Below are 288358 nucleotides of genomic sequence, written 5' to 3'. Positions count from 1 at the left end.
CTTAAGAAAAAGGTATAAAATACAAAAAACTGTTTAGCTCCATGTACAAAAAAGAAAATTGCAAATAACTTATGAAATAATAGCTTTATCAAAAAAGGATACTTCAAATAAAATATTGCTGTTCAGTAAGGAAATATGCAGACATTTCTTTTTTTCATAATAAGGTCCTTGATATTTAAGCGACATTCATTCTTAGCCCACTGTGCACCGGGTGACATGAGTGTTAATTTGGCTGTATCAAGTTATGAAAGCAGTTTAACCGAATTTTTTCCTTAGAGAATGTCCACGTATCCGCGATTTTATTCGCAATTGATACTAGTACCACAAACTTCCGTATTCATTGAAATCGATTCAGAAAAACATCGAGAATTACAGTGCATTAATTATTTTACTTCTTCAGAGTTCTTCTCGTCTTTCAACAGTCAAACGAGCAAATAAAACAACAAATACTTAGCATTACAATATGAATATACATTTTGGTACCAGCATTATTACTTTTTAAAAAATGTTTATGCTCTCCTGTAAAATGGCCAACATAGAAGCACCACAGTGTGTTTCTTTATTTTTTGCACTGTCCGTGTGCCCATTAGGGTGTATCCCAGTTTCATTTACTTTTAATTAAAAATTTCAATTTGATAAAAAATAGTCGTCGTAGTCATATGTTTACCAAAAAAAAATTATAAATACAATTAACAAACTACAACGGGATGGAAAATATTTTGAAGAAGGTAATATGGAAGATTTTTAAAATAAGAAAATTGTTTTCAGGCGTTGCCTAGTAAGTGAAATAATTCAGTCAGATGAATTTCTTACAACAATAAAGGTTTCAGCGCTTTAATTTTACTAAAATCATCAGTTGGAAGAATTGAAAAAATGTGTATGTTCAAACATAGGCAAAATATCGAATGTTGCCCAGTGTGTAAAGTTGCCACTTAAAACAGCCAACGACAGGTCATAAGCCTTGTAAATGCCGAGACTATAATATATTACCGTTTTTAAAATATTCTCCATTCCTGTTGTTATTTGTTAATCTTAATGACTCTAGAGGGGTGAAATCCAGTTTTTTGTGGACAAATATTTGGACAAACTCAAATATTGTAATAAATGTAATTGTTTACCAAAAAAAAAACAGCCATATTGAAAAATATTTAGTTCCCCTGGAATGAGCCCAATGTTCGATTTTTTCGTTAAAAATATAGATTTTTAAATAAATTTTTTTCTTGTGTAAAAAAGTTTTTATTTCAGTTTTCAAGTATAAAAATATTTTATTACTATCGTGTTTTAACTAAACACGAGCTGAACCCGGCAATGCTTTGCTACAGCTAGATTTGAGAACATCCTCGTGTATATATTTGATAAACACAATCAGATGTTTAATATCAATTATTGCATTGGTTAGAATTAGTTATTTACTTATACATTATTATTTTTGTGTTTCGGATTTCATAAATTATGAGCATCTGCGGCAATAGTAAATTTTGATAAATTAGAATTAGAGCATAGTTTTTCTGTCGTGGTCCCGATGCTATGGAAAAAAGAGAACTGCATGTCTTACCTTTTAAGTCTAGTTAAAATAGACATAATCGACGTTTGGCTGTCCCGTTTTACACACCTCGAAACTGAGCCGATTTCGTTATTTTTTTTAGACAAAGTATCAGAATAAATTGGTCTTTTGCGTTTGTCAAAAATAATTATAATATTTGTGTAACGTGTACCCGAAGACAGCAGATTAAACTTTAATGGGTTTTTGGATGGTTCTAGTTTCCATAATAAACAATTTATCAACAAAAAAAGACAAAACAATAGGGACACGCTCATAGTAAATATCTATTGTGTGAGAAAATCAATGCTCTAATGCTATAATCTAGGTAATAAATACGGGAATACATTTGTTTGAAAAAAAAAAAAAGTTTTGTGTATTCTTTGTTGTTTCAGATGGCACGAAACGGTTTGTCTGAGGAAAAATTTAATGAAATCCTCAATCATATGATAGATAATGATGGTGATACGGATTATTTCGATAATGAGCTTACTGTGCTTTTGAAGATGATCAGAGTGGCGCGATGATGAACCGTACTGATATTCAAAATATTGATGATCTACCGTTTTGCAGTAAGTCAAATACAAAGGATCTAAAATCGGGCATTTTATGGAAAACAATAAATTTTGCACATAATGACAAAAATAAGAGCGAAAAAATAACGGTAACCTGCATGCCAAAGGTGCTACCATAACTAAGTATAAGAGACACACGGGAGGAGTAGATCTACTCGACATAAGCAAGAGATGATAATTTATGAGGGTACTCTACCACCTTATTGATATGACGATTGCAAATGATTAGTTCTTGTTTAAAAAAATTCAGGCGAAAAAAAAACAAACCCAAGGATGTCATTCGTCTTTTAAAATTGAAGACACAGATTGCTGCGTGTTTGTGCAAAGTTGGCACTGAAGCTCGAAATAATAAACAAGTGGGTCGGCCAAGCCTGAATATGAAGTGTAGCATCCCGAAAAAAATAAAAGATCCACAGTTAAAAGTACCTCCTAAGGATATTTATTTATTTATTTTTATATACGCCCAATGGGCATTTTTATGGACACATTTATGCATAGAAAATTATTTTAACAAAATTAGAAATACTCGATGGTTTATAGTAGACTGTGGAAGTGGAAGCGGGAGAGAGGTGTTTATAATTGAATTTGATTCAGTGATCATTTGAAAGAAGACAACTTGTTATCATAGAAATCAAGACTGGTATGTTTGTTGGCATTATAATTCTGGGCATAGGGGAATGAAAACCGTAGTTAGTTCTATGGTTATTAATATTTTTTTTTTTTTTTTTTATACGCCTCCACTCGTTTGCGAGTGATTTTGGAGGTTATTAATATGAAAGAGTTAGTTTTGTCTGAGGTTTCTAGTTGGGATATTTAATTTTATTGAGCTCAGTAGTTCAGGCGCATCAAAGAGTGAGTTAAGAATTTCAAATAGGACTATAAGGTCAGATTTATTTTGACGGTCTTGAAAAGAAGATATATTCAAGGTCATTTCTCACTCATTGTACGTATATAGGTCTCTGTATAAGCCCAACCTCCAGCCTATCTTTCTTAAAAAACAATGTTGAACTGATTCAATATTCTTGATTTGAACATCATAATATGGAGACCAGATAAAAGAGGAATACTCTGGGTGCGGGCGAACTAGGGAACAGAAGAAACTTTTAAGGTTATTGATATTTTTGAAGTCAGCTGTGCTTCTGTTAATAAACCCAAGAAGTTTTAAGGATTTATTGATAATATCAATAAATCAAGTATAATACCTAAATCTCGTATACTAGACACATATGATAATATTTCATCGTTCAGTGAGAAGTCGTATATGATTGGATTTTCCAGACGAAAAAATCTCATAACCTTGCACTTACTTAAGTTGAGATGTAGATTATTGGATGAGCACCAGGTGCTAAAAGACAATAAGTCAGATTGTAATAGTGAACAATCGAAAAGACTGTCAATCTGTTTGAGATTGATGATTGATGATTTTAGTGTTATCAGCAAACAGCCAAATTGACGAAGTAAGAAAAGTATTTTTTATATCATTGATGAACAAATTGAATAGCCAAGGAGCAAGGTGAGCACCCTGTGGTACACCTGAAGATACATTAATGCTGTTTGAAATGGAATTATTTACCCTTACAAACTATTTCCTTTCACTGAGATATGACTTAAAAAATGATAACAATGGATTACGAATTCCAAACGACACATACTGGTCAACAGTATTTGGTGATCGACTTTGTCAAAAGCTTTAGAAAAATCGGTATAAATCACATGGAATTGTTTATTTTTCTCCAGACCCCTAAAAATAGTGTCGGTAAAAGACAAGAGATTGGTCGTAGTTGATTTACCAGACGGAAAACCATGTTGCTCATCAACCAAGATATTTTTGAAAATAGAAGTAATTTTATGCGTAAATATTGCTTCGAATAGTTATGATGTGTGAAATGGAATTGAGATTGGTCTATAGTTAGTGACGTTTGATTTGTTTCCAGATTTAAAGATAGGTGTAATAAACGATGATTTCCAAGCTAATGGAAACTCACCAGATTGAAGTGATAGATTAAAAATGATAGATAGGGGTAGTGAGATAACAAATCTACAATTCTTAATTAATATTTCGGAAATACAATCAAGACCAGTATTGGTTTTACCTTTGAGAGATTGGAGAGCAATAAATACATTTTTGGTCGATATATGGCAGCAACTAAGGTCAATTGTATTTTAATGGTCAAATGTTCTGACATAATTCAGTAGACAGTTAGAAGATTATACGGATGAAAAGTGGGAAGCAAGAAGATTAACTATGTCTTGTTCATTGTTAACAGACTGATTTTCAAAGACCATACTGGAAGAAAGTTCATTTTTTTCCGCTTCTGAGAAACGAATTGCCAGAATTTCTTGAGATTTATACTAAGGTTATTTTCTGTAGTATTAATGTAAGACTCGTAGCATGTCTGTTATTCAATTTTAGCCAGATAGCGGAAAAAGGAAAAGGAGAGAAGGTATTGTTCAGCACCAGTTTGCTTAAACAATTTGTGAGCTTTTTTTTTTCTCAAAGATTAAAGATTTATATTTAAGACTTAACCATTTAGGGTATTTTGGGGGAAAGAATATACCTGTTGGAAAAAAATGAATTAAAGCTTTGACTTAGTGATCGTTGAAGATATTTACTGCTGAATCGACAGTTTTCTTACTAAGTAAAGATACCCAGTCAATAAGGGCGAGAGAATTACTCATACCAACGTAACCACGTTCAGTGAATTTGTAGTATTTAGTTTGATTAGGAACAAGGATGTAATGTGCAGATGGTAAAGAAATATCTAGGAGTAACGGTGGATGATAGTTGTCCACTGGGACTAAAGGTTCAGTAGATCTAGACGCAGCTACATCATGCAAACTACTGAAAATTAAATATAAACAAGCGTTTTTATAATTTGTAACATGATTGTGTTGAAACATATTCATGTATGCATAAAGGTCGACAATTGTAGCCGCTTGCGCTGATAAAAAGCGTATAGACATAACCCCATCGTCGTCATTAGCACAAACAGTTTTGGGTAAATTGTAATCTCCACAAATAATTACTGTGTCATAATTTTCAGTCAAAATCTCTTCGAGCAGCGCACTATGGGATTTAAACGTTTCAATGGAAGACGATGGTGGAAAGTATACAACTCCAAATATATATTTTTTGTACCCATCCGCACGCATAAATACAGTTCTTCGGATGAAATGTTGAATGTTTTTAGAATAAAGCAGTATTTTTTTTACTTCATATATCTCTTTTGAAAACTTCTTTTTTTTTTTATTTAGCCTGAAAAATTGATTTTAGATAATTCTCTTTTCTCAGCAACTAGGCAGGCTGGGCAAACTAAGGAGCCAGCAGGCTTATGGAAATAAGTGCATGTAGCACAAATTGCGTCTATATTTATTTTATCGCAATTATCGCGATTATAGCCCGTTAAAGCGCAATGAGAGCATGTAGGTGCTTCACATTCGTATTTTAAAGCACTATGTCCATAAAGCTGACATATACCACTTTTTAAGGTATCAACCCAGTCTCTGACCTTGTGGAGTTCCCAATCTATAGCAAGTTTAGAGAATTATATCAGTGAATGTCGTACAAAAAGGGGGACTTGAAATACGAAAATACATGTTCCAGTACGGGGCCCGGATTTGTGCGAGAATGAAATGTTTTTTTCGAGATCACTTAATGCAAATCCAGTGTCTTTTGTAGTTTGGAGGTGGATAGCATTAATTATATCCCGAGAGCAGGCGTTTTGGGTTAGTCCGTGTATGGCAATACGTGGCATCTTGTGAACTGCCACTGTAACCTTCAAGCCAGCTCCCGAGAGCGCAGGGTTGTTTGCCAACTTGAGGGCTTCAGCGTTAGTACTAGGATGAATTGAAACTCCGCCATTTTTTATTTCTCTTACTCCAGTTACTGTTATTCCGATCGACGTTGGGTTCAGCAGAATCTTGATTTTCTTCATAGTAATGTCAGGTGAAGTCGATTTTTCGTTGGGTAGTACAATAACAGCCGGTCTTGCAGGAAGAGCTAGAGCCTTATTTCTTGTTATGGGTGGAATACTTTTACTAATATTTGGACGAAGATGTGATACCACAATAGAGCTCCAGGTCTTGAGAGGAGTTGCACTATCTGAGGTATTTTGTAAGTGTTTGTTACGTTTCTCAAGCGCACCCTCTAGCTTTCCCATTGATACAGCCATCATGTTGGTCAGTGAGAGTACTCCAATCAACTCATTTTGCATTCTTAATTGTTGGTTTTTTGTTGCTCTACATCTCGGCTCGAAAAAAATTGCAATTGCCTGATGAATTTTACAAGAAATATTTTTTATATAGTCTGTAGCATTATCTGACAGAAGACTTGTTATACTAGTAGACAGGTGGAAAGAAGAGTCAGTATTGCTTTCTGTCGCCATTGCACTAGATATTATGTATTTATATATATATCAATAGAATAATTTATAAATATCTATTTCTTTTGATTATTTTTTAATTAATTTCTTTTGATTATTTTTAAATTATTTTTTTTTTAAACATTTTTTTATTTTATTTTTTTAGTTTAGTTTATATTAATACTTAAAATACTTGATACACAAATGTTGACTATGTCTTAGATAGTTTGCTATTATTTGTTTATAAGATGAGATGAGACATCACATTGACCAGTATGGAAGAAAACAAGGTTAAAGTGTCGATTTGCCAACTGCAAGGGCCAAACATACCGCCAGTGCAAAAAAAGTTCAGCTTTGTTTTAATAAAGACAAAAGCTGATTTATAGAATTTCATTTAATTGAAACATTTTCACATCCCTAAAAAAAATATGCCTCGAATGCATGAAGCATCATATATGATTTAGTAACATTTTTCTCAAAATAAATGAAACCTATGCAAAAATATTTTTTTAATCATTTTGCCCATTATCAGAAATACTATTTTTCCGTCGAAATTTTTTTCAGCTAAAAAAAAGTCATGCAGTGAAGGGTTATTATAAAATGTTTTTTTAATATAAGTAAGCATAAAAACAGGTTTGGTATTCTTAAATAAAACCATCGACCTTTAGTCGTTCTTCCTGCCTAAGCGCTCATTCCTGCTCTACGCGTATTTAGTCGTTTTTTTACTACCAGCTTTTGGGTTAAGGTTGTGTTAAGGTTGTGTCGTGAAAACGTTAAAAAAGATCGTGTATCTTTTTATTAGTAAGTAGGTACCTAGGTACTTTTAATTCCAGAATTTTAAATAGTTCGTCTTCAAATATAGAATATCAACGTCGGCTCTTCTCGCCAATAGATATGCTCTTATGTCAGTTAATGTTATTTTAGTACCTACTACCAAAAATCCAGTTAATAAATACATGGGTAGAAATTATAAGGAATTTAAGAATAAAATCTGATTGGAATCCATAAAAATTGAAGGTTGTTTATAAACATTAAAAAACTATTTCTTTTATACACAAAAAAAAACATCTTTCTTTTTTTTTGTAGAATATTTTCGGCGAATGCAAGTTACAGATATAAATATGCTCATGGCTGAAAACCGCACGTAAATTGGTTCAGTTTATCGAGGACACACATTCGAACATTGCCAAGATTATATTTTTAAACCAAGTAAATAAAACTAAAAGTTTAAAAGAAGTTTGTTTTCTCGAGAAATTCTCTTTCAAAGGTCATTTAAAATTATTTATGATTATACTCTCAAATATTGATAATTGATGGAAATTATTATTATTACATTCTCCAATCATTTCAGAATATTAAACTTATCGGTTTGGAATATACTAATTTCACCACAATGACTATGTATGTATGTGGCATCAAAGTTATAAGCAGCTTTATCAACCTACAACCTGAACTTGTCGTAGACCGGTTGTAAAGAACAATTTATAGTCAGTAGTAAAGTAAACTTACATAGAATACCTATGCGTATTTAATATGAAATATATATATGAACGTTCCTTGAAGTTTATTATTATTTCAAAAGTAATATACATTTTATTGTTCTAGAAAATAAAATCTTACATGATATTTATTACTGGACTGATATGTAGTTTGCAAATGTGAAGTGACGTTTTGTTTCGAACTTAGAAAGTATTTTCTGTCCAGTAATCTTGATTTAATGAACTTGTCTCAGTTTTGAAAACAACAAACATGCTTTCAAGCTTCTGTGAGTTTATTTACAATTATTTCCACTGCTTGTGGGTGCAAAGGACTTTCTCTTCCTTTCTTTCACTTTGATATCACACAAATCAACATAGGACACAAGACTTGATATTTCTCTCTTATTTTTATTTTTTTTTAATCTTCAAATGGACATTTTTACACTGGATTTGGAAAGTAAAATTTGCATGACTATGCCAGATGTTAATACAAAACATATTTATCCTTGCTACGCGAAGATGAATGTCCGCCAATACAGCAATACATCTGCATAAGAGAGAGCACGAAGATAGAACTTATACCAAGGAAGACCGAGACGCTGTTGACAGTGATAAGGGACGCACGAGAGTAATATGAGCGGCGCATTTATTATTTTGAATTTATTTTTCAGTAACTGGGCTAAATTATAGAAAAATAATTATTAAACAGTATATCTTCATGTTTTTTTTTTAAATGTCTGAACTTTAGAATATTCCGCCATTTGCTTGCGGTAACACGATATTACATCACCGCGCACAAAGAGATAATTAACCACAGTCTTTTAAGACTAAGTTAACGAACAATTCTAGTTCTTGTTATCAGAAAAGGTTCGTTACTGTTGAAGACTGCCAAGCAATAAGATCTATGTAGGACTTTACCTTAATATTTTATTTTTTATTTCTATTTTATTAATTTTTCACGCCCACAAGGCTTTTACATACATGAAAGTTATATAAAATATGAGTATATAAACAATATACAATTTAAAAAATACAATATAAAGCAACAAAAGATAGAACAGTGTTAAGAAGTAAAGTTGGTATAAAAAAAGATGATGAGTATATAAACAACATAATTTTTTTTTAATACAATATAAAGAAATAAAAGATAGGAACAGTGTTAAAAATTATAGGTGGTATAAAAATAAAAATAAAAAGATAAGTTTATTCACAAAATATTTTTTTTCAAATACAATATAAAGTAATATAATATAGAACTGTGTTTAGAAGTTTAGTTGGTTTCAAAAAAATAAAAATAATAATATAATTATATTTTTTAATAGGCTAAAGAAATACAGTTAAAGGTTTAAAGCAGCCAGGTACATACTGTTATAAAATACGATATGAACAGAATATTAAGTTCTATTTGATATGGAACATAAACATTGATATATGTTCCATATCAACTTGTCATCATTTAAAAGTATCATGATTTAAACCATCAATATCAACTTGTCAAAATTCTTATATCCTTTGGCTTGCATAGACGTTTATTAGTTTTCATCAAACAAACAACAATCCCAAAAGAAGTTATTCTTGGTGTACCATAGAAGCATTTTTCTGTTGAGTTGATTAATCAATAGCCTGTGGATTGTCTCTTAAACTATTGCATTGTTTTACCTAAAAATAGTTTTGTAATTTATAAATAATAATTTTGAAATAGCATTTTATTGTAAACTACTAAAGAGTCTAAACCTTTATGATAAACTTAGCTAGTTTTCATAACTGTGGGGTTGATCAAGTGATCCAATGTATAAACGCAAAAAAGTTTTGTTACTACCAGCCTCTTTGCTTGGAAAATGTTTTCAGTGTATCTGCTCGCCAACTCTTGGCGACATTCACCTGTTATCACGGCATGGCATTTATCCCAAATACTTCTGAAGCCTTATGCTGGAAATATATGACATTTTGTCACCCACTCGACAATAATCGATTGGGCATCTAGATTGCTTTTTCATATGCTATTCTTAAAAATCCCTCGTCAATTAAATTGCTAATACGAATTAAAAATGGGCAACACTAACAAATCCGTATTTATTTATGGCTCTCCTGCCACACATAAGCCTTTGCTTCTTGTCAAACTTTTTCCGTTGAATATTTTGTAAATGGAATATTATGAAAAAAAAGAACACATTTTACAGACACTGCAACATAAATAATTGTTATTTGCATTTGACATAACACACATCTGCATGTTATTAGAAATATTTCATATTAATTCAATGGATTGTATAATATATATTTCAAATACGTATTTTGACATTGACGAGCGATAAAATAATTTTAAAATCATGTTTCTAGTGAAACTTAATTTGATAATGGATTGAAAATAAGTACAGTTATATTTCTTGCACATTTGTTGATACGTCATCATCATTACATTGATCAGTATTGTAAATTTTAAGTTTAAATACAACAAAAATACCTACTTTTCATTCAAACATGAATGCCGAGCGTTTTACAAAAAGGAAGTTTGACTGCTGAAGTAACGATATCGCATTCGATTGTCAATGTCGAATGCTTTGGGGCATTCGAGTAAAGTCGATTGGTTTTCAATCGACTGCATTCGTATGGGTGGTTCAAGAATGCTGTCACTCGTCAAATTCTAAAGACGAATGAGTCCAGCATAAGGCCCCTGGTCGGTGTTCAACTATTTAAATCAATCCCTGGAAAAACAGTATCTATTTTATTATACTAAAACTCAATTTAACCACACCAACTTGAAATTTTGAATTTCCAAAAAAGTTCTTTCGTATTACTGTCCATAACCATCGAAGGGGCATATATTATATATTTTTTTTAATATATAAAAATCCAAGACACTTACTTTCTGATGATGCCTAGTAGTTCGATGAATTTTAGCAAGAAGGATTGATATTTTAAAATCGGTTTTTAAAAGAAACTTTTGGCTTCTTCTTTTTCTTCTTTCCATAGATCCGAAGAATACGCTGGCGCTTCTGCATCTGTCTCCTGCGAAGTCAACTGCCAGCTATCCGCCACCTTTTCAGTGGTCCGCCTGGGAGATTTCTGCCTTCAGGGTTCCCTTAAAGCGCGATACGTGGAGACTTTTCCCTATCATTCTGTTGATATGTTCATTTTAGTATCGTCTTTGCTGTCTTTTTCACTTCCCGGTTTCTCTCGTTTTACACATATTTCAAATGTCCGTGTTTAATTCAACTCCTTAATTAGTCAACAATGTATTCTTTTTTATTGATTTACAACAAATTAGTTAATAATTTATAGCATCTTCGCCGTACACTGCCCAAGTATTGCGAGCAGCTTTGACAGCTTCATTACCTCGATTGAACACGAAAAGAAGGAGATGCCAAACATTTTGTTAAATTTTATGTAGCAAATTTACGGAAAATGTCCAATTGAAACTAATCATTTATCGATAAACAATAATAAATCAGTAACAAATCATAAGCATAACATTTATCAATGTTTAAAAACATGTCATTCTGATTACACCGGTCACTCAGTGTATCCAAGTCATTTTGCAATAATGTTTCATCAGATTCAAATGAAATTTTGCGACATATTTTCAAATCATCAGCAAACAGACCATAAAATCATTTTAGTATCAAACCAAGGTCGTTTATGAACATTAAAAACAACAAAGGTCCCAAATTGGAACCTTGTAGTACGCCTGAGCTTGCAACTATAGAAATTGATGCACAGCCATTAATAAGTACCGATTGGAGTCTATTATTTAGATAAGACTTTAACCACTGTAAAAGAACACCATGTATACCAATACCTTTTAATTTGACTAATAATATATTGTGACTTGGTCAAACGCTTTTTGGAAGTCTGTGTAAATGGCGTCTACTTGTTTTCTTGTATTAAATGACTCACATACATAAGAACTAAATTCCAATAAATAAGAGTTTATCGACCCATCGGGAACAAATCCATGCTGTTTCGGGCATAGTTAAGGTTTGAAATGATTAAATTTTAATAAAATAAATAAAACAACTTTGTTTTTAACCACCAATTTTTATTTTTCACCGACCGGTTTCAAAGCAAACAAGCTTCTTTGTCAAGGTTTACGTAACTAATGAATTGCCTCCTTTTTATAATATTTCTATCATGTTCACCAAATACTACACGTGGACCCAATAAATCAAGTATTTTTTTTTCTCTTACACGGGTGGTAATCTGATATGATTATTTTCGAAGTAAGACAGGAGAGGAATCAAAGAAATATTGTTTATTTGGTTATTAATTATTGTTTTCTTATTATGAATCGCTTTTTTTATTTCTAAGATTTCTAAGTTGTCTAATTTTAATATTTTATTTTCAACATGAAATACTTTTAATCCAGTGTCTTTATTGAAGTTGTGATTATTTTCTATCAGATGATTTGCGAATTCAGAAAAATTATTATTAATTAAGCATCTGAATTAAGTGTTCTTTTACTCTAATATTAAATTTTCTTTTATTTTTTCCAATGTAGATTGAATCGCAATCATTACAATTTAATTGGTATATTCCAGATTTATTATATTTATGGACTTTGTCTTTGTGATTTTTTAACAATGTTCTTATATTATTCCTATATCAGTTTTTTATCCAAATCGGAATTGTTAAGTAATTGAGAGATTATTTTTTTGTATCTGTAATTAGAATATTAGTCAAAAAGTTAACTACGTCGAATGAGATTAGTTTTGTACTATTGGGAATTTACATATCTTTCAGTATATCAATGAGTTGAAAAGAATTTTGAAGTGTGTACTTTGGTTTAAAAACTTTTAAATTATTAATTAAATTTAAAATAAAAGAAGCAAGTTTGACTGACGGGGCATTATTATATGATACTACGAGACGAATTAGATATTTTTTTTGTGTATTTTAAATAAATTAGGGGACATTGGATTGGGAGAAATTAACTGATTTCTGATTTTAACACTTCAAAAAAGGGCACTTTTGAGTCTCTTATTGCGTTTTTTATATGGTCTTGGTATTTATTCATGGGATCTTTTATTATGTTAAAGATATTGTTTGTTATGAAATCTTGAATTTTTGTATTATAGTCTTTTTTATTCATTATCACTATGGAGTTCGCTTTGTCGGCTTTGGTTAATATTAAATTTTCTTCATGTAATATTAATTTTAACCCTAAATTATATGGTTTATTGAAAATACAAAAAGTTAATAAATTAATAAATAACCACAAAGTTAGTGCTTCAAATAGAAACTTTAGATTAAATTTTAATTTGTATATCAAGGATTCTAATATTTTTACAAAACAAGATATTATACTTATCGGCCTATAGTTTTTTACTGATGATTGGTCACCTGATTTGTGAACTGGAACAACATGAGCTACTTTTCAATTTTTAGAAATATTCCTGATGGTAGTGAAAGACTATAAAGAATTGTTAGCGGCTTACACAGTCCATTTATTCAATGCTTTACAAATAAGGGAGGAATCGCATCAGGTCCAGGGCCCTTGGTTACATCAATCTGCCTCAGTTGCTCTTTTACAGTTTGCACAGTAATAGCTGCTGAGCCCATACTTCACTGATTATAATCAAAAGCTCCATTTACATCTGCAAATTGCAATGATGGGTTCATTTGACTATCAGTCTATGACTGAAGCGAAATATTCTGAGAAAAGATTATCAATTTGTTCACCATTCTCTACACATATGTTATATAGATCCGTAGATTACGGAATACAGATAGCGGCTCTCAATAATTAAGAGTAGGACCAGAAAGCTTTGACATCAGTTTGAATTGCTGACTCGACAGAATTTATGTAGGAGTTGTAGCATTATTTTTTAATTTTCTTTTATCTTACTCTTAAAATTGAAAATTCATAATGATCAAAAGGATTATTATATTTTTTAGCTCTGAGTCTTTTTTTTTTCCTTCAGAAGTTTTATGAGTGACTGACTAAACCAAAAAGGGTAACGATTATTAGATTTCGATTTTTTTTCATGACTAAATTTGCCAATTATGTTCCATAGTTTGTCGTAGAACAACTGTACAATATTGTTGACATCTTAAATATTATTAAAATACAAGTTCCAGTCTGTGAACAATAGCTCTTGGCGACAATTATCAAGATTTCCCCTTTTGAAATTATATTTACCATCAAAATTATTAATCTTTAGAAATTTGATTATTTCCAAGTTTATATTTATACTAAACAAGCGAACCCGACAGACGTTGTCCTGCCCAAACTTTGGCTGGCCTGCTATTTATTACCTTGGAAAAATACATTTTATTGATAAATAGGTACCTAGGTACTTGTTTGTGATTAAATTCCAAATCTAAAAATTGTTATTATTCAAATAATATTGAATTTGAGTAGGTACCGAGGTACTTGTTTATAGTTGAATTCCAAAACATAAAATATATATTTTTTTAAATATGGCATTATTTTTGCAGACGTCAAACTCCGGTCTTCTCACCAACATAGGGGTGTACTTATATAAGAATACAATTTAAGTGAATATTTTAATTAAATGTTATTTTAGTATTACCAAAAATCTAATAAAAATAAATAAATAGTTAAAAATTATAAGGAATATAAGGAAAAAATCTGATTGAGATCCACAAAAAACAAATGTTCTTTGTAAATATTCAAAAACAAACTTTTTTTATACACAAAAAACAACATCTTTACATTTTTTTGCAAATGCATTCTCTTCGAATGCAACCCTGGTAGATCGATGAATAAAATATTTATGCTCCTAACTTCTTTTATAGACATTCGATTAAAGGTTTTTATATTTACGAACTGTTTACGTAAAAGCAAACAAAATGTCTTGTAAAACAGAAAATTTTCTTTCAAATACTGTATTAGTTTAAATGCAATTTTTTTTAATAAAAAAAAAAAAGACAAAAGTTATGTTAACACACAGTAGAGCAAAACTGATTGGAATAATAATTATGTTGATAGATGGCTAAATTTGATTTATTGTATCCTTTTTTTAGGCATATTGAATTATTTATTTATTATTGTGTATTAAGCCTAAGCCAATTGCAACAGTTATATTTAAATATATCGTTGGAAGTTTTAATGCACAATTTTAATTCAACAGTTATATTTAAATATATCGCTGCATTTTTCAGCGTTTTTTGAAAAAAAAATCTGCATTAACAAATGTCCAGTTACAATATTTTTGTAGCCAAAAGATTAGATTTCGCCCACTAGGGAGTCATTAAGATCAACAAATTACAACAGAGGTGAAGAACATTTTACACAAGGTAATATAGAAGTCTAGGCATCTACAGGGCTTATGCGTTGCCTAGTACGTAGGTGAAATAATTCAATTAGATGAATGTCACCAGCATAAATAAATGTTTCAGCTCTTTAACTTCAAAGTTATTAATAATCTTTAAACAAACCTTCATTAATAAAATAAGAAAGGATTTTTAAGAAATTAAAATTATATTCTGATATAATATGAAACATATTCCTCGGCTTCCTGTCTTATCCTTTAAATATTCCATTTATGAACTAGTGTTTTGAAAACATTGTTTTTCATTTTGTTTACCAATATATCCATTTTCAAAAAGTTGTATAGCTTAGAGATCAGAAAATTATAGTGCCTTTGTCCGTAATCAGTTTTTTTTTTATAGCAGAAGTATTGTTTTTTGTCTTTGCCTAGTGTCGTAAATTTGCTGTCCGTCATTATGTCTGTCAGGCTTTTGGTGAAAGTATCTTAAAATTGTCTTTATGTATATTTGCCTTATGTCTAGTACTTGAAATTCTCTAAAAAGCCTGTCTGTAGAGTATTGGTAAGGCCTTTTTTTGGCTACTCTTGGTAAGGCTTTGTGTGCTTTTACCCATCCTTGTTTTAAGAAAAAATAAATCTAAGAATTTATAAAAACTTGGAAACATTTTTTTGTGAATTCTGTAAACACGGGTTTCCAGTGCTTATTTAGCTTAAGGACGAGTGGTTTTTCGTTAAGACAAGAGATGGCGTTCTTATCGTTCGGAGCGCGCTTGTGTTATTGTTAAGTATTTTAACATAAGACCCTAATGTTTGCACATTTGGTATGCTCTCGGTTCGGCACAGGCGCAATGCCAGTGTAGGATCTGGCTTCGCTGGCATTGCGCCTGTGATGCCTGGCTGATTGCTGTATGTAAATAATGACATTCATTGTTTGTATATAACGATCACTTTCTGTAAATTTTGAGCGGGGCCGATGGCCCCCAAAATACCTGTATCAAGTGGCTCTTAAAGCCAAGAACCATATTTCAAAATGGTTCAAAGTGTTGAAACCTTTATTTAGGCGGGTGAGATTCATATAATATAATTAATTCACCTACATACTAAGCAACGCCTGCAATGTTATATTTTCAATTTCTATACTAACTTCTTCATGGACCAGATTGACCGAATTCAGCTCTTTTAACTTCACAAACATCAACAGATGAAAGAATTGAAGGAATATAGATATTCAAATATGGGCAGAATGGTGAATGTTACACAGCGTGTAAAGTGGCCACTTAAATCAGTCAATGACAGGTCATAAGCTCTGTAAATGCCTAAACTTATGTATTAACTTCTATATTACCTTATATTACGTTGTAATATGCTAGAATTATATTTGTAATTATTTGATCAATTTTAAATCGCTATCTTTCCAAATAACAACCCTGCTGTAATTGAAATTCAAATCACGCATATAATTTTATATTAATTTAAACCCGTAGAGTATGTATTTTATGATAAAATTAATTTTGCATAATAACTATAATATAACACCACTATGCATATTCCCTGTATATATTCCAACGAAAAATATAAATGATTATTCGCTTTAACAAATTTCCAACTCTAATGTATGGGAGCGAAGTATGGAATTGGAAAAATAATGATGAAAGTAGGTTGAATGCTGTCGAAATGCGATCTCTCAGGTGATTGTGTGGTAAAACGATGTATGATAGGTGAACAAATGTCGAGATCCGTGAAGTGTGTAAGGCTGAGTCTTTTTTTTTTCCTTCAGAAGTTTTATGAGTGACTGACTAAACCAAAAAGGGTAACGATTATTTGATTTCGATTTTTTTTCATGACTAAATTTGCCAATTACGTTCCATAGTTTGTCGTAGAACAACTGTACTATAGTGTTGACATCTTAAATATTATTAAAATACAAGTTCCAGTCTGTGAACAATAGCTCTTGGTGACAATTATCAAGATTTCCCCTTTTGAAATTATATTTACCATCAAAATTATTAATCTTTGGAAATTTGATTATTTCCAATTTTATATTTATACTAAACAAGCGAACCCGACAGACGTTGTCCTGCCCAAACTTTGGCTGGCCTGCTATTTATTACCTTGGAAAAATACATTTTATTGATAAATAGGTACCTAGGTACTTGTTTGTGATTAAATTCCAAATATAAAAATTGTTATTATTCAAATAATATTGAATTTGAGTAGGTACCGAGGTACTTGTTTATAGTTGAATTCCAAAACATAAAATAAATATTTTTTTTAAATATGGCATTATTTTTGCAGACGTCAAACTCCGGTCTTCTCACCAACATAGGGGTGTACTTATATGGGAATACAATTTATGTGAATATTTTGAATTGAATGTTATTTTAGTATTACCAAAAATCTAATAAAAATAAATAAATAGTTAAAAATTATAAGGAATATAAGGAAAAAATCTGACAAAAACAAATGTTTTTTGTAAATATTCAAAAACAAACTTTTTTTATACACAAAACACAACATCTTTACATTTTTTTGCAAATGCATTCTCTTCGAATGCAACCCTGGTAGATCGATGAATAAAACATTTATGCTCCTAACTTCTTTTATAGACATTCGATTAAAGTTTTTATATTTACGAACACGCACAGCGCAAAGATCCATATTTATCTGAAAACCGCACGTAAATCGATTAAGCCGTTTAGGAGGAGTACGGTGACATCACACGTACAGAGGAATTATATATATAAAGATGGAGGGTGATGAGGGGTATATTTTATCAGAAAAAACTAGGTCTAGGATTTTATTATTTGTAGATTATTAAATTGAAAGAATTGACATATTAATGACATGTTAACTAAATGCTGGGCTTTTTGACAGACACAATTTGAAGGATAAAATATTTTGTTATCAAATGTGCTGTCAGGGTCCCATTTTATTTCTGATATATTGAAATCTCTTTATTATTACAATTATTATGAACTGAGATTCTGAATTTGTCTTTTATGGATGATAAAAGCGGAGGATAGAAAGGAGTGAAACGTTTGGACGAGGCTTTTATTCAGCCATGGAGAAAACGAGGCTGAAAAAGTTGTAATAAATCGAATTGTGGCAATTTCGTTACAATGTTTAACGATAAGTATAATTCGTCGTTTTTACAAGCGATTAATTTTTAATAAAGACGTACTGTCGGCATCATGGTGTAATGGTTAGAGTTTTTTCCTACCCCACAAGAGGTTTCGGGTTCGATTCCCGTCATGGTTGATATGAAATATTTTTTTAAAATTGTGTTTTCACTCTAGAATATTTCATAGTCTGGACTGGTATCTGAAGCGTTAGACTGATCATCTTATCTTCATTTTGCAAAAATGATCAAGATACGCTGCGATTTGTTTACTAATTCAGAGCCTTATGCACCATTAGGTGCGGAAAGGGAATGATGATGACTGTCGGCAGAATTAAATTTTATAAGTACCTATTTATATTTTATAAGGATAGGGCTGTGGTCCCGTGCCTAATGTCTCGGACTCACGGATCAAAGGTTCGTAGTTCAAGTCCCACTCTATTTCAAATAGATTCCTATTTTACTAAAGTGAGTTATTTACAACTCGTTGAAAATGGCCCTCAAAACGAATTATTTGGATAGGTACATCATTAAACGCAAATACTTATAAATTAATTAGTGAGTAGTGGATGAACTTTAATTTGTTAGTAGTGTTTGCCTAATAGTGTTTACCTACCGTGCAAGAAATCTCAAGTTCTATTCCCGACATGTTTGATATGAAATATTTATTTAAAAACTGTTTTTACACTAAAAACGTACGACCTTACCTTCCTGTAATACATAATTGAAATACACTACATGTACTTAGCAATGCAATGTCTTATGCATTATTAAGTGCGGATTAGTATTTGATGATGATGAAAATCATCTAAACATTTGAACGTATAATTAGGGAACATGATATGTGAAGATATTTAAATTTTGTAAGGGATACGTTTTTATCCGTCTCTTGTGTATGATATTTTGTGACTTGAGGAAAATATTATTAATTTACACAACTGTATTAACAATCCACCCGTGAAATCATTGAATTAGCACACACGCTCTGTTAAATAGATATCGTAAAGATTGATCTGAGAAATTATTACACTAAGCAACAGGATAACAATTATTCGCCATGTGATCCGGATTTGGGAATTTAATTGTGAAGCAATTTTTACGCACGAATAACTAACGAACACGCAGTATCTCAAATTAACAGGAAAAGGGGTAACACGTAAGAGATACAATTTGTTAACACGTTCCCATCAAATTTTGAGAAAAGGGGGTTTCCCAATACAAGAAAAATCCACCCGACAAAGCCTTATCTCTCGTGATAACCTTTTCAAGGAATTCAATATTTTAAAACATCATTTGATAATATTAATGTTAATAAAGTAATAAGTATTGAACCATTTACTGACTTTTTAAGTCTACTTTGTATAGTACGGTGACGGTAAAGGTAAAGGGGTATTTTAGTATTTGCATGTCGGTGTATTGAGTGTCCTGACAAAGAGACGGGTACGTTTCGAAACCAGTAGACATAAAAAGGTAGTGATTGGTTTAATTCCAATATTTACAAACAGCAATCAAAATATTTGACCACAAAGATTATGCTTTATTTTATTAACATAAACGGCAAATCTGCCTTTTACAAACATTTATAAGATTAACATATTTGGCTAAATATATATATATATTTTTTTTAAAACATGAGTTTCCTTATACCCAAGATTTATTTAAAAAAAAATTAAACCAAAAATTTTACAGCATATTCAGTAGAAAGTTTAAATAATAAAACATATATAAGATGTAGATATATTTGTCATCTCCATAGCATGACGTAAGTATTATTTTTCTGTATTTGAAATTATGATAAAATATTTTCTACCGTACAAAGTAGCATACACGTCTGTCATTTAAACGAAAACATTGTTGATAGAAAAGGGATAAAACACATATTTAGAATAACCCGCATGTCAAAGTCGATATTCTTTGGAATACAGCGGAGCTCAGTAGGCGGTCAAAAGTGCATTATTTTCCATTTGTTTGAATAAAACACATAAAAATCATGTACTAGTATACCTTGAAATAAAATGTTTGATGAAAAATTACTGATTCATGAAGTTATCATTGTCTCCTGTAAAGTTATCATTATTTGGTGACGGAAGTTGTATCCAAATCCAAATGAAGGCGACTTTGCGTATTTAAAATTGATTTACCAAAACATGTTTTAGTTTACTACATTCATAGATATAATTATTATTCATTTTGATTAAAATTTATTGCAATACTTTACGCTTCAGGTTCCAATCATATACAGTTTAAAACCCTAAAAGGGGGAATCGAGTGGAGTTACGATAGCCCCGTAGTATAGTGGTGAATGCATTCGCCTACTACTCTTGAAGTTCCAGATTCGATTCCTGGCAGAGTTCAAACGAAATATTGAATAAATTAGAAGTGATTGTTTGTAACAATATCATATCTTGCCTTTTGCGTTCACAAATATTTTGATTCTCGAACCGTTCTCTAAAAGCCGTACATAACTAAATCGGGTTGTGGTCCCGTGGCTAGTGTCTCGGACTCACAGACCAAAGGTCCGTGGTTCGAATCCCACTCTACCCCAACTTGATTCCATTTTCTAATAGTGAGTTATTTACAACTCGTTGAAAATGGCCCTCAAAATTAAATATTTGGGTAAATCATAAGAACGCAAATATTTATTTAAAAAAAAAAAAAAAACTTGTCCTCAAAATGTGGGAATCGAGTGATATTTGCACATCTGACTTTTGTTTCGCGAGTCCACAGAACCATAATATGTTACAATATTATTGATTTATTTGCGTAATTAATATGACACAGTACCATACACACTTATCTACCTATATATTTATAAACATATCGACAGAATCAAGAAAGGGGTGCTGCGTTGATTTGGACATGTAGAGCGAATGGACAGCGAAAAAACGGCTAAAAATATTTACAGTGCGAATGTTCATAGATGCAGAAATAGAGGAAGACTGAGAAAGACATGGCATGACTAAATCCAACAAGTATTTGTAGATGGACATGATAAAAGTAGGAATAATCGCCGCGCGTGCATGAAAAGATGTATGAATGTAGAGGAAGGGAGGTCTTTATGCCAAGATAGAGTGATATGGCGTTCTATCCTGTCTGCCTACTCCTACGGGGGAACGGCGTGATGGTTTGTTTGTTTGTATTAAATCGGGTTGTGGCCCTGTGGCTAGTGTCTCGGACTCACGGACCAAAGGTCTGTGGTTCGAATCCCACTCTATACCAACTTGATTTCATTTTCTAATAGTGAGTTATTTACAACTCGTTGAAAATGGCCCTCAAAATTTAATATTTGGGCAAATAGTAAGAACGCATATATTTCTTTTTTATAAAAAAAAAAAAGTCTTAAATACAATTATTACAGCAACATATATAACATCAATTTTCTTTTACACATTATAACATAATGATTGTTTAATGTATTGTCGTGTCCTGATATTTCAATTCAATTCATTTATTTTAAATATAACATATACATTACAAACATATATTCAATACGTACATATTATAAAAAAGAAGAAAAAAAATACACGAAAGATACTCATGTCAAAGTAGTAGAAGAATCCTGCTCCGGAAAACCCCATTGGATACATGGAACAGATCAACATCCAGAGCGATGTTGTTCAGCATAGCGGTAGCCCTTCCAACAGGCATAACCATAGGCAGGTTGGTCCTGAATATAAGAATATGAAACAATCTATGCTGACGCTGTCCTAGGTAATTATCAGGAACATACAAACCAATGCTCATCATAATCTCAGAATTATCGATCATACCGCGCAACAATCGATAAAAACGTGTAGTCAAATACACATTCCTTCTAGTCTCTAAACTGCTGTAGCCAAACATACCGTGTAGAAACTCGTTCGGGCAGAGCCAAGGATAATACCCGCACTCTCTCATGTAGAGATATCTCAGAAACTTCTTTTAGATTTTCTCTATCATAAGAGAGTGCATAAGAATTCTAGGAATCGTTACACAATTTATGGTGAATTTCATTATCCTGTGCCCATAATTGAAGAATATCCTCATCGTATCAAAGGCAGATCTATTTCCGTGCTCCTTTTCTTTCTTCAAATATTTCCAATCTTTTACAAAACTAAATGAAATTTGTTTTTTTGCTACTGTTCGCTTTTCGTTAACAATGTGTACTAGTCTTATTCATATATTTTTTTTCTCATAATGGAATTTTTACAGTGGTTACAATACGTCGGTAGAAATACATACAATAAATGTGTCTCAATTACATTATAAGTATAACTATTATTATAACATAATAATATTTACTCTAAGTACTAGTTTTAGTCACAAAAAAAATAGTGTATCAGTTTTATTATTGTACATGTTAGTGAGGGTGAGTATATATATTTAAGGTGTGTACACACACATATACATGTGTATGGGTGTTTGAATATTGTGTGTATGCGAGAGTGTATAGTGAATATAAATGAACTTATTGAACAATCGATAAAAATGTGTAGTCAAATACACATTCCTTCTAGTCTCTAAACTGTTGTAGCCAAGCTTACCCTGGAGAAACTCGATGGGGTAGAGCCAAGGATAATACCCGCACTCTCTCATGTAGAGATATCTCAAAAATATGTAAAAAAAAAAACAGAATGCCGTTTACAAAAAATATTTTTCTGACAATTAGAAGCGCGGGAAAGAAAAAAATATATTTATGTACGACAGAAAAGAGTAAGAATGGAAAGAAACAGAGAAAAGGGGGACTGTAAAATCAGAGTAATAACCAGATCAGACATCATGAAAACATTTTTATTAAATGAGGAAGCTAAAGAAGAAGAAAGTCAAAGTGCATATTAAAAACTGAAAAATTATGGAATTTCAACTTTAGACCTTTATAGAATCTTTAAGATCTAGATGGAGAGAGACTGTCCACAGACGAGCCATGCCTGGAGTCAGGCGTAATCACCATCCTCAGACATGAGGCACGGATTGAAGAGAGAATCTTTGAAACAAATATTAATAGTGCATCTTTCACATTATATACTAAATCACTTTATAGTCCTGCAGCGTAAATAATAACCGAGGTTTTGAGAAAAAAGCATTTATTAGAGATGCCATGATCAACATTAACCCTTAAGTGCCCGTGTGTTCACAGTGACCTCATGACGGTTGCAGATTTTGTGTTTCATTGTGTCAGAGGTGTGTTAGCCTCTCTGTAGCCTTTTATAGTTTCGAAATACAATAATTTCAGTAACTCAATGACAATAAAATATTCTGCACGCACGCACACACATTCAAATATGGCCTAAATTTATTGAAACAGATAAGGGAAACGTTTTCGAGAAGGGAATATGGAGTTCTAGGTTTTTACAAGGCTTATGAACTGCCATTGGCTAGTAGTGGTCACTTCACACACTGAAATATTCGCTATTTTGCTTTTGTTTAGACATCCACATTCCCTCAATTCCTTCTCTCCTCCAAAGTTAAAACATTTACAAGTCTTGAACACATTAACTTTGAAAAAATAATAAATAGACAAACGTAGGTACATGTTAAATTATGAGGAATGTGGAATCTGATAATAAGTTTGGAAGGAGGAATAAAAAGGAACCAAGGAAAGAAAAAGGGATAAAAATATATATAATTTTAAAAAAAACAATGTTTTGAAGAGGTAGCTCATTCCAAGGTCTAACATATTGGACGGAAAAGATATATCTAAAAAATGAGGTGCTATGTCAAGGAATGGAAAGTATTCTCTCTTGAGAAGAGCGAAGCAAAATACCACGATCAGAAAGAAAAATTAAATTCTCAGCAAGATATTTTAAAGCAGAAGGATGGTGAAGAATATTTTAAAGAAGTGAGAGAAGTATTATTCGCTAATTTCAAAACATTTTTTTTTATGAAATATATTGCGATCTGTTTGTCTTCTAAAAAAAAAGTACAGTTAACACACGTGCACGGTTAATTTATAAACATCCGTTTAAAAATATATCTACCATGCCATTACAAATAATTAAAAAAGTAACTTTATTTAATTATCAAATTCGTTTAATTTTAATTATTATTTTCTTAAACCATACACGGATTTAAATAAATTTTTAATTATTGCTGATAAAATCGTAGTAATGGAAACATTCTAGATTCAAATCATTTTTGTGCTACCTTCTTCCAAAAACCGATATTCAGCCTCTTAGCATTTCACAAACTTCTTGAAATTTTCTGAAATGCTTTTGTTTCTTGTATTTTCGTATCGAAGAAGGGAAGGTAAGAATTTTCCAGGGAAATGTATTTTTTAACCGAGAGATGGCAGACGTTGTAACTTGAGCACGTTGAAAAGCAAGTATCGTGCATTAAATTTCCTGCAATAAAATAGGAAATTCATGGAAGTTTTACACTCAAATAAATTTAAACAAATAACATTACTCATTACTTGTTTTTTATTGAAAAATATTTTTTAAAGAAGCTGATTATTTTTTATCAACGGTTCAACTGATATTTTAATTTAAAAAGTGCTTGGCCACAGTGGCGAACGTTTGCGGCGATTTGCGGGAAAGTCGAACCAGTTTAGTAAAACGTTGTTTTTATGTTTTAATTTTTTAGATGGGACTTGCATTTATTATTTCATCATCATTCCCTTTCAGAGCTTAGGGCACTGCATTGGTACACCATTCGCAGCGTATTTTGATAATGTTTTGCTACACGAAGGTAAGATGATCAGTCTTATGCTTCAGGTACCAGTCAAGAAACATCGAAATACTCTAGTGTTAAAACCCTTTTAAATAAACATTTCCTATCAACCATGTCAACAACCGAACCCAAGACCTTTTGCATGGTGAGAAAACGCGCTGACTATTACACCACGGAATATTCTGAAGTTCAGACATTTGAAAAAAAAAACACAAATACATACTGTTTAATATTTTTTTTCCATTACTCATAAAAATAAAAAAGTAATATATTCCTGCTATAGAAAAATAAAATAAATAATAAATTAAATAATCATAAATACGCCGTTCATATTACGGCACCTTTCTCACTGCTAATAGCCTACTGAATATACAAACTTCTGCCACATAACAGAATCAGTCTTCCTTGTTATGAGTTCAATATATTTGCTCTCTCTTGCTATTGACATCACATTCATTTTCCGCAAAGAAAGGATATATACGTTTTATATTAAAGTCCAGCATATACATAAGTACAAATTTTACTTTCCAAATTCGGTGTGAAAATATCCGTTTGAAGATTACAAAAAACATAAATTCATGATAGAAAAAAATAAGAGAGATGTATCAAGTCTTGTTTCGTATGTAGACGTCACAGCCACGTCATAAAAAATGTAGTTATAATAAAATAGATAAAGTGCGGGAAGAATTGATAACGTTAGAAAATGTATGAAGAGATGCCTGAATGAATAAATAATTAAAAGAGTTTGAAAAAATTAACTCTTGTGAGCTGTGATGTCACACTAGTCTACATACGATTTAAGACTTGATAAATCTCTCTTATTTTTTTCAAATTATGAAGTTGTTTTTTTTGTTATTCCAAAGGGACATTTTCACACCGGATTTGAAAAGAGAAATTTGTACTGCTGGATTTTCATACAAAAATATTTATCATTGCCACGCGAAGAATGAATGTCTGCTAATACAGCAATATATATGTAAAAGAGAGAGCACGAGGAGTGTTATGTAAAAAAGATTCAGGCCATTGACAATGATGGAGGACGCACGCATGTGAGATGAGAGGCGTATTTATAAATTTTAATTTATTTTCCTACAACATAACTACATTTTTTTTTTCAAATGTCTGAACTTTAGAATATTCCGTATTTCGCTTGTAGTAATACAATGTTACATTACCAAGCGCAAATGAATTATTTACCACAGTATTTTAAGAGTTTAAAATAAATGTAACGTTTATTGCAATATGAAAATGAATATGTAATTAAAGTAAGCGTATATGTTAGTTTACATGCGTATTGTTATAACTGACTTGTTAAAATAATAACATATTAAAACAGAGATAAAGAACATTCTAAAGAAGGTAATATTGAAGTTTAGGCATATACAGGGCTAATGACCTGTCATTGGCTGGTATAAGTGGCTACATTACACACTGTGTAACATTCACTATTCTGGCCATATTTGAACTTCGACTCGTATATTCATTCAATTATTTTATCTGTTGATGTTTGTGAAGTTAGAGAGCTGAAACTTTTATTTATGTAGGTGAGATTCATTTCATTGAATTATTTCACTTACATACTAGGCAACGCCAAGCGTTTTAGCGATCACAATGAACAATAATGAACATTTTAACATTTTTTACATAAATTTGGAGTCCTGCTTATTACTGCAACTCATATGACCTTAAACGAGTAAAAATAAAGTTTTTAAGATATGTTCAATTTAAATTAGGTCTACCTGTGTCAGAAATAAATTATAAATCCCTGATGACTGATTTAAATTTACCATTACTGTCAAGCAGGAGGACAATAAATGACCTCTTGTTTATTTAAAAATTATAAAATGGATTGCCCCGAACTGTCGTATTCCACATAGACCAACAAGACTTAATTTTTTGTTTTACAGTCATCATCATGGTACTAATTATTCATTGAATTCACCAATTGTTCGCATGCATCCTGACAGTGATGAATTAGATTTATTCTATACCACGCCGCTGATGATCAAGTCATGTGTTTTGAAAAAGAATTAAAAATTCAAAAAATTATTGGTTCTTCACCTTTTTTTAAACTCTTTACTGTTCTGTGGATAATTCATTTTTAAATTTATTTTGTTTAGTATTAATATTTATATGAACCATGAAGTAAACTTTTAACTTTCTTTATCATTTTTTTTCTTCTCTTCCTCTTTTTTAAAACTGCTGTTTTCTGTTTTTTTTACCATTGTATACTTTTCTCGATGTTTTTGTTCTTTTTTAATATAATGCTATTTTTTGTTGTATTTTTTTTCACTGGTTTTATTTTAATTATGTAAAAAGTTCACAGAACCGTCAATAAATAAAAACACATTCTAAAGTTATCGTAGTCATAAGTCGACGCGTGTGTATACTCTAAGTCAACCCCTGTGTCGGTTTGTTTTTTGTTTTCCTCGTAAATAAATACAGTTCATTGGCGAAATATCGACGTTTACTATGAAAATTTATACAGTATATTGCATTTGCCAAATAGTAAGAAGTATCCAATACAAAAAAGTGAAAATTAAATTACAATTACTATGGCGACTGCTTTTGTTGACATTTGCCTTGCCAACCGCCGTCTAAATGCAATAAATAGCATGATAAATAACAAATAAATAAATAAAAATAGCAGTTTTGGAATATTTTCCATATTTACACCGGTGAAATTCAAAAATGTGATTGTGCAGCAGGATTATACGTCGCAAAACGTAAATATTTTGACATTTAAAGTTAGGTGTACGAGGATGTTCCATTGTAATCGCGAATACGATAAACAACAATGGTGAGAAATAATTGTTGTCACGTTGCTTATTAGCACGTCGATAGTTGTTTGTGATTGAACTACAGGTGAATTTATCAACCGTTTTTTTAATTTGTCCAAATTTTGCAGGACTTCCATATTACCTTCTCTAAAATGTTCTTCATTTCCGTTGTAAAATGTTAATATTAACAGCTCCCCGGGGAGTCGAATCCAGTCCTTGTCTACGAAAATTTGGGCAAAATCTAAATATTGTAGAGTTAAAATATTGTTGAATTTCGAATTGGTATAATTAAACGTATTTATGCAGAAAACAGCCAGCCATAGAAAAGTGAAACTGAGATAATAGCACCTTTGTGTAAAGACTGAATAATCAAATCTACGCAACAGTTGGAATGTTTTTGACTTTAACAAATGATAAACAATGAAAACATGAGTTTTTTATATGATAAACAAGTATCAAGATTTTTTTAGTGCTGTGGGTCTTTTCTGTAAATTGAGAAATGTCGTTTTTTTTATTGATACCATTTACAGATTGTGATTAATACAGTTTTTTGTATGAAAGCGATCTGGCTGTGTTTAGCAGAACATAGAATTGACCTTACTGCACCCGATAACGTCAATATCTCATTTTTTCGAAATTGCGGACTGGCTGCTTTCTGCATAAATACGTTCGATTGTAGTTGTCATGAGAAATCAATGCGGAAGGAAATTATGCGTTGGCGCTGCAATCACTTCATTAAAGGGGTAAATGAAGAACGGACCTGGTAACTGATAAAAGAACCGTTTTTGCAATACCTCTGTGTCTGCGCGAACCTCATTTGTTCTATATAATATTACGTCAGTAGATTGCGGGCACCCAAAGTACCTGTGACGGATTATGCGGGCGATGCGCCGGCGGCGGCGAGGGGAAAAGCCTTACTCGTATTGCTCGATTATTTCACACTCAACCGCCGCGATTGCTTGCCTTGTTGCAAATACAATCAAGCGCCCATTCGATTCTTTAGAATATTTAAAAACCGATCAAACAGCTTAAGTTATCTTGAATAAAACGTGGATTAAATAATATCAGCTGAACGGCTCAGTGCGCGGAGGGAACATTCGGAAAAAAACATAATTTGAATACGTTGACTAAACTGGCATCATAAACTAATGGTATGTATCATTTCATTTTTACATGCGATTTGTTTTTGTTGTGATTTAATATCAATTAGGGAGAGTAGACCTTTTTATATCCTGTAAATTATTTCGTCGGCCTCGTGGTGTAATGGTCAGTGCGTTTGCCTACCATGCGAGTGGAGAATCGAATAAATTGAATACATAAATGTTAAGCTGATTTTTCTCTAAATATTAAAATATTTTCCCCCGAAATCTATGAATCCTTTGTCCGCTCCTAATAAGGCGTATTTAAAATTCCCAAAACTCATATTACTAAAACTCATGTTTTATTATTATAAACAGATCGAGGTTTATTTTGAAAAAAAAAAATAGTTACAAAATATCAATTTAATTAGTGCTTTTTTATAAATGTGCCTATTAAAAAAAATATTATTGTCATTATTTAAGCCGGTTTATTATTAGTTTTGTTGGCCTTGTTGTATATTGATCATTGCGTTTGCCTACGATACAAGAGGTCTCAGGTTCGACTCCAAACATAGTTGATATGCAATATTTATTTAAAAAGGAATACACCAGAATGTGTCATAGTCCCTGGACTGGTACCTAAACCGTAAGACTGGTCATCATACCTGCATGTAACAAAAATGACCAAGATACGCTGCGATTGGTGTACCAATGCAGTGCCCTACGCATTATTAGGTGCGTAAAAGGAATGATGATAAAAATTTATTAGTATTATTAAGCGTAGTGTTTAGTGGCAGAACTTCCTTCACACTTACAAAGGTATTAAATCTTTTATTTATTTATATACGGCATTTCTGCCATTTACATATATGTGGTATAAAGAGTGCTTCAAACTAAAAATATTTTTAAAAAATCGAGTATGATATATTAATATACTCGTACTGTACACATTATTAATTACTTAAAATACATATATATATATTTTAAAGAAATTATACAAAAAAAAAATACATTAATCAATCAAATTATAACTATTCCAACCCAATCTTCTGAAGATGATTTGCTCTTTTTGATAAAAATATGTTGGTCACTTTATTTTTTAAGTTAGGCAGAGATAAACTAAATATATCAAAATGTGATGCATATTCATTCCCGGTATTCTGTAATCTAACAATAGGTGAGTTATATTGAGCTACCGTTCGAGAATTTTGACAATAAAATATTGTAGATGTTCTGCTTAATCTAGGTGGTACATAGAATGAAATCAATTTCAGTAGATCAGGGGTATCAAACATTGGTTTGATTATTTTATATAAAATCGTAAGATCGGTCAATGTTCTTCGTTCTCGCAATTTAGTTACTTTAAGAGAGTCTAAAATTATGTTATAATTTAATTGATTAGTAGAAAAACCCAACTTAAAATTAATAAGAAATTTATTCTGAATTCTCTCAATAGAATCCGAGAAAATGATTTGATAAGGTGACCATATTGGAGAATTATAATCTAGTTGGCTTCTACCTAGAGATGTGTAAACATATTTAAATGTGTTTATATTATTAAAATCTTTTCCGGTTTTAAGTACAAATCCTAATAATTTTACAGCTTTGTTAGATATTTTAATAATGTGCTCTTTAAATAATAATTTTGAATCGAACAAAACACCCAGATCGCTTACGTCAGTAATTTTAATTTGATTTAACATCACATTTATGATTTAACTATTTAACTAAATATAATCGGATATTTTATTTTATAGAATCTCATAGCTTGACATTTGCTTAAATTGAGTTGCAATTTATTTTGTTGGCAAATCTTTTATAGACGAACCTTCCCTCGATTTCCTTCTACATTACTATATTTTTACAAGAGAGTAGCCGAAAACATTTTTCCATGGCCCTGGTTCTATTTCACACACATATCTGTATTCTTCATCCACCCGGACACATAATTAAGTTTTGTTTTAATCAAGAAAACAATAGAATGTCCTAATCTTCATATCATCATAATCATCATTCCCTTTCTGCACCTAATGGTGCATAGGGCACTGATTGGTTCACCAATCGCAGCGTATCTTGATCGTTTTTGTAACATGAAGGTGAGATGATCAGTCTTACGCTTCAGGTACCAGTCCAGGGACTATGAAATATTCTAGTGTAAAAACACCCCTTCTAAATAAAGATTTCAAATCAACCATGTCGGGAATCGAACCTGAGACCTCTTGCATGGCAGGCTAACGCGCTGACCATTACACCACGAGGACCATTACACCATGAGGCCAACTGAGGGTTTACCCTCTGGGTAATATCAAGATTGTAAAAGTAGTTATCACGCGCTATTGTTCTTGAACTTTGCAACAATGGTGATGGACTCATAAAGGTAATAAACCAAAATCAGCGATCGAACATCCCATTTCCAAGACAAACAAAAACGTTTTTTTTCCGAGTACCTTAGCCTTGTACATGACACGTAAGGCTACTAAATACAGGGGTCCAAATATATCAAAAAATAAAAAAATATCAAGATTAACAGATATTTCAACGTTATGTGCTCATTGTTGAAGCTTTCCTAGTGTAATTATGTTTTGATGTCTAGAGATAGAATTCTGGACCTAATACTTGCCGGGAAAGAAGTTGAAATTAATCGCGAGTTACCTCCGAAACCGAAATCAATACGTTTCACATGGCTTGTTTGCATCAAAAATGTTTAGTTCTTACTCAGGTTTCTCCTCAGGATCCAACCGGAGCCCATTGTAGTTCTCTATTTTTATCAATGATATTCAAAAAATTGTAGTCAAATCGTGTTTTTTATTATTCGCGGATGACTTAAAGCTATTTTTGAGGATTAAAACTTTGGATGATTTTCGTACTCTCCAGGCGGATTTAATAAACGTGTGGGGGAGACGAAATCAATTATTGTTTAACATTTAAAATGTTCAGTTATGTCTTTCACCAGGGCCCACAAAACGCTTTTCTTCCGCTATAGAATGAATGACCAGAATCTTATGCGGACTTCGAAGGTTAAAAATCTAGGCAACTCTATAGTCTGGTTATCTTTGTTGTTATTGTTCCAAGTTTGACTTTGTGTCCTAGATATATGTATTCATCAACCACTTCCATTTTATTATTGTCAATGAAAATATCTCTCCTTGTTGAACTTGAAATCTGCGTTTTATGAATATTCATTTCCAAACCAATCCTTTTTTAAGCCTCATGTAGTTTCATAATCATTTCTAGGTGGTTCTATCTTGCAATATTTCACAGTCTTGGGCATCTGAAGGATTACCACCGTGTTACAGAAACGATCTTAACACTCTGCAATTGTAACACCAATTCAATTCCCTATGCATCACTAAGCGCGTAACGCTTTTGTTTCTCCGTATTAAAAATAACGTTAATGTTTAAATTGACTCTAATATCTCATTACGTTTAAAAAAATAAAACTTTGTGCTGAGCGGGTTTTTACTACTCGTGAAAACAGCTTGTAAGGATATTGATTAAAAAAGTTCAATTTGTTTTTGGTACCGGCACAATGGCAATTCTAGAGAAATTATACTAAAGTGTAGTGTAAATTAACTGTCAATTAAATAAATGAACAATTTACAGTAACTTAATGTTCTTAAAATAAATATTTAAAAAATCTTTGATTATTGAGTACATGAAAATAACATTCTTATATGTATAAATTGTATGTATTTATTTGATATGTAATATATTTTCTTTACTAACTTTGTATACTATGTAGAAATCTGTTATTAGTTTTGAGTTTATACACTATATCTGTTTGTTTACTAAAAATATGTACGTAGAACTGTCGATTTCCCAAATAAAATAAAATAAAATAAAACAAATAAATCGATATTGTCTCTATAATACCAGCCCGCAGTTAACTACATAAATTCCCTTGACATACATGAATAAAAATTAAAAATAACACTACGTGGCAGTGGTAACATTAAATTATCAATCGAACCTTCTTAAAATAAATAATGCAAAATTTTCTGTATCCGTTTTAATTTCAATTGCAGTGCCGACAAAACTAGCGTTTATCCAAATTGAGTACAGCTTTTTACTAACAATCGGTAAAACAAATTAATCGTAAAGTAAAAAAGGCACTTAATATAAATCAGAAGCCTATGATTGCCGGCTACCACACTGGGTACTGGTGGATTTTTTAAAGCTGGTGCGTTCCCAATACTTACACAAACGCATTGTGTAGTATCTGTGAACATGATTATGGTATGACACGCACGGCATACACATTATGAAAACAATCCCCGTCTCTCTCGCGCTCAGACGCGCTTATGAGCGTGACGTAGACAACTATTGCTTTGTTAGTTGCAAATAATATGGTAATAAAATATACCCCGGATGATTTTGCCTTCGTTATATTATATTTGAGAAAATATCTATACACACTTATGGATTATCAATAAAGATAGCACATTTGGTTAAAATTTAATGTAACCTTTTTTTAATCAACATCTTTTAGATTTTAAATGCGTTTGTGTGAGTTTTGCAAACGCTCTAGCTTTAGATAAACAACCAGTATAGGTGAATGATGTTATGCAACGAGTTAAGCCACACTAACCTCAAAGTGAGATAATGAAGCAGTTTAGTGGTTTTCTTATTTTTATATTTGTTAATAAACTATTAAAGTAAGCCAATTTTTTTTTTTTTAATTTTTATGTCCGGCGCTATGATTTTTTGAAGTTTTGTATTTCTGATCACTCCGCGTTTGACGTCTCAAGTTCTCTTCCGCTTCTCGGTCAGTTCTGCCGATTGTTCCGTTGACGGTTAGTAAACCGGAAATCTTCGACAACTCTTTAATAATTCGTTGATTTGCACGAAACGTCGTTTAAAGTAGTTCGTTTTTACTTAAATATTTTTTTCGTACATTATTAAGAAACTTTGACGTAAAATTTAATGCTTTAATTTTTACCGAGCTTTAGAAAACATTGTTTGTATCCAATTTTCCGTAGGGCTGAAGTTCCGTTTTGATGTTTAACTCCAAGCGCATTTAAAAAAAAAGCTCCTTGCGTATGTGCAATTACAAATAAACACGTTATTCGTAATAGTAACAAAACAAAACAAATTATACAAATGACAAGAATCTAACAAAATCTAAGTCTATCAAAATCGATAATGACATATATTTATTGATGTATTATTTGATTACTGTCGTGTTTTACACTCGGAGCTTGTTATTAAAGAAAAAGCTAAAAATAAATTTTCTGGGCATCATACGACTTTCAAAAGATTATGTATAATATAAATAAAGAAAGTTAATTCTTAGATATTACACCACTTACAAATTATTGCCATTAGCAAAGTCATAAAAACAATAAATTACACACCTAAATATGCCATTGATAAAAATGTTTAGACTATTGAATGAATGTAAATTTAAATATTTTTTTAGTTAATCTTTTATGTACAAAGACGGAAAAATAAAACAAGGTTTATTGTTAAAATATTTGCTTAATTAAATTTATCAGAATGAAATGAAACAAAACAATATGACATATCTACATTAGGAAATATCTATAGCGTGTAAAAAATCAATACTACGTTTGTATGCAGAAAAATCGACTGCATCTCCTAATGATAAAAAACATTTAAAAGTATATTTACATTTTTTTTATTATAACTCTACGTAATCTTAGAAACAGGTTTGGTTTTCTTAAATAAAAAAAATGACCTATGAAAACACAGAATTACAATATTTTTTTCACCACTGTAACAGGCCAGGAGGCCTAATTACAGTGGTGAATTACATCACAGAGCGCCAGGCTTGAGAAAAATCACATTTTATTTTTTTTGTGTTCTCACCGGGAATCGAACCCGGAACCTTCCGTGCGTGAGTCAAGCGTCTTGACCACTACACCACGGAGGCCGCCTTGAATGCACCTTGAGCCGTCTTAAATTATGACACTTAACTCATGCCTAAACATTCAGTCATGGCTTACGCGTATTTAGTCATTCTTTAACCCCCCAGCCGGCTTTGACGTGAGCTCGATATTTCATTTTAAACCCAAGTGCCTGATTGTGCGTGAAAGCGTGTAATTTTTTTCGGATATAACGAAATAAAGATGGTACAATTTTTCGTTAATAAATAGGAACCCAGGTATTTGTTTATGATTAAATTTCAAATCTAAAATTGCTTTATATTTAAAAATTGAATTGAAGTAGGTACCTAAGTACTTGTTTATTTTCGAATACCAAAACATAAATTAAATTATTTACAAATAGAAAATTCTTTTCGCAAATGTTAAACTCTGCTCTTTTATAAACAGGGGCGCTCTTTATGTAGGAATGCGTTTTTCCAAAATGTATTAAATGTCTATTAATATTATTTTGTCATTATTGAAAATCCATAAGAAAGAAATAAATGGGTAGAAATTATAAAGAATTTAAGGAAAGAATCTGATTGGGATCCATAGTACACAAAGTACGAGACTGGATAGATTCGTTGAAATGTGGACACTACCAACTTTATAGACATGTAGCTTCAAAATGTCGAGTTGAAACACCCATCAATGTCCCGATTGTGTCGTATTGTAAACTTAAGACAAAATCTGGACTTTTTTTGTAAAAGTCTATATAGTTTTAAAAATTCACCAGATAAAAATTCATAAGATAGACCAGATCTTGTCTTGAGGTAGTAATTTATATTTTTTTTGTCCTAGCTTTAATTTTATTTAGTTGTATTTTATTTTATTAGCGCCTGTATCTATTATAAAAAAATGTATTTACAATTGTTATAATGGACTGCATAAGTCCGTCAAATAAACAAATGAAGCTGTAAATAAATATAATGATACATTTTCTGAAGCTATTGATCTGTTTATCCCAAAAAGGAAGTTTTTCAAACCTAAATTCCCCCATTGGTTCAGTGTTGAACTAAAACAATTGATTTTCAACAAAAAAATAAATCATAAGCTATATAAAGAGACAGCTAATTTATTGCACTATCGTCAATGTTCTCACCTAAGAGAATTGTGCAAAAAAGAATGTGGCATAAATTACAACACAAATATTAATAATACGATAGTAATATTAACTCATAATTCACAAGAGTTCTGGCAATTTGTCGCAAAAAACTTTTAAAAGTGATATTTCTTTGAGTATGATTTCAATGCTACTCACACAACTGGTAGTCAAGATATTGCAGATCTTTTTGATACTCATTTTTCTTCTGTACATTGCTTTAACAATATTTCCTATGCTCCAAAATAACTCTTTCCTGAAAAAGATGGATACTGTAGATCTTGGTTAGTGTGAAATATTTATTGGTGAAGTATTTTATTGTTTAAACAGATAAAGCAGGAAAAAATGTATTTTGGTTCTGTTTATTAGAATATTTCATAATATTTATTTTTTACAACAGTAAATTAAGGTATTTTTTATTGATTTCGAATGAAAAAAAAATCAGTTTCTGTTATTTTTAATCGTTTTTTACTCAGAACTCTATAAAATAATGAATGCATTCAATATTTATTTTTATAAAATATTTACAAATAATTATGAAGTCATAAATGTTTTGCAATAATTAGCTATTATCGAAATGATTGTATTTTTTTAATAACAGGATATGCTATCGAATTCATTTGTGCATTATTTGTTATAAATTCAACACCCGGAACAAGCTGGACTTGCTTGTACTTCTGAATATGAACTGTGTAAATCAAATCATTCAAAATGGAGACATAAAAAATAATATCAATATCTTCCATTTTAACACACGGTCAAGCTTTATCTAAAACGTGTCCGTAATTCCGGCGACAATTCACGCGGAAGCACGAGCGAGCGGGAATGCAGGGATTTACACCCTTTGGAAAAAACATTATGATTCAAAGCGGACAATCTATTGACCTCCGAATGTATACAACTCTTTTTGATTTCATACTTCGTGCTTTACATCGGTAGGCGAAGGTAAACTACGGTAATTCTAAATATGATGAGATTGAGCCATTACTATGTCAAAATATAATTTTTCATCCTCTATTACCTGTAAAATAGTATTAACTCTTATTTATTGAATTATATACTTAAATAAAAAATTAAAAAAGCACACGCTTAAATCTCATTTTTTTTTTAAATATTGCTATTCTACTCTTACAACACAGTTACGTATTATCAACTCCTCTCACATGTGCCGTAGGTTTACATACTCTTGCATTCCAACGCGATGCCTTTAGCCACCCGCGCTTACCCGATGCCCCGCGCGACCCCTAAATTTGTCATTCCTTATTTTGGCCTTTTTAAGTCAGATTTCTAGCTCCAGAAGTCAGAGTATTCCGGATCGTCTTCTTGCCGTTCTGCTTACCTATCTTTTTTGGTACTTTTCTGGCTTAAGACACCCACTCAGGGCTCCCTTATCCTAACTCGCCTGCTTTTCATGTTTGGAACTCTTTGGTACTAAGGAAAGCCTTAACTCTCACCCCGTTCGATCATTGTTATACTGATCTTCCATTGCCTACCAGGTCAAATGCCTTAATAGGTTCAGCAAGTTCTTTAGTACGACATATAACTTAATTAACACAGATCACAGTAATTGATCACTGGTACCCACTCTGTTAAGTGCGAATGCAGGCAGTTAGGTCTTTTTGCAAACGGTGCAAGGCTCTCAAAATCTCACCCACGTGATAAAGGTTTCAGCTCTTCTCCTTTACAAAAGTCAACAGATGGAAGAGTTGAGGAAATGTGGATGTTTAAACATGGGCAGAATGGTGAATGTTTCACAGTGTGTAAAGTGGCCACTTAAACCAGCCAATGACAGGTCATAAGCCCTTTAGATGCCTAGACTTCCACATTCCCTTATTTAAAGTATTCTCCATCCCTGTTGTTATTTGTTAAATATCAGTGTATTTTGAACAGGTTTCGTGTAAATTTAATGTTAATTCAAGGGGAGGGTGGTAATTATCAATTGGCAAGATCGGATTCAATATTTAACATTTAGGTTGACATAATTTGACAAAACTAAATCCGCCAACTTATTGTTTATGTTATTTATAAAATTATATTAATAAAAATGAAAAGTTTATCATGTTATATGTAACATTCACCATTTCGCCTATGTTTGAATATCCATATATCTTCAATTCTTCCATTTGTTGATTTTAGTGAAGTGAAAGAGCTGAAACCTTTATTATTGTGAAGAGATTTATCTGACGGAATTATTTCATACACTAGGCAACGCCTGAAAACAATTTTTAAATTTTTAAACTTCTTCTTGGACTAGTTGGTTTCATTACAATAGTTGAGTTTGTCCAAATGTTCGTAGACAAAAGACTGGATTTCACCCCCTCGGGAGTCATTAAGATTAACCAATAACAACAGAAATGGAGAATATTTCTTAAAATTACAAAAAATCTGATTTTAATTCAATTATTGATCAACTTTCCAAAACAGATTGGACATTTTTTAATTATGATAATACAGAAATATCTATTTGCAACATGAATGAAATAATTTTTCATTCTATTGATATTGTCCCCAAGTATCAACTTAAAATAAACTATCCAAAGTGGTTCACCACTGAACTTAAAATTTTACTCAACTCAAAAAAAGTACTGCACAAAAAAATTAGCAAAGTCGAAGCCATTCATGATAATTAGGAATTTTCCAAAACAAGAAACGAATGTCAAATACTTTCCAAGATGTGTTTTAAATCCCATGTTAAAAGTATAGAAAATTCAGCGTTACTCAAACAATCTTCGGAACTCCATAAAAAATTGAACAATTCTCATTTTGAATATCCAAGTGCTATGCATCTGGATGGAAAATTAGTGAATGGCACTGAAAACATTGTAAAACTTTTTGCTAGTTTATTTAAGGAAGTGTATGATAAACCTATGCCAGATGATAAGATCCCAACCCTTACTTTTGATAAAACAATTACGCTTTCAAACTGTCATATTAATATTTTGTCTTGTAAAAATAGGCAACTATCTTTAGATGGAAATAAATCAGCCGGTCCTGATAAAGTTCCGCCTGTGTTTCTCAAAAAATGTGCTTTAGTAATAGCTGAACCTCTTACCATATTTTTCAATAAACTATTATCAATATGATGTTTTCCCTCCAAATGATAATTTAGCTATATAACTCCAATTTCGAAAAAAGGGGACGATTCAAATATTAAAAACTACCGACCCATATGCATCTCATCAGTTATACCCAAACTTTTTGAGTCACTCATACTTGACCAAATTTAACATGATAGTCAACAACCCGGTTTTATAAAGGCGTGGTCAACTGCCACAAACCTAATGCTTTACCATAATAACATATCTGAGGCCTTTAATAATAAAAATCAAGTTGATAGTATATACACTGATTTTACTAAGGCGTTTGACAAAGTCTCTCACAAAAAATTGTATGGTTTGGGTTTTCGCGGAGCTCTCTGACAGGTCCCTATATGTAAAGATCAAAAATGTAAAATCAGAATCAGACAGTTTCTCTGCCTCTAGTGGTTTCGGCTTGTTCTGTTTCTAATTTTTGTAAATGACATAACATCCTGTTTCCGTGATGTCGAAGTTTTGCTTTTTGCGGACGATATATTTTTATTTTTTTTAATATTTGACATTAGCCATTGTGAAACTCTGCTATCAAATATTAATAATTTGTATAGTTGGTGTGAAAAAAATAATTTGTTTCTTAATATTGAAAAATGCAAAATTTTTACATTCTGCCGCAACAGAATTCCCATCGTTTTCACGTATGAAATAAATTCTTCACCATTAGAAAAAGTTACAGAGATGACATATTTATGTATTTTTTTTTACCAAAAACTGAGTTTTATTAAACAAATACAAAACATTACAAATAAGAGCATGAGAACCTTGGAATTTTTACTGCGATACGGGATTTTGAGTCTATAAAAGTAATGAAAACATTGTTTATTGCCCTAGTGCGAAGTCAACTTGAGTATAACCCTAGGACATTAAAAGAGTTTAGCCTTAATTTTTGCCTTTTATCAATTCTAAATTAAGTATACTGATTAAATACATAAATTACACATACTTGAATGATTATTTAAACATCCAAATATTAGAAAACAGACGAAAATTAGAGGTCTTGTTTTTTTTATTTAAAATAATAACATCAAAGTTCGATTGATGTGAACTCATAAATTTGATTAATGTGCGTGGGCCTGGTCGAGTTACTCAATGTAAAACTTTGTTGTACTGCGGTCCATCATCGACCAATTACAGCGCGAATTCACCAGTAGTGCGGATGCATGTACTTGCAAACCAATATGATAACAACATCGATGTCTTTATCGTGAGTCTTGTAAATTTAAAAAATCAATGTATATGTTCCATATCAATAGAACGTAATATTTTGTTGATATTGTATTGGAACATTATGTACCTAGCTGCTTTAAACCTTCAAACTGTATTTCTTTAATATATTTGTATTTTATATATTTTTTTTATGTTTTTATATTTTAAATATCTAGCTTCTATAGCTTCTTTTTGATTTATTTTTTTAAAAACCAACTATACTTCGAAACACAGTTCTATATTTTATTTCTTTATATTGTATTTTTTTAAATTTATATTGTTTATACACTAATCTTTTTATTTTTATACCAACCATACTTCTAAAAAACGTTCATAAATTTTATTTCTTTATTTTGTATTTTTTTAAATTTAAGTTGTTAATATGCTTAACTTTTTTTTTATGCCAACTTTATTTCTTAACACTGTTCTATCTTCTATTTCTTTATATTGTATTTTTTAAATTTTATGCTGTTTATAAACTCATGTTTAATATAACTTGTATGTATGTAAAAGCCTTATGGGCGGGAATTATTAAAGTAATAAAAAAATAATATGGAGGGAGATTCTTAGGAATATTTTTGTAAGCAGTCACTTCTCCTTCAAGAGATCCTGTATACACCGCAATTTCAAAAATTGTACCTAATAGTTCAGTCTCCAACAGAAGTTTACTTTGTTGATCCTGAGTTAATTTATAGTCCGACATAATAATTTAATGCAGCCTGGTAATAATATCCTTTGTATTCATAACCAATTGACTGGCACGAGTAATTTCCATATTGAAAATGCGAAATTTATATTTCCACCAGTCTGTACTAGTAGCAATACAGTGTAAGACTCGTCGATAAAATCGAATGCGTTTTTACTACACTAGGAAGGTTGTCGGTAAAAACAGTTAATGTAGTGTCGGTAAAATTGGGTAACTCTAACGGACAACTGTCACTTACGATAAAAGTTTACAATTTAACAGCCAACGACCTCTAAAAAATTAACCGATCGCAAGGATAGCCCACAGAATATTTGTCGCAGAATGACAGCTTTATTACGTTTATCACTCTTGTGACACTCAACAATGTGTGGAATATGAAATTCGTTTATTACTATCAGACGGTAACTTGAGAATCACACTCTATATTTGCACATGAATCCGAATATTAAACGATCTCAATTTAGGCGTATAACAGAAGCTGAAATTTTAAATTACATAGACCAACTTAATATTTATAATGCTAATGGTCAGATGAACTTAGTAGTTAAAAAATTAAGTCTATTGAAATGTTATTAATACCACCTTCACTTTACATATTTAATCACTGCTTTGCGAAAGGAATATTTTCCAATAAATTTAAAATATCTCATATAGTACCAACTCACAAAACAGGCTCCTCAATAAGAACTAACAATTACCGACTAATAATTACTTGAATCTCACAACTAGCTAAAATCTTAGAAAAGTCTGTTAAAAACCAAATTATGGGTTTTCTAGAGTTTTAAATTCTTTTATCACATAACGAATTTAGATTTTGATCTTATTATAGCACAAAATATGAAATATAAAATCTCGTAAATTACAATTATTCTAGTTTAGATTCAAATAAGAAATGCCTTTCAATATTTTTGGATTAAAAAAAAAAAGTTTTATACCGTTAACCACAGAAATTGAGTAAAATTTGTAAAATTGGTATTAATAATGACTGTCTATTGTTTAAAAAAAACTTAGCCAATCGAACTCAATGCACTTAGATTGGAACAGTTATAAGTAAAGCTAATACTGTGATACATGGAGTCCCACAACGAACAGTTCTTTTATGGCCCTTTATTGTTCTTAATTTATAAAAACGATCTTTGTAATAGTGATGTGCCTGGTAAGTTGTTTTCTTACGCTTCTGGTAAATCAAAAAATGTATAACAGTAATCAAAGATTGGCTAACTCATAATTTCCTTTCTCTTAATTGCGAAAAAACTTTTTTCATACCTTTTTACAATTCCAAATCGTCAGCCCCTTCTGACCTTAACATTATGATTCTTAATAAATACTGTAACCTTGATATTTATTTTTATTTTTATTTATTTAACTTTACAATAAGCCCAAGGGACATTTATAAAAATTATACAGGTAAGTACAAACATAGTAAGTAATAATTTAAAAAATAAACAACGCTTTTTTGTATACATGCAGAAACAATAAAAAGCATACTGCTATGCAAAATAGAAAGTGAAACTTTACGTAGTAAAAAAGAGAAAAATATGGATAAAAGAAAATTGATTTAATTAAAAAGCAAATTGTAAATAACTATGTTATAGCTGTGAAAAAATAAAAACCGAAAAGTCGATAAAATATTTGGGAGTAACGTTAGACTCTGGACTTAAATGGACTAATCATCTAAACACTAAAAAATGGTTTATCGTGCCCTTGTACAGTATTTTCTTTCTTGTAAAATAACTGGATGGGGAAGCCTATATAATCACACTCAGCCTTTAGGAACTGTGCAAAAACTAATTATTACAATTACACTTCTTAAAAATTAAACTTTTTTTTCCAAAACAATTATTTCAGGAAGCTAAACTTTTGAAGCTACGAGAAATTTATTGTCAACAATGTCTGAAGTATTGTTTTATGTGCTAACATAGATTTCTAAATTTTTTTAATGTATTTAGTCAAACATTGAATAGTTTACGTGAAATCATTTATTGTAAATCCTGACTCAGGCAAAGTTAGTCATTTTTCATAGCTCAAAACTGTTTAATGCATTTCATAAGAACAATATGATCAGAATATATTTTTTAATTTGTTTCAATAACTTTTTTGTTGAAATAAGGGATAAAAAAAGCAGATTTAAACAACTTCTTTTTATGAATAGAATATACTTTTATTATGGTTTTCTCATTTTTAGGGACGAAAAAATTAGGTGATTATACAACACTTATTTTTAATTTTTTTGATATCTATCGTATTCTTCCAGTAGACTTTATTTTAATTTTAAAATAAGTATAACCCACACACAGGCCATGCCTTTGTTATTTTTAAGTGTTCGTCTAATAGTTTTTTTTTGTATTTGTAACTTATGTATATCTATTGTAAAATGTTTATTTTTATTTTTAAATACGTTTTAAAAAAGAAATTTACTTTCAAGCATCTCATTACAAAATACAAGATGTGTTAAGTGTGTAAAATCACTAATTTGTCTCTTCTAAAAAGTTGTGTTTTAAGAGATACCGTAGTTTATCTCTCGCATATAGATATTAAGTGTTGACATAAGTTTTGTCCGTTTCTTCTGCAAATTTAAAAATGAGCACCAAAATTCTTCTGCAAATTTAAAAATGAGCACCAAAATTCTTCTGCAAATTTAAAAATGAGCACCAAAAGAAAAACAGAGTATTTTTTCAGTATGACGCCAACAGAAGGAGGTGATAAAAATGCTCTATTTTGTCTACTTGATATTCCATTTTAAAGGTTTACAATCAAATAAAATAATTAATCGTCGGTGATACTGCAATACCTCGGTACATAGTTTTTTTTTTACGAATGTCTTTTAGTGAAATAAATTCATTATAGGTACTTAGAGCTGAAAGTTTTTAATTTTTGCTATTTTTACTCTAAATAATGATAATTTTTCCGATACTTCAGCGGTATTTTTGTTTGATTACAATCGCAATTAATATAATAACAGAACGCTTTTTAGGATCCGCTGAGAATAATATTTATTGATATTTATACGGATTCGCAGTATCACCGACAATATGTAACGTAAAAGCAAATACAATATTTTAATTTATTTCAACAAAGAGAGAGAACGTTTTTGAGAAGGGAATATGATAGTCTAGGCATTTACAGGGCTTATGACCTGTCATTGGCTGGTTTAAGTGGCCACTTATTCCCTTCTTCCCCGCCATATTCCCTTCTCAAAAATGTTTTCCCTCTCTGTTGAAAGCTCTCGCTATTCAGCCGGATGAATCTCACCCACGTGATACAGGTTTCAGCTCTTTTACCTCAAAAAAGTCAACGGGTGGAAGAGTTGAGGAAATGTGGACGTTCGAACATGGGCAGAATGGTGAATGTTACACAGTGTGTAAAGTGGCCACTTAAACCAGCCAATGACAGGTCATAAGCCCTGTTAATGCCTAGACTTCCATATTTCCTTCTCAAAAATATTTTCCCTCTCTGTTGAAATAAATTTAAATATGAATAAATCCCTAGGGAGGAAATCAAGCCAGTCTGCAAGCATTTGGATAAAATCAAACATTGTTAATATCTTGTAAATAATATATTGTAGAGTAGAAAACTTTATTTTGAATGACGTGTCTCCTTGACAATTTTGTAATTTTTTTATGCATATTTTAAAATTAAATTAAATAAATTAAAAACTAAAAAAAAAAACGGGCAAATCATATGTTTAAACGGATGATTGACAATAAATAAATACAAAAAATAAATAAAAACGTTTTCTGTGATTCATTTTTCGACAAAGGAGTTGTTTTTTGTAAGGTGTTTTTTTCACGTTAATTTTATTCCAAACATTAAATTTCCTTTAAACACGTTGAAATATTCACAACTATTTATTAGCAATATGTGTTGCTCATCCTACTTTCATTGTGACGTTTTTCACAGGGACTTTTAATTGGCAGCTCCAGCGTCCACGTACAGGGAAAAATTACGCGAAAAGCTACCCAAACGAGCTCTCTGAAATATTTTACTAGAATTTTTTCTAAGAACTTTAAAATACATATTTAATATCTGTATTGCTGAAAATTAAACACAGCCCTTCATGCGTGGTAGGCAAAAAAAAATAACCACTAGATTTATCTTCACTTGATTTCGTCTTTCAAGATTATTTCTCTTACCTGAGAGTTGCCATTTAATAACTAAAATCAATTCTTTTAAATGCTTAGACCTTTATTTTTCATTCTTGAAGAAACATGCTCATCTCTATTAAATATAGTACCTATTAGGTGTTAGCACAAAAGAAAAACAAAATTATAAAGTGAATTCGTCACTCGAAAGAAAATTTCCGCTCTACAAAATATTATGTCCGCTTTTGTTATTTTTTTATTATTTTTATTTAAATCTTAAAGTAGGGCACACATATCATACATATTATTATGTGTGTTCTAATAATAACATTGAAAATATATTTAATTTATAAATTGTTTATCACATATGTCTTGACCATTATTTTAAATTTTGATATGTTTTTTTCTTCATAAATATTTTTTTCCATTTCGTAATACTTTTTAATTGCTTTAAATAAAATTGAATTTTGTGACTTTGCCTTTTTCCTAAATGGAAGTCTAATTTTGTTCTTTTCTCTAGTATTGTGATCGTGTTCATGCTGGTTCCGATCAATTTTTTTCCAAAATTCTGTTTTTTTATTAGAGTTTATAATTTTATGAACAAATATCATTGTATTGTAAAATATTCTTTGTTTATATGTTAATAATTTCATTTCATTTACCATCGACTTTACCCTCGTATATCTGTTTTTTTTTCAAAATGATTCTAAAGGCTTTATTTTGTAATACAGTTAGTTTATCTATGTTTTCTTTGTTTGATAAAAATAAAATGCTACTACAGTAGTTAACGTGTGGTTCAATAATTGCTTTGTAATTGCTTTGTAAATAGTTTTGCAGGAGTCCTTATCAATAAATCTTCTGATCCTTCCCAAAATTGATATTTTTTTTGCAATCTTATTTATTATGTAATGTATTTATTTAAAATATTTGTACTAATAAATGTTGTACACTCAGTTACACCTTAACTAATAAACAATATACGTGGTGTTTAACACAGATTGTTTTGAGTTGCCTAGATAATTATATTTCGGGGAGTCTGAAACCATCACCTCCCCTTTTACGTAAAACACTATATGTTATTTTATTCATCATCATCATCATTCCATGTTCGCTCCCTAGTTAGAGTATATGGTATCCACAAAGAACCTTCATGCATCTCTATCGGCTGCCAACTCCTTTGCATTCTCCCAAGTTATGTTCTCGTCCCGAAGTTCTGACATAAACTGCCGACGAACAGTCAGCAGTGGACGTACAGGACGTCGAGAACATGATGCCTTGTAAAATAGGCAAGCGTGGTTAAGGCTCTCGGGAGGCATCCGCAGTACATGGCCAAGCCAACCGTATCGCCTCCGCTTGATGACAGTGGTCACCGGAGTTTACTGCGTCCGTTTTCTTATTAAGTCATTCCGCACAAAGTCAAACCACCGCACACCCAAGATTATTTTTTATTTATTGTGTCCTCTTGTTCTCTTCATTTTGAAAAAAGGGACACAACTTATGTTAACACCTGATACGTATAACTAATTATATTAATAATGTAACTAATCCCTAATTTTTAGTTACAATACTTTGATATTATTAATATTCATAGCATTAAATTTGTGGTCAAATATTTTACTAAATGTTATTAAATATATCTAGATAACCACTTGCCGACATTTCTATGTCTACCAGTTTCGAGGTGTACCCGTCTCTTCGTCAGTACTCCAATCAAACCATTATGCAAAACCCACTATACACCTTCTCCATAGTTGTTGCACAAAAATATCAAACCAACACGACATGCATTTTAATAAGCACATGCTACCTACACATACACCTATTAAACGTATTAAGCTCACCCCCTCCCTCCTTCCCCTCTACCTTTTTCCAACTATTTCTCAAACAACATAGAATATTTTCATAATTTAATCAATGCATGTATATCCTTATCAGTGCATTTGCTTATTAAAATGCATGCCGTGGAGATTATGTATAGTGGGTTTTGCATGTTGGTTTAATTATTGTCCTGACGAAGAGACGGGTACGTCGAACGTAGACATAGAAATGTCGGTAAGTGGTTATATACAAATACTTTAATATTAAAAGTCTTTTTTTGACAAAATACCTTGAGTTGCTGTTTCGGCGGACAGTACCTCTTATATTATATAACAATTTTATTTTCTAGAAATGTGGGCGTACATTGTTGCCGCAGCTCGAAAAGAAAGAAGAAGATCTTCACCAGATGTGGAGCTATCATCTGATATATTCACGTAAGATTTTACACTGTAATGCATACACTTCACGTTCGTCTACCATTTTTGAGGCTCTGGGTTCGATTCCTGGCAAGGAGGACGTGATATGTTATATATAAGTAAACATATTTAATACCAGGGAATCCATATAAAATTAGTGAATAGAAAATGAATACGGAGCGTTCTCAGGTTAGAATAGTGATTTCAAGGGTTTGTTGAACTGCTATATTTCACTGTCTATGAACTAGCACCTGAGGCGTTAGACTGATCACCCTAACCTGCTTGTGGCAGATGGTGGAACCGCGCTGTATTCAGTTTACCAATGAAGTGTCCTGTTCACCACTGGGTGCAGAGAAAGGGGTGAAGATGTTGATTATTATAAATGAACCTGGTCTAAAAAAGTGTATCTTAAATTTTTAAACATTCACGTTCCGTCATCTTCCATTTGTTGACTTTGGTGAAGTTAATAGACGCTATGAATTACATAAATGATGAATTAGATAAAGGTTAATACGTGATTTTAATTGTTATTGACTTATCTAAAGGCTTTGACTTTTAAGAAAGGCAATGACAAAGAATCTTAATTATACAAGTGATAAGATATTTATAACTATAGGGGTCCCTCAGGGGTCAATATTGGGCCCCCTATTGTATTTATTGTATATTGATAACCTTAGACATTCAAATGTATCAGGGAAGTATTTTGTATATGCATATGATACTGTATTAATATATAGTGGTGATTATAAAACCCAACTGCAAAACAACATCAATGAGAATCTGAATAAATTAATGTACTGGTTAGATAATAACTCATTAACAATAAATACAAATAAGACTAAATATATGATAATAAAACAAAAAAACAAAATAACAAAAGCTCCATAAAACTTAACCTAATAATTAAAGATGAGCAAATTAAACAAACAGAAAATGTAAAGTACTTGGGTTTGGAAGTGGATGAAAAACTATCGTGGACAAAACATATCAAAGCAGTTATAAAAAAACTTGGTCCAATAATTGGAATAGTGAGAAGAACAGAAGTCTTTGATAAAAGTACAAAATTAATGATATACAATGCTTTCATACTTTCACACTTTCTACGTGAATTAATAATATGGTCGCAATGTAGTAAACATGCAAGAATAAAATAAAAAAACAATAAATTAAGCACTTTAGTGACATTTTAATTTAATAAATATACTAAAATCACAGATTTATATAGAATAACAAAAATGCTCAATCTAAAGGAATTAATCTACACAAAAAAAGATATTTAATATAAAAAATAATAAAATAAAGACAAATATTAAATTTAGTTTTAACTACAACATACTTAAAATAAATACAAGAGCATCAAATAATTAAACATGCGAACAACCTAGGACTAACAGAAAAAGAAGCAGTTTTATGTATACAGCAATAATATTTTACAATTTACTTTATAATGACCTAAAAAATATACGAAACATATATGTACTTAAAAAACATCTAAATAAATTGGTTCTTACAACATGTGTGAGAAGTGATATTATTTTATCGCCTTTTTATTTAAACTATCGTGTTATTAGTTTTAGTTTTAGTTTTAGGTTTTAGTTTTAGTTATAGTTTTAGTTTTAGTTTTAGTTTTAGTTTTAGTTTTAGTTTTAGTTTTAGTTTTAGTTTAAGTTTTAGTTTTAGTTTTAGTTTTAGTTTTAGTTTTAGTTTTAGTTTTAGTTTTAGTTTTAGTTTTAGTTTTAGTTTAAGTTTAAGTTTTAGTTTTAGTTTTAGTTTTAGTTTTAGTTTTAGTTTTAGTTTCAGTTTTAGTTTTAGTTTTAGTTTTAGTTTTAGTTTTAGTTGTAGTTTTAGTTTTAGTTTTAGTTTTAGTTTTAGTTTTAGTTTTAGTTTTAGTTTTAGTTTTAGTTTTAGTTTTAGTTTTAGTTTTAGTTTTAGTTTTAGTTTTAGTTTTAGTTTTAGTTTTAGTTTTAGTTTTAGTTTTAGTTTTAGTTTTAGTTTTAGTTTTAGTTTTAGTTTTAGTTTTAGTTTTAGTTTTAGTTTTAGTTTTAGTTTTAGTTTTAGTTTTAGTTTTAGTTTTAGTTTGAGTTTTAGTTTAGTTTTACAATGTCAGTAATTATGTTTGTACTTGTGTGTTCATTATTATATTCTTGTACCTTTAACATTAGTTTTTTATTATTTTTTCTTTACATTTAAATTTATCTTGTTTCTATTTACTTTATTTTTATAACTGTATAAAAGTACATTTTTTAAAATTCTATTTGCAACTTCTGAGTGCCTAACAATTGTTAATTGCTTTTATTTTGATACCGATAATGTACTTACTCAAACTGTGGAAAATTTTTATTGACTGTTTTCACAATTTTCATTTATATGTATTCTTATTTTCTGTACACAATATATGTAAAAAACTGCTGTTTTTTTCCCAAATAAAAATAAATAAATAAAATATAATATCCCACTTTTGCTGATTAGGAATATTTCGTACAAATAAAATATGTAATGTTATGTAATATGTATAGTTAAAAAACCTTGTATTTTGTCATAAATAAATAAATCTAATCTTAAGTGGCTAAAACCTTAATTGATGTGGTTAAGATTTATCTGGCTGAATTATTTCACCTACTACTTCTAGGGACGCGATATTGTTTTCTTGTGCAAATGTTAAAACTTTTTTGGCGGTAATTAGTAAACCTACCTAGGTAAATAAATTTAAAATTTTCTACAATACAATATTTTTTGCAGGTTAGATCTCAACACCTCTTCGGGATTGAACCAAATGCATGATGGAATCTATCCTCATGTTTCCTTACACCAGAATATGTATCCATCAAGCCGCCGTTATCCTCAATACATTCCCCAGAGCCTCACATATCCAAACTCCATGACTCATGAATCAGAATCATGGAAAAATCCAGTAAAAACCGTACAAACTGCAATTTCGGCGCCAGCTAGCCAATATTTCTATTCGCCTCCAGTTAGAAATGTGTCTCGAAGTAATGCAAATATTGAACAGGTTCAATCCTTAAATCAAAGCAAAAAATTACATGAACCACGAATATCTGGACACCAAAACCAAGATGTCAATCATATTGCGTCTGATACAAATTATCCTACTCCGTCAGCCAGAAATGAAGAACCAAATCGTGCCAATATTCATAGACGAGGAAAATCAGTTCCAAATATTTTTAGTGTTGTGCATGGAGATTATCAATGGAATACGGAGCTTTTGCAAACGGGAAAATTGATGGGTGATACTATGCCAGTTCAGAATAATATAATAGAAAGAAGAAATGTTTATGGAAGCGGCTTAAATGCAATTGAAAAATATCCCGAAATGCCCCAGTTTGTTGGTGACACTAGAAAATCGCAGAGAAGGGGTTCTATCGATGATTATGGTTTCAGGACTAGCAGTGAAGATCAATCAGAGGTACTCATTACTAATTTTTTATTAGGTGTTTTAAAATTCAAATAAATTTTATTCCAATATTTCAAATATTTGTGGACGAAAAACTGAATTACAACCACTAGAGAGTTATTGATTTAAATTTATTTTTTTTTGTGCAAAGATACATATTACAAAAAAAAAAGAATATCCATAACTCTTTGAGGCCAAGAGCCCTGCGTTATGTTGGGATACAATGTAATGAAAAGTGGAAGCATGCATATTATTAAAGATCACCAAAAATAAAAATCATCACATAAACATAAATTTAAACAAACATCTGGACAACACGCTTAGTAGTAGTTAAACATGTGCAATGTTTCGCAGCAATCTCCTGTAATTACAAATAACAACAGAGACGGAAAAGATTTTATAAGGTGTGGGCTTATTAACTTTCTAAAATCAAATGATAGAAGAATTGAAGAAATATAAATGTTTAAACATAGCCAACATTATAAATGTTACACAGAGTGTAAAGAGGCCACATAAATCTGCCAAGAACAGCTCATAAGCCTTGTAAATGACTAGACATCCATATTTCCTTCTCTACAATATTTTTCGTCTCTCTTATCATAAACAATATGTAATTGTTTTCAAAACTCTGTTTTTTAAATTCTTTTAATCTAAAACTTTCCTGTATAATGCTTTTTTAAATTTAGTTTTTTTTCTATCGGTTGCATTGTTAGATACTAAGAAGTTTTATGCAATTATATTTTAATTATTTGTAAACTTTTTTTAAAAGTATTTTCGCATTATTTTGTTTTATGTTTGTTTATTATCAATTTTAGAGGCTATTTTCAAGAGTTGTTATTAATTCACTATTTGAAAATGGGAAGTTTTGGTTTGTGACCTTGGACTTCTGATCCATGAGTCCACAACACTAGCTGCGGAAATACAACCCGGTTCAATTTTCAAAATTCGTATCATGGAAAAACGTGGATTGTAAATCGTATATATTTAAACATTTTTTTGAAACACTGAAAGATAATACATGCTGAGACAAAAAAAAGATACTTGTTGTAAGTTTGTTAAGCGGATAACTTTGAATAAAATAGTGGAATTAACAATAATCTATGATCTGAAAAGAAGTATATTTTTTTTTATGTGTTTCAAAGCATTTCTTTTTGGGTATTGGATGTAGGTGAATTATAAGGAAAAATCACACCTACATTAATACATTTTTACTTCATAAATTAACATGTAAAAGAATTTATAAAATTCGGATCAACAACGATGGAAAGAATATTAGTAATCGCTTAAATCAGCGAACGGGTTCATAAGTCCTGTTAATGTGTAGCTCGTTAAAGAATTTTCATTTCTGTTACGTGGACGTTTTCAATGTACAAATTTTTGAAATGTGTACCGCTTAATCTACTTATTTATTTACTTAAAAAATAGCTTTTTACACACCATTAAAGACATAAGTTACAACTCCATGAGACTATAAGTGCTGTGTTGAGCTAGGACGAGCAATTACAAAGTTGACACAGACACATGAGTATATCATCACAAATTTTATATAGAATCAGAAACAAAACCATTACACTATTAGTAAAAAAAAAACATATGGCACATCAATATGGTAAATAGTAAACGCAAACATTCGGAAAATCATCAAGGAGTTTCCAACTAAATATACTTATTGTGTTTTTAAGGTGGTGTGTATTCTACATAATACTGACAAATATTTTTAACAGACTTTATCGTTTGATTCTGAAATACGATGCTGTCAGTTAGATAATATTAATTCAGTTAATATCAATTCATTGGATATATTGATTAAACGGCTCTCAGAGATAAGATTATTGAATGCCAATTATTGAATTATAAACAAAAACGTGTATCACCAATATTTTGAGTTTATCCAAATTTTTATTTTATTTTTTTATTTAACTTTTTGTACATAATGTTATTTGTATATTGGCGGGCTTATTGCCAAATGGCAATTTCTTCCAACCAACCAATAAAATAAAAGTTTTATTTTTATAATTCAAGTTACAGAACATATTCAATAGAAAAAAAAAATATTAAAAAGTTTAAAATATATAAAAATAGAAATAAACGTATTTCTTTAAAAATTACCTTAAATCAAAACTATTACTCAATGGGAAAAATGAAAAAAGAGGAAAGAGGCAAAAGGAAAGAAGGAGAAATTAAGGAAGATAAAGGAGATGTTTCTTCGGACGTGATTTAAACAGAGATAATGTAGTAACATCTTTGATGGTGGATGGGAGATGATTCCACAGTCGAGCCGCATGGACACTATATGAGTTAGAGAAGAAAGAGGAATTGTGGATGGGTATTAAGAGAGTGCCTTGAGAATGAGAACGAAGAGGTAAACCATGAACTGATAAGCGTTGAAATTTTTCACACAGGTATATAGGAGCGTTAGGACTATGAAGTACATTGAACATAAGTGAGAGGGAGTGATAGTCTCTCCGCTGTCTAATTTTGAGCCATTTCAGTTGCCTACGATAATCAGAAATGTGGTATTTATGCATGTATTCTGAAGTCGTTCAAGTTTATCGAGCTGCTCACAGCTTAAATCAGTCATGGAAACATCGGTAGTAGTAATGCTTGTACAAGGATGCATTTAGTATAAATGGGTAAGAATTTTTGCAACCTTCTAAGTGACCTCAAACTTAATTCATTAGTATGAGCTCGCCAGCAGAGATGTTCATCCATTTGTACTCCTAGATTTTTGTAGACAACGACAGAATTTAGGGACCTGTTAATATTAATATATGACAACAAAAATGAAGAAAATTTTAGATAACGGATTATATAATTCAAGGCGTCTACAAGTCTTACAACCTTTCATTGGTTGGTTCGTTTGGCCACTTTACACACTGTGTAACATTCATTATTCCCTTTCCCCCTCTCTATGATAACCGAATGGGGCTTCTCGCTACTATCCGTGGCCCTGTTATAGGTCTTGTCGGATAAACAGATCTGATGGCTTCCAAAAAGAATTTCGAGACTTTTAAAAAGTTTTGTCTTTGTTTCCAGATTACAGAGAACTCTTTCTGTGGGCACCGCCAAGGAGACTTATGTCCTCTGGTGCGGTGTGCGGTATGCGGTGGACAAACTGTTGATGTTTGTGAAGTTTAAGAGCTGAAATCTGTATTGATGCGGGTGAGATCCATCTGGGTGGATTATTTCACGTACTAGGCAATGCCTGAAAATACTTTTCATTTTTTATCATATTAAAATAATTTTATCATAAATTTTATCATATTAAAATAATTACAAAGTTTTTCACATAATTTTTTCAACAAACTATTGCTTAACATTTTTCGAGCTTGAGATTTATTTTCGAAAATATTTGAAAATTCTTCATACATATAATCTCATTTTTGAAATTGTATTTATTTTGTATGAACATTTTACAATAGAAATGAAGATCTCTTTAGAGAAGGGAATATATAAGACTAGGCATCTACTGAGCTTATGACCCGTCATTGACTGGTTTAAGTGGCCACTTTACACAATGTAACATTCACCACTCTGCCTACATTTGGATATCTATATTCCTTTGTTTCTTCCATCTTTTGACGATTGTGAAGTTAAAGAGATGAAACCTTTATTGTTGCGGGTAAGATTCACGTGAATTAATTATTTCGTTTGCTTTCTAGGCAACGCCTGTAAATATTTTTCAATTTTTATTCTTCTTCTTAGACCAGGTGGATCTATCAACAATGTTTTGAGTTTGTCCAAATTTTTGTAGACTAGGACTAGATTCAACCCCCTAGGGTTAATATTAAGGTTTTTTAAGAATATTTTTTTCATCTCTGTTGTAATATGTTAATACTAACAGCTCTCTAGGGGGTTGAATCCAGTCCTTGTCTACAAAAATTTGGACAAACTTAAAACATTGTTGATTTATTTGGTAGTATAGTTTAAATATTCAGCACCAAATGCGAAATTTTCTTGTTATGCGAACCATGGCGGTATACTTTAATTACTTTTACAATTGCTCAAAGAAAAACTTAAAGTCATAAATAACTTTTAAACTATTCATATACCATGTAACGTTTTTTTTCGTGTTTTCCTTGGCTGCAATACGCTTTCCACCAGCTAAAATAGTTTTTTTTAAAAGAATACTAGATATAAAAATGCCACACATTTACATAAATACTGTAAAAAAAAATCTGGCTCTCTCAAACCAAGTCATTGAAAGGGTCGAGAGTTTCGAATACCTGGGAGTATATATTACAAAAAATGGCAGCTTTCAAAAAGAACTCGGAGTGCGGTTAGGAGTATCAGTCAAATTGATATTTAAATAATGTACTAGCTGACTCGACAGACGTTGCCCTGCCCGCAAGTTGGCTTGCCTTGGAAAAATACTTTTTATTGATAAGTAGGTACCTAGGTACTTGTTTGTTATTAAATTCCAAAACTAAAAATTGTTAATATTCAAATATTAAATTTAAGTAGGTACTTGTTAATGGTTGAATTCCAAAACATAAATAAATATTTTTTCAAATGTGGCATTCTTTTTGCAAACGTCAAATTCCGGTCTATTCACCAACAGAGGGGTGTACTTATGTGGGAATATGATTTTTAAAAATGTTATAAATTTGATATTATTTTAGTATTACCAAAAATCCAGTAAAAATAAATAAATGGATAGAAATTATGAGGAATTTAAGGAAAGAATCTGATTGAGATTATCCATAAACAACAAATGCTGTTTGTAAACATTCAAAAACAAACTTTTTAATCATCCTAGTACTAACGCTGAAGCCCTCAAGTTGACAAACAACCCTGCGCTCTCGGGAGCTGGCTTGATGGCTACAGTGGCAAGATGCCACGTATTGCCATACACAGACTATCCCAAAACGCCTACTCTCGGATATAATGAATGCTATCCACCTCCAAACTACAAAAAACACTGGATTTTTATTAAGTGATCTCTAAAAAAACATCTCTATCTCGCACAAATCCGGCCCCCGTACTGGAACACGTATTTACGTATTTCGAGTCCCCCCTTCTAAACGACATTATTATCATTCTCTTAACTTGCTATAGATTGGCAACTCCACAAGGTAAGAGACTGGGTTGATACTTTAAAACGTGGTAAATAACAGTTTTATGGACATACTACTTTAAAATGCCAATATGAAGCACCTACATGCTCTCATCGCGCTTTAACGGGCCACAATCGCAATAATTGCGATAAAAAAGACCAAATTTGTGCAACATGCACTTATTTCCATAAGCCTGCCTCTCACCTTACTGGCTCCTTAGATTACCCAGCCCGCCTATTTGCTGAGAGAAAAGAATTGCCTGAATTCGATTTTTCAGGCTAAATAAAAAAAAAGAAAGTAGTTTTGAAATAAGATATGTGAATTTACAAAAATTAGCGTATAGTATGAAAATATTCGCGGTTTGAACACCAAACTTCTAAAATTAATCTTAAACGTATCCACTCAAGATGCTGACTTTATTATACTAACCGAAACCTGGCATAAAGATGAAGTATGTTCTTCTGAACTAGGTTTGGTAAATTACAATATATTTCGATGCAACCGAGCCAATAATGCCAGAGGAAGAGAAGTCATGATTTGTGTAAAAAAAATTCAACTGTTTTATTCTGAAAACATTCAACATTTCATCCAAACAACTGTATTTATGCGTGCGGATGGGTACAAATAAATATAAATTTGTAGTTGTATACTTTCCACCATCGTCTTCTATTGAAACATTTAAATCCCATAGTACGCTGCTCGAAGAGATTTTGACTAAAAATTTTGACACCGTAATTATTTGTGGAGATTATAACTTACCCAAAACTCTTTTTACTAATGACGACAATGGAGTTATGTCTATACGCTCTTTATCAGCGCAAACGGCTACAATTGTCGACCTTTATGCATACATTAATATATTTTAACACAATCATGTTACAAATTATAATAACGCTTGTTTAGATTTAATTTTCAGTAGTTTACATGATGTAGCTGTGTCTAGATCTACTGAACCTTTAGTCCCAGTTGACAACTATCATCCACCGTTACTCTTAGTTATTTCCTTTCCATCTGCACCTAACATCCTTGTTCCTAATGAAACTAAATACTTCAAATTTACTGAAGGTGATTACGTTGGTATGAGTAATTCTCTCGCCCCTATTGACTGGGTATCTATACTTAGTAACAAAACTGTCGATTCACCAGTAAATATCTTCCACGATCACTTGGTCAAAGCTTTAAATAATTTTATTCCAACAGGTATATTTTTTCCCCCAAAATACCATAAATGGTTTAGTCCTAAATTAAAATCTTTAATCTTTGAGAAAAAAAAGCTCACAAATTGTTTAAGCAAACTGGTGCTGAACAATACCTTCTCTCCTTTTCCCATTTTCGCTATCTGGCTAGTCTTACATTATAACTACAGAGAATAACCTTAGTATAAATCCCAAGAAATTCTGGCAATTTGTTTCTCAGAAACGGAAAGAAAATGGACTTCCTTCCAGTATGGTCTTTAAAAATTAGTCTGTTAACAATAAACAAGACATAGTTAATCTTCTTGCCTCCCACTTTTCATCCATATACTCTTCTAACTGTCCACTGAATTATGTCAAAACATGTGACCACAAAATACAGTTGACCTTTGTTGATATATTTATTGCTCTCCAATCTCTCAAAGGTAAAACCAATACTGGTCCTGATTGTATTCCAGAAATATTAATTAAGAATTGTAGATTTGTTATCTCACTACTCCATCTATCATGTTCAATCTATCACTTCAAATCTCAGTAAATGAAACAGTTTGTAGGGGTAAATCATTCCACCCCAAACAGCATTAATGTATCTTTGGTTGTACCACAGGGTGCTCACCTTGCTCCTTTGCTATTCAATCTGTTCATCAATGATATAAATCATGCTTTTCTTACTTCATTAATTTAGCTGTTTTTTGATGACACTAAAATTCTCAAACAGATTGACAGTCCTATTGCAATCTGACTTATTGTATTTTATCACCCAGTGCTCATTCAATAATCTACATCTCAACTTAAGTAAGTGCAAGGTTATGAGATTTTTTCATCTGGAAAATCCAATCATAAACGACTACTCACTGAACAATGAAATATTATCATCTGTGTCTAGTATACGAGATTTGGGTATTATACTTGACACTAAACTTTCTTTTACAATTTATATTGAACATGTTATCAATGAATCCTTAAAATTTCTTGGATTTATTAACGGAAGCACAGCTGACTTCAAAAATAGCAATACTCTTAAAATTCTTTTCTGTTCCCTAGTTCGCTCGCACCTAGAGTATTCCTCTGTTATCTGGTCTTCATATTATGATGTTCACATCAAAAATATTGAATCAGTTCAACATCGATTTTTGAGAAAGATAGGCTGTAGGTTGGGCCTATCCAGAGACCTATATACGTATAATGAGTTAGAAACTACCTTGAATATATCTTCTCTTCAAGATCGTGGAAATAAATCCGACCTCCTATTTCCAGTCTATCCAGTCCTATTTAAAATTCTCAACTCACTCTTTGATGCGCCTGAACTACTGAGCTCAATAAAATTAAATATCCCAACTAGAAACCTCAGAAAAACTTACTCTTTTATACCAATAATCATAGAACTAACTACGGTTTTCATTCCCCTATGCCCAGAACTCTGAAGTCTGCCAACAAACATGCCAGTCTTGAATTCTTTGATAACAAGTTGTCTTCTTTCAAACGATCACTAAATGAAATTCAATTATAAACACCTCTCTCCCGCTTCCACTCCCACAAAGTCTACTATAAACCATTGAGTCTTTCTAATTTTTTGTAATAATTTTCTATTTATAAACATGTCCATAAAAATGTCCATTGGGCGTTTATATAAATAAATAAAACACATTTATAAAATACCATTTTATTATGTTAAAACAAAAAACACACAAAAATTGTGTTTTTTATTCGTTACATTCTTCTTAGTACCAACGGTTTATATTTTTTTCAACATAAACTCTTTTGTGGCTAAGAATTTACATATAATACAAGTCGTATTCAGCTCTGATTATTTTTTTAATTCTTGAAAATAGATAATCAAATAGTACTTACGTACATTATACATGTTATTTTTTAGTTTTTAAATACGTGTACTTTGCTTAACGTAACACGACGTCACAGTACTATTTGTAAAAGGATTTAGCAGTCTTTTAAGAGTTTAAAATTATGTTGTTGACTTTGCACATGGATATATATTTTTTCGTAAGAACCTTTGTTTCACTAGTCGATTTTTTCTTATTTTTCCAATATATTAGAAAGTGAACAAAAAAGTGAGATAGGTCTGTAGTATTTAATATATTTGCCATCTCCACTTTTGTTAATAGGGCAAATGAAAGCTTCTTTTAATGTTTTTGGAAAAACTCCTTCTCTCAAACTTTTGTTGAATATGTGTTTGAGTGGTGTTTGAGTGGTTTGAGTGGATAAAACGATCAATTTTTTGCAGTATCTTATTAGATATATTATCAGAACAAATTAAGCTGACAGTTTTCAGAGAATGAATGAGTTGACTACTTTGTCGTCATTTATGTTACACATATACATTGTATAGTCAGGTGAATTTAAGTTCATAGTGGTCGATTAATTATGTTCAGTTGTTTCCATTCTCCCTAGTATTTTGTTCGATAGTTCGGTTTCAACATCAGCTTAGTAAGTATTTATTTATTTTATTAGGTAAACAAACAGTATGTTCACGTAATATACGTACATGTAATATAGTGAGCGATAATGGACGGATGATTTTTAGTTTTCAGAAGGACATAATTTACTTGAAGCTTTTTGATACTTTCACTTGTGTTTACATTTTTGTTGAATAATTCCTCAACAGTATCGTAATTTTTTTTTGATTATCCTGAGAGTCTGTGATTTTTTTTGCGTTAAAATTATATTTGGCATAGGCTGTAATTTTTTTGCATTGCTTTCTAAATAATTTGTAGTCATTTTATTATTACTGGAGCTACAGGCTCATGGCTAGTGCATTTTGTTTCTCTTATGTATGTATTTAACTATTCCTGTTGTAATCCAAGGTTATATCTGAAATACTGTTGCCCAAAGCAAAACCGAAAAAAGTATGTAATACCTCGTTATCCTGCACTGATTGGCTGGTCCGGTTGTTTGATAGTTAGTAATAGTAAAAAATTTGTAGCAATAGTCCAAAATGGAAAAAATGAGTTGTTTTATCTAAAGTAACTAAAGGTGGATAGTAAAACTCTTTAAACATTAGTTAAAAATTCAACCCGCTAATGTTGGCGGGTAAAACGTTAATAGTAGAATGATGAAGATGGTGTCATTTGCGCGCATGCGGTTTCTGAACTATTCTTAATTCTATGTCTACATTATAATATTTCAGAGCTTGTTGGATTACGGTATTTTTGTTGTCTTCTAATTTTTCTTATCATTTTTGTTTTCAAATAAGATATCAAAATATTGTTATTGTTCATAGGTCATCATAATCGTCAAACTGTATTATTATTACAAGGTTCTGTTTCCTATTTTATTTTGTTGCGTTTAAATATGCCATGTTGTCACGTAGTTTAATTTGTTTGCTTTTTTGACGTTTGCAAAGTCACATTCCACAGCGTAACAAAGTGTAAAAAATGAACAAAATATGATATTCCGTTTTTGAGATTGGAAATTGAAAAAACATTTGTGGTTACATTTTACTTAAATAAAAACGCGGGTGATAGTAAAACAAAATTGGTAAATTTATTAAACTATAGTAAAACTCCACTATTATTAATGATCAAACAACCGAGCCTAAGAGTCTTCGTCAGACTGCGTTTAACCCTGAACCTTCTAAAGTTTTATCACTCAACTCATGTCCAACGCGAATTTAGGCATTTTTTAACCGCCAGCCGAGTTTTGACGCGATATTGACCTTAAATTCGAAATCAAAAGAAATTAAAAGAAAAATTCCTGATTGTGTGGTGAAAGCGTGCAAAAACTGTCCGGACAAAAAGAAAAAGACTTTTCATTGATAAGTAGGTACCTAAGTACTTGTTTGTGATTAAATTCCAAAACTAAAAATTGTTAATATTCAAATTAATATTGAATTTAAGTAGGTGGTTGAATTCCAAAACATAAAATAAATATTTTTTCAAATTTGACATTATTTTGGCAAACGTCGAACTCCGGTCTTCTCACCAACAAAGCGGTGTACTTATATAGGAATACGATTTTTTTAAATGTATTGAATTTGATATTATTTTAGTAGTACCAAAAGTTCAGTAAAAAGAAATGAATGGGTAGAAATCATAAGGAATTTAAGGAAAGAATCTGATTGATATCCTCAAAAACAAATTCTGTTTGTAAACATTAAAAACCAACCTTTATTTTATACCCAAAAAAACATCTTTCCATTTTTTTCAAATGCATTCTCCTTGAATGCAACCCTGGTAGATCTATGAATAAAACATTTATGCTCCTTACTTATTTTTCACCCATAAGTTTAAAGATTTTAATATATACGAACCCGCACAACGCAAAGATCTGTATTTCTTTGAAAACCGCACGTAAATCAGTAAAGCCATTTAGGAGGAGTTCAGTGACATCACACGTACAGAGGAATTATATATATATATATAAAGCATAAAATTAAGAAAAGTTCTTAATTTTATGATATAAAAATATGAAACCATAATGCATGAGAAGGATCGAGTATTTCAAGGAATCAAATTTGTCACATTTTAAGTTAATATTTATATTACCATCTAAAATGGCTTGTTAAAAATGTTTGTTTTCCTCAAGTAACTTTTCAATTGACTGAAAAAAAAGGTTTTGTTTGCGTTGCACGGTGGTCTGTATAAAGCTTAGATGGTTATTTCAGAATTAATGGATATTAGAATACAATTCGTCTCAGTTATTTTAAGTTCAGTAATTAAAGCTGCAAGAGTGTCTATGACATGATCCACTATTCCGTCATTTTGATTTAAAGGCGTAGTAGTATGAAAGGTATTGTATCCTTGAATATTTTTACTTTGGTAACAGGAGTCCATTTAACACTCGTGTTTAAGTGAGGCAATGAAATTGTTGAATCGTCAAAATTCTTGTTCATGCTCCTGATTTTTTGGCAAAGTATTTAAGCTGTGTATTTTTTATTAAATATATCAAAAAATTCTCTACATCAATGAAATTTTCACAACAGTCATTAATACTACTGTAACCTATAAGATACGAAGCCATAATTTATGATTTATTTTTTAATTATTATTTTGTGAAAAGTGGTAAAGAAAAAGACAAATTGTAAAATCAGTGATTAAATATACTAAAGGGTTTTACAATTAGCGCGGGTAGATTTTGACGGCCCGTGGCGGCCATTTTTTTTTTAAATCACATCTGTCAAGTATTTTTTTATTATTCAGTTACTTATGCCAAATCACCATGGCAAGTAACACTATTGAAGATCACGTTCAAATGATAAAGTTTTATTATCAAAATAAGTGTTTGTTAGTGCAAACGTTGCGCGCATTGCGCCCATTTTACGGTAGACGTGGTGGCCCTTCACAGTCAAATATTTAACGTTTGGTGGCCAAATTTGAAACGACTGGTTTGGTAAACAATCAGTCAACACTTGTATGTTCAAGGATTGTAAGATTAGCCGAAAACATCTCCGCTGTCCGTGATAGTGTACAGCAGAACCCGAGGCACCCGATTCCTTGCCGTGCACAAGAACTCGACCTTTCACAGACTTTAACTTGGTGAATATTGCATCGGAACTTAAGCCTACACGTAAAATTGACTCAGGAACTTAAAATTTATGACCATAGACAACGCTTCGGCTTCGGGCCAGCGTCTTTATTGGTCCGTACTTTTTTAAAAACGACGTTGGTGAGACGATCATCGTCAACGGCGAGCGCTACAAAACGATGATAACCAATTTCTTATGGCCCAAATTGAACCATATAGACCATGTTTTATCTTCTATAGTAGATACTTATATCATAACATAAATAAACCAATACAGCTATAGTAATAGTCCTTAAAATATAGCTTGATTAAAATGACAGCTGCCAAACTAATGTCTCTAGTGATGGAAATTACTAATCGTTAATCATGTACCGATCAATTCGATTTCATCAGTTTTTTTTCATGCGAACATGAAACTCTGTTTCAGAAAATTGATATAAAAACGCAAAAACAAGTCTATTATAGTGTGTTTAAGACAATTATTTACTAATAAATAAGACACTTTATACTTTTTTTCATGAACAACAACACACGAATGATTTTTTTATTTGATCAATTTGTCTCATCTCTAACATTTTTGCAAAACGACGTAACCTTGTAAATACTTCGTTAATAATTAGGTTTATTTTAAACAATGTTTGAGGATGTCCAAATGCATTTTAATGTATTTAAATTTATTTCAACAAAGAGGGAAAATATTTTTGAGTAGGGAATACAAAAGTCTAGGACTTGTCATTGGCTGGTTTTGACTTTACACACTGTGTAATATTCACCATTCCCTTCTCAAAATATTTTCCCTCTCTGTTGAAATAAATTTAAATAGGCTTATTTTCGTTTTTTTAGTTTTAAAGCTGATTTTATATAATCATGTTGATTTATATGTCAAGCAATGTATAAAAAAAAAAATAAACATGTCAGATACGAATGATTTTTTATGTGTATAAATCATGCATCTTTCGTCATTTTCGTGTGTAAAAATCACTCCTTATTAAACGGTACTACAAAGTTAACTGTCAGTCTAATCAAGCTATATTTTAAGGACTATAGTAATATTATGTAGGTGTGGTATCTTATTCATATTGAATTATTCCAGTAGCTCCATAAACACGTTTCTTATCGTGCCGATAGATGGATTGAATTGTGTTTTTTTTGGTTCGATTCTTAGATATGTCTCAAGAAAATGATCGAAAATACCCAAAGATGTTGTTTTTATGATTCTATTATTTTTACCAGGTCTTCATATTCATTTATGCAGTTAGTATTATTTAGTACACCAAAATAGTTTAATATTTATTTTATTTTTTATTTTTTTCCCTTAAATAACGAACAAATACGGTATAAACCTTCAAAAGAAACCGGACGGGATATTAAATGTATTCATCATCATCATTTTTCCCTTTCCGCACCTACTGGTGCATAGGACTCTGCATTTGTACACCGATCGCAGCATACCTAGTTTTTTTTGTTACGTGAAGGTAAGATGATCCGTCTTACGCGTCAGGTACCAGTCCATGCACTAAGTTTATTATATTTCATTAAGTTTATTAGGTTATGTGAATTCATTTATTAATTAAAAATTAAATTAGTTTACAAATTCAAGAAATTATTTTGACTTTGAAGACTGTATCCGTGTTAAGATATAATAATTAACGAGAAAAAACATATCCTAACTTAAATAAATTACTAATTTTGTGTGATTCAAAAGTGAAATAATTTATTTATTAATTCAAAATTACACTATTTTAAATATTAATGAACTTATTAAGGCTTTTTAGGCTATGCCCGTATCAAGCCATAATAATTAACCATAAAAATACATAATAAAAATTAATTAGATTAAATTATAATGACATGTGATGCAATAGAATAACAATCTAGAAAAAAAGGTAAGTAATAAATAATACATTTCCAAAGAATACAATGCAAAAGAGAGAATCAAAAATAATTTTTAAAATATAAATTATACAAGTTAAGATTCACACATAATCGAATATACAAAATAATGGTATCATTCAAATCAACCAAATAATAGTAAAATATAGTAGCATAAAAAAAAACAAAATAATAGTATCATTGAAATCAACAGAAAAATAACGTTTATATAAAAACATAATAATGAATCCAGAAAGTCCCGAAAAAGAAATAACACAAAAAATAATAAAATATAAATAACAAAATATAAATTATACGTATTCAGTAACAGATTATTGTTTATTTTATCAAACTCTGTTTCAACTGCTTTACTCTAAAAAAAATGAATTATTGCAATATATAATGAGGAGGAATCAGAAATATTATATTTTTAAATGTATTATTCATGTGTAAATTGTATGTCGGCCTCGTGGTGTAGTGGTCAGCGCGTTTGCCTACCAAGCAAAAGGTCTCGGGTACGATTTCTGATATGGTTGACATGAAATATTTATTTAAAAAGGTGTTTTTACACAAGAATATTTCATAGTCCCTGGACTGGCACCTGAAGCTTAAGACTGATCATCTTACCACCTTCATGTAACAGAAATGATCAAGATACGCTGCGGTTGGTGTACCAATCCACCACTAGCACCATTAGGTGCGAAAAGGGAACGATGTGGATGAAATAATATTTTATCCCAAAATGAATTTTATTTTATAAATATGTTTAGCTATACGAGTACGTACACAGTTTGATATAAAAAATACACGGAATGTTTGCATTAGGGGGGCTGAAAATTTTGTAGGCTGACACATAAATGGTGTTACTAGAGCTAAATCCATATATTTTATATTTAGTACCAGCTTTGATAAAAAACGTGTATAAATTTGATAGCTGTCTGACAATGTGTTCGTTATTTATAGCATATCGGGTGAAACTACTTTTGTTACTGTGAAAAAAATGCGTAAAAAATAATTTTAAGTGTTAATGAAGCATTGCTTTTTGGAGAAAAAAATACTGTTGAAACCAAAACTTGGCTTGATAAACATTATTTGGACTCTACACCAGAAAAATCAACTACTAAACAGTGGTTTAGTCAATTTCAACGAGGCGAAACGACCATCGAAGACGATGCACGCAGTGGATGCCCGAAAGTGGCTGTTACTGACGAAAACAAATATATATCAAAATGGTTAAAAATAAATTAATTAAAATTAAATATATCAAAAACAAAATATTTGAATATTGAGAAAAAAATAATACCCCAGGGTTACAATATTAATATTGATAATTTAAATATAAATTGTGTGGACGAAATAAATTATCTCTGAGTCTACATGGATAGATATTTGAATTTCAAAACACATTCTCAATTTGTAACAAAAATAGTTCATTTCTGGGAAGATTACGAAATGTAATAGATATACAAAAGTAGTGTTCTTATGTATAAAACAAAAATATGTCGACACATAAATTACTGTTCTTCCATTTTTTTTTTATGTAATGAAGGAGAAATTAAAAATTTACGAATTCTTCAAACTAAAGCGATGAGGATTATACTCAAAAGAATATTTATTCTAATGTAGAAAGAATGCACAAAGAAATTGGCTTGCTCACAGTAAAGCAACAAATTTAATACAATGTAGCAATTTTTAAATATAGAATAATTAAGGGGTTGAATAAAATAAAAACAATAATAAAATTTACCAACAATGTCATACATATGAAACAAGGGGTAAAAAAAAGATAAGATTACCAATGAGGAGAAAAACAGAATCTCAAAACTCATTGTACAAGGGATTGAAGCTGTATAATGAGTTACCTGAAGAAATAAAGGAAATAGAAAAAATCTAAATATTTCAAATAAATTTGAAAAAATATGTTATTGAGAAACTTTGATAAAAAAATTGTAATATCATTAGTATTATTTATTAAAAAATGTATATTAATTGTAAATTGTTTATATTAGTTCTTAAGATGTTATGAACTAACTTAATAAAGCATAAATAAAGAAACAAAAAAATGCCTCAAAATAATTTTGAATGCTCGTAAAGTGAAGTTGATCGAAGCAGCGAAGGCTTTAAAAATATCAACGGAATGTGTTGTACATATCGTGCCTGAATATTTGGACATGCGAAAGCTGTGTACAAAGTGGGTGCCGCGTGAGCTCACAATCGATAAAAAGCAACAACCTGTTGATGATTCGGAGCAATGTTTAGCGATGTTCAACCGACTTATTTTTCCGTCGATATTCATTACAATGGATAAAATATGGTTTCAGTACTACACTCCAGAGTCCAATCGACACTCAGTCGAGTGGACTGCACGCGATGAACCAAATCTAAAGCGTGGAAAGACGCAACAATCGGCTGGCACGGTTATGGCATCAGTATTCTGGGATGCGCGTGGATTCATCGATTACCTCGAAAAGGGGCAAACCATCAACAGCGATTATAACATAGCGTTGTTGGAGAATTTGAAAGATGAAATAACGAAAAATCGGCTGCATTTAAAGAAGTAAAAAATTATGTTTCGTCAAGACAATGTACCGAGTCACAAATCAATGAAAACGATAGCAAAATTACATGAATTAGGTACGAATTATTTCTCCGTCCACCGCATTCTCCAGATCTGGCTCCGACTGACTTTTTCTTGTTTGCAGACGTCTTAAAATGCTCACCGGGAAGAAATTCAGCACTGATGTAAAGGTAATCGACGAAACGGAGGCTCATTATAAGGCTAAAGAGAAATTCTACTAAAAAAATAGTATCGAAAAATTTCATGGCTACTATATTCGTTGTATCACCTTCAAAGACAAGCATATCTATCTATTTACCTATCAATCTATATATCTATCTTTTATCTTCTATCTATATTTATACATCTATACATAGAATATAACAAGCGTTTTTAAATACTGATATAAGGATTCATATACTTCAAATGCCGCCCGAAAGCCTTTACGTTATTTTTAATAAGACATCAGGTTATCTTGCACTAGACGTCAACCGCTGAGGTTGTCGGAAGAGCACGTATATTAAAAAAAATGTATTTTCATTTTTATGATTGACGCAAAAACTTTATTTTTGATATTATTTTCAAAAGTTGGAAATAACTGCGTTTGAAAATGAAAAACTAGCTATGGTAAAGCGGGGTTTGAACCTCGAGCCGCTGCGCTGGCGCTGATCCGTAAGTTCATGGAACTACCGCGGGACCACAACTATTTTAATTTAGAAGGGCAGATTTTTAATTCTCTCGTATCTTTCGTCAACCGTGTTCTAGAAAAGTAAAGAATACAAACTTGATGACTGCTCAAAGTAAGGAAATCATGTAGGAACTCAAATTAGCGTTTTTCAGTCATATACCAAGACGATCAGTCTTACGCTTCAGAAGCTACTTTTAATTTTCATTCAAATTAGTGTACACATTTTCGTACATAAATATCGATGTTACCGTATTTTGCGGACGATAAGATGCATCGGACTATAAGACGCTAATATTCAGAATAAAAAGTGCGTCTCATGGCTCTAAAAATACGGTACTTTATACCTTATAGTCTCCATATGTACCGACTAAGATAGCATTTAGCAATAAAAAATCACCCATAAATTCAATATTTCAAAATTTGATTGACAAAAAGCATGGATTCAAATATTAGTGCATTTGAATTTTTATTGTTGTTTGTTTTATTGTTTTGTTTTACTGGCGTAAAGTGAACTACCCAATGTTTGCGGCTTTAACTCCCCTCCGAACTGTCTGACTCAGGGGAAGAGAGAGTAGCTAAAATTAATTTGGGATAGTGATCCAAATACCAATACTGAAATATCAGTTGCCTAAATCTAGTGGTACTAATAACGTAACATTATAACGATCCAAAACCTCTTATGAGATTATTCGTCTTATTTAACAATAATTATTTATCGATCAAAGTCAAACGATGGCAAAAATATTCGGTTGATCAAAGATTTATGAAAAATCTCATGATTTGAATGTGAATTCAAGCCATTAAATTTTTTTTTTAAAATACGTTTTAAGATTTCTTAAATTTTATTCTGGAATACTCTAGACTTACAAGAATCGAATTTTTTAAACTATTTTCATCTCTCAGGATTTCAAGCTTTTTCTGTAACCGTATTGTGTACAATTGGATTTTAACGGGATTGTATTCAACTCTCTAAATAAATTTATCTGAAAATTTGTAGTTTCTTCATTTGTAATCTATAATTGAAAATATTGACCAAAGATCTAAACGAATATTCCACTTTTTATACATAAAATTTACAAAATTAAAAAAAAAATAATTCTGATTTTTTTTTTTATTGATTCCTCACTTATCTTGTTTCTTTCCTGGATATTCCGTTTTACACTAGAGGGTGTAAAAAAAAAGAAAGTTATTCTTTCAAAACAGCTGATCTTTTTTACTTTACCTAAAAATTAACTATCAATGTAAAGAAATAAGAATCAAGATATTATTTATTCAAAAATTAAACTGGTCCAGGAAACTGTTTCTAAAAAAACTGTTTTTTTTTCATATTTGTTTTTTATATATATTTGAACCCTTGTATTTAGTAGCCTTACGTGTCATGTACAAGGCTAAGATACTCGGAAAAAAAACGTTTTTGTTTGTCTTGGAAATGGGATGTGCGATGTTCGATCACTGATTTTGGTTTATTACCTTTATGAGTCCAATCAACATTGTTGCAAAGTCCAAGAATAATAGCGCGTGATAAGTACTTTTGACGACAGGGTAAATAAGTGTAAGAATATTCTATCTTTCCTGCATTCTGCTTTAAGATTATGGCGTTGTAAACTGAAAAAAAAACAATATTTTGAGTTTGTCCAAATTTTTGTAGACAAGGACTTGATTCAACTCCCTGGGGAGCTGTTTGTATTAACATAATACAACAGAGACGAAGAACATTTAAGAGAAGGTAATATGGAAGTCTAGGCATCTACAGGGCTTATGACGTGTCAATGGCTGGTTTAAGTGGCCACTTTACACACTGTGTAACATTCACCATTCTGCCTATATTTGAACATCTATATTCCTTCAATTATTTCATCTGTTGATGTTTGTGAAGTTAAAGACTCAAAATATTGTTGATAAATTACCTGGTCCATGAAGAAGTATGAAAAAATAATATTTTCAGGCGTTGCCTAGTATGTAGGTGAAATAATTCAATTAGATGAATCTCACCCGCATAAATAAAGGTTTCAGCTCTTTAAATTCACATGTTGTAATATGTTAATAAAAAAAAACAGTATAAAGCAGTGTGGGCAAAACCCTCGGTCATCCCCTTCGGGGAAAGGGTAACAAATAAAACATTTTCATTTCACGGGTAGGCAAAAGAGGAGGTGGACATACTGAATACATCCACAATTCGATAAATCATAGAGTGAGCAATGCATTGACAGTAAAAATTCGATATGGGGAGTATCAAACTCAGCGGATAACACTAAAATATTTAGTCTCTATGCTTTCTATCAAAAACCTCACTCCAATTTACATTTTTCTTTCGACATTTTAGAAATAATTCTAGACAATATATAAACAAGACACCCTTAATGATATTTATAAGAGTGGGGATATTGCACAAAAAATATATCACCACCCTTGACTCATGCAACTTTTTTTATTTGTAACACGATGCTTTCTACTGAAACAAATGATAGTAGTACCCTTTAGATTAGATAATTACAAACAGGAAAACCATATATTTCAAATATTGACAACATGTGATCATATTTTACTAATATTAGACGACCAAAATAGCCTTAAGAGACACATAAACAATCGACTACCTTAACCAATATTTTTGAACTCAAAAATCAATAATGTTATGTTTAAATCGTATCTTAGATCCTTATTATAAGTTTGTGTTATATGTTTACATGTAACACAAACTTATAATAATAAAAATATGTTTATAGTTTTATTCCACTTATATTTATAATTTTTTATATTTTTTTTGCCAGTATAAGTTCATAAATTCTTTCATTTCCATAATTATATAAAATCATGATTTACAACCCCTGCTTGCACTTATATATAACATAGACATTTTTTTAGTCTCCCACCACTCTGACGATGTCGGTCACGACGAAACCCGGTCACTGGTAAAAAATTTATAAACAAATATAAATGAAAGTGGAATAAAACTATATACGTATTTTTATTATTATAATTAAAATGCAGTTCCACCAAGAAATGTCAGTAGAAAAACTCAGTATAACCCAAACCATAATAAAAATGAAAATAGAAATGCGTTTATTGACTATACATATATTACGATAGCCATAGGCTCCTGTAAATTTTCATGTAACGAAGATTATAATGTACAGACTATATTATAGAATTAAATTTCAGCAAGCTACAAAAAATTATTTATTCAGTGTAATTGCAATTTTCGGGCGTTTGAATGGCTTAGATATTCGCCAAATTAATCCACCGATTTTGGATACTCTCTTGGAGATGTAATCAATAAGATGGTAGTAAGCTAAATGATTCCCTTATAAACACATAAAATTAAAAAATGTTTATTGTAAAAAAAAAAAAAAAAATTGATTATTGTAACAAGGTATATGCACCACCATCTGGCAGGGGTGAACCGTCTAAATGAGCGATTAAGCACAGTTTACCATTATATTTGACTTTTGATAATAATGTTTCATAGTAACTTGAAAAAATATTATTTAATTATTCATTACCACCACTATATATTCCTACAAAAAAAATACCTATAAAGTGCGTCCAGCGCCCAGCCGGTTCTCAGTGAACGATAAAACTCAAAACGAAATGAAACGAATCGAAACGTAAACATATGTTATGTCTTTAACCTAGTCGCGTTTTTTGAGTACTAAAACAATCCTGCAGATTACAAATAACGCTTGAAGATTTTCTATTTGGAAATGAGTATTTCGACCATTTTTTTCCGAAGGACTATTTTTCTTTGAAAGTATACAGTTGATTATTATGTATCACATAGGACACGTGATTCTTCGTGGGACAAAAGGAATTGGCCAATCCTCAGTGTTGACATTAAAATCATAATGAAAATATTTGCTGAATGTCATTGTAGTACTTTTCAATAAACTTTGTTCAAGTATTGTATCAATATAGAAGGTATCGAATAAAGCTACGTATATCGCGTAGTTAATAATAATTGTGGTTTGAGCTCATTTTCACAGAACCACAGAGAAAAACAGTCATTTACAATTATACTACTTACATTACACTATTATTTTATTTATTTTATTTGATTTTATTTGGGAAATCAACAGTTCTACATACATATTTTTAGTAAACAAACAGATATAGTGTATAAACTCAGAACTAATAACAGATTTCCACATAGTATACAAAGTTAGTAAAGAAAACATATTACATATCAAATAAATACATACAATTTATACATATAATAATGGAAACATTAAAGCGATAAAATCGAAAGATGGCCGAATGCTAACGAATGACGAAGGAGTGAAAGAGAGATGGATGGAATACTTTATGGAAGTATACGAAAGTACTGAAAGTGTCCCTGAGCAACAGCTTGGTTGTGCAGAGGAAGATACGAGTGATAATAGGTCATGTGAGATAAGCATGGTAGAAATAAAGAGTGCGCTGAAAAGTATGAAAAACGGAAAATCCGTTGGGTATGATAAGGTTGCTGTGGAATATCTGAAGAGTGGTGGCCAGATCGTGGGTACATGGCTGCACAGACTTTTCAATCTCTGCCTAAAGGAAGGACATACGCCGTTGGATTGGAGGAGGGCAGTTGTCATGCCTTTATATAAGGGAAAGGGATCTCGTGCGGAATGTGGAAACTATAGGGCCATCAGTCTTCTGAGTTCTGTCGGTAAACTGTATGGGAAAATTATAATCGAGAAAGTAAGAAAGGTGACGAAAGACAAAGTGTGGGACGTGCAAGGAGCCTTTATGAGTGGACGTGGATGCACGGATCAAATTTTTGCGCTGCGAATGCTAACGGAGAAGTTTTTGGCAAAAAGTCAAAAACTATTCTGCGCATTTGTCGATTTGCAAAAAGCGTATGATAAAGTAGATAGAATGAAATTGTGGGGCGTGTTGGAAAAGTATGGAGTAAACAATAAACTTATACGTGCAGTATCGTCTCTCTATGAGGAGAGTTCAGCGTATATAAGAGTTAATGGGGGATTTACATCTTGGTTTGCGATCTCAAAAGGCGTGAAACAGGGATGTGTAATGTCACCATGGTTGTTTAATCTATACATGGACAACTGTATGAAAGAGATAGAATGTATGGGTATTGGAGCAAAAATGGATAATTTTTCAGTAAGCTGCTTGTTGTATGCTGACGATGCAGTTCTGTTAGCAAGCAGCAAGGCTGATTTACAGCAAATAGTCTCTAGAATGTATGATGTATGCCTGGAGAGCGAATTGGCGATGAACGAAGGTAAGTCAAAAGTGATGGTATTTGAAAGGGATAGTGAGGTTACTGACTGCATAATAAATGTAAACAACGAATGTCTCGTGCAAGTAGAAGAATTTGTGTACCTGGGAAGCATGTTTTCAAGAGATGGAAGAGTAGAAAAAGATGTTGAAAGAAGAGTGAATGCGGGCAACAAAATGAACGGAGCACTAAGCACAGTAATTTCTAATAAAAATATGTCAATCGAAGCTAAACTGGCAGTGCACAACGGAGTTTTAGTCCCAACACTTATGTATGGAAGTGAAACATGGAACTGGCAGAGGAAGGATGAAAGCCGAGTGAACGCGGTTGAAATGCGATCTCTTAGACGAATGTGTGGGAAATCAATGTATGACAGGGTTACGAATGATGAAATCAGGCGAGAGTGTAAATCTGAGACAAGTATAATTGATAAGATTAAGAAAGGGTCTCTGAGATGGTTTGGTCACGTAGAACGAATGGACGACGAGAGAATGGTAAAACAAGTATATATGGCAAAAATGAACGGCAACGTTAGACGAGGACGACCAAGGAAGACGTGGCATGATCAGATAAACCAAAATCTTAAGTCTGGTCATGTCAAAAGCAGACAGAACCGAAGGGCATGTATGACAAGATGTATGAATGTGGAAGAGGCTAGGAGTGTATGCCAGGATAGACGTGTGTGGCGGTCCATTCTCTCTGCCTACCCCTACGGGGAAATGGCGTGATGGTAGTAGTAGTAGTAGTAGTAATAATGTTATTTTCATGTACTCAATAATCAAAGATTTTTTAAATATTTATTTTAAGAACATTAAGTTACTGTAAATTGGGCGGGATAAGGACAAGAATGCTTGAAGAGAGGATAAGGAGGGGAGGGGAGATGTACATATTTATTATTATAATGTCTACTAAGTTACATAATGCATTTTTAGTGTAAGTTTTAAATCTGACACAGTGATGTTTGTGTAATCAATATTTTTAAATTTTGTATTGTACATTGAAAAAGTCCTACGAAAAAAAGCATTTTTAACGTACGATGTTTTACTTATTGGTAAATGAAACAGGTGGTACCGTCTACAAATCCTGGCTGGCACATGTATTGTTATCAAACCAAGCAGCTCTGTACAGTCAACCATTCCTGTCAGAATTTTGTAAAGCAGTAGTTGGTCCGCACACACTCTGCGGTATTGTAGAGAAATGATTCCATGGAAGGTGGAGGCAGTAAGAGTAGATACATAAAAAATACCGGTTTTGTATTTAAGGTACTTTATAAATTTGTTTTAAATATTTTTTATTCTACTTATATATATGGCATACTGGGGATTCCATATCTGAGAGGCGTATTCCAAATGGCTTCTGACAAATGTATAATATAATGAAATTAGGGCCTTTGGATTATCAATGTGTTTACTCATTCAAATTATGAAACCTAACATGCTCAATGCTTTGGAGGTAATTTTATTGATATGCGATTCAAAAAGAAGTTTTGAGTCTAAAACAATCCCAATCTTTAATTTCGTGCTTTCACATTAGTACATTATCGTTTAGTTTGTAATCAAACTAATTTTATGTACTTACTTGTACCTATAAAAATAAATCACAGCTCGCCCCTGCTATCTGGGGCTTTGAAACGTGGAGTTTTGAAATAATGAAGGCTTTACATGGTACCTGGTACCTAATTTGATATATGGACGTGCGAGCGCTTTCCATGCCTACGATATTATGATCTGGCACCAAACCTAGTTTATAAATCTATGTAGCTTCCTCTTAGTGATTGGCATTACAAATATTTAACGTCAATAGAAAATGTGTGCAAGTGATCGTTTTAATTACGGTTCATAAATTAATATGTTGGTGAAAATCCAAATACTGTAACGAATATACTCGTATGCATTATCTATACAATGGTTCTTATTTTCACATACTTTTGAGAGGAAAACTAGGTTACACCATCATAGAATTTCGTATGGATTCTCGACAAAGACGAAAGAATTGGACAGAAGTGGATAAAGTCGTTGTCATGCAAATTATTAAAAATGTACATTTTTTTATATAAATGAAGATTTAATGCACAACCCTTTCACATAAAGCCAATTACACTACCAAAAAGTAGCAGAAAAACTATTTTGAAGACGATTGAAGATGTTGTTTTATCAAAAATTGTTTCGTGTTCAAACCTTTAACCCCAGATATCTCTACTTTTTGTTTTGTCACTTAACACCTGTATAAACTCATGTCTTTAATTATTTTTGTCTGATTTGAAGGAATTATTTGTGTATTTTTTTGACTTTTTGCACATTGGGAGATTTAAGAATGGGAGCAAAATTGAGTGGTATAACTGTTAACTGTCTTCTGTATGCGGATGATGCCGTGCTTCTTGCTAGCAGCAAAGAAAACCTGCAATTCTTGGTAACAAAAGTCTACGATGTATGCAAGAAAAGCGATTTTCTTTTGAATGTTGATAAATCGAAAGTGATGGTTTTTGAAAGGGATGAAAATATAACTAAATGTGAGATCACCGAAAACGGAGATATTCTGAATTAGGTAGAAGAATTTGTGTACCTGGGAAGTATGTTTACTAGGGACGGAAAGGCCGAGAAAGATATTGAAAGGAGGGTGAGTGCCGGGAACAGGGTGAACGGTGCACTAAAATCTACTTTGGCAAACAAATGTTTATCGCAGGATGCTAAACCAGCAGTTCACAACGGAGTTCTAGTTCCAACTCTAATGTATGGGAGCGAAGTATGGAATTGGAAAAATAATGATGAAAGTAGGTTGAATGCTGTCGAAATGCGATCCCTCGGGTGAATGTGTGGTAAAACGATGTATGATAGGTGCACAAATGTCGAGATCCGTGAAGTGTGTAAGGCGATGGCATGCATTATTGACAGAATCAAGAAAGGGTTGCTGCGTATTGGACATGTAGAGCGAATGGACAGTGAAAGAACGGCTAAAAGGATCTACGATGCAAATGTTGATGGATGCAGAAAACGAGGAAGACCGAGAAAGACATGGCACGATCAAGTTCATCAAATACTTGAAGATGGACATGTCAAAAGTAGGAATAATCGGCGTGCGTGCATGAGAAGATGTATGAATGTAGAGGAAGCGAGGTCTGTATGCCAAGATAGAGTGTTATGGCGTTCTATCCTCTCTGCCTACCCTTGCGGGGAAATGGCGTGATGGTTTGTTGTTGTTGTTGTTGTTGGGAGCATTTCATTGCCAAATGGAAATTTCTTCCAAACAGCGAAAACAAATATATTTTTATTTTATATTTTTAGTTTAAACACGTAGATAAAGGTATGTGAAAAAAAAGATACTCACATAAAACTTGATATGTTTATATAAATTAATAAATATAGATACTAGTCTTCAATAAGAAAAGGGGAATGAAAGGAGGGTTGTTTTTTTAGGTCATAAGGTCTGTAAATGCAGGACTTCCACATTTCCTGATAAGTCAGTCTGCCATTTTTAAATATCTGAAATGATTTGTGTTTGGTGCATTAGCAGTGCCATTTGCACAATTGATTACGAAAATGGAATTGATGGATGATGTAGACATCAATAACAACAATAATAAATTGTAGGAATTCTTTGAGGACCTGATTTGGGAAGATGCATGGGAATTGGGCACTGATAATGATGCTGTTTATTTACACTATATGCTTTGACTAAGGAGTTGACATGGAATGTATTAAGGAAGGTATATTTGAATAGTTTACAAATCTATAAACCTATTTATGTATGTATTATAATTTTTAAAATATAAAAGCCCGCTGAGGGCGTTTAAAATAAACAAATAAATATTTAACGAGCGTACAAATTTTTGCAAACAACTTTCAGATTTTACCCATATATGAATTTATCAAAATTGATGTATTTTACAAAGGAGATGGATTTTTTTTAGGATGAATTGACTGGTTTAGGTGATAACGAATTTTGCAACAAATTTAAATGTGAACAACTCCCGAGGGAGAAAATCCAGCCAGTCTGCAAGCATTTGGACATACTCAAAACATTTTTGAATTAACTACCTGGTAAAAGAAGAAGTATACCAAATTGGAAAATTGTTTTCGAAAATTGTGAATTGGTTCAGCCGGGTAAAACTCACCCACGCGATAAAGGTTTCAACTCTTTTACTTCACAAAAGTCAACAGATGGAAGAGTTGATTAAATGTGGATGTTCAAAGATGGGCAGAATGGTGAATGTTACACAGTGTGTAAAGTGGCCACTTAAACCAGCCAGCCATGACCGGTCATAAGCTCTGTAAATGCCTAGACTTCCATATTTCCTTCTCAAAAATGTTTTCCCTCTCTGTTGAAATAAATTTAAATACGTTTTTTACGTTCGTACAGAACCGTCGCAAAATAAATTAATAAGATGCAGTAGTGAAAAACGTTTTATTTCCGTGAATAAAAATTAAGTTATTGTTATTGTTATATTGTAAATGGGAGAATATAAGTAGGCATATTTCTATAATTTTCAATGTGAAAATCCACGCTACATTTAGATTTACCCTTTCCTGCCTGACAGGGTACGGGACTTGTAATTCATGTTAATGTCAATTTCTGTCTGATGGTACTTCTAGGTTCACTTACACACCTAGTAGCAAAATTAATAACTGTTTGCTGTTCATATTTTACCAGTGAAATTTCGAAACGTTTGAAGTTTTGTGCTTAGCATTAAACTTTTTTTGCAGATTTTATACTAGATAAGTGCTTCAAAGTTATTGTGATTTCATTCGTAGTTAACCGTGCTTATGAGGCATTTTTGATAATATTTATCAGTAAATTTAATACTTATATTTACATGTGTTGGAGACGCCTTGAACCATCGCCAAAATGACTGATCTCCTTCAAAATTATGTCTTAAAAAGGCAAGTATTTACCCACAACATCAGATCTAAACTGTTATCTAATCAAGAGGAAAAAGACGAATAATTTGTCTGTTAACAATGATGTTCGCCTAGAAAATAGAGGAGTATTAGAAGACTTGTATTTGGGAAGAAAAGAGATAATTGTGTAAGAACAATGTGTAATTTGAAGAAAACAAAATCAAGGCCTTACTGATCGTGCTCACATTGTAAAGTGTATTTATACCGCAACGTTGTGAATAATTGTATAAATGAATATCATAACATTGCTAGATGTTCATTTATTAATATGTACTTACTGCTGAAAGGGACCCATTGTTATCATCATAATTACATTTCCGTGCCTAACAGTGCATAGGACACTGCATTGATACACCAATCGCAGGATATCTTCATCATTTTTGTTGCACTAGGTAAGATGAACAGCCTTATGTTTCAGGTTTCAGTCCAGGGACTATGAAATATTCCAGTATAAAAACATTTTTTAAATAAATATACCATGTCAGGAAATGATTGAATCCGAGACCGATGCGCTTACCACTACACCACGAAGCCGACCTATTGTTATAAAACCAGAATAAAAAGTTTTTTTTTTTTAAATACACTATGTCTCATTCAACTCCTAACCTAACTTAAGTAAGGAAAATATATTTTTTTTAATTCTTGGGCTAGAAAGGGTTAATCGGCTAGAACGTTCTAAAATTATTTAAATATTTATTGATGGAACTCAACGTGACACAAGACGCACAAATAATATACTCGTATGTTTATGAGATTACGAATATGGCAATGAAATCATTATGATATATTTTAAGAACTGTCAAGGCTTTTCTACCAGTATTATCTTTCAAGACTCTGTATGTTATGATGCGTGCTCGTGGTTCGGATTGAGGTTTAAAAAAGTATCATGGTAAAAATGAATTCTGAAGAATCTCCTACGGTCTCGAACCTCAACCCATTACACTCGCACTGATATCATCACAAGTCAGCCGCAGTCGCGTGGGTTCTATCATCATCATTCCTTGTCCACTCCCCAGTTGGAGCATATAGTTTCCACAAAGAGCCTCCATGCATCTCTATCGTCTGTCAGCTCCCATGCATCCTCCCAAGTCAGGTTTGCGTCCCGTAGTTCTGACATAAACTGTCGATGAACAGTCAGCAGCGGACGTCCAGTACACCGAGAACCTGATGCCTTGTGAAATAGGCAAGCGTAGTTTAGTCTTTCAGGAGCCATCCGCAGTATATGGCCCAGCCAACCGTATTGCCTCTGCTTGATGACAGCTGTCACTGAAGTTTGCTGCATCCGTTCTCTTATTACTTCATTAGCACAAAACGGTGCACAATCTATTGTTATTCCAAATATCAATGAGAAAGACGTAGTTTCGATCATTGACATATTGAATAATACCAATTGTCCTAGCCCAAATTTTTTAGCCGACGTTCTTTTTTAAAGGATGCGTAGATTTTTTAAAGGGGCCGCTTTGTTTTTTATTTAATTTATCATTAAATACAGGAGTCTTTCCAGAAATTGGGAAGATTTTTAAAGTTACTCCTATACACAAAAGTGGCTCTTAGTCACCCGTAGAAAATTATATACCTGTAGCTGTACTTTCAGCGCCAGCAAAGGTATTTGAATTTTTAATAAGTAAAAACATTGCTTCTCGAGTCGAGCCATTTACAATAGATGAACAGCATGGATTCAAGAAGGGTCGCTTAGTTGAAACAAATTAAATGATATGTACAGACTTTATTACGGCTGCATTAGATGCCGGACATCAGGTTGACTGTACATATAACGACTTTGCCAAAGCCTGTGACACAGTCAATTATGATGTTATGTTAAACAAGCTAAGTGAGATCGGTTTCTCGGATGGAATGCTAAAATTAATGGCGAGCTACCTCTGAAACCGAGTTCAATACGCTTCACATGGTTTTTTTACATATTTTTTTTTTAGATCTTACTCAGGTGTCCCCCAAGGATCCAACCTGGTTCCATTGCTGTTTTCTATCAATGCTATTCAAAAAGTTGTAGTCAATTTGCGTTGTTTATTATTTGTGGATAACTTGAAGCTATTTTTGAGGGTTAAACCTTGGATGATTTTTGTGCTCTCCGGGCGGATATAATAAACGTATCTGAATGGGGAATACAAAATTAACTATTGTTCAGTATTTTAAAACGTTTAATTATATTTTTCTCCGCGGCCCACAAAACGCTTTTTTCCGCTGTAGAATGAATGACCAAAATCTTATGCGGACTTCGAAGGTTAAAGTTCTAGGCATCACTTTTGTAAGTTCCCTGACATTTCATGATCAGATCAAAACAGTTTGTAGTAGTTCGTTAAAGATGTTAGTATTCGTCTTGCGTACTGCCAGGATTTTCGGTAATACACGAGTACTGAGTATTCTTTATAACTCGTTGGTGCAAAGTAGACTCGAGAGTGGCTCGATGATTTGGGGACCGTATGAGTTGAAGTACTCTCTTATGGCCGAGAGAGAGGTCAGAAGAAATTTCTTCGGTTTCTCTACATGAGGGAGTTTGGCTATTATCCATGGCTTTACCCACTGAGTTCCTTCAAAGTATGCTTGGTTACAGCAGATTAAAGACCAGAAAGAATTTGTATTTAACAACGCACTTCTTTCTATTGTTGCGCGGTATTATTGACAACCCTGAAATTATGCGGAGCATGAACTTTTATGTTCCGGATTACCTTAGTCAGCGTCAGCATAGACTATTTCACATTCCAATATACAGGACCAACCTGCCAATGGTTATGCCTGTTGGAAGAGCTATCTCTATGTTGAACAATATTACTTTGGACATTGACATGTTTTACGTCTCTGGGGGAGTTTTTCGTTACAAGATTCTCTTAATTTTTTAACATATTATTCTCTGGATATTATGTATACTTCTCATGTGTTATTTTTATATATACCTAATTTACAATATTATTTTTTTTATTTCTATATGTATGAATTAAAATATTTCATTTTGTAGTGTACATATATATGAAAAAAAAAAATTGAAAAATGCTGGCGTTATATAGGGTACTCTACAATGACATAATAAATGTATTATTTTTTGATTTATTAAAAACATTATATATTATAACACATACATTAGTTGATTACAGAGATATAGTTCATAGTGACACAACCAGGAACGACCCTTGCTTGTGAACTTGCCCCGACTCGCTAGAAAATCCGTGTTGAGTCGGGGCATTTGCAATTCATTCATAAACATGCATGCATTTACATACACGCACACACACATACACACATAAATACATATTATAATTTATACATAAATATTGAGTTTTCATAAGTGAGGATTATATAACTTGTTATTTTAAATAACAAAAAATCAGTGCATAGGAGTTAGAAATGAAAGGTTTTGGTATTTGGATACAGGATTTAATTACAAAATGTAATGCCTAAACAATTTCGGTCCGTCAACCGGCGAGGTTCTAGAATCCTCACTGTTAAGTGTAATTCTGTATAGATATAATGAATATTAGCTTCCTGCCGACAAAATTTTAGATTAGAATTTAAATTAAACACTGTATGACGATCGTATGCGGATCGATGATTGACTCCTCGTTCGTTTACTGCTCGTGATGTCAGCAATCGTTTTCGCGAATTTGGTGACTAGGTCATCAGTGACCTATCCCTACATTTCAGATAATTATGGTTCCAACATATAGCGTCATGTCTTCCAGAGTATTAATGACGTGAACAAAATTATACTATTTCAGTCTAGACATTTACAGGGCTTATGGCCTGCCATTGGCAGGTTTGAGTGGCCACTTTACACACTGTGTAACATTCACCATTCTGCCTACATTTGAACATCCACATTTCCTTTCTCTCTTCCATTTGTTGACTTTTCACTGCCCTAGTTCTTGTATGTTCAATAGACCATTTTTAGAAAAATTATGTTATGATTGCCAATATGTTTATTGTCCTATAACGCGTCCATGTAGCTAAAGACTGATGATTTTTCCGTTATCAAATAGTATTTTTAGCATTTTTGAAATGCTTATCTTCAATTTTGCTTATCTGTCAATTGTCCTTTGTATGCTGACGATGCTGTACTCTTTGCTAACAACAAAGAGGAACTGCAATTCTTGGTAACAAAGGTATACGATGCATGCAAGGGAAGCGATTTGCTGATAAATGTCGATAAATCGAATGTGATGATTTTTGAAAGAAATGAAAGTATGACTAAATGTGAAATCACTGTGAATGGAGTTATACTAAAACAAGTAGAGGAGTTCGTGTATCTGGGAAGTATGTTCACTAGAGATGAAATGACTGACAAAGATATTGAAAGGAGGGTGAGGGCCGGGAACAGAGTGAACGGTACACTTAAATCGACCTTGGCAAATAAATGTTTGTCACAAGAGGCAAAGTTGGCAGTTCACAACGAGTCCTGGTCCCATCCCTGATGTATGGGAGCGAAGTATGGACTTGGAAAAACAGGAATGAAAGTAGGCTGAATGCTGTCGAAATGCGATCTCTCAGGCGAATGTGTGGTCAAAATATGTACGGTAGATGCACAAATGTTGAGATCCGTACATTATGTAAGGCTGAGTCAAGCATTTTCGACAAAACCAAGAAAGGAGCTCTGCGCTGGTTTGGACATGTAGAACGAATGGACAGCGAAAGAACGGCTAAGAATATTTACAATGCGAATGTTGATGGATGCACAAATAGAGGAAGACCGAGAAAGATATGGCATAACCAAATCCAACAAATACTTAAAGATGGACATGTCAAAATCGGCGCGCGTGCATGAGAAGATGTATGAATGTAGAGGAAGCGAGATCTGTATGCAAAGATTATGTTGTGGCGTTCTATCCTCTCTGCCTACCCTTACGGGGAAACGGCGTGATGGTTTGTTTGTTTTGTTTGTTTATCTCCACTTACTGATTTTACTTTCGTCTCTTGTAAAATTTTCAAAATGGTCTGTTTGATATACAAGAAGCGTTTGTAATTTTTATTTAGTTAAAGTTTTTATGCAAGTGGGTATGTATAGCCAATTTATGAAAATTGTTTTACGAGTACTACATACGGTGTAACTTGGGGGGTGAATCATGGACGGAAGGGCGATGGGGGACCTTAATGCCTATCGATTTAACCCTCCCGTATGTCCCGGGAAATTCAGTCGTTTAAAAGTTATTCGGATTTTCAAGGAATTTTAGTCGAGATCCGAGTTTACTCTAACGCTTCAGGTACCATTTAAGGAATAGTGAAATATTGTAAAACAAAACCACCTTGTCAACTAATATTTCGTAACAACCCTAGACTTCAAGCTCGGTAGTAGAAAGCGCCGACCCTACACTAGGGGGCGACTTATCACTTCCCGATTTCCCCTTTCACTGAGGATAGCCATCGAGTCAAAAACATGATTCTGGTTCTATTTCTCAGACAGAACTGTACTCTTCATCCGCTTGGACACAGACAATACTCTTATAATATATGTACATGCTTCGTTTATATCTAATATGTGTGCTCCATATATCATTATTGAAATGTTCGTCGGCGGTGTCGTAATACCTCGGATACAAACATGCGTCAAATTTAATGGATTCTGATCCTTACATTTTTGTTGACATTCCAACTACAGATTATAGTCACACCCTTATTTGTTCTGTAAGCCAAACACCCCAACTTCTACTAGTGACCAGACCTATTTTTTCAATTTTCCAATTATGTTCGAGAAAACTCCAAAGATTCAATTTAGGGTTTCACAATTATTAAGGTCCTGGGTTCGGTTCCTGGCAGAAAGCCATGGAATACTGATTTTTAAGGTTGATTTCACTGCAATATTTCACTATTTCTGGATTGGCACCGGATGCGTAGGACTAATTGCCTTACCTTTGTGTAACGGATGATCGATACACGATACTGCATTCTTTAATTTGGTTGTATATTTTTCTCTATTTCTAGATTTTTTCAAAAATATTTCAAACCATTATATCTGGTTTTGTTGTTTTTTTTCCATTCTTTTTAATACTATTTTTATGATTTCAAAGCATTGAAAATAAAATAAATATATTTGTTTTTATTACTTTATATGTGTACAATATTATGTCCGTACTCTTTTACTTATCGGCGTCGTGATGTAATGGTTTATTTTATGTTTCAACTGCTTTACTCTAAAAAAATTTAATTATTGCAATATATAATGAGGAGGAATCAGAAATATACTATTTTTAAATGTATTATTCATGTGTAAATTATATGTCGGCCTCGTGGTGTAGTGGTCAGCGCGTTCGCCTACCATTAGAGAGGTCTCGGGTTCGATTCCCGGTATAGTTGATATGAAATATTGATTTAAAATTATGTTTTTCCACCAGAATATTTCATTGTCCCCGGACTGGTACCTGAAGCGTAAGACTGATCATCTTACCTACATGTAATAAAAAATATCAAGATGCGCTGCGATTTGTGTACCAATACAGTGCCCTATGCACCATTCGGAAAGGGAATGATGATGATGATGACTCTATTATATGAATCTTGATTAAAACTTGTGTCTGAGCACCCAATGACAAACTATTATTTAATACCTATAGTTTACCTAGACAGATATGTTTTGATACTTTTATGTGTATTTTATTGAATAGACTCCATAAACATATTATACATGTCAAGCCAAGATCGCTTGAACATCGTTACCGAAAAAGCAGTATTTTACCGTCAAATACTTTGTCTTCTTAATTATAAAGGAATCTACTTTAAGAACTAAATTTTATTTCTAATAATTAAATAAATTATATCAACGATTTGATGAAATGATGTTATAACTTATATTTACATATTAGATATTAATTAAAAAAATACATGGTAAACTTCCACTTATTTATTTTGACCAATTGGCGCTTTCACCCTCTAATGGGCATCTTCAAACTGGTGAATATTATACAGTGTAAGGATAATGTATATAAAACTAAATATTATCTTAAGTGTAGGTACATTTAAAAATAATTTGAAAAAGATACAATACGCAATATTGCAATGGAACAGAGTGAGACAAATTATTGAAACATGTGTTGGCGGTGTACTTTAAGAGAATATTCTATTATATGAAAAATACTTATTGTTTTATTACAATGTACAGGGTCTAACTAAATGGGCTAATAAGGGTGAGTTTTTAAGTTCTATCTGCTGATTTATTAAAAATGAAAGTTAAATTAAACAACATTTGATTCTCAATGTGTAATCCTTAATAATTGAGAAAAGAAAATGTACCGCTGTAAAATTTTGTTTTTGTCGATTACAATATTTTGGCGACCATAGCTTGATATATTCTGATAATATGGTTAATCTTCCAGTTGTTAAAGAACATAAAAATCTTCGGTTACCTATTCAATTATTTTTGTGAAAACTGATAAGAATCATGAAACAAAGGTTTTTTTATTAGATACACGGCCTAAGCCAATTACAACAGTTATATGAAGAAACATTTATATAAGGAACTGAAAAAAAATGAAAAAAAACTTTGTAGCCAAAAAAAGGGCAATAAAATAATGCTGTACAATATATTCATAAACACGAGAAATAAAAAGACTTCGAATTAAACCATGCCAATCCATCTTCATCTCACACTGTTTTAGTGGCGAAATGATCTACAAAAAGCCGGAAGATCTATCCCAAAGAATTCCAAGTTATGTGATGAATTGACTTATTTACATATTCTAAACATTGGAGCATAAAAACAAAACTTGCTTTTAAAATATTTAATAAATAGCAAAAGATGTTGACTTTTAGTGACAAGGTTAAAAACGAGAAAAGAAATAAATTGCAACAGAGATGGGATATTAATTATGGCATCAAGTATTTTGAAAATTCGTATTAGGTCCATTTTAGTTCTTCGTTTCTCCAATAAAGACAGATTAAGAGATTTCAAAATAGGAATAATTTATGCATTAAAAATAACTATTGAAATATTACCTATATATTTGTTTATTATAGATATTTGGGATGAATTTCTTATTTTATTTATAGACAGTATTTTTAATAAACCCACAACAGATAAATCCAACGCTCTGTCAAGTAATCTTTCGGTGTTCATTTAATTATTATTTTTCAATATCTTATTTTTTAAAAATCACTCGTGGTATGATCTACGCAAACTTGGCAAGCGTCTGGTATTTAAGCCAAGATATCACCACTTGCTTCTTGAATGCTAGCCTTTGCTGTGGAAACAAATCGACAGTCTGTTTAGATATAACTGTTCTGAAGATCCTTTTCTTATTTCTTCTTCTTCAGCCTTATTCTCTCCACTGCTGGATAAGGACCGCTTCCAAATTCCAAACGTCTCCCTTTCTTCCTATCACCCGCTTTCATCATTCATGTTTTACCGGAAATAGAAGCAATGTCACCGACCTATCTTTTTTGTGGCCTTCCAACACTTCTTTTGTTTACCCACGGTCTCCACTTTATTATTCTGGGTGTCCACCTGCCATCATTTTGCCTGGCCAAGTGTCCGGCCCACTGCCATTTCAATTTCGCTGCCCGATTCATGATATCTACGACTCCGGTTCTTCGCTTTATTTCTTCATTTCTTATTCTGTCTCTTAGACATACACCGAGCATCTGTCTTTCCATGGATCGCTGCGAGCATTTTAATTTCTGGCTACTTTTTTGTGTTACAGACATGATTTCTAGCCCGTATGTTGTCACCGGCAATATGCATGATTCATATACTTGTCTTTTTAAACAAATAGGGACTTCTTCATTTTCAATAATATATTTTAATTTTCCGAAAGCAGCCCAACTTAGCCCTTTTCTTCTCGGTAACTATGCTGTCTGGTTATCTTTACCAAGTTTGACTTTCTGTCCTAGATATACGTATTCATCAACCACTTAGATTTTATGATTATCAATGAAAATGTCTCTCCTTGTTGGACTTTGTTTAATGAATATTTATTACCAAACCAATCCTTTTTCAAGCCTCATGTAGTTCCTTCTTGTTATACAGGTTAATAAGAATCAGGTTTTTGTGTCAATCGGTTAGTTAGAATTTTTGTAAACAATTTATAAAGGTGTGACAGTAGACTGATTGGTGTATAATTTTCAAAACTGTCACCATTGCTTTTTGAATAATAATTTAATTTCTGCATTTTTATAGCTTATATTTTTATATTTTTATAGCTTCTGTTAGTTTTCTATCATTGCCAGAAATCGTTGGTTATTTTATCTCAAGTAACAGAATGAGAAACAATATTCTCACGAGTAAATGACGAAGACATATGATTCGATTTGTTTGATAATTTAAAATCAGCAAATCGTGCGAGGATTATCCATCTGAAGATAGAAGGATATGCAAAAGGTAGATTGGGTGATGGGTTTATTCGGTTACCATCGAGTATTATATCTTGATAGATATCTGCCTCTAGCAGTACGTCAATCGGACCGGGTTGATAAAATGTTTTATCAGCTAATTCTAGACGATAAAATTTACTAAATATTTTTTCAGGTAATACACAAGTAGGTGGATTATTAGTAATGCGTTTTAAAATAAGAGCGTCAACGTTGAGTATCGGAGTTTGCGATATTAGTGGTTTAATAACCCAATGAACGATACCGCTGGAAAGCTGGGCTGAGTTTTCACCGACACCAGATATTGAGACAAGATTACGTTTTCGTTTCAATCGTAATCGTTGAACACAGGATTCAATAATAAATGAACATTGAGAACCATTATCCATAAGTACACGTACATTATGATAATATGCATAGTCGTCACATATGTGTACTATGGCGGTCGCCAGTAAAACAGTTTTTTGTGGAATCGTAGAATTAAGCGCATTTAATTCATTGCGATTTCCATTAGCAGATGACGTTGAAGTAGGAGTTACTTCGTATTGATCAATAATGGTATGTACCAGGATATTGTGACGCTTAAAACAGATTTTACATGACATTTTGCTAGCACAATCCTTTAATAAGTCGGCTCCCAAACAATTGTAACATAAATTGCGTTGTTTCATAAACGATTTTTGTTCTTCGATAGGCATGGCTTTGAATTTATTACATGCATATAATAAATTATCCTTACTACAGCAGACATTTTTCAATAAAATAAGTGGTGAAAGAAGCTTTAAATGTTTTACCGCTTTTGGCTTTAGCGTTGGTGGGTCGATTCTCAGATGAAACTGATTGATTTTCTCTATTATGAATTGACATACATGTTTCAGATGCATAACATTGATATTCTAAAAAATCCGGAAGGTTATCGAAAGTGGGAATTAGCTCGAAAGAAGTTAGACTTGAAGAAGTAATTTTTTCAAAAATTATATTTAATAATAAAAACGACCATTCTGGAAAATAAAGAGCGCGTCAAGCTTCTAAATTCTCAGACAAGGTGTAAGGAAAGTTTTTTAATGTAATTTCACTTTTAAGACTTAGATTAGGTAAAAATGTAATATTGTTAAGATGGTTGTTTGCAATAAGACGTCGGTTTTCATATCGTTTTTCTAGTAATTTGATAGCGACGCTATAATTAGTGTTAGTTATCGGTAAATGTTTTACGATGTCTAACGCTTCACCTTACAAACATCCAATAAGGTAATACAATTTTTGTACTTCGTTGATGACGTCATTGTTATGTATGAGGCTCTTCAATATTGAAATAAAGTTTAACCACTTGGTAATCTGACCATTAAAATGGGGCATATTAATATTTGACAAAGAAAAGATTTTAGAATTATTGACGTAACTAGTGGATCCGCTTGAACAAAGTTTTTGATTTACTTTAAGTAGAGAGTTATATATCTTCTTAATTTCATAAAACTGTTTCATGAATGAACTATATCTACGTTTATGTATTGCATATTTTTTTAAAAAAGTCATATTTGTTTACCGTGAGCCCAAAGACGCCAGATGAAACTGTGCTTTTTTACAGGTTTTTGGATGGTTCTGTTTCCCATAGTAACTCAAAGAAACTTTACATTCCTGGCTCCGAATTTTTTTAATCGACTTTCTGCAGCCAAAAAAAACTCCACAGGTGCCAATGTATTTTTTTTTAATGTTTGCAAATGGTTGTTGCACATCGATAGAGACGAAGTTGTCAATTTACAAATTCGCTTTCCTTCCATACTTTTACCTTTATTTGCTTTTTATACATCTTGATATTTTTATGTTTTTTTTTACGTATTTTTGTGTTATTTAATTTAGTACTCAATCTTATTTGGCATATTATTAATTACTCCTTTTTCTTACCACAGTAAAGATTGAGTTTCTAGAAATAAAATCTCAATTATTATTTCAATTATGTTTTTATAAATATATTTTTTTCTATTGATTTCAATCAAACTATTATTTTGTTTTTTTTTCAATACTACTATATTTTACCATTATACTTTTATGTTTATTTCAATGATACTGTTATTTTGTATACTTGATTATGTACAAATCCAAATTTATAAAATTTACATTATAATATTTATGTCTGATTATCTTTTTTAAATTGTATTCTTTGGAATTGTACTATTTATTACTTATGGATTTTTTTCTAAATTGTTATTATATTGCATCGCATGTCATAATATGTGGACTTGATTAATTTTACTATTTATTGATATTGTGAATTACTATGGCTTAACAAGAGCACAGCCTAAAAAGCCTTAATAAGTTTAATTATATTTAAACTAGTGTAATTTTGAATGAAAAAAAAACTTTTTTTCAAAAACCGAAACAATAATTACACGCCAATCGTAAATATCCATAGTGTGTAAAAAAATCCCTGCTCTAAGTACTATAATCCAGAGGTAAGTTTACTTACACAACTTAACTTTATAATGCTTTTATATAAATAAAACTTTTGACCTATTTATCAACGCACCAGTAACCTACGAAAACTTCAACACTTTACTCATGTCCAAACGTTCAGTCCTGCCTTTCGCGTATTAGTCATTCTTTAACCGCCAGCCGGGTTTTGACGTGAGTTTATCATTTAATTCGAAACCAAATGCTTGGTTGGGTCATAAAAGCGTGTAAAAATCGTTCGGAAAAACGAAAAAAAGATTATGTTACTTTTCAATGGTAAGTAGGTATCTGAGTACTTGTTTATGATTGAATTCCAGTTCCAACAATTTATTTTTAATATTTAATATTGAATTTAAGTAGGTACTAAAATACTTGCTCATAGTTGAATTCCAAAACATTTAATAATTTATTTCTAAAAATATAATTATTTTTGCCTATGTCAAACTCTGCTTTTTTAGGAATGCGATTTTCAAATATGTATCGAATGTTAGTTGGTATTATATATTTTAATATTATCTAAAATCTAGTAAAATGTAATAAATGGGTAGAAATTATAAGGAAATTAAGGAAATAATTTGATTGGGATCCACAAAAAATAAATTATGTTTAAAAAATGTTTAAAAAAACTTTTTTATAAACTAAAAAATAATATTTTTCCAATTTTATATTATACGCATTTTTGTCGCAACCCTGGTTATGGATAAAAATAAGTATTTACGAGGGTAACTTTTTTTTTTTTAATAAATTGAAGATTTTTATAGCTATAAACATGTTCGAGGTAAAAATCTACATCTCGCTAAAAAACGCACGAAAATCGGTCCAGTTATTATTCAGTCCATCGAGAACACACATTCAAACATTGTCTTTTTATATATATACGAGTATGTAAATAAAGATATACTATACATTAGGGTTGTTCGATTTCTAATTTTTTGGAAATTCAAAACGGCCTTGAGCGGGAAAGATGTTCTGTAGCCTACAGATTAAGGGAAAAATATACAAACAAACATAGTTTTATGTTTAGGTATTTAAACATTTTCATTATAATATTAAAACTTTTTTTTTTGGGTTACCAAATATTTTTACTAATTTTATAGTACTTAAAAAGTAAAGATAAAACATAAACAAAATGCATACAATATTTTTTTTAATAATATGTATTGAGCTGTTTCAGAAAAAAAAAACATGTTAATAAAAACATCAAAGTTCCAGTTGACGGTTATTATTAGTCTTAAACACTGGCATTAATTTTCTTAATTTTTGCCGTTTTAGCATAAACCTGTTTCTTTTTTTTGGTTTCTGCAGACAGAAATTGATGCTTCCATGACTATTTTTACAATTCAGTCAATTCAAAATTCAAACCCCTCGCGGCAAACCTTATCCTAAAAAAATTTTTTATTTTATTTTCCCTTATTCTACATACTATAGAACATCTTTTTCACATAGGGCCGTTTTGTTTTTTTTTTCTCCATTCAATTTTTTTTTCTACTATACATATACACCATAATACAATACTATAATAACAATAATAGTAGTCATTGTAATTAAAACAAAGACATATCAAAAACAAAATACTTAAAACATTTATGAACAAGTAAAAAAATAATAACCAAGATAATTATAAACAAGAAATTATAAATAAGAAAAAAAATACGGGTAAAACAGGGTGTGTGTAAAAGAAAGAAATTACTTAATAAAAGTGAGGGAATGAAAATGTCAAAAAATTTCCATGAAAACATTAAAATATTCTGGAAAGCGGTTAAAAGTTCCCAAAAAAGTAAGGATGGCGGATGTATGACAGTAGTAATGGGAGATAATGGAAAAAGGGTGTCGAATGATAGTGGATTTAAAACGAGATGGAAATAATATTTTGAGGAGGTGTTCGAAACGCACACAGTAAATATATCCAGTGTACCATATATCCAGTGAATAATATATTCAGTATTGCCAGTGTACCACCTTCTCAAGTAAACATAAATGCAGATGACGATGCGAAAGAGATAAGTTCGGAAGAACTGAAAAATGCTGCTTAGTATATAAAGAATGGGAAAGCGCAAGGTCATGATAACATTGCCACAGAATTTATACAGGTGGGTGGAGGAATAATTTTTATAAGGCTACATAACCTTTTTACCTATGTTTAGTGGAGGAATACACTCCTCCTGATTGAAAAAGAGTTGATGTTTTGCCTCTATACAAGGGAAAAGGCTCTTGGGTGGATTGGGAAAACTATTCAACTATCAGCCTTTAGAGCTCTGTTGGAAAGATATATGGCAGAATACTGATTGAGATAATAAGAAAAGTGACTAAAAATAGAGTGTGGGATATACAAAGTGGATTTATGAATGGGAGAGGATGTATGGATCAAATATTTGCTTTTCGAAATATGACGGAAAAGTTTCTGGCTAAACACCAGAAACTTTTCTGCTCATTTGTCGATCTGCAAAAGGTGTTTGATAGAGTTGACAACAATAAATTGTGGAAGGTTTTATCGGAGTAGGGAGTGAATGGTAACCTGGCAAGGGCTATTGCGTCACTGTACAAAGACAGCACAGCATGTGTCAAGGTGAATGGGTCATTCACATCGTGGTTTAACATTCCTAAAGGAGTCAAACAGGGATGTGTAATATTACCATGGTTGTTCAACATATACATCGATAACTGTATGAAAGAAGTGAAAGATTTAAGATTGGGAGCAAAATGAGTGATATAACTGTTAACTGTATTCTGTATGCTGTCGATGCTGTACTTTTTGCCAGTAGCAAAGAAGACCTGCAATTCTTGGAAACAAAAGTCTACAATGTATGCAAGAAAAGCAATTTGCTTATGAATGTTGATAAATCGAAAGTGATGGTTTTTGAAAGGGGTGAAAATATAACTTAATGTGAGATCAGTGTGAACGGAGATATTCTGAGGTAGAAAATTTTATGTTTCTGGGAAGTATGTTTACTAGAGATGGAAAAACTGAGAAAGATATTGAAAGGAAGGTGAGTGCCGGGAACAGTGTGAACTGTGCACTGAAATCTACTTTGGCAAACAAATGTTTACTGCAGGAGGCAAAACTAGCAGTTTATTGGCCAACTATAATGTGTGGGAGTGAAGTATGGAATTGGAAAAATTATTATAATTGTAGGTTAAGGCTCTCAAAATGCGATCCCTCAGGCAATGTGTGATAAATCGATGAATGATAGGTGCACAAATGTTGAGATCCGTTAACTGTGTAAGGCTGAGACATGCATTATCGACAGAATCAAGAAGCAAATGGACAGCAAAAGAACGGCTAAAAGGATCTACAATGCTAATGTTGATGGATGCAGAAAACGAGGAAGACCGAGAAAGAAAGACATGGCCCGATCAAATCCATCAAATACTTGAAGGTGGACATGTCAAGAGTAGAAATAATCGGCGTGCGTGCATGAGAATATGTTTGAATGTAGAGGAAACGAGGTATGTATGCAAAGACAGAGTGATATGGCGTTATATCCTCGCGTGATGGACTGTTTGTTGTTTGTGTATGAATTCAGAACAATGGTCGCCAACCTCCGATAGGAGCGGCAAAAGAAGAAGAAGAAACGAAGACAAGAAAAAAAAAGTTTAAAATAATATATGACAAAAAAAATTTAAAATTCAATTGAATTAAGAAAAATATTTTTTTATTAATATAATTTTCTACATACTTGTGATATTTTAATTGTAAAACGCAAAATAAAAGAACAAAAACATAACATAAACTATACATTTGTGGAGAAGGTGATTGAATATTGGGTTGGGCGAATGAGACAATCCATTTTACTTCCACCCACCTCCACTATCCATTTTTTCATAGCCGTTTCTAACACTTTCTCGTTACAAATTGTTTTAATGGACAGAGGAAGTAAGATACAGATTTTAATTGCATAATGCTCAATATCCCTTTGTCCAAAAGTGATATTAGTTTTTATTTGTTTTAGTTGTCTTTGGTTTTGAGGATTAAAGATAATGTTAAATATGTAAGCTAGTGAGGCTGCAATGTGAGTCTTAATAAATTTTAGCTTATATTGTCTGATTCCGTTATGTTACTCAATTTGAGACATTTTTTTGCACCACAACAGACTGGAGGCCCAATTACAGTGGTGAGCACAGAATACCTTTTATTTTACAAATTTACTATCTTTATGATTTTATCGGAATTAAGGGCTATTGAATCTACTTTATGATATTTGGTATACGTACAATATTTATTTTATTTGATAAGGTGTCTGAGTTTGATTTGTCAAGTCGATTGTTAATTCATTCAAGTTATTGAAAATATTTGTTAAAAAACCTGCAGAAAATTTTGATACCGAATGCCGTAGAATTAATCACGGAAGTGTGATAAAATCCATTAAAAATCTGTTCTTTTCCAATGTTCTACCAATTATGATGCATTTTAGCTTATTCCAGTCACTTTTTTTTCATAACTCATACGGCGTTTCCTATTTCCCACACGCAAATCCATAATGTTCATTGAATTTCTTGGTGTTGCGAGCTTGTCATTGCAAAGACAGTGCTGCAGAATAGCGTTTATTCGGTATAATTGATAATGTATTTTAATGAATAACCCACTCAGTCTAAAGACTTATTGATGGGTTACGTTTTTTCAAGGCAGGTTTTTTTTTCAAACCCTTATTCTTATTCTTAGAGGTGGGGGTCAGTGGTCATAAACAAGCTCTTGACGTCACTGCAACCTGTGAAGATCTATTCCGACGGGTCCCTGTGAATAGTTCCCGCCTTCCAATCCCAGCTCAATAAAGAGCCTGACTTTTGCGAGAGTTTTCATTTTGCTAAATCTCCCCCGCCAAGCCCAGACCCGTAAAGTATCGGGCTATTAGGCAAGGAGCGAGCTCTTAAACATCCTTAGGTTTGACCAGTGGTCCCCCGAGGATGAGGCTTATTTTCTGATGATTTTACATACTCACATATACATTGATTTATTCCTTTTTAACAGTTACTATAAAGTACTATGGGCGATTTTTTATTTTTTTTAAAGTCATATAACCCGCAGACAAGCGTCGGCTTTGCGTAAACAACAATACAACTACGCATGTTTTTTCTGCTAAAATAAATAATATTAAAAAATATATATAAAATTGTGAACTAAATATGCATGTGTCCAAATTTAACAAAAACATAAAGATCACTAACAAAATATTTCTTATTCAAACACTTGCGCCATTGTATCTTCTTTTTACTTTCTTCCTCCAATTGAACTCTTAAGGTATGGAGTTATTAAATTATTACATACATTCATTTAATATGCTTATTTACATAAGTTAGATATTAAATTTTCTTAGATCTTTATGGCCATTCAGATGCGCATTGTGCTTTTCTTAATTATGCCATGTGACATTCATACTCTTTCCGACGTTGATGATCGCATTATAGCATCCATCATCAGGGTTGATGTTGGGATTAATAAATTAATATAAAAAAGTATCTGGACTCTAGATTGTAGTGCGTATAAACTATTTATATAGTTTAGTATGTCCATAACAAGAGGCTCAAAAGTCTAATTAAAGTGTTTTTAATAATTTCATCCTAGTTATAGATCTCACCGGAAAAGGAACCCGGAACCCCCGTGCGTGAGGCAAGCGTCTTAGCCATACATTACATCATGGGAACGACAAAATTATAAGAAGGCACACTTAAGCGCGAATTGTGATGTCCTTTCGAAGGAATGTAGGTATATCTATTAGATGTTTAAAAGTCCCTCGGGCGGGTAATTTAGCCCTCGTGGTCACGCGGTCAGTCGCTAGTTGCTAGGTAACTGTTGTCAGATGCGGCCGATACAGCGCTACTGTACTAAGCCTGCGTGGGTTGCTATCGGCGTCGTTAGTTGGAAGAAAGTGCTGGAAGCGTCTTGTTGGTATATCGCCCAAGGCGTCGATCATATCACGAAGTTTTCCCAATAGTGAAAACAGTACGCGTTTTAGTTAAAACACTAAATTAAAAATAAATTACCAAAGTTTTATAAAATTACAGTGCCAGTGTAAAATTTTATCGTAAAGTTATTTCATCCAAACTAGTTTTAACATAAAACAAAATACGACCATTTCGTTTTCAACAAATATTTACTATTATATTTTGGACATTGTGAGCATGTTAACGTTGTGTTAAACATATATTTTTATGTAAATAGATAACGTTGTCAACCTTAAAGTGGTAGACGCCCATAAATAAATAATACGGAAGTGTAAGCTTACAAATTAACAATCAAACACCGAATATTATTTCTAGATTTTTTAAAATTTGAAAATGAATCAACTTTTAATAACATAATATTTTTAATTGTAGCAATTAATGCACCAAAAGACTATATAATTATCTGATTTCTTCAGTTTTAGAATATACCATTCCAAACATGATACATATTTTGTGTCATCAAATATAATTACGATATAAAATATAATATGTGTATGTGTACGCTCGCGCTGATGCATTACACTATTTAAATTCCTGTCAAAAAAAGATATGTTAAATTAACGTTACCAAATGAATACAGTAGAGAATTATTTTTTAAGTAATTTTAATTAAAAACCAAAATACTTGGTTATAAAAAATTCCTAAGAACCATGTACGAGATAATACGATTAAATAAATACATACGATTTTGTTTCTAAAATTATATTTGAAGTTTATTGCTAATCTACTTTGGTAAACTAATTTTAAATGTTTACAAGTAAAACAATATGCAAAGTTCTTGTAAAAAAAATAATGTCAATTATATTCATATGCGAGAACTACAGTAACTCCATATTTGTAAAAAATGAGTTATTACTACGCCGAAATCAAATTTTTTGTTCTCTTATTACATGGTGAATAGTATTTACTCCTAATTTCTTTAATATAAGATAAAATATATTTATTTTTTATTGTAACTTCACACCAAATTAGAGGTTAAGGACAGTAAGAAAGTATACAGTACTCCCAAAGATTTTAATGTGTATTAATATAATATGTCCGAAAACAAATTTACCTTAACCCCTCTCATTGAAAATACCAGATTTTAAAGAATGAAAAATCACTAATTTGTCCCTCCTGAAAGGTTGGGTTTTTGGAGATACTGAAGTTCACCTCTCGCATACAGATATGTTCTCTTGCAATATTAACTATGCTTACAATATCTAAAGTATTCTTCATTGTCAACATCTTTATCCTATCTGCATCTAATGTTGCATAGGGCACCGCATTGGCAGACCAATCAAAGCGCATCTAAATATTAAACCAAGGTAATCAGTCTTATGTCCCAGATGCTAGTCAAGGGATTAAAAAATATTGAAATTATAAAACACATTTTCAAACCCTAAGGCTCTTGCTAGATATACAAACGACCTTGATAGACAACCATCAAGCGGGCGAAAGGACGCTGTAAGAAGCGAAATGTAAATGCGGTATTTTTATACATCATCAGTAAACCCTAATTGTTAGCCAATAGTGCATTAGGAAAGTTTTATATGCATATATCTCGAGCATGTGTAACAAGGAGGTTAGATGCTCAGTCATACGCTTTTTGTGCCAATCCGGAGACTGAAATATTGCAGTGAAAGTACTTCCTCCACATACCCGTTTTGATGACCGCGGGTTTTTTGTCAATAAACTAGTAACTCTTTTAAAATTTTCAATTTCGTATATTGCGATTTTAATTTAATTCAACTCTACTACTTTCGCTGTTCCTTTCACCATGAGTTTGACAAATCATGTGGAAGGCCTTTGTCGGATATTTTCATTCATTCTTATGATCATATTGCAAACACGAATAGTAGTAAAAACTATGTTCATTTTAGTAATTTAATAAATTTAACAACGTCAGATAAGATTATTATTATACTTATTTTATAACTTCTTAACTTTGACGCCTTTCATATAAGTCACCCAAAGATAAATCTCATTATCATCCATGTAAAACCACCTTATAAACTAATATTTCGTGTTATCCTTCCAAGGAATTGAACCCAGGACCTTAAGCATGGTAGGCAAACACGCCAATCTCTAGACTACGAGACGGACTTTTCTCCACTCGATTTATTTTTCGGGATTTTTACGTGAGAGTGGCGATCTAGTTGGAAATGCGCGTCTAAAATTCTGGTTCTATTTAACACACAAAACTGTATACTTGGTCACACAGACACATCATCAGCATCACCATTCTATTTCGTTACCTAATAGTGCATAGGGTACTTTACTCGTACACCAATCACAGCGCATCTTCATCATGTCTGTTACATGAAAGTAAGATGATCAGTCTAACGCGTCAGGTGCCAGACCAAGGACTATGAAATATTCTAGAGTGTAAACACCTTTTCAAATAAATATTACATGTCAACCATGTCAGGAATCACACTAACCACTACGCGCTAAGCACTACATCACGAGGCCGACAGAAATATACGATCTTGATAATCAAAAACAAGAAAAACATTTTTCCTCATCTCCCTTGAACAATTTACACTTTGTTTCCTAAAGCACAACGAATTTAGACGACAGTTTTATCAAACATTGTTCAAAATTTTGGAAACAATTAGTGAGCAATAAAAATGTCTGCCTCGTGGTGTAGTGGTCAGCACGTTTGCTTGCCATGCAAAAGGTCTCGGGTTCGATTCCCGAAATGGTTGGTGTGAAATATTTTGGTAAAACGATATTTTAAGACTAGAATATTTTTAAGACTAGAATACTAGAACTTTCCTTCATGTTACAAGATCTAGATACGCTGCGTTGGTGTACCAATGCAGTGCCTTACGCACCATTAGGTGCGGAAAGGGAATGAAGATGATGTAAAAAAATCACATCACTATTCTCGTCTTAGTCTCCTATCCCATACACCATGTATTTTTTACGCCATCTCCAAACTTTCTATTCGTATTTATAAGCTGCACAACCGTACACAGATCGTAAGATCTTTACAAGACAGTTAATTTAAATGAACATTTAAAAAGTGACAAGATATGAAGACATTTTTATAGGGAAAATAATAAACAATACGAGTATCTCAATACAGTATCTTAATGTAAGTCGTAATATTCCATTTAATGTCCTCATGAATGACTTCTAACACGCAAGCATTTAACCTCTAAAGAATAATTTCATAATTGTCTCGCTAAGTTAGGACTAGTGTTTCATTCAATAGGAAACTTATTAAGATATCGATTTAAGCCCTTTTCATTGTGTATCTTGTGTTAAGTATGCATGACGATATGCGTTGGCTGGGTTTGATCCTGAACTTGTGTATATCGCGCATCCAAATAAGTAGCTATAGCTTTATAAAAAATCAGGCGAGTTGAAAAACTAAATTAACTTTTAGTTATGAAGCACCATCAAGGCCGCGATTACAAACGCTTTTTTCATATGTGCATACCGAGATGATATTCTTAATTTCTGTACTTATCTACATCGGTATGTTCTACCGACTTGTCATTTCGACGTCATTTGATCAAATTCAACCAATTAATGACGCCGAAAATTTACTCTGCGTTTCTACATAATTAAAATTTACTATAATTCTAATTCATATTTAAAATAATCTTCTGTAATAAAAAGTAGGTACTTCAAAGTGATTATAAACTCAAATTAATCTAAATGCGAGCAAAAAATGTTCGCTTAAACGTGATTTTGTATGACTTTTGACAATTACCATGACGATATGCTTAACTTTCGCCTGTATTTATCTACCGAGGTGTTTCAAAGACGGCTCTTTTGACATCTCTATACGATACGTTTTTTTTTTTACTTTGGCAATGTTTTTACGAATAAGTCCTTTTATATGTAAACTAGCGGACCCGACAGACGTTGTCGTGCCCAAACGTTGGCTTTCTTACTATTAGCTTGGAAAAAGACTTTTCATTAATAAGAAGGTACTTATTTGTGATTAAGTTTCAAAGCTAAAGATTGTTACTATTTTATTATTATTATTTTATTAAATAATGAATTTAAGTAGGTATCTAGGTACTTGTTTATGGTTGAATTCCAAAACATAAAATAAATATGTTTTTCAAATATTGCATTCTTTTTGCAAACGTCAAACCCCGGTCGTCTCACCAACAAAGGGCTGTACTTATGTAGAAATACGATTATTAAAAATGTGTTGAATTTAATATTATTTTAGTGTAACAAAATAAAAAAAAATGGGTAGAAATTATAAGGAATTTAAGGAAATATTCTGATTGGGATCCACAAAAAACAAATGCAGTTTGTAAACATTCAAAAACAAACTTTTTTACAGACAAAAGACAACATCTTTTAATTTTTTTGCAAATGCATTCTCCTCGAATGCAACCCTGGTAGATTGATAAATAAAGCATTTATGCTCCTAACTTCTTTTTTACATATTCGATGAAATATTTCAATATCTACGAACACGCACAGCGCAAAGATATTTCTCTGAAAACCGCACGTAAATCGGTTAAGCCGTTTAGGAGGAGTACGGTGACATCACACGTACAGAGGAATTATATTATATAAAGATATGGTAGCATCTAGCCGTTCCGATTCAAACCTGACAGTTAGGTTAGAATTAAATTTGACGTCAAATTAATTTTTTTCCCTCTCGCATTTTAAACACACTTTCATGAAAAAATCGGTAAAAAAATAAAATAATACGAATTAAAGCAAAAAATTCTCGGTGGAATTTTTCTCGTTGTCACCATTGATTTATTAGTTGTCACATTTAATAAGTGTATATGTCTACCGTGGAGTACTAAAGCCTTCGGTTTATACCGTTGTATCTACCTCAAAACTTGAAGATAAAAGGTCGGTAGTGTATCTTCGTGATCGCTCGGGAGAATTTTTTTTCAACGGTGGCGTTATAATGAAGGTATGTCATTTATGAATTTTCTTGTGGCAGTGACGAATCCCGTGAAGATCGACCAAATTCGGTTGTTCAAAAACACATCGATGCCGTGAACCACATGATTTATCTCCCGATGTAACTTACCGTGAAGCTGGCAGCACACTTAAGCATTATCTATGAATGCAATACGTTCGAATTCGCACAACCAAAAAAATGCGGTAAAAAATATATTTTAAGCGATTTTATACAAAAAAATATATACTTATTTAGTTTTCAAAAAAAATTAAAACAAATGTATGTTTTAGTTAAAATAAGAGATCATTTCGGGGGTTAAGGGTCATAAGGGCGAAACTACAAAAACACAGTTTTGAGATAAATGATAAAACAGTTTTCAAAAAATAATACTGTCTTTTAAGGGTAACAAATAAAGAAAATAAAAAATACAGTTAATAGAGCATAAAATGTTTTAGAGACAAAAATATGAAACTACGCTTTCGTCTATATGACCCTAACTTGCGCTTACATTAGTAAATTAACAAAATTATGTGAAAGGCTTTTATTTCTTCTGACTTTAAACAAAACGCTTCATTTGTAGTTTCACACAAATTTATCTAGGTAACTACTTATCGGATGAGTTTAATTTTTTTGTCACTAACAGGATATTTTGTTTGGATATCAGATTAGTACTTAACACAAAACAGCATTTTTTGTAGTTTCGCCCTTATGACCCTAAGCCCCCGATTTTAACGTTTGGATGAGAAGCGAGTGTGTTCTTTTTTTAACCAAGTATTGTGCGTATAGTTGTTTTAAGTATTTTTTTTCTATAATAATTAGTAATTGTGTTATCAACTTTATAAATATAATCTCATTCTTTTATACAGTTTTTAAACGAATGATAAGTGTGAATACTTAGTTGACTGTGTTTGTTTGTAAATATCGAAGTGATAAGTGTTCATGATGCTTAGAGACAAATAACTCCATCGGTTGATAAATTTTTACAACCTTTATGTACAGCAATTCGAATAATCATACCGGATACCCATGTCTCAAAGGATCGAAATAGCTGTTATTGGAGACGTTGCACCCGTGAGTACAAATAAATTTTATTTTCGATGTTTTTTAAACATGGTATTTATTCAAAAACAGTCAAGTTTGCTAATGAAATTGTTGGTGGATGTTCAATGTGATTTATCATAAAAATAAATGGAATAACCATAACATACAGTTAACCAGGGCCCGTATCACAATGAGAGAGTCATCTTTAATATTCTTTAAAGTAAAATCTAATTTTTATTTGTACAAAAAATTTAAATACCTCCGTCATTAAGCTGAAATTGAATACACATTTTTTATTTATTTTACAGAAACATGCAATCAGCAATGATCAATAACAATAAGGTAAAAGACGGGCCAGCAAAGTATCTAAATATTAACAATGTTTTGAGTTTGTCCAAATTTTCGTAGACAAGGACTGGATTCAACCCCCCAAGGAGTTGTTGTCATTAACATTTTACAACAGAGATGAAGAACTCTTAAGAGAAGGGAATATAGAATACTAGACATCCACAGGGCTTATGACATGTAAGTGGCTGGTTTAAGTGGTCACTTTCCACACTATGTAACATTCACCATTCTGCCTACATTTGAACATCTATATTCCTTCGATTCTTCCATCTGTTGACATTCGTGAAGTTAGAGAGCGGAAACCTTTATTGATGCCGGTAAGATTCTTATGATTGAATTATTTCACCTACATACTAGGCCACGCCTGAAAATATTTTTCAATTATTATACTTTTTCTTGGACCAGGTGGATTTATCAAAAACTCTTTAAGTTTGAAGTTTGTCCAAATTTTTGTAGACAAGGGCCGGATTCAACCCCCAGGGAGCTCTTAATAATAACATATTACAACAGAGATGAATCTCAAATGCCAACGGATGGCATCATGGTATAATATAAGCATAATGGTGAATGTTACAGTGTGTAAAGTGGCCACTTAAATCAGCCAATGACAGGTCATAAGCCCTGTGGATGCTTAGTCTTCTGTATTTCTTTCCCAAAAAAATTCTTCATCTCTTTTGTAGTATGTTAATTTTAAATATTATTCAAACATGTTAAATTATGGAACATTTTTAAATGTGTGCGTGCATACATATACTCGTATATATATATTTGTAAGATAGTGTTTTGCGCGGATTTCTATGAGAGTAAGTGTTTAGGTGTAAGTAAGCCTGTGCATAATTAAAAAACAGGTGGGAGTATATCGCAGCCAGGTAGAATGAGTCATAATTTATTTCTAATAGATATATGAAAATTATAAAAACATAGATGAAAAAAAAAAAATATATTTTTTACAAGAATGATAGAGGAAAGATTGTTGTGCATAGTTAGTTCCAATGACTGGCAGATGGAATAAATATCGTTTTCGAAAGTATGTTTAAAGCACAGATATATTAAATACCTAGATTTGTGAAGTGGGCGTGGTCTCGTGTCAAACATCAATCAAAATTTGACTAATAAAATTTTTTATCAAGCCCGGGACAACCAGAGATAATGTAGAACTATTACTAGTGGCAACAATTGTTTCGAACTCGTAACCGTGTGCAGAGCTCCTATAAATTTTGAAAATGCCAAGTTGTACAGTGAAACTTGGGACAAATTCAACCCAAAATAAAAATATCCTGAAATTCGGCATCTCATTCCATCGGTTAGTGCATAGTGATACATATGTATATTGTATTAAATAAGTCAAAAATGTCAAGCAAAGGCCGCCATTAAAATCGACATTAGCATGCGATTGTTTAAAAAAAATTGTGATGTGAACATCAGTATTTTATTTTAAAATAAGTCGTTTTTTTTTTAGTTTCAGTGCTGCAGAGCAGCGTTTATTTTATAATTAAAAATACATATAAGAATTTGTTACCCACTAAGTCTAAAGACTTTTTGGTGGGACACATTTTTTTTATGACAGGTTTATATTACATTTATTTTATTTATATTTTACAGATTTATTTATAAACAGACACTATAAAGTATCTGAAAGATATTTCTTCAGTTCTCTTTTTTTCATTTGAAGATTTTTCATGTAAATGATGGTTTGTGGGAGATCATCTTGGAACAACGCAATTTAATGTTTGCTCTCCGAAGTAATTTGTAATTCGGGGAACAGACAGGGAGCCCTTAGTTTGTAATCTAGTGTTGTGAGTGTAGGAAACTCTTTTTTTTATATTCCGGATCAACAAAGTGATCTACAATCAATTTGTAGTCATAAAGTTGTTTTACCGGCAGGACATTACAGAATTTAAAATATACACCTTCGCCCATATGTATCGCCTCGCGGATTATGCTATCCGGTACAATCCCTCTCAACAGTCTCACCTGAATATCATAAATTTTACCCAAATGAGACTAGAAGGTGAGACCCCAGACACGCACTCCGTAAGATATAATGGATTCAATGAGCGAGGTATATATGTATCTTAACGTTTTGAAAGGTAGTTTGCTTTTGATTTCATAAATCACCTTAAGCCAGTACCTCTTAATCTGTCGCAGATTCCATCAATATGAACACCCCTACTAAATTTAGAATCAATAATTAATCCTAAATATTTATGATTATTTACAGCATCTATAATTATAGGACAATTAAATTTATCTGATTCTATATTTAAATTTGAATGAAGGCAAAAATTTATATGAGCTTGTATTGCTATTTCAAATTCACATTTAGTAATATATGGTGAAGATACATGAACAATTTGAGTTTTTTTAGAATTTATTACTAAGGCATAGTCATGCGCCCATTTAATGAGATTTGAAAAATCTTCTTGAAGCATTTTTTAGGTAGTTTTTTTTATATTTGAATGGCTTATTACAAGGGCAGTATCGTCTGCGAATTGGAAGCAATTCGAAAATTTTACATGGTTTTCCATTGAATTACAATATATTAAGTAATGAATCGGTCCGAAGACTGATCCTTGAGCTGTTCCCATAGACACAACTCTTTCATTACTATAATTTTCTCTAACTTTTACTTTCATGCAATGATTTTTAGGTAATTTTCCATAATTTAACTATATCTACCCCTTATTCCTGCAATTTCGAGAGATTTAACAAGTGTTTCATGGTTTAGCGTGTCGAAGGCTTTTGAAAAGTCTGTCATCAATACAAAAACATGTTTTTTATCATTAAGCTTCCCGTTTGTATAATTTGAAAATCTAGAAAATAGAAGCGTAGTACTCTTTTTTTCCTGGAATCCATATTGATTTGAACAAAAAATATTATTTCTAGATATAGATATACATTTAACAAGATATTTTTCAAAAACTTTATTTATAGGTGGGATTAGAGAAATAGGACGATAATTTCCGTAGTCCAAACGTGATCCCCCTTTATAAACGGGTCTTACGATTGCAGTTTTAAGAGCATTTGGATAGGTTCCGTTTTCAATACACAAAGTTCAAATATGACTTAGAATAGGACTGGTTAGTTGAGAAATAGTTTTGAGGTCTCGCGCTCTAATACCATCATACCCAGGAGCTTTGTTGTTACTTAGAGAGCCAATAATACTTTCAATGTCCCGTGGTTTACATTTAGGTATATACAGTGACACTAAGGAGAAATTTGCTGTGCTTTTTTGCAAAAAAAGTGATTGGCATTCATGTCTAAGATTTTTTACATCATAAACAAACCTCTTACCAAACTCATTTAGAATCTGTTCATTAGTTTTTTTTTTCCAAGATATTTTATTATTTGATTATCATTGCTTGATTTAGATTTCCACATTAATCCATTAATTATTTCCCACATTTCTTAAAGTTTTCCCTCTGTCTTCCTAAGTTCGTTATCGTAATAAATTATTTTGGCTTTTTTTATTTGCATCATTGCTTTATTTTTCGCTTTTACGTACTCACTTCGATAGTTTCTGTTTGTAGGACTACTTTTCCATTTACGAAATAGATTATCCCTCAACTTCATTTCGTTAATTATTAAATTATTAATCCGTGATACATTCCTTCCAGAGTTAGAAAGATCATATACTACGTCTTTACTACATTCGTGGTTTATGCGATTAAACGTGTTATTTAGTTGAACGATCAAGTCGTTCGCATTGTCGGAATGCGATAGCAATATACTATCCCAGTTTATTTCACGAAGTTTTGAGAGTTTCTAGTACCTTAGAGTGCATTAACTTATCGCCGTCTCGCACTTCACGTAAACTCATTATAATTGGATAGTGATCCAATATCTTTAACCTAATAATTGAAGAATTCGACTGGTAAAATTTACTCCTGAAATAAAAATGATCGAGACACGCTTGTTTAAGTTATCCTGATACTATGACCTCCCGATTGAAACCCTTAATTTAAGATTTAAGTCCATACTTATTTACGATATTTAATAAATTTGACACGTTATTTGTATGTTTATTTGTTAAGTCGATGTTTGCATCTCCACATATTATAAGGTTATGATTTTTAGCAACTGAAAGGATGCACTGTTCGATATTGATAAGAAATCTACTTACTGACTGGTTTGGCGGTCGATATATTGCGATTATCACAAATTTACATGTATTCCAAGATAAATTCACTTTTACTCCCTCGAAACCATCACATGAAAGATCCACAAATTCACATAACATAGAAGATTTGACAAATATTAAAATACCACCACCTGTGTTATTTTTCCTGTATAAATAATGTCTTTGAAATCCAAGTATATTCGGAACAATATTCACATTAATACAAGGTTCAGTTATCACAATTACATTAATATAAGATAAATGTAGATTTAAAGATGCAATTAGCGCATCGAAGTTATTTTTTCCTTTCGTAAATTGATGTGAAGTATTGAAAAAATTTGATTGTAATTTGTTTGTTGATCGAAATATTCTGACACTGTATCGCACACACGGGTCTCTTCGTCGTCATCTGAATTTTTTTCTCGGTCTAGTCCTTCCAACGTGAATGGTATTCAATTTCTTATTGAGCTGCACTTTGGTTGGATTTCCGAAGAATTAGGGTTTTAACATATTTATATCGATTTCTGATTGAATTCGAAATATATTTTTGTCGTTTTCATTTTTTCTGGCGAGTATTTAACCTCCACGAAACCATACGAATTAATAAAGGTAGGTAGTTTATTCTTCGTTTTCCAGAGTAAATCCTTAAATAATGGAGTCATATGTTCCTTTATGAAGATAGGATCTGCGTTTTTATTAAATATCTCATTTGTGGTTTTCTTATTGTTTATGAGCATATCTCGCACTTTTTTTATCACTAAATTGAACTATTATAGTGTCATCCTTTTTAGCATTTTTGGATTTGTTACGGTAAATATAATCGACAGAGTTACTAACGTTTATATATCAAGACTATTGCAGATATTTTCTAGGATTTGCTGAGCTGGTAGCACAGATTCCGAGACTTTTACGCCATAAATTTCCACATTTTTAGAACGGTTATCTTGCTCGATGGTCGCAATTTTTAAGTTCAGTTTTTCGATCACCTCATCTTTTTCGTTGCACCTTTTTTGTCAGGTCGGTCATTATCTTTTGGTTTTCTTTCAACACTTTGGTACATTTTTCAAGTTTGGCACACATTAAGTCATACTGATCACTAATAATGTCCCTTGTCTCCTTCATCTCCTTTAGTTCCTTTTGCACTTCAAATATGATATTCATTTTTCTGTTAAAATTGAAAAGTAACTGCTTCACTGAGCAAGTTTCAGGGTCAATTTCACTATCACTATTCTCCTTCCCTGGAACTGTGCTGGCGGTCGCACTGGAGCTTGCGCTGGACGCGGATTCCCTGCAATTGTCACATATCCAGGTGTCCCTTTGTCTCCGAAGGGTCGATTCCCTCCCAGGTCCACATTTAAAATGAAAGAAAACTCCACATGGTCCCTTGCACTGAAGCACTTCTGAGTTTTTGTTTGGCATATTGCCTTTACATTTATTGCACTGTATTTTAGATTGTAGGTAGTTAGGAATTTTATTTCTGTGTACTGAACCTGTCACCTCAATGGTTTATAGATTGATCGATAATGTTTTATTTCCAAATTAATATGCAATTTTGTTTTAAGCTTGTGTTTTTGAAATATTGATTGATATAAATAAATGATAAAAAAGAGTTTCTAAACCTACTGCAGATAAAAATTTATTTTTATAAACATTATTTCGTGTTTGAAAAATCTGTTTTTTTGCAAAAACTTCTTTAACAAAACCGGTGTCAGTATTTTCAGATGCATGTCACATGCTAAAACTGATAAAAAAAATCATTACAGGCTAAAGAATTTTTCAGAGATTGCGAGGGTAGGTTAATTAAGTGGACACATTTAAAAAATCTGAATAAGCTCTAGGAAAAAGAACATCTTCACTTGGGTAACAAACTTTGGCAGGCCATTTAAAAAAAAAAAAAAAATCAAAGTTAAATTGGCATCAGAATTATTCAGTAATAGCGTTGCTGACGCAATAAATTTTTGTTTCAAAGAATTACGTTTACGTAATTTTCAGAATTCAGATGGTACCGTTGTTTTTTTAAGAACAATGAACAATCTTTTTGACTTGATTAATTCTACAAATATTTTTTTATTTTATTTATTTATTTTTATTTATTTATTCATATTTTTAGAACAAACTTGATTGATTCTCCAAACCTACTTGAAAGACTTTCATTTCGTGTGCCATCTAGACTGACAAGACAAAATCTTCTGTTTTACACTGAAAACGCGTCAACAAACTATTTTAAACAATCTACAATACCTAGAATATGCGAGCAATGTAACAATATATTTACCGAGGCTGATATTTTTTGTGACAATGTATGTAAATTTAGGTCAAAAATTAAATTTTGAGAGAAGCAGACATTTAACTTTATTATTATTATTGTGTACATATTTTTTCATTTCGTTTCTTTTACATTTATTTTATTTAACATAATTAAAATTATTGTAATAAGTGTAAACATTTTCTTTTAGTGTGCATGAGTTTCTTACACTAATATACAAATAAATTGGCAATATATGTGTACATACTGTTTGTTTACCTAATAAAATAAATAAATAAAAACTTTTGTTTCTGCCTAAACATTTAATAAAACGTCTGGTTTAAAGTAGGTTTATAATTTAATCAAAATATAAATAAAAAAAATTTTTTACTAATCTTCATTGCTTTATTCCACCTTAATTATACAACAAGTTCTTCTAATTATTTGAAAAACGTGTAATTACGAAGTTCAGTGCTACGGAAAATTGGATACGAAAAATGTCTCATGACTCCCGACTCATGTTTTCTTACACGGGGTAAAAATTGGAGCATTTGGTTGAACGGCGAAATTTCTCAAAATTGACCGAAAAAAAACATAAAAATAAACTACTTTAAATGACGTCACAAGTTCTTTTCAACCAGTTCAACCAATGATAGAGTGCTATGATTACTGAATGATGTCGTATATATAACCCATCTTCATTATAAGCTGGAATATCAAGCAAATATATCTTTTAAATTAATAAATAAAAACATGTTGACGTAATTCCATATTAAAACTGAATTAACTGATAAAAAGGCTTTGAGCGGTTGCAAACGGATTCTTTAGTTCATTAGGATCTTTACAAAACAAAAGAATTCCAAAGTTATTGCTCTGTTGGTTTTGAAAAACTGTTTAACAATAGTTATTTTCACATGCGGTGTCTTTAAGACTTTTGAATAGGTTCATGGGCATTTCTTCCTATCCAAAAGATTGATGCAAAGTTTTTTTCTAATTCGGAGATAGTGCATCAAGATATTGAGTTTATGTCACACTCAACAATTTGTGACATTGTGCATTATGCGATCCAGTAAATTTATTTCAGTTATATGCGGTGTTTTTTGATGTGTCGGGTATGTTTCATATTATTAAGTATCCTCACGTCATTTCAATTAGGGTGGCATATTCGACACCCTAATTCTTCCACCCATTATGATGTATGGGAACAATTGTGCTCCCAATACAACTTCAATATCACCGGGCATGTTTCAACTGTTATTTGTCCTTAAATGTGAATACATCTCATGATCAATAAATTATTTAGGTAATTTGTCAGTAATACTAACCAATACTAAACATTGAATATGATATTCTTGATTTGAAATGCGTGATTTAATGTTTACTACTCTCTTAATTACGGAATTATTTTAGGGAGTCATTTTTAAAACTTAATATTTTACAACAAGCAAGAGTAATTCAATTATTTTAAGATGCATTGTATATAAAATATCTGATTATTTTTTATCATGTTTATTGACATAAGCGTACACTTAGGCAAAATTACTTTGCGCACACAAAGATGTTATTTAGTAAAGCCGATTTGCTAGGCAAATACCTAATATCGTTAAAAAAATATTGTTTAATAATAGATATAGTATCATCGAAATGCGGCATAGCATAATGTCGTTTGTCACATATTTTACTTGAATGTTTTGGTTGACGGCACCCACTACCGTGTGTGCAACTTAAGCAATAAGCACATCCATTCATGACTTTGCTGAATCAAATCGGTCTTTAGGTGTAAGTTCCTTCAATTTGCTACAATGATAAAAGTGCGAATTCGTGAATTTACACAAATAACGTTTCTTATTTTAGTAACGTAAGTTTTCGTTTGCTTTGATATCTCTTTATTAAATTATTATTATATGCTGAAATTATTTTCTCCTGTACGAATTATTCCAGTTAAAATATTCAAAGCTAAATGTACCAACTATCCAATTAACACTTTGTACACAAACAATAATAGCAAAAATGATATAAAATCACCCGCTACAAACATTCCTTTTTTTATGTAAAATTAGAAAACGGGTTAATATTTTACGAATCGTTCCAAACAAATAAACATTTGAGTGATACGTCAAACGATTCTCAATTCATGCAATATTAACACTTTGAGCACCAGCCGAATAAAAATAGAATTTACCCTGTGCCCGGCCCATTTTTGTGAAATTTCATGGTTTGTGAAGGGTTTCTTAAAAGTTTCATAATTTTGAAAATACTGAGTTAAATCAACCGAAACTTTTCATATTCATTTGAAACAATTAAATAAGTCATTTTTGTATGATAGTTTTGCCAACATTGGCCTTTATGAAGAGCCACATTGCGCATTGCAATGTTCGCACATATACACAGGGTCTCACGCTTTTTTTTGTGCTTTGTATCCCAAAGCCGGTAAACACGTGATTATAATAACCACGCGTTTTGTCCCGGTCTCGTGTTATTACATGGTTTACCAGCAACAAAAAAGTATTAATAAAAGTCACTAGATGTCAATAAAATGCACTTTTTTAGACAGCTAGTAAAAAGACGGGACCGAGACACAACGCGTGGTTATATAATCACATGTTTACACGGCTTTGGGATACAAAGCACAAAAAAAAGCGTGAGACCCTGTGTATATGTGCGAACATTGCAATGTGGCTCTCCATAAAGGCCAATGTTGGCAAAACTATCATACAAAAATGACTTATTTAATTGTTTCAAATAAATATGAAAAGTTTCGGTTGATTTAACTCAGTATTTTCAAAATTATGAAACTTTTAAGAAACCCTTCACAAAGCATGAAATTTCACAAAAATGGGCCGGGCACAGGGTAAATTCTATTTTTATTTGGCTGGTGCTCAAAGTGTTAATATTGCATGAATTGAGAATCGTTTAACGCATCACTCAAATGTTTATTTGTTTGGAACGATTCGTAAAATATTAACCCGTTTTCTAATTTTCCATAAAAAAAAGGAATGTTTGTAGCGGGTGATTTTATATCATTTTTGGAATTATTGTTTGTGGTTGAAGCACTAGGTGCATTGTCGTCAATTACAATTTTCTTGTATTCTGCGTTGCGGCATAAAATTTGTCAAATATATTTAAAACGTCGAAATAAGGAGAAAATTCAGAATTTCATTCCATGTGCATGCCGTTCTAATTTTTTACAATTTTTCTCACACCTCGTAACAGTAATGAAATTGCTAAAAATGTATTTTAATAGACGCTCCAGTTTTTAAAGTCACTATGCTTTTTTATATATTCTATGTACGAGCGAAATATGAAGTCTTTTTAGCTTCAAGTAATTTAATTTGTTATGCCATTTACCTATGACGCAGACGTATCGTTTTTCGACATGATTTTTGAACATAAAATTGGCGAATGAAGAAATTTATTATAAACTGCAAAAAAAATAAGAAATCGAATTGCAATTATTCAATTTGAAATATAAATGAAACAACATTCAATTTGAAACAAATATAATATTCATAGTTCATATTTAATATTGTATTGTATTATTAATTGTTAATGTGTACTGACCTTTATGAATAATTTACCAAATGAATTATATATTTTGGGAAATCTATATATACAAAAGGCAATGTTCGTTTGTGTATCCTCGATGGACTAAATAACTACTCAACAGATTTACTTGAAGTTTTCAACAAAATTATGAGCTTTGCCATGGGCACATTGAAAATATTTAAAATCTTTAACCTGTTTAGTAGATAAAATAAAGGAGTGTATATGTTTAATATATAGTTTACCAGGGCTGCATTCAACGAGATATTCGACGAGAATGGGAGGGTGAATATATCTCTATGAATGCGTCGGCGGTCAGATGGTGAAAAGGTGTGCGGATGCGGGCAGACAATTAAAAAGGCGAGCGGATGCGAGCAGAATTATAAAGAGACACGCGGATACAGACAAAATAATTTTAAAGCATGCAGTTGTGAGCAGACGACTTAAAGAAGCAAATAATGTGGATATAGGCAGATAACCGCGACCTGAAAATATAAAAAACGAGATTGTTATTGGTCGTTTCTATGGACATGAATAATTGTTCTCATGGCAACCCATGGCCATCGCAACGAGGAGAATAAATAAACATTCGGGAAAATGTTGGGATATCACAGGATGGACCTTTATTAACTGACCGTCCATCCATCTACAAACCACACAACCCCATTAACGACTCGCGCAACCACCCTCCAAATGATAACATTTGTAAAAACAAATTAAAAATGCAGTGCTAGGGATGATGATGAAAATTATTATTCTAAGAATGGATTAGTCATTAGCTTTTAATTAATTTTATGTGTGATTTTTTAAAAGAAAATTTAGTAAACGGGCATTTTTTTATTATTTTGGAATCATTTTCAAATAGTCATTATTAACAGTACAAAAAATCAGAATTCAGTTGTGGTGAAGGGTAGTTCGAACCTTAAAATTAATCTGTTAGTTCGTGACTCCACAATTAGACAACATGACTGTTTTATTAATCAATAAATAAAAATATCCAATGTATTTTTTTAAATACAACTTTATTATAAATACGGCCTCAGTGGTGTAATATGCTTGCCTTATGCACCTCCGGTTCAAGGTTCCGGATTTCATTCTCGGTGCAACACAAAAATTAATGTTACTTTTCTCAAGCCTGGGTGTTCTGTGCTGTAATTCACCACTCTAGTTGAGCCCTATATTAATTTAGATTCAGTATGTCATTTTTCCTAAACTGGATCTGTAGCGTAAAATAAATTCACTACCCTGATTTTGACTTAGTGGCTACTCTCAGGTATAAATCATGAAAAACGAAATTGATATTAATTTAGATTAAGTATTTCAATCGTCCTAAACTGAATCTGTAGTAAGTAAGTACTGATTAATTGATCTTGTTTTTATGTTAAAATGATCAAAATACCCTACAATTGCGGTACCTAACACAGTACCCTGTGCACCACAGAATATTAAAGCTATAATTATTTTAAACCTCGAATTACCAAAATGAGGAACTTCAGTCCTACGAGAAATTGGGTACAAAAAATGTTTTCTTACGCGCGGTAAAAAGTTCTGTGAAAACGTTTCAAAAAATATATTTGAATAAAAACTAACTACTTTCAACGACGTCACTAGTTCAAACAAATCAACCAATGATTTTGAAAGATTTCCGGTTTACGGTAATTCAGTGAACCAATCAGCAGAACTGACCGAGAAGAAGCGGAAGTGAACTTGAAACGCCACACGCGGGGTAATTTCAAAAATGCAGTACTTTAAAAAATCATTGCCTTGATAATACGATACATAAAATTTAAAAAAATAAAATAATGGTCCATAAACAAATAAGAAAAAAATTTTTTTTTTAAATATTGAACTTCCTCGTTGCGTTTTTTTCAAATGGGTCCTATAGGGTAGTGTTCTCAACCTCTAGACAGATGGAAATGTGAAAAATATTTTGCGGACTGGTCAGCCAGATATACTTACATATAGTCAGTTCTCAATTTACGACGGAGATCACAGAAAAAATGGCGTAAGTATAGCCTGTGAGCTCGCCAATACATGACAGATGACATTAACATAACCATAGAAAAACATAGCAGTTGAGCTCTCAGAAGTAAAGCAACGTGACTGCAGCAATGCTTGAACTACATGTCAATAATATTCTAATAATAAATAATATTATTTGGCCATACGGAACTTTAAAGCACACCTTGGTTTAATTAATAATAGTATTTTATCGGTTAGGTAGGTGTATTTAAAAAAAATGTTGCGTACCTGAAAAAAGCACAAATAATTATGTTTTTGTAAATGATGTCAGTAGCGACACTCAGAGAGTGGCTTTGTGACGTTTTGACATTTTTTATAAGAAACTCATGGCGTAGCCGAAATACTGTTATAAAAACGAGGATGTTTTTGTTGATTAACGTTAGCAGGCGCTACCCAGGGGTGACTTTGTGACGTGAGAAATTATTTAAAAAAAGAGATTTATGACGTAGCCGAAATATTGTAATTAAAACGAGGATGTTTTTGTTGATTGCGTTAGTAGGCGCTACCCAGGGGCGACTTTGTGACGTGAGAAATTATTTTAAAAAAGAGATTTATGACGTAGCCGAAATATTGTAATTAAAACGAGGATGTTTTTGTTGATTGACGTTAGCAGGCGCTACCCAGGGGCAACTTTGTGAAGTGAGAAATTATTTAAAAAAAGAGATTTATGGCGTAGCCGAAATATTGTAATTAAAACGAGGATGTTTTTGTTGATTGACGTTAGCAGGCGCTTCCCAGGGGCGACTTCATGACGTGATTAAATTATTAATTTAAATATTTTTTTTCATTTTACATAGCGTAGCCGAGATAAAAAATTGCGTGGTGTTTCGAAATTTAACCGTGTAGGTAGCCGCCTAGTTACAATATTATTTTTGTATTTGTATAACTCCTGTTTTATAATGTTTATGTATTTATCGCTATAAGAATTAAACTAAAGATAGTTTTTACTTTTAATCGCTATCCGTTTTTTAAATTATGTTTGTAACACTCAGTAATATTTATTTTTCAAGTATTCAATATTATTTTTGCATTTTAATTAATATTGTTAATATAAAGCGTATTTTTATTTATTCGAATTTACTAGACTGTTTTTATTACAAAAAATTAAAATGCATATTTCTCTATGTATTTTTCTGTTATAAACAATCTATTAAAATAATACACATCAAATTTCCATTGTCTGTTGATTTTATTTGCAATCTTCTTTTTTTTTGATGGTTAAAACTCTAGGAAATTCAAAGACAATAAAATTTTTACTGTCATATATTGGCGAGCTCACACTCTATACATAGCCCAAAAAAATCTTATCCAAGTTCCAAGAGGTGGACAAACAATTACGCGCTGAACATAATTCACAGATTTGAAAATCTGCTAAAGCAGAAACTTTACTGATCGTTGAAGTAAAAAACAAGGGACATCACAAAAAAATACATCTAGAAAGTGGACGCCGGGACTTCATATACTACGAGTATATGCCTAGAACCGTATTGCGATTTAATAGAATGAAAGTCTACTTCGACCTGTGATATATTCACGCAGACCACATGTTGAAAACACTGCTGAAGAGTATAGCTAAATAGTGAATACCTTTGGTATTAATTCAATACGTGGGCGTGGTTGAGTGGCTACTGTCGGTTTCAACAGCCGTTTACAAATAATACGCGCGTATCGACAATACAAAGGCTAATGTTATGATATATTAGTTTTCGCATAATGTTTAGTAGACTAATTAAAATCGAAGTGAATATTACAACACGATAGACAAATTAATAATTATCAGTCCAAACACTGGGGAATTGATTTTCTCTATTTGAATTATTGTAAACTAAACCAATAAAATATATTACTTGATTTAGTAATGCTTTATTTTATGTAAGATTATATTCCTTTTGCAGTTTGATTTTATTCGAAACGAGAATTCGAACATCAAAAAATTATCGTTTTTATTAATCGACTTGAATGATAACGAAAAAGATATTTTGCTGATCAAATCATTGTAGTCTTATGCCAGTAACAGATATTAATGTTATTATTTTTTTTTTTCAACGAAGAGGTCTACTTGCTAACGATGATACTCAAAACAGCATTATTGATAATTACAAAAGTTACTATCTTGCATGGTAAGAATATAATACATAATGTTGTCGAGTTTCTAGCACAAATTGATAGCTACAAATTTTCGAAAAATGAGATGCCGTCACTTCATAAATGTCATCAAATAATCTTTATTTGAATAGCAAAAAAAATGTTTTCTAAAATCTAAAAAGAGTATTTTATCAAAAAATATTCAGCTTGCAGTTAAATTTGAATCGTTGATTTCGGATGAGCTTTTAACTTTAAAAGTGCAACATCTCACCGGTATTTTTTTTTGTATCGGGTTGTGGTCCTGTGGCTAATGTTTCGGACTCACGGAACAAAGGTCTTTGGTTCGAATCCCACTCTATCCCAACTTGATTCTCATTTGCTAATAGTGGGTGATTAACAACTCGTTGAAAATAACCCTCAAAATTAAATTCTTGGGCAAATCATAAAAACGCAAATATTTATTTTCCTTTAAAAAAAGAACCAAAAATACATTATTCTTATTCAAGTGCAACTAAAGGTCTATTTATGTCCATCAAGAGTCCGGCTTCTTTTAAATAGAACTTTCTGTGGTTTATAGGTTAAAAAATAAATATGGTATTTTCACTTGGGTAATATGAATTTTGGGCAGTACATTCGAATATTTAAAAGCCTTTATTTGTACATGCGTAACAAGTGGGCAGTTACAAATATTTCAATATGTTTTAATCAAACTAACCTTTTTTTGTTTGTTTACTTAATTCACCGTATATAAAAAAGCAAAATTCCTCATTGTCAAGTTACAAGTCGGGAATAAATTTTAAAATATAACATATTATCTATGTATCATATATTATAATATATATTTAGAGCTAATTTTTACCGTTCTAACGATATAACTATCAATGTATTCAGAACTAATTTTAATTTTAAATTTTCTCACACAAAACGGCTCCCGGTTGACACGCGTTATTTTGACGTCACGCGTTATGACCGCCGACTGCGCTTCTAATAAGCATTTCGGACGAGTTTAGCGCTTAAACATTATACGTGCTGTTTGTCCCATAGGGCGCGAAACGTGTCATTTTCAGATAATTCGATACAAGCATATTTGAAACCTTTATAGAAAATTTATCCGAGATCGCGTGAAAAAAATATTCATATAGTTACCATCGTAATTTAAAAATGAAAAAAACGTGAAAAGATCCCGCTGCGGACTCTCGGATCATAAATCTTAAATTCAAATCGCACTCTACAACTTTTTATTGTCTAGGACGGGTTTTTTATGACTACCTATTTAAAAATGGCTTCATAATCCAAATATTTTGATTAAATCATAAGGAAGCAAATATTTACTTGAAACTAGCTGTGCATCTTTAATTCAATAACAGCTTTGCGATGAACTTATCTCTTTTTTTAAATATCCTAATATTTTGTTTATGTTTTCTAAGATGTTGCGCGTTTTAACATAAAATCAAAATCATCATTTTCAACAATATTTTGAGTACGTCCATATTTTATTTATTTATTTTAAAGAAACAGTCTACAATTATGTAATGATATTTTTTTTAAATACGGTTTAAAGACAGACCAGCAAAGTTTCTAAATAAGAATCATGCATATTTTTTAATTGTGTTATAACAAAAAGGAGTGTTTTTGTGTATTTGTATGAGAGTATGATGTGTGTTTGTGTGTATTTGTGTGGGAGTAAGTGTTAAGGTGTGTGAGCATCATTAAAAAGTAAGTGTGATCGTATCATTTGTTATGTATAGATAGGCTGGATTTCTTCCCTTGGGATTTATTTAGATCTAACTGTTGCACAGTTAGTAAAGTGGCTACTTAAACCAGCCAATGGCACGTCATATTCCATATTCCCTTCTCAAAAATACTTTCCCCCTCTGTTGCAAGAAATTTTGATCATTATTTTTTGAAAAATATTTGGAGTCAGAAGCATTGCAGTGTAAAAACACATTGTTTTTATAAATAACCAATAATCTTATTTTATTATTTACGTATAGAAATCATCCTCATTCATATTTCTTTTGAATTTTTACACAACAATTGATGTGAAAGTGTGTACTAGTATGTACCCAATAAATAAAACACTGACACTCCGGAACGTGCCTGTGGGCCAGTGAAGTGGCTACATCCATAAATAAAAAGGAAATTATAATGAATGTACCTATTGTATTAGCCATTTTCTTTTGCAAACTATGTATTTTACTCGTATTATGCATTGGATTAAATGAATTATTTTTTTTAATAAATTGTATAAATTCCTAAAAAATACAAATACAAAATAGCTTAAAAATGTAATAAATTAAGATAAAAAGAAAAAGATGAAGCAAAAATGTTATGAAAATATGAATATCGACGGAACGTGTAACCGAGACCTCATTTATAGTAACCAAACGCGCTAAACCACGAGGCGGACAATACTGAAAACTTTTCGTGGAACGGTAAGATAATTTAAGAATACTTATGTACATATTTAATTAATAATAATTATAAATATCCATTTGCTTTTACCCGCGGCTTCGCTCACCTGGTATTAGGGAGAAATAAGTAAGGTAATTAATTCGTTTTTTTATTGAGTTATAAGAATTTTCCCGATGTAATGATATATTTTATTCGAGACTGAAAGTAGCTTGCATCGATTACCAGTCTTCAAACTATCGCTATGAAAAAAATATGACGATTTGTTTTGTATGATGACGGCGCATCGTTATTCTGTTCGGAAATCCAAAATCCTACTTCAAAACCAAAACGAAAAGCAAATCAAACTAACCCTAGAGCGAGTCAATTATATAAATTTGAAGAATTAATTTCAAATTGATCATTTTTGACATCCCATATTACCGCCTACTCATTTTCAAATAACGTTGCTTATCGTTGATTTACTAAATATTTTTTCGATGTAATTTTATTGATTCGGGATGAAAAATAAGTACTCTATTTTACTTCTCACTTCTTTGACTATCCCTACCCACATAATTATGTCAATCGATCACTCCGTTGAGACGTGAAGGAAACACAAACAAACAAAAGCACACTTTCGCATTAATAATATTTATTTATTCATTTTTTCCCATTTTAAACTAAGGTTCATAATTAAATAATGTCACCTCATTGTGGTTATCCGTGCCCAGGACACTTAACAATATACTTTTATTTAAATATTTTTACATGTGAAAATAAACAAAGAAGACTTAATATACAGATATACTATATTTAAGTGTTTATTTCATTTATGTACACCTATATTATTTATATTATAAAACGTACAATAAACTAACAAAAACATAACGTTAGTTATAAACTTGTGGAGCAGTTTATTCAATATTGGTTTGGGCGAATGAGACAATCCATTTTACTTCTACCCAGCTCCACCATACATGTTCTATCTTATTTGAGAAATCAACAGTTCTACATACATATTTATAGTAAACAAACAGATATAGTGTATAAACTCAGAACTAATAACAGATTTTCAGTATCCAAAGTATCCAAAGTTAGTTAAGAAAATATATTACATTTTAAATAAATACAAAAGTTTATATACATAAAAATGTTATTTTCATGTACTCGTAAATATTTTTCAACAATCAAAAATTTTATTTAAAATATTTTTTTAAGAACAGTAAGTTATTGTAAAATGGGCGGGATAAGGACAAGAATGCTTGAAAAGAGGATAAGGAGAGGAAGGGAGATGTACATATTTATTATTATAATGTCTACAAAGTTACATAATTTATTTATTTATTATTTCACGTTTAACATAAAACTTTTTTTTAAAATGAGTTTTTAGTGTAAATTTTAAATCTGACAGAGTGATGTTTGTGTAATCTATATCTTTAAATTTTGTATTGTACACTGAAAAAGTCCTACGAAAAAAAGCATCACCTTGCTCCGCACACACTCTGCGGTGTTGTAGAGAAGTGATTCCATGGTAGGTGGAGGCAGTGAGAGTTGATACATAAGAAATACCGGCTATGTATTTTAGGTACTTTATAAATTTGTTTTGAATATATTTTATTTTTGTTATATTTATGGCATACTGGGGATTTCATATCTGAGATGCGTATTCCAAATGGCTTCTGACAAACGTATAATATAATGATATTAGGGCCTTTGGATTATCAACGTGTTTTCTCATTCGAATTATGAAACCTAACATGCTCAATGCTTTGCAGGTAATTTTATTGATCTGCGATTATATTATATATTAAAATGGAAGTATGGATAAGTATTATATATGGCTCCCAAAGGATGTAGAGAATTATAAGTTCAAAGTATTGGCAGAATGACGAATGTTATACAGTGTTTAAAGTTTATGATGTGTATTTCAACGTAGGTGGACCAATTCATCGCGATATGGTGCGCACTCTTAGCTTTGACACCCGTCTGTCAGCATAACCAAAATTATTTATAAAATGACATCGAGTGACAAAAATAAATTTACTTGATAAAGTTAAATGATCGTTAAATAAAATAATTTTTAGATATCTCATCTGGTAACGGATTAATTGTTGTTGCCGATTTTTATATGAAAACTACCAAAAAACGTAAATTCATAAAAAATGCAATCCATCACGCGATTGATAGTTAAGGCTATGATAACTGACTAAAATGTAAACGAGTGGAGGCGTATAATTTTTTATTTTTTTTAAAACTGACTAAAATTGCACTGTTGTCAACTTTGGAAACGTGTTTCAAATAAATTGAAATAGATCTGTTATCTCTCATCAACTTCAGGGTGCCTGGAAGATTTAGTAAACAGGTACCACCGTTTTATAGCAACAATTCACGGACAGTGTATACTTGTTATGTTGTATTAAATAGACTCAAGGAACTTGGCAATAGTTATTCCCACGTATTGGATATCGTAGAAGTCAATTTTGCCGTATATGTTTATAAAAAATAAATTAAAAATTAATAAATAACGATGCATACTCTTTTACAGTGCGCACTCTTTTCTTTACCCTATAGCCACTTTTACTTCCTTCCATTACGCCATTTCTCTGTAGGGATAGACAGGGAGAATGGACCGCCACACACGTCTATCCTGGCATACATTTCTAGCTTCTTCCTCATCCATACGTGCCCTTTGGTTCTGCCTGCTTTTGACATGACCAGACTTAAGATTTGGGTATATGTGATCATGCCACGTCTTTCTTGGTCATCTCCGTTCCACGTTATCGTTCATTCTCGCCATACATACCTGTTTTACCATTCATTTGTCATCCATTCGTTTTACATGGCCAAACCACCTATTGCTTATTTACATAAAGGTTTTAATGAGCCTAATGTAAATTAATTTATTTTTACGATATTTAATTTTTATTAGTAATACCACGGTTTTCTTTACGTATACTTTGCAAAGCATTGTTTAAACCGCTTGTATTACATTTTTAAAATTAAAACTATACATTTTTTTCACCCATACAATGTAACCATGCCATGCTTTGTATTCACGCGAGAATACTATAAGCCGATTCAGATTGTTCTGCACTCGTATCGACGTAGTTTGTTTCGACGCATAATGCATTTGAAAAAGCCCAAAGTCGCCCGGCACAGACTAGGGGTGGCTGTTGGCTGTGTCAGTATGCCAATACGCTGCCGGGGGGAGGGTGGAGGCGTACTGTACGCCCAGTGTCCGACATTCCAACAGACCACGCTCAGCATTCGATTATTATCAGATGAAGGAAAGATGACTTTATTGAATTTAATAAAATAAAATTTATTCGAAACCAATACTTAATCAATTATTAAGTATTCGTTTTGAGGTCAACGATGAATCAAATAAAACAATAAAAATAAATGGGTGTTTGTGACACATTAACAAGAAATTACCTCTTAGAATGTATGGTGCATGAATTGTTGATAGAGATGATAAAGTTGGAGTTTGTCGTTGAATCAATTAGTGGAAGATTAACATATTACAGTATATAATCATATACCTGCCTATCATGACGGATAATGATTTGGCTGGATATTCAGCAAGCCGTTAAGCCGGATATCCGGCCGCTAGATATCTGGCCTTTTTCTTTTTTTTCAACACAAATGTGTTTTTGAAGAAAAAAAAATTTTTGCCATATATTTTTTATTTGGGGGTTGAATTCTTTTTCTAGTGTTTATTAGCCGTGTAATATTAGATATTCGCCGGATATTGAGGTAATATCCGGTATTCGGCAGGATAGGAAAATAAGGCCGGATATCGGATAGTCACCAGATATCGGAAATAAAACTTTGTTATCAGTGTTACACAATTTTATAACACTGATAACAAAGTTTTATTTTCATAATAATTTATAATGAAGTGTTACGAAGTGAATGCCGATTCAATTAAAAATACCATATATCGGTTTCATCTCTACTTTATATCGTTCACCAATCTATTTTTGTCATCCATATTTCTTCCATTCTTTCAACTGTTGATTTTCATTAAATTTGAGAACTTAAACCTTTATTGACGCGGAAAAGATTTATTTAACTGAATTATTTCACCTACATACGAGTACTAGCAACAACGCCAGATTTTTTTTTCTTCTGTTTTTATACTTCTTGAACCAGTTAATTTTATAAACAACGAGCTTAACCGGGCAATGCTTTGCTATTGCTAGATTTGAATACATCTTCTTTATTATATAATTCCTCTGTACATGTGATGTCACTGAACTCCTCCTAAACGGCTTAACGAAATATAGATCTTTGCGCTGTGCGTGTTCGTAGATATAAGTTTTTTCAATCTTATATGTAAAAAAGAAGTAAGAAGCATAAATCTTTATTCATCGATCTACTAGAGTTGCGTTCGAGGAAAATGCATTTACAAAAAACGGAAAGCTGTTGTTTTTTTTTTGTGTAAAAATAAAGTTTGTTTTTGAATGTTTACAAACAGCATTTTACTTTTTGTGGATTTCAATCAGATTCTTTCCTTAAATTTCTTATTATTTCTACCCATTTATTTATTTTAGTTGAATTTTTGGTAGTACTTAAATAATATTTAATTCAATACATTTTTAAAAATCGTATTTCAACATAAGTACACCCCTCTGTTGGTGAGAATACTTAAGTTTGACGTTTGCGAAAAGAATGCCATATTTGATCAAATATTTATTTTTTGTTTTGGAATTCAACCATAAACAAGTACCTAGGTACCTACTTTTCAATAAAAAGTATTTTTCCAAGGTAGTAAATGGCAGGCAAGCCAACGTTCGGGCAGGACAACGTCTGTCGGGTCCGCTAGTATTCGTATATAGATTAAATGAACACAATCGAAAGTTTGATATCAATTATTGTATTTAGTCCAAATAATATATGTATAAACACATTATTATTTTTGTGTTTCGGTTTACATAAATTGTGAGGACAGAAAAATTTGATGAATAGGCCTTCGAACATTGTTTTCCTGTCGCTGTCTTGCAGCTGCCTCCCCGATACTGTGCGAAAAAGACAACTACATGTCAAACCTTTTGTTAAAATGGACAAAATTCACGTTCGATATCCTGTTTTCCGCACCTCAAAACAGAACCAATTTTGTTATTTTTTTAGAAAGAGTATCAGAAAAAAAATTGTATTGGTAAGTTTTGTGTTTTTCGAAAATAGTTATATTTGTTCACCGTGCGCTCGAAGACGGCAGACAAAACTGTGCTTTTTTACGAGTTTTTGGATGGTTCTTGTTCCCATAATAAAGTATTTAAAAAGAAAAAAAACAAAAATCACACGTTAATGGTAAATATCTATAGTATGTAAAAAAATCACTGCTATGGTGCTATAATCCATAGAGTAAATACGGGAATACGTTTGTATAAAGAAGAGTCGGACCACGTTCCCTCTTAAGATTATAAAGTACATAAGATTACAACTTTAATTCATAATGCTTTTATGTGACCATAAAAACAGGTTCGGTGTTCTTAAATAAAACAATCGACCTATAAATACACATAGACGCACCCGGAACCTGCTCAATCTATGACACTTAACTCATGCCTAAACGATCAGTCCTGCTCTTTGGTTATTTTGTCATTCTCTAACCGCCAGCCGGATTTTGAAGCGAGCTTGACATTTAATTCGAAACCGAAATGCTTGGTTGTGTCAAAAAGCGTGTAAAAACCGGAATGACGTAAAAAAAATGGTGCAACTTTTTAAAGTAAGTAGGTACCTAGGTACTCGTTTATGATTAAATGATTACAGAATTAAAAATAATTGATTTTCAAATATTGAATTTAAGTGGGTACTTATTTATGGTTGAAATCCAAAACTGTAAATAATTTATTTTCAAATACGGAATTATTTTTGCAAATATCAAACTCTGCTCTTCTCACTAACACAGAGATGCACTTTATTCGGGAATGCGATTTTTTAAAAGTGAATTAAATGTCGTTAATATTATTTTAGCATTTCTAAAAATCCAGTGAAAAGATATAAATAAGTAGAAATTTCAATGAATTTAAGGAAATAATCTGATTTTATTTGTAAACATTTAAAAACAAACTTTCTTAAACCTTATAAAATGTCTTATCAATTTTTTATTTTATTATGTATTCTCGTCGAATGCATTCTCCTGGTGATAAATAAAAAAAATGTGTACTCTCTTAACTTTTTTCAACCTTATAAATTGAAGATTTTAACTCTTAAAAGACTGTTGTAAATAATCCCTTTGCGCGCGGTGATGTAACATTGTGTTACACTACTATTAAAAGATGGAATATTCTAAAGTTCAAACATTTGGAAAAAAAACATAGAGACATACCGTTTAAAATTTTTTTTCCATAATTTATGCGAATAAAAATTTAATTTAACATTGTTATAGAAAAATAAATTCAAAATCACAAAAACGCTCATGTTAAGCGCGTGCGTCCCCCATCACTGTCATCAACCGACTGAAGACTGAATCTGTTTTAGACAACACCCGCCGCAAAACAGAGTATCTGTCTTCTTTATTATGACTTCTATCTTGGTATTCTCTCTTGTATAAAGTATCTGTATAGATGTGTTGATGAATTAGCGGACATTCATTCTTCGCGTGGCAAGAATAAATATTTTTTGTATTAACATTTAGCATAGCTATACAAATTTTACTTTCCAAATAGGGTGTAAAAATTTCCACATAAAGATCAAAAAAATACGAATTCGTCATTTCAGAAAATAAGAAAGATATATCAAGTCTTGTGTCCTATGTCGACTAGTGTGACATCACAGCCACACAAGAGATAATAACTATGAATACGCTCGTGGCAAAGATCTACATTTCGCTGAAAACCGCACGTAAATCGGTGTAGTTATTCGGTCTATTAAGGACACATACGAAAATTGCCATTGATATAATATATAGATATACTGGTTTGAGTTGGTCAAATGGTTATTGACACGGACTGGATAACACCCCTAGGAAGTTATTTAGATTTACATATTTCAATATACATTTAGAATGCTTTATAAAATATAATATGGGTGTCTAGGCATTTACAAGGCTTATGACAGTCACTGGTTTAAGTTTTACGTACTATGAAACATTTATCATTTTATCATTGTTTAGTGGCCTCTTAAACCAACCAACGATAGCAATATTCTTCGAAATAATCTCCATTTCTGTTGTAGTATTTTGATGGTTTTATTACTCTTAAAACCTTCACTAAACTTTTGTTTTTATTTTTAGAAAAATATCAAATGATTTAAAGATTTTTACAAGACCTCCAACTACGAAATAAAAGCCTCGTCGGAAAAGAGACGCTTTAAATAATATTAACATTGACATTAAAGTGGATTCAGTACGTGACAAACATTCGAATTGGAACATTAATATTGCTCACGTTCATGTCTGTAGCGAGGTTATAGTAGTGCAGTTAGAATATAATGGCGTAATATTTTAGTATTCTAGAAAAGTTACCTATAATGTAATGCATTCCATTAATTATAATTACAAAACTAAATTTTTATACCAAGTAGCAAAAAGCCATTACTATTACAACGCTATTTTTATATTCTTCACAGCCATTCGAAATAAGAATTTGGAGCTACAGTGGAACCTCTCTCTCAACCCTTTGCTCTCTGACGGTACAAATTAGTCCAGGTGTAAAATGACTCATTTTATACATATGTACCGTATTGTACGTTACAACAATTTCTTCGTGGAGGATCCAACAAGAAAATTAAAATGTGAAAAAGTTTACGCAAATTTGTCTTCGCAAACCTGCGATCCTCCATTCACAAAATAAAACGCCACCGACTAGGCTACAACGCTAAAATATTACAGGTCTGAATTGAATCGAAGCTTATTACAAGAATCGCAGAAATAAGATACAAATAATACAGAAAAACGTTTTTTATATCAAATCACCAGTCCTTACAGCATAAAAATTCAATTACAGGAAAATAAATACGTTCATTTTTAAGTTAAATTTTCAACCTGATTCCAGAATTTAGTTAAATACTTTTGGTTGAAAATATTTTAAATTACCGATGTGGCCGAAATCTTGGATAAATAAAGTAAAATAGTGACGTGTTGACATCGGAGTCAAGGAAAATATCATTCTGGCCGATTGTTTCAATGATCTGGAGTGTTCCATCTGACGTCATTGGTCATCTGTTTGGATTTTTCGTCAGGTTCAGTTGATTGATGTTCCCATTTAAAAGACATAACCTCATCGCCTAGAAAGATTCTCGAAACAAGACACCATTTTTGACGAACATGACAGTTTTTTGATGCGTTCCATTCCCAGTTAGAAAAGTTCCATGATTAATTATTTTTCAACATAGTGCAATAATTTATTAATGGATGACAACACATATATATTTTTTTATAAAGGAGTTGCTTATTTTTTGCCTTGTTTATTATGTCCAAGGCTTATTTATATAAACTGCAAAAGGTATGTTCCCTCTAATTTCTCTGACTATAGTATGAGGATCTGGTGGGTTAATCGGCTGTGACCTTGTTAAGAAACTTCTCTACGTTTGCTTTAAGAAAAGAAAAACACAGAAAACTCATTCAAGAGAAGCCGGACTATTGACAGGCATCAACAGACCTTTCGTTCCACTTTGAGGGCGTTTGGCATTTTGTGTCCTATTTTTATTTATTTTAATAATCACCCTTACTATTTTAACTATGCATGATAATATCTCATGCGATAAATCCTTATGACTTATTACTGCTACGATATCTTCTAGGTCCTCATTCAGATTTCTACTTCGTGCCTCCAGCTGCATCCGCTCTAAGTTGAAAATGGGACAATGCATCAACAAATGAGAGACATCTTGGGGTGTCTCATTATCACATTGACAGTTTTTAATTTCTTAGAGCTTAAAACGATGAAGATAGCTCATAAAACCTTCATGGCCTGTAAGAATTTGAGCCAGTTCGTAGCCAACTTGCTGCGTTTTCCTAAATTAAAGGAATGAAAGATTGTTGGAAAAATTATTTTAGTTACCTGTCCAGTAGTTTCACTAAAATACTGTTCATTCCAGAGCTTAAAAGTTCTGATTCTTATTTTCTTTTTGGCAAAACTTCAAGGGAATCTGACAAAATCAGGAGCTATTTTCTTTAGAGTAGCTTCTCGGGCCTTTTCATATGCTTTTTTGTTGCCTTGAATTCCACAATGGCCTCTTATCCATCCGATTAACACATTCGTGATCTGGATTTTAGTTTTTGTATATCTGTATGAATGTTCATAATAAGAAGGTTGACTGAATTTTGATCAGCCATTGCTTGGACCCCTGATTTACAATCTGTCAAAACCGTTTTTTGCTTCCACCGGTTTGGTGGTTTTTTTAAGGCATAAACTAGAGCTTCTCTGATTGCAAATAGTTTTGCCTGAAAAACAGAGCAGAAATTATCAAGTTTCAGCTTTCTTGCCGGCAGCTCTCTAATGCCATCAAAGGGTACAAATACTGCACCTACCCTACTGTTTAAGAGACTGCCGTCAGTTAATATTTTTAACTCTCCTTGCACCATTTCCAGTAAAGTTTCGTTATTGTAGCCAAGATCAATCCAGTAGCGCTCAGCAGAATGCGGTAATATCTGTCGTTTGGCAGGTCCTGTATAGTGAGGCTGTTTTTAACGTCATAAGCTTCTGCCAGTTCTCTAATCCTTAAATCAAGGGGCATAAATCCACTCAAAATTTTAGCAGATACTAAGGATATCGTTATTTATCCTTTGCAAGACCTAATGGTGATATGTTACTGTATTGAGTTCAATTTTTTACAATTATATTTCTTACTAACAGATTTTACTTATACGCTTGAAGCGTACGTAATCAAAGGCTCTAGCGCTCCCATGTATATTTGTTGCATTACCTCGGATGATGGTCCCCACGTTGGTTTAGCTGAGCAAACAATTTTGTTTGTTACAGCTACAACATATCTTGTCCCATTAATATTGAATTAATTAGACTGCATAACGTGACGATGACCATGTGACATTATTGTCATCCTGTCAAGATATTATATTTAATAAATAATATATATAAAAGATACCAGGTTAAAAAGAGGGGACTATGTAGATTTCAATCGGGATGTCTAAAGATATTGGATCAGCGTGAATTAAAGTAATTTAAAATATTTAAACAAAATGTAGTTCCTTTTACCGAAGAACACTACCGTTTTTTCTTTTTACGTTCTGTCACGGAAGAAAGTTTAGAAAAAACGACATTGGTAGATGCGTTCGCCACAGACAAAATCAGAAAGATTGGTTATAATTATTTTCCGTGACGAGTAGCAAATGTTACTTGTTTTAATGTAGGCACATAATAAAAGTACACTTTATGGTCAGTTTTATTAGTTATATGTGCAACTGCGCGACTGATATTCAAGCGTATATAATTTATTTTTTTAAACAAAATAATGTCATTTACATAAAAACAATAAACAAAAATGTGTACCATTGATTAGGTTAATTTATGCATTACAATTATGTGACAATTACATATGTTACCAAGATTAAGGGGAAGCCACTAATTGCAAATATATGTACCTTTTTTTTTTTAAATAAAAGGCTCTTGGTTTTTAAATAAAATATAAAAAATATGAGAATGCGTTTGATTAAATAAATCACTGTCTGAACATAGCATTTTTGAGTATTTTCGGCCATTTTTATGTAATTAGTTGAAAAAACTGACTTCAAGGGACCATTTTTGCGAACAGCTGTCACCTGTTTATTTGTGGAAAATTTCTACTCCTTTACAAACCTATATATTTTATTATGATAGAAAGTCTAAGGATCTAGCTCATAGGTTCTCAAAGTGGGCGATAACGCTCCCTTGTGGGCGTTTGAGACTTTCAGGGGGCAGTAGAGTATCCAGAGAAAAATAGGGGGTGTTGAGATAGCGGAGTGAGGGCGTGGACTGATTAAAAAAAATATAATAAAGCTAAACAAACTTTGGTATTGGTTCATCTTTGTTATTGTATGTATAGTATTATTTTTTATCACGAGTGTGAAACTTCACAATTCTGATAGTTCAGGAAGTGGATGAAAATTGAACTGAAACGTTCCATTACTTTCAGATCTACATTTGATTGCATAAAAAGAATTTTTTTTTTTATTATTTGAATAAAAAAATTTAAAACGTTCGATTTCACGTGAAATGTCTCATGTGTAAATACAGGTGAAGTTTATAAAAGCCACTTAAAAAAAATTACCAAAAATATATTTGTCGAAATTAAGTTTTTGTTAAATGACGCGATTTTTGTAATCCTTCAAGAATCGATATTATTATCTGTGCTTGTGTTAACTTGTTCAGTGTCTTCGGGGCATTCGGGAGTCAGAGAGTAAGCATACATGCGTCGACAAGACTGAGATCCGCAGCCCTCTTTTCCGCACTCTGCTCCCACGCCCCCTTCTCCCCGCACGGCGTCCGCGATTTATTCCCGCGTCGCAGACGTTGTGTTATAAACGAGTCGCTGCATCCAACAATGCTTTGAATATGTCCAAATGTTTGCAAATAGGCGGAATGATGAATGTTACAGAGTGTTAAGTGGCCACTTAAACCAGCCATCGACAGGTCATAAGCCCTGTAAATGCCTAGACTTCCATATTCCCTTGTTAAAAATTATGTCCCTCTCTGTTACAACAAATTTAGACCATTCGTATTGTATTTATAAAAATGGAAAATTAAATTTATTAATATTATAATTAAACGCTTAATAAAATGAAAGCTTAAAACAAAGCTTTCATTTTGATGAAGTGGATTTTCGATTGCCGTTTATCTTTTTTAAATTCCTAAATGTGGCCTGGACTCTCTATTACAATAAAAAGGTACAAAGAAATTTCCCTATGCTTCTCGATACTGTTCTTTTATATTCATTCTCTGTATCCGGGCAGATGCAGAATACAGTTCTGTTTCTTAAATAGAAACAGAATGCCGAACGAGTTATGGTCGGCACGTTTGCCTACCATGCTTTACGTCCCGATTTCGATTCCTCAGAGAGGTTGACATAATTTTTTTTTTTTTTATAATGATTGAGATATTTAATTGTCCGTAAAATTGATCACCTTTCCTTTTTGTAATAAATGATCAAGGTACGCTGCATTTAATTAGACTATACAGATGTTGATTTGTAATTTGCTTTTTTTTTTGAGACAATTAAATCATAATTTTATTTACGTGGATGAGATTCGTTAGAATTTTTTCATCCACAAAGCTCAGTTCATTTAATCAAGAGTATTTTGAGTATGTTCAAATTTTTGTAGACAAATATTCGTTTCCACCCTCTATGGAATTTATTACTTTTGATATATATGTCGGCGTCGTGGTGTAATGGTCAGCGCATTTGCTTACTATGCAAGAGGTCTCGGGTTCGATTCCCGGCATGGTTGACATAAAATATTTATTTTTAAAATGTTTCATAGTCCCAGGACTAGCACTTGAAGCGTAAGACTGATCATCTTACTTCCATGTAACAAAACGATCAAGATATGCTGCAATTGGTTTACCAATGCAGTGTCCTACGCACCATTAGGTGCGGAAAGGAAATGATGATGATGATGATGATGATGATGATATATATAAATATAAAAGAAATGTGGAACGTTTTAGGGATGGGAATGTGACCTTGTTTCACAAAAACCAAAATATGGATGAATTAAAAAAAAGTTCAACCATATGCACAACAGTGAATTTTACACAGCATGTAAAGTTGTAATTTAAACTAGCCTATAATAAGTCACAAGCTCTCTCAATACCAAGACAGACGACTCTAGTAGTGGTGAGTTAAGCCATAATAAAGTATGAAGATATGCCTACATTTACTCAAAAACTACACTCAGTAAAAAAACCTATAAAAGGGGCAGAAGTGGTAATGACTTGGCCTCGTAGACCAGTGATTGGCGCATTCACCTACCTACCATTCTTAAAGTCCCGGTTTGATTCCTAATATACAAGAACCTGGTGACGATTTGCATGCTTGCAATTCAGCAGTACTTTTATTTCAATAAAAATACGGAAAAAAAAATTTGAACAAATGATTTTTTTATTAATTATTTATTTATTCATTGATTCTCCTCTAATGTTTTACAATAACTCAAAGCATCTACACTCACTTCACTTCAGCTATTTTCACTCAATGGAACTTGAACAGGAGATGTCGAAAATGCTTCGTTTCGTCTTTTTGACATTCCAATTTGAAGTCCTGTTATCAAATAAAATAAAATATAAAACGTAAAAGCAAATATATTTATTTATTTCAAATTTCAAGTACAAAGAATAAGTACTTTAGCGAATTTTTTGCTAAAAGCAATATCTTCCAGCCAACCAAAAAAACAGACTGGTCAAAAGAAGAGATTGGTAAAAATTTTGTACTAAAAAACCATAAGTATGTAAACATATTACAACAGAGACGAAAAACATTTAAGAGAAGGTAATATAGAAACCTAGGCATCTACAGGGCTTATGACCTGTCAATGGCTGGTTTAAGTGGCCACTTTACACACTGTGTAACATTCACTATTATGCCCATATTTGAACATCTATATTCCTTTAATTCTTTAATCTGTTAATGTTTCTGAAGTTAAGGAATATAGATGTTCAAACACGGACAGAATGGTGAAAGTTACTCAGTGTGTAAAGTGGCCACCTTAACCAGCCAGTGAAAGGAGCCCTGTAAATGCAAGACTTCCATATTCCTTTCTCAAAAAGGTTTTCCCTCTCTGTTGCAATAAGTTTAAATATAAATAACTCCCTAGGGAGGAAATCCAGCCAGTCGACAAGCATTTGGACATACTCAAACATTGTTGAAAGGAGTACTGTGTTTAAATTAAAAATTACATTGTTCTTTTACAACATTAAAACAGTGGTTAAAAAAGCGACCTGGTTTCACTATCGTGGCGTTATCAATATATGATTTTTGCTTTTTGCAAATTCTGTTCTTCTACTATATTTGCGGAATAAGTCAGTTGACAGATAAAAAAAACTTCAGAAACAGCCGTAAACAGACGTCGTCAAAGCCAAACTTAATCTAAATCCTTTGCGTCTAATGAAAAGGTCGAGCGCGAAAGTGATTCTTCAATCAACGAATGTCAACCGCCGATGGCAAAAGCACTCTGCTCTTTTTGAATCTGCGTTTTTTTACTTTAACGCCATATTTCAAGGTGTTATAGCTACTTGCATTAAAAGTTATAACAATTTAACTGCAATAAGGCTCTAGAGATTGGAAGGAGCTAATGAAAATAATGAGTAGCAATATGACTGGCTGCTTTCTGCATAACTACGTTCAATTTTGGAGAGTTGCAATGAAAGAGAAAAGGCAAAGTTACACCTTCGTCTACTTTGAGTCGCAGCATAGTCGTTCACAATGCTCACGTGAAGGTAGATCCACAAAAACTTTTTAATAGGATAGTGTGTGACATGAATACCGAAAATTGTCAAAAGGAAGCTTTCAAGTATGAACTCGCACCAAAACCTCCGTTTGTTTGATGATGTTTCATTTCAAAATACAAACAAGTTTGAACTTGCAAAACATGAAAATGGCCCTTGTACAGTCATCTCTTTCTTATGGAATAATTGGATGGAGAGGAGCCTATAATAATCATACTTAGCTTTTAGGAACCGTACAAAAACTAATTATTTTAATTATACTTTTTTTAAATTCTACTTTTCCCTCCAACCAATTATTTCAGGAAACTGAAATTTTGAAGCTACGAGAAATCTTTTGTCAGCAATGTCTAAAATAAGTTGTAATGCGCCAACATTTGTTTCCTAAAATTTTTGATAGATCTAGTCAAATATTAAATAGTTTACTTGAAATTCCTTATTGTAAATCCTGACTTGGGCAAAGATACTTATTTTTCGAAATAGTTTTTTTTTGTATTTGTTACTATGTATACCTATTGTTAAATTAATAAATTTAAAAAACCATTTTGCGTAAGTGGAGAAAAACACTTTAAAAAAATAATCTTCGAGAAATCTTAAAATGAATGAAAAATTAAGTATCAAAACATTTAAAACTAAATTTTAAAAACTCATGAAACTCACTCTATACACTAGAAAAATTTTTTTTTTTAGTATACTAGTATAATATCGAATTTGACGGAACTTGTTTTGAAAATTAAAATAAATGTAAAACAAACTTCCTCTCTAAACACGATTTTTTACTCTATTAGAGGAGTAGACACGTTATTAGTATCTACATGCCCAGCAATGGCACAGTCGCTACAAAGCATAAATAAAAACCAGGATATAAATTAGGTTTGGAATGAGTGTCAAAAACAATAAAGAGTGTAGCCATTGAGGTACTTGGAATAAAGAGGCAAGAGAAAAGGTCACTCTGGTTCGATGATGAATGCAAACAGGTGACTGAACAAACAAGGACAGATACGTGAACTTGAAACAACAAGATCACTTGCCGAAACTAGGAAATTTTACTTTTATAAAATTACTTTTGTAAAATTTCCTAGTTCTTTTGCATTAATAAACAGAGAAAGGAATTTGAACCAAGACTTGTCGCGTGCAGATCTCAAGAAGGTGATATTATCAATGCAGCGAAAAGCAAACACATTACCTTTTACAGCAGAAATTTTTAATTTGAATGACGTGTAACTTTTTTTTGGCGCTTATTGTTTTATTTTGGATAAAAATGGACAAAACTTATGTAAATAACTTATACTCATGAAATCATTTTAGTTCCTGTAAACTGTTTCAATAGATAGTTTGAATTTTTTTTAAACTGTTAAATGGAATTGATGGATTTTATCGGAAAACATTAAAATATGAAAACTTTTAGTGGAGTTTTAGAGTAATAACACGCCACTGACTAATAGAGTCGTTCATATGGATAAACAACATTCTATGATTATTAACCACGAAGTTAGTTACAGTTTTTGACAATACAACGGGCCTTAGGTGCTCAGGTCAAGAATTGCAAGCGCAAAGTAAAACCGTCCGTTACACGTTTGTGTATTAACTAAAAACCAAAGAAAAACTTTTAACCTTATGAAACGTCGGATGATTCAAAGGATTTAATTATTTGATGAAGCTCAAGAAATAAACCACAAGCAAGGTATTTTTGCTTTCATTGCGATTCATTTAAATTTTATGTTGTTTTGAGGTGTCTAAATAAGTCACGGAAGCCTATTCAAAGTACGAAACAGATGTACAACAGCATTTTTAACTGTTTTCTCAAATTCTGTCATTTTGAGGGTTTTATTAGTATACCTACCTATGTTTGTCGGCCTGCGGTAAAGGATTGTTATTTCTTTATTTTATACGTTTATGTACATTACAAAAATGTTGCAAGGCATACATAACACGAAAAAAAATATAGTTAATTTTAAATATACACAGATAGAAAAATAAAAATACCCAGCAATTTTAAAAAAAGGATGCTCTTCTTTTTCAACTTTTTTTCACTAATGTGAAAAACGTTGATATCCGAAGAGATACGGATAAGTGAAAACATTACTCTTCCCACTGGTATGCCCATCGGCAGGTTGGTTCTGCAAGCAGAAAAATAAAACAGCTTAAGCTGCCTATATCTAAGGTAGTCATTAGGAACACAAAGAAAAATACTCTTCATTACACCTTTGTTGATCCTTATACCACGAATTAGTAAAAAAAATACATACCAGCAAAATAAGTAGCCGGCGCATTAGCTTACCATGCAAAAGGTCTCGAGTTCGATTCCCGACATGATGTTTTACACTAGAATATTTCTTAGTCCTTAGACTGGCACCTGAAGCGCAAGACTGATCATCTTACCTTTACGTATCGAAAATAATATATATACGCAGCGATTGGTGTACCATTGCAATGCCCTATCAGTGGAATGGAGTGGTGATAATGATGGTATATGGTGATTAGTGATGCCTAACATCATAAAAGGAGTCTCATTCTCGGGGGACAACTGGTTAAACCTGAGGATATTTAAGAGCTCGCCCCCTACCTAATAGCCCGATAGTTTACGGATCTAGGCTTCAAGGGGGAGATTTTGCAAAATGAGAACTCTCACCTCTCTCCACACAGTAGCCAGGCTTTTTACAGACTTGGGCTTGGAGGGCGAGAACTATTCACGGGGATCCGTCACAATAGATCTTCACCGGTCGCAGTGACGTCAGAAGCTTGCATAGCACTGAACCCCACCTCTAAGAATAATTATGATTAATATACAAACGATATGTATTTCAAAATTTTTTGAAAAATTTTCTTTCGAAAATATGGAAATCGCAGGCGGAATTTAGAAACGTGTTATATCCTGTGGGTAGGTACCGCGGACTTCGGATCAGAAAGTCCAAGACTCGAATCCCGCCCTACCAAATCTTGTTTCACATTTTCTAACAAGGTTAACGACTAAAAGAAAATGACGCCATATTTTCAAAATTTAATGATTTTTGTAAAATAAAAATGCTTTTTTTTAATGTGAAACGCGGTTAGTAAAGTGATCAATTAAAAAAGTCAATGATGAGTCGTAAGCCCTGTAAATGCGTAAACTTTTATATTCACAAATAATTCCTTTAATTCCACAAACATTTAATATCTGTCTCCAAAAATAAAAATTATTAAAATCATGAATGGTTTTTTTCAGTCGGCGGATAATGCTTCGACGTCCCGACGCTCGTTGAGTTCGTGGGGACGCCGTCTGCTAAGGCGCCTTCGAGGAGGCAGAGAGCCGCGCGAGCGAGGCCTCCATCACCGCGACAGGTTTCTGGACAAATTCCACATGAGACAGCACCACCATCATCCACAGGATGGTGATAAACTGGATGTTGAAGGCTCTTGCAACCATCTAGTAGTGGATACGTCGCAGTCTTACCACTACAAGGTAAATTAAAAATATTACGTAATATAGTAAAAATAATATCTTTTTTAGACATTTTAAGGAAAAGTCATATTTACGTACCACAAAATAAAATAATATGCAATGGGTACATTGAAAAACATATTTATCTGTTATCCCTAACAGTCCAGTAATTTATAATTTAATGTAGACATAAAAACGTTGATTTTAAAACCGTCTTAACATTTTGTAATTTCTCTTTATATATTAAGTATTTTTTGTACATTCTCACATATTGAAAAAGTACACTTAGTCTTCGGCACGGGTAACCCCAGTGAGTTCACATTTTCAAAAATATTTTTGTTGTTTATAATGTGAAAAAAAATATATAACATCCTGAGCTTAAATTTGAAATATTGAAGGGAAAAGATTGTAATAAATTATGTAATATCTTACCAGTATTTTCATACAAGTTATGAGTTAGAATACTTGTATAGGTAAATGTGTATTTTAATTTAAACCTTTTTTAACATTAAAACATACTTACGGAAATAAAAAAAGAACTATTCAGGTCGAACTTGCCAAAAAAGAGTAAGGCTCTAGTATTCGGCAAATACACAAAATAATATAAAATAGAAACAAAAATGCATAACAAATAAAAAACAATAAATATGTAAACGATTTTTTTTAAATTACCATTTAAAAAAAAACAATACACAAGAACCAGTGACGATCCGTCTTTAGAAGCAATGTAGGCATTGCTTACCTAAAAACATTTAAAAATCGATCGTATCAAACCATCAAAATAACTCTTCAAACCATTTTAAATATCGTGCTATTTCTTCTTCAACGCGAGTTAGTTTCAAGTTCGTATTTTGGTCAGCCAATAAGCGAACGCTGCATGCAAATCTCGAACTGCTTTAAATGTTAAAGAAGTGCGTACACATAGACGCACGCACCCTATGAAGGGTTGACACACACATGCATACCCTCATTAGGTGATTTTTATTCCATTAGAAACCAATTTTTAAACGCCAGATCGAACTGGTATAAGTAAACTAAACAAATATTTCTTGCTCTTTTGCTCTACATAGATGATTCGATTAATTTTTAATAAACCTAGATTAAATTTACTAAAAGTAAAAAAAAAATACGCACAATTATACGATCAATGATAATTCCATATCACGGTGTAACGAGATTAGATACTTAGGAGTTACTCTTGATAGTAGATTGATGTTTGGGTCCCACATAAATTCTACTGTTGAAAAAGCTTACCAAATGCTGGGCTTCATTTTAAGAATTTCCAAACCCTTTAAAAAACCAAACACATTGAAAACTTTATACAACACGTTTGTACGAGTTTGAGTTTGCATCCATTGTGTGGAGCCCCACAATAAATAACAAACATAAAAAGGATTTTTAAAAAAAACAATTTTTTTTTAAATTTTAAAATACCTAGATTATAAAATTAATAAAAATCTTTGCGCTTACAGCAAATCTGCTGAACAAAATGGATTTATACCCTTGAAAATAAATAGACGCACAATATCTGAATAATGCTATTTATATAAACTATTAAATAACAAAGTAGATTATTTTAACCTTCCCCTTCAAAATTAATCTTTGTGTCCCCTTTCGCGTGACAAAAAAAAAGTATTTATTACATTTGCCAGTCTGTAGCACTAACTGTGCACAACACTCTTTCCTCTATCGTTCTTGCTCTAACTATAATGTTTTTTTTCATCTATTTAACACGCCTCTTAATTTATTGAAAAATATATTAATACTCATTTTTTCTGGCTGCAATACGATCTCACTTCCTATTTAATGATGCTCACAATTACACACACCTGAACAATTACTCCCACACAAATACACACACACACGTCTACACTTACTCTCATACAAATACACATAAACACACCCTTTTGTTGTACCAGAATTTAATATGTATGATTCTTATTAAGAAACTTCGCTGGTCTGTCTTTAAACCGTATCTTTTTTATGTTATAATATCATTGTCGACTGTTTGTTTCTGTAAAATAAATAGATCTATGGTTTCCTAGGAAAGCGGTGCCAATATCCAGCGACCGTAATAAACGGTGATGCGGTGGACAGCCGTCTTAACGGTGTCTAGAGAACGGTTTCCTAGGAAAACGGTGTCATTTATATGGCGGTCGTGACATCTTATCTGTCAAAAATATGCACTGGAATGCGATATGTTATATTTTTTAGCACTAATGGATAGTTTGTGATATTTTCGATGTACAATTTTGACGTCATGCGACCTTCTCGTGCGTGAAAATTGTATAAAAAACAGCCATTTTTTTATAGATTATAAGGAAAATGAGATTATTAGGAAAATGGTTAAATATGGTTTTTCAAAAGAAAATATGAGGCGCATAATAACTCACAGAAAATTATTTTTGGAAGGATACAAACGAGGTGGCAAAATACCAATTGAACATTAGGTCCTAGCTGCTATTCGGTACTGAAACCATAATGAGGTATGTAATGGATATTTTGGTAATTTGTAGATATTGTTTTTATCAATGCATTTGTTAATTCAAAATTCGTAAATGTTTAATCCCTACATATATTAACTTTTGATTAATCTTTCCTAGATTCAAGAAGACTCGGGTGATAGCCACTAAACCCTTTCAAGAGTACCTATGTAGGATCGTAGCAATATCATTTGAGATGAAAAATTCCGGAGTATATTATGATGATGCCAGTGCCCATCCAAGTAATGGTCATATCTATTTTCTTTGATATGAGACGATTTCCTGAAGTTCTAGATGCAACACATCCGTCGCAATAGATCTTTACAGGCTGCAGTGGTGTCAGGAGCACTGACCCCCACCTCAATGAATAAGGTGCAAGAGATTGCACCCATATCTATGTAAGGAAATTTGGTGGTGATATTTGATATTGACCCATCATATTATATGTATATAAAGGCTTATTACTCTTTGAATGCGCAGGTTCGTCAAATATTTTATGAATGAAAATATCATAACCATAAACATGTTCTTAAATTTATTATATAAATAAAACACGAGTGATACTTTAATCCACAAATTTGGAATATCCAGTGACCGGTTTCATCGCTTTCGCGACATCTTCGAGACTGGTCAAATTTGTGGATTAAAGTATCACTCGTGTTTTATTTATATAATAAATTACAATGAACTTCCATCAAGAATTTTCACTTACAAACTTAAATGTTCTTAAATAATTAAATATGTTAATTTTTGTGACAGATGGTTTGTAACGCTAAGATTAAAATTCGAGATATTGTTGCAGATGCAGACTATGCTTGTCTCTATACTTGCTTTTCCTACTTTCTTATACTGTACACCAGGGCCAAACATCTACGAAGAATGTAGTGATATGTTTTAGAGTATGGAAGCAGGTATGCGTGGATCGCCCCATACTACGAGTATCAAATCTACGATAGTAGCTTTGGCATTACTTCACTGTATTGGCATTGAAGGATACCCATTTTGGTAAGGAATCAATTAAAATTATAAAGATATTTTCAATATTTATTTAAATTAACGTAGTCTCAGTAAAATTTATCTGTTTTTTTTTTTAAGGAATAACTTTTTTGTCATTTTTTTTGTATTCATTTCAAGTTCAAAATTCATATTTGGTTTAAAATAAGTCAAAATTTCTGTGATGAGATATATTCCAGGCATTTTTCTTGGGTCTTTAATATTTATGGACAATTCCTTACTTTAAATCACACCAATGTTATTTTAAACCAGAAAAATAAAAGTTTTTTTTTTTACAAATGTTAACCTCAAAATAGGTTAAGATTTCTGAAAAAACTTCTCGATTTTAGTATGTAAATTTTTTTTTTTGGCTTCCAATTTCTCTTATCGCTTTAACTATTATATTATGTTTAGCATAAAAAAAATTGATTTATGTTTTTTTCCGTTCCTCAAGTTTTGTTAAATTAAGAAGCAAAAAATTTACCTATTTTTCAAATAATTCTTTAATGTATTTCATATGATTTTTAATGTATTTCATATGATTTTTAATGTTTTTTAACTAACCATCATTTATATTTTTTAGCTTGAATCTTTTATTAAATGCAAATAGATATCTTTAAGTTCACAAAATGTCATTTTATTTATACCTACAATTATGTTTTTATTCGGATTATATGCGTATTATATGTACACTACTATTAATTTAACATTTTAACAAATTACCCACGTTTAATTATCAATATTTGTTTTTTATATATATTTATTTTGACCCCTGTATTAAGTAGCCTTACGTTTCATGTACAAGGCTAAAGTACTCGGAAAAAAACGTTATTGTTTGTCTTGGAAATGGGATGTTGGATCACTGATTTTAGTTTACCTTTATGATTATTTAAAATCCAATCACCATTGTTGCAAAGTCTAAGAACAATGGCGCGTGATAACTACATTTAACGACAGTGTGGATATCTGTTAAGAATATTCTATCTTTCCTGCATTCTGTTTCAAGATTATGGCGAATATGTGAACTGAAAAATGGGCACTGAAATAACAGATGTTTGATACTCTCTGAAGAAATGTCATCGCATGGACAATACTCATCTTTCCTTAATTAAAATATATATAGGTAACTTTTCATAGCTCCGTGTCCGGTAAAAATTTGAGTAGTTTCAAAAGTACTTTGGTGATGACGACGGAAGTTTGCTGCATCAGCCAGCGTCGGGAAAAACATTTTAGTGATCTTACCTGTCGAAGAAGTGCGGTAATGATCCTCCCAACGCTGCTGCGTATTTTGTTTTATAGAGTGTTTAGCAAAGCTAAGGAGAAATTCTGAGAAGAAAGGTGCCGTTCTTTTGCAAGTTGCGGCTCTTGCTCGTTCATCTGCTTTCTCATTTTCTGCGATACCAGCATGTCCTCTTATACAGCATATTTGAATAATATTTCTTCTGATTTTTAAATGTTTAATTTTACCTAAAATAAAAATATTAATGGATTTACCAACCGAGTATCGGTTATAGCTTGAACGCCAGAATGACAATCTGATAATATTTTTGCAATAACCCACCTCTGTGGTGGTTTTTTTAATAACTATTCGAGAACTTCTCGTATTGCGAGTAGTTCAACCTGAAAAACTGAGCAGAAATTTTCGAATTTAAATGTTCTGCCTGGTAATTCTTTATCACCCTCAAAGGGCACGAATGACATTCCCACTTTACCGTCGAGCAGGCTACCATCCGTAAAGATTCTTATTTCATTGAGAGCATAAAGAGGTATATCTTTGTCGAGTTATAGAATACTTTGGGGGATTTTTTCACACGGGTGAGGTAAATCGAAATAGTTTGCAGTTCCTTGATACTTGCGATCACCTGGAATGGAATACAGCTTACATAATTTCTTATAAATGTCCTTTTTTTCTTGAATTTCAAAATCTAACGGTGTAAACCATGTTAAAGCTTAAGCTGAGATAAGTGAAGTTGTTTGGTATCCTCTATAAGATCTTATGGTAAATTGTCTTTGTAAGCAGTCAGGTTTTTTCTTATTGAATTAATTTTTTTCCGCTTCACCCCATAAACTGGCCGCATATGTAACGAGAGTTTCAATAGCATCATAATATATTTGCTGCATTACCGCAGGAGAGCACCCACATGTTGGTTTTGCCGCTCTCACAAACATTCCAGAAAGATTGACAGCCTTCTTGCAGACGTTATCTACATTCATGAAGGAACCAGTTGAGATTTTTTTCAACACTTACACCTAATACCTTGATACAGTCAGCAAGAGCTAGCCTTACACCGTTCATGAGTAAATAAGAAATAGTTTCTTTTCTTTTGGTTACTAGCATTGCGTTTGTTTTTTTCTCTGAGAAGTTAAGTTTGACCTTTTTCCCCGATCAACTATTATCGAAAGGGCACCGTTTGTTTTTTTTTAGCTTCAGATATAAGTTGAGCTCTGACTCAGAAAAACATCATCAGCAAACGCTTGTATGTTCCATATCCAAATTCTATTTGTAAAAGATCATCTAAAATTATATTCCAAAAGCTTAGACCACAAACTGAACCTTAAATACATCCTTGTAAAGTTCTTTTTGTGTTTTGTTATATTTGCGTGTGTTATTTTAACCTCTTTATTTTCGAAATAGGCAATAGCTTGATCCTAAATATTTTTAGAGTAGTTTTTTTGACGTAGTTAAAATGTTAATAATGGTTACTAAGCATGAACCAAAGCTTCACGGATATCCAATGAGACAGTCATGACAATTTGGCGGTTATTTTTTATTTCATTTATAGAGCTAATGGCTGCATTTAAGGCGTCTTCGGTAGACTTTTGGGGTGTAAAGCCAGTTTTTTATTTAAATGCCAAGAATTTTTTTCAATCATAATTTTCTACAAAACCTTTCCAAAAGCTGGAATGAACCCAATAGGTCTATATGATTTAACAAAATTTTTCTCTACTTTGCCAGGTTTTGGTATAGCAATAGCATTAGAGCACTTCCAAGAAATAGGAAAGCAATGAATTCGTTAACATGCGTTATACATTTCTAAAACTTTGTTTTAAATAGTTCTGTAAACTTAGTGCATATTTCTAATGTAAAGTAGTCACTGCCCGGTGCTTTTTTGGGGCTCATATTTCGAAACATTTCAACCATTTCTTGTTTTTAAATTTATTTCAACAGAGAGGGAAAAAGTTTTTGAGAAGGGAATATGGAAGTCTAGGCATTTACAGGGCTTATGACCTGTCATTGGCTGGTTTAAGTGGCCACTTTACACACTGTGTAACATTCACCATTCTGCCCATGTTTGAACATCCACATTTCCTCAAATCTTCCATCTGTTGACTTTTGTAAAGTAAATATTCCATATTCCCTTCTCAAAAACTTTTTCCCTCTCTGTTGAAATAAATTTAAATATGAACAACTCCCTAGGGAGGAAATCCAGCCAGTCTGCAAGCATTTGGACATAATCAAACATTGTTGGATTTCTTGTTTTGTAAATAACGGGTCGTCTGTTTCAATCAGTAAAAGTTGAGATTTTCTTTTTATTTCAGAGTGCAGCACTAATTCTGAGGTGGCGTCATCGTCGAAACATTGGAACATTCTTGTTATCATTCTTTGCTATGACTCTGTACATAGTAGATCAAGCTGTTTCCTTGTTTTGTATTGAGCAATATTTTTTCCATGATTCTATTTTGGCATCAGCAATAGTTTTCTTATCATTTTCTTTTGCTTTTAATTTTATTTATCAATACTGTTTGTATAAAAAATACTCAGCATTAACGTGTGAATATTTTTGTGTAGATTTGATGCATGTGTTAGTTGAATTGGGCGGGCTTTTTAACTTACATTATTTAAAAGAGGTTTCACTAAAATTAAGCCACTTAATAAATTCGGCAATCGTTTTATCTGACTTCGTCAATTTGTTATCATTTAAAATATAAAACCATTTTTAAAATATGGTCTTCATTATTCAAAGCATATGAATTTATGAGGTGCTAATTATGAATTATTATCAAAAAGAATCGAACGGAAGAGTTGGCATTTAAAAAAAAATATGAGCTAATTAAATGCCTCATTACCGTATGTAAATTCTGACAATATTGTTCAGAGTATGCTTGGATGGGTCAAATATTTAAAAAAACAACACTTAGTAAAATTAAAACAAGATTTCTTTGAAAAGCAGTTATTTTTAATGGTTTAAGCTCGCAGATTTTTTTAAAACGGTGAAGTTTTTCAGTATATTTTTTTTTGCTTTCAAGGTCACAAACTGGTTGTGACACTGTTTCAGATTAATTTGCTATTCTGTTGTGGAAACACCTTTTGTTTTTGGTGTTCTTTTACAACCGTAACGACTTCGTGCTGTTTTTTCGTTTTTTGTCGTTTCATTTTCGTTTTCAAGATACGGATGAACAAGGGCACGGGACTGCGTGGGTGTAGGGAGGAGTGGAGACGGGCTGGGAAAATTTGATACATATATGTGTATTTACTTCTTACTTAGGAGATTATAATACGAGTAGGTAGGTATTATGGATAAGGATTTGAAGTTAGGGGGAAGCGCGGTACGGAGTACGGCAAGGCTTTGAATTTTTCGCGCCAAACGAAATATTTTTTTTAATTTACTTCGACTCTTAAGTGATCTAGTTTTTATTTTTTCTTACACGATTTCATTTATTTTTGTGAAACTATTTTAGGTGTTTCTGGAAGGTAACCGTTTTAAAACAGCAGGTACATTTTTTTACCACCTCCAGTTCGCACCGCTACGGGCTGTGACGGCCGTCCTGCGGCACCTATGCTTTGACGTTTTGCTCTCTAGGAAACCAACGCCATAAATTTATTCAGTCAACGTTTTAATGACGTCATCCACTGCCCCGTGACGGCCGCTCAGTGACAACACCGCTTTCTAGGAAACCATAGCTTAACGTCTAAGGCAGTAAATCTCAACGCGCGCAGTTTAAATTTTTACTAATGTTATATTTGCGAAAATAACCCGTTCTATAATTTCGATAATTCTGTGTTGATTGTTTTGTAAAACTTTTTTTTTAACGTGTTACTTATTTAGTCATTATTTCAAATTTGTACTTGACATTAAAAAAACTTTATTAAATGGTGGAAAATCGAGACTTCTGAATACTGAAATAACAATAATGAGATTAACGTTAGTAATTTCCTCTGTGTCCCGGTCGAATTAATAATACAGTTATGTCTCTAAACCGTAGCCAGAATCTTGGACCAGTGTTTTTGACTCGACGGCTGCTATCAGGTAAAAAAGAGATAAGTCCACCTAACTTGAGGTCCCGGGTTCGATTTCTGAGAAGGTTGACATAAAATATCCACTGAAAAGGCAAGTCTATACTGCAATATATCATATTTCTGGACTGGCACCTGAAGCGTAAGTTTGATTACCTTACCTTCGTGCAACAGACTATTGATTTTCATTGCATCAAGTGTACTAATATAGTCTTCTATGCACCATCGGGTGTGGACTGGGATATGATGAACGTTTACAATGTGTTATTGTAGATTTAAGTAAGGACCAATCACCCACAATGGAAGTGGTTAAAAAATGTTTCCCTATGTATAAATGTCGCCGTACGTCACTGACAGGCATATATATATGCATATATATTTTATATATTTACATAATATGCATACACACCTACTTTTTCGAAACAAACGCTACTTATATATTACATACATTTTATAATAAAAATAAAGTTAAGTTTAACTAAGAAAGCAAACTTTTTTTTAATTTATTCTTCAATTTTTGGTATTTTATTTCTTCCCGAAGATTTTTTGGTAAATTATAAGCTTCTCTATACAGAATATAGTTTAGGCATTAACTCCTAAAGGCATCGAATCCAGTTCTTGTCTTCAAAAATTTGGATAGACTCACAATATTGTTGATGAAACCAGCTGGTCCAAGAAGAAGTTTAAAAATTGAAACGTATTTTCAGGCGTTGCTTAGTATGTAGGTGAAATTTCAAAGAAAGTTTCAGCTCCTTAACTTCACAAAGATCAAAAGATGGACGAATTGAAAAAATATAGATGTTTAAACATAGGTTGAACGGAGAATATGACACAGTGGGTAAAATGGTTACTTTGACCAGCCAATGACCGGCCATAAGCCCTGTAAATGCCTAGACTTGTATATTCCCTTCTCGAAAATTTTCTTCATCTCTGTCTTAACATATTTTTTTCATATAAAAAAAATAAAAATAATGTAACCTGTGCTGAGGACATTTTTTTTATTTTTTTTATGTGAGATATACATTGATATTCTTATCTTTTTTTTACCCCTTGTTTCATATGTATGACATTGTTGGTTAAATTGTATTATTGTTTTTATTTTATTCATCCCCTTAATTATTTTATGTATAAAAATTGCTACATTATGTTTAATTTGTTGCTTTACTGTGGGCAAGCCAATTTTTTGTGCATTCTTTCGAAATTAGAATAAATATTTTTTATGTATACTCAAGGATTATAATACTCATCGCCTTATTTTGAAAATTTTGTATATTTTTAATTTCTCTTTACATGTAATGTAATGTAATGACTTTAAAAAAAGAATGGAAGAACATTAGTTTATTTGTGGACATATTATTGTTTTATATATAAGGATACTCCTTTTCATATCTATTACATTTCGTAATCTTCCCACAATTTTTTTTTTTTACATATTTAGAATGTGTTTTAAAATTCAAATATCTATCCAAGTAGACCCCAAAATACTTTATTTCGTCCACAGAATTAATATTCAAATTATCAATATTAACATTGTAACCCTGGGGTATTATTTTTTTTCCCAATATTCATATATTTTGTTTTTGATTTATTTTATTTATTTACTTTTGACCATTTTGATATATTTCCTAATCGTAGTTAATCTTATTTACCACTGTATCATCATCTGCAAAAAGTTAGATTTTACAATATTTTAGAGATTTACCGATGTCATTTATGTATATGATAAACAATATGAGCCCTAGCACTGAGCCTCGGGGTACTCCTAAATTATTTTCTAATGGATCTGAAATAATATTTTTAACTTTTGTTATTTGATATCTGTTATTTAAGTAGCTTTGAAACCAATTTAAGGCATTTCCTCTCATTCCAATTAATTTTAATTTTTCTAATATTCTTGTTCTAGCAATAGTCTCAAGTGCTCTTTTAAAATCTAGAAAAACTGCTAAAACATATTTATTTTTGTCGGTTTCTTAGTTCCAGTCATCAATTACAGTATTAAGGGCTATTTCAAACGAATGATTGTTTCCGAATCCAGATAACTTTTCAATGATTATATTCATTTTGTCTAGAAATTCAACAAGTTGATTTTTTACAATAAATCCATCAGTTGTTCATATTTTGGAAGCGTGTTGATAGGTCGAAAAATTCCTCGGCTTTTTTAGTATTCTTGATTTCTGGTATTGGGATAGCTTTTGACGTTTTCCATGACTGCAGTACTGTCCCTGTTTTTATAGATTGATTAATTACATCAACTAAGTATTTACCAATTACTGGCATAGCATCTCTTAATATTTTAATGGTAAATCCATCTGAGCTTGGTGTCGATTTTATGTTTTTAATAATTACTTTTAGGCTATTCTCAGTAATTTCTTTCAAGAAAAATTCTTTAACGTTGTCTCTGGTCTGTATTATTTCTTCATCTACTTTTTCTATACTATTGTGAATTTCATTAATACTTGACACAAAATATTCATTAAAGGAGTTGGCTAGATTAATATTTATGTTAGTTCCCGGAAATTGTATATCGTCATTTATTTCTACTGGTTTATTTTTTATCGTTGTTTTTAGTGTCTTCCACATTCTTGTTGGATCTCCCCCTTCTTTCTCTATTTTATAAGAAAATATTATTTTTTTGTATGTTTTAGTTCTGGTGAATATTTATTTCTCATAATTTTTAATTGTTTCCAATTTTCATGTTGTTTCGATAATTTTGAATTTTTTTACAGTGTATCTTTTTTGTTTTGCATGTCTCTGAATTCTTTGGAATACCATGTGTTTTGAGAATGAAAAGTAACATCGTTTAATCAATAGCATTTTTTATTTTATTTATCATGTTATCAACTTTTTCTTCGTATTGTAAGTCCAATATTTGGTCGAATTGTTCTAACTGAAGATGTTTTAAAAGTGTTTCCCCATTGTATTGTTTCATATTTATATTGTTTCTTTTTGTTTTATTTATTTCTCCAATTTTCTCTCCTCAACACTTATAGTGATAGTACTGTGATCTGTAACTTTATGTGTATCCAACACTTTTACACTCAATTCATAATCATTTGATGTAACCAGGTCGATTAGAGTTGTTAAAGAACTCAAACTCTCATCTATATTACTTTATGCTGATTATGCCAAAATATTTAAACCGATAAAATAACCAAACTATTGTGTGTCTGCAAGAAGATTTGGACTGCCTTTCTTGATATTGTGCTCTTAATAAATTATATTTAAACATATCCGAATGCATTCATATCACCTTTACTCGAAATATTAATATCATCTATCATCAATATCACCTTGTTACCAAATCTATTAAGAATTTTCAAATAATTTTGAACTTCGGTGTACTTTAAAAAAGTAAACTCGACAATATCGAAAATGTCAGGCATATTACGGGTGATGCATTCAAAATGTTAGGTTTTGTCACTAGAGTCACTGAACTGTTTATATACATAAATACCCAAAAAAATTTGTGTTAAGCATTTGTTAGAAGTCGGCTTGAACATGCAACCTTAATCTGGTCCCGATACAATGAAAGACACAATTATAAAATAGAAATAAGTCCAAAATAAATAATTATAATGTCTATCATACAGAAATAATTACCAATTCAATAATTAAAATAAAGCGAGAGTACATTTCAAAATAAACTCTTTGGATAATAGACGACAGTTTGCTGACTTTATGTTTGTATTTAAGCTTTTAAATAGCATGACTGACTGCCCTATTTTACTTAGTCTAATTCACTTCCATACACTTTTTGAACGTACCTGCCACACCAAATTATTTAACTGCACCAATGCACGGTGGTCCCCCCGTAGGTCATAGCCCTCCAATATTGATTTCCGAATTATGATGTATCACCGCAGGTTATTAGTGACTAATAGCCAAATTAACTGAAATTATAAAAACTACCTAAGATTCCTAAAGGGTTCATAATATTTCGAAATCGAAAGTGAGTTCATCTAAGAAAGTGCTGATTACTGTAATCAGTGCGCTTATTAGTCACGGTGTTAACTGTTCTTTATTTCTCTGAATTAGTTATTGATGTTGGTTTTTTTGTGATGGAAATTGAATTTGAAAGTATGTTTGGTATTTTTTTTATACTTTGAAGCGTAAATAAATAGTTGTTTTTGAATAATGTCCCTGCTACACAATGCACAAATTTCGTTTAAATGTTAAATTTTATTTTTGTTTCCATAAACTTTAAACTATTTTGCCCCGCTCTGCCTCCAATCTGATTTACTACACAATTTTAGTAAGAACATTTTACTGATGAAATATACAACTTTATCTGCACAACTCTGCTCCGGGGTTAAGTATGAGCCATACACTCCGTACATTGCACGCGCATAAAAAAATTAGCGATATTAACTGAAATTTTTGGAATTTTTTTTTAGGATCTCTTTACAAGTATTTATTTACGCGGATGCACTCGTTTGACATTTTGCTAGCTAAAAATGTAAGTCATGTCGAAAAAAACGCCTTACTTTACATGTGTTGGCCAAACAATTACCCGATGTCGAAAATATCGAAATAAATAACTTTAAAAATCGTATTGAATACATATGCAAAAAAATTTCGAAGTATTGGAAGCAATGTGCCCGTTCAAAACCAAAAATGGTCAGTAAATATTCTGGGTTGAATGTGAAAGAAGAATGCTACGTTTTGGGATTCACGCAACGTACAAAGGGAGTCCAGGAGCAGTTACAAGAGATGCCGTTTTTAAATGATCGACACAGGAAGAATTTCGCGGACTGTAGCAAATGATCAAAACGTAGAAGGTTAGCAACTTTATCAAAGGTAGATGATTGTGCCGTAAATAATATATTAAATTATTCCGATTAATCTAATACATCTTTTTCACAACTCAGCACTGACGAAGTAGTATCTCTCAACTGATCAACAACTAGTTCAGGAATATCCATGGCACTACTTGCTATCTTTTGTCCATAAAATACATATTCATGGGTCTGAAGTAATTGAGCATGTTTTATTGTCTATTGGAGAGTTATTTGAGGAAGCAGCGGAATCAGGCAACAAAAATAGTAAGCTTTATAGGTGCAATAACACACGAAAAATGTCACGCACTTTATCTAATACCGATATCTTACGTAGACTTCTTTTTACTTCAGATCCCTTAATTTCAAGCTTATTTTGTCCAAAGTTTTTTGAAAATATAGATCTTTTTTAATTTTATGTGCAGAAATTTTTATTCATTCAAAATGATCCCCTCATGCTAGATTTTTATAAACCGTTACTTTTTCGTACGTAAAGTTTTATATTTGTACTCTTTCACTATGTATTTTTGTGTCGAAATATAGTTTTTGTGTACCTACTAAATAAACCGATATTAAGAAATTATAAGGTTTTTATGTGTTTATACCAAGCATCATTATTTTTTTTTTCCTATTTTATTTAACTAATAAACTATATTTTTCAATAAAAATGGGATGTTTTTTTTCTGAAATTAGTCATTCTTATGAAAAAGCATTTTTTTCAAATTCACTAGCATAGGTATGCTTTGAATGTTTATTACAACAGCAAAAAGCTATGACCGCCCCTCTATAGATGCGGGATCACTGTGCGGTGTAAACACTAATGCAGCAAAAAATTCATGTGTACATAGAATTTGCAACTCATATAATTATATAATTGGAGGCCAATGCGAGTGATACAATATTCAACTTGAATAATAATAAATTCAAAAGGGAAATCAGCGACAGCGTGCAGGCATTGTCATTGTGGATGAGTAGTGATGGGTAAATGCAATATTAATTTTTCATTTTATTTGAAATTTACAAAGGTAAATATGTACAAACATTTCATTTACGGTTTTCCAAATTCAATTTTTGAGTAATATAACTTTATTTATGGCACATTACAAATATTGTTAATTCTAAGTTCGAAATCATATTTAGTCTAGTATTAAGTATCTATTACATTATAACCGTATTATTGTATATATGACTGTAGATTTTAGTAATGAAATTTTTTAAATACACAGAAATTACAGCATGTTAAGTCAGTTTTAACCAATATGTATTATATTTATGTTTGTATTTAGTTTCTGTATACCTGTATTATTTATATTATAAAACGCACAATAAAGGAACAAAAACATAACATAAACTTTATGTTTGTGAAGCAGGTGATTCAATATTTTTTAAATATTAATATTCATAACCCCCAAGAGGGTTGAATCCAGTTCCTGTCTACAAAAATTTGGATAGACTATGAATAATGTTAAATTAAAAATAATTCAATTAAAATTGTCATCATCATCATTTCCTTTCCGCACCTAATTGGTTATTTTAGTTACATGAAGGAAAGATGATTAGTCTTACGCTTCAGTTCAGTCCAGGGACTATGAAATATTTTTTTGTATACACCTTTTTAAATATATGTTTTAAGTCAACCATGGCGGGAATTGCACCAGAGGCCTCTTGTATGGATAGCAAACGCGCCGATTATTACACCACGAGGCCGACGTTTCAATCATTCAATCATACTTCATTTTACCGTGCCGTGTGGATTTTGACGATACGTCTGAAACGGGTCAATAGGAACGAAGTATTGCGTCCTTTTATTGGAAAAAACACTTTTAATCAAATGAAAAAGGTTATCGAGAAAATGTTTGTTTGTTCTGCTAATTGATAGTTTTGAAATTTGACAACAAATCAACAATGATGGGCGCAAGATGAATGGGCATTAGTTGGAGACGATAATCTTGTTAGAATATCATGTTTCAATACTTATAACTTTCTCGTCCAGTCCATTTTGACTTTAAAAATGTATGTTTTAAATAAAAAATTAATATAAAAAGTAATGAATTCAGCTTTCAACAATATTTCCAGAAGACATGTCCAAATTTTTTTTTCCTAGGGGGTTGTCAGGTTGGACAATATTACAAAAGAGATAGAGAACATTTCGACAAGAGAATAAGTCTACGCTTGTACTCGTAATAAGCTCTGATGCTTTTATTTGCTATGCAATATCTAAATTAAAATGAATATTGTATTTGGTAGGTAGGGTAGACTGAAGCGTATTCAACCAATTTTTTTAAGTTTTGGTCTACACTAGAAACCATTAAACAAATTTTTACTTGAAAAGATAATTGCGTTATTTGGACTCGAAATATTATTTTAATTTTATAGTGCTTACTTCAACCACATTCCGTGTAAATATATTTTTTAATCAATTCAGTATTGTATATGCCACTTTGCACCCATGCTCTGGGGTTAATATTTTTTTATTTATTAAATCATGCATTTTTTTCTTTTTTTTTGTACTTCCAGGAGTAACAACAAACTCATTTTGGCACAGAAAAATATTTACATATAGATATGGTAACAATAATAATATAGTAACAAATAATAATAAAGTAAAAAGTAATAATATGTACATAAAAATTGAAATAAGATAGCAAGCAAATATATGATACAAATCATATATTTGCTTGCTATATTTAAAACAATCCATAGTAAAAATAAAAAATAAAAATAACATATTTACTTATTACAAGAATGAAATATTTAAGGAAAAAGAAAAGAACTTAAAACTAAATTTCACCCTCCACCTACCTCCTCAAGTAGTAATTTTTAAAATGAATACAGTTATTTATTGACGTTCTATAGGACTCCGGTAGCCTGTTGTACTCGCTACAAGCAAGGTACAGCAGAGACCTTAGACCATACCTTGTCGTGCGTGATCCAGGTACGTGAATATTTTGATGCTGTCGCGTATTATACTGATGGACGTCACGATTAAAGGTATAGCCAATATTAGTCAGAGAGTCTTTATTTACACCTTGAAGCACCGTTTTTGCACCATTTTTGCAATCTCATATAATATACTAGCTAAACCCGGCCACGCTTCGCCGTGGCTTTGTCTGATATTAATTATTAGGGGAGCAAATAAAAATAGTTTTGCAACTATACGTTTACTGAGAAAACACAAACTTACGGAACCTAAACTTTATTTATCATATATGTAGATTGTTGAGAAAATAATGTTTTGAAACTTTGGGTAAAATTGATAAAATGGCAGCACTGTGTAGAACTGTCATTTGTTAACTATAACAAATTATGAGTCAATTTAAAACGCATAGAATGTTTCGTTCCCGTTGGAATTTCCGAATAAAAAGTATATACAAGGTGGCGCAAAAGTTGTCACCCGGTGTTCTTTGGCTGTATTTTTTTGTAATTTTTTGTAATTTTTTTTACGAATGAAAAAATTTGGTTCTGTTTTTAAATTATGTTTACTTGATGTCTTATTTTTCTTTAAGTCAAAGAAATGAAATCGGCCAAGTGGCCGCCGCTTGAATTGACGACCATGCGAGCCCGATTTATGGCATTTTACATCACTCTTTCCTGAACTTCCGGTGCAGGTGTTCTCTTTGAAAAATTCAATGCTCTGATGTTTGTTGACATAGACTTGTAATTTTAAGAAACTCCACAAAAATAAGACTGGAACGGTTAATTCAGGTGATCTTGCCGGCCAGTGTAAATCACCAAAACGAGAGATTAGACTACCCGGAAATAAAGCCCTCGGAATATTGGTTGTGGCTCGTGCAGTATACGCCGTTGCTCCATCCTGTTGGAACATTTTTTTTCATGTTTTCCAATCTTAATCCATTCTATTGAAGAAAGGGAAAAATCGTTGAGCATGGCTCTGTAGCGCTCGCCGTCCACAGTAGGCATTTGGGCCGTGGCGTTTTAAAAAAAATAGGCTCGATGACGCCACCAGCGTAAACACCCAACCATGGAGTAACTTTGAGCGGGTGTAATAACTTTTCGTGGATTATACGCAAATTTTTAGTGCCCTAGAAGTGATAATTCAGCTTATTTACATATCCCGAGAGATAAAAATGGGCCTCGTCACTCATGATGATTTTTAATAAAAAATTCTTCTTTTCGTGGTCGAGATTTGGGGTGGCTTGAGCGTAGGTTACATGCATTTAGCGATCAACGACTAACAACTAATGCACTGTTTGAACTTTACAAAGGAAAATCTAGTTTTTTTTTAATTCTCTGTAAAGACATTGCGTGGCACGTCGTCTGGTCAATACTTCGGGGTCCTCTGCGACATCTTTAGCCTCAGCCACGATATTTTCAGCATATGGCTGCTCCGGGGCTGGCCAAACCTGGTAGCATCTCGTGTTGTCCCATTATCTTCTAGGATGCTGCTAAACGCCATAGAGTTTGCCCATTTGGGGTCGAACTATCGGAAAATCTGCGCCTAAATTCTCGCTGCGCCAACATCACAGACGAATTATTCTCCAAAAAAATTAAAACAGTTTTCCGCGTTTTTGAGAAGTACAGCGCTTCATCTCTTGTTGACGTGTATTTTGTATATGTTTACTTCACAAATGGAAAAGCAGAACTGATATTTGCCGCCATTTGCAAAAAATATGGCATCTTCAGATAGGATGATGACTTTTGCGCCACCTTGTAAAACCAATTTTCGGCTAAAATGCAATGTTCTCTACAAATTTGCAGTCGATCCATCGATCACATTCCGAGATTTGCGGCCTCAAACATACGGAACCTATTTTTACATATATATACATATATATAGATTTATTAATCAGTATACGTTCTTTTATTATATATTTGTAGGATTTAGCTGATTTATTTAAACCTTTCCTAGTCATAGGTGGACAGAAGAGAAGTGGTTGATGTTTGATGCGTGTATTTATTACATAGCGAACATATAATAAATTTCATTTTTAGTGTTTAGTGTTACGGCGATGAGGAGCTGAGCTAGGTGCACTTGCTGAAACTGAGTGTCAGCGTTAAGCTGACTTGTCGAACTGACTGTTTGAGCTGACTAGGCTTTACCACACCCTGTGGTCTCTTTATAGGCCACGTTCCTTTCTTTTTCATGTCTCCATGGCATGAATGATCTGCAAGACGTTGATTTTATGTAGACGGACGTTTTATGTACAATATTTTTTTTATTTTTATTTATTTAACTTTTTGTACATAATGTTATTTGTACATTGGCGGGCTTATTGCCAAATGGCAATTTCTTCCAACCAACCAATAAAATAAAAGTTTTATTTTTATAATTCAAGTTACAGAACATATTCAATAGAAAAAAAAAAAAAAAGATTAAAAAGTGAAAAATATATAAAAATAGAAATAAACGTATTTGTTTATAAATTACCTTAAATCAAAACTATTACTCAATGGGAAAAAGGAAAAAAGCGGAAAGAGGAAAAAGGAAAGGAGGAGAGATTAAGGAAGAGAAAGGAGATGTTTCTTCAGACGTGATTTAAACAGAGATAATGTAGTAACATCTTTGATGGTGGGTGGGAGATGATTCCACAATACTATTAGTCTTGTACATAAAACCTCCATTTACGTCGTATAAAACATTTTACTCACTGCATTGCAATTTCGGCCTTGTGGCGTATTGATCAGCTCATTTGCCTACCATGCAAGAGGTCTTCGGTTTGATTTCCGTGCTTGACATGAAATATTTATTTAAATGGGTGTTCTTACACTAAAATATTTCATAATCATAAGTCTGATCATCTTACCTTCATGCAACAAAAAACATATCAAGATATGCTGCGATTGGTGTACCAATGCTGTTCCCTGTGCACCATAAGGTGTGAAAGGAGAATGATGATGATGACTGTTAGTCTTGCAGAATGTATTTTATTGCATTCAATATAAAATAATGACTTGTTTCATCGATCGTTTTGTCAGGTAAAATCATTGTGTGTAATCGATCAACGGGCTATGAACTCCGCAAATATTTTTAATATATATACGAATTTTTTATTACTTTTTTTATTTTTTTATTTGGGTTTTAAGCGTTCGTAAAATATCAAATCGATTGATAAGGTGGTTGGTAGGTTTCCTCATTAAAATATTAAAAAAAACTTTAAAAAATATAAAAAGTCCGCTTATATTAATTACAAATTGTCAAAAGCATACGATAGTCACATATATACTCTACTAACACACACATACACACCCATACAATATACAGATATACATACTCGCCCTCACTAACATGTAAAATAAAAACACTGATACACTGAGGTAGGTACTTAGCATAAATTATTATGAAAACAAAACTTTCATATGAGTCTAATAACCTCAGAGTAATAATGCGCTGAGCTATAGAGGAGCCCAAATATAAGAAAACCATTCTATGACTATTGGGTAAGTAAGGTGGTTCGATTTCCAATTTTTTGGAAATTCAAAACGGCTCTATGCGGAAAGGATGTTTTATAACCTACAGATAAAGGGAAAAATGAACAAAAAAATATATTTTTACGATAACATTTGCCGCGAGACTGTTGAAGTTCACGTATTTTATCATTTTTATGGTAGTATTAAACAATTTTTTTTTGGGTAAGTTGATATTTTTTATATGTTTTTAAGTATGTATTGCAAAGATAAAACATAAACAAAATGGATGCAATTTCTAAAAAAATAATATGTATTGAGTAGTTTCAGAAAAAAAAATGTATGAAAAAAGCATCAAAATTCCAGTTGACGGTAATTACTAGCCGTTTTTTCATAAATTTGTTTCATTTTTGGTTTCTGCAGACAGAAACTGATGTGGCTTGACTGTGACAGGAAAACCCCTTGGCGGAAGGCAGTACGGCCTCCTGAATAATCGATTTGTCTCTAATTGCTTCTGAGATCATCTTATATGAAAATTGTTCAGTCATTCGAGGCTCTGCCAGATTATCTCATTTAGTCGAGTTCACATAATGTGTTGCACAAATATCACATTCTGGCAATTAAAATATTCAGATACTTGTTGAAAATGCAGTCCGTTTTATTTTTCAGGCTCTCGGAATTCTCCTGAAAACCATTTTTTCAGATAAAATATAAACACAAATAAAGATAATAAACATACTCAGGAAACGAAGTAAGTTTTTTTTAATCTGGGTCTTAAAAATTAAATGAAATGAAAGTCGTTAATGTCATTTAAATCTCGGATGAATTATTGTGAGATTCATACTGCGTATGATTCCTATTTGCGGTTTTAGGCCAACTTGAGTGCCAAATTTTTCTAGGGGTTCTTTTCGAAAGACTTTTATTATTATGTCCAAAATTAATAGTTATACAATGTCCATTAAGTATAGTTGATCAATGCTCAAGTCTTTCTTATTAGTGACTTCGGGTAGCTTGCACTCTATGGAGGTGAATAAAACTATAGGCAGCTTCTCGCCATCTATCAATTTTTATATTTCTCCTGTGAATCTTCTGTACCCAATTGCAGTTCTATCGAAATTTGCAAAAATATGTCAATGTGGACCGTTATTGGCATGTGACTGGCACACAAACCACAGATCCATCAAATCCAATCGCAGCCAGCTTTGTGAGAACTATATCAGACCTTGTTTTGTGTTTTCCAATTTTTCTTTCAACCTTTACAAATATTTTTCCAAAGTCCTTGGACTCAAGTTTTTTTTACAGATTTATATGTTTTTCGTTTTGATTTTTTTCTGCTTTTTCATAATATTATGGTCTTGTCTTTACGTTGGTAAATATATAAATTAATTCAATCAGAATAAGTTTCAACTGGTTGAAATGGTAAAGAAGTTCTTGTTTTTGTTCTCTCATACTGAATTAAAATTTATTTGTTGCTAACTAACATAGTGATATTAAACATAGTGATAGGGCTTCTCTATAGGTTCACGCATTATAACTCTGAACTAATAACAGATATTGGACTAATAAAGTTTTATTTTCATAATAATTTATAATGAAGCTTTACGAAGTGAATGCCGATTCAATTAACAATATTACTTAGTTAACATATTACAACAGAGATGAAGAACATTCAAGTAAAGGTAATATAGAAGTCTAGGCATCTACAGGGCTTATGACCTGTCAATGGCTGGTTAAAGTGGCCAATTTACACACTGTGTAACATTCACCATTCTGCCCATATTTGAACATTTATATTCCTTCAATTCTTTCATCTGTTGATGTTTGTGAAGTTAAAGAGCTGAAGCCTTTATTTACACGGGTGAGAATTATCTAATTGAGTTATTTCACTTACATACTAGGCAACGCCTGAAAATGATATTTTTTCAATTTCTATACTTCTTCATGGATTAGGTGGATTTATCAACAATGTTCTTCATCTCTGCTGTAATTTGTTAATATAAACAGCTCCCCAGGGAGTTGAATCCAGTCCTTGTCTACAAAAATTTGGACAAACTCAAAATATTGTTAATATTACTTAGCATAAATATTATTATGATACAATATAAGTTATCCTCAGTTAACACAGAGCTTTTAGTCCCATGGAGTTGGGACTTATGTCTCAAATAATGTACAATTAACTTATGTACGAGTGTGTAAATAAATAAATAAATCTGTATATTAATTTCTACCGACGCGACGTATTGAAACCATTGCATAATTACTTTGTAAAAGTGTGTTTGTTTTTTATGAGAAAATAAAATATAATACATGGTATTTTCTGACACCCATTGATGTATAGATTACTGCACTGGACTTTAGGGTGAATAAAACAAAGCTTTTCAATGTAGTAAAAAGACAAAAGTTTTATGACACGTACTATATAGTACAAGAGCGAATAATTTTGTCATTTGACGTTTTGTTACGGCAACCATGCATGAATTTTAATGTGAATACAATGTTTATAATATAGTGGTACTGTTAATTTATTTGTTTAATTTTGTTAATTCGTAATAATTGAATGTGTTATTTTATATGGATACTGCTGATGCAAATAATACATTAGTATGATGTGAACTTTGCCAAGTTATCGAAAAATTTTAAAAGGACGTTTTGCGTTTAAAATTAAAATTATCGTCATTCTTGACTGTTCATTCTATATTTACTCTTTTTTCAATTTCAGTGCTGCAGAGCAGCGTTTATTTAGTAATTTAAAATACATATAACAATTTGTTACCCACTGAGTCAAAAAACTTTTCGGTGGGACACATTTTTTTATGACAGGTTTATTATACATTATTTTATTTATATTATACAAACATATTTATCAACAAGCGCTTTAAAGTATAATGTGTCTATAATGGGTAAATGGGTCTTACAATTGCAGTTTTAAGAGCATCTGAATAGGTTAGGTTTTCAATACACAAATTTAAAATATGACTTAGAATAGGACTGATTAGTTGAGAAATAGTTTTGAGGTCTCGCGCTTTAATACCATCATACCCAGGAGCCTTGTTGTTACTTAGAGAACCAATAATATTTTCAATGTCCCGTGGTTTACAATTAGGTATAAACAGTGACACAAAGGAGGAATTTCCTGCGTTATTTTGCAGAAAAAGTGATTGGCATTCATGTCTAAGATTTTTATATCGCCAATAAACCTCTTACCAAAGTCATTTGCAATCTCTTCGTTAGATTTGTCTTTTCCGAGATATTTTATTATTTGATTATCATTGCATCGTTTAGAATTCCCGATTATTCCACTGATTATTTCCCACATATTTTAAAGATTTCCCTCTGCCTTCATTAGGTCATTTTCGTAATAAATTATTTTGGCTTTTTTATTAGCATTGTTGTTTTATTTTTGGCTTTTACATACTCACTTCGATAGTTCATGTTTGCAGGGCTACTTTTCCATTTACGAAATAGATTATCCCTTAATTTTATTTCGTTAATTATTAAATAATTAATCCATTTATTTCGCGATATATTCCTTCTAGAGTTAGAAGGAACATATACGACGTCTTTATTACATTCGTGGTTTATGCGATTGAACGTGTTATTTAGTTGAACGATCAAGTCGTTTGTATTGTCGGAATGCGATAGAAATATACTATCTCAGTTTATTTCACGGAGTTTCGAGAGTATCTTACGCTCTTGTCGCACTCGTACCTAAGAATGCATTAACTAATCGCCGTCTCGCACTTCGCGTAAATTCATTATAATTGGAAAGTGATCCGATATCTTTAATCAAATAATTGAAGAATTTGACATATAAAATTCACTCCTAAAATAAAAATGATCGAGACACGCTTGTTTAAGGGTTTCTGATACTATGACCTCCCGAGTAAAACCTTTAATTAAAGATTTGATTCTATAGTTATTTACGAAATTCAATAAATTTGACACGTTATTTACATGTTTATTTGTTAAGTCAATGTTTATATCACCACATATTATAAGGTTATCATTTTTTGAAACTGAATGGATGCACTGTTCGATATTGATAAAAAATCTACTTACTGACTGGTTTGGCGATATTGCGATTATCACAAATTTACATGTTTCCCAAGATAAATTCACTTTACAAAGACCCACCAATTCAGATAAAATAGAAAATTTGACAATTATTAAAATACTACCCCCTGTGTTATTTTTCCTATATTAATAATGTCTTTGAAATCCAAGCATATTCGGAACAATATTTACATTGGTACACATTTTTATCCTGCTTTAAATTCACTAAAGCCAGTTAACTGAAACCAGAATATGTTGCTTCTCTTTACGAATGCCCTCGTATTTTATAGCGTCACAAAGCAGTTGATTGACGGATTTAATCAGGAAAATTCAAAAATATTATTTATATTAAAACCTATCAAAGCTAGATACTTCATTTTCAGACTGTTTATGGTTTATCTTGTACAATTTTGTTTATAGTTTAACGGAACCCAGTGTAATTTTTATATTATACTGGAAGTGTTTCTTTTTTTGGCACCATCATTTATTATATTTGGGTCTGCTAAGACATTGTTTCCATTTTTAATACTTTGTTTTTCAGAATTATTATAGGTACTCTAAAAAGTCAACATGTTTTATATCCCTTAAGGAATGGCTATTGGCTGACAAGCACGCGTGAGTTAAGTGTTTTATACCATGCACAAAAACACGTTTTTCATAGATCCCTTTTTCAATAAAGTTACGGTTTCCTAGGAGAGCGGTGCTGGATTCTAGCAGCCGCCGCATGGCGGCGAATGACGTCATTGAAACTTTGCCTAGAGAGCGTTGGTTGAGAACAGAACGTCAAACAGCGATGCCGCCATTCGCAGGACAGCCACAATAGCGGTGAAAACATTTTTCGAGGAGTTTTATTTTCCTATCAAAAGGAGCGCAAAAGTGATGATGGACTAGTAAAATTGACAAAATGTTGATTGATTTTGTGATAATGCATGAATTTTACAAAATTAAAAGATTTTATATAATATTAAAAAAATTTTTTTTATAAATTTACTCGCTAGTCTGCATTTAAAACAGTTTTATTCATACATCACGATTTTTTAATTATTTTTCCGCAGAGTTAAAACTTAAAAGGGTCTTTAATAACTTCAAGCTAAAAACAAAAATGTTTGCAAATTGCTTACCCCGTTAATCACATGCTAACTTATTTACTCTTAATTATATATTTTTGGTTCGTAAATAACCGATGTTTCATTCTGTTTTCTTTTTATTATTTTTTACTCCATAAAAGATCAAAAGGCCTGATAACAATAGTGAATTACAGCACAGAACACCTGGGCTTAAGAAAAATCACTTTGTATTTTCGTGTTCTCACCGGGAGTCAAGCATTTTAGCTACTATATCGGGGATTTTATACATTATATGCATGCTATACGTGTATTTTGTACTTTAAAATAGTGTTTGCAGTGTTATCTCTCACCAAATACAAGAGCTTACCTCTTTTTAAGTATATTTTTTTTGATATTTAAAATAAAATATATTTTAGGTACACAGTTACTTTAAAAATACTTTTCAAAATGTTGTTTTTTTTATACCTCTGGTAGTAAAGAGGTGAGAGTAGAGTTCAAGTTACTTTCAGCGGTCAAGAAATATCAACAGGTGAAATAACACTGAATATTGTAGGCGGTTTGGATGCGTTATACCGCCCTAGCCTACGCTCGTGAGATTAGGAGGATATACAAAAGCTACTCTTCGGATATTTTTCTTTACTTTATTAACTTATATTAACTTAATTGAAACGGTGCTTTATTTGTTTAGTTTTTTGTTGCTTTCTTTTTAGAATGAACACATGACAAATCTACTATTCTGGACAGTGTGTTTTTTTTTGTAAATGTAATAATATAGTTTTAAGTTGCTAGAATTCCACTCATCTATGCGTTTTGTAGCTGCAAGATGATTGATAATCTAGCTTCAATAGGCAAAAGTCATCAATTATAAAAAACATTTCTTTATTTTGTAAATGGGGTCTAGAATTCCAGCTGTCTGTGCGTTCAGTAGCTGCAAGACTTGATGTAATCCAACATCAATTTTTGTAATTTTTTTTGTTCTTTAAAATATCATAAAATTTTTAAAATGTAAATGGGAGCTAGATTTTTTACTGTCCATGCGCTTTGTAGCTACAAGACGTGCTGTAATCTAGCTGCTATCTGTTCTAGTTGTAATTTATCATAATTGGAGGCGAGAAACTAAAATCCATACCGTCCATGAGCTCTGTGGCTACAAGACGTGTCGGGATCTTTATTTATTGTTTAGCGCCCGTGACGTGATTTTTACAAAAATGGCGCCATATAAACTATCCAAATATGTTTATGTATATAGTACAAACCATTTACATATTTATTAGATATTTTGAAAATCAATCATTCAAAAATAGCTTATTGATACGAAAAATGTTTTCTTGCGCCCGGTAAAAATTAAAGCATAAAGTTTCTTGAAAATGTACGAAAAAAACAATAAAAAATATTTTAATAAAAACGCACTACTTTGATTGACGTCACTGGTTCATGTGAACCAACCAATGATGCGAGAGCTGGGAAGGATATCCGGTTGGTTTACCGTAAACAAACCAATAGGAAGAACTAACAGGGAACAACCTTTGACGTCACACGCGGATTTGTTTCAGAAATACAAAACTTAAAAATATCATAGTGCTCATAATACAAGTAATATATTTTTTTTAAATTTGCCTTAGTTTAATGGTTTTTTTAACAAATAAAAAAGAAAAAAAAGACACTGAACTTCCTCATTGTACAATCTTTGATACAATATGGCATTGTTGGATGGTGGTGCGTGTGCCAATAAATTAAACCCCTAAACTGAACCGATTTTTTTTTAAAGAGTATGTTAAACAAACAATCTATGTCAGAAACTTTTTTGTTTTTTAAAAATATTTATCATATTTGTATATCGTACGTCTGAATATGGCAAATAAAACTGGGCGCTTTTAGTGTTTTTTGGATGGTGCAGCTCCCCATAAGATACTTTTGGAAACAAAAAGTCCTAAAATAGTTATGTTAAGTGAAACTCAAGTAACGGAAGAAATAGAAGACTGTGAAATTAGTTTTTAATGCTACAAACCATAAGATGCAACTCACACAGCTGACACGGGAGACGGGAGGACTGGTTATTCTAGTTAAAGAAAATATTAAACATGATATTATTTCGAATAAACAACATGAAAAAATAGCATGTATTTTAGGAATTAAAATAAAAAACGATCTCCTGTAAATAGTGAAAAATACTTTGTGTTGTATCATTGAACAAGTTCTAGCACATGCAAATTTTTAAAATACTTTTAAACATGGTGGTTAGAAAATATCACGAAGAGAGAATTTAGTATTATTGTGGGAGATTTTGTCATAAACATAAAGAATTTGGACAATATATTTACACAAAGGTTAAAAAATATGACTTAATTCAGTAGAATAACACAACTTGTAAAGAAATGTATAAGAATAGCTCAAACATCAAGTGCGTTGATAGATCTCGTCATTTCAAAGAAACATGATTGATATAAATTCGAATTTGCTAGATTCACCTAAAATTACTGACCACTTAATTATTCATATTCTAATGGAAAACCGAAATACAATTAATAAATCAACAAAAATGAGCAAAAATATATAAAAAATAATCAAACATATGACGAAGAAGAATTAAAAAAAAACAGTTGGAAATATGTAATTAGAATGGAATAAAGGACTTAGAGTACAATTTAAGAGCACATACTCAAGTAAAAAAATAAATATGCTATTGAAAAAGTAAGAATAAGAATCTTCCGGCTCGACATAGAACTGTGGAGGAGCTGTTTTGCACTGTTCAGGATAGAGAAGCTTTCTCTCAAGTAATAGTCAACGTCGGGGAACCCGACATGACACGTGAAGAAGAAGAAGAAGATTGATAAAATAGTACCTGAAAAACGTTGTAAAATGGTTTCAGTAATAAGTGGTGTAATATTAAACTAAAGAGAATGCAATAAGAATGTATGGGCACCCTCTGTGATTTGTCTCCTAAGCCATTCCCTCTATTATGTCATGCAAGAGACCCTCGTGGCGTATAATGCGGCTGACATATTGGGTTCGCCTCTCTGAGATAGTTTTGATTAGGTGCCTCCCTTCTACGATTCTGCTGAGAACCTCGTCATAAGTGATGTGGTCTCTCCAGTCTCTATATCCTCTAGTCTTTTTTTATCTTTTTCGGTAAGGCACTATGTCTCACAACCATACATTAATATGCTCCATACATATGTCTTGGCAAGTTGCTTGCGGAGTTTTAAGTTTGTATTCTTTGACTTAAAAATCTTAATTTTTTTGTTAAACGCAAGCCTTGCTTGGTGTATGCGGCAGTCGACTTCCCTTTTTGTTCTCCCATCCCAGGTGATCCTGCTTCCAAGGTACACAAACTCTTTCTTGTTTTTCAAAGTTGCTCCTAACATTAGTACATTCATTATCTGCTCATCATGTTCCATGGATGTCAGAGCTTCAGTAAGTTCTTCTTCACATTTAGCAATTAGGGCAATATTATCGGCAAACCTTATGATGTCTATCTTTTTTCCATATATTTCATCAATTGCATACTGTAAATATTCATTAAATAATACCGGAGACAGCGAGCATGCCTCTCTAACTCCCTGTCTTATTTTGGCTTATTTTTATCATTTTTATATGCAATTATATCAGCTTCATTTTTAAATAGCGCAGATATAATTCTCTTGTCTCTGTATTTCACTCTTAGTTTTTTCAGCATCTCAAAGAGCGTTTTCCATTTTACTCAGTCAAAATCTTTTTCTATATCCAAAAAAGCAATATACGTTTTTTGATTTGTTTTTAATATTTTCTCCAATATTATTTCCAAAGATAGTATAGCCTCCCCATGTCCCATTTCTTTTCTAAATCTAAGTTGGTAAGAGTAACCTCAACTTTTGGTTTGATTCTCTGCAAAATATTACTTGTCAATATTTAAGAGGCATGAGATATTAAGTTAAGTGTCTTATACTATTCGTATTTCGTCGTACCAGATTTTTTGTGGAGAGCAACGATTAGAAATTTTTCAAAGTCTTCTGGCATTATTTCTGTATTATAAATTATCTAAACCATTGTAAATAAAACATCTGTAGTTCTTTTCCCTGCCGATTTCATAAACTCATCTGGTAGTTCGTCAATGTCTGGTTATTTTCCTTCTTTGAGCATTTTCAGTGCGTGGTGAAATTCTTTTCTGATGATTGGGTCTCCCAAATCATCAGTGTGCACATCGATTTATTTTCCTATAATATTTTTTAAGTTGTCACTACTGTTTCCATTGTAAAGCACTTCTAGGTGTTGTTTCCATCTCTCTTCTATTTGAGTGTCTTCAAATAGCATTTTATCATCCTTTGCTTTTATCGCATTACCCTTTAAAATTTTCATTCCTCTCCAAATCTTTTAATGTAGCATAGGCTGTTTCAATATATTTTTTTTTCATGTTATCGTTTATTTCATTGTATTTTCTCTGGTAATACATTTCCTTGGCGATTTGTAACTCTGTTTATTTTATTTCTTTATACTCAATACTTGCTTTGTGCTTCGTCAATAGTAACCTCTTTTATTTGTCTCCTTTTTTCAATAAAATTTAAGATTTTTTCTGATATCTATTCGATTTTGCTTTTAGTATATCTTTGCTAATGACTCCCTTTGCCACAGTCGTGATTTTTGTTTTTATCTCTTCCCAGATTTTATTAACATATTCCTTATTCTTCGCGATACTAGCTTGTGTCTTTTCCATGTATTTATTTTTAATCTCTGAACTTTCCATGGCCATATTCCATTCGTTGAAATTTTTCCTTTGTATTTTATTCAATTTCAGTAGACTTTTGGCTATTACCATATTATGGTCACTGTCAATATTTGGGCTGGAGTAACATCTGCAATCTTTAATTTGGTTTTTTAATATATATCTAACTATTGTATTTTAAATCTGCAGAAAAAAGACAGGCCATATAAAATAGCACAACTCACAAAGACGACGAAGATTGAGATACATTTAAGCATTGTGGAAGTAAATACTTATTTGAATTTAAAAAGAAAAAAAAACATATTTTAAAACCAAATTAGAAATAATAAGATAGATCTAAAGAAGTGGTGAATTACAATTAAATCGTTAAATAAAAGTAAAAAGATGGAGGGAAAAAAGATATTCAATTCCCGGATGGAAAAGTATTGCCAATAAATTTAATAAATATTTTATAAAACGCGTTGAGGACATTAGAACAAGTATTCCAAAATCAGAATTTGATATTAACGATTAGTAAATAGAAGAAAAAATATTAAATTTTTACTTGAATCATTGGAAAATGAAAATATAAGAAGTGTTTAAAAAAAAATGACATCGAAATCAAGTCTAGGTGGGATAACGATAAAATTGACAATGGAATCATTACCTGTCACTAAAAAGTAGGTACATATTAAATATTATGAATGAATCCGTTAATTTGGAAGTATTTCTACAATCATGGAAAACATCTAAGGTTATTTCAATAACAAAATTAAAAAACGTTCAGAAATATGAAAATTTTCGACCCGTAAATACTCTGCCTAAGTATGAACTAATTTTAAAAAATATTGTAAAAGGCGTTAATATAATTATAAACAACAATGTGGATTTGGGAAAAATCACTCATGTGAAATGGCCCTCAATTTAGTAAAAGAAGATTGAAAGGCAAATACCGATAAAAATAAATACACAATATCAGTATTTTTATACTTCGGAAGAGCTTTTGAAACAATAAACAGAGATATAATTATTTTAAAACTTAAGAAAATTGGGACAAAAGGAATTGCTTTAAAATGGTTAAAATTTGAGAAAGAGATATCAGACTACGAAAATTTGAGGTATTATATCCGATAGTATTATGATTTCATTGGGAGTACCACAGAAATCAGTTATTGGTCCTACACTATTTATTATGTACATTAATGACTTGGTAAAAATTATGAAATACTTTAAAATAAGATAATTTACGGATGATATCCCGGTATATATTGCAGGAAAAATTTATTAATCTATAATAAATTTTAAAACTAAAATTTCACCTTAAAAGTATCTAAATTTGGTTAAAGAAGAATAATCTTAAGCTAAATACAAATAAATCTAAGTTTATAAACATAGGAAATAAAAAAATCCCTATTTCACCAACAATAGTGATGGATGAAGAAATATAAAAGGAGGTGAAAGAGATGAAATATTTGGGGATTATTTTAGACTCTAGACTGACTTCTTCCCAGAATACGAGATATATGACGAATAAGATAGCAAGCAAGGTTTCTCTTATGGGAAAAATTAGAAAATATGTAAGTGCAGATTCGTGCAGGATGATATATATAATTCCAATATAGTACCTCGTATAAATTGTTGTAGTAGTATTTTGTTTTTGGCTACTGAAGAGGAAAAAATAAACTTACTGTTCCGCAAAATAGGGCCATGAGAGTATTTTTGAGAAAAAATAGATACATTAGGATAAAGTTAATGCTGAAACAAACAAAAATTATGACAATATGATATATTTTAATGTTTTTTTTTGTTCACAACATGATTCATGGTTATTCAATATATTACACAAAAGAGTTGACTAAAAAGGTTTTTTCTTAATTATGTGAATACGGATATGAAACTAGAAATAAAAATGAAGTAAGGCTGCCCTTTTGTAAGAAGACACAGAACTTGTTGATGCACCAAGCTGCACGGAAATATTATTAGAAAAAAAGAGAACAAAAAAATCATCTAATTTAAATGTAAGATCAAAAAACATGTGTGTAGCAGATAAGTTAGCTGTTAAAAATAATCATATATGAGTTGGCTTTAAAGAAGTTTCTTTTAGTGTTTTAAAAAAAAAAAGCCTTGTACGAAATTAAAATACAAAGTACGTGATCTTAAAAAAGTAAAACAGAATATATAATATAATATATAAAATAATATATAATATTTAATTCAAAAATACAACAGAAATCACAAGATTTTTTTTAAAGAAAAGCATCTTAACCTTTCCCTTACTGTCCTTAAAATATTCTCGCGTTACAGTGCTGTGAAGTCATCACACAGATGAGAGATTTTATATCGGAAGAACGTTATTTCCACAGGCCATTGGTTCAATTATATATGGGTGAAGTTAAAAATCGGCCTTGTGGAGTAGTGGTCAGCGCGTTTGCCTACTATGCAAGAGGTCTTGGGTTCGATTTCCGACATGGTTGACATGGAATATTTCATAGTCCCTGGACTAATACTTGAAACGTAAGTAACAAAAATGATCAAGATACATTGCGATTAATGGACTAATGCAGTGCCCTATGTACCATTAGGTGCGGAAAGGGAATGATGTTAATGATGAAGTCAACAATGATAATATTTTAAACTAATTGTTAAAAACATCCAAAAACCATTAGCTCATGCTCGCAACGAGGGCGAAAGAATCATCCTCAACGAAAACCACATAGCTACTTACTGGCGTCTGGGAGAAGTACTAGAAACTTTTTTGTTTGCGCGTGTGACCAGTGAAATTGTCTCTCTTGCTCCCGAATCCTTTTATCGAGAGTGAGACGTAAAGAGTGTGACAATTATATTATATTAGGATCTCTGCAACACGTGATACATTGGTAAACTTTCAATCCTATTTATGATTTATCTTAGATTTTTCTGTTCCCAATAAGCATGAATTATTTATTAAAAAAAATATTTTAACCGATACGTATAACGGCTATATATCGAAAATCTTAACTCATACTTTATTATATTTATGGAGATATTAAAATTATTAGATGCAATATGTTAAGCTACATATCACCGGGAATTGAGAGTTAAAACTTTATAATGATAATGGAAACGTATTTAAATGATAGACAACAATAGTCCCGATTTACCTAATTTGAGTAAGCCTATGATATTTCAATTGAACGAAACTTCGGTTGAACCGGAAAATATGTAAATAGCGAAAATGAACGGTATTGAATGATTGAAAATATGAAATTTCTAAAAACATTACTGCATGTGATATTTTCTTTGCTTCATGTAAGAGGAACGTTTATTTGAGAGAACAATAACGAAAACGCCGCTGTTTATGATACTGTTTTTGAGAAAACCAAAAAAACCAGTAGCACAAAGACTATTTCTTTTAAGGTGATTCTAAACGAAATTTTCAAACTAATTATTCATAGATGGCACTAAAATTAAAATAAGTCATTTTTGTTTTGTACACCATTTTGTGAAAAGGACCTAAATTATATTCTTTTGTTGTTTGTTATAATCAATATACTGTAAAATTTCCGCAAACCAAGTTTCGTAAAATTTCCATTAAAAATAAACGTAAAAATGGCATTTTTAAATAAAAAATTATAAAAAAATAAAAGCGCCATTTATGAATTACATTCATATTTTCGTTTAGAATCACCTTAAGTTTATGTGCAACTTGTTTTTTTAGATACTGAGCCTCGATTACAGTTATGGGAAGTTAACATTTACCTTCAATTTAATCTACAAAGTAAAATTAAGTTTTCTGTATGAAAAGCAGAATACGCATATGATTTTTTCTTCTAAACATTTTCGATTACCGACGAAGATACTTTAAATGTTCATGCAAATATATTCGTTTTCATACACAAATATCGATTTTTCTTCATAGACAGTCGAAGATAACTCTGTCAACTACCCATTGTAATTGGAGCCCTGGTCATACCACGCACGAGTTTTAGATTAAACTTTTTAAAAAATACGCAACTGGTTTTGTTAGTTTTCCCAAAAATAGTCATCGCGGACAGTGGCTTTTTGGCCTTTAACCCCCTAATATAATAATTAACAACAAAATGTGATTTTTTATAGTGAAGAAGTTCAGCCCTACGGGAAATTGGATATAAAAATGTTTTATTACGCGTGGTAAAAAATAGAGCATTAAATTGTATTGAGAAGTTTCTTGAAAACGTACAAAAAAATCATCAAGAAATATTTCAACTAAAACAAACTACTTTGAACGACGTCACTAGTTTATACAAATCTACTAACGATAAGAGAGTTGTGGAAGATTTCCGGTAGACTTACAGTCAACGAACCAATCGACAGAACTGATCGAGAAGAAGCGAAAGAGAACTTGAGACGCCACACGCGGAGTAATTTCATAAATGCAAAACTTAAAAAAATCATAGCGCTGATAATACGATACATAAAAATTTTAAAATAGGTTTTAAGGTTAGGTTTACAGTCTATTAACATTTTTTTTAATCACTGAACTTTTTTAAACATAGTTTTAACAGTAACAGAATTGTTATTTCCTTGTGATATTATAGTGGACAGTATTTTCCACCACATTTCATCATCATTATCATCGTTCCATGTCCGCTCCCTAGTTGGAGAATATGGTATCCACAAAGAGCTTTCACGCATCGCTATCGGCTGTCAGCTCCAGTGCGTTCTAAGTCAGGTTCTCTTCCCGAAGTGCTGACATAAACTGACGACGAACAGTCAGCATTGGACGATTAGGACGTTGAAAACCTTATGCCTTGTAAAGTAGGCAAACAAGCTTAAGGCTCTCAAGAGCCATCCCAGCCAACCATTTCACCTCAGCTTGATGACAGTTGTCATCGGAGTTGGCTGCGTCTATTTTCTTGTTACCATATAAGAGGTTTTAAAATCACTCACAATCGAGTGAAGGTGTAATATAAAAAAGAGCTTTCAGGTTTGATTTTCGACACTATGAATATTGATTAAAAGGCGGTTTTTACATCCCAATATTTCATTTTTAATAACTACCATTATTTATTTATTACTTATTAATATTATTATAATAGCCTTTGATTCATTCCACAGGTTCACAATATATTTATTTCATTTTATTTTTTCTATCCACACCCAGTGATGCATAGAACCACTGTATTGGGACTCCAATGAAGAACTTTGAAACCTATGGGAAATTGGATACAATAAATGTTTTCTTGCGCGTGGTAGAAATTGGAAGATTAAATTGTACCCCAAAGTTTCGGAAAAATGTACGAAAAAAACAATTTTTGATAAAAATAAACTACTTTGAACGACGTCACTGGTTCATATGAATCAACCAATGATGAGAGAATTACGGAAGATTTCCGGTTTGCTTGGCGTGAATGGACCAATGAGCAGAACTGATCGTGAATAAGCGGAAGTTATTACAGAAATACTAAACTGAAAAAATCGTAGCGCTGATAATGCGATATATAAAAATAAAAAAATTAAAATCTTTATGGCTTACTTTAATTGTCTATTGACAAATAAAAACACGATAAAAAGACACTGAACTTCCTCATTACAGCGCGTCTGAAAGTTTTTTTCACATGGAAGGTACTGTGATCAGTCTTACGCTTTAGGTAAGAACTGGCATTTAGGGAAAATTAAATATTGCGCGGTATTGAACCACTTTCAAAATCAATATTTCACGACTGCCCTGCCAGAATTGCCATCAAGTAACTGGACTTTTACTTGAGAGTAATCCATTTAGTCGAAAACACTCGTTTGGGTTTTCTTTTTCACCCACAAAACTGTAATTTTCATCCACCTGGTCACGTAAATACTTTTTTTAAATATTAACTTGGCAGCCTCCGTGGTGTAATAGTTACGACGCTCGACTCGCGCACGGAAGGTTCGATTCCCGGTGAGATTGCAAAAAAAAAAAGTCTGAATGTCATGTGGAATAATTCACCACTTTACAAATGTTTTTTAAAAATTGTATTTAACCCAACACACTACTTTGTGGTTGTTATACCCTTGCAATGCTTTTTTTTCAGTGGTTGGCCCTTGTCTCCTTGGCGGTATTGTACAACATAATATTTGTGATTGGTCGGGCTGTGTTCTGGGAGCTTAACAACTTGTGTGCCGGCCTTTGGTTAACTCTGGACTACTTGTGTGATGCCATTTATCTAATGGACATGATTATCCATGCCCACGAAGGTAAGATCAAAACTATCAGTAAGTATTGTGTCTTGCGATTAACAAAAAAAAAGTGTTTCCTCTCAATCCATATGAAATTTTGAATCCGTAGCATTGATATAGCACTGTGATAAAAAAATAAGGCGAAATCGTTTTTTATTTTTATAATTTTTATTCATTCTTCTCAATCTATTTCATCGTCTTCATAGCACCCCCCTCCTGATACAATACACTTATGCCAACGTTTTTTCCAATCCTAGAAACAATTGTTCAAATAGATTTTCAGAATAACCTTTAAAGCGCGCAGTGACGAAAGTTTTTATGTCTTTTTTTACATTGAAAATTTTTACATAAGCATTCCTTTGAACAATTATTTAATTCCCGCCAAACTGCAAAAGAAGTTTTTTTGCACGGATTTCTTTCTTTACATATTTTGGTAACACAATATCATTGTTTTTACATAAAAAAATTAAAATCCTTAATATATCAATAAAATAAAAGCTAAAACAAATTAAATACAAGCAAATCAAGTCTTTTTTGATACCGAAAATTGTAAACCAACACTTTTTTCAATTGTTTGGTTTCCCTTTTTTTACTCACTGAACTTCGAATTTAAGGAAAAGATTTTTTAAAACAAATTTTACTTGGTTTTTATTTATATCGCTGTTCTTTATTTCATCCGGGAGTCTATTTACTGTACGCCCTGGTCCTCTCTCCATACGCATTTAGAGCTCTTTTTTCTATGAAATTTCCTTTCACTTTTTGGCGCGTTTTATGCTTATGAGTATGTGATGATGTGGCGTTTTGATGATTTAAAAACGACGATGTTTTTCCGAAAAAAATAGTATTTTTCGCACAAAACGAGATTTCACTCTTTTTAAGAACAAAACCGCTATCAAAAGGGTCTGGATTGATCCAAATGAAATGTTAACAGTATCAGCAAGGTTTCCAATTGTCAATCAACCATTTTTGAGCACCAAATCTTTGATTTCCTTGACGTGTTGTTTATCAATTAATGTTGATGGTCGTCCAAGGCGATTTTGTCTTCAACGCTTTCTTTATCTTCTTTGTTGTTAACGCTAATTGTGAACATTGTTTTGTGACATAATTTGGTCACCGTAAGCCTTTGGCAGCAGGAATTTTATTCCATAAATGAAATTAATGCAATTTCATTGCTCAACAGCATCAGACATTGTGAAAATCGCTAAATTAACTTTTTGTTGTTCACAAAACACGTGGGCAATTATTAAACAAATACAGTTATTGACATGAAATTTGACACAGATGTCAGTGACAATACTACCAACTACAGAATTGAATAGCCAGTGTATTTTCAATTTTACTTTCACCTTATTTTGGTCACATTACATAGTATTTATAATTTAATGAGTTTTTTTCGTTTTTACAGCATAAAAATAAATCTTTTTTTAACTATGGTACCATAGTGTTAAAATAAATTTTCATTTCACTTTTAACCTTCAAAGCGGTAAAAAGTAGACTCCCGTGTTTTATCCACTAAGTAACAGTATTGTATTTTATAGGATCATTGCCAAGAAAAGGGTTAATAACATCAATTTCGATTATTATTACCATTAAATTTAAAAATTACTTATCTTTCAAGTCCTTCGTATAAGTCACCAAAAGATTAGCTCATTTTATGTTTATGAAATTCGATTTATAAGCTACTTGAATTTAATCAAGTCACACTAAAAATATTATTATTAAGTACTGCATTTCTCTTTCGGCATCCAGAAAAATTCACTACTCTGTAGTTTTAATGTTCCAACGCCAAAGGGACCGTATTTTTAATGTTATATTGAATTCAAAGGCCACCAGAGGTAGTAAAACTTCATTAGACTAAACAAATTGACTTATCTTCATTTCAATGCTTTAAACCATGCTCATTTTTTTTTTAAGTCCTCCCTTAAATTACATGCCGACTTAATTTTTTTCATATTTATGTGAATTTAAAGTTTTCGCTGCTTATACAAGTATTTTTCAACAAAGTTTTTAGACTTATAACTAGTTACAGAACAGTATTAATGCGTTAATTAAAATACGACGTGACCTTATCAAATATTCTGTCAGATAATTAACTCGTGATTAAATGTTAATGTTTCGTGTGTTTTATTGACTTCTCATTTCAAGAAATCAATATCTGTAATTATCTGTTGTCCACAAGTATAATTATGTAAAATTAACCTTTTTAAAACGAAACATTTTAATCTACGTATTTAATTTATTGTCAAGTATAAAATGTGTCTCTTATTCTTAGTGACGGGGGTCAGTGCTATGCAAGCTCCTGACGTCACTGCAATCTGTAAAGATCTACTGTGATGGGTCCCCGTGAATAGTTCTTGCCCTCCAAACCCAGATTTATAAAGAGGCTGGCTACTGTATGGAAAGTGAGAGTTTATATTTTGCCAAATCTCCCCCTCCAAGCCCAGATCCACAAAGTATCGGGCTATTAGGTAAGGGGCGAGCTCTTTAACATCCTAAGATTTAACCAGTGGTTTCCCGAGGATGAGGTTTCTTTTATTATGTAAAGCATCACATTTACATATAATGTGTACAGGTATTTCCTCATCTGCACTGCAGAATCAAATCTAAAAGAAGAAGTTTCGGAAAGGTTCATTCTAGCAAGGAGTTTGTTCAGTCTGCAGTGCCCTGGGCGGGCTTTAGTGATAACCCTCACTTGATTTTGGCTGAGCTTTATTAAGTTAAAAGCAAAACTTTGCAAATACTTTTTTATCGATTCCTTCGCATGGTGCTGACCAGGGTCCTTATGCTGGACTCGTTCCTCTTTAGAATAGTATGCCACTTCCGTAATTTAAGTAACAGTATTCTTACCCACCCTTACAAATGCAGTCGACTAAAAACCAATCGATTTTATCTCGAGTGCCCCAAAGCACTTGACATTGACAATTGAATGCGACATCGTAACTTCAGCTGTTAAACTTCCTTCTTTTGAAACGCTCGACATTCATGCTTGAATGACGAGTGTGTATTTTTACGGGTGTTTTTGTTGTATTTTAGCTTAAAATTTACAACACTGATCAATGTTATGATGATGGCGTATCAACACATGTGCAAAAAATATAAATGTTCTTATTTTTCATCCATTATTAAATGAAATTTTACAAGAAACATGATTTTAAAATTATTTTATCGCTCGTCAATGTCAAAATACGTATTTTAAAAATAAATTATACAATATGTTTTTTAAATCCATTAAATGCATTTGAAATACTTTTAATAACATGTGTGACTATGTCAAAGGCAAATAATAATTATAAATGTTGCAGTGTCTCTGTAAAACATTTCCTTCCAAAATATTCAATGGAAGAAGTCTGACAAGAATCAATAAAAATTTTATATATGGTAGGAGAGCCAAACCATAGATGAATACGGATTTGTTAGTGTTGCTTCTTTCTCATTCGTCTTTGTAATTGAATTGTCAGAGGGTTTTCAAGAATAGCATTATGACAAAGCAATCGAGATGCCCAATCGACTATGTCGAGTGGGTGACAAAATGTCACATCTTTCCAGCATAAGGCTCCAAGTACTTATTAATTTGTCACTTGAATAAAATTTCATTAATGGATAAATAATGCTGGTATTACTTGCTGCAATAATGGTAGCTTTTATATTTTGCCTAAGATTATGCCTGTTAGAAGGGCTACCGCTATGCTGAACAACATCGCTCTAGATATTGATCTGTTCCATGTATCCGAAGGGGTTTTCCAGAGCGGGATTATCCTACTACTTTGACATGAGTCTCTTTCGTGTATTTTTATTCTTTTTTATAATATGTACGTATTGAATATATGTTTGTAATGTATATGTTATATTTAAAATAAATTAATCGAATTGAATTATGTCTTTTATAATTGTAACAAAAAAGAAAATACAATTGATGAATAAAGAAACACGTCTTCTTTGTCAATAGTGATACCATTGGACCGTTTCTTGGTCAGTGCGTCGATTCAGCATTAAAAAAAGATTTTTAATTTGTTTTTTTTTCATTTTATTATTTTAATTGTTCTTAATCTATATTGGTCGGAGGGAGTCAGAGAATTTGTTGTCCGATGTAGAAGGACGTAAGCTGGTTGCTTGTTTTACTAGTAATGACTTAGGACTTAGGATATAGAGATTTTGGTATTATTTATGTTTTCTCTGGACATTCATTGTTTACTTTTAAGACTGAAAAAGCACACATTATGATAAAACTGTAAATATTATTAAATATCATATTAAAATACATAATTTACTGCCTTAGAACGGGAAAGCTATCCCTAGTTAGGCAGTTTAGATGAACCAACAGCAAAAATAAAAAATATGTAAGTTTACTTTTACTACTGAATTAATTTGTTGTATAAATAATTACTTGGATATTGCTGTAATAAATATGTAAAAAATAAAAAAAATAAAAAATTATCCAACAAAATAAATGTAAGTATTTACAAGGTTTACAAAAAACACATACATTTGTAATAAGTTTGTAGTTAAATTTTATATTTGTGAATGCTGAGTCGCTCCATTGGCCAATAGACACGTTCCGGAGTATCAGTGCATTATTTATTTTGTGCAAATAAATACTTTCGCATAAATTTCAGTTATCATTTAAATTTTAAAATTCAAAAGATTTCAAAAATTTCTTTTTTAAAATACATTCACAAAATGACCTACTCTGATGTATAAGATGTTTTCCTCTGCTTCCATTCTAGTCCTTTTAGTTATCCATTTGTGGGCCCCGATTACCATGGGTATAATTTTATCTACAAAGTAAATTTTTTTTTTTGTATGAAAAGCAGAATATTTAATCATTTTTTTCTTCTAAACATGTTCAGTTATAGGTTACCGACGAAGATACTTTTCATGTTTAAGCAAATATACTCATTTTCGTACACAAATATCGGTTTTTCTTTATAGACAGTCGAAGATAACTCTGTTAACTTCTCATAATAATCGGGGCGTGGACTAAAAATACATTTTAGAGAAGGAAATATGGATGTTTTGGCATTCACCAGGCTTATGACCTGTCATTGATGTGAATGTTACACAATGTGTAAAGTGGCCACTTAAACCAGCCAATGCTGCTGCAAGCCCTGTAAATGCCTTAACTTCCATATTTCCTTTCCTCAAATGTCCTCCATCTCTGTTGTTATGCAATAAGCTGCTGCGTATCGATAGGAACGAAATTGTCAACTCTTTTAAAGCTCGAAATTAGCAATTAGCAAAAATTGAGATTTTTATTAGATATTTTTATGTATTTTACGTATTTTTGTATTATTTAATTTCGTACTCACTCTTGTTTGGCATATTATTTATTACTCCTATTTCTTACTATAATATAGTGAGTTTCTAGAAACCATATCTCAATTATCATTTCAATTATGTTTTATTCGTTTTCTATTTATTGCAATGATACTATTATTTTGTATATTTGATTTCGTATGAATCTAAATTTGTATAATTTATACTTTTATATTTATATCTTATTATATTTTTTACATTGTATTCTTTGGAATTTTATTATTTATTACTTAGGTATAACTTGTTTTTCTGGATTGTTATTCTATTGCATCACATGTCATGATAATTTAAACTAATTAATTTTACTTTGTAGTTTTTATTGTTAATTATTATGGCTTGACACGGGCTCAGCCTAAAAAGCCTGAAAAAGGTCATTAATATTTAAACAAGTGTAATTTTAAATTAATGAACAAATAAATAAATAAATGTGTTTATTTTAATAGAGCGTGAAATCCAGTCTTTTGTCTACAAAAGATAAAATAAATTCAACATGTTTTTTTATTAATATTCGAGTTAAATCATTTCACCGTATCTTAAAAAGTTGACGTCGGTGATATGCTAAATTATGTTGGATTATTCCTAGATTAGTATTTATTTCAATTTGTTACTAAACAATCTGAGAAATGGCACTACCAAAAGTGACAAGGGAAAAATAATAGACTGGCTATTCGATCAGGAGTTTATACATTAAAAAAATAGAATATTTGTAAATATAGATATATATAAAATAGAATTTATAACTAAGTAATATTCTCATGGATGTTTATGTGTGTATATGTATGTTCATATGTATGTATGTATGTTTGTGTATATATGTGTATATATGTTTGTGTGGATATGTATATGTGCATGTACGGGTATAAATATGTATGGATATGGATGAGGATGATATATAGATATAGACTTACATATAGATATAGATATAGATATAGATATAGATATAGATATAGATATAGATATAGATATAGATATAGATATAGATATAGATATAGATATAGATATAGATATAGATATAGATATAGATATAGATATAGATATAGATATAGATATAGATATAGATATAGATATAGATATAGATATAGATATAGATATAGATATAGATATAGATATAGATATAGATATAGATATAGATATAGATATAGATATAGATATAGATATAGATATAGATATAGATATAGATATAGATATAGATATAGATATAGATATAGATATAGATATAGATATAGATATAGATATAGATATAGATATAGATATAGATATAGATATAGATATAGATATAGATATAGATATAGATATAGATATAGATATAGATATAGATATAGATATAGATATAGATATGGATATGTTAATAAATAGTGTTTTTAATAAAATGCTTTGTGCCTATTAAATATGTACACACTTCTGTTTAAAATTTTGGTACTCCGGATCTGTATTTATTTATTTTTTATCTTAAAATTGCGTTATCATTCACTTATTTTTTGCTTTTTTTTTACATCTTCTAAATATTTTTTTGAAAGCATAAATTACATGTACTTTTTTTCGCTCCCTATATATAAGTTAGTAGTAATTATTATTATAAAATCATGTAGGACTATCATATGATTAATTGTAAAGGATCTTTACCGACAAGCCATATTCATTGGCTTGGTGAGTCCTGTAAAAAAAAAAATTAAAAATGTTTTAAAATAACTAAAATGTAATATTGTATGTAAATAATAAATAAAAAAGATAATTAAAAAAACCTCTACTTTATTATCTTTTTTGAACAAACTTTGTTTGCAACTTAAAATATATAACATATCAAATTACAACAGAGATGGAGAACATTTTAGAGAAGGCAAAATAAAAGTCTAGGCATTTACATGGCTTTACTCTTCATTGGCTGATTTAAGTGGCCACTTTACAAACTGTGTAACATTTCCTATGTTTGAACATCTATATTTCTTCAATTCTTCCATCTGTTTATTTTAGTGAAGTTAAAGAGCCGAAACCGTTATTGTTAGGAAGAGATTCATTTGATCGAATTATTTCACAAACTAGGTAACGCCTAAAAACAGTTTTCCAATTTTTTATTGTTTTCAGGCCGATTAGGTGATTTAATTCGATTAAATAAATCTCTTCACAGTAATAAATATTTCAGCTCTTTAACTTCACTAAAATCAACGGATGAAAGAATTGAAAAAATGTGGATGTTCAAACATATGGATGTGAATGTTACACAGTGTGTAAAATGGCCACTTAAACCATCCAGTGACAGTTAACAAGCCCTGTAAATGCCTAGACTTCCATATTCCTTTCTCCAAAATGTTCTCTATCTCGGTTGTAATTTGTTAATCTTAATGACTCCCTATGGGGTTTAATCCAGTCTTTTGTATACAAACATTTGGACAATCTCAAAATATTGTAAAATAATATATCATTTTACTTTTCGTCATTTGCTTTATGCGTACTTTCATTTTATAGTTTTTTTTTTTAATTTATAAATATATGGTTATTACGGATAATTTTTATGACGCCTTTTTTGTGAAAATCACCTAAAATGGAACAGTGTTCTTTAATATAACTCAAGTCCTCCGCGATACCCTTGAGAGTCTTTATTTAGATACGTTGCAGTCATTGGCATTGCAATAGTTAAATAAAATAAAAAGGCTTTCTTAAGATGTCTTAAGATCTGGCAATACCCCTCTCCTACCCAGTATGCTTGTTTTTCATCCCTTACGCGATCCACAGGTTAAAATACACTGCTACTGTACAATAAGTATCCAAACACGTCTTACAGCTACAGAATTCATAGGCGGTATGAAATCTACCGTATACATATCATTGACTTTTTAGGGGTTAATTTTATTTTTAGTTTACAAATAAGACCTTGATAACAATACATTCCACAGCTACAGAGTGCATGAACGCGGCTGTTAAAATTGAAAACCCAATTTGTGAAATTTAAGCATGAAATAATTTCATTGTTAAATATATTGGTTGATGCAAAAGTTAGGACTGTTTTTATGGTAAAAAAAAATTCTTCATAAATGATGCATAGTATCTTCTTGTAAATGATTCCTTTGTATGAAATATGCTTTTTCTCTACTTTCTATTTAGTTTTAGCCTGGCCATAGTACAGTAAAGAGCGCTTGTATTTTTTCAAAATGTCGGTCGATAAAGTGCATTTACGTCAATGTTTACTTTATGAATTCGGCCATCGAAGTTGTTAATGGGGCTTGTCCAGGTATAGCCCAATGTTTTTTTCTTGTCACGTTGTTGTACACGACCCATTCCTCATCCCCCGTTAACAAACGATGCAAAAAAGGTTCATGTTTTTGTCTCGCACTCAAAGCAACGAACGTTGAAACACGATCCAATAAATTGGCAGGCGACAATTGATAAGGTATCCAAACTTCATACCACGAAACCATCCCCATACGCTTCAAATGTCTTAATACGGCTATTTAATTTACTACAATCATCGACGTGATCTTCCTGGTGGTTGGACGTGGATTAGTGTCAATTATGACTTTTAACTTGTCGTCATCAGACTTCAATGGCCGCCCGGTACGTGGTTTATCAATTAGTGAAAAATCCCCAGATCAGAATTTTGTAAACCATCTTCGTACCTGCCGAACTTTGATGACATCTGCTCCATACACTTCGCAAGTGTTTTTGGTTGCCACACTCGCGGTATTATCTTTACAGAATTCATAAAGTAAACAATGACGTAAATGCACTTTACCGGCCGACATTTTGAAAAAATACAAGGGTTCTTTTCTGTACTATGGCCAGGCCAAAACTGAATAGAAAGTAGAGGGAAAGCATCTTTAATACAATGAAATCATTTGAAAGAAGATACCATTCATCATTTCTAATGAAAATTTTTTGTTTACTTAGGATCAGTAAAAACGGTTATTTTTGCGTCAACCCAATATTTCAAATAAAAAAACTTTGTATGGACTACGCGGGAGATTAATATTATAACACAACTAGTTTCGGGTATTCAGATTTCTCATCATCACCTGATGACAATAAATACTAAATCTACTGTACATATAAAACAAACACCACATTTTACACACATTACTCCATAAGCCTTACTCCACACAACAATGGAGATACCATCACAATTAGTCACGCGTTTTACAATTATATTCTCGTTACATTTTGTAGTCCTGTTCAGAAATTGCATTGAGCTTATACAAGTTATAGTTAAATTATAAAAGGCAACACTTTTACATGTCAAGCGTAGTTACAAGTTCTGTCCATTAGTGCAGTATGTAGGTACCGTACTGTAAATGAAAGTCATAGCTTGCTGAACATCTCGATCAAAATAACCTGTTTGACTGTCATCATCAGGAGCAGTGGAGGAAGGGAGGATAATTTGCGGGGGGAAAGACGCGTAGACAGAATTTTGAGAATCGCAGTACGTTTCCGTCTTAATTTTTTTTTCTGAAATTCTGAAAGCGGTTCGGATAGTCGGAGTTCGGATTATTGGAGTTCTACGGTATATGTATATTGTGTTGTGTACTTAATTGGAGCTGTGTTTATGTTTTTTTATAATAATATCTTTGTATTATACAATTACCTATACCAATATAGCACCGTTTGCACAACAAAAAACATAAATACAAATTAAAATATAAATGTAAAATATAATATTAAACTCTAATATGCTACTATTACTAGTACTACTACCATCACGCCATTTCTCCGTAGGGGTAGGCAGAGAGAATGGACCGCAACACACGTCTATCCTTGCATATACATCTTGTCATACATGCCCTTCGGTTATGTCTGCTTATGACATGACCTGACTTAAGATTTTGGTATATCCGATCATGCTACGTCTTCTTTGGTCGTCCTTGTCCCACGTTACCGTTCATTTTCACCATATATACTTGTTTTACCATTCTTTCGTCGTCCATTTGTTCTATGTGACCAAACCGTCTCAGAGACCCTTTCTTAATCCTTTCAATGTACACTTGACTCAGATTTACACTCTCGCCTGATTTCATCATTTGTAACCCTATCATATGGTTTCCTCACACAACTCTAATATGAATAGCCAATATTTAAAATATAACAAATATATATTTTAAACTCGTGTGTGGTCCATGTATATAAAGTGATTTTCATGTATTTTTTATTATTTATACATAGATACATATTACAAAAAATAATAATATATCTGTTACTCTATGAGACCTAGAGCCCTGTTTATTCCACGAGGTAAATGTTGAAACAATAAATTAGTATAATTTAACAGTTGATGACATTTTCACATAAAAATTAGATTAACAAACGTCTTGCAGTTACAGAGTCCATGGACGAATGGAATTCGAGCAACTTAATAATTATTTAAAGAATAAAATAGCATTGAGTAGATTATTTAGTTTTCCAAGTGTTCATGATAAAACCGTATAATATGAATCAACGTCATTTCATCCTTACCGCACAGAGTCTTAAACGCCTAGGGGCAATGTAATTTTTATCACTTTTATATAAATATACAGTATCTTCGTCCTGTCCTGTCCGCCTTGTTGTATAGTGGTCAGCGCGTTTGCCTACCATGCAAGTGGTCTCGGGCTCGATTCCCAAGATGGTAGAATTTAAATATTTATTTGAAAATATGTTTTACAATAAAATAGTTCATTGTTCTTGGACTGGCACCTGAAGTGTAAGACTGATCATTTTACTTTCATGTAACAAAAACGATCAAGATACGCTGCGGTTGGTGTACCAATGCAGTGCCCTGTGCATCATTAGGTGCGGAAAGAAGAATAATGATGAAATAGTTCGTTTTTGACTGAGTGGAGAATCAAACACGAGATCTCGTCCAACACGCTAACATAAAGTGGACTATAATTACTTACTTAAATACACCGTTTAAGTTTTTCATCTTGTATCCTCTAGAGCAAGGCCTAATTTAAGGTTTGAGTTGCACAGCCTCTGGGCTAGTAAAATCATTCGTTTACATTGTATTTATTATATTATGTTGTATGACTTTAAATTTATTAATTTTTATTTTAAATATTGTATAATACTTGAATTGAGTTGTGTGCACAATTGGCGTTATGTCAACCTTATTTCCATGAGGAAGTTGAGTGGTGTTTTAAATATTGTATTATTCGTTAAATAGTCTAATAATCTAAGTCAAAAAAAGATTAATTAAATTTTTACATATCGTATTATCGGAGCTTTAATTTTTTTAAGTTTTGCATTTCTGAAATTAAGTTCCCTTCCGCTTCTCCTCGGTCAGATCTGTCAATTGATTCGTTGGCTTACCGTAAAATACTTTTTTTTACAACTATTTTAACATAAGTTAATTCACCTTAACCAGTGACGTCATCCAAAGTAGTAGTTGTTAAAATATTTTTTTTTTCTACATTTTCAAGAGACTGCCTTACATGCTTTAATTTTATCCGCGCGTAAAAATATTTTTAATATTCAATTTCCCGTAAGGTTAAACTTCCTTATCGTCCATTTATGCATCTTAAATACGAAGCACTGTGTGCACTACTGTAAAAACCTCAATGTATAAACTAATACAGCATTATACTGAAATTCCCAGCCCTAACATGTCACATGTCTTCTACTATATGCATTAAAAATCGATACATTACCTCCCATGACAGAAATCACTAGTGCTATTCACTAGGCGCTCCACTATGATTTTGCAAAAACAATCTAAAATTAACACGACTTTCAGGTAAAGAGGATTGTTCAACAATATTTTGAGTTTGTCCAAATTTTTGTAGACAAGAACTGGATTCAACTCCCTAGAAGCTATTAACATTAACATATTAAAATGGAGATGAAGAACGTTTACGAGAAAGGAATATAGAAGTATAGGCATCTATAGGGATTATGACCTGTCATTGGCTGGTTTAAGTGGCCACTTTACACACTGTATAACATTCACCATTCTGACCATATTCGAACATCTATATACCTTCAATTCTTTCATCTGTTGATGTTTGTGAAGTTAAAGAACTGAAACCTTTATTTATGCGGGTGAGATTCGTCTAATTGAATTATTTCACCTACATACTAGGAATCGCCTGAAAATTTATTTTTTTCGATACTTATACTTCTTCATGGACCAGGTGAATTTATCAACAATATTTTGAGTTTGTCCAAAATTTTGTAGACAAGGACTGGACTCTTTGGGAGCTGTTTACATTTACATATTACAACAGAGATGAAGAACATTTAAGACCCGCATAAATAAAGGTTTCAGCTCTTTAACTTCACAAACATCAACAGATAAAAGAATTGAAGGAATATAGATGTTTAAATATGGGCAGAATGATGAATGTTACACAGTGAGTAAAGTGGCAACTTAAACCAGCCAATGACAGGTCATAAGCCCTAGACTTCTATATTACCTTTTCTTAAATGTTCTTAATCGCTGTTGTAATATGTTAAAGAGGATTGGTCTACTTCACGATTTAAGTGTACAACCTTCTTCCATTGTCTATAAGGACAATAAGTAAGTACTATCACTATAAAGTTGCTATCAAGAAGTGGATAATGGAGGTGGCTTGCGCACGGATCGATGGGTGGATCAGTCTAAATAGCTAAAAAAAAAGTGTTTTACAGGATTAACGTTAAAATATTTTTTTCTAAATACGCATTTAGCGCAAGTTTAAAATGAAGTAAAGAAAACATTTTTTTTATTTTTGAAAAGTAAATTAAAAAATTCTGAAAAAAATACGATCCAAAGTTGATCCCCATAATAAAACTCCTTAAATTGGAACCTTTGAACTGCCGATCATATCGACCCCTGTGGATAGAATTCGTTATTAATAATGAATAGAGAAGGTTTTGATGTAAGATGGCCTCGCCATGCTGCTATTCTGTATGAATGTCACTTGAATAAAAGTTAAGTAAATTAGAAAAGAACACGCGATATTTGAGTTTGAAAGGTGATCCCGTGACACTGAATTACTGTCCTAAATGTCTTACAGAAGGTATTTCTCATTTATCCTCAAGTGTTTTGTCATTTCCTTGAAAATTAAAATAAATGTAATGTTCGAGTACTTACGAATACTTCACCTCATCATTCGACTGGTTCTAATATTCTGTTATTGTATAAGAGAGTGTATACATTTCATATTTCTCTTTTGGTTTACACCTCCGCACAGTGTATCGCCTAGAACAACCAAGGAGGACAAAATCATTTTTGTGTCTATTTTATTTGTACTACCTCTAACCAATATTAATACGCTGATATATAAACTTTTAAATTAGTAAATCGTCGAAAAGGGGGAGTTAGGTTCAGGTCACATAAATTATATTAGAAATTTGAATGATTTGGTTTTAATGGTAATTAAATTATACCTTACAAAAACACTAATCATATAAACGAATACATTTACAGATATGCTTTTTCAATTATAAATTTAAACATGTTACATGTATAAATTTAATTCGGGCTTAGCACTAAATTTACGAAACGCACATCATTAAAATAGAAAATTCTTTATTTTTAATAGCTAAAAAAAAATTTATTACAATTCTCATCCGTAGACGTAGATTGAAAATACATAATCAATAAAAACAAAAGCAGTTCTGAGTGTGTACCCAATAAATAATAAGCTACCTTAATGGCTAATTACATGTTATTAAGATTAAATTAATTGACGTTAGACCCTAATTACTAAATACAATACTTAAAAAAAAGACTGTGATGATGTGGAATGTTCCGGACAGTTCAAATGTATTATTTGTGTTTAAAGGATTAACTTTGTGGTTTAACATTTCAATTTATTATAATAATCCTATTATACCGGTAGTTTCCTCATGTAATTTCCCATCGTTTAAATTAGCTTAATTGATTACTAATACAGTTAACATATTCGAGGTTTTTCAGCCGAAATTCACAATAAAAAACTCATTAGAACTAATTGACACTCTTAATGGTCTGAAAGTTCTCAAAAATACTCAATTATTTTAATTAAATATTGTAAATCTTTTCACAAATGTCAATGAAAATGAATCAAAAAGGATCATATAAAATATTTGGAATTCTTTGGATTCACCAGAAGACATGTCACATGATTTAAAATTATTTTTAATTAAATAATAAGTGTTATAATCAAACCTTTGGTTTAGCCATGGACTAACCCACAAGTCCTTTGGTGGCAGATGTACTACCTCTTGAATTTTAATTGAAAATTAAAAACGAAATTTTCGAATCTAACAACAAAAAATATGTTTTTATGGAAGAGATATGTCGACGATATACTTTGCATCTTCACTTGTTCAGAACGCCAGTTAACTTCGCTAAAATTTGTCAATGCCTTAAATGAAAAAATTGCTTTATAAATTTAACACTTATAATCAAAAATAAAATATTAGAATTTAAAATATACCGGAAACCAACGTACACAGATACTGTCATTGATAATTCATCCAATCACCCGATTTCTTACAAACTCGCTACCCATGTTACACCGATTGGTTGGTGTCCCTTTATCTAAAAATGATTTTGAAATCGAACTTGATATTATTAAACAAATTGCTTCAAATAAGAGTTATAGCGTTAAATGAATTGATACCCTTTTAAAAAGAAAACTAAAACTAAAATCAATAGGTAAATTCTTGTATCCTCCTATAAAAAAAACTGTATTCTACACTGAAAATAATATTATTATAACATAAATTGTAAAGGTAAAAGTGATATATTTGACCACTCGGGAGTTTATCAACTCCAATGCAGCTCGTGCCCATTAAGATACACTGGGAGAACGTCACGTAGCTTCAATATTCGCATTAAAGAACACGTGAGATGTTTAAATAATAATAATTTTTCAGAGTTTGCTAATCATCTTATAACTTCAAATCACAATTTTGATAAGCATAAAGTAGTTAAAAATTTACATTTAAATAAAAGAAAATACTAAAATGAAATAATATGGAGATTTTCCACTTTAAAAAAGCCTTAAAAATTATATATAATGATCAAATTACTATTCAGTAAAGCCCACTTTTTGAATGAAAAATTAACCAATAGGGTAACCCCACCTCTACCCCTCTCCCTCACAACTCCCTACCATTTTTTGAATATAAGGTTTTTTTTTTAATAATGCTTAATTTAGACATGGTGGTGTTCGCATCTCCATTAATCTGTATGTGATTTATGTATTTTTGGAAACACCATATACTTATTTATTTATTTACATATATAAGTTTATTGTACATTATTTGAGACATGAATCTCAACTACATGGGACTAAAAGTCTTATGTTGAGATGGGACGGCAATATACTACGGTGATGGTGAAGGTGCAGGTGTATTTCAGTATTTGCATGTTGGTATAGGGAGTATCCTGACAAAGAGACGGGTACGTCTCGAAACCGGTAAACTAAAAAAGTCGGTAAGCGGTTATATACTAATATTTACTGGCATTAGTTCAAATATACTTTAAACTGTATGTCTTCGACGTCCAACCGGCTCATGTTTTATTTTTAAATTTTCTGTCTAATTTTTTCACGTTACATGTTTTCCATTTCATGTCGAGTTAAAAAAATAATTCTAATTTTTCAAATGATTTATCCGGCGTATTGAAAATTTTAAAGAAATAGAATTAAAAGCTTCCAAAGGGTTTTCCAATTGGCGCGGGTAGATTTTCAGACATCTGTCAAATATTTTTTTTTATTATTAAATTACTTATGCCAAATCATCATGGCAAGTTACACAATTGAACAGCACATTCAAATGATAAAATTTTATTACCAAAACTAGTGTTCGTTAGTGCAAACTTTGCGCGCATTGCACCTATTTACGGTAGACGTGGTGGCCCTTCACAGTCAACTCTTCAAAGTTTGGTGGGCAAATCTGAGACAACCGGTTTGGTAATTAATTAACCAACATTCGTACGTTCAAGAAACGCAAGATCGGTCTAGAACATCGCCGCTGTCCGTAAAAGTGTACAACAGAACCCGAGGCAGTCGATTCTTTGCCGTCCACAAGAACTCGGCTTTTCGCAGACTTCAACTTGGCGAGTATTGGGTCGAGACTTAAGTTTACACCTGTACAAAATTTAACTGACCCAAGACTTTAAAGTTCATGACCATAAACAACGCTGTTTGTTCGCTGACTGGGCTTCGAATCGTTTAGAAGACGACCCCAATTTTTGCCGAAAAATCATTTTTAGCGACGCGACGATGAATGGATGAATGGCTGAGTTAACAAGCGAAATAGCCATATAAGGCACAACATCAACCCATGCAAGATTCACCAGATGATAATGCATCCTCAAAAGGTTACCGTTTGGTGTGGATTTTGGGCCAGTGGCGTCATTGGTCCGTACTTTTTCGAAAACGATGTTAGTGAGGCGGTCACCGTCAACGACGAGCGCTACAAAACAATGATAACCATTTTTTTATGACCTAAATTGAACCATATGGACCTAGATGACATGTGGTTCCAGCAAAATGGCAGTAGACGCCACGATTGATATTCTGCATGAACGATTTGGGGGTAAGGTCATCTCTCGCAGGGGTGATCTGAATTAGCCACCAAGGTCATGTAATTTGACCCCGCTAGACTTTTTCTTATGGGTTTTTTTAGTCACAGGTCTATGCAAATAAACCACAATCAACCGATGCCCTAAAAGTGAACATAACACAGGCCATCGCTCAAATTCAGCTGGATCTACTTGGAAAATTGGATCACTCGGATCCGTGCCACCGTAAGAAGCCAAGGCGGGCATTTATACGATGTCATATAAATAATAGCACAAATAAATACAAAAGTTTTGTTAATACCTCACACACAACTTGTTTAATTTCATTTCAACATCTACCCGCCCTTATTGAAAAACCTTTTTGTTTCTTTTCGTATTAAACTCATACGTAGTTCAAATTTAAAAAACGTGCTAATTCAGACAATGGTTATTTGTATAATCATAATGGGAATATTGAAACTTACTTATTTATAAATTTTTAACTCGAGAATCGTTGGAAGTTTTTTTTTAACTACTTAATTTATATTTTATATCAACTTAAATTCACGTAAATAAATAACGGTCTTACTTTTTATATATATCATCTATTGCTAAAATATTCAAAAAATCATTATGAAAAACACAAGATGTCGTCGTTGGCGTCACAAAATTGGAACTGATTTTATGCTTGCAAATGCATTTACCAAAAGCATTAAGTTTGAACCTCGATAACTTATGACTATGTAATATTTGACATGAACAATAATAATTGTAATTATTGCTAATAGAGGGTTGATTACAACATGACTTCACTAGTTTTCGGAAATATTGAAATGACTTTTGTCTTTCAAGCTTGTTCTACGCGAAACACAGTGCCTCGGATCGGTTTGCATCTCCTCTGCCACTCCGGTCTGTCCTGTGCAGCCCTCTTTAAGTTTACATATGACCTGCAGTTTGTATCTTTGGATAAATCCTCGAGGCATTCTCATTTGTTCGGTCAGACATGCTCTAACCTCATGTAAAAGACGCACCATGTGACCAATCCATCCAGCACGTCTTTTGGAGATGGTCTTAAGCGGGTGCCTTCCATCTTTTATTCTACCAAGAACCTAGTCATTCTTGATGACTTTCATATCTCAAAATCATCGTTATTTTCCTTTCCGCATCTAATGGCGCATATCTCATCATTTTAGTAACATATTATAAGGTAAGGTGAGTAGTCTTACGTTTCTGGTGCTAGTCTAAGAACAAAGAAATAATGCGGAATAGAAACACCTTTATTACACCTTCAAAGAACTTTTTACGAAAAATGTATTTCAGAAATCACAGCAGTGAACAGTTTATAAGGTCTGCATATGAAATACAATATAATAAATAAAACTAAAGATATACGGAGCCATAGAATTAAGAATAGTCCAGAAAGAGCGTAGAATCAAATTTGAGCACATTGAACTGTGTCCAATGATTTCCCCACTATGCCTCACTTTCGCCGCGCGCATTCGTGATGCCGCCGCGTAATGTTGCACGATGGGAAAAATATAATTATAACACAAATGTTAGGTAAAAAAAGCAATCGGTTAATTTCTCTAAAATTTTATTGTGCACGCGGAAATATTGATTGACACAACAGAGTAGATAAGTAAAGGGTCATTTAATAAGAGTAATTGAATTAATGAATTTTAAACTTAAAATATAAAACAAATTTTCTTTTACATAAAACTGATATTTTATATCATGTTAACTAATGTTTGATGTTTCAAAGATAACGTCGTTTAAATGTCCACGATAGAGTTGTTTTATCCGAGATCCATAAGTTCTCTCAACGGATGAGCAAAGTAGGGTAAAAAAATTTACTACCCTGGCAACACTAACGAAATTTCCATTTTGTTTCTTCGACAATCTGACAGATGGAAAAATAATTCAATTTTTAAGTAATGCATTTGCTACATACACATTCATTCGATAATTACACATGAAATGTGATTGCATCCTGTTTCTTTAAGATCCTAGCCGTATGTCTACCCTTTAAAAGGACACAACACGGCATAGTTGAATTCAAATCAGGAGTTGCGTACTGAGCGACGTCTAAAAAGAAACTAATGGGTCAAAACGTAAACCTTCTCATTTATGAGTATTTTAGTCGCCTTCTGTATGATGTGCGTATGCGATTTCTGGACTATTCTTAATTCTATGTAGGGAGCATTTTTGAAAAGGAAAGACAGAAATTTACAGAGCTTGTTAACTTTATGCTAAAACCTTCGGAGATGTGATTGAGAATCTACTTTTAGCTCTTCGCTTTGGTTTATTGTTTAGCAAAAGACGTGTAATGAATGGTTTCGGTTTGCGCTTGCGATTCTCGACTTGAGTACCTACAGCCCATTGTATTGCTCTGAACTGTAGCTAACTTCGCGTTAAATAATCATAGAATTAGAAATTGCAACAGGGATGGAAAATACCTTAAATAAGGGAATATGGAATTCTAGGCATTTACAGGGCTTATGACTTGTCGTTAGCCCTTGAGGTGATTTTCACAAAAAACTATATAAATTATCTAAACATTATTTTTTTATTAAGTAAACCATTTTACACAGTCTAACATTCACCATTTTGCCTATGTTTGAACATCCATATTTCTTAAATTCTTCCATTAGTTGATTTTAGTTTCTTTAGTTTCTAATTTCTTAATCTTCATGACTCCCGGGGAGGTGAAATCCAGTATTTTGTCTACAAAAAGTTTGTCATACTCAAATACTGTAATAATCATAGAATAGTATTTGTCCGCAGGGGCTATTCTTTTATCCAATGGCGTGTTATTACTCAACGGAATCTACCGGATTGTTTCACCTACTTGAAACTACACGAAATGCATGAAATTGCACAGTCAATGTTACAATATGCTATTAATGGTCGCGGAGGATCATATAAAAATACGAATTTCGTAAAAGTCAAGAAATCTTTTTTAAAAACTTCTATATTTCCAGAAAAGTTTTTGAAGAAAGAAATAAAAAGACTGCAAACTTTGTAGAGCGTCGTCTCTGTCGCATAAGTCAGATATCCGTAACATGGATGAATTAAAAAGATGACACTCTACAAAACCAAAATTATCCGACTAGGTTGACAGTCTCTTTCATAATCCCGATATACTCTATTTAATGCCGTTAACGTTCTATCAATAGCCGAATTCAATATTCAATTTTACAAACTTAAGTATAAAATTTGATTTATTAATGATATAGGTACCAGAATATATTTTTTTATTTTATTTTAAAGGATTAACCCGCATAGCTAATAAACTCTATTTAGAGGCTTGTCAGCGGGTGGGAAAGAAAGGATATGGAAGAAGCTTATGAAAAATACACAACAACACCCATACCAATTGAGAAAAAAATATTTCTTGAGTTTTTTTCTTGCAACTGGCAGGAATCGAACCCGTGATGCCAGTTTCAAAATAAGACATCTACCAACTGCGCCACGGCGCCTTAGAATATTGATAAAGAAAATTTGACAGAAAGAGAAGAGAAGTCTAGGCATTTACAGGGCTTATGACTTCATGACTTATATTCATATTCTTAAAGGAATTATTTCGTGTATGGAAGAATTAAAGGAACATGGATAATCAACCATTGACAGAATGGTGAATGTTATACATTAAGCGGCCACTAAAATCACCCAATGACAGGCCACAAGCTCTATAAATTTCTAGACTTCCATATTTTTATCTCTAAATGTTCTCCATCTCTGTTGTAATATCTTAATCTTAATAGCTCTCTGGGGAGTGAATTCCTATTTTTGTCCATAAAATATTGGACAAATTCAAAATATTGAAGATACCAGAATAATATAAAAATTCCATAATTTTATTATCAGTTAACATTTTAAAAATAGTTTTATCTTTTTATTTTATTTATTTTTTTGGTTGTATTTTTTATACCAAAGAATTTGCTTTTAAAATAATAATTTACCAAATGAACTAAATTAATGCTTTAGTTTAAAATGTTATTAAGGGAAAAACATATATATATTTATTACATATACGTCAGTTGTTAGTATGCTGTGCATGCAACACCCATATCAATAAAAAAATCTCATTAATTGAAACAGTAAGCAAAATGGACGCTACGCATAATCGATTGATTTTACAAAAGTTGATGTAGGTATGCGTGTTATATTTCCGTACCTAGGTAGGTACGCTATGGTTTAAAAATAGCGGGTGCACTTATTCGACTCTTAATGGGAACGGAATAATAATGTTATTATGTAATCATGCGGGCAATAGTTTAAGATACCTACCCAAGAACTGATGGCAATTATTGCTATTATTTCGTTTAATTAGCATGCGAAATTTACGACAAAGCATGTGAAATGCTATTGCTTTGTTAATTTACAAAATTGTACAAATGATAATTTCGTAATGATAATGTACAAGCTGCATTTAACATAACTATTCATATTTTTTATGACTCTTTCCTATTTTTTTTATCTAGCAAGTTTTCAATTAATGAAAAATGTTCAGGCTCTCAATTTTTTTCCGGGACAGATATTTCGGATTCATTTTTCAATTTTTGTTTAGCGAGATTTCAAAAATGATCTATTATTTTGATTACTAATTGTAAAATTAGTCTAAATCTTATTCACGAAGAAATCTTCTTAGTTGCAAAACTGCCGTCCTCCACTTGTCGGGGCACCCCGCATTTCTGAGAGTTGTCACAAAGGAAGAGCCTTCGTCCTCTTTTTCCCTCTGCGTTGCTGACTTCGATAAGATTCTCCAGGCAATCTTTTTCTCTCCTTACGAGGTGACCATAATATCGTAAAAGTCACCCGTAACAACAGTACACAGGAAGAAATCAGGAGGAGAATAATGGCTGCCAACCGTTGCTACTACGCGCTTCGAAAACAATAGCGGTTTAAACTAGTACGAAAAAATACTAAAATAATACAGTACAAAACTCTGACTACATCAATCCTGATATATGCCTCTGAAACCTAGGTTACGACAAAAAATATTAAGGGAACCATTGAAGCTTTCAAAAGAAGAATCCTTACAGTTATCTATGGCCTTGTGAGAGAAAACAACTATTAGCGTCGTTGCGACAATAGATAGCTAAACGATATGTACCGAGCCTCCAATGTCATCAACTCCATCTTTGAGGTGGGCTGGCCATTTAATTAGAATGCACGACGAAAACCTCATAAAATGCCTAACTCTATATGTGCCACAAAGACGACGAAAAGGAAGAAGAAAGAAACAGGAAGATTTAAAATGCCATTGATGGACTGCATCAGCGCAGATATGACAATGTTGGAAATGAAGAACTGGGAAGGAAAGGAAGCAGATTGGCAAGAGTAGGGAGACTCTTGGATTCAACCAAGGCCCACCAAAGGCTGTCGAGCTTATGATGATAATGATAATATTGAAGAACTTTTCTGAGGCATATGATTGAGAGTCTGTCAGTCAGTTTCAGTTCTTGAAGAATGGAGGCCTTGGTACGGTTTGCTGTCCAGGATTAATTTAGCGTTTGCCTCCAGAACCACATCTCAAAGGTATCTATTATGTTGCGTTCTTTTGCCCTTATTGTCCATGTTTCCTTCCCATATAAAAAAATAATAACGCCAATTTTCTGACCAATCCTATTTTTGTCACTTTCAATATGACTTTGTCCTTCAATATCTTTTACATATTTTCCATTGCACTTTTCGCCATCCCAGCTCTTCTTTTGATTTCAGTCTTGCAACTGCCATTGTCCGTTATCCATGAACCGAGGTAATTAAATTCAAGGGCAACCTCAAGGTCGGTTAAAGTATTTATCCCGGTGACTTGGTGATTACGATCTACAATAAGTATTTTGGTTTTCGCTTTCTTAATCTCCAAACCCATTTTCTTGCTTTCTTCCTCAACTCTTAATAGCAGTTAAGCCATTTCTGGTGTAGAGATTAGTGTTGTATGATCGGCATATTTTAGATTAGATAAAAGTTTTCTGTCAGTTTTTATTCCATCATTCCAGTTTGCAAGCGCTTTTCTCATGATATATTCTCCATAAATGTTTAACAAATCTGGCGAGAGAATACACCCTTGTCTAACTCTTTTTTGCATTGACTTGCCAAACTGTTAAGAAACAGGTTTTTGTTAAAATATACCATATGTGTTGGTACTCCCATTTAAAGTAAAATTTATCACATACACTGCCAATTCACAAGACCAAAAACCTTTTTGTTATCTCTGAAATATAGAAGGATTGGAAACTGGAAATCTTTACTCTTTTCTATTAGTTGTCTAATGTTCAGAATTTGTTTCCTTGTTCCTTTACTTTTCAGAAATCTTGCTTATTCTTGGGGGATTTGCTAGTTTATGTATTAGTTCAGGCGTTATTTGATGATATGTAGGAGTATTTTGCTGACATGAAAAATCAGTGCGATTGTTTTGTAGTTATCACGCCTTTTGGTAGAACCTTTTTTGCATGTTAGGATGAAAGTTGACTCGGCCTATTCTTTTGGCCATTGTCCGCTTCTCCATATGGATCTTGTTGAAACGAAGTATTACGAAGAATATTATTATAATAAAGAGTAGACTCAAAATTATATATTTTTTATTTTAATTTATTAAGTAAAAACACCTATTCTTATATGGCACTTACTTTATTCACGCCTGCTGTTATTTAGGGTACTATTGCGTTCCTACATCAATTGCAGTATATCATGACTATTTATTACTAGATTTTAAGAGATTCCATCTTTCGCCTAAAATTCCAATCCAGGGACAATATGAAATATTGCGGTGAAATATTCATTTCAAACTTAAATTATACCTATAATATAAATTTTATATTTGAAGCACTAGCTTTGTAATTATTCATTATAACAAAATAAATAAAACTAACCACATTTTTAACCACATTTTTTACCACAGTTTTTAACCACATTTTTTTAAAGTAACGTAACCCTTGACAAAGAAGCTTGTTTGCTTTGTTAAACCGGTCAGCGTAGAAAAAAAAATAGTTGTTAAAAACAAAGTTGTTTTATTTATTTTATTAAATGAGACCTTTTCATGCTGGAGCCTAGCATCTTATGTATGCTAGACGAACGTGCTCGGCAAAATCCAACAAGACAGATAAGATACACATTCACCATAACGCTCTTTGGTGCACGCTGATGTTGGCTTCTAATAACGTGGGTCCATCAGCACGCTGGTTTTATATGTTAGTGCAACTGCTATGGTGAAGTCGTATCTTAGTGGGTTTTGCATGTTAGTTCAATTAGTGCTCTGACGAAGAGACGGGTACGTCTCAAAAACCGGTAGACAAAGAACAATAAGTAAATAGTCATAAACAATTATTTATTGACGTTTTATAAAATATTTGACAACACACTTTAATATGGAAAGTTAATTATTGGTCCAAAATGTCAAAAAACAATAGATAGTTTGAACAGGTTTGGGAAGGAAATTTAGAAGTCTTGGCAATTACAAGTGCCATTACTTGCTGGTTTAACATACAACTTATACTTTTAAAATTCACCATTCTACCTAGGTTTGGACACCCATTTTTTTCATTTTTCATTCTTCCATCTTTCATGACTGTTCTAAAATGAAAAAGCTAAATATTCATTGTTGTAGTTGAATATTTAGTATTCCACTGAGAAACGCCTGAAAATACTTTACAATTATATTTTACCGGTTACCTTTTTTTGAAACATTAAAAGTTGCAATTACTAGATCTAATTACTTTGTGAAAAATAAAATTAATTCACAGTGCTAATCACTATCAAGAACAACTGACACACACTGTTTAGCTATTAGAATAATGACAAAGGTAATGTCTTTATGCGAAGGACTATATAGAATATTCTTATTCCCCGTTCAATTTAATGGCCGTGTGTTGCTTGACGTGATGGAATTCTTAGATGACCCATTGTTATAATATGTAGGGTCACCACTACTTATAATTTCATTTAACTTTTTTTTTAAATACGTACAAAAAAAATAACACGATCCTACTCCATTTCAGGACAAACTACTCACACCATTATACTAACACCCGCTCCTTAAACCGTGTTGATTGTATATTAAGGATTAAATTCTTCGAACTTCAATCTTCGCACATATCCTTTCCAATTAGATCCAATACGATTCAACTCTGACTTGTAACTGAAAAGAATTTGCTTCTACTGATTAGACCTCCATTGGACATAGCCTTGAGCAAATTAAACTCACTTCTGTCTATTGATTCGATTGACTAACGGCTTGCTTCTGGCAATTATTCAATGAAGACCAGGTTTTCGGAGTCTTCTTCGAGCTGTCCACACACTAACGGATATTTCCTTGTGAGCAGCAACCTTCGTTTGAACTTCTACGGGTCTGCAAACATTTGGACGTACTCAAAACATTGTTGAATTAACTAACTGGTAAAAAAGGAAATTTAAAAATTGAAAAATTGTTTTCAGGCGTTGCCTGGTAGGCGAATTAGTTCAGTCGGATGAATCTCACCCACATTATTAGCTCTTACTTCACAAAAGTCAACAAATAGAAAAGTTGAGGAAATGTGAATGTTTGAGGCAGGATGGTGAATATTGCAGTGTGTATATTGGACACTTAAACCAACTAATGATAGGACATAAGCCCTGTAAATGCCTCGACTTCCGTATTTCCTTCTCAAACGTGTATTCCCTCTCTGTTGCAAAAAAAATAAGATACCTTAGAAAACGCTATTTCAAATTTTAGAGGAGAAATCAGAATACTTATAATATATAATACCAGAATACACGGCGACGGTAGCAAAAATATGACTTAATAAGGGTCTCTAATATTTTGATCATCAACTACCTGCTTTATTTCAGGTATGCAACCAATCAATGGTGGGTTAGGGCGTCCCTTTCAATGTATATATTCGTATATTATTTTAAAATAGAGGTTAAAATTACTTGCTTCGTGCTTCTGAGTTAAATTTCTTAGAAAAGTGTGAATGTATATTATCAATCGAGACATTGTAGACAGGATAGAAAATAGTCTGCAAGCGTCCCTATTTGCTTGCTCGCCACTGTACATATGTTCCGACATAACACGGATTTATCTTGCAAGTCGGGACTGAAAATAAATGGTCTTATGTATTTTTTTATGTAGATATTATAATAATTGAAGAAATCGGTATTAGATATCCAACTATTTCCAATTGAAAAAATATTTCCACTTATTTCTGCTGTTTTTTTCTCTCTGGTGTATGTTAGAGTACTATCATTTTAAAACATTATTTTACGCACGTTATTTTATGTTTCGAAAATAGATGAATATTGATGAAATAAATCTAAACTCTAAATTTTTATTATTATACAAATGTCTTACGTATTGTGTATTGTTAGTAAACCATATTTTTTTTTAAATTTATTTTTTTTAATGTAAAATTACACGAACAAAAATTAAAACAAATAAAAAAGAAATAAATTTAATAAGTAAAAAATCCTCACCACGCCACTTTTTGTGGCTTGGTAATATTAAATTACATAAATATCTCTATTAAATAGCCCATAAAAATAAATGTCTTCCCCGTTCCCCGAGATGATGCAATTGTATTTGATAAACCGTGATTAAATGTTCACACCTTGAACTTCTAACTTAAGAACTCTGTTACGGAATCAAAGCGTAGAAAGCGCACAGAAAGAATAAAAAGCACTACCCATAATAATGATTCCTTATAGAAAGTTTGCTAGCTTTTTAGTTCCAGGAAAGCGAATGGGAAGCAAGGATAACAAAGGTTAAATTAAAATCTGAAGCGAACGTTGCGCAACGGCGCATACAGATTCCTAGAAATAAAGCAAGAGGAAAAATAATAATAAATAAATTATTTTCCTCTCCGCCGCGGTACCGAAAATAAAAAAGGTAAATATATAAAAGATGATATTTATTATTACAACGAACGTCGCATCGGTCATGGACACGTGCAATAAAATGGGTAATAAGTAAAAATCGTCAACACATCTTTCGAACTTTTCAATTCAAGTTAAAAAATTCCGATTTGAACTTATATTTAATACTAGTGGACCCGACAGACGTTGTCCTGCCCAGACGTTGGCTTACCTGCTATTAGCTGGTTAAACAAACGTTTTTCGTTAATAAGGACACACGTTTTTTATTTTTCATTTTTTTGAGCTAATTATATATTCGTAATAAGGGTTAATTTTTCGTTTTATCTCCTCGTGTGATTGGTTAAGAGTCCTTGTCATGCTCAAATCAAAATTGTTCAGAAATCACTGCTTCAGTGCTATAATTCAAGAAGAAAATACGAGAATACGTGTTAATAAAGAAAATTCAAAGCGCGGTTTACCCTGAGACCTCTAAAATTATGAAACTCAACCCATGACCAACGTGAATTTAATATTTCTTTTATTGCCAGCCGTGTTTTGGCGTTACTTGACATTTAATTCAAAACCAAAATAAATTAAAATAAAAATGCCTGATTGTGTTGTACAAGTGTGCAAAAACTTTTCAGATAAAATGAAAAAGACTTTTCATTTAAAAGTAGGTATCGGGTACTTGTTAATGATTAAATTCCTAAACTGAAAATTATTAATATTCCCAAACGTTGGCTTGCATGATATAAGCTGGTTCAGTAAACGGTTTTTTGTAAATAAGGACACACGTAATTTATTTTTGCCTTTTTCGAGCTATTTATACATTTGTAATAAGAGTTAGTTTTTCGTTTTATCTACACAGTGATTGGCTAAGAAGCCTCATCGTGCTCATATCAAAACCGTGCAAAAATCACTACTCAAGTGCCATAATCCATGGAGAAAATACGAGAATACGTGTTAACGAAGAAAAATCAGGCCGCGTTTTACCTTGAGCATTCTAAAATTATGACACTCAACCCATGCTCAACAATTTAACCTGTCTACAAACATTTAGACATTTTCAAAACATCGTTGAATACTATCTTCATCTGAAAATACCAACTTATCTTCACTTTTATCTGGAGTTTTAAGAATATTAGTAATACTTTCGTCAGTCAAAGTATTCGTTTCGGCCTTTTTACTGTAAACAATATGTAAATTAATTCATATGTCCAATGAATATAAGTATTTGAATAAATTATTATAGCGTTTTGTTTATAAATTATTTATTAGCAAATGCGTTGTGCGATAGAAAAATTAATTAAAAAGAAAATATTATTATGAGAGAATAGCAGAGAAAAAATAACTATCAGAGTCTTGTAATAGGTGTGACACATTTCTAAAATGTTTTTCAACTTATTGATACGTAAAACCTTCTAATAAAATATCAATATACCGTTTACGTACTGAATTTACATATTCTATACTGGCAACTCATATAAGTCTGTAAATATCCCCAAATCCTTCCTATTTCAAATTCTCGCTCTTCTACCGTCCTGTGAGCAAGTCACATGTGAAAAGTTGCCACTCTGATAAATCTTTATCATATACTGCCTCAGCTTATTTCGAACAAAGTAAAGTTAGTGTTATACAAACAGGCTAAATTATACAGTTCATCATCATCTACATGATACCGGTATCCTTGCTGCAGCAATAGTAAAGTGCACCATATAAGAAACAATCGGAAGTACTTTAAAAGTGAGTAACAATTTCCATACAGTCCACTAAACTCTTATTCCCTCTGTTATCAGTGTAAAATGCCTGAAAAGCATTAAGCTGACCATACAATACCTGTTCAATATGAATGTTGATTTTAATTTATAAAAAATATGGATAAAGATTTTCTATTTTAACAAAATGCAGAGCAAACTTTCCGAACACTACTATCCTTTTTGCAAAGTGTCCGGCTGTCAAATTTTGATGCATTGTTATTGATGCACTGAGCCATTAGTGAGATTTTTTGGAATTATTGTAAGAATTTAATGTAACACATCTATAATAATTATGGTCTTAAAATGATTGATCGTGTACGGGCCTCTTTCCAATTCACTCGGTCCGGTAAAATTAGGGTAAGTGGACACATATTTGCTATTTTTTTTTTGGTTTATATATTTAGTTTCTACTCTCGACCAAGTGTAGATAAGTCGGCCTCATGGTGTAAGGTTTCGTGTGTTTACATGCCTATTGATGAAAGATATACTTTTTTAAAAATAATAATAAATAAACCCACCCTATGTCATTTCATGCTGCTGTGCTTTTTTAAACAATCTACTTATAAGAATACACATGCGTCCGAATTTTTTTTGTAAAGCGTCGTCTCTCTCATCACTGGACTGGTGTGACGGAAACAGCGTTACAAAGTTGGAAGTCGCGTTACCAAACGTAAACGTCAAATATTTTTAGGTTATATTTACGCACCTAGAATAGCCGTTAAAATTCAATTTCATGTTTATTAATATAAATTGGATATATACTTTTTGTTAGTTTGTTTATGACTTTGGTTTTCTGTGAACTGTGGTCATATTTAAACATAAGAACTCATTGATTTTGTAAGTGCTGAACAAGGCATGTTTTTGTGCTCTTAATTTTTATTATTTGTTCCAAATGCGGTTGATTTTTCTTTTTTTCTATGTTTGTCTTAAATGATTGTGATTACAGTTATTTACGTAAATTTTTACGTTTATTGTAATTTTAAGCTTTATTGGAATGAAATAGGGTAATAAATTTGAGAAGAAAATACTTACGTATGTTTTCTGATGATTTACACAAATATTTTAATTTTAGAGGCCATAAAATACTCACTATTAGAAAATGGGAACCAAGTTGTGGTAGAGCGTTAAGTCTACCTTTATCCTGTGGAGATACAAAACATCAGATGCAGCATAACTTTTTGTTTGCCCGTTAATTTCACTTCCCCAATGGGTACAATTTCACAGTGCCCAAGATCTTAATTAATCAACTAAGGCCTGAAGCGCCGATCAACTGAAGCCTACAGGGACGATAGAACGAGGCCCGAAGGACCGAATTTCCTAGCACGTAACAGACAAATGTTTCATGCTAGTGTGATTTTAAGCGGAATAAAGTACTTTGGTGTGCTAGTTAGTTAGAAATAAAGCATATTGTAAATTGCAACTTATGATACATTTATTTTTTAGAAAAAGTGAACTTATGTTTATTATTTTTCCCCCTTGAATTAACATTAAAATTGTGAGTAAAGAAAATACAACAAGAAAGGCGGCCTTCGTGGTGTGAAATTTAAGGCGCTTGACTCACATACGGAAGGTTGCGGGTTCAATTGCCAGTGAGAACACAAAAATTAAAATGTGATTTTTCTCAAGCCTGGATGTGCTGTGCTGTAATTCACTATTTTAATTGGGCCTCAAAAAGCCAAAGCCAGTTGTGATAAAAGTAGTAAATTGACCTTCCTTAATTCGTAAATTTTTTGAAACAGGTTTTTTTAGAGTTTTTATCTTGAACGGAGAATCTTCAAATTAAACTCAATTAAAATGAATGGTTTCTGTTTTTAAATTTACAACAACTAACAGAATCAATAATCAAAAAAATGTTTCATTAGACTGTTTTTGTCTTACAAAACATTTTAAAATGCTAAACTTCTACATTATTTTCAACAACGTCATTCCTTTACCAGCACCTATGGGTACATGGGGCACTGCGTTTGAACAGCGTATTTCTTTCATTTGTTATGTGAAGGCAAAACGATCAGTCTTACATATGCCACATGCCGGTCCAGGAACACTGTTAAATGTTGTAATTCGAACACTTCTCTTGTGTGATATTTATCTTGCCGAGAATCGAAGCAGGGACATCACGTATGAATGGCAAACGTACCAACCTCTTCAGCGTAAGGCGGACATTATTTAAGGGTAATATTTGTTTGCTGCTGGGTAAATAAAAAGTACTTGCTCGCTCTATATGTTTATGTAAATTATGTTTTATTTAAGTACATTTGATTATAATAAATAAAAACTCTTGAGTAAATATTTACCTACATTTACCTACTCCCTATGTAGCGAAACCAAAATGATATAATTTTAGATTACTAAATTTTCCTTTTATCTGAATATTATTTGATTATGTCTCGCAAGAATATTTAAATACAACTGTGCGGTTTTTCGTATTTTCTGTGCTTTCTTGATAATATTGCGTTATCGATTTGTTTGTTAACGGTATGGCCCAATATTATATTTTCTGAATATTTGTAGTATCTAAAACTTGGTGTGATCTTACCAACACCTGCGACTGCGACTGCGGTGCAATTCCCTACTTCTTAATTGTAAACTGCAGCGTCTTTTGTTGTTAAATAGCGCGATCCGATTTAACATATTTCATTCTTCAGGGTATTTGGAGCAGGGGCTGATGGTAAGGTCTGTGTCCCGGCTGCGCCGCCACTACCTCCGCTCGACCGCCTGGCGTTGGGACATTGTGTCTCTTCTACCCCTGGACTTGGCGTACATCTGGTGGCCACCTACGCCGTGCCTAGCAAGCGTACCCTGTGCCGTCATCGTCCGCGTTAACCGTCTCCTCAAACTTCCGCGAATGCTAGAGTGGTTCGACAGGACGGAAACTGCCACGGGATACCCCAATGCGTTTAGGATTTGTAAGGTGTGTAAAATGATCTCAAATTAAATGATTTTTTACAACCAAATTTATTCAGTGTTTGTAAAGTAAACTAATTAAGTTTTTTTTTTTAATATTATTATTCTGTGTACTCATATTATCTTCTGTTTTTAGGTTGTTCTTGCAATTTTAGTTTTGATTCACTGGAATGCTTGCCTCTATTTTGCCATCAGCTACGCTTTAGGATTTGGATCGGATAACTGGGTCTACAACCTTAACGGTTCTCGTAACTCTACCCTCGCTCGCCAATACATCTACAGCTTCTACTGGTCTACTCTTACACTGACAACTATAGGAGAAACTCCTCAACCGGAGAACGATGCCGAATACCTGTTCGTTGTCGCTGACTTTCTTGCCGGTGTATTGATCTTCGCCACAATTGTAGGTAACATTGGATCTATGATTTCAAACATGAACGTAGCCAGAGTCGAATTTCAAAACCGGATGGATGGAGTCAAACAATACATGGCTTTTCGAAAAGTAGGAGGAGAACTAGAAGCGAGAGTTATCCGCTGGTTTGCTTACACTTGGGCACAGAGTGGCGCGTTAGACGAGGAACGTGTTCTATCGGCTCTACCTGACAAACTTAAAGCTGAAATAGCTATTCGAGTGCATTTAGATACTCTGAGACAGGTGAGAATCTTCCAAGATTGTGAACCAGGTTTGCTCGAGGCTCTCGTGCTGAAGCTGCGTCTTCAAGTATTCAGTCCCGGAGACTACATATGTCGCAAAGGCGATGTAGGTAAAGAGATGTACATAGTCAAAAGAGGAAAACTTACTGTGGTGGCGGACGATGGAAAGACAGTTCTCGCTACCTTGAGCGCGGGATCTGTATTTGGAGAAGTCAGCGTTTTGGAGATTGCGGGAAATCGAACAGGAAATAGAAGAACGGCAAATGTGCGATCATCCGGTTACTCCGACTTATTTTGTTTGGCAAAGCGAGATTTATGGGAAGCTCTGGCAGACTACCCCGATGCGCGCGCGTCCCTCACGGAGCGCGGGTGCCAGATCCTGCGCAAGGATGGGCTGCTGGACGAGGAAGCCTTCCGTGGGGCGCAGAGTACTCGCGAGTCCCTGGAGAGCCGCGTGTCTCGCCTACAGAGCCTGCTGCACACGGTCAGCGCACGCCTTGCCAGTCACTCGGCGGAGGTGACCGCCAGCCAGGCTAAGCTCAAACAACGACTCAGCAGAGTTGAACTCAGGTACGAATATGCTTTATTCCTGCATTATTAATCGCGTATTTATAATATATAAATTAACAATTAATTAATATTTAAGTTTTTGACCATCATACCGCACAAATGGTTTCGGGCATGAAGAGTATATAGGCAAGCTTTTTAAGCCTGGACTTGCCCCTGTCGAGGCCCGTGCGTGCGGAGATGACCATCAACCCTTATGCTTATGACCTGTCATTGGCTGGTTTAAGTGGCCAGTGTACACACTGTGTAACATTCACCATTCTGCCCTCATCTGCATTTGTCCCTCTCTGTTGAAATAAATTTAAATGTGAATAACTCCCTAGGGAGGAAATCCAGCCAGTCTGCAAGCATTTGGACATACTCAAACATTGTTTTAAAAAAATATTTTTTATCCAAAAGCACAACCCAATAATCAGAATTAAAACACAAACACTTTATGTCTTTGAGTGGCATTGCAACGCATGCTCAGTATTTGCTGGTGTTTAAAAATTTTTTTTTTTAAATGCATACATACATTCGAACCTCTTTCTACACAGGATAAGTTCCACATAGTACAGTGTAAATAAAATAACAATGGTGGATTGGTTTCCTTTTATAACAATTATTAGGGGATTTAAAAAAATCGAAATTGTTTCTTTTTCATTGTGCCTTAATTTTTTTCCAAATATTGTATTATTATATTTTCATAGCATGACTACAAAATGGGGAAGTTCAGTTGTGTTTTCAATTTTTTATTTGTTAATTGGCTAACAAACTAAGCCAAAATGTATATTTTATAATTTTTGATGTATTGTTTTGTCAGCTCTAAGACTTTTTTATGATTTGTATTTCTGAAATTACTCCGCGTGTGATGTCTCAAGTTCTCTTCCGCTTCTTCTTGGTCAAATTAGTCCGTCGACGGTAAGTAAACTGTTCAACTCTTCCACAACTCTTTTATCATTGGTTGATTCATATGAACTAGTGACGTCGCTAAAAGTAGTTCGTTTTTTATTTAAATGTGTTGAAGTTCCTCATTCTTACTTTAAAAAATCGTAAAAAGATTTTCACTATCATTCTTCCCTTGCACATATCTCTCTGCGCCAATAAATGAAAGAGCGATTAATGGAATTCCAAAAACTAATAATATTGCTTTTAAGCATTGTTAAATTGAGTTTAAATTTTTTTTCTGCATTTTTGTATCTTTTTATTTCAAAGCCGTGTAAAACACCCGTGTATAAAGAGGTTCCGGTGTATAATGCATTATTTTCTTGTACCTTACAGCATTTTAAATTTCTGTGTATATTGTTTTAGGAATCCTGTCTCAAACGAAATCGATCCTCAAACTCAGGCAGAACGAAGTTTATCAACGCATCGCCACAATTATTCAGTTTAAGATGACACAAAAAATATATTTAAAAATGTTATTTTACTAACGTTAAATATTACAAAGCATATCCGAATCTCTTTCTAAAAACAGATGGAATATGTAGGCGTAATACATACCATTATCGATTTTAAAGATAAACCAAATATTTAGTTACAATTTAATACTAGTTTCTAAAAATATTATTAAATGTGAGCTTTTAGAGTGTATCATTGCGGAAACAGGGACATTTATGGTGTATCCGTTTAATTTAAATATGTAGATATAAATGGCGAAATGCATGATACTCGTACTTCATTGTTTGATTGTAAATGTTAAAAAATATGACTGATTTAACAAATGGAAATGGAGAAATTCGATTTAATAATTCATTTTGATACGAAAAGTGGGACTTATAACTCAGATAATTTTAACCTTAAAAACTTAGTCAAAATTTTTGAATGCCAAAATCGTTCAACAATTTGTAGTGACATAAACAATTTGTGATAAAATGATGTATTTTTTTTTAAATCGACCACTTTAATAAAAAAAATGTATCTATATTTTTGGAGAGAAATTGATATTTTTCAGCGGGGATATGGAAGTATAGGCATTTGCAGAGCGTATGATCTACAATTGGCTGGATTACGTAATCATTTGGCATAATCTGTAACATTCGCTGTTCTGTCTGTACCGTCCATATTTCCCAATTTTTCGATCTGTTGATTTTTGTGAAATAACATATTTTACTATAAGAATCGTATTTATATTATGTCAAACTAACCTTATTATCTATATACTTACTTACACTGATTATTTATTAGTGCCTAGTGTCTATCTAGTCAGAAATGTGTATAATCTGTAAACACAATGAAGTCCTAAGGTGCCTACACACGATAGTCTTTCCGAGACAAATGTCCATTGTCAAATCAAAGTCGCGAAGTGCTACCAAAAATACGCTCGACTTTAACGGCCGTCGACCCCTTTAAGTGCACTGTGGTATGTGTAAATCGGCCATTTTGCAGGAGAGCAAAAACAATTTTTTAAACATTTGTTAATACTCGTAACGCAATGAATGTTAGAATGTGAGAAAAACACCGTTGCATCAAAATTACCGTTGTGTTCTTCTCAATATTTGATACATCCAACTGAAATTAATTTTAAAGAATACTGATGTTTGTCATATACGAGTAGATATTTCGCTCAAAAAACGCTGAGGTACGTGAGAGTTCTCCTAAGAAAGAGAAAGAAAAATGTGATTCAAAGCCAGGTTGTGGTCTCGTGGTAGTATTGTGGACTCACGGGCCAAAGGTCCCAGGTTCAAATCCCACTCTATCACAACTCGGTTTCCATTTTTCCAGCACAAGTTGTTTACGACTCTTAGGAAATGGTCTGAATATTTCAATAATGGAGTTAATAATAATAACCAAAGTATTTATATTTTATTTTTAAAAAAATAATAAAAACAACTGCATTTATAACTCAAAACCGTTAAATGTACACTTACGATAGTGTACTACTGGAGGTGCGAAATATCGACCGTCAAATGTCGCAAGTTGTTACCAGATACGTTAGATTTTTTTATGATCGTCATTTGTCGGCGACAAATATCGTGTGGTTGTAGGCAGCTTTATTTGCTTTACTGTATTTCCGGGGTGTATAGAATATTTTTTAAATTTCTGAATACTTGTCTATTATACGGTTTAGTATTGAAATAATATGGAACATGTTTCGGGTGTTTTTTCAGCGTAATACAACTTTAAATCGAAATTATAAATCGGATGTTTGTAGATTAGTTTTTTTGTTGTGTTAAAATCTGATAAATATTCTCCACGGCTAGCAGTTACTAGCAGTTATGGTATTATAATTAACTCGTTTTTCTGACAAACCGGCGTTATTTCCAAAATGTGAAAAAGTGCCGAATATCCATAATTTGCAAGAATTTCTCGGGTGTAATGCGTCTCATTATTAATTTAAGTGTTGTAACAAATGTAAAATAACTATCATCATAAGATTAAAAATATAAGAATTAGGTATTAATTGAAAGTTCTATCACCACAAAAAAATACCCGATACTTGCTGATTTGTTTTCAAAAATATTTTTGCACCTAAATTTATTTAAAAAGTTTGTACATAACGTATATTTCAAATGTATTTTTATATATATTTTATATATTAACTAATCATGCCAAATACGTGGGTTCTTAGTCAAAAATAAGATACAGGGGGTTAAAAACAATGTCTATTAATTTAATAAGTTTGTTGCAAAATAAAACAGCTACGTTGGTATTTTTTGATGATGTTGCTTTTCTGAGCTACAGTTTTTTGGACACTTTTTCATTAATGTTATTATTTATTTATTTATTTATTAACTGACTTAGTCCATTCAAAAAATGGCAAACACATATCCTTATCATCCTCATTTCTCTATTCGCAGCCAGTAATGCATAGGGCACTGCATTTTAATAAGATATTACGTTTATTACTCCTAGAGAAGACAACATGTTTGGGCATATACTGATGTAAAAGTTCCTTATAAACTCCTGCATAATTTATTTTATAAAGAATATAATTGCTTTGTTATGCCATACCATAGTAAAATATGCACGTCCAAATGTTTTGTTCTCCATCTTTGTTGTAACATCTGTAAATTTTTTTGGTGATGCTAAAAATTATTTTTTTTCAATGATTAAACAAACATTTATCTTTTTTCAATTCTCTCATCCGGTTATATTTGTGAAGTAAAATAACTTAAACCTTTTGCTAATATGGGTGAAATTAATTTTAACTACGACAACGACTGAAAATACAAACATTTTAATTTTCACACTTCCTTCTAGTCCAGTTGATTTAGTTGTATTATGTGTTATAATAACGTACGTATATTTTCCGGAGCACTTTTTTTTTTATTTGTTTACACAACAATAGGCCAGAAGCCCAATTACAGTGGTGAATTCCAATACAGAACACCCAGGCTTCAGAATAATCTCATTAAATTTTTGTATTTTCACCTGGAATTGAACCCGAAAACTTCCGTGCGTGAGTCAAGCGTCTTGACCACTACACAACGGAGGCCGGGTTTAGGTTCCTTTGATTCAGGTCTTTGAAGTATGGCTAGCTATTTTCTTAAAAACATGTTGGTACCTCTCGTTTATTAAATTTTAACTTTATCACCAACATTCCATAATTCTGTATGCGAAGCTGCGGTAAGTCTAAATATGATTTGATTGAGTTGTTACTATTTCGAAAGCAATTTTTTTTTCTCTATTACATGGTAAATATTATTTTCTCCTGATTTATTTAATAACAAAAACCATATTTTTTTGTTATTGTAACTCCTCACCAAATTAGAGGTTCAGGACAATTAAAAAACGCACAATACTCCAGATGGTGTAAATGTGTATTTTTATTTTGTGTATCAATATATTTAAGGAAACAAACTCTCATAGAAAAATAAAAGATGTTTAATGTAGGGGAGCACGGGTAGGAGTGAACCACTTTTTTTTTAAACCGTTGTTCTGGGGAAAGGAAACAAGATAAACCTGCAAAGTAAGCTGACTGAGTAAGCTGCCTGTGGTAGCTAAATTTATTGTTTATTTTATGGTAATAAAACAAATTTAATAATATGCTTGTTCTTTATTATTATAGTAAATACAGCAAGACACCTACTGGCTTACTTTTACCCGTGTACGGTTAGGATTGAACCAAGTAGTGGGTAGAATTGAACCATTTACATGATAGTGGTGTTATTAAACTAAAACCAGCTAAAATTATAACAATGTTTGACCTGAATATTTATTCCAGTCACAGTTATTTAAAAATAATATTATTAAAAGTAAAAATGCTGAGAAATAAGTATCAAAATATTATTACAAATTAACAAAGGTAAGTAAAAAAGACAAAAAATCAACGAACGTTGTATTTACAATCAAATTGAACTGGAAATTCTCAATGGAAGTATTGTATTTTTGTTGTGCCTGAATACCTTAGCTTGGCTGAGAAGTGTCAATCTAACATCATTTATAGCTACAGTAGAAATATCAGGAATGTCTGGCATCATAAAAAAAAAAAAATTACGGGAGAGATCACCATTAGTTTTTTTTAGAAAAGTTAGTAATATATTAGTTTTTTTAGAAAACGAATGGTTTTTATACATCAAACTTTTTAGCTAAAGTAAATTTAACCAAGATAAAGCTCCCTTCACCAGGATTTCCATTGAAATCATTATGTAAATCTTCCTCTTGAAAAATTAAGTCTTCGAGTTCGCCATCTGAATCTGATAAATCTTGCAATATGAGTTTTTTTTCTGATTCATTTTCGCTGATTATCAAGTCTTGATGTATATTTTTGGGTTTTTTAGCCAACTTTTTTTATCACATGACCTGTCTATAATTTCATCCTTTTTAGAACTTTCGGTTGCAATCATTGATCGACCTTGTTTCCTTCCCTTTCTTTTGTCACTTTTTTTTTCTGCCTTCGGAAAGCTTTTAAAATTCTGAAGGTATATATACCAGATTATGTTGACGGCTGATCAGCTATGATTATAATGTCGTTTTGTCCGACAGCAACAGAGAAGACAAAATGTTGTCTAAGTCCTCAATACCTTTAATATTAGAAGTGATTGTATGAGACGCAGAAACGTTAGGATTTACTGGTTGTTTAGATACATTTTGGGTAATGTGATGAGTTGTAAAAGAGTCGAACTCTTCTATATCCATAGGTCTGTCTGTAACAGAGCTGTACAAGAAACCTATTTTTCTGCTGAATGGAAACATTCCTATATTTTAAATACAGCTATTATATTACCAAGAGTCATAACTTTTTCATAAACGATTCCAACACATGACGCCACATTGTAAATTTGAAACGTTTTGCCATGATTCTGAAGGGTTCATGCATCTATAACTGCATTGTTTGCGATTTAAAATGGTCCAAAAACACCCACGTCAAGTGATTGCAATTTATTTGTTGAGTTAGATTGTACAGTCAGAATACTTATTCCATATTCTTTTGCCTCACTCATTACTTCTATGGACAAATCCGCTTCGAAATTATCATATTTTAGTAGCGATGGGTTTTTTTGCTGCTAGAAGTGCATTTTATAAAATGCTTTATCACTTGTAAAAAAAGTTCACTATTCATCCAGCCCGTTTTAGTTGCCAAACCCAGAGACCTTGTAAGAGCTTCTGCTAATGTTAGAATCATAACCATATATATGATTATAAAAATGCACCCTTGGAAAGATAAGTGCTGATGGAAGGTACTATCCTGAAGAACTGATTCATGTAGAAGTTGTAACTAGTGTTCCCCTCTCTCTGCTCTTGTAACTTTGCAGACACTCTTGATCCCTTTTTCTGCCATAACTTAAAATTTATAAAAATTTGAATGTTGTTTGTTACATTACTAGAAAATAAATAAACAAAAAATCCTGTTCAGAAAGATAAGTTGTTAAGATTTGCAATCACAATTTGCGGGATCCGTACAGTAAATAATCTAGTTTTATCAAGATGAAAAATGCGGGTTGTATTTGTAAATGCTGGTGATCTTGAAAGATCATCCTGCAATTTGTCAAAAAATATTTTGACACTGTGGGCATCGAATGAAGTTGCCCTAGAAAATGAAACAGGCTTCAGATGTTCGAAGGGATAAAACTAGGTAACGTCTCTTGAAATTTTTATCCATTCAAAGTCTCCCATTTTCTCCTTATGCCAGTTTTGTGGAACCTCAATTTTATTTATAACTGCCATAAAACATTCAAACTGGTTACAATATACTCTTTCAGTGCAAACTCCTGTTCGTCTGTGAAAATTCTCTGGACGCAGTAGATTGTATGTTCTCACCACCAATCTGCAACTTCTTCCAGTAACAACGGAGAGTCGGATATGGAATCTTGGATATTTTCACTGCTTTTTGTATATTCTTTCCTTCCTTTATTTAATTCAGTAAATTTTTCATTTCAGTTTCGGTAGTCCTAGCATTTTCTCTTTTTTTTGTATTCGAGGCATTGTTGTTACCTGCACACAAAGGAAAAGGAATAAAATAAATATGTTAGATTCAAGTGACTGCGGGGTAAGAATAAACCATGGTTCAATCCTTCTCAGTCGAAGTAGGTTCAGTCCTCCTCAAGAACCCAAAATAAGTTAAATAATTTCGAAAAAAAAAATATGTGTAATATGCACCACAAACACACAGTTCTAGGTACTTTATAATTTAATACTGACTTTTGAGTCACTTTCTGCTGTTTAGAACTAATTGGCAAGGGGTCAAACACTTCATAAAAAGTACGTAAATTTTACTTTAGCGTCAAAGAGCGTGAGCGACAGTGTCAACACATGAACCCGTTACGAGATCCAGGCGGCAACTGGATGTACTGGACGAACACGAGTATGCGACACATTGGTCAAGTTTGAATGTTTCGAATCGTATTTCACATTAATGTGGTAAATGATTCACTCCTCCCCGTGGTTCACTTCTACCCGTGCTCCCCACGAATAATCACTAATTGGTATCTCCTGAAAAGTTTAATTTTTAGAGATACTATTGTTTACCTCTTTTACGCAGCTTTTTTTATCATTATTTCTCTATCTAAAGGGCATTACATTGGTACACCAATTGAAGCGTATTTGGATCATTTTTGTAGCATGGAAAGTAAAGTAAAGCTGAAATGGAATCAGATCATTTTCTTGTTGTAACACGAGTGATTCTATTTCGTGGATGGCGCTCACGAACGAAAACTGTGACAACTTCGTCTAGAGTCAAGGTTGAAAAGTTGCAAGTCGAGAATGTAAGAGTGAAGTATGAACGGGATTTAACCGAAAGTTTAGGAAAGAATGAAATAGAAGTCAATATCGACCAAATGTGGGAACGATTTAAATCGTGCTTGTGTGAATCGGCAAAGAGTGTATGCGGAATGGCGTCCCGAAGAGGAAAAAAAGGAGATGCATGGTGGGATGATAGTATTAAAGACCTTGTAAAGGAAAAAAAGAATGCATGGATGAAGCTTATATCAATTAGTGACATCAATAGCAGCGAGTATGAAAGTGCGAAAAGTAGTTATAAAGTATGCAAGAGGTTGGTTAAGAATGGAGTGAAAGAACGCAAAAAACGACTAAACGAAGAGGAAGGTATAAAATTGTCCACTCATTTTCATGAAAACATAAAACTGTTTTGGAAAGAGGTGAAAAAGACAAAGAACTCCTCCGAAAGTGGAAACATTAAAGCGATAAAATCAAAAGATGGCCGAATGCTAACGAATGACGAAGGAGTGAAAGAGAGATGGATGGAATACTTTATGGAAGTATACGAAAGTACTGAAAGTGTCTCTGAGCAACAGCTTGGTTGTGCAGAGGAAGATACGAGTGATAATAGGTCATGTGAGATAAGCATGGTAGAAATAAAGAGCGCGCTGAAAAGTATGAAAAACGGAAAATCCGTTGGGTATGATAAGGTTGCTGTGGAATATCTGAAGAGTGGTGGCCAGATCGTGAGCACATGGCTGCACAGACTTTTCAATCTCTGCCTAAAGGAAGGACATACGCCGTTGGATTGGAGGAGGGCAGTTGTCATGCCTTTATATAAGGGAAAGGGATCTCGTGCGGAATGTGGAAACTATAGGGCCATCAGTCTTCTGAGTTCTGTCGGTAAACTGTATGGGAAAATTATAATCGAGAAAGTAAGAAAGGTGACGAAAGACAAAGTGTGGGACGTGCAAGGAGCCTTTATGAGTGGACGTGGATGCACGGATCAAATTTTTGCGCTGCGAATGCTAACGGAGAAGTTTTTGGCAAAAAGTCAAAAACTATTCTGCGCATTTGTCGATTTGCAAAAAGCGTATGATAAGTAGATAGAATGAAATTGTGGGGCGTGTTGGAAAAGTATGGAGTAAACAATAAACTTATACGTGCAGTATCGTCTCTCTATGAGGAGAGTTCAGCGTGTATAAGAGTTAATGGGGGATTTACATCTTGGTTTGCGATCTCAAAAGGCGTGAAACAGGGATGTGTAATGTCACCATGGTTGTTTAATCTATACATGGACAACTGTATGAAAGAGATAGAATGTATGGGTATTGGAGCAAAAATGGATAATTTTTCAGTAAGCTGCTTGTTGTATGCTGACGATGCAGTTCTGTTAGCAAGCAGCAAGGCTGATTTGCAGCAAATAGTCTCTAGAATGTATGATGTATGCCTGGAGAGCGAATTGGCGATGAACGAAAGTAAGTCAAAAGTGATGGTATTTGAAAGGGATAGTGAGGTTACTGACTGCGTAATAAATGTAAACAACGAATGTCTCGAGCAAGTAGAAGAATTTGTGTACCTGGGAAGCATGTTTTCAAGAGATGGAAGAGTAGAAAAAGATGTTGAAAGAAGAGTGAATGCGGGCAACAAAATGAACGGAGCACTAAGCACAGTAATTTCTAATAAAAATATGTCAATCGAAGCTAAACTGGCAGTGCACAACGGAGTTTTAGTCCCAACACTTATGTATGGAAGTGAAACATGGAACTGGCAGAGGAAGGATGAAAGCCGAGTGAACGCGGTTGAAATGCGATCTCTTAGACGAATGTGTGGGAAATCAATGTATGACAGGGTTACGAATGATGAAATCAGGAGAGAGTGTAAATCTGAGACAAGTATAATTGATAAGATTAAAAAAGGGTCTCTGAGATGGTTTGGTCACGTAGAACGAATGGACGATGAGAGAATGGTAAAACAAGTATATATGGCAAAAATGAACGGCAACGTTAGACGAGGACGACCAAGGAAGACGTGGCATGATCAGATAAACCAAAATCTTAAGTCTGGTCATGTCAAAAGCAGACAGAACCGAAGGGCATGTATGACAAGATGTATGAATGTGGAAGAGGCTAGGAGTGTATGCCAGGATAGACGTGTGTGGCGGTCCATTCTCTCTGCCTACCCCTACGGGGAAATGGCGTGATGGTAGTAGTAGTAGTAGTAGAAAGTAAAATAATCAGTCTCATGGTTCAGGCTTCAGCCCAGGGGTAGTAAAATATTGCAGTGTAACTGCTTTCGAACGCGCCAACCACTATATTACGAAGCGTATTTTTCTACACACAAGATTCTTATCATACTATTTTATAAAGGATTTTTATTGAAAGGGTATTTAAATTTGTCAATTTACACTTTTCATGAAATAAAAATGTTGTTAATTTAATGTGATGGTTATTTACTAATATCCTTTCATAACTTTTTAGTTTTGAACTGGTAGATTACTGCTCTACAAAATTCAAATATTACAATGCTAAATTCGTTTTTAGTACATTGTACACAATCGTGATATGTATAAGAAATATTTATTCAAAGTTTTATTTTCAAATATATATTTTTTTCTTTACATATGAAAGATTTTTCTTGACTGATGTTAATGGAACAACTATGTTCTGAAGCATATAATTTGTAAGAATGGATTTGAAATACAAATTATTTACCACTATTGAACCAGGTAAGAAACGTTTTAGCTACTACGTAGCAGAAATGGATGAATGAATTTGTGTAAAAAAAAATAGATACACGATAATTATAATGATTTCCACACCTCTAGTGATATAACCTATTTGAAGCGAACTATGAAAAACCTCTTTGAGAAAAGTAAATTAATGTCCATAACAAATAATTACAGGGCTTATGATGATCTGTCACCTGGTTTAGTGATGGCTTTAGCGTACCATTTATAATTCCGCCCAAATTTGAAAATTTATATTATTTTTTAAATCTTCCATCCGATGATTTTTTTAATGTAGCCTTGAAAGAGCCAAAACTTTTATTGTTTACTGTGAGATTTATGCAAAATATTTCACCAACTAGGCAATGCCTGAAAATATTAAAAATGTAAATATATGTTTCTCTTTAGACCAGTTATTTTATTAATTATATTTTATGAATATCCAAATGTATGTCGACATATTACGTTTCAGCTTTAGCGTCTTGTTTTGTGCTGCGAATGGTCTTGCTAGAATGCGACGGTATTTTCTGGTCGATATTACACTCAATAATAGGTAAAGCAGATAAACACGGTGGAAAATTAGCGGTACAGAGACGGAAGCATCTTTATTCCAAAAAGTATGACTGACTTGGTGACATCGGTGACTGGCGTCTCTCTCCAGGAATCCTTCAGAAATACTGGAGACATGCAGACGGAGGAGAATGTTTGCTGATCCTGGGGACGTGCTTCCCGTGATCACTACTGCTTTCAAGAGGAAACGACTGAGAATACAAATAATCAAAATCTTTTACATCAAACAAAATGCTAAAGCAGTGTTTTTCAACCTGCAGGTCACGATCTCTGAGGGGGTCGCTAAGCCCTGCTTGCGGGGACGCGGTCACGAGTAAGGCAAAAGTGAATAGCAAGGGTTTTAGGTCTTACACTCATGTGAAAATAAAATAATTTTATTGAGAAATGTGTGCCTGTTTATTTTTTAATTTGTCAAATAGTCGTTGCGTTTTGAGGACACAAATAACCAAATTATTTTCAAGTTGTGATCTATGTATTTCTCTTTTTAGTTTTTATGTTCACCATTGAAGAGAACGTTAGGTAAAGTAAGTAGAATGTGGTAAATGGCACTATTAATTTGATGGTTTCCCTTATCAGCCCTGAATTATTATTATTATTATTAATTATTACTAATTATTCTTTTCTCTGTGTGAAGAAGACGCCAATCTTATACGAATTCAATTAAGTTTTAATCATGCTGTTTGAATGTTATGGATCTGATGATGACGCTCTGCTGTGCCTGGTTTTACCTTACACTTGATTTCTCGATTAAAAAATAATGTGATCTTAATAAAAAGAAAGTTTGATACTTCGTTGTTAAAACCATATAAACAAAAAAAGTCATGGCGGGTCGATTTTTTTTCACTCGTAAATGGGTCGCGTATTCAAAAAGGTTGAAAAACACTGCGCTAAAGAAAGCTGAAAAATAATATGTGAAATATATTCAACTGGTACTCAAGAATCATGTAAGTGCCAGCAGAAAAACACAAAATATTTTTATTGTATCACTTCTATCATCATCGCCTAATTTATATTCATGATCAGGTTAAGAAAATAATTAATCCACTAATCTTTCTTTTTTATAATACACATGTTTACAATTATATTTTACAAACCTTGCACGCATAATGGCTTATTCTCAAAGGAAGGGGTCAGTGCTATACCAGCTCTTGACGTCACCGCGACCTGTGAAGACCTATTATGACGGGTAGTGGCATAACTTCAACAAATATAATATATCGTCGGTATTGAGAATAATTTTAGAATAATGAGATTGTCCATAAAAAAAATTGCAATGCCATAGATTATTATACAGACAGTAATATGCTAACTTTCGTGTGAAAATGAACATGTGTAGATGCATAAGGTAACTTAAAAAGTAATCGGAAAGTGAAAAATGGTTCTCCTGTAAAATTGGTTTATTCGCCCTTTTTATTTAACACCAACGATATGAGGTATTGGAGAATTTTGAGAAACTGATATTTAAATGCATTGTATTCAAATAAAATAAAAAAACCGTATATATCAATTTAAAATACAATATCAGAAAAACAGCTTCTTACTGATTAATAAATTAAAGTCAGATAAATAAAACTTAGTTATGTAATGACAAAACATTTTTTTGATTTATGTATTAACAGCATGTGCTGGATGCACAGAACGAGTCAGTTATCAAATGTAATAGTTTGTAATTACTAATAAAAAACCATTGAGCATTATATTGTATAAAGTTGTTAGTAATCATTGAATGTGCTACTAATTATAATTCACATAATTAATTTACCAGAAGGGAAGGATCAAAGGATGGGAAAAGCCAGGATAATCCCTTTGTTGTGGTCATTGCCTTGCAGTGGAATACTTATATGGGCTGATATAGTGATGATGATTAGTAAAAATGTTATCAACTTAGTAAAGCTGGTTCACAGTAGACGTAAGTAGTTCGCGAATGACCCGGTCATACTGACAAAGTCGGAAACATTGAACTAGAGATACGTTTCTCACATCTCGTTCATCTAGTTCACGGACGAAAAGAGCGCCGAACTAAATATATCTTTTGTATCTTCGTGTCATTTGAACCTCGAGTTTATTTAGTTCATTCATTGGCTATGATTGCGTCCTTATCTTCATGGTAGATTACGTATATTATACGCTCTGTAGCTGTAGTGGTACCTACATGCCGATGCTCGGCATGCTGGCTCCTTTGTTTTTATAAATTATAGAACAAAAACCATTGTCGGTAATGTTTATTTTATTTAAGCAATTTGATTTAAATGTAAAACAACAATGAGCATTAGCTTAAAATAATGATTTTTAACACAGTTTGACATTCGCGGCGTTCACGGGTTGAGAATCACCGGGATTCCTTTTACACTGGCAGATGAGTTTACGACCGTACTCTGAACTTGGACAAAGGGAGAAGCATGTATTGTTCTATGCTCTAGCACTTCCTGCACAGTGATGGTTCATAAAATTACCCAGCAAGTTCATACGTAAGCTTAGTGAATATTATGCAAATCATTACTGGAAGACAATCAAGAATAACCTCAGGAAGTTGGCTAAGTACATGAGATGTTCCAAAGTGCATGGAAGCGGCTGCTTGTGGCTTAGACAAACCTTCATGAGATAATTACTTTGGAGTATTGGGTCATCTCCCAGTACCAGGACTGTTCCAAAATGCGTAGATGCGGTCTGGGTGCTGAGGAAACGAACTCTAGTCTAGAAAGCAAATAACTTGTACCATGTCTGTTCTATATAAGTAAGCGGTATGGGAGCTGAGATAAATAACTCCGGCTGATATGGATATATCTGGATAAATGGCGGGTGCACGACCTTTTATTGATGAACTTTGGTGAATATTGTAGCGGGAATTATTTCCTTCAAGCCGCCACGGGAGATGAAGTGCACAGGAGTAGCCAGTCAGCTGCGATGTTAGAAGAGCAACGTTGTGGGGCCAAGACAGCGATACATGGGTGAAAATCGTAAGTACCCTTTTCGGCCGCACGTTATATCATCTCTTATTGCGGTTTAATGGCGTGTTATTCAATACACTAATTAATTATTAAATATGAAAGATAAATATTATACGATTTATTATTTCCATTGATTAATCGTGAATGGGAAGGTCGTGCGTGCAAATATTATATAGAAGGGGGAGAGTATGGAGCCTTGGGAAACCCCGGCTGTTATTCCTCTAATGGTGGATGAGGCGTTTTTTAATTTAACTTTAAATGATCTGTGTTTTAAAAAAGATTTTAGAAGTCCGTATAGTTAAGGGTCAATGTCGGTTTGGTGAAGTTTGTAGAGAAGTCCATTGTGCCTAACTTTGTCAAAAGATTTGGCGACGTCCAGAAAAATTTCGCCGGTAGTCAGATTTTTTCGGAATATTTCATGATGCTTTCGACAACTCTAAGCAATAGATGTATGGTTAAATGGTTGGCTCTGAAGCCGTGTTGTTCGTCGGGTAGAATATTTTTGGTCTGGATGTGCTTTGAAAATTTGGTTAGAATGGCTTTCTCAAAGATTTTTCCAACGTTAAAAATTAGACTTATAGGTCTGTGGTTGTCACAGAATTTTAGGTCTTTTCCCGGTTCAAGGAAAAAGACTACATTTGCGTCTTTCCATATTTTTGGGAAGTACTGAAGTCTAAAGTCGTAGTTGATAAGGTATGTCAGGTGAAGGACACCTTTGAAGGGGAGAGATTTGAGGGCGATATTGGGGATTCCACTGGATCCTGGCGCTTTTTTTTAAAGGCGATTTCAGATAATTTTTAGGGTTTCGGCCGGTGCTGCAAAGAGAGTGTTAATTTCTTGAGGGGATCTGGTGTTTGAGTTAATTTTTGTATTTATTTTTTCTATAAAACGAATGTCAATGTAAGTGTAGTTAAAGCTGAATTGGAGCTTGAGACTTTCTGCAAAAGCTTCGGAATTGTCTATATCCTCGAAGAGGAGGCCAGTTGGGGCATAAATTAGGGTTATAAGGGGGTGTGAGGTTTTGTAGAGCTTAAGATATTTTCCAAAGGGTGCCGTTTTTGAGATTGACGCTGTCAAGTTTATCTCTCTAGGATTTATTTTTAAATTCTAAGAGAGCCGCTCTAACTTTACTCTGAACATGGTTGGTGAGCTTAAGCGTGGGGGAAGGGATGGAAGTAGAGGATTCAGATATGGTGACAGCAATGATGGAGTAGAATTTGTCGATTTGGAGGTCTAGTTTGTCGCTGTTTGTGATTGGGGAAGGGAGGGAGAGTTTGTTGAGGAGAGAGTTTTTTACTTTTGTCCAATTAGTTTTTTTAAGAAATTTTTAGGTGAGATGGAGTTGGTGAGGTCATCTAAGATAAAAAAAACGGGGATTTGGTCGGCATTGTGTTCATTGGTGGTGAAAATGGAGTGTAAATAGTTGAAATTGGGTGTGATTGCAATGTCCAGTACGTCGGGTGGGTAGCACGCGGAGTGGAAGAAGATGGGTTCAGCTGGGGTGATGACGTCAAGTTCATGGTGTCTGATCAGGTATTGTCTGAGATAAATACTGTTTGTATTGTTATGCTGGCTGTTCCATGATTTATTTTTTGAGTTGAAGTCAACGGCGATGATTGTTTGAAGGATGTTTTAGGTGAGGGAGGTGATGTCTGGGATATGAAGTTTTAAAGAGGGCATGTAAATGCGAGGGAGCCTAAGTGTGAGTTTGAACGGTGATTAAAGTGGATTTGACGCTTATGAGGAGAGGGATGGGGATGATGGAAAAGACGATGTTACGCCTTACTAGAATTCCGGTGCCTCCGCCTCTTCCTGAGAGTCTGTCATTGCGGATGGTGTGATAGTTAAATATGATGAATGAGTTTGATGGTTTGAGATTAGTTTCGTTTCATCCCTACAATTCTTTCGATTTTTGATGTTGGAGATAGGTAGAGATTATTTCTGAGGGTGATGGGGCTGAAATATGTGGGGGAGGAGATCAGAGAGAACAAAAAATACTCGCTCTAGGTTGACGAAGGAGAGAAGATAGGCTTTACCAGAAAGTGGAGACTAGTTAGATGTGGGGGGAGGGATTAATTGGAGCGTCACGGGATGGGGGAGAGGTTTGTTTGAGGAAGCTGATGAGGTGGTACTAAGAGTTGGGAAGTAATGGTGGTAAAGGAGAAAGTAGGGGAGGTATGTTTGTAGTCACTCACTATAGGGCACGGGAAGGGGGGGGGATGGACTGTGGCTTTGCGGAGTTCGGGATATGAAGGGCACCCACGAAAGTTGGCTGGGTACGGTCCTTTACAGTTGGTGCAAGTGGCCGGGCCGTTTTTTCTTTTTTTACTGCAGTCGGAAGTGAGGTGGGGTCCAACACACTTGACGCACTTTGAAAAAATTCTGCAGAATGAGGCGGAGTGGTTAAACTGTTGGCAGCGAAGACATTGGGTAGGGATGATTTTCGTGTTTAGATTTTTAGTTTTGATGGTTAGGATGAAAAGATCAGTGATGTTGAAAATTTCCTTTTCAGGGGGGGAATTTTCAAGATAGACAATGATTAATGGGATGGAATGACGGTTGGAACCTTGTCTCATTCTGTGTACGAACATTATTAGGTAGGATTCGGCTAGTTCTTTTAATATTTCTTCTTCCGTTATGTCATGGGAATTCCGTGTTAAACAATTTTAATGGATCCGTCTTGGGCTGGAGTATATGAATGAAATTCTATTTTTCTATTTTCAAGTAGGCGTTTCTGAAATCGGTGATGGTGCTGAGGTGCAGTTTGAGGCCTTCCTTGGTGGTTGTGGCTTGTTTAAGTATTATACCTATTTTGTTTAATAACTGGCGTATGAAGGTTCAAGTCGCGCCTTCTTTTTTAATGAATAATTAATAAATAAAAAAATCCGATAAAGAAAAAAAAACACTGGCGTTTAGAAAAAAATACCGAAAATTTAAACAAAAGCGTAAAGGAATTTGAAATAGGAAAGTTATTTGCATGCGTAAAAAAAACTTAGGTAGGTGATTATTTGAAAAATTAGAACCAAGTCACCAGCAAATGCGGGCAGTGGAGAGCTATTGTAGAGCACGGCTGCCGTGGACTGAATGAGATTGTAAATTTTTAAAACACATGTTTATATACCGTCGGCGCTGTGTGCCCCACCATTTACCGCCGCTGCGCGAGCCTAGGTCGTCGCGTACCACGCGGAGAGAGAGAGAGTGGTAGAAGAGGCTGGTCGCCCGCTCTATCCGTCTCCTTCCCTCTACGTATAAACGCATTTCCCCCTCCAACTCTCATGGCAGTCTAGCGGCGGCAGCGCAGAGCAAAACAATGAATATTCAAAAATATCCATATATTAATTTATAAAACTAGGCGTTGTCCCTAATCTTTGGAAAACGGCTTTTATTTCTTCTATTCATAAATTAAGCTAACTAAATTGGAGGTCAAAAATTATAGACCAATTTTTAAATTATCAATTTTTTCTAAACTTTTTGAGAAGATAATTTATGATCAAATATCTGAAGCACTTAAATCTTCTTTTAGTACTTCTCAACGTGTTTTTATACCTGGAGGATCTACCGCAACAAATAAAGTTGATTATTATTATTACAAAACACAAATTCACAAAAAACGATCACAAAACTTTTAGATTAAAAATTAAACTAATTGGCATCAGTGGTGATTTGTATCGATGGATATGTTCTTACATTGATAACAGACCACAAGCTGTAGTAATTTTTGAATATAAATCCAACTGTTTTTCTATTACACTTGGCGTACCACAAGGATCAATTCTAGGACCCCTTCTATTTAATATATTAATTAACGACATTCAGGAATGCTTCCATCGTTCAATTCTGTACTCTTTGCTGATGATAGTAAAACATTTGTGAAAATAAATTCAATTGAAGATTGCAACCTTCTACAATCTGATTTGAGCCGCCTCTCAAAGTATTGCCGCATCAACCATCTTACCCTTAACATTAATAAATACACTTGTACCTATATCTTTCTCGCGTAAACATAATTCTTTAAATTTTCACTATACTCTAATGAATGAAATGGCTCCAAGGAAGAACGTTATCAGAGACTTAGGAATAGTTTTAGATTCCAAGCTTGTGTTCAATATTCACATTAATGGAATTATTAATAAGGCATACAAAATGCTAGGTTTTTTAATGCGAATTTTTAATGACTTCAAAAACATTAGAACATTTATATTGCCATATAACACATATGTGAGAAGTCAGTTAGAATATGCTTCAATTATATGGAATCCCCAATTTATAATGTATATATAAAACCTTAAAAGGATACAGAAGAAATTCATAAATTTTACTGTACACCAAATTTAATTCAAACTCTGAAGTATAGAATACTGATTGCAGATCAAATATTCCTGTTTAAACTAGTAAACAACGTCGTAGACTGTCCTTTACTTACAAGTTCTTTAGAATATCTTGTACTCAACAGAACAAGACTCCATACTACATTTAATTTGCCAGTACCTAGGAATAACTCAAGGAAAAACGACTTTTTCTTTAGAGCATGTCATTATTATAATACTGTTCTCTCCGGTCACGCAAACATTTTTCATCTCTCCTATATGAAATATAGAAGATTCCCTATAGACACTATACTCGTTTAGTTATACTATGTCAGTAATTATGTATGTACTCGTATGTTCATTATTATATTTTGTACATTTTACATTATTTTTTAATAACCTTTTTCTTTTCTTATTCTTTGAATTTTAATTTATCTTATTTCTATTTATTTTATTTTGATTACTGTATATAAATGTATTTTTACTTTATTTCAACTTTTAAGTGCCAAACATTTCTTCATTTAAATTGCTTTTATTTTGATACCGATAATGTACCGAATTAATACCTTACACAACTGTGGAAAATTTATATTGAATATTTTCACAATTTTCGTTTGTATATTCTTATTTTCTGTAAACGATGTATGTAAAAACTGTTCTTTTTTTTCCTAAATAAAAATAAATAAATAAAAATAAATACCTATTCTCAATTCAATTCATTTATTTTTAATATAACATACATTACAAAAATATATTCAATACGTGCATTTTATAAAAAGGAAAAAAAATACACGAAAGAGACTCATGTCAAAGTAGTAGAAGAATCCTGCTCCGGAAAACCCCTTCAGATACATGGAAATGCCTCGGTATGGAAAAGGCCACCCCCAAAAGTAGCAAATACGTATAAAAATAAGTATTTATTGGAGGGATAGCACATTTTCTAACACATGCAAAGGTTCTCAATTCTAAATACATAATCTCGCGCGGTGGCGGTCTTTATAAGGGGCCGCTTTCCCGTATTGACGTCCGTAACAAGGAGCTTAGTTTTTTTGCTAGAGTTGATTAGATATTTTGTCTTTTGCGTACAGTTGATACTGATAAAATTCAAATCAGTTATTTTATTAATAATTGATTATAGAATATCTGATAAGCGTATTTATTCATTTCGTGTTAAAAGTCTATTATTGTTTTATTTTTATATTTTTTATCCATTTGAATTTGTGTATTTTACATTTTGCATACTGTGACGAAGGAATTCCGGGGGGCAAAGCACCCACCTGAACTTTCCCATCAAGCATCAGACTATTAAAACCTTTTACCAAGGCAAATCCCTTCTATCCCATAAATATATAGGGATAAAAGGGATCCTATCGAATTCAGATAATTAGTATATGGACGCAAGATAAGTTTTCAATGATTGAGACTACTGGCATTATTAAAGCGCGTACCGGTTTTGTCTGATCCCCCCCAGGCTTTCGTTAGCACGATCGAAATACGTCCCGTCACCTCCTCGCCATTTTACTTTTTTTCTCCATAGAAGCAACGTGCATGGCTTTCGACGCTTACCTCAAAGGTATTACCCACGCAAGAAACAAAAAAAATGTGACGAAGTACTTCCGTAAATTTATTCGTCACAATACGTTCACCGTTTATAAATTTAAAACCTTCTTTAGAAATAAGTTAAACCCGCTAAGTACGTTTAATACATTTATTATTTAAATAAATAAATAAAACATTAAATTTAAAATTTTCTTGTGCAAAGTAAATAAACCTAGCCAATTTGTTCTAAAAAAAATTACCTAATAGTATTAACGATATTTTCGCAAATAAAATAATTTATCTGTTTTCTACAGGTTTGCAATATTATGACGTCCATGGAACATTATTATTTATTTATTTATTTATTATATATACGGCCTAAGCCAATTACAACAGTTACATCAAGAAACATAAATGCAAGAAACTGAACAAAAAGAACATAAAACTATAAATAGTTAAAGCAAAGACAAACAAGGGCAAAACAATAATTGTATACAATATATTCAAAAAAACGAAAGACCAAAAACTTTGAGCTAAACCATGCCAATCCAACTTCATCCCACACTGTTTAGTCGCGAAGAGATCTACGAAAAGCCGGAAGATCTATCCCAAAAATTCTAAGTCGTGTGATGAATTGACTAATCTACACATTCTGGACATTGGGGCATAAAAACCAAAGTTGCTCTTAGAAGATTTTATAAATAGCAGATTTTAACTTCTGGTGACACGGTTGGGAACATGAAAAGAAATTGATTGCAACGGAGATGGGACATCACTTAAAGCATTATAAAATTGAAAAGAGAAAATCGTGTTGATAAACCAGCCAAATCTTATTTAACTATTTGTTTCGCTCTTATCTTCGCATTAGCTCGACACACCGCTCAAGAACTAAACGAACTACATACACAAATGACAAGAAAATACGCAAGATATATAGATACAAATGATACGAAGATGCGAACGATGACCTAAATGAGCCGAATGAGCCAAAGATACATTCGTTGAAAGATTCGGTCAGTTTAGTGATGCAGATTAACTAATAAGTAACCTATCAGTGACAGGGTTCACCTCCACTTCTAGTTCACGGCTGGTTGTTGTTAATTGTAATAAAAGGCGAACGATTTTTAAATAGATACCTACCTAATTAAAACACTACACATCTTAATAAATCATATCGTTGACGGAAATTTGAAATGCTGTTAAAAAATAAGTATAAGAGAGAATGATTTCATTATCCAGTTCGCATTTTTCAGTTTTTAAATTATATTTTTTTCGTTTACACCCAAGGGGCATTTACAGAATATTTTAACGTCGACAGCGATTCAAAACTCTGGAAAATAATACTTTTAATGTCAGATATGAATAGTACGTAATTTTCACATTTTTAATCTCTGTTGATATGACAGACTTTATTCAATGTTTTTTTTTTCATTATTATTTTCATTATTTTAATTGGGTACTTCCCATGATCTCATTTTTTAAAGCCAGAAATGTATATAACATAAGTTTTGGTACACAACTGCCTAGTTATTTTTAAACATTTTTTTCTTATCTCGTCTCAATAAAATATCCGCTGTATGCACACAATTTTTATGTTTATTCAGAATATTCAACTTATTAAATTTTAGTTTTTATTTAGTCACTTAAAAAAATTAATGTATTTTAAGAGATGTTTCATGTATAACATCATAAAAATAAATAAAGCCGTACTGCAAAGTAGGTACGTATTAATATGTTTATTTGTGTTACATTTTTAAATAGCTTTAATTAACAATATACATTGATGTTATTTTAATTAAATAAATATTTAATAAAATAAAATAAATAAAAAAACTTTGTTTTTAACCGCTAATTTTTATTTTTCACCGACCGGTTTCAAAGCAAACAAGCTTCTTTGTCAAGGTTTACGTAACTAATAAATTGATTCCTTTTTATTTTATTTCTATCATGTTCACTAAATACTACACGTGGACCCAATAAATCAATTGGTTTTTTAAAAATTAGTGTTAAAAACAAAGTTTTTTATTTATTTTATTATAATGAATAACCACAAAGTTAGTGCTTCAAATATAAACTTTATATTTAAAATAAACATTTCTTTAAATAATTCGCGTTATTTAATAACTCCTACCTCTTCGACTCTTTTATGTATTTAGTATTTTTATCAGTTATTAAAAAGTATCGCATGATTAGTATTTAGTTTTATAAACATGCACAAATATACAAGAATTAAATAATTCGAGTGTGATTTTATCAGTAAACTTTCATACCTCTTAAAATCACCTAAAACTTTTTTATAAAAGTGAGATTACAGGACATGACATTATTTAAAAAAGATGAATGTGATTCGTCGTTGACAAGCTAGAAAAACGTTTGTGTTAGCAACGCAAAAGTAGGTACCAATGCAGTGTTAACTCTAAAACTATATTTAACAAGAAAAAATATTATTACAATGAATAACCTTCGAATAAAACTTACCCCTAATCATAACAAAATGATAAGAAATTTACGGAGAAAATACCTACATATAATACTAATAGAATATAGAAACAAAAATGGTATGTAATTTTGCAGCAATTATGAAAACTAACACGTAACAGTCGGCATCGCCCTTCGGGCCTTAGTTGATTTTAGTGAAGTTAAAGAGCATGGCAACATGGGCAAAATGGTGAATGTTGCACAGTGTGTAGACTTCAATGCCATGACTTCCATATTCCCTTATTTAAGGTATTCTCCATCCCTGTTGTAATTTGTTAATCTTAATGTCTACCAAGGGGGTAAAATCCAGTCGTTTGTCTACGAACATTTGGACAAACTCAAATATTGTAATGAAACCAACTGGTCCAAGAAGAGGTTTAAAAATTGAAAAATTGTTTTCAGGCGTTGCTTAGTATGTGAAATAATTCAGTCAGATGAATCTCTTAAAATCCGTGAAATCCAGTCTTTTGTCTACGAACATTTAAACAAAATATTGTAATAAATTACTTACATTAAAACATTGATAAAAATATGTCGACGATTAGATTAAAATAATTTAAATATATATTAGGTACAATAAATCTTTTTTGTATAAATACGGCAAAACATAACAAGGATCATTGTTAAAATATCTGCCAAATAAAATTTATCCGAAAGAAATGAAAATTTGATGATCATTTTTACACTTTTATACGATATTTTACTCAAAATCTCTGGAAAAATAGCATGTTTTATAAATTGTTTAAATTTTAGAAAAATACTGTCCATTTTACAAAAGAAAAATTTCACAGGTGACGGATCGCCGGTTTTTTCCAGCGCCTTACCACGTTGGACCTAGGTATAAGCGTGGAATAAGTAACTGTGGTCGCTATCACAGCTCTATACCGAGTATAACTTTATGCGAGGCTTAAGAATGTTTACCATTCGATCCTTTTTCTACCACTATGCCTAAGAATAATTTCATGCTTTGTCTACAAATTATAAATAGTATTTAATTTTAAAATGTAATTAAGTATGTTTCAAAATTATATAAAATGTCTCTCTCGGCACGGGACACCCCAGTCTTGAATGTAAAAAAAAGTCATACATAAATCGAAAACTAACAAATAAATAAGTAAGGTAAATCCAGCCAGTCTGCAAGCATTTAGACATACTCAAAACATTGTTGAAATAAGTAAGGCTCTACATGTCAATGAACAATATTATTAATATGGATAACGAATATATCGCCATATTCATAATGTAATCCCACGAGGGCACTTTACAAAGTTATTCATAAATATGGATTTGTTTGTATTATGGTTAACCTGTACTGCGCATTCGCGATTCTAATTAGCTAAGGCCTTTGGAACAAATTCATTAAGTCCCGGGGAGCTGAATATATGAGGCCCGATGGGCCGAATTAACTAACATGTAATAGTCAGCGATAGCTGACTGTTATTATTTTAAATTACAGATTCTTCGCTGTTCAATGTTAATCGCTTACTAACTGTACGTTTTGTGTAGATATTGAATATATTATATCTGTAAATTTTGTGCGGGTTCAGTAGCATTATTTTGAGTGACAAATTTTTATTTACCACGCGTGAGGCCCAAAGGGGCGATATGATAAGCGCTAGAGAGCCTAACCAACCGAGACCCGAGGCCGATCAACTTAGACCCGGAGGGCCGATTACATGAGGACATACATTACCCTTTTGAACTTTACTTGCAGATACATGATTTTGTAAATAAAAAAAATATAAAGATATTATGATGTTTGATTAAACAGCCTTAGTAAGGGAAAAATAAATTCGCATTAAATAATTATATTGACTTCATTTGCTACACTTAGTCTTCCCACGAGCACGATCGCTCCCGTCCCAGTCTGCTATGCTGGCCGAAATGTCAATATCAAATACATATTATTTTAATCACACCAATATTCATTTCGTGTTCTTTCCACTGTTTCTAAGCTTTGTTCTTTGATAAGTGTGTACAGCATAGACGTGATCTACTTTCAAGCCGCACGGAAGAAAGAAATGCGGTAGTGTGTTTTACGACGCTGCGCCACCCGTTTGAGTTTCAATAAAAATTGGCGCCTCGATATTCACAAATGTAACGAGCTACGATCGCCAAAATACTGTAACTAACAGCGGCAATATTATATTATTTCGTCATAATTATTAAGAAGTAGGTACTATAAGAACCTTGTTTTATTTAGAATATTTATTTTATTGATAACAATAAAATTAATAAATGTCAAAACAGAATTTGGTTCACAAAGTGTATTCCTAGTTAATTAAGAAGGAAGAAGTGACCTCCTGTAAAATATTTTTTTTGTCGGTTACGATGTTTTGGCGATCATGACTCGATATTATATTCTTAAATATCTACATATCAATTTTTATCGAAGCTCAACCGGGCAGCGTCACAACACACTACCGCATTCCTTTCGTGCGCCTTATACGTAAACCCCACCCAATACCTACCTACTGCACAAAAAAGTTGCAAAAAAAATCATTTATAATTAGTGGTAAATGCCTTTTTACTGAAAAATGAAGTGTAAAACATAAAAAATATGCAAGTATATTTTTTTGCATTGCATCAGTGAATTCATTTACCTTTTTAACTACATTTTTTATGGAAGTGACATCTGTGGATATAAATATATTTAGTGTAATTTAACGGGCGATGTTATCATGTTTTGATAAAATAAAGACTTTAAATAAAGGAGAAACTGAATGCGTTTAAACATTATTTTAGAATTATTCCAATAGATTTCACTATTAGAGATTCGTAAGTATTCCAACAGATGTCACTATTAAGACTTTAAATGAAGGGGTAAATTATGAATGCGTTTAAACATTGTTTTAAAATTATTCCAATAGATGTCACTGTTAGAGATTCGTAAGTATTCCAACAGATGTTGATACTAAAAAGCAACGTAAGATTTTCAACAATTTTTATCGCCTCAATAAATGTGTTTTTATCTTTAATTTTATGATTTGTATACCTTCTACTATATCATATATATATATTATATCTTTAATCCCTTGAAACTTTTTATTCAGAATATCCTGTCCCATTTCCAAATAAAAAAGTACATAGAGCACTAGATTGATGCAGCAACTTCAGTGATTTGTTTAAATGTAAAGTTTCAGTATAATTATCCCTTAACGGCAAGAGATTGTGCTTAGGGCACCGCATTGGTACATCAAATGCAGCATATCTCAATCACCTATTACATGAATTCAAGGTGATCAGTCTTATGATTCAGATGTCAGTTTACGGATAATGAAATAACAAGTCTATTACATGTACGCGGGTAGTACTGAACATCTCAATTTAAATAATTATTAAGAGTATTTATATGAAAATTTAATTAAAACGAGCAGTTATTATTGTATACATATTTTATTATAACATAAGATTATTTTCCAAAAATACATGACAGATATTATTACATAATATATCAATCCAATTGAGCCAAAAATTATAACGCATTCCATGTTGTTTAAATCTACGTACAATAAATTGATGAAATATAACCTTAAAGATATATTCTTTACTAACAAAAAGATTACAATATTATATAGTATTTTTAAAGTAGGTACATTTCTATAAACTACATATCGCTGCATGAATATGTCCACTTTCATAAATAAAACCTTAATTCTACGCCAAATTTAACATGCAGTTGTTTTATTGAGGGCATTGAATTAATTACTATTCTATAATTGGAGGAAAACTGGGACTCCCAAGTCCCAGACTTCATATTTTGGAATAAATATATATACTTGACAGTGCATTCACACAGCAATTTATTAAGACAAGATAAATAAGACATTTAAACGCGTTGCTAAGTGCAGCCATGCTTTCCACCCTAATACAAATATTCTGGAATAATTAACATATCATGTTAAATATAAACTAAAATTAAAATAATATTACAAACTAAATCAATATTTTTTTAATACTTTTTCTTTTGATTTCGAGATGTTCTATAAGTAACTGCAATCTATTGGCAACCAAAAACCGACATATCGAACACAATATACAATGTAATATGGTAACACTAATATAATTTGAGTAAATTTAATAATTGCAGGCAAACTGTACTAAATCTTCATGTGATATACAAATTGTTATAAAACTGTTATTAATCAATAAAATTACTTGCAGTAAAGCCTATAAAAAGCAAGTCATTGCTGTAAAAATATTATCAATTGTGCTTTAATTTGTATGCGTAAATCTTTGAATATATTATTTAGAATAACATTTTTCACAACAGGCTACTAAAAGTATCAATTATCAACAACTAATGTATACATAAATATTTTTTCTACTTTGTGTAATTTTATGAGGCTTAAAACTAAGAATTTGTATAATTATTTGTAAACAATTCTAAAAGGCAGTTTATTGTATTTTGTTTGTTTTTATACGTCTGCCTTAAAGACATTCGCCCTTGGTACATTATCAAGCATACAGTGTTCTTGCAGGATCTCATGACTTTAAAAAAAAACAGAATTCAGAAAGAGATCTTAAGAAAATTACTAGAGATTTTAAAAGCTTACTTTTTAAAAACAGTTGGTATTCCCAAGCAGACTGAAACAATGCACTCTAGGTAAGAATAGCAAGAACAGAAAACATTCATTTTAAAATTACAATCACAATAATCTTTTAATATTTGTGCAAGAATCAAAACAATAAAAAAAATATAAGTTCAATATCATTTGAATGTTAATGCGATGTAAAAAACTCCTGGTGTCATTTTGTTTGCTTATTCATTGAGGCAAACGGTTCTCAAGATGGCATCCACGACAGCATAGGGATCACAATTGGATGAAGGTCTCCTGTCCTCCAAGTATCCCTTCTTGCCCTCGGCAACACTTCTTGGAATCCTAACACTGCAACCACGGTTAGCGACTCCTGCAAAATAATTTAAAATATTTATTTAACGTAAAATTAAACTACGCTCAAATTTGTAAAACGGGCTTGACAAAGCTTAAAAAGATATTTCAACAATATTTTGGATATATAAAAATGTTTGTAAAAAAGAAGTGGATTACTGTTGTAAAATCAACCAATCTTGATAAACTCCCTAGGGGGTTAAATCCAGTACTTGTCTGCAAACATTTGGATAAACTCAAAAAATCGTTGATTAAACAATCTGGTATAAAAAGCATAAAAATTTCAAAACGCTTTTAGGCATTTCCTAATAAGTGAAGTAATTCGGTTATATCTTACACCCAACAAAAGAATTCAAGTATTTTACTTTCCAAAAAACCAATGGATAGAAGAACTGAAGTATTAAGGATGTTTAAACATAGGTAGAATAGTGAATGTTATATACCCCATAAATGCTTAGTGTGAAACATATTGGAGTTTAAAAATATTTTTTAAGTGACATCTTAAAATACCTGCACTGAAATCATTAATACTGGATGTCTCATAGTTTCCTGTAAGGCGCTTCTCGTTGTCTTTCCCTCCTTTGGGATCGTACACTTTGATGTGTCTCATATGGACCTTGGAGAGCTTGTCAATAGCCTTTTCAATTTCACTGTAAAAAATAAATAAAATATTATAACGTTTCACAAACAACGCTATGTTAGACATATGAAACAGGAATATTACACATTTGTTTTATTATTTACATAATTATTATTCGAGCTTTGGTGTTTTAATAATATTAGCTTTTTTTACTAATTACTTCCAACTTTGATAATTCAAAATAACTACAATATTTAAGCAACTGTTTTATTTACAAGCATAAATGGAATAGCGTAACTATCTTTCCAAAATATTGCGATCATATTATGAAGAAAACTAAAAATCTATGGAATATGTTTATAGAAACATATTCCAATTTATTGAGCAAATGAGTCTTATTTACAAACAAATATTTTCATTTCAAAAGGAAATATTTTATGAAATAACAATTTTCAGTGTTTGACTGAATTATGAATTATGTAGAGCAAAATAAAGATTATGAATGCCAAATTAAGTGAGCGAAAAAAATACAATTAATTAGTTTTAAAAATTTAAGCTGCAAAGTACAGTACATATACAGTAGAACTCCATTTATCTGAATTCCAGTCATCCGGATTGCCAAATAACCAGATTGTTATCAGGAAATAAAATATAAAGGAGAAGTTATAATAACAAATTAAAAATGTTAAATGAGTTTTTTCGTCAAAGCAATCAACTTTGCTGGACATGTTTTAGTAAGTTTTAAATGTGATTCCAATTTGCTGTATTATTTCAAATGTAATAAAAAAGTGATCTTACAGTAAATTTTGCATTTTCATTCAAAGCACAGCATTTAACTATTTTTTTATTTTTTTTGCACCACAACAGGCCAAGAGGCCCAATTACAGTGGTGAATTATATTACAGAACACCCAGGCTTGAGAAAAATCAGTTTTTTTTTTTTTTTTGTGTTCTCACTGGGAATCAAACCCAGAACCTTCCATGCATGAGTCAAGCGTCTTGACCACTACACTACGGAAGCCGCCAGTTTAATGTAAATACCCAATTATCCAGATGTCTGCATACCCGGATAACGTCTGGCACTCATTAATTCAAATAATCGGAGATTTACTGTAGTAAGCATGAATGATTTCTGAGTGCGAAATTCTCCAAGTAATTTACTTATCTTATAAATGAAATTTCCGTATATTTTTTTTTTAAGCACTTAAAAGTATCGAACTAAATAATTTTTCAATCTTTCTAAAAAACACAGATTATGTAGATATATATTTCATTTTGCAATTAAAATTACACCATAATCTATCTGCCTAAAATACTAGGCATCCTAACAATAATTGTAAAATGCTATTCTTTTGTATTTATTTGAAAAATTTGTTTTATTTTAGAGAAAAATGAAGTATTATTTTATTTATGGTTTAATAAACCAACAAAAAAATTTATTCAAAAAGAATAATAGATAATAAAAACAAAAAAAACCTAAAGTATACATAAGTAAAATGTACCAATAAAAAATAAATATAACATCTGTAAAAAATACAAACATTTACCAATATAATAAAAAGGTACCTAAGTTAAACAAAATGACAGTTACGTAAAAGAGAAAAAAAACTTAGGTTATGAGATTGACTAAATGTATAAAAGTAGTCTGTAATAGAAAAAAAAAACATATATCATTTTATGTAAATATACTAATTAACAAACAAAAACAAAAATTCAAAAAACAATTAGACATAAAAGTCAAAAGTTCTTATAAAGAAATCAGTAGGTGATAATAACTAATCAGTAATAAATATATGAATAGGAACAAAAAATAAATAAAAATCTTACAAACATACTAACGGATTACTCATTTAATTATGCCAGTATGTATATTTAAGTCAGTATGCCGCGGTTGGCTCTAGGAAAGTCTGCTGAGATTTCCGCCCAAAGAAGGGTGGAGTGGGAGGCTGCGATGGAAGCAGTACTAATCGAACCTCAACCAAATGAAGTGCTTAACAAATCTTTCATAAAGCGAGCTGTGCCAGCGTCCAGATTTAGACCGCCAGCTCCACTCTAAATTTTCCTCCGAATAGGACGAGGTATTCTTCACACCTCGTCCACTCCGCAACATGGTTGTGGTTCCGTGGCTAGTGTGGCGGACTCACGGATCAGAGGTCCGAGGTTCGCACGCCGCTAAACCACAACTTGGTTCCCATTTTCTAATATAGAGTTATTTACAACTCGTTGAGGATGGGCCCCAAAATTTAAATATTTGGGTAAATCATAAGAAGGCAAATATTTATTTTATAAAAAATATGTAATATAATATTGATTTAAAATATTGAAGCAATCAAAAGATACAAAAGGTTTTCAACGCACATGATTCCATTTTCTTCTCTCATCTTCAGCGTAGAAAAGTTGGTGTGGGCTCCAGAGCCGTTCCAGTTCTCAATGGGCTTAGGATCCAAACTGACGATGATTCCAAATTCTTCAGCTAAACGATGCAAGAGGTAGCGTGCGATCCAGATATCGTCAGCAACCTTGGTTCCGATAGCAGGCCCGACCTGAAACTCCCACTGAGAGGGCATAACCTCGGCATTGGTTCCACAGATGGCCACTCCGGAGTACAAGCAGCAGCGATAGTGAGCTTCAACGAGGTCCCTGGCATACACTTTGTCAGCCCCAACTCCGCAGTAGTATGGGCCTTGTGGTGGGGGGAACCCGCCTTTAGGCCATCCAAATGGACGATTATCGGAGTCCAAAAGTGTGTATTCTTGCTCGATTCCAAACCATGGAATCTCATCCTTACATTTCTGGTAAGCATCATCGCAGTTTTTCCTCTTGTTTGTATCTGAAAAGATTAAGTTATATATTTTTGTCTGTTGGGTATAGGTTCTGATTTTACTAGACTTTGAGCAGAGTGTATATCTGTATATTATACTTGTTACTGTTATCATACCACGTTAACAAGGCTGGCACTGGAAATTGACGTTCCATCCACACTCTAATGCATTCAGTCAACACACACATTTTATATATACTTATTTTAAAACCACTGTTGAACTTTTACATGTTTTATTATTTTAAAAAAATCGTAAGACAGAGGAATCAAAGAAATACCAAAGTTTGAGCCTAGGGAGAGTGGGGAATGTTTCACAATATGTAAAGTGATCAAAACCAGCCAATGACGGATACAATCCCAGTAAATGCCGGGACTTTACATATTTCCTTATCAAAAGTCTTCTTCATTTCTGTTGTAACATTATAATGTGAATATTACTTGTCAATATTACTGTCGGCCTTGTAGTGTAATGGTCAGAACGCTTGCCTACTATGCAAGAGGTCTCGGGTTCGATTCCCGACATGGTTGATATGAAATATTTATTTAAAAAGAGTGTTTTCACACCAGAATATTTAATAGTCCATGGACTGGTACCTGAAGCGTAAGACTGATCATCTTACCTTCATGTAACAAAAAAAAAATTAAGATATGCTGCGATTGGTGTACCAATGCAGTGCCCTGTCCACCATCAGGTGCGGAAACGAAATGATGATGATAATGAAGACTTGTTAGTTTGTTGTGATCTGGTATCGGTTTATTTTTGTATATTTATTAGGTTAAAAAAGCAAAGTACCTGTGGGTTCGTAGTTATACTTGTAAGTATCACACATCACAAGAATGTTGTTTCCGCGCCTGAAAGGATCCTTGTAGATGGCTTGGGGAAAGAGAAAAGTATCGGAGTTCTGGCCAGAAGCCTGGTTGGTGGAGCTGCCGTCGTAATCCCATGTAGGAAGATCTATAAATGAAACCTTTCATTTAAAAACAAATATTTAAATAAGTACTACTCTAAATAATAACTACTTCACGTCATTATTGTCAGAAAATGAACCTGGGACCTCATGTGTGGTAGATAAATATGCTCACCACTACACCATGAGTCAAACAATATTAATAGACAGCTTTGTGTGTATCATAATCTACCGAAATACTTATTTTTATCTGTTTTTACATCTACCTTGTTTAGGAGAAGGGATAAGTACAGTTGATACAGCATAAAATACTTCAAAATGCAATGCTATAAATAATGGTTTATGTATTATTTATTAAACTGGCATTGAAAAAATAAAACTATTTGGTTCCTCTCATAAACATATTATGACTTTTATTATTTATGAATATGTATAAAACCAAAGCAAAAATCAAATATTAGCAAGAACACCATTTTGAGATATCAAGGTTGAAAATGTACGTAATTGCATGGTTAAATAACTGGTCTTAATATACAACTTTACATTTGGTGTTTTAATTTTGTTTACTTAGTAAAAAAAAAAAACTATTAAAACTGTGAAAAATGCAGATTTGTGGCATTTGTGGGTCCGATGTGTAGTGGTTACAAATGTTTTTTTTTTTACCTTTTGGTCCCGTAGGAATGAAGTTAAGTGTTCTATCCTTGCAGCGTAGGTTTTCACCTGTTCCGTCTATCCAGATGTAGGTAGCTTGAATCTTGTCAGCTGGTATAGGTAAATCCAAGTACTTGGTAAGAATGGTCTTGCTGAGGTGAGCATTGGGAGAGTCAGTGAGGAAGGTGCTTCCTCCTTTTCGCTGAGAATCTAAAATTATCAAATTAAGTCAAAGTTATTTAAAGGCTTTATTAGAGTCTCACATTATTGACAGTTTGAATAAAATTTCATTAATACAATGAATTTGAACATAATATAAATAATGTAAATGAATTTCTTGACGTTCACAAAGAAAAGAAAAAAAAGAAAAGGGTCTTGTAAAATTAAAGTAAATAAATAATATTATTTAAATGAGAGATGATTTTTGAATCCATTTAATAAAAACATGTCATACAGTTTAGCTAACTTAAATATGTTTTGCAATCTACAATCAAATTAATATATATTTATTACTTAAACAAGCTTAGGCAAGAAAAGAAAAAAATAGATGTTGTTAAAGCTAGCAACTGTGAAAATAAAACATGTTTATTTACTAATATTATCGGTTAAATATAATATTTTGATTGCATGTTTCTCAGAGTTCGAAAAATCTAGCTTTTTTCTTTGTTCAAATGCCACTCAAATATTTCAGGTCTATGCTAATATTCTAAAGCCATATTTTGATTTGTTTTTTTTAAAGCTTCTTTGTTACCTTTCAACTTAATTCTTGGAGAAGCATATTAAATGATTTGGCAGAAAAATAATCTTTGCACCCTTCAGCAAATGTCATAAAGTAGAATTTTTGAAATAAACACTATTCGTTGGCTTTGTTATACAATCATGCCCTTTTTATATAACTTAAGTAGTTATATTTCAAAATATCAGCATTCTTTGTCTACAGATATAATGACAATAAATTTTATATAAATTTAAGTGACGATACCAACCACAGACAACACGGAAAGTAAAATACAGGTTTGTGTCATAATTCAAGTTATCTGACTTTATTAATTCACAAATGAAAGGTCACAATTTTATCAAACACACCATTTATGAAGTGAAACTTTCAAGGCCAAAAAATCCAGTTATTTTATTATCCAATTATGTGAATATTTACATAATACAATATTCATGATAGAGGTTTGTAAATTTTTTTTTTTTTTTTAAACTAAACTACTAGATCATTTTTTGAACTACATAAGAAATTTATGTGCAAAGGAATGGCTTTGGGTGTAATTTCTACTGAAAATATTGCAAACAGTTCATTATAATTTACAAAACTTATTTTACGATACTTATATCTGAATTATTATATTATTGGTGGAAAATACAAAAGTTTGTTATTACTGTGTGCAAAAAAAGAAAACAATAAGTATAATATATAATAATCATCACTCTCACACGCGAAAACGCTGTTAATATATATTTATTTATATACAGAGTGTTATTTAAACCCTGTCACATCAGAAACCACGATGATCAGTAAGAGAAAGAAGACATATTGGCAGATTAAAATATTTTTTTAGAACGACTAAAATATAAAAAAATAAAATGTAGAAAAAACAAATGGCTGCTTACTTCTGCAGGGGAGAGGGGAGAGGTGAGGGGGCGCAGCCGTGCAGTTCAGACTCCCCCCTCCCCCCTTCTCGTTTCTACCCTGCAGAAGTGAGCAATCATTTGTTTTTTTTCTTTATTTTATTTTTTATGATTTTAGTAATTCTAAAAAATATTTTAATGTACCAACATGCCTTTTTGCTCATAGTGATCATCGTGGTTTCGGATGTGACAGGGTTTAAGAACACCCTGTATATAATATAAATTATGAGTTTTAGGTTAAAAGCAATAACATTTTCAAAAAAAATCACATTTTGCGAAAATGCATACATTTTGTAGCAGAAAAACATTTACATGAAATGTTTCACAACTTTGAAAATAAAATATGATTACGATAAGTGTTTCGAAGGGTAATGTTAAAATATATAATGAAGGCAACGGGAACAGCGAGTTGCTGACGTTTTGGACAATATCGCAGAGTTCGTCGTTTTTGAGTTGATGACGATGCTTTCCAAAGTCACCTATTGACGTCATGTCATAAAATCCCAAAGTACTTTTCGTAAGATAACGCTGAAATAATTTTGAAAAGGCGTTTCCTCTTAAAGAACTACTCTAGGACAACTCCTGTAATTTTTATTTTATTTTAAATGCTGTCTAACGGGAAGATCAAAGGCGTAAAAAATACTTGTTTTGACATTTAATATATTTTATTTGCATAAAATAACAATGGTAACTACTGTAAAATAATAATATTTACTTGAGCATTCACACCGTTTACCAGCGATATGTGCAATAACTGCTTTCAACAATTTTCTTGAAATAACGAAACTGAACATAATTTTTGCGTGAATTTATTCCCATAACACCGTAGCAAAAAAAAACTAGTATAGGACTGCTTAAATGTTGTATAAAGGGTAGATAGACTCCATTAGGTGCAATTAATTCTCAATCGGATTATATTGTTACTGTATAATATTTTTTTTTGATTCTACAGAAATTTGTTTCCATTATTTACATATTCACAAATTTTGAAATATCTGCCGGCTTACCAAAGATAAAAGATATCCGCTGACCACTTGCTGTCAGATGATTTCATAGACAAAAAAATAGGAATCGCCATAAACTATTAGAAAGCACAAAATGCTGTTATAGGTAGGTACTATAAATTAATATGTTTTTTATAAATTTAATTATGTACCTACCTAGTTATGCAATATTTAGCCTACTATGATGAATGTCAAAGGAGTCGAAAATAAAGAATTAAAAAAATTACGAAATTAAGACTAGCTAATAAAAATCGGACCCTGAAAGACTGAAAGTGGAGGCTTACAAGAATTTAGTCGGTCAATCAAATAACTAAACCACTTTTAAAATGCATGTTTTTTTATTGTTTTATAATGTCTTTCAATACAAATAAAACTCAATTAATGAATCTATCAGAAAGGTTTTTTAATCGGTACTTAGATAAATAAATAAAAAACAGTATTTTAGAAGTTTTCCCACAAAAGACCGATAATTTTTGTATACATTTGTTATAAATAGACTTTCCTGAATCTGAATAAAATTTTCAAAACCTTTTTTTTAAACATAATTTAAATTTGTTTGGTGCTACCAGTAAGTACCATAAAAATATTTTCGTGTTCATTAATTTATTCATTTCATATACGTTTTCATATAAAATATTTATTTTGCTATCATAGATTCCTTAAAATCTGTTTATTTTTTCATTTAGAGAAGACATAAATGTCAACGTATATGAAAATGAGTAAAATTTTTAAATATGTACCTCTGTATTTTATTTGGACAAAATGTTTCATTCCTTTATTTCTATTTTTTATGATTACTGCTAATTATTGGCTTAAAATGGGGTTAACTTCTAACTTTACTAACACAAACCTATATAACTTTGAAACCCAAGTTGTCAAAGATAAAAAATAAATTTTTTGTTTTTTATATAATTATTACTAATTCATAAAAAAAAAACGTTTTAAGAATTGAATAAGCAAATAAATAATAAAAAACCAATCAAAATTGGATATGAATAGATTTTTCAAAAAGAATTGTGACATTGAATGAAAAAAAAAATGTCATCAGAACGTGTTATCCAAATGGGGAGGACTCTAAAATGAATTTCGTATACATTTTTTCATGAAGTTTAATATTTTTTTAATATATAATCCTAATAAAATAATACCTGAAAAGCATATAATATATTTACGTATACGTACCATCTCCAATCTTTCTTGTGCAACTATCAGCCATTGTAAGTTATGCCAAAAACTTTATCTGTAACAAAAATAAACTGTTATGAGAATAAAAAGATGTACTTTTAAGATAAAATAGATTTTAAAACAAAAATATGGCTTATCGCATCCATTATAATTTTATTTGAATATTAATGTTGACTTTTTAAAATAGTAAATAGATGATAAATTTAACCACATACGTTATTTATATTATCAAAATATTTTCCGAAGTCCTGTATTTTTATCTGTTTACTTAAAATAGTCAATATAATATTGCAAGCTATTAAATACATACAGTATCAATAAAAAATAATGTATAAAAAATCTAAATGTTTTGTCTAATTTTATGTCACTACTGCAAATGACGTAGCCCATGGTCAAGTTGAAGGCTGAAAATATTAATAGCTATGGACTGTGAATAAATAAGTTTTATGTGAAGTAAAAAGAAAAATAAATAACCATGAAAATGTTTATTATTTTTTTTATTTATTTAATTTTACAATACGCCCAAGGGGCATTTGCAAAAATAATATGGGTAAGTACAAACATAGTAATCATTTTAAAGATAAACAATAACATGATGTTTTTAGGACATGTAGAAACCAGAAAAGCATATTGCAATGCAAAATCAAAAGTAAAACTCTGCGTCATAAAAAAAGAGTAAAATAAACATGAAACGTCGATAAACTTTTATTTATTATTAAATAAATTATTTTTATTCCGAATGTTTAAGTTTACTGTTTACCACATTGATGTGCCATTTATATATATATGTGTATTTTTTAAACAAATATTTTTTATGTTTCTGATTCTATATTGGTGGTAATACACTCATATGTCTGTGTCAACTAATTGCTAGTCCCATCTCAACATAGGACTTTTAGTCACATGGAGTTGGGACTTTTGTCTCAAATAATGTACAAATAAATAAATAATGCGCCGATCAACTAATATATAATGTTAATTTGACGCAATTTAGATGGCGTTATTTTTTATGTAAATAAGAATTTAAAAAAACAAACAATAATGAATAGTCCGGTATAAAAAATTGCATAAAAAAACAGTGGGTATATTAAGTAAATAAGAAAAATGTTAGAATAATTTTCATATGAAGTGCGATTACATTAATTCTTAGTCTTATCAAGGTATGTACGCTATTTAATTTAAAAATATACCTAACACATTACCTAACATTGAACATATTTTATATTTATTTACTCCTAGATGTTATTATTGTTAAAGAATATCCTAGATGTTATTATTGTTAAAACACGCAAGTATTTAGAGTAATTTTATTTAAAAAATCCTTCAATCCTTTTTTGAAAGGAAAAACATTGATAGAAATTTTGATATATTTGTAGTCTTGTTAAGCGTTTTCATGCGGAGAGTTTTCTAATTATTGTAGCCATATATATCTAAGTTTATTTGTCATTTACTTAATTTTTGAAAATTCCTTATTAACTCGCATGCTATAAAGGACGAATGGCCCAGTTATATTTTATTTTGTAAGTTTCTGTGCGTGTTGTTAGTATTTTGTCATTGTTCCAAAAATAAATCAAGTTCAGTTCAAAAAGTGTAGTTCGACCGTCGTAAGATCCTTGAAAAAGGAGGGGGAGGTGGTACTATCGGATTGCGCGCATATACATAAATGTGGTATATATGTGCGCATTCCGCAAGGGAACCCTTCACAACCCCTTTCGACGGTCGACCTGTAACATGTAAAAATGCAATGTTTTATAGCATAAGGGTTTATACAATATAAACAAAAAATAAATACATAACATTGCATAACGCGCGCAAAAATAGATGAGTAAATAACATCGTTACTGATAACAAGAATAACAAATTAGGTACGTACGCTTGCATCGCATCACTCTTAATACATATTTATTTATAATAAATGTATATTTTTTCTTTGTGCTATTCTGATAAACGTTCAAATATAAAAACGAAATAATATTTTTACGGTACGATACCTGAGGGTAAGAAAAATCAAAATAATATGTGCAGAGTGCAGACTAGTGTCACGTTTATTGTGGTATTAATAGATAGCGTAAATATTTGTTTGAGAGTATACATACGTATGTTTGTAATGAAAGCTAATGAAATAAATAATAATAATAAATTCTTATTCTGATGTAGGTATTTAAAAACATTTTGCATTGCGAGCCTTTTTCGGATATTATAAGTTATATTTGTCTAATTAAATTGCTGTAAAATATGCATACTTAAAATAAAATCCATTTCCTATGTATGCATGAGGTCGAGTTCAAAACATATTATTTTTTATAAATTTTAACGCAACTGGCCCTAACCTAAATGGCAGCACTCTAATGTTTAAAATGTATAATTTTGCTAATACACACTAATAATTCGATTCAGGTAATCGGAAATACACCATTTATTACAAAATCCAAATATTGTTTTCTTCGGAAATTTCTAAATCAGAAAAATATTTGTAAATTTGTGCTGTTAACGATATAATAACTGTGCTTATATTTTGCCAAGTGTGTGAAGAATCTGAAAATCGCTTTAGAAAATAAAATAAAACAATCGACAGTTCGCTTTATCTATACAGCCAAGTCCTATTTACCCAATGATAAGTGATGAGACTATAATCCTTGAGAATCTACACGTGGCTTAGTATCTGAAACAAAAAGAAAGAAACAATCAATCATTATGATACAAAAGTGTGGCAATCGCTGATTCTATCATCTTCATAAAAATCTATCGCAGTATCCGTTGTGGATAAGGTAGCGGTGCTATCAATTTAACAGACGTAAAAATGATAAAAATAGATCGAAGAACCGAGTATTTTATATTTTTTGATTGAAACATTAATCAATATTACATTAAGATTTGTCATATTCGGTGACGGATTCGATAATTAACTTGACATGGAGATTAATTTAATGCTTTTTTATTAGATAACACAGATTTAAACCATTCAATTTTTTTATTGATTGCTGTTAAATATATATATAGATACATACAATATCCAACCAATTATTTGACTGTAAACCTTAATAGCTAACAAAATGGCTAAGGCAAAACTTGCTGGAGGTCAAAAATAAAAACAACGTTATGTTTTTATACTACATAGAAACGTAGTTAATCAAATTAACGGTTGATTTAAATCAAGATTGCATTTTTGAAGACTACTTCTAAATTTTGAATTAAATAAATTATTTTAAAGCAATTAACAATTTTGAATGCAAAATAATTAGGAACGGCTTGAGAGTTTTAACTCACAATATTCTGAGTAGTTGTACAAAAAAGTTAAGTTAAAAATAATGTCACATTTATTCTTTCGAATTTCAACAAAATCATTTATTAATTTGTTAACGTTAGTTTTTCGGTGTAATTTGTAAAAAAAATCCAATTCAAAATAAATTTCAATTTTAATTTTGATTGTAATTTCAAATTTCAATTCAAATTAAATTCAAAATTTTACTCCTAAATAAAACAAATTTCATTGAATAATATTAATTTTATCTTACTATCCTTTTTTCATAAATTCACAAATTTTTAGGTTACTTAAGTACCCAATTTTAACCTTTTTAAGCTTGCAAAAAAGGACATGAGTTTGAAAATCATCTATAAATAAGTACATACAAAAAGTTATGCTTTAACCAATATTATTTTCATTTTTGCTGCGATTATTTTAGTTAAAAATATATGAAAACGGACATCATGAACAGGCAAATTCGTACAGGTAAATAAAAATAAACATCATGAACTCAAATTTATTTGACCGTCGCACTGTGGAACCAAATTCAGAATTCACAATAGTAAGTGAAAAATACCAAGTTTAAAAAAAAAATATTTTTATTATTTTTAACTTAAATACATTTTGTAATAAAGTGCGTTTTCAAAACCAAAAATGGTGGGTCATGGAGTGGAGGGGGAAGACTGTGAAAGCATGCGTTTACACGTTGCCTCAGTCATATTCTAATCGTGAGCGAAGGCGTGTATCATATATTGGCGTGTTGCGACGAATCCCCATGTTTCATGTTACCGTATATATTTTTCAAGTATTTTTTATTCAATTGCGAAGCAAGTGATATATTTGAAATAAATTTGATACTCGTATTTATAAAGAAATATTCTAGTTAAATATAAGCAAATTTTGATACCGTCTTTTCACGAAAAAAATATTTCGCGTTGATTTATTTATTTTACTTCCATCCCCTGCTCTAGACATCTTATTTTGCTTAAATATTCCTTAATATGTAGGTATGGTGAAAAATCCATAAATATTAAATCTAAGTTCAACCAGCTTTTTTAGATAAAAATTATTAACATGAAGAAGTCGTTCTAGTTTCCATGCACGTTTTTCATCAGATCTGAGTTTTATTCATTTTTACGAAGTAGGTGAATTTTTATCTTATAGGTTTACAAACCTAACTACATAATTTGACGTCAATGCTGAAATCAGGTTGAAGCTGGGATAAGACACAAAAATATTAAATTGGACATCAAATTGAGGTATACACATTTAGCATATATGCCTTAGAAACAGCTAAAACGACTATCAAATTATATCCTTTGCATAGAATGACTACTACCTTATTATTTCATGGTCCTGATGCTAAAGAATCGGCTTTGTTATCGTTCGCAGAACTTCGGGAAAAAGCAAGAAAGGGGCAAGAAATAAAGACGTAAAAACGTTACGCAGATGTTTTGCGAGGAAGTCCTCAAAATTATTTTCAACCAGGATAATACTATATTTAATATGCTACTTATATATAATCCGATGCCTGTGTATCTTCTACCGTCACAATAGATCTTCACAGGTTGCAGTGACGTTAGGATCTTGAATAACACTGACCCCCACCTCTAAGAATGTATCTTCTTTCGAAGATATAAAAAAAATGTATGTCATGGGAAGCGCTGAAGTTGCTTACACTTCCAAATTTTGAAAACACAACAGACAGCAGTGGAGAAGAAGCAGAAAATGAAGACATAAAAAAAATGGACATGTTGAAATGGAGACGAATGAGGAAGATGATATTGTTGAATCTGATTCAACAGATAAAAAGTAAATACGTATTTTGAACAGTATAAATAAAATTAAATTTGAAAATCTATAAATGTTTTATTTATGTTCACATGTTTTGAGGGTTTTTTATGGCAGAACTTTAAAAACTATTAAAATAATATTTCAAACTTATTTCTTAGGTCATAAATTATCAAAAAATATTTTTATCGTGTTTTGTGAATTTGGGCCCACTGTGCGTCGCATCGGGGTCGCGCGTTGCGTCGTCAACTCGGGTGAAAAGTCAGATAAGTCCAAATCGATATCTATTGCCACTAATATCGTAACATACTTTTCATGTATCGAACAATACCCCAGAGTAATGAGGCAGTCGTGGCGCATTATTACTCAGAGAAAAATAAAATAGTTACGTAACAAAATATGCCTGTGAACTATGTGGTTGTAAAAAAAATCATTATTACACACAACCGTGTAATTTCATGCATGTTTTTTGTGAATATTTTTTGCGTCCTTGTCATTTGAAATCATATCAAAATGTAGTGTCATGATGTTTGTATTAATGGCGTGTGCTCTACAATTTTCTATAAGTAATTATTTTACAGCGATATAAATTTCGAAACAAGCTTAAACAACCGGTACTACTAACTTTCTATAAACTTCGATTTGCTAGAATTGAAATTACATTTTAATACATAATATCTTCGATTGTCTCGCACAAAACTAGTGAAAGTAGAACACTTGTAAGTTTAAATATGTTATTTTGTAAGAAGTTACAACGTTATGTACGTTTCAAAATCCAGAAACGATGCACCTACTAATACATTTTTTAAAACAAAGTCATGACATTTTATTATAATATAAAGTATACTTATAAACTTAAATCTTTGGTATTCGAGAATATTTGTTCCGTTTAAAAATTAAATCTTCTTGCGTTTATTATACTTACAGTTTTATTTATTACACGTTAAATGCAGTATTTATTATTTAAATATGTACGAGTAATAAGCATTCGTAACGCGCCGGTGCGGTGTAACGCATTATCTTTATTGTTATTTTTTTATTTATTTTTTTATTTATAAATTTATTGCAAAAAAATATATATACATACTTAATAACATGGAATCTATATAAAACCAATTAATGTAAAATGAAAACGCGAGTGTTCTCTGTTTATGATAGTCTCCATCTAACATGGCACAGCCTGTTCTAATATGGAGATTTTCTATCTTTCGAGCGTAAGTAGTCCTATACTAATAAAACAATGACATAAAAAAGAAAAACTAAAACTTAATTATAAATGCCTAGCTAATCAAATGTAAGAAATTTAAAAATATTATTATACAAATATAAAGTATATATATGTGCCAAGAATACATATTACTTAAACATAAATAATATAGTATAATATATAATAAAACAAATATAAAGCAATGAAATACACAAAAATATAAATAATATGTGTACCAATTATATAAAGTACTACGTTTATTGATTTACATATATTTAAACTATTTTTTCACTTTTCCATAATATAAGAATTGTTTAAGCAGAATGACAATGTCAGTTACGACAACACTCAATCACTGATGAAAATTATAAATAAAAATGGAAAAAAACTACAAACAGTATTTTTTGTTATAATGAAAATGCAGTTCCACCACGAAACGTCAGCTGAGAAACAAAATATACCAAACGAGTTAATTTTCTGTAAATATGTGCATAGGTAGTATATAGGTACACTTCAATAATATTTTTCCGTATCCAAATGTTTGTACAGTTACAAAATAACTTTATCTCTAGAAAATTTACCTCAATTAAATGAAAGCACGTGTTGGTGGAGTGCTTCAGAGAATTTTATCATGAATCGAGGAATGAGGTTTAAAAACAACTAATTGTTATCACAATCGTCGTGATATTGAAAAAAACTGTAATCAAATGAAAATCTAGCTGATTGTAGACAACAACGTTTGAGTAAAAATGTCATCATGGCAACAGTCTATTTGTTTATCTCTGGCCCAATTATTAATACATGTTCCAACACTTTTCTGAATCCAGTTTTCACCGGCTGTGATAATTTCACGATGCCAGGAATCTAATTAAAATTAATATTGTTACTATGTACATGTACGTGAAAATAGCAGGGTCTATTTTTTATCCTCTTTTAGCTTAGATTAGTTTTGTCACTGAACTGCTATGAATATAAAGATAGGGATGAGTGTTTATGAAACGGACATTTTTTTAAAAACATGGTACAATTGATTTATATTTTTTAAATATTGAAAAATAAAGAAAGTTATCAATTTTTACAATGTAACCTTTAAATGCTGATAAAAGAAATCAAGAAAAGGGCCTTATTTTTTATTCAGGGTACCGTAGGTGCACACAATACAATAGTATGAAAAATACATTATTTATTTTCTTAGACATTGAAATGTTTTATTTACAAACAAAATGTGAATGGAAATTATAGGCAGGCGCCGTAGCGCAGTTGGTTAGATGGCCAACTGTGAAACTGGCGTCACGGGTTCGATTCCCGCCAGTTGCAAGAAAAAAATCCAAGAAATATGTTTTTCTCAATTGGTTTGGGTATTGTAGTATATTTTTTATTACCTCCTTCCATATCCCCTTTATCCCACCTGCTGACAAGCCTTAAAATAGAGGCTTAGCGGGTTATTCCTTTGAAAAAAAAACATCAGCATTTTTGTCCGTCAAAAGTAAACGTGGAGATTCCTCCGTAGGTTTGACGAATTAAAAAGAAATCTTCAGCGCGTCAGTGAACTATTAGATGAAACCAAGAGATGCTTTTGGTCCTTTTGAGATCATCACAACTTTAAAGTAAACTTTCGGGAAAACAAAAGGAGGTGGTAAGATGCTGCCTGAAGCATTTTTTAACCTGACCATGCTAACCAAATTTCCTCTCTCGGCAGATGTATTTTGGCCAACTGGCTTCGATCTACGGACTGCTATGATTATGGGTAGATTTGTTACTGTGCTGCACCCAATCTCGGCTCAGATCATTTAAGCTGTTTTTTTTTGCCATATATCCACGAAGCGATTGTTTCAGAGCTGATTTCCTCGGGACCATCTATATTATATACTCTGACAAATTGAAATGCGAGTTCTCTTGTTTTTTGCAGTTGTTAAAGCGTCGGTAGCACATTTTCGACGTGATTTTTGGAAGAAACAAAACATTTGAAATATATATACTAATTCGTCAAAATGTTTTCTTAATTTCGCGAAAATAACTTTCTATTCCTAAAATTAAGATTCAGAATTTTCAGCACGTTCTTTTATATTTTTTATTGTGTGTGTCAGATATATCGTTTTCGATATATCAAAACCTCCGCAGCAGCTCTAATTGACTTTTTATTTCAAATCACTTCTCTCACAGCTCGCTCCCTCCATGACTGTGTCAGTCGTTCTTATCCTCTCTTTTGTTCAAAACTCGAGATCGATAATAATACGACCATATACCAAAATATAAATTGGATTGGATAATTTATACCTAAAATATACAAATTGTTTATGAAACGGATAAAAAAATACCACGAACCGAGCGTCCGTTTCATTATGCTTTTTGGTGTCCGTTTCAAAAAACTTTTAAAAAACTTAAATTTGAATATCTTCATTACTTTTGATTTAACAAAAGACATTCATCATTTGATGCAACATATACCTAGTACCAGCAATGGCAGCAATTGATATTTCGAAAAAAATAATTGACCCAAACGTTTACGTTTTTTGAAAGTTCTTGAAAATAAATTTAAAAAATTCTGTTGAGACAAAAGTCATTCACTTGAGTCATGGGACATAGACGTTTACCTATTAATATCGTTTCAGGGCTGGTATTCTGAATTGTGAGCGAAGAGATCGCTCCGTGAGCGTGTATTTAAATACGCGTTAAAAATGCGTTATCCACGCGCGCTTTTGCGTTCAGAATACCACCCCAGGTATCGTTTTTTGTATAATTCCTTAAATGATAAAGAGAATATTCGAATACCATACATTTGATTTGCAACTCCATAAATTAAAAAGTAATATGAACTGATTTTATACTAATTAAAACAAACGATGTTTGGGGTTTAAAACTATTTAACTCAAACCCTAGTTATAGTAATATAATTATTTGGTATTTTTGCATTTACCTTGTTGAATAGCATATTAAATATAAAATAAAAAAATCGCTTGTTATTTTACGCCACACGAGAGTTTCAAATTGATAAGAGCACAAATTTCAGGTATTCAGACTTATTCATCATCAGGTCTAATACCCGTATGCAGAGACAAAACTTAAGGTGAGGAAAGTACATTCTAATTTCAAATGCAGAGAATAACCTGAAAGTGAAGACAATAGAATGTACTTTCCTTACCTCAAAGTTTGTCTCTGCATACGGGTATAAGTCTACGATAGTTTATAAGGCTCTACATATTAGTTGTGCATTTTCGGAGTAAATTTTTGTACTTGTTTATAATTTCTTGTTTTTATTTACTAAAACTGCTGTCCCAAAGTAAGTTGTCTAACTAATAGAAATACAAATTTGTAAAAAATAAAAGAGCTAGAGAAAATAAAAATTCAAAATAGTTTTTCTACTTTTCTATGAAGACTGATTATAAAATATTTTTAATAGAAACACTTCTAGATTATGACATTCCTTTTAATTTAAAATTTAAACAAAACAATACTCTTAATATTCCTTTTAACGCAACACAACAATGCAAAATATACAGATGATTACATTTTATTTATTTATTTATGTATTTGGGGAAAAAACAACAGCTATTACAATTTATTTATTTTTATTCATTTAACACAATGTTTATTGTACATTGACGGGCTTCATGCCACATGGAAATTTCTTCCAACCAACCGATAAAATAAAAGATTTATTTTTGTAATTTAAGTTACAAAACATATTCAATAAAAAAAATGCAAAGAAATACATAAATAGAAATAACTGTATTTGTCTATAAATTACATTGAATCATTTTTTTTACACAGTGGGAAAAAGGAATAAAGAGAAAAGAGGAAAGGACGATAAATGGAAAGAGTGAGATTGTGTGATTTGTGGCAAAAAAGTTATTTTATTTTGAGTAGTTATTGGTTATCGTTGATAGTGGAAAATTCCCTGGATGGGCGGAATTGCAACAGAAACTAATTCAGCTTACGATTTTTATCTTTTAAAAATGAAAATACAGCTTTCTAGAATATTCTAGTAGTGCCCTCTCAAGGAGAAACATGGCCAAGATAAACTGAACCAGGTTTCTGCCCGAGAGTTATGTCCTCTAGATCCTTTGTACGTCAATAATATTATTACTTTTTTTACAAAGCAAAGATATCTTTGCGGCCGTTGAAAAAGAAATCTTTAAATTTTTTGATAATTACGTTTTTTTTTTAAATATTTCTAGCTCTTATTATTTCTCTTCTTAGCTTGTCGTGGTCTAATACTCGTATATGCTACAAGATATATTATTTCTTGAAGCAGAGTTTACGGGCGGATTTAAAAGGTAGCGGATGCATTTGCAATTGCTACCCTGTATGAAACCTTGTAACTATCACTTATATGAGAAGGTTTATCGAAATCGATTGGGTTTTGATTTTGGGTTTGATTTTTATCATACACATGATTGCAAGTTGACGGTAAAAAACCTTTATTTATTAAAAGTACTTTTCCCCTGTCATCGGAAGAACTATCAGAAAGATGCAAAAAACTGAGTTTGATAAATTATTTAATATCTTCATTTTTTCTTCTCACTTTTCTTGCAGATTAGTCATCATCATCATAATTCCATAGGGCACTGCATTGGTAAACTAATTGCAGCGTATCTTGATCTTTTTTTTTTGTTGCATGAGGATAAGATGATCAGTCTTACGCTTCAGGTACCAGTCCAGGGACTATGAAATATTCATTGTTTTGCAGATTAGTAGTGATAAGTTAATCAATACAACCAATAATCATTTTTCGGAAAATTCGTTGGTCTCCAAGAAAAGACCGTTCTACTAGTACGACAGATCTGTTCTTACTGCGTCTATAAAAATGAAAATTTCTGCATTTACACGGGGCAACGTCAAAGAGTTTTTGACTTTTTGAAGGAAAACGCTGTACTTTGTTCCATAAATATCTGACACTTTTATTTAATGTCATCTGATTATTTTATAAATTTGGATACTATTTCAATAAAAAGTACATAATTTTTTTGATTTTTATACTTGAAACCACGGAAATGGAGACTTTTTGCCATATTTCTATTATTTTCATAGAAACTCTTAAATATATTTCTGACGCCGCACTATGGAAAATGGTAGAACAACGGCATATCATAAATGATTTTTACCAATGTTGCTACAGGCATATTTCAATTTTTAAATAGTTTAACAGTCAAACAAAAAAAAAAATTAAATTAAGTCCATGTGAATATTTTTTCAATGCCACAAAATATAATTTAATAAAGCTAAGCCTGAATATACTCAGGTGAAAGCGCCGTTGGTCAAAATAAATCAAGTGAAACTAAACCAAGGAGTATTATTTATTTATTTTTAAAATTATTAATTATGGAATTTTATCATTTTATCTACAAAAAACATAATTATTATACTTTATTATGTTATATTATCTTGTTATTTTGTGAGTAACATTGCGCAGTAAACTGATTAGGTATGTTATGTGAACACACTGGGCAGTATTTACGTAGATGCACTTAGAAAATAGTGTTTAGTAAAAAATATATAACGAGGTAAATGTTAAAAAAATATATGTATAATGCATTACTTGTTATACGTAAAATGCGTCGATATATGGGCAACTCAAAGGTTTTCTATTCATATATATATTTTTTTTATTATTAATAAAACATATAATGCAAAAAAAACATATTATACTACCAGGAATTATTAAAGAAACTCATTTGGGACCGTACATAAGAAAAATATTTTTTTTGACAATACACAATTTCATACATATTAATACATCCGAAATGGAAAGAAAACATTATTATATAAGAAACATAAAACACCATCTATATAAATTACATTCATTATTATCACTGTCAAAAAGATTTAAGAAATATTTTTGATTTGCGACACTTCTGGATTTTTTATTCAATTTTTCGTGTTTTAGCTCATCGGGCAGTTTATTATATTCGGAATGGCCAATATTTTCCAAGGACCTACTGCCGAACTTTGTTGAGCGAAACTTAGACGCATGAAGATTCCCTGAGTAACGCGTATTGTAATTGTGAATATCATGACCAAGTTTTATCTTAATTTTACGATATCACATACAAAACTTAAAAAATTATTAATCTAAAGTAAACCTCTCCGATGCAGATATGGGGGTCTAGAATCCCCCATCCTACAAATCCTAAATACGGCCCTTTGAGATATGTGATTTTTGTATGAATAATACAAGCAGAACGTTCCATTTTCTTTAGCGGTTGTATTGTAAAAAGCTTGGCAAATGAATATTTTAGATGATTTTCATGTTTCGGAATCTAACGAAAGGCCTTGTCGACTCGTGTCTGTTTATTTACCTTGCTCTTGGTAAAATGAATTGTCAAATTGACCTTTGTTATATTATTATATTATTAACATGTCCTTAAGTATTTAGCTATAGGAGGAATATCAGCCAAAAATTACATCGGCTGAATTATTTACACATGCGGGCTGTCAGGTCAGGACTAAATGAAAAACCTTCTAAAATTATATTGTTGTGAGACCCAAAATTCCCTAGAAAAAGCCTCTTAGTACCGTTATTTACCTTCAGAATGTTACGAAGTTTTATAATGTATGTATTACTTTCAAACACTCACGCATCACGAATGGACACGTTATTGCTTTACCAACTGCATTTTATATTTAACTGCTCTCAACAATTCGCCAACTAGAACTAGTTCCATAGAAAACATCGGCGGAAATTTGAAATGCTGTTTGGAAGAAAATGTAAAGTTTCATATATTTGTTTATGGAAGAAGATGCGAAAACACAAAGAGCAAAGATAAGGAAAAATAAGGTGAATATTGGATACAAAAAAAATGCAGTTGAAGGCGATAACAACTGCTGAAGTGTTATCATTGTTTACGTTGGGGACACAGTGCGGGGCGGTGTTTACTTTCGGACATGGAAAGGGTGAGCTGTACCGTGTACATAGGTACTGTATAGGAGCATATACGCATCAACATTACGACAATGAAAAGAACATTCTTCCAAGTGTAAAAACTATATTTATAACAATAATAATAATTTAAATACAATTTTTTGTTGAACAATGTTCGTACTTACAAATAGACTATTAAGTACAGCTCACATATTAATATATATAATTTATTAATATATATTATATTTATTATATATATTAATATATATGAACAAAAAAGACAATTCAGAAGCATAACATAGAAGCTATTAAGACTAGGTCCGACAAAGGAGTAATACTCGTAGATATGTTTTTATTGTACTACCAGTATGAAAATATATACGTTTTACAAAACTGATTTAAGATTAGTAGTTTTTTTAATTTAATTCGATGGAGAGTTTACGTTATGAATTACAAAGTAAAGATCGGCAAAAAACACCATGTCAAAAATACGTGCCAATTGGATGGGCATATTCAATTGGCCACGAAAATCTCGCATATAGTTTGGAATAAACAATATAGGACACCAATCACATAATTGATTAGGGTACCCCGCCGAGAGTACATTAATCAAAATAAAATCCGAAGTATGTACAATGTATAGTACATAGATACGCCGAATGTCTTGAACAAGTAGAAGAATTATTTGTGTATCTAGGAAGCATGTTTTTAAGAGATGGAAGAGTAGAAATAGATTCAAGGAGAGTTCATGCGGGCAACAAAATCAACGGCGCACTAAGCGCTAATAAAAATATGTCAATCGAAGTTAAACTGGAAGTGCACAACGGAGTTTTATTCCCAACGCTTATGTATATAAGTAAATCATGGAGTTGGCAGAGGAAGGATGAAAGCCGAGTGAACGCTGTCAAAATGCGATCTCTTAGACGAATGTGTGGGAAATCAATGTATGACAGGGTTGTGAATGATGAAATCAGGCGAGAGTGTAAATATGAGTCAGGTATAATTGATAAGATTAAGAAAGGGTCTCTGAGATGGTTTGTTCACGTAGAACGAATATACGACGAAAATAAACGGTGACGTGAGACGACGACAACCAACGAAGACGTGGCATGATCAGATAAACCAAAATCTAAAGTCTGGTCCTGTCGAAAGCAGGTGGAACCTAAGGTCATATATGACAAGATGTATGAATGTGGAAGAAGCTAGAAATGTATGCCAGGATGAACGTGTGTGGCGGTACATTCTCTCTGCCTACCCCTACGGGGAATTGGCGTGATGGTATTAGTAGTAGTAGTAGTAGTAATAGATACACGTCATAACATATTATATTATTTGGCCAGTTACGAAAAGAGGCGCCGAGGACGGAAATTAGTATAAAAGGAAATATATGCTGGTATTTGCTGCAAAACTGCGAATCAATCCCAACTAAGGATTAATAAAAGAAGCAGAATTAATGTATCTTATTTACGAAAGAATACATACAAATATAGGTAAGAATTAATTGTCATTTTTTTACTTGGGATGAAAACGTTCAATTGGTTTATTGTCCATATAAACCAAGGTAAGACAAAATTAAAATGTTGTTGATGATTTTTAACTACGTTTCATGGTTATATTGCCGCTCGTCATATGACCACTACAAAAAGCCTTTAAGATAGTAACTGGTACGAATTTTTTTTTCAAGGACATAATATACGTATTACCTTTTTTCTGATCTTTTACTAGTTGTTTTTATAAAAAGTCTTTTTTATTTTTAACACATTGTAGTCGGGCGCTTCGAACAATAGACTCTAGCCTATAGCGGGTGTTTTTCGCGATTAGCGCAAAAATATATCGCTTTCTTAAAATTGACACAATTTCTAAACCAAATAATATTTTCGATCGAAATTTTCAAAGAAATCATATTTGACATTTGATCATCAAAAATAAATAAATTTAGGTAAAAAGTGGTCAATAATTGGTTTTACTTTGCATAATCGGTCGGAACTATCTATGATTTCTTCTTTGTTAGAAAAATGCCACGCTTTCCATATCTGCCGAAACCGGTCTCTGGACATCGTTTTAGCAAAATAAGGAGTTTCGGTTGTTGGTTCAGTAGACCAGTACTCGTCCCTTATATCCTTTCGAACTTGTCCCATCAAAATAATCAGCCCCAAAAACTTTTTCATTTCTTTCAAAGTATTATTTTTCCACTTTCCCGATTTTTTATATAATTTGTAATTATGTGAGTTTTGGTGGTAATATCTATTAGATTCGTTTATAAAATATTCAAACAAATCATCACCGATAAATAACTCTATCGCATCACTTACAGTTTGAGGACAATGGACATTTGAATTCAAACCGCGGCGGCCTAAAAACGATTCCAGAACTGGAGGATTATCAAACGATGACCACTCGTCCACATCCTCATCTGAGCTCGTCTCCGAATCAGAATCACTTTCAATAGTGCGACGGTGAAACGTTCTAGGTCTTGGTATTTGTTCATCATCACTCGGTTCTTTGTCTGACAACTCTTCAATGTCATCATTCCATGAACAATTAGATAAATTGTCGGCATACACTTCATCGTCACTATCATTGGCTTGTAAAGACATTTTTGTAGGGGTAACGTCCTATACAATGCTAATATATTCAAATAAGAAAATACCAAACAGTAAACAAAACAGTGCGAGCGGTATGAAAAATAGTCCAATACGTGAAATGACTCAAACTAAACTGGAGATTGAGATCGCATAAAACTCTAGATTTCTGGCGACGCCTTTACAAGTGGCACACTAGCCAATCCGGACAAGGCATCTCAAATAACGTCGACAGACTGTCGCCTAGCACCCCAGGTAGCAAATCACCCTTCAAGGCGTTTTATTTCACGCTGATAACAAACCCGTTTAATGCCGTTTCCCGCCAACAACCGACAGTCGACAAAAACGGCATTTGCCGTGTCCCGCGGTTGACCGACAGTCCGCGAAAAACGGCAAATGCCGTGTCCCGACGACAATGTGTTAATATGTCTCTTTGTTTATTTTTATTTTTTTGACTACTTATTCTAATGTTCCGAAGATTTAAATTTTCCGGGAAAATTTCAATTATGAGAAGTTTTATGCCATTTATTATCGAAGGAAAATACTTTTGTTGGTACGTTTATACCATACTAAGATGTCTGGCAATAATGTATGGGTTCACCTTTCACTTATGTGCGTAACTAACTTTATTCATTTCGACGCTGGTGTTTAAATTTGATGGTTTTCAAATGTAAAAATAAGTCGCATTTGGTGCGATGTGATGGTGACAAACAACTACCAAACTATGATGTAGATGTAAAGGAGCATTTAAAATGTGTTTAATTGTAAAACTTTTTAATACATTTTAGAAACGTTTTCTAGTACAATTAAATGCTCGTACCGTCATAAAATATGTCCAAATGTTATTGGATTCATTTTGTTGTTTAACTTTAATATTTATTTGGTAAATAAATATGCAGTGTCGCCCTTTGTACTAATTATGATAAAGCAAAGTAGGATTCTATAACCCAAATCGATAACTTATCGATTTCATCTAATTTCTATTAATTTGTGCTGATATTTATTATTTTTATCAGTCCACTTAAAATGACCCACTAAAATATATATAATAGTTTATTGGAGCGTTTAATTGCAGCGTATCTCGTTCATTTTGACCAATATTAAAGTAAATCAATATACGCTTCGGGCGTCCGCATAGGGTTGGTATTATAAACACTTTTATAGCGCGGAACAGCGCGTATTTAGAACGTTAATACGCGCTGTGAAAGCGTTTAGAATAGCAGCTCAAGAAGTATGAAAATTTTCAGCGTAAAAACGCGTAATAAAAAAACTTTTTACATGCGAACCATACCGGGAATCTAACCCGAGATATCTTGCATAGTAGACAAAATCAAAGACAACTAGGTCTCTCGGAAGACGAAAAATATGATGCACTTAAATGTTAAAAATATGTAACATAAAAATCTAATAATAAAAAATATTTTAGTATGGTATATTAAGTTCATCGTTCTAAAATACTTGGGAATTGGTGAATGCCACTCGGAGTGAGTGGAAATTTCCCGTAAAGGTGCACGAAAATAGCTAACATGCATTCCGGGCCAAAAAATATTCCTTGAAAAGTATAAATTCTGGAAATGATTCAAATCTCTCGCCAGAAACATCATTAATTATTTGTTTCTTACATTTTCATTTATTATTTTGTTTAATACCAACTGTAGGAACTTGCACTTGTTCATTGAAAACTTTGAGTGCAAGAATAAATGCGTTTTGGCGGGCTTATTGCTAAAAACAATATCTAGCCAACCAAAAACATAGTGGTCACAAATTACATTGGTTTTTTAGTGGTCAGATATGTCTTGCACGTGTAAACTTATTAATTAAAATACTTATGTATGTAGTAAATAATTCATATTTTCTATATGATAAAGAAAGTGGATCTGCTAATGAATTTGGAAAGAGACATATTATGTACTTACTAACTTATGGTTTATATTCAAGCTTATTATTATTTTTACGAAAATTACTCAGGAAAAGCAAATCATTATATTTAAAAAAAATATTCTAATTGATTTGGTAGACTACGGGTGATTTTCAAATGTTGTCTTGAATGAAGATAAAATAATTCAGCTGTTTGATTTCACAAATATGAATGTTCAAACATAGGCAGAATGGTAAATGCTACAGAGTGTGTAATGTGGTTAGTTCATGTTCAATGACAGGCCATAAACTTTGTAAATCACTAAACTTCTCTAGTGTTCTCTATCTCTGTTGAAAAATGTTAATTTATGTTATTTTTATTTATTAAGTGTCTATTCTCAGGTAAAAATCCTGCAAAAAGAAATCGATGGGCAATAAGTCGACCTCATAGTGTACCGGTGAGTGCGTTTGCCTGCCATTAATCAATGAAAAAAGATCAACATCAGCCCTCTCGTGTCCAGTTGTGAATATAGGCCTCAGATATCCCTAGCCTGAGCCAACCGCATCCAACCACTTCCTGCAACCCGTCTTATGTCACCAGACCCCCCTTGTCTGAGGCCTGCTGACACTTCTTTTGCCGGTTCTGGGTGGCCATTCCACGACTCTTTCAGTCCATATAGAGCCTGTGGTTCTGGCTATATGACCAGCCCCGCTCCATTTCTGGTCGGCACCAATGTGGATCACATTAGTGACCTTGGATCTCACTCTTATCCATGTAATAGATATTTTGTATCTCAATGAAATACCCAGCATACTCCTTTCCATAGCACTTTGTTTCACCTATAATTTGTGTGTATATTTACACTTTTTTGTAAACATAAAAGTTTCATAGCCATATGAGTACTGAAAGAACACAAGCATTAAAAAAAATATTTTTTAATGGCATGAAAGAATAATTCAATAAAAATCAATTTAAACTATGTAATTTTACCGTGCCGTGTGAATTTGTATGATTCTGAATTCCGATACGTCTGAAATGGGCCAGCGAATTACATTTTTAAATATAGCTTTGACACCGGTAAATTAACGATGATATCATAATATTTACAACATGTATGTATTCCGAGAAGGTTAGGTTGAGGAAAGACAATGAACCAATCGTTGACATATTCGATACATCTTTAAATAATTTCAGAAGAAAATGATCGATTTAATTACCACGTTTGTGTGTGTAATAAACTATGGTTTTCTAACGTAGTGTTATTATAAAAAAATAATGATGGCTGTATTTAAATATGATAGGTTTATTATGAGTGTAAAATAGAACCAGAACCCTGGACGAGTGTTTCTTAGGTAGAAATCCTAATAAAGGAAATCAAGTGGAGATAAGCCCGCCTAGTGTAGTGGTTTGCGAGTTTTGCTGTGTTTTTTCTATTTTTATTTCTATGAATCTGTACTTACTTGGAGATATTTTTAAAGTTAAGATATATAAGGGATGATTGATTGATGAGAAAAAAACTTTTTTTTTTCTAAATCTTTATAGACATGTATGCACTTCTTCCAGCGATGTTTCAATGTTTCTTTAGCTTCTTGATAGAAATTTGTAAGACCCCTCACAACCACGCATCTACACAGCACATGCATGACCTTATTTTCGTATAAAAATTTATTTCTACGCAAATGTTCCTTGAGTTTTGGGGATAGCCGGTAGTCACTGGTGCTAGAACGGGTGAATATGTGGGTTTTTCAACCGATTCTAACCCAACCTTGTGTACTCCACGGAGCATTGTCCTGATGACACAACACTCCTGTCCCCAGTTTCTCCCTATTTTTAATTTTATCTTCTTCCGTGATTTCAGTATCAGCTTAGCGTAATGGGAGCCTCTTCTTTTGGCTCCTTTTGAGGAATAGTCAACATATTAACACCCTGCAGCATCCCAGAATTGTGAGGCCACGATCTTTCCGGATGACGTTTGTACCTGGAACTTGCGGGGGGGGTGGAGATCTCTTGGTTTCCAATGCATGATTTTACGTTTGGTTTCAGGGCCATAGTGGTGGACCTATGTTTTATCCGTGGTTACATAACGATCGAGAAAGTGCTGTTTATTTTCCTGGTAGATAGCAAGAAACGTCTTTCTTTTGTGTAAGCGTTAACATTCGAGGAAGTCATCATACCGAAAAAAAAATATCTCGAAAACTTCGGTTATTATATGTTGGATGGTATGATGTGACAGGCATATTTTTTTCTCAATCTCTCCGGTGATTATCCTTCTATCTTTTATCGCTATATCTCGTTTTTTTGGCGTTTTTGCCCGTTATAGCGGTCGCAGGAGGCCTTCCTTCATGTGCAACCTCCATGTTGTACTTACATCAAGCTGCTCTAGATTTCATCATACTTTTTGTAATCTCACCTGGTAATTAAACCTGAACCCACCATGAGTGAGGCAAGCATCTTGGCGAGTAAATTTCTTATTAATTGGACGATTTGTTTTTTGAATTTACGTTATAAATACATTATAATTATGGAAAAAGCGGTTTCATTATTTTAAACGCGTTTTTATACAATTGCGTAGATCAACTAAACCAGCCAACGACAGATCGTAAGCTCTGTAAATGCCTAAATTTCCATATTACCGTCCGTAATGTATTTCCCATCTCTGTTTAGATATCCGCCTCCGTCGATTCACACGGACTGCTGTAATTTTCATGTCTCACTTTAGGATATAAAACAATATTATATTGTGTGTTTTTTTTACCCTTTTGTTTGAACAACAGAATTCTCGACCTTATTCAAAATTAATAATTAATTCATCAACATAAAATATCATAGTTTATTGCTTCGTTGAAACATTCCACGCGTGAGATTGTAATGCTAAGTTTTCAGTTATAAAAATAATCACAATATTACAACCTTGTTCCCTTGTACCTTTGTACGGTACAATTAACAATGAAAACAGTACTTTGAGATGAAATTACGCGAAGCGTTTGAATAAATTTTGTACCTCTTTGTATAATTTTCTCATCGTGGGAATTATCTGGAAAAATTAAGTGTCACAGCGTAAATTAACAATGCAGAAGCTTGACTATTAAGGGTGGAAGTTGTTTGTCATATTCACCTCATAAATAATAAGTTGTCCACAAAAATTATGCTATGAAAAGTAATACGTAATTTGATATCTTTGGTTTATTAAATTTCTCTTTTATGGTTTATGTTTCTTGCAATATGTAATAATATCAATAATACATCCATTTATAATAATAAAGTGCGAAAATAGATTGAACCTAATGGAAATAAATTAAAAGATTGACTGTGATGTAAATTACCCATTACAAGTATTATTACTATGATGCTGGTGAATATTAAATTTAATGTCATTCAGATTGCATTGAATACGTATACCGAGTCTAGTAACTAGTAGAAGCATAACTACTATTAGCTTTGTAAATTCGTTTCGAGTTAACATTTGCAATTGCAATTACTTCTTCTTCTTTTTTCTTTAGATCGGTTGATCTGTTATCGAGTACAGGGTGATTCCTGAGCGCTGTGTTCCAGCTGTCCTTCCATCTCTTTGGTGGTCTCTCAGGCAGACGGCGACTAACTAGGATTTCATGGGCCACGGTTAAGGAGTTGATGACCCATTTTATAACCTAGTCCTAGATTTGCCGCTTCCTCTAATATCTTGTTCATAATTAAATTGAATGAAAAAGGACTCAGACTGACACCCTGTTTTATGCCACTGGCTGCTAGAATTTCATTGCACATTTCACCATCAACTTTTATTTTGGTTTTGCTGCCAGTGTTAATGTGTTGGTCTGTTTTAGTGACTGCTGGTGATATTACTTTCTCAGTTAATATTTTGATGACATCATTCAACAATACCTTATCAAACGCTTTTGTCGGGTCAATGAAGCATATGTACGCGGTATTCAAAAGATTTTTCTTAAATTTGTCTTATAATGAAAATAGCATTGATGGTGGAACGATTTCTCCTGAATGATTGCTGCTCTTCTCTGTTTGCAATGTTTTGTTCTTTATATACTTGTAAAGAGTTTGAGCGTCGAGCTTAGTAGCGAAATACCTCTACAGTTTTCAGGATTGTTCTTTTGGTCCCTTTTAAAGATGGGTAATATTATGCTTGTCTTCCAATCTTTGAGAATAGTGCAAGCAGCTAGAATTTATTAAACAATTGATATATTTCCGTTATTATGCTCACACCGGCGTATTTAATGAGCTCGTTGTGGATAATGTCAGTGCCAGAAGTCGATTTTTCAGTTTCTTGATGTGCTTTGAAACTTTTATATTGCACAGGGTTTCTTCACTTGTGACATCGATTGTTTGAATTAGCATACAAATTTTCGAAATACTTTTCCCACTCTGTTGATGATATTTTATTAACTGGTATTTGCTGATTTTTAACATTTTCCAAACCTTCTGAGCACCACGAAGATCCGGGTACCTACCTAGTCTTTTGAAAATTTCTCCCAAAAGTCAAGTTTTGTTTTGTTAATCTCTGCATCAACTCTATTTCTTACCAGTTTTTATTTTTGGTATTCTTCGGATGATGGTTGGCCTCTTAATTTTAAGCAATTGTGCTTTTTTTGTGTGCCGGTCTTTTGATTTTATTTGAAAACAAAGGTTTGGGTTTTTTCTCTTCCCGATTACTTCCGAGGCAGCCTCGGCTATGTTTGTTTTTATTTTAAACCATGCTCTTTCCACATCATCTTGTTCCACTATTGGATTGTTCTGTACTTTTTGTGATATTCTGTTTGCATAAAATTTGTGTGTGCTTTCATTTTACAATGATTTTTTATTATATTTTTCGATGATTTGGGAGTTTTAGTTTTTTTTTTGGGCGACTTTACATAATACTACATAAGTGATGGTCAGATCCTATATTTCCTGACGTTAAAGAACGTGTGTCAATAATTTGTAAGGGATGAAAAGCTCTACTGCTTAAAATACAGCCGTAAAATGTTTTATTTATAAAATCTTTAAACGTTCATTTAAATTATAAGATTTGATGAACATTAATGGGCATTTAATCTACAAACATATAAATACCTGGCAGTCAAATAACTTATGATCTGGACCCAGATAGGGAAATTAAATGCAGACTAGAGATAGCACGATCAGAAATCAGAAAAAAAATCGCATATCTGAACCACATCAAGTGAGAAGTAAAAAAGTATAGAGAAGCCTACTCCAGAGTGATCGCCAACATCCGGGGAACTTATACGGCACAGAAAGAAAACACATACTAATTGTATTTATTGCTGTTACAATTTTAATGTTTCTTTCTATTTTCAATGAATATGTATTTTCTTTAATAAATCATAAATTTTATCCGCTTATAGTAATAGAAATAATATGTAAATGATCGAATTGCAATTATCATGTTGATTAACTACTTCTGAAAATCTCCAAAAATACAGGAAAGGTAAGAAAGCGAACTAAGAAAACTCTTTTTTTTAATGTGAATCAAATTTAAAAATATTCCCATAAAGCTTAACGAAAGCCCAAAGTGGCCCATAAATAAATATGCCTAAAAAATAAAAAAGTTCACATAAAAACCGAAAGAGTGCCTCTAATAACTAGCCACCGCAGGTTCAGAGGGGGTTCCCCTAAGTGGTTACACAAATACTGAGACCGCCATAAAGACATAATTTCTATAATAGATATTATTTTTTACATTAATATTATAGGATAAGTATTTACATATTTACAACCATGTAAATTATTGTTCTTTTTTAAAAAACATTTACTTTTTTATATATATTAATTATTATTTTGTATTATTTTACGAAGCTAAATATTTTTTTGTGATATAGGGTAAAATTTAGGAATACTAATGGATGAACATCTATTATTAATATAATATGCCGCATAATATTTTTCTTGGAAAAATTCTTACCCAGTAATACTAAATGCACTCTCGTACAAGCATTACTTACTACCCATTTTAGATTACGCTGATGTTTCCATGACGGATTTAAGCTGAGAGCAACTCGATAAACTTGAACGACTTCAGAATACATGCATACGGTATATTTTTGGTCTTAGGTAATATGACCACATTTTTTACTATCGTAGGCAACTGAAATGGCTCAAAATTAGACAGCGGAGAGACTATCACTCCCTCTCACTTCTGTTCTATGTACTTCATTGTCCTAACGTTAAAATATACCTCCGTGAAAAATTATCAGTTCATAGTTTACCTCTTCGTTCTAATTCTCAAAGCACTCTCTTAATACCCATCCACAATTCCTTTTTCTTATCTAACTCATATTGTCCATGCGGTTTGACCGTGGAATCATCTCTCATTCACCATCAAAGATTTAACTACAGTATCTTTGTTTAAATCACGTCTGTAGAAATTTCTTTTCTTTTCCTTAATCTCTCCTCCTTTCCAGTTTCCCTTTTCCCATTGGGCAAAAGTATTGATTTGCGATAATTTATACACAAATACATTTATTTATATTTTTAGCTTTTTTATTTTCTATTGTACCCATATGTTTTGTAACTTGAATTATAAGAATAAAGCTTTTATTTTATTGATTCTTTGAAAGAAATTGGCATTTGGCAATAAGCCCTCCAACGTACAATTAACATTATGTACAAAAAGTTAAATAAATAAATTTAAAGAAAAAATTGTTTCTGCATTACAAAGCCTGGATTTTACTGGATTGAAAATCCTTTTTATTGTTTCATGTGAAGGGCTATTTCACTTCAGAAAATGACAAATTGATTACTTACTTGTAAATGGAAAAGAAAAAGATTATCAAGGATTTGATCTTGTTAAGTATGGTAAATACATTCAGTATAACAATCGCATTGCACATGCTAAGATAATAAAGTTAAAATGGATTGAAAATAGCAATAATTTCCATTGCATGTATGTAAATACCTCTCGTTACTCGTGGATGCTGTTGGCCACTTTTCAAGATCATCGGCAAAAATATTTAATTTACTGCAATTCCTAGGGCGACATCGACATTGCGTGATGCTTGCAATTTACAAATCGTAAAAATAATGATCATATAATATAAGCTGGGAACTATTATTACGACTGAGCGAGTACTAACATTGTTTTCTGCAATATTCCAACCGTTTACTGGTATAATTACGCTCTATAAATTTTGAGCAATGTAATGCATTTTTTAACTTTATTTATTAATAACAAATAAAATACAATATAACAACTAAATATAATTTTTTACATAAATCAAATACATGTATTAACATTAACGTTTCCCATTACATAAAAGAAATAAACAATTCTTGTGTACATAATGGGGAGTGACGTCTTACAATAGATTATTTTATTTTAATCAATAATATTTTTAGAATAACATAAATAAATTACAAAAAAGATATAAACGATGTTTTCAATCAGTGTTACATAAAAAAGAATTATAGAGGTAATTTTCTACTTCTTTCTTAAATATATTGTATTCCTGACTGTACTTTTTATTATCTTTGTTCATTTCATTAAAGAAAAATATTCCTCTGTAAGTAAAATGATGTTGAGCGGTAGTTGTTTTTAATTTGGGAATTAAGATATTACCACCTGTTCTAGGTCGCGTACTTACGTTGTATTATTGTTCTTACCCTAAAATAACATTTCATTATATTTTTAATGTTTGGTGAACTTTTATTGAATAGTCATCACAGACAATCCGCAATGATGTCATTTTCAGTTTTACAAATTACCCGTTTTAATAAATTAATAAAATTATAAGATTTCAACAACAACAACAAACCATCACGCCGTTTCCCCGTAAGGGTAGGCAGAGAGAATAGAACGCGGCATCACTCTATCTTTGCATACAGATCTCGCTTCCTCTACATTTATACATCTTCACGTGCACGCGCGCTGATTATTCTGACTTTTGACATGTCCATCTTCAAGTATTTGTTGGATTTGGTCATGCCATGTCTTTCTCGGTCATCCTATATTTCTGCATCCATCAACATTTGCATTGTAAATATTTTTAGGCATTCTTTCGCTGTCCATTCGTTCTACATGTCCAAACCAGCGCAGAGCTCAGCCTTACATAATGTACGGATCTCGACATTTGGGCATCTATCGAACATGGTTTTACCACACATTCGCCTGAGAGATCGCATTTTGACAGCATTCAGTCTACTTTCATCCCTTGTTTTCCGAGTCCATACTTCGCTCCCATACATCAGAGTTGGGACCAGGATTCCATTGTGAACTGCTAATTTTGCCAATTATAAGATTTCAACGCATCAAAATCATTTATTATTAGGGGTGCAATTCGGAATCTTCTCTGCCCCCAAGAAAGTGGTTAATTTGAGGATTTTCATTTTTTGCGAGCGCCTACACTTTGCTTCATACATATATGGCCACACTGATTATTAAAATTCAAATGAATACGAACATGCTTAACCAAACATGATAATTTAATTAAAAACATTATTGAGACCAAAGGCATTACTCAAAACTCCTAATAAGGTTGAATTGACCAAACCATATTAGTTTTTTTCGTTTTTAAAATGTTTTATAAACCATTTGACGTGCAGTCGCATGCAAAAAGTAAAATTCCACAAATTACCCACCCTCTAGGATAGATAGAAGATTCAGAATAGCACCCCAGAACATGTTTTCACACCATCTTCAGAGCCCCGATTACAATAGGAAGTTAAAATTTACCTTAAATTTTATCAACAAAGTAAACTTAAGTTTTCTGTATAAAAAGCAGGAAATGCATACTTTTTTTTCTTCTTAACATGTTTAATTATAGGTTACCGACAAAGATACTTTAAATGTTCATGCAAATATACTCATTTTCGTACTCAAATTTCGGTTTTCCTTTATATACTGACGAAGATAATTCTATTAACTTCCCATTGTAATCGAGGCCCTGGTTGCATAATATCATAAAAAAGATGAATAAACTAATTGAAACGATTATAGTCATTATTTCAAAGAGTTTTCATTTTATTTTATTTCCATTTAAATCTGTAAACATTCATAAAAATATCTGTTCAACGCGGATTATGTCTAAAATTCCGTTGTCGAATGAAATATCCATAGAATTAAGAATTGTCCAAAAACCGCATACGTGCATCAAACAGAAGGGAACTAAACTACTCTTAAAGGAGTAGTTTTACGTTTTGACTTATTAGTTTCTTTGTAGACGTCGCTCAGTGCCGTGTTGTGTCGTTTTAAAGTGTAGAAATACTGCTAGGATTAAAAAGAAATAGTATAGGATCACATTTCATCTGTAAGTAGCAAATGCATGTGTAAGTAGCAAATGCATTTCTCAAAATTTATATATTTTTTCCATCTGTCACATTGTCAAAGAAAACAAAATAGACATTTTGTTAGTGTTGCCAGGGTAGTAAATTTTTTTACGCTACTTTGCTCATCTAATGAAAGTTTAACCTCTTGGATTAAAAAACGCCGTGGTGGACATTTGACCTAAATTTTTTTTAAACATCAAATATTATTTTACATGACATAAAAATATCCCTTTTATGTTAAATAAAATTCGTTTAATTTTTTATGTTCAAAGTTCATTAATTAAATTACTCTTATTAAATTACGCTTCACTTATCTACTCTGTTGAATCAATCAATTCAATTCATTTCCGCGTGTACAATAAAATTTTAGAGAAATTAACAAATTGCCTTTTTTAAAAAATATAATTGTATTACATTTGTGCTATGATTATATTTTTCGCAATCTGGCAACATTACGCAGCCGCAAAATGGGGCAAAGTGGGTGGATTTTTGGACACAGTCCGATGTATTCAAGTATGAATCTACGCTCCTTCTGGACTATTCTTAATTCTATGGAAATTTCATTTTATTTCGATAATTTTAATAATAAATTATAACCTTTATTTCCGTACGCGATGGTACATCGGTACACCAAACACAGTTTTGCTTGTTCATCTGTTACATGAATATAAAATTTGAAAAAAATTGGTAGTGTAATAATCCAAATACATGTACCTATATAGGCTTTTTATTAAATGGCAAACAAAAATTATATAATCTTTAAAAAAATAGCACATTATTTAAGGGATTAAGTAAAATAGATTTTTTAAATATGCTTTATTATATTTTTCCCAGAGCCAAGTCTTTTCATTTTACGTGGGTTAAATCAGCACTCATAATGAACGTTAAATGAAAGATTATAGGTATGCTTCAAGCCGAGAGCTGATCAGATATTACATTTGAATTTAGTTGCTAGGATGGTCAGTACTCAGTACAATTATGTAATTTTTCAATCAATGATACTACATTGGTTACATCCTGCTTTACTTGTTTTAATTCGGCACTAGTTTCGACTCATTGTAATATCAGCAATGAGTAGAAACTCAATACTCAATACCCATTATAACGTCGAATTCAATAACACTAGCTTATTTTTGAATGTACAAATTGAAGTGATTTTTCAAACAGTCCTAAGTCAACATTTATAAATTTCAAAGCAGGACTTCCATTGAAATCACAATTGAATGTAGTTATGCAGAAAAAAGGCAGCCATAGAAAAGTGAAACTAAGATAATAGCACTTTTGTGAAAAGAGTGAATTATCAAATCTACACAACAGTTGGAATGTTTTTGATTTTAACAAATGACAAACAATGAGTACATAAGTTTTTTTTATATGACAATCAAGAATCTAATTATGTATTTAACCAGTTTTTATCATTTTTAAAGTACCATAAGGCTTTTCTAGTGCTGTGGGTGTTTTCTGCAAATTGCGAAATGCCGTTTTTGTGATCGACACCATTTTCAGGAGGTGATTATTACAGTTTTTTGTATGAAAGCGGTCTGACTTTTTTAGCAAAACATAGAATTTACCTCACTGCACCTGATAACATCAATATCTCGTTTTTTCAAAATTATTAACTGGCTGCTTTCTGCATAAATAAGTTCAATTATAAGCTGCATAATCAGCAAGAAAATTTGTTCACTAAGTGTCTCTAGGTTCGAAACTATAAAGATTTAAAACTTCACATTCTTCCTCAAACTGCCTTCAAAAACCTTTTTTTATAACCATATTGTTGATGGCAAATTACCAAAGTGTTATATATGTGATCTGGTTCCGTGCCTCGAGTCTAAAATTACTTTGGCAAGTCATATAAAAAAAATATCTTCATTTGATAAAAAAACGGACTAAACACAAAATAACTGTTTTTCTCTAGACGGTATTTTTAACTTGGGCCACTTTGAAAAATCGCTCTTCAATTGTAACTGGGCGGATAATCGATAATGTTGGCTACGTAGTGTTTATTTGTGTTTAACATGAACATGGAATTGTGTATCGTGGACAATGACAAGCGTAGGTACATTTTGTTAATATTGTTTTATGGTAGAACTCAGCCTGATGATAACGAACTCTGATATGACAATTTCCACTCTCGATTACGATCGATTGCATTATTTTGTTAAACTTTATTAGATTAGTTCTCATCTCACTCCCTAAATTCTTATTTTGTTTTATTTATTTATTTTCCGTTAGATAGAGTTACAGAGATTCAAGCAATGCCTAGTACATACACAACACATGTGCGCACATATAAATATACATATAAATACACATACATTCATGTACATACATACATACATACATCAATAAAATGCGGCAAAATATTCCAACAATTTCACCGTGATCTACTCGTAATTCAAACAAATACGTACTACAAAAAATGTGATAATTATTTGCATAAAGTGATGATAACACTTAAAAACAAATTGTAACAACTTCTAGTTAAACGGTAATTTATTGTGTAACATTGACACAAAATTGTCAATTAAAACTTAGAATGAGAAATAAGCTTCACATGATAGTAATAAATTGAACGGCCTCGTTGAAAATGTTCTAGGTAGCATTATAATATGGATCACAGTGTTTTATCGTGCGTATAAAAGGAAATAATAATATGATGATAAATTGTACCGTGGTCGTGTTATTATTTAAATATAAAGAGATATTGTGATGTGTCATTTAGAGTTATCATCTAACATGGTAAATGAAGAGTGATGGAATTTTTTTGGATGAAACACGTGTTCAATTAATCGCGTAATTTTCTGATTATTTTTCTTAACTGTCAAACAAAAATTACGAGAATAATACATCAAAACAATCCGACAACTACTTTTTAATTGCGGTCTGAATCTATTTAATCGAAATTACAAGATTTTTTTCGTAGCCGCTCGCAAAAAAACTTTAAAATAAAATGTTGTAATATTTTATACATTCGTGTACCTATTTTCATATGAACAATGTATATTCTCGATTAAATTAGCTTTGAAGCTCAAAAAACATTTACACATGCCTATATACAAGAACATCACATATTTCACTAGAAAAGTGGTACTAAATACCTACGTAAATTATTAAAAAAATTGATTTATTTTCGTATTTTTTAAACGTTCTTTTTATATTTGATTTGCCGTGTATTTTTTAATGATGTTTTTTTTATATTTATTTATTTTATTTTATTTAAGATCTTTACAGCTATTACATAAACAAAATAAGTAGAAAAATTTTAACAATGCTAAATTCAATTTAAAAAATCCACTGTAAATATAATGACACATACTATATAAGAAAAGAGTTTACGTAATTGTATTTGTGTGACGTTTGTATTCATGTGTATGTGTATGTGAATGTGTGTATGCGTGAATGATTGAGGGAGAGGATACATGTGCGTGTGGGAATGAATGAGGGAGAGGGTGGGTGTGTGTGGGTGCGTAAGTAAACATTTTTTTTTTTTTAACTTGTAATTGTATTAAAAATGGTGCAAGAAAGATCTTAGTAAAAAGTTTGAAACCTTTTTGTTAAAATTCAAATCAGGAAATGTTAATATGTAGTAAATATGGTGATATTGAATGTAAAAGTTTTACATATTTATATTCGTCCCAACTCAGCACAGGACTTTGGTTCCATATAGTTGGGATTTGTGTCTCAATAAATGAATAAATTGTGAATAAATAAATATTCAATAAAGAGAATTAAATTAAAATATCTTCAGATACAAGTTTATATAAAAAATAAAACAAAGTGATTGAAAGACTAAAAATATGAAATAATGTAATATGCAAAAGAATTGTGATCAAACGGTGTATGGAGGACAACTTATTTAAAATTTACAATAAATATTTTAGAATGCAGAGAAACTTTTGCTGTATAAGTGAGAATTTTCAGGATTATTTTGCCGATTAGGAATCACCTGAACAGCTAACGACAAGTCATTTTCATCCATTTCAAATGTATTTATTTCATATTTATTACGTTAATTTATTTCCATTTAATTAAGTTTGTAGTTCATCAGGATATATATATTTAGGTGTTATTTATAGGACGGAAGTGATAATTTTAAACTGGAAGCATTTACTGTTTCATTTCAATGATACTGGCTACTACTTACTCTATTTTTGTATTGCCCACTAATAACTGGGACTAGGTCCCTTTGCTCCCTGACCGTGCAAATTTGTCTAGGTGCAAAATAACTCATATATGAGAATGAATTTTATGTAATCAATCGATGTCGGTACATATTTATACATTTTCGAGTAGTTTTGGACATTTTTAAGTAAATAATTTTTTAAAATTACTCCTGTGGATTAGTTAAGCATAAAACTGTATTTATTTACTTAGTTAATTTTAATTTAAAGGTTTTTTTAAAAACTGTCATGTATTTATTTATTTATTTATTATGTTTACGGCCTAAGCCAATTACAACACTTGTAACTGAACAAACATGACACAAAAACATGCAGCAAAGACAAACAAGGACAATAAAAAAAGATATACACTATTAAAAAAACACGATCTGCATATAAGATTTCGAGCTGAACCATGCCAATCTTTCTTCATTCCATACTGTGTTAGTGGCGAAGAGATATACGAAAAGCGAGAAGATCTATCCCGAAGAACTCCAAGATGTCCAACGAATCGACTAGTCTACACACTCTGGATATTGGGGCATAAAAACAAAAGTTGCTCTTAGAAGATTTGAAAAATATCAAATTTGGACTTTTAAAAAACCGTTTGGGGATATAATTTTTTTTTTATTGCAACAGAAAAACAGATTAATCATTTATTGTCCATTTCCGTTCTATATTTCCCTAGTGAAAACAAATTAAGATATTGCTTTATTTCGGTGCTGGACACAATCGAAGTAGTTAATATGAGTCCAAGAGAATGGAGAACAAGTAATGATAATTTTTTAGAATTTTTTTACGAGGGGTTATTTTGCATCATTGTTTTAAACTGTTTTTTTCCCTATCACAACACAACATTAGGTAATAATGGAACAGTAATTATCATTCGCATTGTGAAATTATAATTTCCAAAAAATTCAGTAACTGCTTAATATACTTGCGATTTTTGATGAATGCGATATATCTTTCGCTCTCGCAAGAAGCTGAAAATTCGTTTACCGAGGTAATGGGACTTCCATACGATAAGAACGAAAAAAAAACGGTAAATCAAATATTGCGTCATTGTAAGCGATAATTTTTTCCTTTTCTCTAACTTTGTCGGTAGAATGAATCTATTATGAAATTTTAACTGCTAATTTTGGTAGAGTGATGGCAAATGGGTATATCGTATATCTGTCATTTTTCCCAAAACAGAGATTTTTACATGATCTGATGCTCTTTCATATACAAAAGGATATTTTTTGATCTTCTTTAAAAATGGCCATATTAAAATATAGGGTGCATCTATCAGAAGTCAAACTAGAGAATGGGTCATGGGGTCTACCACAAACTCTGAATTCAGGAAAAGAAATTTCAGGTTTCTGGCCCCCAAAATATGCAATATGTTACCCAAAAATTGCAAAACCACGACCCGGATTCAATTTAATATATTTGTAAAAGAATGGTTACTGGGTTTAGGTCGAGAAAAATCGGAAAATTTACTCAAAAACATTTTATATAATAAATGGTATAAATGTATATCGTATAACAGTATAGTATATTAACTAGTACTTGAGGTGATTTTCACAAAAACGGCGCTATATAAATTATCCATATATATATATATATAGTAGGTAGTAATGCTTTTGTTTATTTTGCATAAAAATGTCTGCTTAAAACAGGTTGTCCTAGTTAGGTAGACTAGACATGATCCAGAGAAATCTATTACCTAAATGTGTATGTTGTAGATAAAATCATTGTTATTTTTATTATTATCTATTATTCTCACACTTAAACCTATGTGACCGAAGGAATTATTTACAGGTCGACAATATATTTTAAAAATTGATTTTTTAAAAGAAACATTTTGATTCCTACAATTTACCCGAATATTTTAATTTTGTTGGCCATTTTCAACGATTTGTAAAGCTAAATGCTAAAAATAGCAAATTAGTAGTAGTGCAAAACAATGCGAAATGCGAATCATTTAGCAGTAATTTGAATGCGAAATATTCGCATTAATACTAAAATTTCAAGTGCTAAGCATTCACGTTTCGCATGGTCGCGAAATGAAATTAAACACGCGCTAATTTCTAACTTAAAATTAAACTTTAAAAAAATACATGTTTAAAAAAAATATATATATATTTCTAAGAATATGTTCGTATGTCATTATGTTTTTTTTTTTATTGTATCCTTTTTTGTAAGTGTATCTCAACAAAGTACCATATATCTTATGTAATTGTATTCTTATTTTGTAAAACAAATTAGATCAATAAATAAAAAATATGTCCGTAAAAATAAATTACACTGTTGAATAAATTAAAGTTAATAATTTAGTGGAATAACAATTATAATTTAACCGGTTTTTGATAAATCGTTACTTAAACTGGACGTTAAAATTCCTTCGTGACATCAGTAGAACTAATTTTCCATAATTTGGATAGGTAGATTCAATATTTAGCATTTTAAAGTCTAAGAATATTTAAAACATTAAAAGTGTGTTTTTGATTATGCAAATTTAATATTTAGATGCATATGGACTAACTAAATAAAACGAATATAGGCGAATCAAAATAAATCATACACACATATCTAGATGGTTTTTCACTGCTATATTTTATAGTCCCTGATAAACCCAGTCAATAGCGGGAAAGAAAGAGGTTCTCCGTCTCTGTTAAAATATATATTTGTAACAAAATTGGTTTGTTTCTAGTTACAAAAATAAAAAAGGTGTTTTTTCCGCGGCCAGTTATGTAGAATGACAAATACATTTCTTTTTGTAAAATCCAACCAGAATAGGTACTGGAAGAGCGTTTTCGGCGGGAATGCAAGATGAGTGGGAAAATCCAAAAAAGTGAAACCCGGGCGATTACACGCAGGGCCAAAATGTAATATTTGCTTTAAATGTGATTATATATACAATATTTCACTGTCCCTAGACTGATCATCTCACCCTTGTGTGACGGATGATCGAGAAGCGCTGCACAATGTAGTTATTTATGCACCATCACGCAGAGATAAGAATATAGTAATAGTGTTTTTTTTTATAACATAAAAACAGCAGAAGAGTAAAAAACTCATAAATTAAAACTATTCCTGTATTTTCGACCACAATATGCAATAGTGGAATACCTTGAATACCTTGAACAAACCTTGATCTTGCCTGTGATCATTGAAAATGTGGATTATAATTTGCTTGTATCTTGTTTTTCGATGAATTTGTCTTTCCAAGCGAATTGCCGTGGATTTAAATAGAGGTGAGGTGAACACGTTGATTTAAATAATGATTTTATTGATTTGTTTGAGTTTATTGAGTGCGAATTGATTTAATCAATTCAATATCCATTAACATCTTTATTCATTACCATTTGTGCTGTTAAATTACCTGCTGAAAACTGTTGTATTTATTGAAATGAATAGGCTTTAAATTAAGTGCTATTTCTGTTCACTAAACCGAGCCAAACTGTTTTAATAAATATGTAATGTACATCCATAGGTAATGCCTTGAATAAACCGATGATTTAGTTCCATAGAACGATTAGTAAAAAAATGAAGTTTTAAATTATATTACCTTTTCCTTCTTCTTCCTCTTGGTCTAGGGTGTCTAGGTCGTATAACCTATTTGTGACGGTGAGTTGTCCTGGGACAATGACGTCCTGCTGTTCTATCTTTTCTTCGGCCTTCCTGGTAGTGTTCTGTTGCTAGGGTTTTCAGATTTACTGATTTTCGCAAGACTTGTACCTTCCATACGGCCCACGTGGTCCCTCCAAAAGCGTTTTCTGCTTCTTCCCCACCTCCCCATATCTTCAATATCACAAATAGACCTTATCGTCTCAGTTTTGATCTGATCTCTGAGAGTTCTGACTGTGATGAGGCGTAGGATCCTCTCGGTGTTGGCTTTCACTTCCACCCCGTAGGTCATGATGGGTCGGATGCATGTCTTATATAATCTAACCTTACTTTTGGTTAGCATGTGTTTGTTTCTCCATATAATGTCCTGCAAGCAGCCAGCCACAGCTGTCTCTTTATTAGTCTGTGCTCGCACTTTACTATATAGGTCACTGTTGCTGAAGATCTCTGCACCAATGTAAGTGATCCGCATGACTTGCTCAATAGGTACATTATCGATCATCAGTTTGCATCTGGGTAGCCACTCATTGCAAACTGATGGATTGCAGACTGAGGAGTCCCTTTAATATGGGTAAGCACTTTGTTTTGACGGAAATCGTCATATTTTTTTAAAAACAAGGTGAAGCTCGCAGAACTTTCTTTGAAAATCTTTTTTTTTCTGCTAATACTGCAGCATCATCGGCATATTGAGTGGTTTATTTTTAATGTTTTAACCCAGATACAAAGAAGTCACCTCCTCTATTGTTTTTTTGCGTAAAAATGTTAAAATAGAAACGACTGAGATTGTCTATTGATTATTATTATTATTATTCACTATTTGATTCGTGCCTTCCTAACTTTTTTTTTTTTTATTACTTTAAATTATCTTATTATATTAATGACATCTTCCCGTAAAAGTTTTTAGGGCAAGTTTTCTTTTCGTATTCACTTCTAAAAAGAGTTCTTATGCATCTGTATTTCAGAAAAAAACGTATTATTTATAGATTGAACTTTGAGGAAAAACATTTTGAATTTATTTAAAATTAAACACTGAATTTGCAAACCATATTACGGATATAAACCATTCTTTTCATTTCCATAAAATTAAAATATATATATATTTACAAATAATACTCTAAGATATTTACTGTATAAATGGACGATGAAACGAATTGCAAAAAGTCTAAGCATTTATTTACGGGGATCGGCTGGTATCAATTTTTACATTAAGATCCACATCTTTTAATTATTTTCATCTGTCGATTTTTTAAAATTAACTGGCGTGCTTGGATTATGGCCGAAAATACTTTCAATTAATAATTATTTTGAACCTTATAACTTGAATAAAATCGGGTTAAATTAGGGAATCCTAATTTAATAAACGATATACAAAAAGCGTTCATTGCAATGTATTTTCAAACCAATAATTATTTTGTTTTAAAATTACATATATCTGTCTGTGAGCCAAATATGTTGATTAATTAAATAAAAAATTACTATTTTTCTAGACAGGAAAAGATTTTGAATTTGTCTTATTTCTTGCCGCTGCGCCGTTTAAATTTGTTTTTAAATTTACACATTTAAATAATTTGCCATAAACACAAATGTAACCGATTTGTAGAGAATCGGTGAGTACATCTGTAATAAAATTGCTTTATTTTCAAGGTTGTGAATAAGGTTAAACAAGACTCGAATTCATGATTTGCCACATTTGACACGAAGTTACTATAAAAAGTGTATTTATACAAGGAGATTCGTACTGTATTAAAATTCGCTACAAAAAAATTAAGAAAAGATCAACAAGATTAATAAGATCAAAAATGATATATGTTAGGTGTGTGGCGATAGTGGACGGAGGCGCAGTGGAGGACGTGGAAACCAAAGATAGAAATATGTACAAGTCCAATCCAAGTTTTTTTGGGACTATTCTCTTCTTTCTGGTGTTCTCCATTGCATTGTATGGAGTCAAAATACGAACACTGGAATAAAGCCAAGCATAAGCTTAATGTGTTTTAAATGTAGTTCACGAGAATGCTTGACAGTTCGTGGACTGCAAGATGCAAAAACCTCTCCATCCCCCAGGAACTCGAAAGTCACAATGCAAAATACTGCAGAAAAGGAAATATAAGTATAATTCTAAACTCATTACCTGATTCCACATTCCTCATTATTAATATAAATGACATAATGTACTTTTATTTTTTAGCCTTTTATCTCCCCATTAAAAAATAGTTGTTACTTTAATTAATTGGGTTTTTTCATGTATGTATCTTTTGATATATTGATATACAAATTTTTAACCAATTCTTCTTTTGACCAGTCTGTTTTTGGTTGGTGGGAAGATATTGCTTTAAGCAATAAGTCCGCCAAAGTACTATTATATTCTTCTTTATACTCGAAGATATAAATAAATAAGTGATCACTTTACATGCTGGATAACATTGACCAATTTGCTTAAATTTGAACATCCGGGTATCTTCAAGTTTTCCATCTGTTGTTTTTTTGTGAAGAAAGTTATGAAATCTTGGGTGGGTTCAATCGAATTATTTTACCCAATAGAAAACGCTTGAAAATACTTATTATTTTATCTTTTCAAAAAATTAACCAAAAGGTACAGGTGTAATCCAGTATTTACTTGTCTTCAAAAATTACGACATACCCCAAATAAATATATAACTTTCTATTCAAGGATATGTTCTTCAATCATTATAAAAGTTCCATCATTATTACGAGCCATTAGATTATTGGCTTACGTTATAACTTGTGGTTATAACCCAATAAGGTTACCAATATTCTTAGTCGTTAAAAATGACATTTTCCCGGGAAAATTGAAGGGAAATTCGTAAATAGCGAAAAATCATCAATCATCATCTATTGAAAACAACATCAACAATTAATATACTTCTTGTTGTTCTTAAATATTTATAACGTAATAAATAAATTTAAGTGAATGATTCAAATAATATCAATAATTACGAGTATTACATTAATAAATTTATGGTCTTCAGAAATTTCGTAATTTTGACATAAAATATACTTATATATGAGTATTTATCAATTTATGAAGATTCTCAAACAATATTTTATTTTTATTATTTTAGGTTTTATTTAAAATATTATTCATATTTCAGAGGGAATAAAAATATGTATGAAATATTGCGTTTTTATCACTGACCCAAATAATAATATTTTGGGTGCCATTTCCAACGAGTTGTAAATAACTCACTATGGAAAAATGGAAATCAAGTTGTAGAAGACTGGGTTTCTAACTTCGGACCTCTGATCCGTGAGTCCACGACCTAGCCACGGGACCACAATCGGGTCCCATATGAACTATTTTATACATATAATTCTTATGTACGTGTGATGTCACTGAGCTTATCCTAAACTAAGATCTTTGCGCTTCGTGTGTTCGTAGATATTAAAATTTTCAATCGAATCTTTAAAAAGAAGTTAGAACCATAAATCTTTTTTGCAATTCAAAAAAAAAGAGGATGTTTTTTTGTGTTTAAAAAAAGTTTGTTTTTGAATGTTTACAAACAACATTCGCTTTTTTGGATCCCAATCATATTATTTCCTTACATTCCTTATAATTTATTTCTTTTAAGTGGATTTTTGGTAATACGAAAATAATATTAACGGACATTAAATACATTTTTGAAAATCGCGTTTATGAATAAAGTGCACCCCTGTTGGTGAGAAGACCCGAGTTCGACGCAATTGCAAAAATAATTCAATATTAATAATTTTTAGTTTTGGAATTCAATCATCACGTTCGGGCAGGACAACGTCTGTCGGGTCCGCTAGTATTAAATAAATATTTGCGTCAAAAATGTTTTGAGTGTGTCTTAATGTTTGTCGACAGGCTAGATTACACTCCCTAGGGAGGTTAAGAAGTTATATAAACCAGCCTAGCCCTGAAAATGCCTACACGTCCAAGTTTATTTCTCAAAAATGTTTTGCCCCTCTGTTGCAATAAATAAATATATTTGCGTTTTTACGATTTACTAGATGTTTCATTTTAGAGGCTATACGAGTAAAAAAATCGCAAAGAAGGTATCCCTGTTAGGAAGGATAAGGAATAAATTAGACATTAAAACCTCTCTGCTGATATTTAAAAGTATTATCGTTCCCCACATTGATTATTGCTCCAGTATTTTATATTTAAGTAATGAAGGAGATCTAAAGAGACTCCAAATAATACGAAACAAAGCGATGAGGATAATATTAAGATGTGGGAGACGAACAAATGTTAAGAAAATGATTCAACTTCTAGATATCATGACAATTGATCAAAGAATCTAACTAATCATAACTATGCAACAAGAGGATCTAAAAATATAAGACTGGAAAAGAAATCAAAAGCAATGTCCCAGAACTGCCATATGTACAAGGGAATACAACTATTTGAAGAAATGCCAGAAAGCATAAAAAATGAAATTAATGTAAATATATTTAAAATTAAATGTAAAACGTATATTTGTGAAAAATATTAGGTAGTATATAGTGTAAATAGTGAATATAATTAATGAAAATGTACATATGAAACCGTTAATATTATAAATTAGGATACTAAGTGTATAATAGTGATAAATAATGTTAGAATAAGTATAGATGTAAATATATATTAGACTATGTTACATAGAACTAAATAAATAAATAAATCAATTATGAAAATGCACTGCTGTTAGCGCAATACGACTAATTAGCTATAGACATTAATATATAAGTATCTACTTGATGCAGCACTAAGCACCCGTTTTGTGTTCCATTACGCTTAGGTTCCAGAACTTAATTTGTAGTCAGTAAATGTGAAGCAGCGTAAAAAGGCGCGGACGCGCAGCTTTGAATTCGCAGTAAACTAGCGTACACAGTTAGTACTCTTTACTCTACTACGCGTTTTGCACGGCAATATTGACGCGACAACGCTTAATTTTCAAAACATAATTTCAAACTATCGTTATAAGATTATAAATATTTGCGATCTGAATATTTGATAATGTTTAACCCAACAAAAATATCTTTACTTTAAAAAAAAAAATACTGCATTAAAAAACATCGAATTGATTATTTTCTTTTTTTCCTATAAAGATCCAAGAGCCCTGTGTTGAGTTGGGATGTAACAAAATAGTAAGTGGAAGCATGCATATTATTAAAAAATACTATAAATAAAAATTATTGCATAAGCATAAATTTCAATAAACATCTGGACACTACGCCAAATAGTAGGTACTATATATAAATATATGCAATGTCTCGCAGCTGTCTCCTGCAATGGTCTCTTCCCAATACTTGATAATAATCTAACATAATGCGTTTAAATTTTTCACCGCCGTTCAGATGAACAATAATGTCTCCTACATCAATCCTGAAGATGGACGCTGTAATGCGATCCGAAACATCGGGAAAAAGTACGAACGACACTCGGCATAGTAACCCAGAAAATTTACTGTGGCTACAAAAAACGATTGGTCTATATTCATCGCCGCACTTTTAAGAATAACAAAGTAGGAATAGGTACTTTCAAACCATGTTTTAGAGGTATTTATATTTCACAGTTAATTGAAAAATAGCAAAACTTAAAAACTTATAGAAAATTAAGTGTTATAAAATGCATTCACTTATTCTCCTTTATAATGTAATGTTTATAATAAAGATCTTACTTTATACTTAAAACTTTTCTAAGAAAACTCTTGAGCGGCAATTTTTATTGTTTCCTTTAGATTTATTTTCCTTTATTTGCTTAAGTTATTAAGAACTTTACGTATGTTTTAATTTATATAATGGATTGATTCAACATTTGTAAGAGGTGAATTTTTTTTTTTTACATAAATAAATATGTTATATGAATAAATTGAAAATATGCTCAGTTTCTAAGAATAGTGCTTATCTGTTGAAATGCAGTCTATTGTACTCGAAGGTGTTAGTTAATTAAATGTATTTATTCAGAAAGCAGTAATCAAAAGAATAATACAAATATTGATTATTTTTATATTATAACGAACGTACTCAAGATATCAGGCATTTAAATACTTATAATAAATAAATATTTATAAATAAACCAGAATACTCTTTTATTTATACGTTTTCTTTAAATCTCCAGTTTCAACTTATAAAAACGATATGTTATGTCAGTTATTAAGAGACAATGTGAGTTTTAAATATAACAACAAATTAATATTGATTCACAAATATCAAAATTAATATTTTTCTAGTCAGTCGCTAGATCATGAAAATTATTTAAATTGTGTAGATATTTAACAAATTTACTAAGATCTTTCATTATTATATCTATAAACTTAATAGCTCAATAAAATACGTGTGTTGTATAATTTGCTTTTTATATGAGATTTTTATGTAGTTTTTTATAACCCGAAAACAAAACCATATTAACAAAATTACTATTTCAAATTAATAGAAATAAGGTTGTTTTAGAATAAGATGAAATAATGTTATTCAAATAAAATTATTTGTTATTCAAGTTTAAATCATAGTAATAATAAAAATAATTATACGCCATAATATACATCATAACAATAAAATAAAGGAATACATGGTTTAGTGGCGGATTTATTGCCTCTAGCAATTTCTTAGAGTCTAACCAATAAAATCTATTATATATTTTTACGGCCACGCAAATGGACCCTCTTTTTCGCGAACGGATTTTAATTTCCTATTTATTTCTGGTGTTGTGAACGCGACTATATTCAAAAATATTCGGGTTTTAATAAAATTTAAAATAGTTTCATAATAAAAATACAAAAATCAAACTGACGTATTTACTAAAAAAACATAAACGATGACCTAACTATGTTGGCTAAATGGACAAATACAAACTTACACTTAATGAGAAAAAAATGTAGTGTTTTAAATTTTGAATCTAAAAAAAAATGACATAAAATAAAATCTTACATAACCAAAGAACGACTAATTGAAATTGAACATGTTAAATATTTAGCATTAACAATATACATACAATTGACATGGACAACTCGCATCAATAATTTAATTAGAAAAATAGCATCATTATCGAGTATTTTTCAAAAATCAAAAACATTGTTCTAAAAATGGAAAAAATAAAATTATGTATGAAGCCTTTGTCAAATCTAAAATATGTTATATGCAACAACTATGGGGAACAGAAAACCAAAATGACATAAACAGACTACAACGACAGCAAAATAAAATATTGAAGCTAGTATAAGACCTTCCTTATCTGACACCAACTAAAAAACTCTTTAAAAAAGTAAACCATTAAATGTTAATAAACATTTTCAACTAGAATTTATTCATAAGTTAGCTATTGATATCATTGAAGACAAAGAACTAAAACTTGAAAAAAAAAGTAATAAACATGGACCTACTACAAGAATATCAGAACAATATCACATACAACATTTCAAAACAAGACAAGGACAATCGAGACTAATAAATCAGGGACTGAAATTATACAATAAATTACCAGAAAAAATTTAAGAAAAGCCTCAAACAAACTTTTGAATAGGCCTAAGAAATATAATTATCAACGACAGAGATGATCAAAAAATTATGTATTATTTTTGTAAAATGAATGTAATAATCCGTAATGGTTAATAAATAATTTTAAAAAATTAAAAAATTTAAACTGAAAGTTGACCTAGACGTTGCCCGGTAATCAGCATTTATCATTTTCCTAGTACTTATTTTTTAAATTACAAAAGCATCCTGCACATTTTTTGCTATCCAAAAAATAATTATATTGCATAATAAGTTAACACAACGCATTAATTTTTTGCTATTTTATTCACATCTATTTTCTTAATGTTTTATTTTTAAAAATATATAAAATAAGTAAGTTATTTAAGGAAATTTTTTTTTTCTTTATTTTACATGTTTAATAGATTACATTTTTTTCACAAAAGAAATACATAAGGCGAAAGTACACATAAAGAAAACGAAACGAATACCACATCAAAAAAGGGGAGACCTCTTGTGCTTGTATGAACAATATTTAAAAATATTTATATTAAATATATCTAGTTAAAGTACGTTTCTTTTTATCGCTGTCCATAAAGCATATTTATGTTTTTGAATTCAATATACGAACAATGTAAAACAACCATTATAATAAAGAGTGCCATTTTCTAAATGTCCCCTATATTTTCCATTGTAAAGAAGATTACAATAATATTATAAAATTGCCACAAGAGAGAAATATGACAAACACGTGTTCTGATAAATGGAAATAAAGTGGTTAAATCAAATATATAAGATTAGACGTGCCCGTGACATTTGTGAACCTTGTTCCTTGTTCAGAAGTGACTTTCAGAACTGACAACAGTTTGCAACGACGAAGAATAGTTCAAAACTGATATATTATTCACAAAATTGTCATCGTCGGCCTATTTCCGACACAATAATAGCCACATTTAGACTGGAGAGTGCTTGGCATGGCGTTGTGTGATGAATCCACATTATAAAACATAATTTAAAGTCAACAAAGATAACTTAAGTATATATAATTGTGCTCTAATTAGCGTAATAATTCATTAAAAATAATATTTTCTCAGTAAACAGAAAGATACGTCCAATATATCAAACAATAAAAACGAGTTAATGCTATAAATTAATCAAGCATACTTTTAATTATTAGTCATGTTGACAATTTAGCAAAACAAAGGATAAACACTTTCACCTGTTTATTGACATCTGAAGATAATAAAAAAAGGGCAAAAGTACCAATACAAAAAACAATCAAATGGTGTTTCACCTAATTAACTGATCGCTGAAAGATTAATTGGAAATTGAAAACATGTCTTAATGAGCTATGAGTTGAACAATGTCATTATTACATATAACTTATTGTCGGCCTCGTGGTGTAGAGGTCAGCGGATTCGCCTACCATGCAAGAGGTCTCGGGTTTGATTCCCGACATGGTTGACATAATATATTTATTTAAAAAATGTTTTTTACACTAGAATATTTCATAGTCCATGGACTGGCACCTGAAGCGTAAGACTGATCATCTTACCCTCAAGTAATAAAAAAAATATTAACATACGCTCCGATTGGTGTACCAATGCAATGCCCTATGCACCATTAAGTGCGGAAAGGGGATGATGATGATAAATTTTAATGCATTTATTAGATTTTGTGTAATAAATTTTCATTAGATGGTATTTTTGTATTTACAAAAGAAACGGCGTGAATCAGTATAGTATTGTATAATAGCGGTTTTGGCAACTCCTGACGTCCTGACAAAGAGACGAATACGTTTCGAAACGGTACAAAGCCTTAAAGTTGGAACTTAAGCGTACAGGTGCAGATATTAACATTTAATTTGTGATCATTTAAAATTACTTTTTAATGAATGAATGAATATTTATAATATATTTCTCATTGGTAAATTCCATTTCATAAATAAATCAATTAATTAATCCTTAAATTATTACTTTTGCTCAATACCTGTAATATCAACTATATTTTTTAAATAAATGTTTGCGTTCTTGCGGAGTAAATAATCGCGTTAGAAAGTGGGAAACAAATAGTTCGAGAGCGGGACTCAAACCTCGCACCTCCTGATCCGGAGCCCATGAAAATACCCACAGGACTACAACCCGATCAAAAATAAAACCGTTTTTTCTTCATATTCTTGTATAATTAAATCGTGCTAATGACATGTTCTCAACTTTCACATAATTTAAGAAATTTGGTAAAAGAAAAAAACGTTTTAACTATCTGGACATTATTGAAAAATGATTATTGTTTCAGAAATGGTTATTTTGCCCAGTGCATTGTGCGTCATTGTCTTTTACAATGCTTCCTTTCTAAAGTTGACGTGCCTTCCCGTAATAATTTAAAATATTAAACTCAATTCGAAAGTTATTGTACCTACACTTAAATTTACACCGTAAATATTTATAAATATAATTAAAAATACATTTATAATAATGTTTATTTATTTAAAACAAAATCGAAATACTACCTCATTTTTAATCAATTTCTAAAATATTTTTCGCCACGAAATCAGAATTTCGCCATAAATATAACACATTACTTCATGCAGTAAATTTTTATTTTGAAAAGAAAAGTACTATTTGGTAAAAAAATGTCAGAGAATTAAAGTTTTGTGTATTGTTAAGTAGTTTTTTAAGATAAGAGTTTGCATGCTTCATAAAATTAATTATATTATGCTTCTACTTTTCCAGACAAAGTAGCGATCAGCTGACAATCTACATTTTGACCTCTCTTAAAGCGCGCTTGAATACGACTTTAACAAAACCCGAGTAATCGATTCTTTTGAACAAGAGATCAACAAAACACACAAAGACGGGTTAACTTAACACTATTTCGAAACACTTTGAATGAAACATATTTTCATGATTCATTCGATGCGAGTAAAGTTAAACATATTAATCCTGTAAAACAGAAAAGAATAACAAGAATAATCAACAACGCTTGCTCGAAGTGAACGCAAAGAAGTAAAAGTTATTTGAAAGTCGCAACGTTTCCAGTAGAGAAAAAACAAAGAAAAACACTGACACAAAGCGAAAACAAAGCATAACTCACCTCTCTTTGGAACTGGCCGAGCTCTCCGCAGCGCGAGATTCACTCGGACAAATACGACCGTGGAAATGACAGATGATCGCTTGGGAAAATGGTCGAAGGTAGCGACGATAATAACAAAGGGCTGAGCGGCACACGACGTAAACTCCGCAAAAGCAGTCGAAGAACTGGCGCAAATTGGCGACGCAGGGCTTTATATGCTCGGCGCGGGACGACGCGTTGACGACGCAAGCGCACAGGCGTCGACACATTTCATAACAAATTTACAAATCACCAAGGCGCGCAAATCTTCGACGCTTTTCTTGATGCTTTGTACTTGTGATATTTAGGAGATGGAAATCCTTGGTATTAAAATTGTAAGTGCACAATATCTACGGCGTTCAAATAATGTAATTTAGTATTGAATCACACAGGTAATGAATCAATCGAGATTGTTTAGAATTTAAAGTTATATGAGAACTTGGGACGAAAAGCGATAATTATTTCCCAAAATAAATTAACAACAAATTATTTTTAGGACAGTTTTCAAGGATTTTACCCTTAATACACTAGAACTTCTTTTAATACGGTTTCGAAATGACACGTTCCAAAAATGTAATAATTTTGCTTTACGCGTACTATTCGTACTATTATTTAAAAGTACTATTCGTTATTGGAATGTACTACATCACTCTTTTACTTACCTGGCATATAATATATGACAGTGAATAATATTTGTTTTGAATAATAAGTATTTTGATGTTTTGTTCTATTTAAGAAATAAATTATAGGAGATAAAAAAGACGAGAGAGGAGAGAGGAGAGAGGAGAGAGGAGAGAGGAGAGAGGAGAGAGGAGAGAGGAGAGAGGAGAGAGGAGAGAGGAGAGAGGAGAGAGGAGAGAGGAGAGAGGAGAGAGGAGAGAGGAGAGAGGAGAGAGGAGAGAGGAGAGAGGAGAGAGGAGAGAGGAGAGAGGAGAGAGGAGAGAGGAGAGAGGAGAGAGGAGAGAGGAGAGAGGAGAGAGGAGAGAGGAGAGAGGAGAGAGGAGAGAGAGAGGAGAGAGAGAGAGGAGAGAGGAGAGAGGAGAGAGGAGAGAGGAGAGAGGAGAGAGGAGAGAGGAGAGAGGAGAGAGGAGAGAGGAGAGAGGAGAGAGGAGAGAGGAGAGAGGAGAGAGGAGAGAGGAGAGAGGAGAGAGGAGAGAGGAGAGAGGAGAGAGGAGAGAGGAGAGAGGAGAGAGGAGAGAGGAGAGAGGAGAGAGGGAGAGAGAGAGAGGAGAGAGGAAGAGGAGAGAGGAGAGAGGAGAGAGGAGAGAGGAGAGAGGAGAGAGGAGAGAGGAGAGAGGAGAGAGGAGAGAGGAGAGAGGGAGAGAGAGAGGAGAGAGGGAGAGAGGAGAGAGGAGAGAGGAGAGAGGAGAGAGGAGGACCTATGACAGGACTACGGATAGTAGCAAGAAGCTCCCATTCGGTAATCTTAGAAAGGGGCAAGATTACTAAATATGTTCAGAAGATATATTAGGATATCCACAGCAGCACGAAGGGGACCAACAATATTAAAACAAATCATGTGTCATTGAATTCACCCTGACCTGATAAAAACTGCGTAGTCCAGTGATCGGGGATAAGCCAAGAAGATTTTAAGCGCTGACGGATTGAAGGGAAAAAAAGAAAGGTAACCCTCCCTGAAGGGGAAGATTCCCATCGTGATTGCTAAGCATCAAGAAGAGCATTTAGAGACATTTTTTTCTTTTTCGATTGAGACATTTCTTCAGTTGGAAGTAGACGGACAATGACAGAGGAACGCTTTTTTTTTAAGTGAGAATTTGCGGATCGTCGCTGGATCACCAGATCCAAGGGGGACAAGTCCGTTAGAACCGAGAGTGCATCCGTCGAGCATGTCCTATATGCTCTAGCAAGAGCCAGGAGAGGTTACCTTTGTCCGCTTAAAATAATTCGCCAAAAATTTTATTTTTTATACAAGGAAACCTAACCTATGCAGCATTGTTTTTTTAACAGTGTACTTTTTTAATATTTTATGTTATTGTTCCCTTTCAATACCCATTCACCGCTCTAATTTCTTTAATTCCTGTTTCACAGTAGTAACTGCTCGATTATGAAATAATCTACCCACTAATATCAGAGACGCCCCTTTTCTTATTTACATTCAAATCATGTTTGAAATGTCGCTTCCTGAATATTTGAGTATTCGTTCCTTTTTTTTCCTTTTTTACCCCCTTCTCTGTTTATAGTATAGTGTAAGTATTTAGTCATATTTTATTTCTTAAAAAATACATAAATGTATCAATGTTTTGTTTTACAATTTAAATAATTTAATGTACCTACGATATGTACTCGTATGTTCATATATTACTAATTTCCTCGAATTGAACGGTTTAAGTTGGTAGTAAAAAAATGCCTTAATGTAATATGCCCGCCCTTATGCGGATTTGTTTAAACTATATATGTGTATACAATGTTTAAATAAATAAATAATACTCAACCCTAAATTTGGCAGAACATATTTTTCAATACCTACATTTGATGTTTAAAATGATTTCAGATTAACGCCACAAATAGCTGATAAGTTATTCTCCTATAATATTTCGATTAAGAACATTAGCCGTTTTAGACGCAAGCCAAAGATGAATCCTATAAGACAGGGGTGGCCAACCAGTCGATCGCAGTCATTCGGACTGTCGATCGCGACAAGGCAAATAAAAATAATAATAACTGCAACAGATGATCTAAATATACTGGATTTGGTATCCCAATATAGTGCCCTATCCTCCATTGAGTGCGGAAAAGAAATGATAATGACAATGAGATGTATTGCACGCGTACCGAAGTTGAGTTTTCAATTCAACGTATGGTGAAATTTAAAAATACAGTATTGAGTTTGAAAAACAGCCAGTATTTTTGATTTGATTTATTTTTTGGGGTGGAAAGTTCGTCTCTTGGCAGGCTCTATTTAATTTTACCCTGTAAAATAACCC

General features: G+C 31.9%; 2 protein-coding genes and 1 non-coding gene across 7 annotated transcripts; 2 read left to right on the top strand and 1 right to left on the bottom strand.

Annotated features, from left to right (window-relative positions):
- The first annotated feature begins 47053 nt into the window (after positions 1–47053).
- CngA (Cyclic nucleotide-gated ion channel subunit A) lies at positions 47054–206255 on the top strand. The gene is made up of 7 exons (XM_088243244.1): positions 47054–47136; positions 49858–50542; positions 135455–135691; positions 171348–171510; positions 202479–202744; positions 202874–203961; positions 205249–206255. Exons 1-7 carry the CDS (start codon positions 47054–47056, stop codon positions 205328–205330), a joined length of 2604 nt encoding a protein of 867 aa, XP_088099370.1. The 3' UTR covers positions 205331–206255.
- A 24311-nt stretch (positions 206256–230566) lies between these two features.
- Positions 230567–285561, bottom strand: Gs2 (glutamine synthetase 2). 5 transcript variants are annotated; one of them, XM_088243239.1, is made up of 8 exons: positions 285396–285561; positions 242891–242944; positions 240280–240353; positions 236471–236668; positions 235693–235854; positions 234437–234908; positions 232010–232149; positions 230567–231518 (listed from the first exon to the last, which is right to left on the bottom strand). In XM_088243239.1, the coding sequence occupies exons 3-8, from the start codon at positions 240311–240313 to the stop codon at positions 231370–231372; spliced, it is 1155 nt and encodes a 384-aa protein (XP_088099365.1). In that variant the 5' UTR covers positions 240314–240353; positions 242891–242944; positions 285396–285561; the 3' UTR covers positions 230567–231369. The 5 variants fall into 5 exon arrangements, with proteins under 5 accessions (XP_088099365.1, XP_088099363.1, XP_088099366.1 ...); XM_088243237.1 differs by having other exon boundaries at positions 240280–240337; XM_088243240.1 differs by lacking the exon at positions 242891–242944.
- TRNAS-ACU (transfer RNA serine (anticodon ACU)) lies at positions 235355–235427 on the top strand. Its single transcript has one exon. It is a non-coding gene; the product is annotated as a tRNA-Ser (tRNA).
- Positions 285562–288358: the final 2797 nt, after the last annotated feature.

Source organism: Micrasema longulum, unplaced genomic scaffold, assembly GCF_059751315.1.
Source record: "Micrasema longulum isolate JH-2025_06_02 unplaced genomic scaffold, ASM5975131v1 h1tg000197l, whole genome shotgun sequence".
NCBI classification, from domain to species: Eukaryota; Metazoa; Arthropoda; class Insecta; order Trichoptera; family Brachycentridae; genus Micrasema; species Micrasema longulum.
Note: the sequence above shows the minus strand (reverse complement) of the source record. Positions and strands in the feature narration are given on the sequence as shown.

What these genes read in the sequence shown, in the direction of transcription:
- Gs2 (XM_088243235.1), bottom strand. Translation starts at nt 238,887, where the DNA reads ATGTTCAGTTTCGTTATTTCAAGAAAATTGTTGAAAGCAGTTATTGCA. An exon ending in GTATAACTACGAACCCACAG is followed by an intron (nt 234,909 to 235,692) that starts GTACTTTGCTTT and finishes TAATCTTTTCAG; the next exon opens with ATACAAACAAGAGGAAAAAC. An exon ending in TATTAATGATTTCAGTGCAG is followed by an intron (nt 231,519 to 232,009) that starts GTATTTTAAGAT and finishes ATTATTTTGCAG; the next exon opens with GAGTCGCTAACCGTGGTTGC.
- CngA (XM_088243244.1), top strand. Translation starts at nt 47,054, where the DNA reads ATGTGGGCGTACATTGTTGCCGCAGCTCGAAAAGAAAGAAGAAGATCT. An exon ending in CTATCATCTGATATATTCAC is followed by an intron (nt 47,137 to 49,857) that starts GTAAGATTTTAC and finishes TATTTTTTGCAG; the next exon opens with GTTAGATCTCAACACCTCTT. An exon ending in GATTATCCATGCCCACGAAG is followed by an intron (nt 171,511 to 202,478) that starts GTAAGATCAAAA and finishes TTCATTCTTCAG; the next exon opens with GGTATTTGGAGCAGGGGCTG.